The 215,375-nt window shown below is 41.3% G+C and overlaps 1 protein-coding gene across 3 annotated transcripts; it reads left to right on the plus strand.

Moving 5' to 3' along the window:
* The first annotated feature begins 2,699 nt into the window (after positions 1-2,699).
* LOC126456818 (sialin-like) lies at positions 2,700-200,989 on the plus strand. 3 transcript variants are annotated; one of them, XM_050092614.1, is made up of 10 exons: positions 2,700-2,771; positions 160,966-161,216; positions 161,441-161,671; positions 164,673-164,757; positions 177,091-177,311; positions 178,186-178,332; positions 187,190-187,322; positions 193,303-193,458; positions 197,015-197,100; positions 200,713-200,989. In XM_050092614.1, the coding sequence occupies exons 1-10, from the start codon at positions 2,753-2,755 to the stop codon at positions 200,938-200,940; spliced, it is 1,557 nt and encodes a 518-aa protein (XP_049948571.1). In that variant the 5' UTR covers positions 2,700-2,752; the 3' UTR covers positions 200,941-200,989. The 3 variants fall into 3 exon arrangements, with proteins under 3 accessions (XP_049948571.1, XP_049948570.1, XP_049948572.1); XM_050092613.1 differs by lacking the exon at positions 2,700-2,771 and adding an exon at positions 82,618-82,762; XM_050092615.1 differs by lacking the exon at positions 2,700-2,771 and adding an exon at positions 127,778-127,900.
* Positions 200,990-215,375: the final 14,386 nt, after the last annotated feature.

A 215,375-nucleotide genomic window follows, 5' to 3' on the forward strand; every position in this document is an offset into this window, starting at 1 on the left:
GGAGAGTCTCTGACCAGAGAGCAGTATGTAGTTAGTTGTTGCTTGTCGCTAGTCGGCATTAGGCTTGAGTAGTCTGCAGGAGTCTGTGCTAGTGTGCAGTAGTCTGTAGTCTGCAGTAGTCTGCGTGAGTCGGCAGTAGTCGGCGGTAATCGTCGCGTGTCTGCGCTTGTCTGCAGTCTGCTCTGGTCGGGACTCTGGAAGATGAGTATTGTTGTAGAAGGTAAAGAAGCAGCCTTGCGCATATCTAGTAATATATGTTAACTGTCATCCAATTTCTTTTTAAAAAATGCCCCAATAATAATTTTTATAATATAAAGTAATTTTTTTTAAAAAAAACATTCATTTCAATTTAAAGATTTTATCCAGTGGGTGATTATTCCTTTCACGAATCACAAAGCATAGGCCAGCATTGCACGGAGCTGTGCCGAAAAATTTTTTTAGGTAAGAGCAGATACATTCGCAGTTTTTATTGAGGTAAGAATTTTTGCTTTTTTTATTCAGAGTACAGGGCCGTGGCGCAGCGCTGCTGTCGTCATAAAATTTACCAGGTTACTGAATTTTCTTTTTTTTTTATTTCGGGGTTTAGGAGTTTTTCTGTTTTGAACTTGACATTAAATGAGAAAAGAATTCTGTGGGTACATCAAATGTGAATGCATTTCTGCACGGAGACAATAAATGGGAACCAATTTTGTTAAGAGGTTACAATATTTAAAATTCATTTCATTATTATTTTTGTGGGAAGCTTACACATGGTTCATTTAATTATTATTTCCGTGGGGAGGTTACACTTGGTTAATATCATTTTAAATATTTTTGTGGGGAGGTTACAAGGTATATTATTGTTTCTTGAAAATAAAATTTTTAAATTCCGTAAAAAAGTTAAATTTATAGATATATATAATCCAAGGAAATTAACTAAATACGTTAACTTCACGCAAAGCATGGAACAAAATTTCATTGCCGCATCTTCATATTTGTGGATTTGGCGCATCTTTTAAGTAGTGTGTGTTTGTCATTAACGTCCTCCCTTAAGCTGCTCCGCAGTACCGAGGGTATCAACTTTTGTGTTACGTTTTCGGGTTCTAGAGTATTTACTGCCTGTTCTGTGGCGGAGGACCACATAGCCGCCTGGTACCGGTTCCATACCAACTGCAGCACTCCAGGGCGACAAATGCGTTCATGATATCAATGGGTGATCAACATTAAGTTGCTGTTGTTGTTGTGGTCTTCAGTCCTGAGACTGGTTTGATGCAATTCTCCATGCTACTCTATCCTGTGTAAGCTTCTTCATCTCCCAGTACCTATTGCAACCTACATTCTTCTGAATCTGTTTAGTGTATTCATCTCTTGGTCTCCCTCTACGATTTTTACCCTCGACGCTTCGCTCCAACACTAAATTTATGATCTCTTGATGCCTCAGAACATGTCCTACCAACTGGTCCCTTCTTCTTGTCAAGTTGTGCCACAAACTCCTCTTCTCCCCAATTCTATTCAATACCTCCTCATTAGTTATGTGATCTACCCATCTAATCTTCAGCATTCTTCTGTAGCACAACATTTAGAAAGCTTCTATTCTCTTCTTGACCAAACTAGTTATCGTCCATGTTTCACTTCCATACTTGATACCTACTCCAAATTTTTCTTTTGTTTCCTTTACTGCTTGCTCAATATACAGATTGAATAACATTGGGGAGAGGCTACAACCCTGTCTCACTCCCTTCCCAACCACTGCTTCCCTTTCGTGCCCCTCGACTCTTATAACTGCCATCTGGTTTCTGTACAAATTGTAAATAGCCTTTCGCTCCCTGTATTGTACCCCTGCCACCTTCAGAATTTGAAAGAGAGTATTCCAGTCAACATTGCCAAAAGCTTTCTCTAAGTCTACAAATGCTAGAATCGTAGGTTTGCCTTTCCTTAATTTAGCTTCTAAGATAAGTCGTAGGGTTAGTATTGCCACATGTGTTCCAGTATTTCTACGGAATCCAAACTGATCTTCCCCGAGGTCGGCTTCTATCAGTTTTTCCATTCGTCTATAAAGAATTCGCGTTAGTATTTTGCAGCTGTGACTTATTAAACTGACTGTTTGGTAATTTTCACATCTGTCAACACCTGCTTTCTTTGGGATTGGAATTATTATATTCTTCTTGAAGTCTGAGGGTATTTCGCCTGTCTCATACATCTTGCTCACCAGATGGTATAGTTTTGTCAGGACTGGCTCTCCCAAGGCCGTCAGTAGTTCTAATGGAATGTTGTCTACTCCCGGGGCCTTGTTTCGACTCAGGTCTTTCAGTGCTCTGTCAAACTCTTCACACAGTATCGTATCTCCCATTTCATCTTCATCTACATCCTCTTCCATTTCCAAAATATTGTCCTCAAGTACATCGCCCTTGTATAGACCCTCTATATACTCCTTCCACCTTTCTGCTTTTCCTTCTTTGCTTAGAACTGGGTTTCCATCTGAGCTCTTGATATTCATACAAGTGGTTCTCTTTTCTCCAAAGGTCTCTTTAATTTTCCTGTAGGCAGTATCTAACTTGCCCCTAGTGAGATAAGTACAGTGAGCCTACTGAGCAAGCAGCGTGTAAGGTGCGCGGTTCCAGGAAGGCGCCTAGGCAGTTGGCAGTAGGCGTGAAAGCCCCGGGTACTCCCCGCAGCGGTCGGCACGTATTAAATAGCGGTGCGAGGCGCGCTGCTTCTCAGTGTTAACTCACCTGCCGGCTGCCGCAGCTACAACGCGACACAAGGCGCCGTCATGAAGATCCCGTGGCCCAGTGAGTACGCTGCTCCGTGACGAATTGGTTTATCTAGATTTGCGCCTGTGAAATATTGCGCTTGACAGTCCACGGTACGCTAAGTTAGGTGGGCTATACTGCAATAGCGATGTTGCATTAGCAATTTCTATACACATACCAGACGATACGGTTCTCCGTTCCATGTCGCAAATGTAAGCTATTGAGCAATGGCAGTGTATATATGAGGACTGGCTTTTGAGTTGCTACCACAGTGACTGCAAATAAACAGCCGCATGATAGTGTAGATATCAGCATAACGAAGCACACGGTTTCGATATCGGAGCAAAGATATACAGAAAATAAGCATTTGATGATGATGGATATCTTGAAAACAATACGGCACATAGTTTACAAAATAAATAATAACCGAGATTACAACTTTTCGCTCCACGTTTCATAACGACAGCGGAGGTTCGAATCCTCCCACGGGCATGGGTGTGTGTGTTTGTCCTTCGGATAATATAGGGTAAGTAGTGTGTAAGCTTAGGGACTGGTGACCGTAGCAGTTAAGTCCCATAATATTTCACACATTTGAACATTTTTTTTTTAATTCAATAAATAACAGTGGCGCAGTTTCATCCAGCTCCCCACCATCACTAATGGAATAAGCGTCAAAACTGTCTCTATGGTCATCAGCAAGTCAAATTATTAGTTGTTCAGTGTCACTCATGGTACCATCCATTCCCTGAACTGCTCGAATAAGTCTTTCGACGTGCTCCAACTTTTTCCTTCAAGATCTTGCATCCACAAACGTAATAGCTTCACGCAACAGCTTCTCTATCTCTGTTACTGCAAAGGACTTATTTATTATTCCTTTTGTACATCTTCACATCACTCCATATTAACTCAGTGCGGTCGAAATGGCACGGTAGCGGCTTTATTACAGTATGATGCCGCTCCTTTTCGAGTTGGTCTACTACATATGTAGGCGTCGTAGGCTTGTTTTCTTTAGCAAACGAACCTTCGTCATACTCATATCTGGAGTAATATTTCGCGCCTATAACCACTTTACCATAATTTTTTTGCGATCGTATGTGGTTGCGGCTTTCTTCAGTATCTCTGAATACAATTGAGCATTATCCATTACAATTGCTGCAAGGACAGATAAGTGTTTTAAAAGGTTCCTGAACATCTCAACAAATCGTGTATAGTATTTGTCTATATGATAATCACTAGCCTTTTTGGACCGAAAAACTGAAAGCGCATCTGGAACAAAACCTACATGGACCACAATTCATCTGGTTCCTCTTCCCGTCTGCTGCTTGGTGTGTCATCCGTCCAGCATTTACTGACAGCTTTCCCAACGTTAACCTACGTTATGGAATGGATGTTTTTGTCCACAATTTTGTACAAGAATATGCTCCGAGCCTAACAGTTTGCACCTTTTCTAACAGGACTTGGCGCACGCCTAGTGCTTTGCAACGGAAATCCATACTTTTCACACAACTTTTAGTGAATGACAGTAGATCAAAAGAAAAACGCTTTTTGCGTGATGTACAGTAAGGTTTTTCTTTATTTATATTGTGCACCCACTCGCTTTTCACCTCAGTTACAAGGCATCTTCAGTGGACGCCCAGAAATATCACACGATTCTTTTGGCTTGCACGTATAGGTTATCGTTTGCACATACAGGTTATGGATTTAAGACAGTTAATAAAAAAATGGAAAATTACTTACAGATCAGAACCTAATTCGCCATTTTTAAGCAAAACAGCGTTCTCTCACCTGGCGAACTGGTTGAAAGAAAGGTTTCAGTTTTCCTTTTGCTCACTGTTTTCAACATATAACACTTTAACAGTCATTTTTTGTATCTAGAGTGTCGCTCGTTTCTATAAGCGTTACCAACTTCCTCAGATATGGGTGCTGATGTAAGTTGTGCGTGTGTGCGTGTGCGTGTGTCTGCGTGTGTGTGTGTGTGTGTGTGTGTGTGTGTGTGTGTAACCTTTTTTTGCATACATTTATATACTTGCGAGAGAGAAATGAGATTGGTGATGATCTATTCCGATTACTATTATATGATCCATCTAAGTAAACAGTGAGTAGTTTGTCATATTAGTTTGGTCATCTGGTAATATCTTTCTTCCAGCCTTTATTTTCTATATGTGATAATTTTCTTGTAAGGTCAGAAGGTATCTTTTATTATTTATTCTAACTATTTTGAGGTCTTTCTCTCTTACAATAAGTTTCGATTATTTTATCTTAAATGTTCTGCAAAAGTTAAATGTCTCCCCCTATATTTCCATGCTCTATATGTTCTTAGTACAGGGTGTCGAATGTTCTGCTGGGGTATGTGTCTTCCATCACACATGTTGCACTGCAGTTGGTATATTCCTGCTTTCTGGTAGACGTCTGTTTCTTTTGTTATTTTTGGAATGTACTTTTGGATTGGACTGTCTCTTTTGTATGTTATGTTCATGGCTTGTGTTTTTAAAATGTCCGTTATTTTATGCGTGAGTTTACGCTTGTTGGTCATTGTGTACCTTCGCGAATAGTCTCTCTTGTTTTCGTGTATTCTTTCTGTCATTGTTGGTTTGCTGCTGTGTGTGTTTGTTTCTGTGCTGTTTTGTTGTGCTGTTGTTTTTGCGTGAGTATATGCCATGTTTATTGACTGTATTTGTTATTTTTTTTGTTCAACTTTGTGACTAAATTAATATTGTACCCATTACTTGTTGCTATTTGTGTGGTGATATCTAGTTCTAGTAGTTTTCTGTACCTAGTGGTACTGTGTTGAGTCTACGAAGCATGTATCTGAGGGCTGATTGCTTCTGTGAACGTGGGTGACTTGAAGTCTGAGGTACAACAGCGTCCATTGTTATAGGTTTACGGTAAATGTCAAACCTATGCTGATTGTTTTCTTTTTTAATGACTGTATCTAAGAATTTTATTTGGTTATCGTGTTACTTTTCTATTGTGAATCTTATTTTTTGTATTGTATTTATGTTTGCATGGAAGTCATTAATTGTTGATGGAGGTTCATCGATTAAACAAAGGATATCCTCCATGTATCTGATCCTATAAAGTATGTTGTTATTCTTTGTGATATATTTTCAAAAGTCAAATTTTCTATGTCGTTTATGAAAATGGTTGCTAGGGCACCTGACACTGGGGATCCATTGTTAGGCCATCTTCTTATAAGTAATACTCATTATTAAACTGAAAGTAGTTCTATTCAGTTATCAGTTCCAGCAATCTGTGTATTTCTCTGACGTGTTCGTCTGGTAGTTGATTGTTATCCTTCACGATTTGTTTCATGATGTTTTTTGTTTGTGATACTGGTATCTTATAATACATATTTTCTATGTAAGAAGAGAGAAGGGTAGCTGTGTCTGGAATTTTTATATCTTTTATCGGTTGTATTAACTATAGGGCGTTTCTTATAGTTCTGCCTGCTTCTATTTTATAGGTTTCTGATAATCATTTTAACACGTGTCCTTTAATTTTGTGAGTGTGAGCTTTTTTTAAGTTTATAGTCGAACATGATGGGACATCAATGGTTGATGGATCTGTGGTTGATCTCACAGGGTGGGTGCAGTGGGATTACTCCCCATTAATTTTCCTTTTTCTGTGTCACCTAGTGTGTAGTCTATATTTTTAAAGGTTCTTTTACCTTACTCTGAAATTTGTGTCTTGAATCTGAATTTAATTTTTTAACGGTGTTTTGTAAAATGAACACTTGTGTTTTGTCAGTGTACTGTTGTTTGTCGATAAAGACAACTGTATTTTCTTAGTCTGCTTTGGAAACAACGACGTTTTCATTTCGGAGTTTCTTCCTGAGTTTCTTGAGTGTTATGGATTCTGTAAAATGGCAGTTAAAGTGCTATATGTTGAAACAGTGACCAAAAGGAAAAATGAAGACTTTGAACCAGTTTGCCACACGACAGAAAGCTGTTTGGCTTAAAAATAACGAATTACACGCTGATCTGTAAGTACTTTTCCATTTTATTACAAAAACCTCAATGAACTGTTTTAAATATATAACCTATATGTGGAAATGATAAACTATATGTGCAAACGAAAAAATAGTGAAATATTTCAGGACATCCATTGAAGATGCCTTGTAACTAAGGGGAAACACGTCTGGGTGCACAAGATAAATAAAAAAACTTAATGTGCAGCAAGGTAAAAGCGTTTTTCTTTTGACCTGCTGTAATTTATATGCATACAGCTGTTGTGAAAATGACCATCACAAGGAATTTGTTATGTTTTAGTGACTCTTCCGCCCATGCCATGTTGACTTTCTTTTGAGGACAGTAATAACTTTGCTACAGTAAGACACTCTTTTTCTGTTGTAGTAAGCACAAATATGCTTGCGAATTGCATCAGTCTGAGAAGAAGCTAAATTTGAGGCTGCTTTTTCTTCTTTCCTACCGAGCGAGGTGGCGCAGTGGTTAGCACACTGGACTCGCATTCGGGAGGACGACGGTTCAATCCCGCGTCCGGCCATCCTGATTTAGGTTTTCCGTGATTTCCCTAGATCACTCCAGGCAAATGCCGGGATGGTTCCTTTCAAAGGGCACGGCCGACTTCCTTCCCTATCCTTCCCTAATCCGAGCTTGTGCTCCGTCTCTAATGTCCCCGTTGTCGACGGGACGTTAAACACAAATATCCTCCTCCTCCTCTTCTTTCCTACGGTCGCCAAAAATATATCATACAGACGGCTCGAAACCGTTGCGGCTCACGGCTACATCTTTCAACTTTTGTAATAACGGTTACTTACTCTACTACGCTTGGCTTGGTTCAAAGTATGAGACGTCACGTCACTGCCCGGAAGCACGCGTAAACGGATTTTTGCTGCAGTCAGTAGTGACCCAGGGGTGCGAGTCGGACAGTCAAAGACGCCAAGATCTCCCATGAAAATATCCTCCGCGGATGGGGACGAAACGCTGGGTTTTAATGTGAAATCCATCCGACTTCGGCATAATAGCCCAGAATATTAACTGTGACCGTCAGACCTGTTAATCGCGACTCAATATTAAACACTGAAACTATTTCATACTCTGCTTCAGCAAAATCAAACGGAGTTCGGTCAGTTTCAGCTAAACAAGAAGCAGATCTTGACGAGTGTGATGTATGTTGTAGAGGTACCTTTTTCTGAGCACCTGGCTAGTGGCTTTTCACGTGAAGGCCTCTAGTTTCCGAGAAAATCGATGTTGGAAGTTACGTGCGTACCTCCCACAGCTATAGCTTTAGTTCTGTTTCGATGAAGGGAGCGTAGCGCAGCAGCTGAATTTTGCGCCTACCGTGCTGGCGGTACGGTTTCAAATCCCGCCCGTGTACTTTTTTTCCAATTTCATCGTACAGAGTCATTAAATTGTTATGTCAAACAAAATTACTCAAAAATATTTTCTCCTTAGTAACTTCATTAATAAATGATTACAACAAACTTTCTTCTGTTACGGAACAGACTACAGAATCGTCTTCTTCGCGATTGCTTGCCGTACTAGAACAGAGTTGTGAATGGTGTTTGCCGCAGAAGCAAACGAAACACAACTTATTAGAGCATCAGGCACATTTAGTGGAAGCTACTGCCTTGCAGCCACACGGATTCTCAGAAGCGGTAGCGGAAAACAGTTCAAAAAGAATGTTCTTTCTCCGATCAACGTCGGTGTGAACCACGCGGATCTGATCATTCCTGTGTTGTAAAATTAAAGACTGTGTTTCTTATGGAATCTTCCATCGAACAGATTTCTCTGCTACTCTTTAGCAAATCCGGAGCATTTTGAATTCTTTCCTTGAAAATTTTAACCTGTCTGTAAAAATAAACACCACAGGTTTGGCAAAGTGGAATTCTTTTGGGCGGGAAAATTTTTACGGAGCAGGCGCATACTTGTCATTAATCTACAAAGATTTGATCATAAAGTGTCTGATCAGCCTGCCTTACCCATGAATGAATAATATAAAGAAATTTGTTCTCGTCCCACGTTAGGAAGATTGGTATATTTTAAAAGTTCTGTGTGCAGCACTTTCGGGAACTTTCCTGATTTCGAGCAGGTTGCGATTACATTTTTTTTATTTGTGAATCAACTCGCCAACTCTTATTTGAATACTCCATCCAAATTTTCCGGACGGTTCCTGCATACATAACAAAACGTAAGGGAATGTCTTTCCTGACGCAGTGAAACAATGATGAATCTTGTTCAAATGGATTCCCATTCCTTATTCCGCAATGGATCTGTAGTAAGTCGATTGGTACTGGCAGCCGGTTTCATCGACATTAATTTCTCGTACATAATAGAGGTCGACTTTAGGGATGAGTACTTTTGTCTGTAACTGGAAGCTTCCGCAGCTGCTAATGGCCGGCCGGTGTGGCCGAACGGTTCTAGGCGCTTCAGTCTGGAACCGCGCGACCGCTACGGTCGCAGGTTCGAATCCTGCCTCGGGCATGGATGTGTGTGTTGTCCTTAGGTTAGGTTTAAGTAGTTCTAAGTTCTAGGGGACTGATGACCTCAGATATTAAGTCCCATAGTCCTCAGAGCCATTTGAACCATTTTGAGCTGCTAATGCTTTGGAGCTGTCCAAAATTGGAATTTTATCTACGAGCCATAGACGGAATACACATTTGAAGAAAGTGTGCTGTAATGATTGATTTATTAGTTCTATTACTACGGCCATAATGACTATTTTAGATGATTTTATGACATATACTATTTAACGATATTCTGTAGCATGAAAATGAAAAAAATACGCGGAATGGTTTTTAAGGCAGGCGTGAATACTTGGACCCTGCGCTGCTCTGTGCTCGCTCGAAACATAATAAACGTTACAGAAGTAGACATAAAATTTCAACACCGATTTTCTTGGGAACTAGGGGCCGTCGAATGGAAAGCAACATACCCGAGACTCATCAAAATCCGTTATTAATGGGTAGTGATCTAGTACGATGCTTTTCTCAGGCATTTTCGTGAAATCAAGGACCACAATTTCGCTAGCCTTTTGAGTTAAAGCGGTATGTAGCTAAAGTATGGAAGCCATCTTTCTTCCTCCGCTTGCCATCATCTATTAAATAGTTCGTGATGGGGCACTGGCGACTACCTCGCCGCCCACGATAAATACAGATCTGAGCGCACGTGTGTGTGACTTCAGAAATATAGTGTTCGTTGCCAACGGTACATGAGCATCAAAGCCGTTTAGTCAAATGATTGAGTATGTAATAGGTAAGCTTTTAGCAATGATCTTTGATAAAAGTCAGAGTATGAGCCATTGTTTACATGTCGCTTCGCTTGCTATAGTGCATGAAAGCTATAAAATGACTAAGTACATTTAGTGCGTGCGTAACGACACAGTGGTTATTGCAAAGTATGAAGAATACGAAATTGTTCATACCACAAAGCACGTTGACTACAAAAACCGTAGTCAGCAAATGGAACCTCCAAACGTATAGCTGCAGCAATCTGCTGCATTCGAAGTTGCTGCACTGTGTATGAAGTTAAGCTAACATGTAGAAGGATATGTGAAAAGCCAAATGTGTTCAAAATGTACATAAGTGAAGTAAATGTGTTTATTTTACTCTTAATAACTTAACCTTAATAAAATCCTCATATAGGTGATTTACATATTGGTTCACAAGTATCTAGAATAATACATAAAATAGTACACTGTAAGAGTCGAGTACTATATTGTAAGCTGGAATAGCTTTCACCTGTCTTAACTTACTGTTAGCCACAAGAAGATCTTGAGCAGAAATATCATGCATGATTTAAATAATGAAACACTGCATCACTTATGTATTTTTCACGATTTGTGAGATGCTTTGCGAGAATTTATTCTCATGATCAAGTACAAATATTTACTTAGGTATTTAATGCGGTTTCGGAAAATCGGACAAAAGAAATCTGTCTGACTGCACGAAACCATAAAAACACAACTGCAGGGCAAGAGAGGCAGAACAACACACATACAAACTCCCCTATAAAATATATATGTGCATATTTTCTCTTGACAATGACACTAAATTCTCGAAAAGCGTCATACTAAGCATGAAAAAACACGTAACTAGTGCACTGTTTCATTATTTAAATCATGAAGACACAGTTACAGGTTTTCCAAAAACATCGAGTATCATGAATGAAAGTATGAAATTGTATTTTTTAAATGAGTATCAGGTATGCAAATATGAGGACCCACTTTCATGACGGCAAACTGAAATGTTCTTTATGTCCTCGCACAGTAGCTCACGAAGCAAATTATGGTAACACTTCGAGTTTCTCCTTATGCTATCCAAGGTTTCATCCACAATCGTTTCCATTTCTCTTTTTTTTTTCAAGGAATGCGCTCACCAGCAATATATGCTGTTGTAAAGGCGATTAACTGTTCGGCATCCATTCCTGAACAACTACGGTGAATAATTTTACGATCGTGTAACAGCTCAGTGAAGTAGTTTGGTCGAAGAAGTTTGACGAAATCATTGATAAAGCATGCATTTGTGTCGGACGGCATTTAACACTACACTCCTGACGTCACATAGATGTGCGCTCAGGCCTGTATTTATCGTAGGCCACGCTGAGACGCGAAGGCGCTAGCACTCAGTGGCAGTGCACAGTTTGGTGCGAACGTCTAAGCCGCCATTTGTTGTGCCTTTCACTCGTGTTGTATAAGAACAGTAGAGGAAATGAGAAACGGGAATTAAAATTAAAAACATTCTTCAGCAGTATTAATCACAGCTTGGCTTCAAGACGATTATTTAAAAATCCGCTTCACTTTCAGCTTTTTGTTAAATATGCAGTTCAGGTACTACGTCAGAAATGCGACTTTTATTTTACGTGGCACAGGGAAACAAACATTTAGAAGGGAAAACTAGAAAACAAATGACAAACAGCTACACATAAATCTGAATTTATTTCGAAAATTTACGTAACTTAGTCTACTGTTGCTTACAAAGCGGTTGCTCCTTATTTTAGAATAATGATTTGTGAAAAGATTTGCCAAAGTGTGACATGCTTTTGGAGTTATTTCTTTCACATAATTACCATAGATGCATGTCTTTGAAAAGCGAGGACAAAGAAGCTGTTTCAACACTACCCCTGTGATTTGCTCTCCTTTCGAACGAACGCTACTGTCATCAGATAAAAGTGTTCGAGTCAGTCTGTATCTTTCAACCAAAGTCTGAGACGTTAACCGGTGGTTCCTTCTTACTAATGTACAATCAGTATGTTCAATTAGTCTTTGTTTAATCGTATGCAGCATGTTTTTCTTGCTGTTCATATATCGGTCTGTTACTTGTTCTGTTGTTGTTGTTGTTGTTGTGGTCTTCAGTCCTGAGACTGGTTTGATGCAGCTCTCCATGCTACTCTATCCTGTGCAAGCCTCTTCATCTCCCAGTATCTCCTGCAACCTACATCCTTCTGAATCTGCTTAGTGTATTCGTCTCTTGGTCTCCCCCTACGATTTTTACCCTCCACACTGCCCTCCAATACTAAACTGGTGATCCCTTGATGCCTCAGAACATGTCTGTAGTGTTGGCAGAAGAGCCAACACCGTGTTGCTAGAGGAGGCCGAAATGCACGCTTTTAAGCTCACGCAGATTGGCGTGAGGTCTGGAGCAGTTAAGGGAATTAATAGTAGCAAATAAAGTACGTAGTTGATGTAATACTTAACTTTAATCCAGAAGTGGTGTACATCGCTCTTGACGGTACATGTTTTATAATTGCAATATAACTGGTAATGGCGCCTTGCTAGGTAGTAGCAAATGACGTAGCTATAAAGGCTAAGCTAACTATCGTCTTGGCAAATGAGAGCGTATTGGTCAGTGTAGATTCGCTAGCAAAGTCGGCTGTACAACTGCGGCGAGTGCCAGGACGTCTCTCTAGACCTGCCGTATGGTGGCGCTCGGTCTGCAATCACTGACAGTGGCGACATGCGGGTCCGACGTATACTAGCGGACCGCGGCCGATTTAAAGGCTACCACCTAGCAAGTGTGGTGTCTGGCGGTGACACCACAATGTCCTACCAACCGATCCCTTCTTCTAGTCAAGCTGTGCCACAAACTTCTCTTCTCCCCAATCCAATTCAACACTTTCTCATTAGTAATGTGATCTACCCATCTAATCTTCAGCATTCTTCTGTAGCACCACATTTCGAAAGATTCTATTCTCTTCTTATCCAAAACACTTATCGTCCATGTTTCACTTCCATACATGGCTACACTCCGTACAAATACTTTCAGAAACGACTTCCTGACATTTAAATCTATACTCGATGTTAACAAATTTCTATTCTTCAGAAATGCTTTCCTTGCCATTGCTAGTCTACATTTTATATCCTCTCTATTTCGACCATCATCAGTTATTTTGCTCCCCAAATAGCAGAACTCCTTCACTACTTTAAGTGTCTCATTTCCTAATCTAATTCCCTCAGCATCACCCGACTTAATTCGACTACATTCCATTATCCTCGTTTTGCCTTTGTTGATGTTCATCTTATATCCTCCTTTCAAGACACTATCCATTCCGTTCAACTGCTCTTCCAAGTCCGTTGCTGTCTCTGACAGAATTACAATGTCATCGGCGAACCTCAAAGTTTTTATTCCTTCTCCATGGATTTTAATACCTACTCCGAATTTTTCTTTTGTTTCCTTCACTGCTTGCTCAGTATACAGATTGAATAGCATCGGGGAGAGGCTACAACCCTGTCTCACTCCCTTCCCGACCACTGCTTCCCTTTCATGTCCCTCGACTCTTATAACTACAATCTGGTTTCTGTACAAATTGTAAATAGCTTTTCGCTCCCTGTATTTTACCCCTGCCACCATCAGAATTTGAAAGAGAGTATTCCAGTCAACATTGCCAAAAGCTTTCTCTAAGTTTACAAATCCTAGAAACGTAGGTTTGCCTTTCCTTAATCTAGCTTCTAAGATAAGTCGTAGGGTCAGTATTGCCTCACGTGTTCCGATATTTCTACGGAATCCAAACTGATCTTCCCCGAGGTCGGCTTCTACTAGCTTTTCCATTCGTCTGTAAAGAATTCGCGTTAGTATTTTGCAGCCGTGACTTATTAAACTGATAGTCCGGTAATTTTCACATATGTCAACACCTGCTTTCTTTGGGATTAGAATTATTATATTCTTCTTGAAGTCTGAGGGTATTTCGCCTGTCTCATACATCTTGCTCACCAGATGGTAGAGTTTTGTCAGGACTGGCTCTCCCAAGGCTGTCAGTAGTTCTAATGGAATGTTGTCTACTCATGGGGCTTTGTTTCGACTCGGGTCTTTCAGTGCTCTGTCAAACTCTTCACACAGTATCGTATCTCCCATTCCATCTTCATCTACATCCTCTCCCATTTCCAAAATATTGTCTTCAAGTACATCGCCCTTGTATAAACCCTCTATATACTCCTTCCACCTTTCTGCTTTCCCTTCTTTGCTTAGAACTGGGTTTCCATCAGAGCTCTTGATATTCATGCAAGTGGTTCTCTTTTCTCCAAAGGTCTCTTTAATTTTCCTGTAGACAGTATCTATCTGACCCCTAGTGAGATAAGCCTCTACATCCTTACATTTGTCCTCTAGCCATCCCTGCTTAGCCATTTTGCACTTCCTGTCGATCTCGTTTTTGAAACGATTGTATTCCTTTTTGTCTCCTTCATTTACTGCATTTTTATATTTTCTCCTTTCATCAATTAAATTCAATATTTCTTCTGTTGCCCAAGGGTTTCTACTAGCCCTCGTCTTTTTACCTACTTGATCCTCTGCTGCCTTCACTACTTCATCTCTCAAAGCTACCCATTCTTCTTCTACTGTATGCCTTTCCCCCATTCTTCTCAGTCGTTCCCTAATGCTCTCCCTGAAACTCTGTACAACCTCTGGTTCTTTCAGTTTGTCCAGGTTCCATCTCCTTAAATTCCCACCTTTTTGCAGTTTCTTCAGTTTTAATCTACAGTTCATAACCAATAGATTGTGGTCAGAGTCCACACCTGACCCTGGAAATGTCTTACAATTTAAAACCTGGTTCCTAAATCTCTGTCTTACCATTATATAATCTATCAGATACCTTTTAGCATCTCTGGGATTCTTCCATGTATACGACCTTCTTTTGTGATTCTTGAACCAATTGTTAGTTATGATTAAGTTGTGCTCTGCGCAAAATTCTACCAGGCGGCTTCCTCTTTCGTTTCTTAGCCCCAATCCATATTCACCTACTACGTTTTCTTCTCTCCCTTTTCCTACTGACGAATTCCAGTCACCCATGACTATTAAATTTTCGTCTCCCTTCACTATCTGAATAATTTCTTTTATTTCATCATACATTTCTTCAATTTCTTCGTCATCTGCAGAGCTAGTTGGCATATAAACTTGTAGTACTGTGGTAGGCGTGGGCTTAGTATCTATCTTGGCTACAATAATGCGTTCACTATGCTGTTTGTAGTAGCTTACCCGCATTCCTATTTTCCTATTCATTATTAAACCTACTCCTGCATTACCCCTATTTGATTTTGTGTTGTAGTCACCTGACCAGAAGTCTTGTTCCTTCTGCCATCGAACTTCACTAATTCCCAATATATCTAACTTTAACTTATCCATTTCCCTTTTTAAATTTTCTAACTTACCTGCTCGATTAAGGGATCTGACATTCCACGCTCCGATCCGTAGAACGCCAGTTTTCTTTCTCCTGATAACAACGTCCTCTTGAGTAGTCCCCGCCTGGAGATCCGAATGGGGGACTATTGTACCTCCGGAATATTTTACCCAAGAGGACGCCATCATTATTTAACCATACAGTAAAGCTGCATGCCCTCGGGAAGAATTACGGCTGTAGTTTCCCCTTGCTTTCAGCCGTTCGCAGTACCAGCACAGCAAGGCCGTTTTGGTTAGTGTTACAATGCCAGATCAGTCAATCATCCAGACTGTTACCCCTGCAACTACTGAAAAGGCTGCCCCTCTTCAGGAACCACGCGTTTGTCTGGCCTCTCAACAGATACCCCTCCGTTGTGGTTGCACCTACGGTACAGCTATCTGTATCACTGAGACACGCAAGCCTCCCCACCAATGACAGGGTCCATGGCTCATGGGGGGGTTACTTGTTCTAGGTGTTCGAAATGGGGCATACCTGCTGTGTGTCACGTTATAGGTACCGGTACTGTAAATTCTGGAATCAACAAGGAAAGAAGTATTCCTACAGTTTATTTTCCAAAAGCTGCAAAAATTGTGGCTAAGTGGTTACGAGCTAATCATAAGTTTTACACCTGGAAAGAACACTGTTGTTTGTGCTAAACATTTCACCAAAAAGCACACACTTACTGAGGACAAAATGAGGAGAGCAAATAGTTCTTTGCTAAGAGTTCGTAGGAAGCTAAGTTTACATTGAGTGATCTTCCTTCTTTTTTCCCAGGAAAATCACTTACATGTTTGTTCATCTTTCCGCTGACAGAAAACAGCCAGAGCAAAGAGCAAAAAAAGATTTTATGTGTTCCTAATGCACTGGGAAAATTTTCCACCCTTTGTGTATTTCACTAAACGTATTGAAATATTAACACCCAACATATACAGGGTGTGTCAAAAAAATGTATACGCAATTTGAAGCGTCATAGAAAATTTATTTCTCGTTATACAATGTTAAATTTCTGGAAATGGAAAGCTTAAAGTCCAAATGGAAAAATAAATTTACTTTGCAAATGTGATTAATATTCAAACCGGTGCCTTCAGCATCAATACACGTCTGAGTACAAGTCACCACTGATTCTGTACATCGTACCAAAGTGTCCAATGAGATTTCTGCGCACACTGCCTGAATCTCATTCCAAAGTGTGTCCAGGTTGCGTGGTTTACGGTTGTACACCTCATCTTTTACTGTGCCCCATAAGAAGAAATCCAGCGGCGTGAGGTCTGGAGAGCGTGCAGGATACTCAATTGGTCCCCTGCGTCCTATCCACTGGCCTGGCACGTTGTGATCCAGGTATGCTCTTACGTCCCTATGATAGTGCGGCGGGGCGCCATCTTGTTGGAAATAAAACTCATCATTACCATATAATGCACGAATGGCAGGGAATATGGAGTCAGCAAGCATTGTTAGGTACGTTTCTCCAGTGACAGTACCTTCAAAGCGGAAAGGCCCAATAAGTCCCCTTGCAGACAAAGCATACCACACAATTGCACCAGACAAATTCACAGCCTTTTCAACTGTAATGTGTGAGGATTATCTTCAGCCCAGTACACACAATTGTGCCTTCTGACAGTTCCATTGAGTTTGAATTGGGCTTCATCCGACCAAATTATGCGACCGATAAATCCCAGTTCACGTCTCACCATCTCCTGAACCCATTCACAAAATTCTAACCTTCGATCTGGATCGTCGTCACTTAGCTGTTGCACCAGCCTTGGAATGTACACACGAAACTTCCCTTTCTTCAGAACGCGCAGCACACTACTAGCACTTACATTACTCTCACGTGCCGCTTGCCTTGAAGATATTTGAGGCGAACGCTGAAACAGTTCCAAGACCGCAGTTGTGGAATCATCACTTGTAGCTGTACGAGGTCGCCCTGATCGACCTTTATGCACATCACACACTGTTCCATGAATTTCGAATTTGTCTCGTAGATGTGTAATTGTTAACGTTGAAGGTGGTTCTGTACCATACTCACTTCTCCACTGTCTTCGAACCGCAGCTACATACTCAAACTTCCAGTACCACTTAATTATCTGCTTCCGCGCTTCAGAGCTCAAACGCACGTCCGCCATGTTGCAGTTACTTCCTTGCCACTGCTGCCACCTTGTGAAGAAACATAACATTACTTTCTCACAGGTATTTACCTTGTAGAATGGGAAATAAATCGTCTATGACAGTTCAAAATGTGTATACATTTTTTTGACGCACCCTGTATATTCTTTTGCAACATACAACATCCATCACTCGTTTAACTGAATATGTTTCCGAATTTTTTTATTAGGTAAGTTTCAGAAGGGTCCTGTGGAGAGCAGATTTGGTCGCTACAAATGTGTAGCGCAAGCCTATGTATCCCGTAGGCTATGGCTGTGGTCGCATGTGTCACTGCTTGCATATTGGGCCCTCCTGCTACCAATATAGCATAGGACGTTTTCTGTATCTTAGAAAGTTCCCACTGGAATAATGCCACAGCACTGTGCTTTCGGCTGTACTTTTCGATACCAAAAGGGAAGGAAATTTTATAGAATTGCTGCTGAAGTTAGAGTTGTAGCAAGAAGAATTTTTATGCGTTAATATAAATCATGTCTGGCCACAGTGTTCCAGGCATCTGCGAGCCGGAGGAGCGGACCACGTGCGGGCGAAAGCCCGGCCAGTCTCGGCTTTGCTCGGTCTTTTTCGGAAGTACTCGGTACGTCACGACGTTTCGTTCAGTACTGCGTAGCGGCATTTTTCGGTCGGCGCAGAATCGCGGTGTCAGTGCTGTTTACCCTTCGCTATTTGTTCATGGTTTGAAGGAATATCGCAAATCCAGTGGATGTTTGCACAAAAAGAGGCAGTCCAGCGATCCATCGGCACGACCCTTTGAAGATGGATTGAAATGAGAGAAGAGAGGGATGAGAATGCTCAATAACTACTACGCATGTGCATAAGCGGCGGGTAATGCAAATTTGCTACGAAACAATATTACAATACCATGCAGAAAGAAGATTTAGTTGACAATGAACGAGCAAAAAATTACAACGCTCGACACATGGGATTCATTGTTCAGTACATCAACACACTGTGCTAAATTTGCAGGCCTGGAGCACACGAAGAAATTGGTCGTATGAATAGTAAACTTTCTGAAGTCAGACGCATTACTATTTTTGATGGAACTGAACGAAGAGTATGGAGATTTTATATATTACTCCGAAGTACGTTGTAACATCTACATCTACATCCATAATCCGCAAGCCTGACGGTGTGTGGCGGAGGGTACCCTGAGTACCTCTATCGGTTCTCCCTTCAATTCCAGTCTCGTATTGTTCGTGGAAAGGAGGATTGTCGGTATGCCTCTGTGTGGGCTCTAATCTCTCTGATTTTATCCTCATGGTCTCTTCGCGAGATATACGTAGGAGGGAGCAATATACTGCTTGACTCTTCGGTGAAGGTATGTTCTCGAAACTTTGACAAAAGCCCGTACCGAGCTACTGAGCGTCTCTCCTGCAGAGTCTTCCACTGGAGTTTATCATCTCCGTAACGCTTTCGCGATTACTAAATGATCCTGTAACGAAGCGCGCTGCTCTCCGTTGGATCTTCTCTATATCTTCTATCAACGCTATCTGGTACGGATCCCACACTGCTGAGCAGTATTCAAGCAGTGGGCGAACAAGCGTACTGTAACCTACTTCCTTTGTTTTCAGATTGCATTTCCTTAGGATTCTTCCAATGAATCTCAGTCTGGCATCTGCTTTACCGACGATCAACATTATATGATCATTCCATTTTAAACCACTCCTAATGCGTACTCCCAGATAATTTATGGTATTAACTGCTTCCAGTTGCTGACCTGCTGTTTTGTACCTAATTAATAAAGGATCTATCTTTCTGTGTATTCGCAACACATTACACTTGTCTACATTGAGATTCAATTGCCATTCCCTGCACCATGTGTCAATTCGCTGCAGATCCTCCTGCATTTCAGTACAATTTTCCATTGTTACAACCTCTCGATACACCACAGCATCCTCCGCAAAAAGCCTCAGTGAACTTCCGATGTCATCCACAAGGTCATTTATGTATATTGTGAATAGCAACGGTCCTATGACACTCCCCTGCGGCACACCTGAAATCACTCTTACTTCGGAAGACTTCTCTCCATTGAGAATGACATGCTGCGTCCTGTTATCTAGGAACTCCTCAATCCAATCACACAATTGGTCTGATAGTCCATATGCTCTTACTTTGTTCATTAAACGACTGTGGGGAACTGTATCGAACGCCTTGCGGAAGTCAAGAAACACGGCATCTACCTGTGAACCCGTATCTATGGCCCTCTGAGTCTCGTGGACGATTAGCGCGAGCTGGGTTTCACATGACCGTCTTTTTCGAAACCCATGCTGATTCCTACAGAGTAGATTTCTAGTCTCCAGAAAAGTCATTATACTCGAACACAATACGTGTTCCAAAATTCTACAACTGATCGACGTTAGAGATATAGGTCTATAGTTCTGCACATCTGCTCGACGTCCCTTCTTGAAAACGGGGATGACCTGTGCCCTTTTCCAATCCTTTGGAACGCTACGCTCTTCTGGAGACCTACGACACAACGCTGCAAGAAAGGGGGCAAGTTCCTTCGCATACTCTGTGTAAAATTGAACTGGTATCCCATCAGGTCCAGAGGCCTTTCCTCTTTTGAGCGATTTTAATTGTTTCTCTATCCGTCTGTCGTCTATTTCGATATGTACCATTTTGTCACCTGTGCGATGACAAGGGTCATGTCAGGAACGATTCGTCGATTTAAAAGTCGCTACTGTTGATTTTCTGTTGAATTTATGAAGGAAAAAGGAGTTCAGAAAAGAGAATTATAATATTCGGAATGGATTGCAGACCGCACATTTTAAGTGGACTTGATTGCACATTGCTCACAGTAAGACGTAGCAAGGTCAGAAGCAGCTTCTTTCTGATATGATGCGGATGCATTTAAAAAGAAACTAGCGTTACAGAACGGACACATACGTGCAGACAAACACAGTCCAGTTTCGTAAGCTCACTGCCGTTAAAGAAAACTCGAGGTTCGAGGAATTCATTATGGCACTGAAAGAATTACAAGGATCGTTTCCTAAACGTTTTGAGGATGCTCTCGATCTTACACCTGTTTTTGATACCGTTTGCTGTTTCAGTTGAAACTGCCTCTGTGCGTGTGCAGATTGACCTGCAAGTTAGTTCCCGATTTAATGAGAGTTCCTTTTACGAGTAAACTGTCCAGGAGTCTACATAGTTTTCCTCAGATAGTGTTTCCACGTCTCCACAATGAGACTGCAAAAGTACTACAATATTTCGATCGGCACATTCGTGTGACAGAGCTTTTTTCGATTATGAAACTAAATAAGTCCGACTGGGTGACACCTTGAGTGCGAAAATCTGTGAAACTGTTTGCGTCTGTCTGTATGCCGACATTTTATTCCAAATAAAAATTATGTCTTCAGTGTGCCAACAAGTAATTGAATAATAGTGTAAATTTGCTTTGTTTGTGATGATGTATGTTGTTCAGAAATGTGAACTATACAACCAAGTCATATCCAATGAGATTGTGCTGCGTTTAAATGCGGCGCATTCCCCCATCTTTCATTTCCTCACACTCAGGGTGCGTGGCATGGAGGTAGGGTTAGGGTGCAACGGAGGCCTAGTGCTATCGCACTCAAGCCAGAGCACGGTCTGCAAGTCAAAATCTTGGCCGCTCCCCAGTGCAAATCATTGTAAGATTTAAGAATCGCCAACGAGTATATCACGTAACAAAAAGCTGCATTTTTTAACTTGCTCAAATTCGTGACCAGAGTTGCTGCACAAGGATGTGATGTGTGAATGATTTTACATTCAGATGGCTGAAACACTGAATACAGGTGACGTATAAGTCATCCATTGCATTTGGTTATCATTACATTTCATTTCGTAGTTAATGTTAAATTCCTGAAGACTACTGTATGCTTTTGTCGTTTTCTTATTTGCGTTTACAAAATCGTTACAGCAGACAAAGAATCGAAACATAGGAAATGCGTAGAAGACTAGTAAGTGTACTCCAAAAATTGCCACAGATTTTTTAAATTCTCGACATTTGACAGTCGTTCCATTATTAGAATAAATAATTTCAAATGCAAGTACTGGGTACAATATACAGTGTGGTCCATTGATAGTGACCGGGCCAAATATCTCACGAAATAAGCATCAAACGAAAAAACTACAAAGAACGAAACTCCTCTAGCTTGAAGGGGGAAACCAAATGGCGCTATAGTTGGCCCGCTAGATGGCGCTGCCATAGGTCAAACGGATATCAACAGCGTTTTTTTTTTTTTAAATAGGAACCCCCATTTTATTACATATTCGTGTAGTACGTAAATAAATATGAATGTTTTAGTTGGACCACTGTTTTCGCTTTGGGATAGATGGCGCTGTAATAGTCACAAACGTATAAGTACGTGGTATCACGTAACATTCCGCCAGTGCGGACGGTATTTGCTTCGTGATACATTACCCGTGTTAAAATGGACCGTTTACCAATTGCGGAAAAGGTCGATATCGTGTTGACGTATGGCTATTGTGATGAAAATGCCAATCGAGCGTGTGCTATGTATGCTGCTCGGTATCCTGGACGACATCATCCAAGTGTCCGGACCGTTCGCCGGATAGTTACGTCATTTAAGGAAACAGGAAGTGTTCAGCCACATGTGAAACGTCAACCACGACCTGCAACAAATGATGATGCCCAAGTAGGTGTTTTAGTTGCTGTCGCGGCTAATCCGCACATCAGTAGCAGACAAATTGCGCGAGAATCGGGAATCTCAAAAACGTCATGTTGAGAATGCTGCATCAACATCGATTGCACCCGTACCATATTTCTATTCACCAGGAATTGCATGCCGACGACTTTGAACGTCGTGTACAGTTCTCCCACTGGGCACAAGAGAAATTACGGGATGATGACAGATTTTTTGCACTCGTTCTATTTAGCGACGAAGCGCCACACACCAACAACGGTAACGTAAACGGGCATAATATGCACTATTGGGCTGCGACAAGTGGAACGTCAGTGACCTTGGTGGGTTAATATATGGTGCGGCATTATGGGAGGAAGGATAATTGGCCCCCATTTTATCGATGGGAAAATGGTGCAGTGTATGCTGATTTCCTACATAATGTTCTACCGATGTTACTACAAGATGTTTCACTGAATGACAGAATGGCGATGTACTTCCAGCATGATGGATGTCCGTCACATAGCTCGCGTGCGGTTGAAGCGGTATTGAATAGCACATTTCATGACAGGTGGATTGGTCGTCGAAGCACCATACCATGGCCCGCACGTTCACCGGATCTGACGTCGCCGGATTTCTTTCTGTGGGGAAAGTTGTAGGATGTTTGCTATTGTGATCCACCGACAACGCTTGACAACATGCGTCAGTGCATCGTCTATGCATGTGCGAACATTACGGAAGGCGAACTACTCGCTGTTGAGAGGAATGTCGTCACACGTATGGCCTTAATGTGATATTTACAGGTAATTACGCTGTAACAGCATGCGTTCTCAGAAATGATAAGTTCACAAAGGTACATGTATTATATTGGAACAACCGAAATATTTTCAAACGTACCTACGTTCTGTATTTTAATTTAAAAAACCTACATGTTACCAACTGTTCGTCTAAAACTGTGAGCCATACATTTGTGACTATTACAGCGCCATCCATCACAAAGCGAAAAAAGTGGTCCCTCTGAAACATTCATATTACTACACAAAAATGTAATAAAAATGGAGGTTCCTATTTAAAAAAAACGCAGTTGATATCCGTTTGACCTATTGCAGCGCCATCTAGCGGGCCAACCAAGCGACATCTGGTTTCCCCCTTCAGGCTAGACAAGTTTCTTTCTTTGTAGTTTTTTTCGTTTGACGCTTATTTCGTGAGATATCTGGCCCGGTCACGATCAATGAACCACCCTGTATACATCAAACTATATTTGTTGTCTATTTTTGTTGAAAGTTCATAATGTAAATATCCATTACAAGAGTAAATAATTTCAAATGCAATACATACATCAAACTATATTTGTTGTCTGTTTTTGTTGAAAGCTCATAACATAAATATCCATTACTAGAGTAAATAATTTCAAATGGAAATCTGGGTGCAAAATATATACATAAAGCTATATTTGTTGTCTTTTTTTTTGCTGAAAGCTCATAATGTAAATACAGTGATCAGAATGTTACTTATCGATTACACTGACATCAAGGCATACATGTGTGGGCAATAACTATCAAGTAAGAATATTGCGAATGCATTATGTTTGGATGATGCATCTGCACATAAGATACTATTCATTGCATGCCCATTATCCTTAAGGCATTTGTGGTTTGACAATACTTTGCATCAACAAAAATTCTTAGAAAAATAGAATATTTACTGTACATATAGCAACCTGTGATTTCGTCCTGGATAAATCAGAGCTTACAAAAGTAAGGGAACAAAATATGTCCTGGTGCAGCCTGCATTGTTGCCAGGTTTCAGCACAGCTAGCGTGATAGCCAGATCTCCTCCTCTTTCCCCCTCCCCTTCCCTTTCCTCTTCCTGTCCCTTTCCCTTCTATGCCAAATGTTATAAGTTATAAATGGGGGAAATTAAAAATTGGGGAATGGCGCATTATCCAGTTCACTGGGAGAACCTTACAGCCTGCATGGTTGCCAGATTTCCCATGTACATTTAGGATGTAATTTATTACCCAGTCAGCTTATCGCCATGATTTATGGTATTTATGTCACTTATGTTTATCACTTCAAAGGTGGCCAACACCATATATTTAGGTCAGCCTGAACTGAATACCTACAATTTATGACACACTTAACTTATCACTGTAATTTATGACACAAAATGTCTGTCACTATGAAAACATAATTAACTGCCCCTATATTTACTTAACCCTTATGTTAATGGCCGTAGCTTATGAGTCAATGTGGCCATCACAGGCTTTTCCAAGATACCTTCACCTTAATAAGCATAATTTATGAAACACTATGATGCCATGTACGTGTTCATATTGCTGGAGATCACTGTTTGAATACAAAGAAAATTATTTGCTGCTGAGTAAACGGATACAAGTTGAACAATTGTAAGTGGCAAGACAGCATTTGTCGAAAATATGTCTGTTCTTACATAACCCTGAAGCACCCTTACTATAATTATGCTGTGGTGACAGTTTTTCCACCCAGTTGCACATTTGTTACTATTTCCACGTCCATGTTTTAGTTTTTTAAAGCAGCTAAATTTTTAAAAACTTTGGTTTTTTAAAGAAGCTAAATTTTAAAAAACTAAGACATGGACGTGGAAATAGTAACAAATGTGCAACTGAGTGGAAAAACTGTCACCAAAGCATAATTATAATGATGGTGCTTCATCTTTATGTTAGTACAGACATGTTTTCGACAAATGCTGTCTTGCCACTTACGATTGTTGCACTTGTATCTGTTTAGTCACCAGCAAATAATTTTCTTTGTATTCAAACAGTGATCTCCAGCAATATAAACATGTACATGAATGTGTAAACACATGAGGATGGACATAAACCCGAAATCAGTTGGTCGTGTGACGAATAAATAATCATTTATTGTGACTGGTAGCGTAAATTTTTCTGCAGCCTATAAATTAATATTTATCTCAAACAGAAGCAGCAGATAAACTGTGCCATCTGCTGCAGTCCTACGTCCACCACAGCAACCAGGCTGGTGTCTCATCTCTACATTATAATTGGTGTTATGTGTGTTAACAAGTTTTTTTTGTTTTACAGAAACGTGGCATAACATTTTCCGTAATTCTCCTGGAGCCTTATGACAATGCAACAGTGCCATTCCATTAGATAGAAAGCTGTTTCCACCCCAACCTGTCACTGACCATCACAACAAGAAAATAAATTACTAAAGCTACTGTTCATACAAAATTTATAGACACGCGAGAATTCCTGTAACATATACTCTGCGGCAGTTGGGAAATAAACAAATGTGCTGTATCGAAAATCGGTTGTATAACATAGATTTTATCATCTCATCCACAGTCAATTGTATAGCAATCCTTTTCATTTCACTTATTAGTAATAATTATTCATTTCTAAATGACATCTGTATAAACACAGAAAATGGAATGAAATAACGTGATTACCCTGCACAGTAGTGCTAAGGTCATATTGAAAGGCGAACCAAAGACTTTGTTTTAATGCCAAAACATATAGGAGATGCAGCAAATTTATACTAAAAGAGATCACCTGCTCTACTCCTGTCTGTTGCCTGTTAGAATACTGCTACATGGTACTGCGTCTCCCTATATGTCGCTTTTGGCAAACGTTTTATTAAAACTAAGTCACAGAAGCTTTCTGATTTTAAAATGAAATTTGTTTCTCGTTTTCAGCACTTCTTTTCTAGTTACTTTTGCATTATTGTTACAACACTGTTTGAAACCGTCCAACGGTGTACTCATCCTGTTTTATTTTTATAGTGACTATGGGACATAACTGCTGAGGTCATCAGTCCCCTAGAACTTAGAACTACTTAAACCTAAGGACATCACACACATCCATGCACCAGGCAGGATTCGAACCTGCGACCGTAGCGGTCGCGCGGTTCCAGACTGAAGCGCCTAGAACCGCGCGGCCACAGTGGCCGTCGGTGCTGGAAAGTTTGACAGTATTTGTCACAGGTGTCAGAGTTCCTTTCGCAGCTGAAGCTCGTGTCGGCTTTGTAATTGATGACGAGAAACTAACCTTGTCTAGATGCTTTCAAAATTTCCTTCCTAGCGATGTTTACATTTTCCTCGCACCTACTGTCACCCGCGTCATAGTCTGTGTCAGAAATCAGATCATGGATTGCATCGTCAAGCACCCTCAAACGACCGATTGTATCTTGCGGTCGCATCCGAAGGTACCCATAATCTGTATCTTCGCGTGTACGTCCTTCATCGAATGCCGTACTGAGCCGTGTTACTAGTGTTCTTGATCAAATGAATAGAAGTTTACAGTATAGAAGAAGCTTTGAAAACACCTGGCAGGCACATTTTCCTTTTCAAGTTGCGTAAACGTATTTCTATATCTGTCTCCGTCATCGTGCTTTGAACTGATGTCATACACAAACAATGAAAGAATGTGTACAAGAAATTAAATGTTCCACTGTCTCAGATTACCGTTAGGGAGTAGCATTCAAAGACTGTAGTACAACAAACAATACACGGCGCTATTTGCGCTCCAATACATAACGTTAAAACTGTCACTACTCAGTATCATTGCACGTAATACTCAATTTTAGTTAATGAAAATCAGTTAATATACGTGTCCATTAATGTGTACCTACCAGTAAAAACGTACCAGTCAAATAAGGTTGATGAAGTAACGTGATTACAGGCCGCCCTGCTACAGGCTGTCTTCGCTCTTACCTCGTTTCGCGAAGCGGACGTCGTTTCCTTGTTTCGTTTTCAGCCTAGCAGCTGGCTGCTTCACGAACAGTCACAGCTTCCCGGGTTTCAGCACCATATTACATACCGTATAATAACTGGCAGCACAACATGTATCGTTCTTACAGATTTATTTACGTTACTAGTTAGAGATTTATAATACAATGATTAATGCACTGCAGACAGAGTATTTATTTAAACTTCAACACGTAACTGCACTGGCTTATTGAAAATAGAGTAGTCCCCTTATTGTTCAATCTCCAACTGCCTAAATTACAATGATTCTACATATTTTGTAAGGATTTTAAGAAAAAAACCGCTCATAATTCACTGAAAAAATTATTTGTCCCCCTTTTATGACCCTCACAATGTAGTTTAAAATAGTTATTTGAACAAAAAAACTGTGGAGTGATGACAGGGATAGATCACGTTATTATTTAAAAATAGCGATTTATTTTTCACAGGTAACAAAGTCAAACATGAATACTAATAGATAAAAAATTTATGTACATAAAATAGTGGCTTATTTTTCACAATTAACAAAGTCCAACATGTATATTAACAGAGCACAAAAAATTTTATACAGGTATGCATCAAATTTTGTATTGTGGGCTTCCACATCTTTAGAACTGTACAATGGTGAATAAGACTGCTTCACCTGTATTGCCGGCCGGGGTGGCCGAGCGGTTCTAGGCGCTTCAGTCTGGAACCGCGCGACCGCTACGGTCGCAGGTTCCAATCCTGCCTGGTGCATGGATGTGTGTGATGTTCTTAGGTTTAAGTAGTTCTAAGTTCTAGGGGACTGATGACCTCAGCAGTTATGTCCCATAGTGCTCAGAGCCATTTTCACCTGTATTGCCGACCTCAAGGCAAACAGCCTGCGTTGCACTACAGCCACGTTAACATGGCTGCCGTCATTTTTGCTCTCGCCAAGTCTGAGTTACGAAGTGTAATTCGGTTTCTGCAAGCAGAAGGGAATAGCGCAGCAGAAATTCATCGGAGGATGAGCTCAGTGTACGGTGATAACTTCATGACAGATGGTGTTGTGCGCGAATGCTGCCGAAAGTTTAAAGATGGCCGAAATGACGAGCATGATGAAGAAGGCCAAGGACCCAAGTCTGTCGTAACAGAATGGTTAGAGAAAATCGTAGGTTCACCATAACTGCTTTGTCTATGGAAATTTCGGAAGTTTCAAGGTCTGTCGTACACTCTATTGTTACTGAACGTTTAGGCTACAAAAAACTTTGTGCTCGTTGGTTTCCAAAAATGTTGACGGATACCCACAAAAGTCACCGAATGGCGTCAGCTTTTGAATTTCCTTGACCGTTATCACGATGAAGCAGAGAACTTTTTGAAATCAATTGTTACTGGAGATGAAACTTGGATCCAACACGACATACCAGAAACAAAACACAACAATGGATGCATCCAAATTCACCACACAAACCAAAAAATTCAAACAAACATTCAACAAAAGAAAGGCTATAGTTATCAAGTTTTGGAGCCAAAAAGGTGTGTTGCTGGTAGAGTTTATGCAGCCCGGAACCACTATAAATGCAGCTGCTTGTAGTGAAACTTGCGGAGAGCCATTCAAAACAAACGAAGAGGAATACTGACTTCAGGAATTGTGTTGGACCATGACAACGCTCGTCCACGCATTGCTGGCACAACCCAACGGCTCCTTGAACAATTGCAAAGGGATATTTTCGGTCATCCGCCGTACAGTCCTGACCTGGCACCGAGCGACTTTCACCTTTTCCCTGAACTGAAGACGTGGTTAGGAGGGCAGCACTTTCAAACCAACGAAGATCTTCAAAACAACGTCAATACTCATTTGAAATCATTGGCGGCAACCTTTTTTTTTGTAGAGGGTATTGCAAAGCTTGTCCACAGGTACGATAAATGTCTCAATCTTTTCGGTGGTTATGTTGAAAAGTAACCATAAGTGTACAAAACTTTTGGTAATAAAATAATTGTTTTCTATGAACTTGTCTTGTATTTATAGCCAATCAGAGGTTGAAACAAACAGCCCTCGTATATATATATATATATATATATATATATATATATATATATATATATATATATATATATATGTGTGTGTGTGTGTGTGTGTGTGTGTGTGTGTGTTATATACTTCAGCGCATGATGTGCAAGACAGTGGGTTTAGCTCACCGTAAATATAAAATAGATGAGGCTAGCTTCCTTTGATGGCTGGTCGTTACTTTTCAAGCAACATCCAGACAAGGAAAGTGAAACTGTATTCTTTTATGCTGGTATGAGAGAACAAACAGTGTATTTCCATTGTGACTGAAAGGTTGGGAAGAAAAAAACAAGCCATGGGTTGAACAAGCTGTGTGGTTTTCCAAGTGTTAAACTTCTGATTCTTCCGAAGGATAAAGATTTTGTGGATAATATTTGTCAGGGCAAAGATGCAATAATTACAGCATCTAATATTAAACCACTTTCAAATCTTCAGAAAGCTGACAAAGTTGTTATCCCAAAAGCAGTATCACAACAGCACGTTACTGTAAGAGCTTTTGACAGATCTCGCCTGTATAAAATTTGCTTCCACAAAGAGAGGGGAATACTGTTTCTTCCATACAGACCTGTTGCTGCTTGCGTTAAATATGTACCTTCCCTTTATTCATGTGTTGTGTGCTGGAAACCTGTTTCAGCCACAGCAAGAGAGCGTTTTTGATGTGAGAAATTCAGTATTGGCGAATAGTTTTGACATAAAAATTTAACTGCATGATTTTCATTTGTACTGAATAGTATTCGTGTAGATGAATAAAGTGGAAACTCTACACTTTATAATATAGCAATTTGTCATATTACTTAAACAGACTATATGTAATGCACGGTATATATTTTCATGCAATTTTTTATACTGCGTCAATTGTGTTCAGCTAAGACTGCGAGAACACTATCCCACACCATCACTTACCTGGCATAACGATCATAAGAATAAGATAAAAGGGAGTATGGCATATACAGAGACATATCGTTTTTTAAAGGTAATTTTGGTTATGTCATTAAGAAAGAGAAAATTGACCTCATCTCAAACTAAAATGCTTTCATTGTCTTGCAGAAGCAATAGGGACTGGTCAGCTTTGTTGTTGTGGGAGGAGTTTACCACTATAGAAATGATGAAGGATGGGTACACTGTTGGACGACAGCTAAAGTGTGATGTAACACTTATAAAAAGTAAAGTTAAAAAGAAGATAACAAGCAACTTGCACTTCAGAATCTGGAAGATCTCAATGAGTGCCGTTTTAATGAAACATGGCGAGAATATAGGAAAATGCAGCATCACGCAGCAATACCCGAAAAGGAGACCGACAGGCATAGTGTCGCCAGTCTCTTTTAGTACAGATTTGCTGCATCTTCTATTTTCAGGCAAGAAAACGCAAGCCTTTGGCTTGCCCTCCCATGTGACCTTAGCAATGTTGTACAAGGTTATCACATTATTTTGTCCCATTTTTCTGTGTATGTACAGACGTTAGAGAGGTATGATTAATACACACTGAAAATGAGTGAGATTAATATACGAGGGTTGTTTTTTAAGTAAGGGCCGTTTGCGCTTATAGTCCCGTAGTTCGCACGGACGCCGCAACAAGTCACCGCGCCACTTGCCGGCATCCTTCCCGTTCACACTGATGCAAGTTGCAGCCCTGTAGCTGACGTGTACGCATCGCTGTGCTACTTTATAATGTTTACGATTATTGAATCGCCCGCCGCGTGTGAGATACGGTCAGTGATACGTTTTTCGACCGCGAGAAGCCTGTCAGCTGCAAAAATTCATCGTCAGTTAACAGAAGTTTATGGCTTGAATGCAATGAGTGAAGGTAAAGTGCGTCAATGGGTTAGAGAGTTTAAAAATGGCCGTCAAAACGTCCATGACGAAGAACGCTCAGGCCGGCCCTCTGTGATCACTGATGATTTGGTGGCTGCAGTCGAAACAAAGATTCGTGAGGACAGAATATTCACAATTTCCATTCTTTCTTTAGAATTTCCACAAGTTTCAATATCGGTTTTGTACAAAATTGTGTCTTAAAACCTAAACTTTAAGAAACTGTGTTCTCGGTGGGTACCCAGACTCCTCACAGAGGACCACAAAGGGAAGAGATTTGCCACTTCATTGGACTTTTTGATTCGTTACGAGGAAGAAGGGGATGACATGTTGAGTCAAATTGTCTCTGGAGATGAAACATGGGTATCCCATATCACTCCCGAAAGCAAGTGACAATCGATGAAATGGCGACACACAACCTCACCCGTCAAGGTCAAAGCCAGACGCTGTCAAAGCGCAAGATTATGGCAACTGTGTTCTGGGACCGGCGCGGTGTTTTGCTAGTGGACTTTATGCCACGAGGAGCGACAATCAACTCAGATGCCTACTGTGCAACTCTAAAGAAGCTCCGCAGAGCAATTCAAAACAAAAGGCGCGGCATGCTGACAAAAGGAGTTTTGCTCCTGCACGATAACGCTAGGCCTCACACCTCTCAAAAGACTCGGGATTTGATTGATTCTTTTGGATGGGAAGTTTTGGACCATGTACCATACAGCCCCGACCTTGCTCCTAGCGATTTTCACCTTTTCCGGTACCTGAAACACCATCTTGGCGGGCAGCGCTTCAATGACGACGATGAAGTGAAAGCGGCCGTGAACTCTTGGCTGTCGGAGCAGGCGGCCGAATGCTTTGAAGAGGGAATTAAAAACTTAATTGTACGGTATGACAAGTGCTTAAATAAACAAGGCAACTACGTAGAAAAATGGGTAAAAGTGTCTAGAATCAGAAAATAAAAGTTTTTTTTACAAAAGTATTTGTATCTTTTTTAAAAAATAAAAACGGCCCTTACTTAAAAAACAACCCTCGTACAATACACTACTGATAAAATCTGTTACACAACTGATTTTCGATACATTCTTTGTATAGAACACAGAGTATTGCCTGGGAAACCTACGTGGAGCTTCCAGTGCTGTTGTTGTTGTGGTCTTGTCCAAATATATATTTGTTTAGTTCCTAATTGCCGCAGAGTACGAATTCTTGCATTGCTGTAAAATCTATATGTAGTTTTAGTGACTTATTTTCTCGTTTTGATAGTGACAGCTGGGGATAGAGACATCTTTCTATCTAATGGAATGGTACTGTTGCATCGCAAGATGACTCCAACAGAATCACCGAGAATATTACTCTACACTAGTACAAAAACAAAGCACTAATAATGCACACATTACCAATTATAATGCAGAGATGAGAAAAAAGCCTGGAGGCTGTGGTGATGTAGGACTGTAGAACGTGGCATGTCGTACCTGCTGCAGCTGTGAGAGGGGAGTATTAATTTGTTTTCTGAGGTGTGCTGATGGCAGGTGATGGCACGTGGGAACTGTGGTGTGGGAGCTATAAAAGGCTCTTATTGCCATAGTGAAGGGGAGCTGCCAGCAGGGCAGCAGCGTTATTATAATCATACTACACTGGAGCTTAGACTTGGGCAAACACAACGGTGTGGACAAGATGCTGTTCAGCGGCACCAGCGGCAGCGGTGATGGCTGGGACACAAAGGGTTTCCTGCCTGGCCGCAGAGCAGCATTGGCTTGGCTCTCCAGCGTTGGTGTTGTGCGGACAGTCACACTTAGGAACACACGGACTACAAAATATACCTCTCACATTTTACTTGTTTCAGATAAAGACGGCGCTGTTCCTATACTACCCCAATGGTGGTGGTAAAAGCACAAGTAGGCTGGCAATTGGGTGGAGGAAACTGAAAGTAGAAGCATGGGATTCCAGAGAAGTCTGTTTATGCACCTCCACAGTGTAATCTTAGTGATATGTGACCTGCAGTGTGTTTTTATAATGTATTTATGCCTGGAGAAATGTTTCTACATAAATGGACTTGAATCTGTTTAAATTTTCCGCTGTTTTCACACTGGGTCATGTGTCATAATGTCTGACGTATATTGGGCAACTATGTTTGATAGTGCCATCATAATATATCACAAGTTATGATAACTAAGACAAGTGTGTCTTGGTGGCACATCTGCTGGCTATATTGAGTCATACGTTATAGTCATTAAGATAAAGCTGATGTAGAAGTAGAAGCTGACATGTTTTGATTGTGGCAGGCATAGTGTGTCATAAATTATAGTGGTAAAGATAAGAGTGTAAAAAATTATAGCCATGCACATAAGGCTGACATAAATATATGCTGGTGGCCATCTTGGTAGTAATAAAGAGGACATAAATATAGCCATAAACATATACACATAAACACATACATAGGAAAAGAAATCCGCTATTTTACATCTATACTGTTGATGACGAACTGCTGGAAACAATAACTTCCGTAAACTATCTGGGAGTAAATATCTAGAGCGCCCTTAGGTCGAATGAAACGATTAAAAAATAGTAGGAAAAGCAGATGCCAGACTGAGATTCATAGGAAATGTAATTCATCCATGACGGAAGCAGCTTATAAGACCCTTGTTCGACCAATTCTTGAGTACTATTCGTCAATATGGGATCCTTGCGAGGTAGGACTGATACAAGCGATACAGAAAATTTAATGAAGAGCGGCGCATTTTGTCACTGTATCGATTAGTTGTCGTGAGATAATTACAGACACACTCAACAAACTCCAATGTCAGACATTATAAGATGGTTGGTTGGTTGGGAAAGGAGACCAGACAGCGAGGTCATCAGTCTCATCGGATTAGGGAAGGACAGGGAAGGGAGTCAAGGAAGTCAGCCGTGCCCTTTCACAGGAACCATCCCGGCATTTGCCTGGAACGATTTAGGGAAATCACGGAAAACCTAAATCAGGATGGCCGGACGCGGGATTGAACCGTTGTCCTCCCTAATGCGAGTCCAGTGTGCTAGCCACTGCGCCACCTCGCCCGGTGAGACATTATAAGAGAGGTGTTGTGCATCACAGGGTGTTTTACTATTGAAATTTCGAGAGAACAAATTCTGGGAAGAGTTGGACATATATTACTTCCTCCCGCAGACATCTCACGAAACGACCATGACAAGAAAATTCGAGACGTTAGAGCTAATACAGAGACTTATCAACAAAAGTTCTTCTGATGCACCAATCGAGTCGAACAGGGAAGTTAGTGGTGCCAGACACTACACACTAATAGGTGCTTACGGAGTGTGATATAGATATAGAAATTATAGGAATAAGCCAACCGGGTCGTAAATTAAATACTAAATATATATGAGAAAGCTGGCAACCATGCAGCCTGTGCCACCTCTCCCATTAAATAGGATAATGCGATATCCCCCATTTTTAATTGCCTGCCGTTTACATCTCACCCCTTTGGCCTAAAAGGGGATGGGAAGGGAGGAGAGATGAGGGAGAGGAGATTTTGCACCCATGGATGCTTTGCATAAATCTGGCAGCAATGCAGACAGTGCCAGGATATATTTTGCTCCTCTACTTATGAAAGTCTGGAATATGAAACTTTACAGGAGAAAAAAATTTTAATCTCATCTCTGAAATAAAACTTACCACCAGAGAGTCACGGTTCAGTACTAGTAATTAGTTTGAGTAATCTAATTTATTTTGAATTTGGTTAACGAAACTGCTCCATTTTTCTAACATACAGCAGCGTTGATTTTCCTTGTAAAAACAATATTTCCCACCATAATGTTGGTTTCCTTTCTCTGTGACTGTTTCTGAGGATTTGGGATCATCAGTTTAATAAAGACACAACAGTACCTGAATTACCTACTCGTACAGTCCCATACCCACATTCCTACGAAAGAGTAATTATTGAAATCTTTACAGCAACATTTCTTCGTCTGTAATGTAACTGCATACAGTGAATAGCATTGTAAAATAAAAATTCCAGTGTTGGCTGTTGCATAAACTAGAAGACAATAAGACTCATCTGGATATTTCGAAGAAATTCGTAGCTGAGTTCGTCGTCCAGTATGTTGTGGGATATGATTCTTCAAGAGGCCCAGGTTTAAAATGTTTCAGTAAAGATATTAATTTGTAGATAATAAAGCATCGATGCTGATTGTCAAGTTCGTTGTATCCAACCGTATCACGTTACAGTCACTGACTTCCTAACTGCATTTCTTTTCTTCGTTGTAGAGTTATGAAAACTGACATTTTAGGTTAGACACAGCTCTCACAGTTAACAGTTCACAAATAATACATCATTCCATCTAACAAGAAAAATTAGTGAAACACATGACTGTTTATGACTGTCCTCTCTTCGTAACTCTCAAAGACAACTACTCAGAGATTAAACAAAGATAATGCAACTCGTTGGTGCGAGGTATCAAAGATGCATTCTTCCAATTATTAATATTGCGATCTTTTCTGGTATTTATGAAAAATTACAACAGTTTTATTCTTATGGATAGTGAAATGTTACTTTTTGTAATTAAATAAACCGACAGAAAAAAATCGCAATATCAAGAAGTTGTGCGAAACAAACGAAAGTTGTAAGATAAAGTCTACCCAAATTTCGTATCAGTAGCATAAGAGTGGAGGTAGTAGTGGAAAACAAACTAACTTAGTTGATGCTTAACGTTTACATTTAAGAATGTGCAAATACACTCCTGGAAATTGAAATAAGAACACCGTGAATTCATTGTCCCAGGAAGGGGAAACTTTATTGACACATTCCTGGGGTCAGATACATCACATGATCACACTGACAGAACCACAGGCACATAGACACAGGCAACAGAGCATGCACAATGTCGGCACTAGTACAGTGTATATCCACCTTTCGCAGCAATGCAGGCTGCTATTCTCCCATGGAGGCGATCGTAGAGATGCTGGATGTAGTCCTGTGGAACGGCTTGCCATGCCATTTCCACCTGGCGCCTCAGTTGGACCAGCGTTCGTGCAGACCGCGTGAGACGACGCTTCATCCAGTCCCAAACATGCTCAATGGGGGACAGATCCGGAGATCTAGCTGGCCAGGGTAGTTGACTTACACCTTTTAGAGCACGTTGGGTGGCACGGGATACATGCGGATGTGCATTGTCCTGTTGGAACAGCAAGTTCCCTTGCCGGTCTAGGAATGGTAGAACGATGGGTTCGATGACGGTTTGGATGTACCGTGCACTATTCAGTGTCCCCTCGACGATCACCTGTGGTGTACGGCCAGTGTAGGAGATCGCTCCCCACACCATGATGCCGGGTGTTGGCCCTGTGCGCCTCGGTCGTATGCAGTCCTGATTGTGGCGCTCACCTGCACGGCGCCAAACACGCATACGACCATCATTGGCACCAAGGCAGAAGCGACTCTCATCGCTGAAGACGACACGTCTCCATTCGTCCCTCCATTCACGCCTGTCGCGACACCACTGGAGGCGGGCTGCACGATGTTGGGGCGTGAGCGGAAGACGGCCTAACGGTGTGCGGGACCGTAGCCCAGCTTCATGGAGACGGTTGCGAATGGTCCTCGCCGATACCCCAGGAGCAACAGTGTCCCTAATTTGCTGGGAAGTGGCGGTGCGGTCCCCTACGGCACTGCGTAGGATCCTACGGTCTTGGCGTGCATCCGTGCGTCGCTGCGGTCCGGTCCCAGGTCGACGGGCACGTGCACCTTCCGCCGACCACTGGCGACAACATCGATGTACTGTGGAGACCTCACGCCCCACGTGTTGAGCAATTCGGCGGTACGTCCACCCGGCCTCCCGCATGCCCACTATACGCCCTCGCTCAAAGTCCGTCAACTGCACATACGGTTCACGTCCACGCTGTCGCGGCATGCTACCAGTGTTAAAGACTGCGATGGAGCTCCGTATGCCACGGCAAACTGGCTGACACTGACGGCGGCGGTGCACAAATGCTGCGCAGCTAGCGCCATTCGACGGCCATCACCGCGGTTCCTGGTGTGTCCGCTGTGCCGTGCGTGTGATCATTGCTTGTACAGCTCTCTCGCAGTGTCCGGAGCAAGTATGGTGGGTCTGACACACCGGTGTCAATGTGTTCTTTTTTCCATTTCCAGGAGTGTATATTGTTATTTTTGCTGAAAGAATAACACAATTCCATTTACTTATACCTCAGCAAAATTCCATCAGAACTGGTGTGTGTGTGTGTGTGTGTGTGTGTGTGTGTGTGTGTGTGTGTGGACGGAGGACAGGGTGACTGATTTTATCAAAAGTGTTTAATCAGATTATCTGAATTTCTTTGTTGTTCACTTCTTTCATCTTCCAAACTCTAGAGGAGAGGGGTTGGATATCGTGCGTGATACTGAAATGAAATGGAATATCTCGCATAGCTTGGGGTCTTTGGGCGGCAAACATGTGGTTCTAGTGCCCGCACAACAGTGGAAACAGCCCTCCAACTATAAGCGAAATTTCAGTGTCGTATTCTTGGCTTTCGTCGGCCTCTTTCAGGTAGTACTAACACAACACCATATGTGTTTATCGCAGATGATGCGTTTCCGTTATCCACCTACATAATGAAACCATTTGCAGGTGAATTGCACTCGGGGTCTCTGTGTCGTACCTGTATGTACAATTGCAGGCTGTTAAGAGCATGGCGTGTAGTGGCGAATGCGTTTGGCGATTTAGCATCTGTATGGAGAATTTTTAAAAAGCCAATGGATGTGAGAACTGATACAGTTGAGCTTATTGTTCCGACATGTGCTTCCTTACACAACTTCCTTCGAAGAAGCGGTAGCTTCATCACATCCAGACTGCCCTCCTGGATACACTGATGGTGAAAATACCGGAGAAAGAGGAATAATACCAGGAAAATGAACAGACGTTGGGAGTAATTGGGGACGTTTAGGTCTTCAGAGAACTCCACGAAACGCCAGTTCTGACGCATGAGCTTTCCGAGAAAGCTTAATGAAATACCTTGCTTCTGATTACGGACGTGTCGTCTGGCAATACAAATTTGTGTAGCCTTACCTGCACATAAAACTAGTCTTTTACTCACTGCAGTACTTTGTTGACTAATTTATACTTTATTGAGAGAGTAGACAAGTGTATGCAATTGAAGTAGCACTGCTCCTGCGATTCCTGTTTTCACTTAATAGTGTTGCCACACCACTCTCAGCAAATTCTAAAACACGTGAACATTTCTGTAGACTTTAGTTATTGCAGACATTTCACAAAAAAGTTGAATTTTAGGTCACACAGATATGTATCCTCATATCGGGGGGTACGAGAGATCTACGCAAGATTAAATTTATGGGATGTGTTTACGCTGCAGGCTCGATGTACGGGCGTGGCCACTGCTTGCGCTGGCGCAGCTGCAGCTGCAGGTCAAATGTGCCTGGTGGGTTGCGTAACGTTTTTTTTTTTTTTTTTTTTATTCCGAAGCCAGATCTGCTGCTGATATGCGCCAGCGAGGCTGCAGCTTAAACGTGTTCGCTAATGGCAAGCTGAGGACCACCTAACATTTCCTATAAGACTTACTGTGAGAAAGAAAACATTGGGTAGATTTACAACATTTACAATAGAAAGGTCAAGAACATGCGAATCAGAAAGGTTGTAAAGTTCTTCTGTTTTATGAAGCCGAAGAGAGAGCAGTTTCTGCGGTGTTTGGATCTGCACCTTACATGGGCTGATGGCGGCTGATGAAGAAAAGGTAGTGGGGAATACCTACTGGTGTGCTACTTCTTCGCATCAGCATTCTTCAAAAACAGTTACTGAAACTGATGAACAAAAATCTAAAGGACAATATTGGTCTTTGCGATGGGCGGAGACGTGTGTGGGAAAATGCTGCAGTAATCGGCGCTCGGTGCTGCCAACAGAAACTGCAAAGTTTAACTTCACCACGCAATTTTGACGCCACAACTGTTAGATCGCTGGCGTTGGTAGCAATAAAAAACAGGGAAGTCGACGTGATGTGTTCCAGACAAATCCGATATGTGACGAAACCGAACGACGGACCCATCGGACAATCTTTTCTGTACCACTTACCTGCAGCTACCATTGTTAACAAAGTGGTTATCGCCAAGTGTGAACGTGCATCGTTTTCCTTCCAATGGTTGCTCTAAGGAGGATATACAGAACATCCAATAATAAATCCATTCTTAAGCATACAGCTCTAAAGCTGGTAGTATCGGTGTATCGGATTCCCGATATTTTTAAAAATATCGACAGTCCTAGTCAGGGATGCAGGGACACCAGACATTATACCTTGAGTTTCTGAGCCCATTTTCAAATCGAAAAGTACTTTTTATGCGCGCTTTTGTGCTACAGGCTGGACACGTGTGCTGCTAAGATTTCTAATTTTTTTCACAGATATATTCTCCAAAGGAAGTTAGGTGATCACGCTTCGTGAAACTTTGGTACACCTAGCGCACGAACGGAAGTGCCTCGTCATTTGCAGGGGCTGCGTCGTCAGTTACTCTGCGTTTACGTTTTAAGCAAGCCTGATAATTTATAGCGGTGTTTTTCCTCATGTCTTTTCCAATAGTAAGACTGGAACTATTTGTGTCGAACACACGGGGCCCGACAGCTCTACTTCCTTGTTCTTCTCCCTCCATTACTTCGGATTTAAAGTTACACTGAAAGGTAGGATCATCCAAGAAGCAACCAGTCTCCTCGCTCTCGCCGCCATGCATACCCTAAAATGAACAAATGTACGAAAGCAATACTACATATACATCTTATATGAACTCCATTAATTTAAAAAAACGCAGTGATATGAAAATATTGGTGGTTTTATATACACAGCTGTTGAAACATAAAAATTTCCAAATATGTTCTTCAAACATCACTTCTGTGTGTGTGTATGACACAGAGGAAACAGAGACATAGGGGGAGGGAGGGAGGGAGGGAGAGATACGTTTTTTGTTTATATTAAACTTCCAAAATCTAGAAGTGTGGTTGTTAACTGAAACCTGATCTTGAAATGGTGGGGGAGTTTCGGCACTGGGGACTTTAGACAGGAAGCGTCCAGTTTTGCAGTGATGAAAACTTACATCTCTCCCCGATGTAGTTGTGAACGTTTCTCTGCCGGGCCTTATCTCTCCCCTATCGAGAATGAAGGAAAGCGACTCGTAGTGAAACCAGGACGGCTTTGGCACACACCTTCTTCGTCATGTAGTCGTTATGTACGTGACAGAAGTAGGAACGACGATTTTTTTTATCTTGTTCAGGTTGCCTTCGTTGTTTGTATGTTGTACTTAAGTGAAGACAATCATTTCTCTTAATTCTGTCTTTATAATCGTCAGAACTGACGAACCACGAACAAGGAAAGGAACGATAATCCTCCACAAAGCCGCACGAGTGGCCGAGCGGTTCTAGGCGCTACAGTCTGGAACCGCGCGACCGCTACGGTCGCAGGTTCGAATCCTGCCTCGGGCATGGATGTGTGTGATGTCCTTAGGTTAGTTAGGTTTAAGTAGTTCTAAGTTCTAGGGGACTGATGACCACAGCAGTTAAGTCGCATAGTGCTCAGAGCCATTTGAACCATCCTCCACAAACCCAATCAGCCATGGCGCTAACGCAAGCGCGTGCCAAAAACTGAATCTTTCAACTGTCAGTGACATTCATACAAGCGAATAAACGGGGAGAATCGCGGACATGCGCACAACTGTTACACGTGTCCCCCTGACTCAGGTGGGGAGATCTCTGCGACTGCGCACGGCGGCCTATGCGGAACTGCATGCGCTCTCTTGCTTCTATGTGCAACCGCCGCGTGTGCCTTGTGCCAACGGCAAGTCGCACAGGTGTAAATCCGCCTGTAGAATCAGCCAAAGCCCCACATGACTGTAAGGAGTTTTTGACCGGTATTACACTATCAAATTTCTTTGTTAAAGATTTGATCAAAGATGTGATCAAATATGTGATCAAATATTCTGTCATATTTGTCAAAGATCTTTGACGTAGCGCTAGAAGGGGCATTACATTGTCATCAAATTTTTCATCAAAGTTCAAGATGGCTGACAACAACATGTTATTAACCGCAGCAGTCGCACGTACCGCAATTGCATTGTGTGCACATGCGGAAAAGAAGTGGGGGAAAAAAAGGAACCACACATACGAGGTTGACAGTCTTAAATTCCTGGGATTACAACTTGATAATAAATTCAGTTGGGAGGAGCACACCACAGAACTGCAGAAAGGCCTTAACAAATCTGTATTTGCGATTCGAGTGTTAGCAGACATAGGCAACATAAAAATGTAAAAGCTTGCATACTTTGCCTACTTTCATTCCATAATGTCATATGGGATAATATTTTGGGGTAAATCTTGAAGTCAAACAAAAGTTTTCAGAGTCCAAAAGCGTGTAATACGTATTATTTGTTGAGTAAATTCACGGACGTCCTGCAGAAACCTCTTCAAAGAACTGGGTATACTAACTACTGCCTCTCAGTATATTTACTTCTTAATGAAATTTGTCGTAAACAATATATCTCTTTTTCCAACAAACAACTCAGTTCATACATACAATACCAGGAACAAAAATGATCTGCACAAGGACTTAAAAGCACTTACTTTAGTTCAAAAAGGGGTCCACAACTCAGGAACACTCATCTTCAATAATTTGCCAGCAAACATAAAAAATTTAGTTAGAAACAAAGATCAGTTTAAAAGGAGCCTGAAAGACTTACTACTGGCCAACTCCTTCTACTCCATTGACGAAATTTTTAATAGAAACAAATGATGTATTTATTCATACTATTAGTATTGTTATTTCAGCTTAAAAAAATCGACATGTTTCACATCCACGAGGATCTCCTCAGCACGGATCTATGGAACGAAAAACTAATCTAATCTGGGTGAAGCCGTGGGTTTTACGACGACACGATAAAAGCATTCAACAAAACTTGTTACGTGAGCTTTCAGTGGAAGACGTCAAGTCGTACATCAATTACTTAAGAATGGATGAGCATACATTTCTGTACGTGCTCAATGAAGTGTATCCTCATATCACAAAGCACAATATTCACTTAAGAACTGCAACATCTTCAAAAGACAGGCTCACTGTAACACTCCGATTCCTTGCTACAGGAGAGGGTTATGTTAGGTTAGGTTAGGTCTCCAGTCTTCTTAATCTATTTTTGTATTCAGGGTGCCTCACGTTGTAAAGCGCCTCATCAGCTTCAGACATCTCTATTAATTTTGTAGTTGTCGGCACACACCAATTGTATTTACCGGCAATAGTTATAAAAACACTACAGACGACAGAACGCTGCGGCGATGCTAGCGCTCCATGTGGTAACATGTCACATTGCAGTGAACAGAAGACAAGCGATTTCTTTGATCAAATATACAGCGAGGCCCTAGATTTGATCAAATATTGGACGACATTTGACAAAGTCCCTATTACACTATCAAATATCTTTGACAAAGATATTGGACGAAGAAATTTGATAGTGTAATACCGGCCTTTGCAGGGCACGTGTTCTCTGGCTGTGCCGGATCGCGAGAAACTTGCCGACAGCTGGCAGAGGAAGTAGAATTTGTGGTTAGAGAAGACGCAGTAAACATGTCCATTACGCTACAGCTAAAAAAAGAGAACACTGCAATTAAGCTGCGGCTAATGCGTAAAGCTACCTCATCATACCATTTAACCAGTTCTACTGAAATACGTATCCCTCTCATATTTCGTACAGTAAGCAACAAACAAGTCACAATGACTCTCTCTACAATCGCCACCAAACAGCAACATATCGGAAAGTTGCGGGCAAGAAATTTCACTCTACTGTCAACGAAAGTGCAAACAGAGATGTATTACATGCTTTAATAAAAAGGCACAGTAATGTTGCTACAGTTGAAATCTAATCATTTCAAAGACCTAGGCTCCACCTTTTTCAAGCTAAAATAAGTAGTTCTGAATGCGAAAGTACTACTTTACTTCATGTTTCTTTACTACAGCTCTACCGCAGTAACTGTAGAAACGCAATATCGGTTTATGCTAGTCTCCTAGGCGGAAAACACACGAACGTGACCTCTTAGCCTTTTATTTTGTAACAAAGGCCTGATAACAAATGTGACGTCGGACTGTTCCTTATTCCGCGAGACAGACGTTTTCCGAGTATGGCTCCGCATCACTTCGTAAACTGTTTCTGGAGTAGGGATATGCTGTTGTCTGTAGCCGCACACAGGAATGGCCGTCATTGGCCTCTAGTTTTCCTCATGTGAGATATGGGCCGTGCAACGGCATTTATTCACCGATCTGATGTCTGGCACCCAGGATGGTGTAAGCTAGGACTGTCAGGATTTTTAAAAGTATCGGTAATCCGATATATCGATATTAAAAAAATTATCATTAACGGGCCTCAATGAAACGTAAAAACGTGTCGATATATCGATTGAAAAAATATCGACGAACCGGCCTATAAAAATATCGACAGCACATTGGAAATATACTGCTGGTTTACAGTTGTATAGTTAAGTATTGATTTACTACTAGATATACTGTACATCAACAAGCTAGCAACCTGCTTACCCCCCTTACAGCATGAATTGCAGGGGAAATGATGGACGTTTGGCTCAAAATGGCTCTGAGCACTATGGGACTTAACATCTGAGGTCATCAGTCCCCTAATGGACGTTTACGCTTGGCGATAACCACTTTGTTAACAATGGTAACGACATGTAAGTGGCACAATAAAATGTATCCGATGGGTCCGTCGTTCGATTTCGTCACATATCGAATATGTCCGGGACACTTCATGTAGGTTTATCTGTCTTTTTTTTTTTTTTTTTTTTTTTTTTTTTTTTTTTTTTTCCATTTGTGCGAACGCCAGCGATCTGGCAGATGTAGTGTCAAAACTGCGAGGTGAAGTTATCTGTTGCAATTTAGATTTTTGTTCATCATCTTCAGCAACTGTTTTTGAAAAATGCCGATGTGAAGAAATAGCACACTAGTTGCGTTAAAAATTATGTTTTAACGCAACTGGTGTGCTACTTCTTCACATCGGAAATCTAATTATTCCATTCACACCGCCACCCCTCTCCTCCCCCCCCCCCCCTCCCCAGTGCAATCGGTCTTCTTCGCCACCTATACTTGCTTCACATAGTCAAAGAGAAAAAACTGGACGAGAGGCTTAAAAAGTAGTGAAATTCCTTCACAGAGTGAATGTAGAATTATGTTCTACTACAATTTCAAATCAACAGTTTTTTTTTAAATTCTTTATTTCATATCATAATAATTATACAATAATGACCCCACCACCTTAGTGATTAGTGGGTCCTATATTTCTAAATTTACAATAGCAGCTTTAATATTTTTCTTAACTACAGACAGTTCTACGATCTCTACTAGGCAGACTACTTCTAGTTTACTAGCTAACATAATTTTTAGTTACTACGATTGGTTAATACTAACTGCCTGCAGCGTTACAAGTGTGCCAGTTTTAATAATATAAACCTACTTAGATGCCTTGCTCATAGAGCTAATCCCTATGAGCAAGCCCCTGGCACAGGGCAGGCAAGGGTTAATTTATCGCTGCAGGTTCCTAACTTACTATCCTATTCTAATTAACTAAATCTAATTCTTATTCTATGTCATAATCGGTGCGTTTTCTGGGATCGCCCCAGTCCCCCTGGTCCCGGTCGTGGCGGATTCCAACTGTAAAGTCGACCTATCCACGAACAGGCGGTACGGGATTGGGGCAGTGGTCGCGTTCGGTGTTGTCTACTTATTTAAGCATGAAGGTCTCTCAGAAAAGTTGTCAATACTTTTCGTGATACCTCGTTTGCTAGCGTATTCAGTGTCTGAAATGTCTCTTCCCGTCCTAAAAGGTCATAGGTATTTGTGCTAGGTAGTTGTCGTCTCAATGTCCCGGCTACATCATCGAAAAGGGGGCACTCGTAAACCACATGGTCAGGAGTACCCTCCGGTGCGCCACAGTCGCACGCAGGCGTCGCCCTTTTCCCAAACCGACAAAGATAAGTCGGATAGGGGCCATGACCGGTGAGAAAGTGGAACAATGCCCGAGTTGGCTCGAAGTACTTCATTTTCAGTCTGTCCCTTACATCTGGTAGGAACTGAAAGGTTCTTCTACCAGTTTCATCCGACTCCCATATTTCCTGCCACAGATCTACCCCTCTTTCCCTAATCTCCCCTTTTTCCCTGACTGGTGCCCCCATAATTTCCTCTACCTTGGTGATAACACCCTTTTTGGCGCAGTACCATGCAGCCTGTTCCCTAATCTTTATATCTAGGGGACAGAGCCCCATTATGATTAACAGGGCTGCCCCTGGAGATGTTCTGTATGCTCCCACGGACCTTAGTATCACGTTCCTTTGTACTCTCCTCACCGTCACAGCAGGCACCACCCTCCTGAGCCTGTGAGCCCAGACTCCCGAGCCGTAACCCACTATTGACGTCAGTATGCTGTTATGGTAGAGTTTGATTAAATGAGGCGGGAGGTGGAATCTCTTATGTCCTATGGAAATTAGATTGTTTAGTAATTGTAGTGCTTTCTGGGTTACGGTTTCTATGTGCTTTGCAAAATTCCACCTTTCATCGATGATGATTCCCAAGTAGCGTGTTTCTCGTCTCCGAAGAACGGGCGTACCGTCAATTCTCACAGTCGGGTTTCTTATTAACTGTCCTGTAAGTAGTAGGTAGGTCGACTTGGATGGTGAGATAGTCATTTTGGTCTTTCGGCACCATAGTTGTAATTTGTTTATTGCTCCCTCTATTTTCGGTTCTATGTCCTCGCGACTTCGGCCGCCGACCAGCAGGAGGAGGTCGTCAGCGTAGGCTATCGCCTCTAGCACATCTTCGCTCTGTTGCAGGCTATCCAGAAGAGGCTCCATGTGGATGCCCCAAAATAGGGGACCCAACACGGAGCCCTGGGGGCAACCCTAGGTGATAGTTTTCCGGACATATCCGCTAGGAGATGATAGCTGTACCTCCCGATCTTCACAATAGCTCCTCAAACACCCATATAGCAGCCCTGGGCACTCCTTCTCCCGAAGGCAGGAGAAGAGCGAAGGCCACCACAGGTTGTCGAAGGCGCCGCTGATATCCACCATGATGCCAACAACATACTTACAAGGGGCTGAGCCACAGACCTCGGCCGCCAGGGCGATTGCATCAGATGCCGATCGCCCCGACCTAAAACCGAATTGCCTGTCGCTCATCCCGTGCAGCATGCAGTGAGCAGTCAGTTTATCCGCTAATAACTTTTCCACAATTTTGCCAAAGCCGTCCAGCAGGCAGATGGGCCTGTAGGATTTGGCCTCTGTAGGGTCCTTCTCGGGGCCTTTCTTGATAATCACCACATTTGCAGCTTTCCATATTTTTGGAAATTTGCCTTGCCTGAGGCATGCGTTGAAGATATGTGTAAGTGGTGCAACTAGCTGTGGGGCTAAGAACTGCACCACCTCCGCCACAATGCCGTCTGGCCCGGGGGCTTTTCCTTTCTTTAAAGACTTGATATGAGCAGCAACTTCCTCCTCAGAGAAGGGGAGGACCGCCACGTCATTTGCATACCTATGAAGGTCTTCATCTCGTAGTTGGCGCTGCTCTTCGGCGTCGTCATTTCTATCGTCAGGCAACAGCGACCGGAGTAGGACCTCCGCAGTTTCCTGCCAGGATTCCGTCATCCCGTCCCCGTGCCTGAGCGATGATATCATTGTTGGGGAGCGGATCTTCTCCCTTACCAATCTATATGGCACGCCCCAAGGATCAAGGGCCAGCTGATTGGTTACAAAATTTTCCCAACTAGTTATTCTGGTCTTTTGTAATTTTTTTTGGAAGTTGTCTTTTGCATCCCTGTATAACTGCAGCCATCTTTGCTTTTCCCACCAGACGACACTGCGCTGGTAGTGCTTCCTCAGTCTCCTGACAGACTGTCGTAGTTCTTGTAGTTCGACTGACCATGGTGCCGGTGTGGCCGCCACGGCTCTCCTCCTGGTTGGTACGGCCGCCTTAACCGTCCTTGTTATTGCATGTACCAGCCCTTCGGCTCTGTCATCCTCGTTAAAGTCCTGTCGTTCGTCTCCTTCTGGTAATGGAGGAATGTCGCACTGGCTAGGCGTTCCCAATCTGTTTTTCTAAAATTCCATTGCACCTCCCACCCCATGGCCCAGCGGCACTCTCTGTCTCCAACAATAAAGGTGATTAGATTGTGATCGCTAGTGGTGGCATTGTCTTCCACTCTCAACTCTTGGAGTATGTTCACTGCGTTTGGCGTGAGCAAAGTCACGTCAATGTTGGTGGTGGTGGTGGTTAGTGTTTAACGTCCCGTTGACAACGAGGTCATTAGAGACGGAGCGCAAGCTCGGATTAGGGAATGATTGGGAAGGAAATCGGCCGTGCCCTTTCAAAGGAACCATCCCGGCATTTGCCTGAAACGATTAAGGGAAATCATGGAAAACCTAAATCAGGATGGCCGGAGACGGGATTGAACCGTCGTCCTCCCGAATGCGAGTACAGTGTGCTAACCACTGCGCCACCGCGCTCGGTGTCAATGTTGGTGCCCTGTCCTCCTCCAGCTACGTAGGTTGGGGGATTACCTGGTCTGTTTGCCACCACTAGTTGAAGAGCCATTATCATTTCTTCTGCTTTTGCACCATTTTCATCCCTTGTGCCACTGCACCATAGGGGGGATTTGGCGTTAATGTCAGCAGTTATAATGATTTTGCACCCCCGCAACGCCGTGACCACACTCACTAGATGATCTATGTGTTGTTCGATTCTATCACCGTACTGAAAGTACAAGTTAATAATGATAACAATCCCAGCAGGAGATTGTATCTCCACGACGTTGCAGTGACTGTTGGAGAACTGTGACAAGTGTGTTGAACGCAGTGCAGCGTTAGTTATCAGAATGGCCGCTCTGGGGATGTCCCCACTGCTAACAGTTTGCCATGTTGCGGCAGTGAACGCAACTTTTCCAGCCAGAGAGTACGGCTCCTGTAAACAGAGTATGTCCAGTCTCTTTTCCACCACTTCCTTTCGGAGCTCCTGCATCACTAGTCGACTGTTATGAGTGTTGAGTTGTCCGATTTTTATTCTGGTCGTCATGGAAAGTAGGTATGTATGTGGTCATGTGGCCAGGTTTTATTCCAGTCATATGCCAGTCGTCCGTGTGCTATCACTGATTGATGATAAATGTCATCCAGGTCAAATTTCTCTCCTCGTCTTTCAAACACTTTTTTGAGTAGGTCCCGCAGTGCTCCGAAGTCAGTGGGGAGGTTCACCGACTTTAATTGTATTCTGTCCACAGCCTCCATCACCGAGAAGGTTACCCTTCGTCCGTACTCATGTCCTACTCGGACCACATGACGTAAGGCAGTGGTCTGGGTAGTCGGCTGCTCCAGTCTAGCTAGTTGCATGGTGTACTCAAGGTTTGGGTACACCCTCACCGGGTCCACGGGAGGCAACCTAACCACCGGGCTGTCTTTGGTGTTGGAGTTGGCGGTGGAGCTCGTTATCGTGCTTTCTTGGACGGGTTTTGCCGCTTTATCTGTCACTACCACAGGATGCTCTTGCCGTTGTGGATTTTTAGTCGGCAGCGTGTCCCGGCATTGGGAGGAGGGTGCTCTGACCTCTGAGGGGAGCTCAGTTTGAATGCCAATGTCCCTAGTGGGGGACTCTGTTTGCATTGATTTGTCGACTGTTGGTACGTCGGCGCTGATAAGCGACTTCAGGAAATTCCTGAATCTACTTGCTCTCATAGCATCCCTCCTTCTTTTGCTCGGGGATTTATGCTTTGGCATCCTGCATGGTATGCCGTTTTCAGCCACAGTCGATTCGAGATATCAATCTTTGTTCGAGCATCCTGTAGGTAGGGCAGTTTCGTCCTGTGGCTCCACAGGACTTCTTGCCACGACTTTTGCACGGGATGCAGACACCTGTGGCCTTACAGTCTTTCCGGGTGTGTCCGTTATCACCGCATTTTGAGCAGGCCGACCCCCTGGTGCAGTGCCTCAGGATGTGGTCCAAGTCGCCGCAGTTATGGCAACGAGGTACCACGATGTAATCTTTAGTATTTATGGCGTGGAATCCCACGTATAGTCTGCCCAGTACTGTTATTTTTCTCCACATTGTTGCGGACGTGACGTACGCGACGTGATGTACGACATCACGGTCCCGAGGACCCGTCTTAAATCTTAGTTTAAAACTGTTTTGAAATTCATTTTCATTTATATGCTCAAAGTTTTGTTTTCTGATTGCCTCAGACAGTTCCGCATTTTTCATTACAGTAGGAACGTCATACAATATGACCAAGGGGTTCCTATTTTTTGGGGGTTCGCATTTTACTACTGCATTCAATTTAGGATTTTCAAGAAGTTTGTTCTTATCCTCTTCAGACGCAACTTCGACAATCACCGAGTTGCGGCTTGGTTTGACACGTTTTATCTTTATTTTATCTTTTACAGGGTCAATTGTAGTGGTCAAAAGTTCCTGGATCCGTTTGACGCTCGTATCTTTTCCAGGCAAAGTCCTGAGAAAGACTGCCGTCTCCTGTTTCTTTGTCACCCTGTCTATTGCCTCTTTTGTATTGTTTTGTCTGGTGGGGGCTTGTGTAGCCACCGCCGCCCAGGTCTTGCTTGGTTGTTGTTGCTGTTGTTTCATCCGGGTGTTTTCTTTCTCCAGCTCCTCTACTCTTCCTTCCAATTTAGCATGAGCAATTGCCCATGCAGCCAATTCGTTTTTTATCTGTAAGATTGCTGCCTGGCTTATCTTCCCATTTTTGATACTTTGTTCCAGGAGCAACGTAATTTTGGAATGCCTCTGCATTACTGAAAAGTCCTCCTCTGCCTGTCCCGCCTCGTCCTGTGGAGAGGGATCAGGCACAGAAGAAATCAACAGTTTCAAATATTTACCGAAAATTGTCAAATAAAGTATAAATTAAAAATATCAACGCTCGATATTGCCATTTCAATATCGATATATCGGTGCGAGAAGCACCGCCGGCATATATATCAGTAACTTTTGGAAAAAAATAAAAATATATCGATACCTTATTAACAGCCCGAGTGTAAACCAAAGTCTGTTCTTCCTGCTCACATAATTAGGATGTTTTGATATGCCAATAGCCTCTCTGACCTTGCGTTTCACGATCCCTAGCTCCTTGTCAAGTTCGCAGGTTTCGCTGACTTTTATTTCCTTGCGGCAATATTATTTTCTTGCGCTAGGACACGCGTATTTGTTGTGCCGCCGTCGTCGAATGTAGCGCTAATGCTCCCGGATGCCTGTTGCCACTAGCCTACAGGTTTCGCCGATGTAAATTTCTCCGCACTGATTGTTCACCTTAATCTGCAGTGGCCGAACGCCATTACGCTTGCCCGCCCTCTTCTGGAGAACTACTGTGCGGTGTGGGATCCTTATCAGGTAAGACTGACGGAGGACATCGGAAAAGTTCAAAGAAGGGCAGCTCGTTTTTCATTATCACCAATTAGGGGAGAGAGTGCCATGGATATAATAAGCGTGTTAGGGAGGCGCTCATTAAAACAAAGCCGTTTTTCGTTGTGGTGAGATATTTTCACGAAATTACAATCACCCACTATTTACTATGAATGCTAAAATATTTCGTTAACTCCTACTACATAGGAATAAATGACTATCGTAACAGAATAGACCTCGCACAGAAAGCTGTGCCGCGCGGCATTAGCCGAGCGGTCCAAGGCGCTGCAGTCATAGACCGTGCGGCTGGTCCCCGCGGACGTTCGAGTCCTCCCTCGGGCATGGGTGTGTGTGTTTGTCCTTAGGGTAATTTAGGTTAAGTAGTGTGTAAGCTTAGGGACTGATGACCTTAGCAGTTAAGTCCCATAAGATTTCACACTCATTTGAACATTCTGAACAGAAAGCTGTAGGTGTTAATTTTCTCCATGTACTGTTCGTAAGTCGAACGGTCGCGAAACAGTATAAAATTAGTTATGTTGACCCTTCGTTAAACACTTTAAATTGCAGAGTAATCATGTAGATGTAGATGTTCCACTGACTGTCGTACTTGTATCTCACATTCCTCGGGTGTAATAGGAAAATGCAATAACGCTATAAAAGGCCCACGCATTGCACCAAGTCGAAGTACTCTCCGGCCGTTCAGTTGAGGCCACCACAAAGAAAATCATTGACAAAACCCATGACATCGAATAAAAATCGTGAGATTGCTGATGGTTCAAATGGCTCTAAGCACTATGGGACTTAACATCTGAGGTCATCAGTACCCTAGACTTAGAAACCTAACTAACCTAAGGACATCACACACATCCATGCCCGAACGTGCGACCGTACAGCAGCGCGGTTCCGGACTGAAGCGCCTAGAACCGCTCGGCAAAGATTGCTGAGACTATAGGCATCGCAACTGAGCGAATGCGTAATATCCTCCATGGAGATCTGGCTATGAAGAAGCTGTGTGAAATGTGGGTGCAGCGATTGCTCACAGTCGGCCAAAAACGGATCTGGCACAACATGTCAGCACAATGTCTGGCGACGTCTAATCGCAATTCGCAAAACTTTTTGCGCCAATTTGAGACTGATGATGAAACCTGGACCCATAATTACACACTAGAGTCAAAATAGCAGTAAAAACAACGGACACAGGTTGGTGAAAGTACACGAAGGAAGCCAAAGACCATTTTGTCTACTGGTAATGTGGCGGCTAATGTTTTTTGGGATTCCCAAGGAAACATTCACAGATTACTTGGAAAAAGGCAGAATCATAACTGGATCCTATTATCCTTCATTGTTGGATCGCTTGGAACTTGGGTTTACTAGAAAAAGACCAAGGTTGGTTGGCACGCAAAAGAATGGTCTTTCACCATGATAATGCACCATCCCACACATTAGCGATAACAACGGCGGAAGTGCATGAACTGGCTCTGAATTGCTTCCTCATCCACCCTATTCACCAGATTTCTTCCTGTTCCGTAACTTGAAGCTTTATCTTACTGGGAAGAAATTTTCGTTTAATTAGGAAGTGATACTTGCAGTCAATGAGTATGTTGCAGGGTTTAACAGAAGCCGGCCGCGGTGGTCTCGTGGTTCTAGGCGCGCAGTCCGGAACCGTGCGACTGCTACGGTCGCAGGTTCGAATCCTGCCTCGGGCATGGATGTGTGTGATGTCCTTAGGTTAGTTAGGTTTAAGTAGTTCTAAGTTCTAGGGGACTTATGACCACAGCAGTTGAGTCCCATAGTGCTCAGAGCCATTTGAACCATTTGTTTAACATAATCTATTTTTCCGATGGGGTGAAAAAAATGGAGTATCGCTGGAACAACTGTATTTCTTTCAAAGGAGACCATGTCGAGTAGTAACGTGACTTGTCAACACAACAAACAGTTTTTCTTGCTTTTTTACCTTCACGGAGATATGCAAATATTTTAATGTGTTATTCTACAAGTAAAACTAAAGAAAACTTTAGTAAAACTAAAGAAAAAAGTACATATAAACGTAGGTCCACATATGTTTAGTTACGGAGTTACGGCTAGTAAAAGGTTTCTATGTAAGTAGGCTGTTTAGGTTTTTATGTTGGTGACGCCACGTAGGGCTCTGTATGAAAAATCACTGACTGTGCTGTGTGCAGTCTGTGGCTGGTTTGCATTGCTATTGTAGTGTTGGGCACAGCGTAGCGCTGACACTGTGAAGGTAAATACGTTGTTTGTTCTCTATCAAAATCTTTCATTTGCTAACTATATGCCTATCAGTAGTCAGTGCCTTCAGTAGTTTGAATCTTGTATTTAGCTGACAGTATTGGCGTTCGCTGTATTGCAGTAGTTCGTGTAGCGAAGATTTTTGTGAGGTAAGTGATTCGTGAAAGGTATAGGTTATTGTTAGTCAGGGCCATTCTTTCGTAGGGATTATTGAAAGTCAGATTGCGTTGCGCTAAAAATATTGTGTGTCAGTTTAGTGTTGACCAGAATAAGTAAAGAGAGAAATGTCTGAGCACGTTCTGTTTTGCTCAGCTGTTTGAAAAGCAAATAACGTAAGAGGTTTACCAGCACAGTCATTCATAAATTTTTCAAAGGGGATGTTTCCGGTTTTGCATGAAATTTAGCAACTTCTGGGCACATTACGACTGGACGTAAAATAATGCTCCAATTTCCCTCACAGAATGCCTTAGGCTGTCGGTTACCTCCTCTGTTTGTTCCTGTGAGCGACAACTTCTGGTACTTCCGGGCGATTTCAGCTGAAGTGTACTTCCTGTTGCTTCATTGCCACACATAACCTGATTGCATGTTCCGTCGGTACAGCATCTTTCCTTCCAACGTTGAAATAAAGACGGAATTCCCGTCTAGCAGCAGCAACACAGGTACCGTTTTTGTAAAAGGCTTACACAGCAACAACACGTTCAGGCCTGCTCTAGCGCTCCATTCCACCAAATGGCGTGCGTACATGAAACATATGACAAACATTCAGTGTTGACAGTAATAATCATTCCATTTTTAGAGACTAAATAAAACAGCTTATTCTTCTGCCGCACCCTGTACTATACGTGAAAAAAGAAAAGAAATGCAGAAAGAAACAAAACTTTTATATATGTTAATGACACTATTGTGCTGGAACCGCCCGCCGGAGGTTCGAGTTCTCCCTCGGGCATGGATGTGCGTGTTGTTTTTAGCGTAAGTTAGTTTAAGTAGTGTGTAAGTGTAGGGACCGATAACCTCAGCAGTTTGGTCACATAGGAATTCACAAACATTTGAGCATTTTTTTTACTGGAACTCTGCCGTAATGTTGAAGCAGCAAGGAATACCGTAACCGTATCCGTAATTAAACTTCAGTTTCACTCCAGAACTGCAAGGGTTGGCAGCTCTGTGTACCAAATTTCGTATCCTGTGTGCACCCTAATTATCTACTAATTTAATATTATAATATGTATCATGGGTGTCCGAAAAGTCTTTCCCTGATCACATAAATTGATAACTCAGGCTAGAAGTAAGATACAAATATGAAACTGGTGTCTTAATTGTTTACAAACTATCGAAGTTTTTTTCACACATCAGTAAACTTCCACATGAGCACCCTTGGTAGCACGTAGCACATCTAGGCGATATTCAGTTTCCGTCCACACATTAGCCAACATCACTGGAGGGATCGAATCAACAACTGTGGTTATCCGTTACCGCAGGGTTTCAAGATCTGCTACACGTGTTCGGTAGACCTCGTCCTTGACATAACCCCATAAACAGAAGTCTAATGGGGTTATGTCAGGAGAGCTTGGAGGCCAAACCTTTGGCCCATCACGACCAATCCATCGCCCAGGGAAGGTCATATCGAGATAGGCACGGACGTCCAAACCCCAATGAGGCGGAGCACCATCTTGCTGAAACATGACATCGGGGTGATACTGAAGCAGCTGAGGAACAGCATACAGTTGCAACATGTCCAGATACACTGCAGATGTGATGGCAGCCTCAGCGAAGAAGAATGGCCTGATAATTCGATCGCGCAATAGCGCGCACCAAACATTCACCTTTGGATTGCCTCTGGTGCACTCCATGACCTCGCCAGGGGGTTGTGAACCCCAAATGAGCACATTATGGCGATTCACTACTCCACTGACAAAAAAGGTCGCTTCGTCGGAAAAGGCAATTCGTCTGAGATAACCATCATCGTCCTCAACACGTGATAGCATTTCGACCGCAAAGTCATATCGACGTGTACTGTCATTGGGCAAGAATGGAAGTGGAAGTTTACCGATGTGTGAAAAAAACTTTGATAGTTTGTAAACAATTAGACACCAGTTTCATATTTGTATCTTACTTCTAGCCTGAGTTATCAATTTATGTAATCAGGGAAAGACTTTTCGGACATCCTGTATGTTTGCTGCTATGCCGCATACGCACTAAAGTAAGTATTTGTTATTTCATGTGGTTCCTGGTGCTGCAATTTAATGACCAGCAATGTATATTTGATAGTTGAGAGAAGTGTGCACTGAGGTGACAAAAGTCATGGGATAGGAATATGCACATATGCAGATCGCGGTAGTATCGCGTACACGAAGTATAGGAGGGAAGTGCATTGGCGGAGCCGTCATTTCCACTCAGGTGATTCATCTGAAAAGGTTTCCGACGTGATTATGGTCGCAGGACGGGAATTAACAGACTTTGAGCCCGGAATGATACTTTGAGCTAGACTCATCGGACATTCCATTTCGGGAATCGTTAGGGAACTCAATGTTCCGAGATCCGCAGCATCAAGAGTGTGTTGAGAATACCAAATTTCAAGCATCACCTCTCACCACGGACAACGCAGTGGCCGAATGCCGCGTAACGACCGAGAGCAGCGCCATGTCGGTAGAGTTGTCAGTGCTAACAGACAAAAAACACTGCGTGAAATAACCCCAGAAATCAGAACTGGACGTACGGCGAAACGTATCCGTGAAAACAGCAGGGCGAAATATTGTGTTAATGGGCTGTGGCAGCAGACGACTGACCCGAATGCCTTTGCTCACAGCACGACATCGCCTGCAGCGCCTCTCCTGGGCTTATGATCATATCGGTCGGACCCTAGACTACTGGAAAACCGTGGCCTGGTCAGATGAGTTCCGGTTAAAGTCGGTAAGAGGTGACATAGGGTTCGAGTGTGGCGCTGACCTGACGAAGACAAGAACCCGAGTTGTCAACACGGCACTGTCAAGCTGGTGGTGGCTACACAATGCCGTGAGCTGTGTTTACGCTGAATGGATTTGGTCTTCACGTCCAACTGAACCGATCATTGACTGGAGATTGTTTTGTTTGTAGCCATTCGTGGACTTCATGTTCCCAAACAACGATGGAACTTTTATGGATGAAAATGTGCCCTGTCAACGGGCCACAATTGTTCGCGATTGGTTTGAAGAATGTTCTCAACAAATCGAGGGAATGACTTGGCCACCCCAATCTCCTGACGTGAATCCTATCGAGCGTTTGTGGAACATAATCGATAGGTCAGTTCGTGCACAAAACCCTGCACCACCAATACTTTCGCAGTTATGGAAGGCTGTAGAAGCAGCATGGCTTAGTATTTCTCAGGGAACTTCCAACGACTTGTTGAGTCCATACTACGTCGAGTTGCTACACTACATCGGGCAAAAGGAGGTCCGACACAATATTGTCAAGTATCCCATTGAAACTTCTTTATTTAAACGTGTGTATCTGTACCTAAATTGCTCAATGACTGAGACTCACAATATCATAGCGCAACGCAATCTGATTGCTCAAAAAAAAAAAAAAAAAAAAAAAAAAAACGTCTTCAAATAATTAATTCAAAAGAATAGCCCTGACTAAAAGGAGATCTTAATAATAACCTATACATTTCACTAAGCACTTACCTCCAAAAAATCATTACGCGAACTACTGCGATACAGCGAGCGTCAGTACCACCAGCTAAATACAAGATTCTAGTTACTAAAGCCACTAAATACTAATAGGCATATGGTTAGCAAAGGAAAGAGTTAGTTGCAAACCAAATAATAATGTGACAGATATATAATCATGAATAATTTTCAATTTCGTAGTCCGATACTTTCAGATCGTTAGCTTACGCTAACACTTCAGACCTCTACCCTCCATCAATGCTAACTTCTCACATTTAACATCTATCACTGCTGGCTGTTCACCTCCAACTGCCCACCAGTACTTCAATTCACTGCTGGCGACTAACTTCCAACTGCCCAACACTACTGGCAATTAACTCCCAACGAGTCCAACCAGCCACGGAGTCTCTTACAAAGAAAGCGCAGTCAGAGATCCAATGCAAAGCGCTACACAGCACTGCCAACACAGAAGCATCCCACTTACACCATGACTTTTGCGACCTTAGCAGAGAAGTTAAATAGTTTCATGGAATGAAAGTGTTGTTGAAAGCAGATGAAAAGGTTGGTTATATTTTATGGTTCCAAGTCGCATCCAGACTTCCGCTCGCTAAACTGGACGTCATTCAGAGTTTCCTGCTTTTGTCTAAAAATATTTGGATGGTATCTAAGGTGAAATAAATATGATGAAAACCGTTGTAAAGGTTGAAAAATCATACCTAAGGAACGAAGTAAAAAAATAAGATCACGCAAAATTTTAGAGAATTTTGGAATGAACTGAGAAAGAACGGAACTGTAGGCGATTTATTTTCATCGAGCAGTAAACGTGCCTTTGGTAGTAGAACAGTTAAAACTTGGCGTGGAAAAAATATCCAACTTAGTTCAGACAAAATAATACAGTTCAAGATGTTTCAAAGTATACTCATGAGCAATGTAAGTAGAACACGATCTGAATTTAATTGTGGCAGTAAAGTTCGAACTGTTGCCTTTTTCCAACAGCGCTGGGCATATAAGCACGACCACAGGACACTTAGGTGCTGCAAAGAGAGATAAACAAACAACCAGCATAGTATCCACCTCAAAAACTCGTATTTAAGGAGAGAGAAGAGCGTTAATTGCAATATTTGTGCAGTGATGACTAATAACTTTTTTTTCTTTTATATTGTTTGTGTACGCTGTTATTCAGAGGAGTAACCCATTGAATTACGGACCCATATCACTGACCTCAATTTGCGGTACGATTTTGGAGCATATACTGTACTCGAACATTATGAATCACATGACTTATATATACTTTGGTATATATATACTCTAGTAAAATCATCAGACGATAAATTCCAATTTAAAAATGATCTAGAGAGAATTTCTGTATGGTGCTAAAAGTGGGATTTGGCACTAAACAAAGAAATGTGCGAGATCATCCACGTGGGTACTAAAAGAAATCCGATTTTGACTATACGATAAATCGCAGAAATCTAAGGGCTGTCCATTCGACTAAATGCCTAGGAATTGCAATTATGAGCAACTTAAATTGGAAAGACCACATAGATAATATTGTGGGGAAGACGAAACAAAGACTGCGCTTTGTTGGCAGAACACATAGGAAATGCGACAAACCCACTAAAGAGACAGTCTACATTACACTTGTCCGTCCTCTGCTGGAATATTGCTGCGCGGTGTGGGATCCTTACCAGATGAGATTAACGGAGGACATCGAAAAAGTGCAAAGAAGGGCAGCTCGTTTCGTGTTATCGCGCAGTAGGGGTGAGAGTGTCACTGATATGATATGCGAGTTGGGGTGGCAGTCACTGGAACAAAGGCGATTTTCTTTGCGGCGATATCTATTTACGAAATTTCAATCACCAACTTCCTCTTCCGGATGCGAAAATATTTTGTTGACACCCACCTACGTAGGGGGAAATGATCATCATAATAAAATAGGAGAAATCAGAGCTCGAACGGAATGATTTAGATGTTCCTTTTTCCCACGCGCCGTTCGAGAGTGGAATGGTAAAGAAGTAGTATGAAAAAGGCTCGATAAACCCACTTCCAGGCACTTAAGTGTGAATTGCAGAGTACCCATGTAGATTTAGATGCAGATGGAGCATAAGATCATCGCGTTATGGGCGCAACAATAGCGCCAGACTAGCATTTTCACAACGAAAGAAAGCGCTAAGCTTTTTTTTTAATTTTATGGATACTTGTTTGCTACCAGTGGGAGATCTGTCATTTGTCTGATATGGTCCATGCTTTCCTGTCCTATGCCAACATCCTGATTAGGTGCATCTGCTGCACTCATCTGACTCAATAATCTTATCTACTTCTTTTCTGTTTTCCCCTCAATTTTAATCTTCTATTGCTTCTGTCTTTGTCGAAATATCTAGCGCTTACTTTTTAGTGCTTCTGGACATGTCTGTCTATGCAGACTATAAGTTAATGTCCCCAGCCGTGTGTTTTTGTCTGTACGTGAAAGCTAATCTCAGCAACTACCTAGAGATTTTGACACAGTTTCCACAAACAGATAGGTTGATTCACGGGAAATGTTTGTATGTACACAGTGTCTCCCATTTCCGTTAAGAGTATTGCTCCCAAAAATAAGTCATGGGTTATGTTCACAAAATCACCGTGTTTATTCAAAACAGTCTCTCCCTGAATCACACAGCTGAAATCGTTTTAAAGGTGTTTTGAAACCGACACTGTAGTTCCTTTTTGAATTTGCTTTTAGCACTGCAGTATTTTTAATTGCGTCGTCACGGTGTACTTTCATTGCCAACTTCGATTTGGGGAATAACCGGACGTCGGCTAGGGCTAAATCCGCCGAATAGCGCGGGTGATCCAGAACTGTGATCCCATTGCGGCTTAAAACTCGCGCACTATCTTCGCTTTGTGAGCTGGGAGGGGGGGGGGGGGGGCACCAGGATCCTGACTCAAAATATTCGGGTCGAATTCGACGAAGTCTCACCCACAAACGATATAGGACGCAAAAATATTGCTCTGAATTAACAATGTGCTCGTTTGGCCCAAACTTCTTGTGAATAATTCCTCTGGAATCTTTGCTTTGTTTTTACACGATTCTACTGAAAGTGCACTTTCTTTAGTTTCGGGATCTGTGTGCTCAGCGACGTTGCACTGTCCCACTTTGTAGGAGACTCGTGTTGGACAAATCACGTCTCCTCGTCAGTTACAATCGATTTCGTGGAATCAGTATCACTTTGGGCTGTCTATAACAGTTCTTTGCAGTGTTGGACTTTGCCATGTCTCGTCTGAAAGTGCATGCAGCACAAGCCGCACACAGACTTTCCTTTTGCCTAAATTCTCAGTCAAAATTCTGTACACAAGTGTTCCTGGTATTCCTGACAGCTCCTCGATGAGATTTGCAAACACACATCTACCTAATGCGACGATTTCGGAGATTTTTTTGAACCTTGTTCTCTGTGCGACTTCTTCGAGGCTTTGATGCTCGTAGCGCGTCCTCAATGTCCTTCCTGCCATCGCGAGACGGAGCACACCACCGAAAAACATTTGAACGAATTAAAGCAGTCACTACCGTAAACACTTTTTACTTCAGCAAACGTTTCACTGGCTGACTGCCTGACTTCACACAAAACTTTGTGCTGCCTCACTTTTCCACAGCCTTTTTCCGGTGAGTGTCGGACACATTCTGTTGCATTCGCGGCCAGACGCTTGGTGCAGCGATGCTAGCGCTCTGACCTTGAACACAGCTGTTGTTGAAACTTCAGGGATCGTAGCGCCGCAACCCGCCACGAGATAGCACTGCAGTCTGGAATTTCACACAAATAGTCCGAACGGAACAGGGGCACAAGGTGTATTATTGGAGCTACGTACTGATCAGCAGCAGAGGGGGCAGAAGAGGTCGCACACATTTGCCCCCTATCTGCACAGAGAGTGCGATAGGGGAGCGGACAGCAGTAGTTGTGGGAGGGTTCCCTTCTGAACAGCCACCCGCTGTGGGGGAGGTGCAACTTCGACAGATGTAGCCTTTGCTCAAAGCATTTATCACATACATTCTAGGCCACAGCTAAATCGAACATATTACAGACTAGCTAACCCGGCATTGCTTCGCAATTCCTAAATATGTATGGGAATTATATAAACGTCCTACTCTCCTCCTTCCCCCTCTCTGCCCATTTTCGCCCCCTCCCCTACTCCGTCCATCTCCTCTTTCCTCTCTCTGACCTTGAACCTTGTTTATTGTGATTGCAAAACAAACCATGAATGGGAAATGAAGGTACCTAAAATGAATGGATAAATCGATTGGAATTATTAATATAAGGATACAGGAGAGACCTCACCATCTGCTAGGTCTGTGAGGATAGTAGCTGCAAAGGCAGAATTTCTTATAGTTTTAATCTGTGAGTGGGTAGGACTGTAAAGTTTCAGATGATTCAGAGCCCATAGTAAGTAGTACTCTCGTCAAAAGTCGATAATCCATAAATATAACTTTCCTGTTTCCTCTTGAAACTGACTGTGATGAGGAAACAGCAGCACATTGTTGTGTATACAATTCTTCTTTAAAGTTATATAGAAGGAGAAATAATATATGTGGAAGAAACAATTTGCCTAATGGTTTAAATGTTTATCTAAATTAAACCTTACTTCAAAAATAAAACGAAACAGCACATTTTCAAAGCATGACATTTTCTTTCTCACAATGGTTTTAACAGAAAATCGGTACATGTTGTTTAAAAAAAATAAATAGTCTATGTCCGTCTGAATGTTAGAAGAATATCATATTACAATTTCAATTAAAACAGTTAAAAACATTTAGCGATTTTTGCTAACAATGTTTCCCTTTTACATATTACATTTATGTTTTATTTCCCATATACACTTACAAAATATGTAGCCTATAACCATCCAAAAGTTAGTTAGGGTATCGCATAGAAATAGGAAATAAATTAGTCAAGAACTTTTCGACATTTGTTCTAAAAACATTTCCGCTTTATGTATTATGTATACATTTATGTATCCATATATATTAAAGAAATATGTATCCTATGTCCATCCGAAAGCATAGTAGAGTATCATCTAAAAATCTGAACCAAATGGGTTAAGAACATTTCGAGATTTCTGCTGAGAACTTTTCCTCTTTATGTATTTTAAATACTTATACACCTCAGATACTGGAAGATATGTGGCCCATGTCCATGAGCGCGTTTTTTAGAGTGTTGCGTAAAAATCTGAAGTAAATCGGTCAAGAACTTTTAGAGCTTTTTTCTAACAACATTTCCCCTTTATATATAAGATATTTACGAGTATTTATGCACCATATTTTAAAAATATGCGACCTATGTTTGAACGTTTATTGTAGTATTGTGAAAAATTTTAAGTAAACTGGCCAAGAACTGACTGATATTTTTTGATAACGACGTTAAATTACGGCTTTTCTTCATATACATTAAAAAATATGTAGACTATGTCTGTCCTAGTATTAGAGTATCGTGTAAAAATTTGAAGTAAAGAACTTTTCGAGACTTTTGGTAACAATATTGAACTACAACGTATCTTTATAAAGTAGTATAGATTAAGCCAGTACAATCAATAATTCGACAAATCCAAAATTTCAAAGTAACTTTATCAAGCACAATAACGGAGCTACTGGGGAACTTTGGTACTGATTTCCAGGGATCAGCCAAGATCGACCATAGTCTAAACATAATCTACAACTGTCGCAGCACAGAAAAGGTGACTAAGCTCCTCTTAAAAGACTCTGACATGAAGATGAGGAACCAGCTGCCTCAATCGACCCTCCTCACCAAAAATGTTGGCTTACAAACGTATTCGCGCTCTTTTAACACCGAACATTGTAAACACTTTTAATCAGTCTCTCTGTGTAATGAAGCCCTCATATTCACCGCCACTGTCTACCATGTCTCGTTTTTTCTCGCTCTGGAGCTTTCTCCTGTCTGTCTCTCTCACTGTCACTGTCTTCATACCTTTCTCTCACTCCTCCTTACCACTGTCTCCTTCAGTGCCACTTTCAGCGTCCCTCTGCCCATTGGCATTGTATTTGTTCCATTCTTTTTCTCTCCCATTACAACTGCCTCTTTCTTTCTCGCTTCCACTCTGTTGTCTTTCTCTTCAGCCACCATTGTCTCCTCTCCACACTTGTTCTTGGGGATCGCATTCGCCTTTTTTGTGCTTCGACTCGAACATTTTTCAGCTAGTTCCCTTCCTTTCCCTGTTACAGTAAGATGTGCTACCTATATAAAACGAATTCTGACGGTTTATTTACATACTTTGTCACATATAAACAACAAATAAATACCCATAATGTAACACAAAATCGTCTCCTATTCATTGAAAGTTCACTTGATACTACTTTACATAAAAATGCACAACAAGCTAGTGATGGCTCCATAATGCTGTGGGCTGTGTTTACATGGAATGTACTTGGTCCTCAGGTCCAACAGAACCGATCCCTGTCTGGAAATGGTTATGTTCGGCTACTTAGAGACCATTTGCAGCCATTCATGGACTTCATGTTCCAAAACAACGATGGAACTTTTATGGATGAAAATGTGCTATGTTACCGGGCCACGATTGTTCAGATTGGTTTGAAGAACGTTCTGAGTAGTTCGAGCAAATGATATGGCCACGCAGATCCCTCGACATGAATCCCATCGAACTTTTACGGGATATAAACGAGAGATCAGTTCGTGCATAAAATATTTATGGACGGCTGTGGAGGCAGCATGCCTCAATATTTTTTCAGGGGTCTTTCAACGAAGTGTTGAGTCCACGCCACGTCCATTTTCTGCACTATGCCACGCAAAAGGACGTAAGACACGATATTAGGAGGTCTCCCGTATTTCGTGCCAAATGGCTGATGAAATGAAGTTCCCTGTTACTTTTATGACCATATTTGAAGGCTAACTGACAGTATGTAGTAACATTATGAAAGGCCCTGGGAACACTCCCTAGAAGGATAAAACCCCAGCCTGTGTTTGTGTCCTTGTGTCCCATAGCCGTCCATCGCCTAATTGTTGGGCTTCCCTTCCTTCGCTTTACATCACTCAGGTGCCAAACAGTTGACCTGCTATGGCGCATCTTGGTCCCATACTGCACGCACCACTACTCTTGACTCAGATCTCATGATGGGCGCCACGTCCTTAAACTCTTTGTCGTATGGAAGTACTCCATAAATGGTCTCTCAGAGAAACGCCGAGTGTGCTCCTCTCTAACCTTTCCTGGAATGATTTCTACGTGTTTGCTTGCTCACTGCTTAGTGACCATGTGTGAGTGGAAAGTGACAGGATACATCCCCATCGACCGAGAGAGAGAGTATGCGGTGGTTAAGACATAGAAAAGTGAGATTAAAGTGTCCATTTTGCCTCGTCCGGAAATTCCGATTTGAAAATGCAGTGCCGTTTGAGCATTGTGGAGTTCGTAACAATCTAAACAAAGCGAATAAAGAAACTATTAGCTGTGCTACATTTCCTACAGTACTCACGCCAACGAAATACACAGAAAAGCATCAGGGTTACCGCTAAGCAAATGAAGCTCGGTAATACCAACTTCAGCGCGAGTATTATTAAAGTTCTCGAACTTGAACGCATCATTTCGTAGGCCGTGCGAACGCATTTCATAATACGCACGTCATGGTACGTTAGATTAGGGATGTGATATTGAAATTGGTATAATCACTTTTACAATGCTAAAAATATAAAAGGTAAATGTTGAAATCGCATATGACCGAGAATTTGATTTGATTTCTAAAAAACCGGAACATTAAGGCGTACCGACAATACCCGGCGTGGACAAGGGTACTGGCCTCCAGAAATCGGAACTCTCCCGGCCGAATCGAGACGTCTGGTCACTTTATTTATTAACACCATGCCGATCTCTTATCCTGTACTTCTGCAACTGAGCTATGCTTTGTTCATCATAAGAGCAAACCTGATGTAAACAAACACAAACGCAAAGATGATCAGCAGCCGTAGCACACGTGCACTGCTGTTGCTGCGCTCTTCTAAGTAGGTCCTACTTATGTATTAGATATCGTAGTACCATGTTACGGTAAATGAAACTTTAAGATAATAAATGAAAAGCACAATTTTGCTTTTGTTCTACAATATATACAGGGTGATTCAAAAAGAATACCACAACTTTAAAAATGTGTGTTTAATGAAAGAAACATAATATAACCTTCTGTTATACATCATTACAAAGAGTATTTAAAAAGGTTTTTTTTCACTCAAAAACAAGTTCAGAGATGTTCAATATGGCCCCCTCCAGACACTCGAGCAATATCAACCCGATACTCCAACTCGTTCCACACTCTCTGTAGCATATCAGGGGTAACAGTTTGGATAGCTGCTGTTATTTCTCGTTTCAAATCATCAATGGTGGCTGGGAGAGGTGGCCGAAACACCATATCCTTAACATACCCCCATAAGAAAAAATCGCAGGGGGTAAGATCAGGGCTTCTTGGAGGCCAGTGATGAAGTGCTCTGTCACGGGCTGCCTGGCGGCCGATCCATCGCCTCGGGTAGTTGACGTTCAGGTAGTTACGGACAGATAAGTGCCAATGTGGTGGCGCTCCATCCTGCTGAAATATGAATTGTTGTGCTTCTTGTTCGAGCTGAGGGAACTGCCAATTCTCTAACATCTCCAGACACTGTAGTCCAGTTACAGTAGCACCTTCGAAGAAAAAGGGACCAAAAACTTTTATTGGCTGAAATGGCACAGAAAACGTTCACCTTAGGCGAGTCACGTTCATACTGAGTTGTTTCCCGCGGATTCTGAGTGCCCCATATACAGACATTGTGACGGTTGACTTTCCCGTTAGTGTGGAAAGTTGCTTCATCACTAAACACAATCTTTGAAACGAAAGATTCATCTGTTTCCATTTGAGCAAGGATAAAATCACAGAAATCGATTCTTTTAATCTTATCAGCTGCAGACAGTGCTTGAACCAATTTCAGACGATAAGGTTTCATAACTAACCTTTTTCGTAGGACTCTCCATACAGTTGATTGTGGAATTTGCAGCTCTCTGCTAGCTCTGCGAGTCGATTTTCCTGGGCTGCGAACAAATGCTTGCTGGATGCGTGCTACATTTTCATCACTCGTTCTCGGCCGTCCAGAACTTTTCCCTTTGCACAAACACCCATCCTCTGTAAACTGTTTATACCAACGTTTAATACACCACCTACCAGGAGGTTTAACACCATACTTCGTTCGAAATGCACGCTGAACAACTGTCGTCGATTCACTTCCGCCGTACTCAATAACACAAAAAGCTTTCTGTTGAGCGGTCGCCATCTTAGCATCAACTGACGCTGACGCCTAGTCAACAGCGCCTCAAGCGAACAAATGTACTTCTAAATGAAACTTTATAGCTCCCTTAATTCGCCAACAGATAGTGCTTAGCTCTGCCTTTTGTCGTTGCAGAGTTTTAAATTCCTAAAGTTGTGGTATTCTTTTTGAATCACCCTGTATATTTATATTAAAGATATTTTAATGCAGTAACAGCCATCAATATTTCTTGTAGTCATATTTTAGCTGTGTACATTTTATTTCAAAAATCATATACAGTAGCAATCTCTATACTGTTGTGCTCTGATTGTCGCGCTTTTAATACGTACTGTGAAAATGGCTGACGTTGCTCCCTGCTCCATAGTGAAAAACCCCCTTGTGCAACACAGTTAAAAAGCGGCAACAAACAGGTTGTCCTCAAAGTTTCTCACAGAAAAAAAATCAACTTTCAACTTTCCAAGGAACTGTATTTCCTGAAGTTACGGACTTTTGAATACGGGTTGCGTAGCATTGTACGAATAGTAATCCTCTACAGTCCTCGGATCGAAGGTTCAAATCTCGCTTCGGTCCTCTTTTTCGTTCCGTTTGGTATTTTTTAAATGTAAACTTCAATGAACATATGCTACCTAACACATTTACACTGATGAGCCGTAACATAATGACTACCTGCTTAATAACTTGTTTGTCCATCTTTGTAACGAAATACATCACACATTCTACGTGTAGTGGAGCTGACAGTTTGCTGGTAGGGTTGTGGAGATATGTGTCATTAGATGTCTACGCACAGATCGCGTAATTCGCGTAATAACGGGCAGCTGATCGTACGCGGTGATGGCGCCCGATAGCGGCCCAAATGGGTTCCATACGATTTACATCAAGCGAATTTGGTCGCCGAGAAATCAACATGAGTTCACTGTAATACTCCTCAAATCACTGTAGCATGGTTTTGGCTCCGAGACACGGACGTAATTATACTGCTGAAAGATAACATCGCCGACGGGGAAAAGTATGAAGGGATGCAGGTGGTTCTCAGCTGTCAACACGTCTTCCATTATTACCATAGGTTCCACGCAAGCGCAGGAGAATATCTCCCATAGCATAATACAGCTCTCACCAACCTGCATCCGTGGCCCGCTGCACTTTTCGAGCCACCGGTCACCCGGCATTTGTGGAGACGTCCATAGACGCAGTGTAGCTAAACTGTGATGCACCCGGAGAGCCGACACGTTTCCATTGATCGGAGGTCGAATCCTGATGGTCACGTGCTCACTGCAATCGTAACTGGCGATGTCGTTGGGGCCGGCCGGAGTGGCCGAGCTTCTAGTTCAACAGTGGCGATGAGCTGCGTGCTCCGAAACGCTTGTGCGTGCTGCAGCGTTATGATCTTTCGGCGGAGATGCCACAGGTCAGCATCTATCCACTTTACAGAGCAGACAAGCCTTCAAACCCTATGTTCTGCGAAGAGTCGTGGACGTGCAGCCATTTAGCGCCTAGTGGTAGTTTCACTGCCCTCCCTCTTCCCGTAGATGATCACGGCAGTAGCACGTGAACATTCGACCAGCTGTCCGCCTCCGTAGCGCAGCGGTAGTGCTACCGCCCACCACCCAGGGGGCCCGGGTTCGATTCCCGACAGGGGACTGGGAGTTGTGTGTCCATCATCATCACTTTCATCATCATTGACCAGCAAGTCGCCTAAATGGCGTCAACTAAAAAGAACTTGCAATACGGCGACCGAACATACCCGAATGGAGACTCCCGGCCAACAATGCCACACGATTATTTCCATTTCCATTCGACCAGCTGCGCCATTTCCGATTTACTCGTTCACAGCGTCAGCGTAATAATAATCTGCCTTTTGTCGGAGTCGTCATCTCAGCGAATTTCCCCATTTGCACCCCATATCTTCGCTAAGGTGATCCCAGTTCGTATGTGTTTCGCTTACATACTTTTTACTGCTTCACGTGCCCGCAAGGCCAGCAGGCAGCATCCAACATCGCTGTGGGCAATGGTCATAATTTTTGGCTTATTAGTGCATAAATCATCATTTTAGCGAAAAATGCACGTCTTCTTGTTTCTATATAATGCACGCAGAATTCCAGTTTTCATTGCTAATTATCGATATTTAATAAAAGAGTATTAAATAAGGTTGTTTAAATTAAGCAAACATAACAAATTAAATTTTTAGTACAAAAATAAAAAGGAAAGACTTTTTATCTGTACTATGTCCATAGTTTTATACCAGAGATGTGGTCTCACAGGAGCCAAGATGATAAATCGGCATGCAGACATGGACAACAATAAATTTCACAACATCGAGCCCACCACACGAATACTACATTTTTACAATTGCCGCCGAACCGCTGCAGCATGAACCCAACAGATCTGAGGCCAAGTCAAGGGATTTGTTGCGAGAAATAACAAGACATTTAAGCTGTCGGACGTACTGGAACTTCAATACACGAGGCTTTGTCGCATTTAACTATCGAAAGCAGGCGGGATACAGAACGGCAACGTAAAAGAGAAGGAAAAATGTGACGCTTGATGGGCTTCGTGGACTCTGTTGTCCATTGACCCGTTATCAATGTAGCAGATGAGAGTTCCAGCATTGAAATGTATTTTTCGGATTCAGATGTGTAAGGAATCCAGAGATTACCAGACGACTGGCTAAAAAATACCCTCACTTTTTCAGTATTGAACTATATGGCGAAAACCCTGCAGTACACATCTCATATCTCGCGCAGAAAAATTACCCTGCGCTTAAGCTAGGAGTTTTCATCGCTCTTGTTTTTAATTACAATAATATGTTAGCTAAGAATGAGAGCATGTTATACTTTCTGTCTGGTCCCAAGGTGCGTGCGGTATTGCTGGAGTTTTGTCGAGTATTGTTTCATTCTGAGTAAAAATTAATGACATTCGAAACTTTACTGTTTTTGTGCTCGTCACTTTTTGCTGCAACTGCTCACATACTGCAGGTTACTTGCACCTGATAGCTAACCAGTGCTGCCCAAGATAAATGTGCCAGTTCTTCCTTATTGTCGCTCCGTCGATGTGCGCGTAAAGTACAGCATGAAATATATCCTACTTACTTTATTCACTGACACGAACACCAAGTAATTTTACTCGTTTCGACAATGCAACGGTATTTTTCAGAACTAACAATAGAGGGGGAAAACCTACATTACTGGCTGGAATCACAAGAACACTAAAGATGGCAAAGATATGGTAATCAAAAAGTACTGCAGTAGCATATTCAACACACACATTGTCAGAATGCACTAGCTAACTCAAGAAGAATGGGTATTCTGTTAGTATAATGATTTTCGCTGCTTTGAGTGAGACTAATTGGCTCTGCAGTGTTCGTCTTTGCCACTCGCGAGTAAAAGCTGTCACTAAATCATATAAGTACAAAATCTGTGCGTTTTGAATGTTTATACACATATAAAATCTGATTTCCGGGTTTTACTTTACATCTAGTAAGGAAGCTATTCATGCGCATCTTCATTTTAGTTGAGAAAAGTAATGTAGCGCTACATAAACGGAGATTATGAAAAATGTGCCATAACAGGTATAATTTTTGGCTTGATTTTCTTATTTCCTGGCCTCTTTACACATGTGAAGGGTTTGTCATGATGATAAGCAATTCATAATGCATCTTTCTTCCTGATTCTGCTCGTGACAGAATAAATATATTAAAAAATCTATTGCAGCTGTCAAAGACTTATTTCCTGATTATTAGCAGCTATGTATCTTGTTGTGATGTATTGTCACAAAAGTATTGGGTTCTAAACACGTGATAAATGACACGATTAGTGCACATTTAAATTGTAAGTCTTTAAATACATTTACAGTCAAAATGAACACTTCTGACTGTGAGTCAGAGCGTAGGTACATGCACATACATTGATAAAATGTGATATCACATGTTATTCCGGAAATAGCTGTGTCAGATACTGTGCTGTCTGAAATAACCAAAGACGTACTACTTGAATAAGAAAAGCGAATATAATCATTGCATTATTTTTTATTTTTACTATCTCTGTTGTTGAATGTAATGTTAATGAATCTGATTTCGTTCTTGCTCTGATAAGGACGAAGGGAACCTGTAATTGTGAATATTATGTATTAGAGCTCGATAGTAAAAGCTGTATTCAGGGTTGAAATAAACGAGTGCTCTTCTCAGGTAAATAATTAGGCGAGCGGCCGAGCGGTTCTAGGCGCTACAGTCTGGAACCGCGCGACCGCTACGGTCGCAGGTTCGAATCCTGCCTCGGGCATGGATGTGTGTGATGTCCTTAGGTTAGTTAGGTTTAACTAGTTCTAAGTTCTAGGGGACTGATGACCTCTGAAGTTAAGTCCCATAGTGCTCAGAGCCATTTTTTGAATTAGGCGAGCTTCAAACATAAATATTACTCTTTCTAGTCATTCTGATTACTACAGACAGTTTCAGCTACATTACGTTGACGTTGAGTTCCAGAGACGCTGGAGAAATTGGCGAACGACCCTGCAAATAAACACGGCGATTTTCTAACGGACCGAGGAATCTGTCACAGCTCTTTATTACCATATTCCCACACGACATAAGCATGCACAAGGCGAGTTTAATTTCAATGGATCTTTCAATACGCCATTTGAAAACCAAGAATACATGCTAATATTGTCTATAAAAGGATAAAATACATTAAAAATAACAGTATAAGAACCAGTCTAACACAATAGACTTCCGTTGGTAACAAAGCTCGAAGCACTGCACTATAGAAACTCTCTCTCTTATCTCTACTCGATCAGTAGAAACTCTTCCCCGTGCCATTGTTCAAAGACAAAGTTCACAAATATTTGCACGAACTTGCAGATTAACGTGAAGAGTCTAACGGATTTTTTCTAACTCTTATTTCCGCTAGACACGCTGCTCTTCTCGCTGCTTGCTGTGGACTAGGAGTTGACGGAGAAGTAGCCTGGCATACAACTGACCTCGTGTCCGTGTGTCGGTGTATATTTTAAGACAGGCCGTCGACGGTGACGCAGAGAATTTCTGTGGGCGTGTCTTATTACTTCCGTCTCATATTTTGAGGAATCAGCCTCAGTTGCACAAATTTTCCGGTCTTTACCAGGTTTCGGTTAAATTAATCTAGCCTTCTTCAGAAGCATAAAATTACTATAACATGCCAGAGTAAGGCACAGTCAACATTAAAAATTAAAACCTATAGTACCGTGGTACCATGTCGAAAAAAACTACTTATTCGACATTGTACCACGGTACTACAGGTACACTACTGGCTACACCAAGAAGAAATGCAGATGATAAACGGGTATTCATTGGACAAATATATTATACTACAACTGACAGGTGATTACATTTTTACGCAATTTGGGTGCATAGATCCTAAGAAATCAGTACCCAGAACAACCACCTCTGGTCTTAATAACGGTCTTGATACGCCTGGCCATTGAGTCAAACAGAGCTTGTACGGCGTGTACAGGTACAGCTGCCCATGCAGCTTTAACACGATACCACAGTTCATCAAGAGTAGTGACTGGCGTATTGTGACGAGCCAGTTGCTCGGCCACCATTGACCAGACGTTTACCATTGGTGAGAGATCTGGAGAATGTGCTGGCCAGGGCAGCAGTCGAACATTTTCTGTACCCAGAAAGGCCCCTACAGGACCTGCAACACGCGGTCGTGCATTATCCTGCTGAAATGTAGGGTTTCGCAGGGATCGAATGAAGGGTAACACATCTGAAATGTAACGTCCACTGTTCAAAGTGCTGTCAATGCGAACAAGAGGTGACCGAGACGTGTAACCAATGGCACCCCATACCATCACGCCGGGTGATACGCCAGTATGGCGATGACGAATACACGCTTCCAATGTGCGTTCACCGCGATGTCGCCAAACACGGATGCAACCATCATGATGCTGTAAATAGAACCTGGATTCATACGAAAAAATGTCATTTTGCCATTCGTGCAAACAGGTTCGTAGTTGAGTACACTATCGCAGGTGCTCCTGTCTGTGATGCAGCGTCAAGGGTAACCGCAGCCATGGTCTCCGAGCCGATAGTCCATGCCGCTGCAAACGTCGTCGAACTGTTCGTGCAGATGGTTGTTGTCTTGCAAACATCCCCATCTGTTGACTCAGGGATCGAGACGTGGTTGCACGATCCGTTACAGCCATGGGGATAAGATGCCTGTCATCTCGACTGCTAGTGATACGAGGCGCTTGGGATCCAGCATGGCGTCCCGTATTACCCTCCTGAACCCACCGATTCCACATTCTGCTAACAGTCATTGGATCTCGACCAACGCGAGCAGCAATGTCACGATATTCTGCTAACAGTCGGATCTCGACCAACGCGAGCAGCAATGTCACGATACGATAAACCGCAATCGCGATAGGCTACAATCCGACCTTTATCAAAGTCGGAAACGTGATAGTACGCATTTCTCCTCCTTACACGAGGCATCTCAACAACGTTTCACCAGGCAACGCCGGTCAACTGCTGTTTGTGTATGAGGAATCGGTTGGAAATTTTCCTAATGTCAGCACGTTGTAGGTGTCGCCACCGGCGGCAACCTTGTGTGGATGCTCTGAAAAGCTAATCATTTGCATATCACAGCATCTTCTTCCTGTCGGTTAAATTTCACGTCTGTAGCACGTCATCTTCGTGGTCTAGCAATTTTAATGGCCAGTAGTGTATTAATTTTAATGCTGACTGTGCCTTACTTTGGCATGTTATAGTAATTTTATGCTTCTGAAGAAGGCTAGATTAATTTAGCCGAAACCTTCTAAAGACCGGAAAATTTGTGCAACTGAGGCTGATTTCTTAAAATATTAGTCTATCACAGTTGCTGACGGGGCTGCAATATGCTAAAAATTCCTACTTCCGTCTCACTGCTGTGGCCAACGATGCTCAGATAGCAAGGAGCATCTTTGGTGGTGTCGATAGCAGGCACCAGCGCTACGCCTATCGACTACACCACTTAACTGTAATAAAAGGCGCTTTCACGCTGCATAGACTGTAATGTACAAATTGCAGGAACAAATGCCCTTTGCAGTAGTGTTGATACCCATTGATCTCCGACAGTACCCACATCTGTAGACTGGCTGGGAAACGATTTCAGTCCAATAAATAGGTTAGAGCAGATGGCGTATTTTATAGACTTTCAGGACAGCGTTTCTAGGATGGAATTTGCTCACTCGAAAATAACTGCGCAAACGCAGCGACCTAAAAGGGGACTAGAAAATTAAGAACACTTTTGATCTGAAAGGAAAACCCACAGTGCTTCTCTGTCAGACAGAGAGAATGGTTCACACGGCATTCTGTGGTACACGATGTGAGCACTCATTGTGAGAGTTGACTCCAGTTGCAGGTCACAAAATCGGAAACAAAACTATGTACAGGAACGTCAGGAAGATGGCACCTTTGAAACGCACAGTTCAGTGTCTGCAAGGTTTACACTCTCGACTAAGGTCTGAATCAAACGGCATAGCAATGTTACGCTCGCTGTCTATTTAATATACCGGTACTCTTATGTATCCCAGAATAGAAAATGAAAAGAAAACGACGTGACTGCTCGAAGTTGAATGTTTGACTGGTGGGACACGTTACATAGACGACGAGAAAGAGCTTTTGCGCAGCACTGCCCTTTTTTACACTTTTTGGATTCCAATCGGTGGGAGCTTTCATCTGACTTGCATTCTTTATCATTCCGAGTATATTTACGACCCATATGAGACGGCATCTGTCAATATTTTGTAATTTTCAGTTTAATACCGATTTTCATTCACATTCCGGCGAGTATTATTCACTTTCTGTCCTAGTAGCGCTCAGCAAGCTCTTCACAATGGCTCCGAATCTACGTCCTAGCCAAACACGTTTCCACGCTACACCAATTTATAACTTCACTCGAAGCTAATTCGCAATAATCACGCACATGCGCCTAGCTGGTACAGGCTAAACAAATACGAGGGTAATCCAAAAAGTAAGGTCTCCTATTTTTTTATAAGTACATAGACCTGTTAATTTCTACAATGGTTTACATCAGATTACAGCTTGAACATTTAGTTATTTTTCGACATAATCACCATTTCTGTCGATGCATTTTTGTAGACGCTGTGACAGCTTTTGTCTGCCCATGTCATACCAGCTCGCCGCCATGCTATTCAGAAAGTTATGAACCTCTTCTTTCACCTCGTCGTCGGAGCTGAATCGCTTTCCGCCCAAATGTTCTTTTAACCTAGGGAACAGGTGATAGTCACTGGGCTCCAAGTCACTGACTATAGGGTGGGTGGGTGATTATGTTCCACTGAAACTGTTGCAGGAGAGCAACGGTTTGCCGAGCGATGTGTGGGCGACCGTTGTCATGGAGAACGTGTACGCCCTTGTTCAACATTCCTCTTCTCTGGTTCTGAACTGTCCGTTTGAGATTTTTCAGAGTCTCACAGCGTTAATTGTGGTCCCAGCGATTCAGCTCCGACGACGAGGAGAAAGAAGAGGTTCATAACTTTCTGAACAGCATGGTGGCTAGCTGGTATGACATGGGCATACAAAAATTGCCACAGCGTCTACAAAAGTGCATCGACAGAAATAGTGATTATGTCGAAAAATAGCTAAATGTTCAAGCGGTAAACTGATGTAAACCATTGTAGAAATTAACAGGTCTATGTACTTATAAAAAATAGGAGATCATACTTTTCGGATTACCCTCGTACTCTGCAACAAAAACGTATATACATCATCTATCCATGTCGGCTAAACCATAGTTTACACATCACTAGCTCGTTAATATAAGCAATCGAGAGTGATGGCATTTTGTCGCACAAGAATGTTCGACCAAAGAGCGAATACAAGTTTTCACGAAACAACAGTGTTGTGAAATATGGAAATTTCACGAGAAAGTTTTCGTTGGATAATTTTTACGATTTTTCGTAAAGGTGAATCCTAACAACAGTGCTTCGAAACGTTTCATTCAGAGTCTGATAATCTCTCACCTAGAGGATTGACTGTTTACAATACGGTACAACACTGTTGAAGCTTTCGTGATAACCTGATGACGTACTGCGTGGTGGCTTTCGTCTCGGGATCTTGGGCCGACATTTGTGTAATTATGCTTCCGACGTTTCGCCGGCGCGACTGGCTCTCATTGTCGAAGATTCATCCTCCATTGCTGGTGGCAAACATCTACAACATTGCTGTGCAGACTTTCGTGAAAAGGTCGTGGTTTCGGCAGCCACTAATTTCGTGAAGGTCGCCCAAAAACGGGTGATATTCCAAGCAACAGCGGTTCAAATGGCTCTGAGCATTACGGGACTTAACATCTGAGGTCATCAGTCCCCTAGAACTACTTAGACCTAACTAACCTAAGGACATCATACACATCCATGCCCGAGGTAGGATTTGAACCTGCGACCGTAGCGGTCGCGCGGTTCCAGACTAAAGCGCCAAGTAACAGCGGTGATGTGCGTTACATGGCTAAGGGTGATAGGCTTATGACTCGTTATTGTAGTGGTGGTGTTCACTCTGAAGACTGGTTTGATGGAGCTCTCCATGCTACTCTACCGTTAGCAAGCGTCTTCCAACCTACATCTTTTTGAATCTGCTTACTATATTCATCTCTATGATTTTTACCTCCCACACTTCCCAGCAGTACGGAATTGGTGATGTGTAAGAACGTATCGTATCAACAGACCCCTTCTTTTGGCCAAGTTGTGCTACAAATTTCTTGTCTTCTCAGTACTTCCTCGTCAGTTACTTCAGCATTCTTCTCTAGCACCACACTTCGAAATCTTCTATTCTCTTTTTATCTCAACTGTTTATCGTTCCATGTTTCCAGACAGATACCTTCAGAAAAGACTTCCTAACACTTAAATCTATATTAAATGTTAACAAATGTCTCTTCTTCATAAATGCTTTTCTTGCCCTCGCCAGTCTAGACAGTTACTTGGTCCCCAAATAGCAAAACGCATCCACTACTTTAAGTGTCTCGTTTTCCAATCTGTTTCCCTTAGCATCTCCTGATTCAAATCGACTACATTCCATTGCCCCTAGTTGTGGTTTTGTTTAAGTTCATCTTATATCCTCCTTCCAAGACACTGTCCATTCCGTTTAAATGTTCTTCCAAGTCCTTTACTGTCTCTGACGGAATTACAGTGTCATAGGCAAACGTCAAAGATTTTATATATTCTCCCAGAACTTTAATTCCTACTCCAAATTTTTATTTTGTTTCCTTTACTGCTTGCTCAGTATATAGACTGAATAACGTCAGGAATGGCCTACAACCCTGTCTCATTCCCTTTCCAACCACTGCTTCTCTTTTAAGCGCCTGGTTTCTGTACAAGTTGTAAATAGCCTTTCGCTCCCTGTATTTTACCTCTGCTACCTTCAGAATTTCAGAGATTATTCCAGTCAATATTGTCAAAAGCTTTCTCTTAAGTCTACAATTGCTATAAATGCAGGTTTGTTTTTCTTTAATCAATCTTCGAAGTTAAGCCGTACGGTCAGTACTGCCTCGCGTGTTCCTACATTGCTACGGAACCGAAACTGATCTCTCCCGAGGTCGGCTCCCACCAGTTTTTCCATTTTTCTGTAAAAATTTCGCGCTAGTATTTTGCAGCCATGGCTTATTAAACTGATAGTTCGGTAATTTGCATACTTGTCAGCAACTGCTCGGTAATTTTCATACTTGTCGGCGACTGCTTTCTTTGGAATTGTAATTACTACATTCTTCTTTAAGTCTGAGGGTATTCGCTTATCTCATACATCTTGCACACCAAACGGAAAAGTTTTGTCATCGCTGGCTCTCCCAAGGCCATCAATAGTTCTGACGAAATATCGTCGACCCCGGGGCCTTGTTTCGACTGAGATCCTTCAGAGTTTTATCAAATTATTCTCGCAGTATCATATCGCCCACCTCGTCTTCATATACGTCCACTTCTCTTTCTATGATGTTGCTTTCAATTTCATGTCCATTGTATAGACTCCCTATATACTCCTTCCACCTTTCAGCTTTCCCTTCTTTGCTTAGGACTGGTTTACCATCTGAGCTCTTGATACTGGTGCAGTTTCTTCTCATTATCCCAAAGGCCTCTTTAATTTTCCTGTAGGCGGTGTCTATCTTTCCCATAGTGAAAATGCTTCTAAATCCTTACATTTGTCGTCTAGCCATGTCTCCTTAGCGATTTTGGACTTCCTGTGAATCTCATTTTTTAGACTTTGTTTTCCTTCATTCGCTGCATATGACTTAAGGCATCTGTAAACTATCAGACTTGTTTGTCAAATTCCCTGTTTCCCATTCACGGCTTTGTCAAACGTGAGCCCATTAAAATGTACCAAAGTAAATATTTCCACTCAGAACCGGTGATACCATCAACTTTCTCCGAACAGAAGTCAAACTTTCAATAATATGTTAGAATTAGTTCGACATCACGGCTAATGTTATACGGTATCTATGGTAGAACCTCTTGTAGACAGCTATTGCAACAGTTGAGCAGTGTGACAACTGCTTCACAGAATAGGAAAAGAAGACACGGCTATACGAAAATCTATTCAAGTTTCTGAACGATTATCCTTAACTTTGATATATCTGGCAACTTGTGTAGATTTCAAACAGTGAGGAGGACAATATTGCCAGTGCCACAACCATATTTCCCATTTCCCAGAAAGTTCGTTCAGTGGGTCAGAAGACAAAATACAAATAAAACTTCCAGGTAGATTAAAACTGTGCGCCGGACCGACGCTCGAACTCGAGACCTTTGCCTTTCGCAGGCAAGCGCTCTATCAACTTTTTTTTTTTTTTTCAGAGGGCGGACACTCGGCACTCTGACCGAACACGCTAATACGCTGAGCTACCGTGCCGGCACAAACTGAGCTACCAAAGCACGACTGACAACCGCTCCTCACATCTTTACCGCCTCCAATACCTCGTCTCCTACCTTCCAAACTTCACAGCTCTTCTGCGGAGCTTGCACTCGTGAAAGGAAGGATTCAGCCGTGAAAGGAAGGATTCAGCGGAGACATGCCTTACTTAGCCACTGCCTGGGGGATGTTTCCAGAGCGAAATTTTCACTCTGCAGCTGAGCGTGCACTGACATGAAACTTCCTGGCAGATTAAAACTGTGTGCCGGGACCTTTGCCTGGGTACCTCAGTTGGTAGAGTACTTGCCCGCGAAAGGCAAAGGTCTCGAGTTCGAGTGTCGGTCCGGCGCACAGTTTTAATCTGCCCGGAAGGTTCATATAAGCGCACACTCCGCTGCAGAGTGAAAATTTCGTTCTGGTAAGCGAACAAATGCCGCTGCTTATTCTTAGAAACTCGACCGTTTCTGAAGAAACGATCGTCGCAGTTTTAGATGTAATTTACGTGCCATATTAGGCCCAATAAACTCGTGGCATAGCGACTAGCATCTCAGCATCTCACTTTTCGCGTCCCGTGTTCGAAACCAGAATATTGTCTTTATTTATTTATGTTTCTTATCAATTTAGGGGAGACAAAGGAGTTATATTAATTATAAAATTACAACTGGGTTTTACAGTATCATACATTTATTATGTAATACATGTGTGGATTGTGTTTTTAAACTGTCATATTCTTATACTTAATTCTTACATCAATTCCTAATTCTTATACTTTATTCTCATGTTTATACTTCAGGAAAATTTGGTACACTCTCTTGGATGATACCGATCGTAGAAACATTCGAAACATAGAAATTCCAAACAACATGAGCATCGCGCGGAGGTAAGTTTGACACAGCAACGTTTCTTTGTATGAATCTCACTCGAGAAAGAAGCGTCTTTAGCATTGTTGAAGATTTGACGCGTTGGGCGATAATTTCACAGCAAACCACGCATAGCGGATCACTTTTCCGAAAACTGCCGCTTCCGATTGCTTATTAATCCAGATACACTACAGGAATTACATTGAAAACAATTTCAAATAATTTTTCCATTCATTTATTTTTTTTTCTTTTTTCTTTTCTTTAATTCATTCAGCAGACATACAATTAGTAGACGAATACGACAACGTTATTTTAGTATACACTGAAAACATTCACCTGGTTATTTTGTACGTACGTGGGTAGGTAAATGAAAAACAAAAATAAAAATACTAGTTAGGTTTCGAACACGGGGCGAAAAAGTATGGACTCGCCACGCAAGACGCTGTGCCACCGCTTCGACTGGACTGGTTGATCGCTAAAAGGCCCACTAATTACCTCGAATACTGTCACCGTCGTTTTTCTCAGGAACGGCCGAATGTGTACGGATAATCCGAGACACGTGTTCGCTTATTTTGACCCCTCTTCCACTGAGTGAAGTGTCTGGTAAATCGGCTTATGGCACTTGCCGTGTTCTCGCCGCGAGCGATGATATTTTGGAAACATGTGGAGCAATGAATGAAGGGTTAAACGAGAATATTATTTTGTTGCACTCTCGCTTGTACGCTGTGTGCATACCAGTGCTTATTTTCTAAAATTTTAGGTGCCGGAACGCACCTCTTCCAAGTTTGCAACCCTCCCCCCACACACACATCAAATTTCGATTTATAAAATTATTGATAGAAACTTACAAGGAAAAATCATTTTTTTACAAACCGTTTTTCTGAAATTCAAGTTTTTGAAACGTAATTTAATACAAGGGTGAGTCAAACGAAACCTTAAATTTGTAATAACAAATCGAAATTCCGCACAGTTATTCTGCAAGTTGGTAAGCGTGCTACAAACAGCGTACAGTATGGCCTGTAGGTGGCAGCATAGTGCAGATGCACACATACCGTCGCAGTATCATTATAAAGATGGCCGCCCCACTTGCGACTTGCACCAGGGAAGAACAGCGTTCTGTTATTCGGTTTTTGCGTAGTGAAGTTGTGAAACCTATTGAAATTCATCGACGAATGAAGGGTCAGTACGGTGATGCATGTTTGTCACAGCAGTAAGTCAACGAATGGAGTAGGAAGTTCGCAAATGGTGTGACGTCAGTGGAGGATGCTCCTCGTCCAAGTCAGGTACAACGAGCTGTGACTCCACAGAACATTGCACCAGCTGAAGCCATAGTGAAGGAAAACCGACGAATGTCACTGAATGACACTGCAGCATGTTTACAGATTAGTCATGGGTCAGCACACTACATTGTGCATTATGTGCTCCAGTTTCACGAAGTGTCTGCAAGATGGGTACCACGGCAGCTGACTCCTGAAATGAGAGAGCGACGTGTTGATGCTTGTGAAGAACTTCTTCGGTGCTTTGAACGAGAAGGTGATGGTTTTCTTGCAAGAATCGTTACTGGCGACGAAACCTGAATTCATTTCCACCAACCGGAAACGAAGAGAGCGGGCAAGGAATGGCGCCATTCCTCATTACCAAAATCAAAGAAGTTTCGAACAGAACCATCGTCAGGGAAGGTTAAGTTGACTCTCTTTTGGGACGAAAAGGCGACATTTTCGAGCATTATATGCCTAGAGGGACCACTGTCACCAGCGCTTCATACACAAATCTCCTAAAAAATCATCTGCGGCCTGCAATAAAATCAAAGCGACGTGGATTGCTGTCAGCAGGTGTCCTTTTGCAACATGACAATGCAAGGCCCCACACCGCCCGTACAACAGTTGCAACAATCAGAGACCTGCATTTTGAGTGTCGTCCTCATCCACGATACTCACCAGACCTTGCTCCAAGTGATTTCCATGTGTTTGGATCACTCAAAGACGCAATGGGAGGAAAGATGTTCCGTACAGATGAAGAGGTACGCCACGCGGTGCATGAGTGGTTGCGCGGACTACCAATATATTTTTTTTCTAAAGGAATTTTTGCTCCTTGTAAGCGCCGGAGGACTTGCATTGAGCGTGGGGAAGATTATGTTGTAAAGTGATACAGCTTTGTACCACTTCTGCACAATAAATAATGTTTTAAAAAATATTTAAGGTTTTCATTCGACTCACCCTCGTATAAATAACAGCCGACACGAAGATTACCGATATGTGCCGATCGCAACTGCGGAACTAAGCTCTTCTTTCCTTGTGTATATTTCACAGTCCACACACACAAACACACACACACACACACAGAGAGAGAGAGAGAGAGAGAGAGAGAGAGCACCTCGCCTACGTGTACTATTTTAAATATCTAGTGCCGTGTTACGGTCAGTTACAAAAAAAGCCCTCGGAGGTGCCGGAACGCCGTTCCGGCCGAAATTAAATCCTGCCGTAGACTGCTGATTTTTTTTTTCTTTATATTGTCCATAATTACTTGATTTTAGTTTCCATAATTGTGGTAACTAACGACTCAAGGAGATAAACAGCAACAAAGATTCGTTTTCGCTCAAACAGTGCGGCGAAACGCCCTACAGTCTGTCATCTCGAAAACCCGTGAGCAACTGGCTTTTATTTGACAAATGTTAAGTGTACACGGCGAAACCTGCTTGTCAGATCGGCCACCAATCAAAATTGCTCTCAAATACGACAGACACAGTCTATGTTGACAAACACGTCCGACAAAGCAGCACACTGCCAAATTATTTGACGAACATGTGAAGCTTGGCAAATTGTTTGATCGTGTACGAGAGTCTTTACGGTATTATTGTGGCGTTCTTAAGCCTGTTGAAAATTGTAGTACAAGCGATTTTGCGTGAACATTTAGCTGTGAGAAACATCTTGCCCGATAGAATCTGTAGAGTTTTACTGTCGCCCAGGAACAGGCTCGCGTCAGTTCACATAAGGAAATGTCCAAAAGTATTAGTAACCTAGACGTGTTCGTACGGGCCGGCAACTGAATAGCAATCAACTGTCGCGAAGTATAGGAAGGAGTGTGTCACAGATATGATACACGAGTTGGGGTGGCAGTCATTAAAACAAAGGCGTTTTTCGTTGCGGCGAGACCTTTTCGCCGGCCGTTGTGGCCGAGCGGTTCTAGGCGCTTCAGTCTGGAACTGCACGACCGCTGCGGTCACAGGTTCGAATCCTGCTTCGGGCATGGATGTGTATGATGTCCTTAGGTTAGTTAGGCTTAAGTAGTAAGTTCTAGGAGACTGATGACACCCGATGTTAAGTCTCATAGTGCTCAGATCCATTTGAATTTGAGACCTTTTCACGAAATTCCAATCAGCAACTTTCTCCTCCGAGTGACACCTACCTAATAGGGAAAATCGTTCATCGTAATAAAATAATAGAAGGGAAAGATTTCAGCGTTCTTCCTTCTCGCCCTCTGTTCTGGAGTGTAACGTTAGAGAAATAGTATGACAGTGGTTCGCTGAACAGCCAGCGGTTTTGCCTTAGTGGTCACACCGGTTCCCGTCAGATCACCGAAGTTAAGCAGTGTTGAGCTCGCCTCCCATTTGGACGGGTGACCGCTTGGGTCTGCCTAGATCTATGGCCAAGTGGGGTGTGTTCAGACCCGGTAAGGCAAACTGAGGAGCTACTTAACTGAGAAGTAAAGGCTGCAGTCACGAAAACTGAAAACAGCTGGGAGAGTAGTGTGCTGACCACGTGGCCCTCCGTATCCGCATCGAGTGACAATTACGAGTTGAGGGTGACATGGCGACCAGTCGGTACCATCGGGCCTTCAATGCCTGTTCGGACGAAGTTGGTTTTGGTTCAGAAACCCTCTGCCAGGCACTCAAGTGTGTACTGCAGAATAGTCATGTAGATGTAGATCACCAGGCAGTAAATGCAGTGTAAGGCAGTTGTCAGTGAACACCTTGATGGTTCCTTTCAAAGGACATGACGGACTTCCTTTCCCACCCTTCCCTAATCCGATGGGACCAATGACCACGCTGTTTGGTCCCCTCCCCCAAAACTAACCAAGCAACTCAGGTTTCAGTGTGCCCAACTGACCAAAGAGCTCTCTAGAAGAGGTTCTACGATGGATAACACAGTTTACTCGTTGTGCAATAAATACTTTCGTGCTCAGTGCAGACTTGCCCCAAAATATGGTGCCGTAAAAAATTACTGAATGAAAACAGAAATCGCCAAGTCAACTTACCGACGTTTTCATCTCTGTTTCTGCGGTTCCGAATAATAGAGAGTTGCAGAGCTTAGATGTTAACGGAGATCTGTGACTTGGAATTCGGGCTCTTATCAATCTCAACATCAAATATTTGCAACAGATCTAATTATCACTAGATGCTAAAACACGGAAGCATAAATTAGTTTGATAATTGAGGTGTGAGAATTACGCGCACAGTCGACCCACTTCCAGCAGCGTAACCTGTTGTGTAACTTGTCTCTGACTGTGTGATCGGTGAAATGAACTTTGCCGACGCGTCGGACGCACGGCGCATGCGCGTGCCGTGTAGAGACACCGCGAGGCGGTGTCGGCGTTCGTGACCGATAAGGCCCGCCGCGGACGCAGAATCAACAGAGACGGCGAGCCTATAGGAACGCGGCCCAATTAGACGCTAGGGCTAGCCGTTACGGCCAGTCTGCGGCCATGGAGGCTGAAGCAGAGGCAAGGCCGTTGACGCAGCGTCCTGGAAAGTCCGGCGGCGGTGGCGGTGCCGGCGCGCCAGGTGAGTCTGCTGTTTATGCCAGTTTAATGCGAACGACTTTCTGGTTAAAACCGACTCCTCGTTTTGGGTGTGCGTCCCGTGCCTGCGTGTAAATCAGCCGCCAACCATGTCGCAAGTGGGTCAGCGACAACAATGATCAAATTGACTGTGCCGAGTGTGGAGTTCTAAACAACCTTGAATATACTGCAGTCTGCGCATGCGCGGAAACAGTGGAGTGTGGCGTCGTACACTAACATCGGAAGTTAACGCAATCTCGCAATGCGCTCTCGAACTAAAGCGTCTTCGTAATCTTCATTGTGTTGTTTGCTTTGTTTTATCGACATACTGCAAACGTTGCACGATGGCATGATATTTTGCCTACTAGCTTTCTTCCAGAAGAGAGATGAAATGCGGGGTGTGATCAACTAACAACGGGAACTTTATTTTTTCTTCAATAATCACTTATTCATCATCAACTTTGTCCCGTTCAAAGTAATGTCATTATACACTTGTGCTAGCGCTTTATCCTACCGTGGAAGCGCTTTTTAACTCACTTTTCGTTATGATCTTCAGATCGTTCAACGATTCTGTTTTTGTCTCATCAGTTGTGGCAAAACGACGTCCTTTCACGGTTCACTTCGACACTCAGAATAGAAAGTAGTCGGACTGGGCTATGTCCGGCTAAGTTGGTAGCTGGAGCAACATAACGGTTTCGTTTTTTGCCAAAAAATAAAAAAAAATCACAAACAGGCATTGAGGCGTGAGCGGGTGCGTTATCGTGTTGCAATTTCCATGAGTAATTTTTCATAATTACGGTCGTTTTCTTCGTATTCCTTCACGCTAACGGCGGATAACGTAAGGTAGTATTCCTTATTGACCTTACGAACTCAAGACATATATTATGTGCCATTGTAATCGAAGAAAACAGTGAGAAGAAACTTCAAATGTGATCGAATTGTCGAAATTTTTCCGGTATTGGTTCTTCAGGCAGTTTCGATTGGGCATAGGTTTTAGTATGGTTTCGTAACTAGTTGTCTAAGCGACGTTGTTTTTGGTCGATAGACAATTTCGGAACAAACTGTTTCATTCCAAAACATCTGGAAAATTGGTCGGAATGAGTAAAAGAATATGCTGACATCATCAGCAAGCTCTCTGATGGTAATTCGTCAATTTTCTAGAATCATTTTCTTTACTTCTTCCACATCTTCGTCAGTAATTGATGAGCTAGGGCGTCGAGGGCGATCATCGTCTTTAACGCCTTCTCCACCCTCTTTGAAACTTTTATACCACTCGGAAACCCTTGTCATACTCATAATAGATTCGCCAAAAGCCACAGGCAACATTTCGAATGCGGTGCTGCACTTAATTCCATTTTTCAAGCAAAATTTAATGCCAATTCTCTGATGCATCTTTTTCGAAAGTAAGACTTTGGTGAGTACTCCAAACACGTTTGACCTTTCCGATCAACAGTAAATTAAATATTAAGAACAGCTGAAAATGCATACACACATCAGGTACATGTGCAACAACAAGATGAATGAAAAATTTAGAAAATCGGAGTATAAAAGCCGTGAAATTAAAAAGTTCTTGTTTCTTTTTGATCACATCTCGTATCTGAAAGCAAAGAGGTATTTTTGTTTTACAAAAGAAGAACAAAGTAAAAGGCTGCACTGTGCATAAATAACGTAAATAGGTAAACTCTTTTCGGTGAAAAATGTTTAGTGAAAAAGAAAAATGTGTTTAACAAGGAAAACAGTTTTCTATTTTATTTGACATTAGAAATAAAAAAAAATACAAAAGGTGAAGTAAAAAGGCGCAATTTACTGCCTTCTAAATATTGTTTGATTTGTTTAGAAGTACTGTATTCATTTTCTTGAGGAATTAATTGTAGATGTTTGAAATGTTTTGGACAACACTTTTTCTGTGAGTGCGAAGAATTTACCATACGATCTTTGCCAAAAATAACCACTGTGAATTTTGCTTTAGTCATTAATAAACTTTATTTTCATTGCATGTTCCCACATACTGTTACTATGTAGCGTGTGTCAAGAAGGACTTCACAACTTGGAGAATTTGTATAAACGTATTTAAGTGACTTATAGACGTAGTCTTGGCTTCATCTTGAAGGACAATAGATGAAGTGTTGACAGGTAAGACGTCCGGGATTTCTTAAACGTCGGCTTACTACATAAGTGAATGGGCTGGGGTGCACCAATTGCATGGCCTCCACATTCACCGGCCCACACACCTCTTGACTTTTTTTGTGGGGAATCATCAAGGATACCTTGTATGTTCCACCGTTACAAGCTGATCTATCTGAGCTCAGAACGGAAACCTGCCCCATAATTGAATAAGTCACGCCTGGAAGTGCTGCAGCGAGCTTGGCAATAAATCGACTTCGGATAGGATGTGTGCTACATAACCTTTTCACTTATTTAGGTACCTTATACGGTAAAAAATCTTGATGTATTTTCTATAAAATGACACCAAAAGCATGCCTGTAGGTGAAATGGCTAAATCAATACGATTTTTCAAAGTCTTTTTTGATACACCCTGTACATCGATTTTCTTCGCTTATAACCTCACTTTCTCCATTCCGATGCCAAACTGCACAGCAGGCAGTTGTCTCAACGAACACAATTTCGGCGCTGGAGTGTAAACGTTAACAAATACTCGCGAGATGTGAGCCCCACAAGGCTACCGCGCCTGCTCGTTATAACCGGTTTCGTCCGCTTTTATGGTATATGCACGACTGGGCCGCAAATGAAAGTGACAGAAGCGGGAGCTACAGATGGCCAACCGTCAGCAAGAAAACATTTTTGGCGCGAGTCGCTTAGAGGCATGAGGCATGAGCCATTTACGTTAGCGTGGTTTCCAGGCAGCGGTTGACGGAACGGAAAGAGTACAGATCGGTAATTAAAAAAGTGGGAAAAATCGACCGGCTAAAACCGATTCCGACATTTTAGCTTAGATTTGTATGCCATTTCTATGAAGTAATAAAAAAGGAAGGAAATTATGATTAAAGTAATAAAACAAAAACTTAACAAAAATTCATTCCTCGTGTACAATTAAAACAGAAAGTAGCTGATCTGCTGAAATAATAAAAAAAGGAAAGAAATAATGGTAACAATAAAAACAGAAAGTAGTTGATGTGCTACCTTTATCCGCTCGTAGCCCGTGAAAACGGACAAATTAGCATGAAAAATAGAGTTCTTCGGTCTTCGTTCCCACCCTTTAGCTCTCACTGCTCCTAATGCCAAATAATGGTATGAACCTCGATTACAACATGATTTTTGGGCAGAGTTTCAAAAAATTGGAATCAATAAGAATACTGGTGTTTTTTGTAATATTCAACCACATATCACCACGGCGGATGGACTAAAATTTTTTTTTTTTTTTTTTTTTTTTTTTGTCCATATAATATTTTGAACCTATATATATCATGAAACTAAACGAGTCAAAATTTTTCAGTCTTTGTTCAGTTTCTACGTTTGTTACAGAAAATAGCAAATAAATGAACGAAAATTGGTTACGTCAGAAATCGGTTCTTTTGTGAGGTTTTAACAGACTAAACGGGCGTGGAAGGAAAAAAACGGTGTAATCGTAAACCGGTTGTTTCAGCGATCCTAGGCGCATGTGGGAGCGAGTCCCTAGGCGCAACCTGGTTTTTATTTGCAATTTTTATGCTACTTAGACACAAAATAAACCGATGTAATGTTAAATATTTTATATTTGATGTCATGAAACCGTATGAGCAGGAAAACAAAATTCTTGTGTTAATTGACTCGTGGCGAGGACAAACAAATCGACAATTACATGACTTTATTTTTCAAAATGAAGAAGCATTGCCATAGTGCAGTATTAAAATGGTCACGCCCCTCATCCCTGCACCCAAATGCACTCCGCTAATGCAACACTGCAATGTTTTTCGTCTTCTAACAGTTTTATCAAAAAGCTTCAAAACTGTTCTTATGTTGTCGAGAGAGAAAAAGAAATCACATCCCGAGAAGACTTCATCAAAATAAATTCAGTTGTACCTCACCAGTTACCCTCGCCAATATTGGGTGAAATGATGCGTTGCGCGTGGTTCGCTGACATACGAGGGGCGTTCGAAAAGTCCGAGAGATGGCACCCCTGGCGCGTATCGCGGTCATGTTTAGTTAGTAGCATCTTTGGAAAGAACGCATACCAAGTCTCAGCCATATTGGTCTATTTCTTTGTGTTTGGCATTCGTGTGAATCAAGGAAGTCGAGTGATTGTCAAAAAATGGACGAAAAAGTATTTTGTGTAGTGATTAAACATTACTTTATGAAAGACAAAACGCCTCAGGAGACTAAAGAGAAGCTTGATAAATATTACGGTGACTCTGCACCTTCGATTAGAACAGTTTATAAGTTTTTTTCAAAATTTTCGGAGTGGCCTTATGGGCACAAGTTATGCTGAACGTTCTGGACGCCCTGTGGAGATTACGACTCCAGAAATCATTGATAAAATCCATGATACGATGATGGATGACAGAAGAGTTAAGGTGCGTAAGATTGTTAGTGCCGTGGGCATCTTGAATCAATGGGTATATAATATTTTTGCATAAACATTTGGACATGGGAAAGCTATCCGCAAGATAGGTTCCGCGATTGCTCACGCTTGACCAAAAATGGAATCGTGTGAAGTGTTGCAAGGATGGTTTGCAGCTGTTCAGGAAGAATCTGCAGGACTTGAAGCGTCGTTTCGTCACTGTGGATGAAACATGGATAAATTACTATACTCCTGAGACCAAACAACAATCTAGACAATGGGTTACCAAGGGAGAATCCGCACAAGAAAAGGCGAAGACCATTCCTTTGGCCAGAAAGGTTATGGCGACTGTCTTTTGGGATTCGCAAGGGATAATGCTCATCGACTATCTGGAAAGGGGTAAAACTATTACAGATGAATATTATTAATCGTTATTCGACCATTTGAAAACAGAGCTGAAAGAGAAACGCCGGCGATTAGACCGCAAAAATGTCCTTTTCCATCACGACAATGCACCAGCACACACCTCAGCAGTTGTGGTTGTGAAATTAATGGAAACAGGATTCCAACTTGTTTCACATCCCACCTATTCTCCAGACTTGGCTCCCTCGGACTACTATTTGTTCCCCAATTTGAAGAAATGGCTGGCGGGACAAAGATTATATTCAAACAAGGAGGTGATTGTAGCAACTAATAGCTATATTGCAGACTTGGACAATTCCTATTATTCGGAAGGTTCAAATGGCGCTGAGCACTATGGGACTTCACTTCTGAGGTCATCAGTCCCCTAGAACGTAGAACTACTTAAACCTAACTAACCTAAGGACATCACACACATCCATGCCCGTGGCAGGATTCGAACCTGCGACTGTAGCGGTGGCGCGGTTCCAGACTATTCGGAAGGGATCAGCAAATTAGATCAGCGTTGGACGAAGTGCATTAAGTCTAAAAGGAGGCTATGTCGAAAAATAAAAAAAATGTTTACCCCAAACACGTAAGTAGTTTTTATTTTTGCACGGACTTTTCAAACGCCCCTCGAACTGTTCAGTGAGATAGACTCTGCTATGCAAGTGAACCAAGCTTGGTTTGTGTCTAGAAACTTTAAATAATAGTGTAATTGTAAAAATGAGACGTTTTTAACATGTGCAGGATGCTTAAAAAATTATTGCTTCCACTCTTTTTGCGATTATACAGGGTACGTCGCGGGAAATTACTTATTTATAATATTTATAAAGCAGAAAGTATTAGAGACATCAATTTAATTCTTTTTTTCTTTGCAAAGAGTAACATCTAAAGTTTCGTTCCATTAAGTTTTGAAAATGAGATCTTGAAGGTGTCCTCCGTTCTGCGCAGTGCATTCGGAGAGTCGAAATCGGAAGTTTCGGTCCACTTTTTCCAACATCTCTCTGTCGATGTTGGCAATAGCAACACGAATATTGTTCTGAAGCTCAGTCAGGGTCTGCGGGCGATTGGTATACACCAAAGATTTGAGACAGCCCCATAAGAATAAGCCGCACGGCGCTAAATCCGGCGAGCGTGCTGGCCACTGGAGATCGACCCCCAAAAATATGAGACGATCGGAGAAGTGTTCACGCAATACGGTCATCGATGTTCGTGCCGTGTGAGCTGCGGCACCATCTTGTTGAAACCAGACATCTCCCACATCCATTTCTTCAAATTCTGGAAGAAAAAACTGTTCAGTCATGTGAACATAACGCTCAGTAGTGGCCGTCACAGCCTTATCGTTCTCTCCGAAAAACCATGGGCCAATAATGCCAACTTTAAGATATTACACACCAAACGGTCATACATACAGGGCTATTACAAATGATTGAAGCGATTTCATAAATTCACTGTAGCTCCATTCATTGACATATGGTCACGACACACTACAGATACGTAGAAAAACTCATAAAGTTTTGTTCGGCTGAAGCCGCACTTCAGGTTTCTGCCGCCAGAGCGCTCGAGAGCGCAGGGAGACAAAATGGCGACAGGAGCCGAGAAACCGTAGGTCGTGCTTGAAATGCACTCACATCAGTCAGTCATAACAGTGCAACGACACTTCAGGACAAAGTTCAACAAAGATCCACCAACTGCTAATTCCATTCGGCGACGGTATGCGCAGTTTACAGCTTCTGGATGCCTCTGTAAGGGGAAATCAACGGGTCGGCCTGCAGTGAGCGAAGAAACGGTTGAACGCGTGCCGGCAAGTTTCACGCGTAGCCCGCGGAAGTCGACGAATAAAGCAAGCAGGGAGCTAAACGTACCACAGCCGACGGTTTGGAAAATCTTACGAAAAAGGCTAAAGCAGAAGCCTTACCGTTTACAATTGCTACAAGCCCTGACACCCGATGACAAAGTCAAACGCTTTGAATTTTCGGCGCGGTTGCAACAGCTCATGGAAGAGGATGTGTTCAGTGCGAAACTTGTTTTCAGTGATTAAGCAACATTTTTTCTTAAAGGTGAAGTGAATAGACACAATGTGCGAATCTGAGGGGTAGAGAATCCTCACGCATTCGTGCAGCAAATTCGCAATTCGCCAAAAGTTAACGTGTTTTGTGCAATCTCACGGTTTAAAGTTTATGGCCCCTTTTTCTTCTGCGAAAAAAACGTAACAGGACACGTGTATCTGGACATGCTGGAAAATTGGCTCATGCCACAACTGGAGACCGACAGCGCCGACTTCATCTTTCAACAGGATGGTGCTCCATCGCACTTCCATCATGATGTTCGGCATTTCTTAAACAGGAGATTGGAAAACCGATGGATCGGTCGTGGTGGAGATCATGATGAGCAATTCATGTCATGGCCTCCACACTCTCCTGACTTAACCCCATGCGATTTATTTCTGTGGGGTTATGTGAAAGATTCAGTGTTTAAACCTCCTCTACCAAGAAACGTGCCAGAACTGCGAGCTCGCATCAACGATGCTTTCGAACTCATTGATGGGGACATGCTGCGCCGAGTGTGGGAGGAACTTGATTATCGGCTTGATGTCTGCCGAATCACTAAAGGGGCACATATGGAACATTTGTGAATGCCTAAAAAAACTTTTTGAGTTTTTGTATGTGTGTGCAAAGCATTGTGAAAATATCTCAATTAATAAAGTTATTGTAGAGCTGTGAAATCGCTTCAATCATTTGTAATAACCCTGTATTGTATGCAGGAGCTGCTCGTAAAGTTCTCGGGGGTTCGTGCCACCCCAATACCGCATATTTTCTTTATTCACGCAGCCAGACAAAATCATAATGTGCCTCGTCGCTGAAGAACACTAACGCCTCGTGAGGCAGCTCATCGATCAAGGCTTCACACGCATTTTTGCGTGAAACAAAATCACGTTGATGAAGTGTGTGCACCACTGACAGTTTATTCGGATGAATTTTCGACTCTTCATGAAGAATTCGTCTCACTGTGCGTTCAGAAATTGCAAGGGTAGCTGCATATTTGCGTGCAGATCGCTTGGGGGACTTCGAAACCGACATCCTTACTCACTCTCTCGATGTTTTCAGGTGTTCCGGTGGTTCTTGAAGATGCTAGTGTCTTTTTCTGCACACTTCCAGTATCCATAAAGGTGTCTACTCACATAACAATTGATTTCCCATCAGGAACACGACCTGCAGGCGCGATGTTGAACTGTTTCCTGAATGCACGTTGAGTCTCGCACTTTTGATTGCACTGAAGCCCACGTAACAATGCGTATCAGCCGCTGTGAACCGCGCGTTTCAAATAAGGAAGTTCTCGCGCCGCATCCTGTATCACCCTGGCTGGCACCTCTATGTCATCAACTGTAAAACAAAAAAAGTATCTAATTTTGTAGCCGAATGTCTCGTACGGACTTTAAAATCCCTCCCTGGAATTTTATTTCCCATTCCAAATTTTCCTTTGCTTTTCCTTCTATGGATATATTAATAAATACGAGGGGCATTTGAAAAGTCTGTGAAGAAATAGAAACTACTTACGTGTTTGGGGTAAGCCTTTTTTATTTTTCGACATAGTCTCCTTTAAGACTTACACACTTTGTCCAACGCTGTGATAATTTGTTGATCCCTTCCGAATAATAGGAATTGTCCAAATCTGCAAAATAGCTATTTGTTGCTGCAATCACCTCCTCGTTTGAATAAAATCTTTGTCCCCCCAGCCATTTCTTCAAATTGGGGAGCAAATAGTAGTCCGAGGGAGCCGTCTGGAGAATAGGGGGGATGTGAAAGGAGTTGGAATGCTATTTCCATTAATTTTGCGACCACAACTGCTGAAATGTGTGCTGGTGCATTGTTGTGATGGAGAAGGACTTTTTTGCGGTCCAATTGCCGGTATTTTTCCTGCAGTTCGGTTTTTAAACTGTCCAATAACGATAAATAATATGTACATCTGATAGTTTCACCCTTTTCCAGATAGTCAATGAGGATTATCTCTTGTGAATCCGAAAAGACAGTCGCCATAACCATTCCGGCCGAAGGAATGGTCTTCGCCTTTTTTGGTGCAGATTCTCCCTTGGTAACCCATTGTATAGATTGTTCTTTGGTCTCAGGAGTATTGTAATGTATCCATGTTTTATCCACAGCGACGAAACGACGCTTATAGTCCTGTCGATTCTTCCTGAACAGCTGCAAACCATCCTTGCAACACTTCACACGATTCCGTGTTTGGTCAAGCGTGAGCAATCTCGGAACCCATCTTGCGGACAGCTGTCTCATATCCAAATGATTATGCAAAATATTACGTGCCCGTTCATTCGAGATGCCCACAGCACTAGCAATCTCACGCACCTTAACTCTTCTGTCATCCATCACCCTATAATGGATTTTATCAATGATTTCTGGAGTCGTAACCCCCACAGGGCGTCTAGAACGTTCAGCATCACTTGTACCCATATGGCCACTCCGAAAATTTTGAAACCACTTATAAACTGTTCTAATCGAAGGTGCAGAGTCACCGTATTGTTTATCTAGCTTCTCTTTAGTCTCCTGATGTGTTTTGCCTTTCATAAAGTAATGTTTAATCACCACACTAAATTCTTTTTCGTCCATTTTTTGACAATCACTCGACTTCCTTGATTCACACGAATGACAAACACAAAGAAATAGACCAATATGGCTGAGACTTGGTATGCGTTCTTTCCAAAGATGCTACTAACTAAACATGACCTCGATACGTGCCGGTGGTGCCATCTCTTGGACCTTTCAAACGCCCCTCGTACAGTATAATAGCATTGTTTCGGTTTGCTTTCAGTGTAAGTAACGTAAAAATTTAAAATGAAAAAAGAGTATCCGCGTATCGTCTTTCATCTGCGCCAACCGATGCCTGGAAACTTCGCTAACATAAATGGTTCATGCCTCACCCTACCCGCGTCAAAAATACTTGTTTCCCTCAACGCTTCGCCATGTGGAGCATCCACTTCTACCACATTCTTTTCTGGCCGAGCTCTGCATGTGCCATAAATTTGAGTGAAATCTGCGATGACGAGTAGAAGCGGTCCTCTTATCAGTACATGAATGTAACGCCAGGGGCGCTGCTGTAGACTCACTCACCGCAAGAAGTCGTTTGATATATGAAAGTTGTTTAATGTATTCACAATTGCGAATATGGACAACCATCGGCTGTAGAATGGAATGACGACAATTAAAATTTGTACCGGACCTCGAACCTGGATTTCCCGCTCATCGCGAGCGGTCGCCTATTTGGCTATCTGAGAGCGACTAACGCCCACTCACAAACTCCCATATGTCGACAGCCATGCGTCTATAAGCTGTACTTGTAGATCCATTACGTATATTAGCCAGCCCGCTATTCAGAAGCTACATTAGCTGACCCAAACACCTAAGGCAGAAATTATGCGAGCAGTAGAGGGCCGTAAGCTGAGCATTTCAAGATAAGGAGCCAATTTATAATAATTTCGTTCGTAAAAGGCGGCAGCATAAGGCGTGCAAGTGATAATTAAATACAAATAAAAAAGTTTTCTGTGTAACTCACTTTTTTTCTGTTAGTACTATATTTTTCATGTCTCGATTGTAAAATATCTTTTATTAACATATGACCAATTTCAATGCCTTAAGCATCATCATCATCATATATAAAATGCTTTTCAACCAACGGGGTACTGATGTCACTATGTCAAACTTTTCTGTTGTACCACTAAGCGTCTCGATTGTTCATATCATCATCAGATGGAGATTACGTTTGTACACTCTTGGTGTTAGTGCAAACCAAAGACGCGATTTCACAGCAGCTGCCGAGGTGCAAAGTAGGTTACGTCCTTGGTTTTTCTTTTATGGACTGTAGGCCATAGTTCAGGGCACATTTCTCTGCCTAACGTTTCGTCTTCCAGTGCTGGAGACGTTATCACAGGCTTTAACGATTCAGTCTCAAACAAACACAGCAAGCCTTGCTTCGGAATGAGTTTTGGAGGGTGTAGATCACATGAGTGACGCTGCCCATCACGAAACTGTGCGATAATATTGAGATACGGGAACAGAATGTAAACTCAACGGTCGATTCGTGACGTCATCAGATCGCGGAGTAGCACTGACGGTATGTTTATGGTGCTTATAGTAGGGAAGAGCTGGCGGCTCGTTTTATTTAGCACTAAGGCCCTCAGCTTGTCTAGTTTCAGTCCTTCTTCCTTTCTGTTAAGTTGTTTTTGTGACGTATGCACTGCGTGATAAAACAGGTAACGTTTCGCCTGCTGCATAAAGTAACAGTATAACGTAACAATTACTTCATGTAGAGAAATGTATGTACTTCAATAGCAATGTCTTCGAGATTTTTGGTAATAACGTTTTCACTTTATACAGGGTGTTTCAAAATGAATATAAGGGTTTTAAGGCTTTGAAGCACATATTACATTCGCCTCACTACCATAGGTAATACACCTAATGAAAGAGAAACACAAACAGTTTTTCTCACATTATTCAGTGTGAACACCGATCACACATCGAGTCGATAGGCGATTTGCTCTGAAACCTTGATCAGTTGTCAAGAGTAACTGTTGCAATAACACAGTTTCTAAAGTGCCTATCGCGACTCAGCATCTCTGCTATATGGTGAGTAGCAACTTTCCTTTTCTGGTATTGTTACATTTCATCCTGGATTTTCCATTGCTTGATTTGTGTCCAAAGTCGGATAGATCAGCTGGTACCGGAGGCACATACACATAATCGCGTCAGATCGTGTATGAACGTGGAGATCATGCATAAAATGCTCTGTCATCCGGGCCCTTGCGACCAATCCAGCGATCGGGTACAAAGTCGTTTAACCAGTCGCGTACTGAGTTACGCCAGTGAGGCGGCGCACCAGCTTGCTCCCAAATAAAGATGTGTTGTTCGGCTTCTTCCAACTGAGACACGGGCCGCAGTTGTAGCACATCAAGATAAACACCAGTTACAGTTACTTCACCGAAAAAGAAAGGCCCATAAACTTTCCGCAGGGATACAGGACAAGAAACATTCAATTTGCAACTTTTATTGAAACTTCCTGGCAGATTAAAACTGTGTGCCCGACCGAGACTCGAACTCGGGACCTTTGACTTTCGCGAGCAAGTGCTCTACCATCTGAGCTACCGAAGCACGACTCACGCCCGGTACTCACAGCTTTACTTCTGCCAGTATCTCGTCTCCTACCTTCCAAACTTTACAGAAGCTCTTTTGCGAAACTTGCAGAACTAGCACTCCTGAAAGAAAGGAAGGTAGGAGACGAGATACTGGCAGAAGTAAAGCTGTGAGTACCGGGCGTGAGTCGTGCGTCGATAGCTCAGATGGTAGAGCACTTGCCCGCGAAAGGCAAAGGTCCCGAGTTCGAGTCTCGGTCGGGCACACAGTTTTAATCTGCCAGGAAGTTTCATATCAGCGCACACTCCGCTGCAGAGTGAAAATCTCATTCTGCGACTTTTATTATCTGATCACCAGAAGCGCACATTATGTGTGTTGACACTTCCACTGACGTGAAATGTCGATTCATCACTGAAGACAACACGATCCAGAAAATCTTGGTTGTTATGCAGCAACATTTCGTTGGCTAAGTTGGCACGTAAACTGTAGTCTGTAAGTATTAGAAATTGAAACAACTGCAAACGATAAGGACGTAGTTGTAAGCGTCTCCATGAAAGTCTCTACACAGACTTCACTGAAGCTGCTAATTCACGACCAGACTGCCGAAATGATTTCTTGGCGCCACGTGTGAAAGACTCTCACCCGTTCAACACGTTCTTCAGTCGCTGTTGGTCGTTTCATAATCTTACATTTGCGCACAGGTATACAAACAAGACTGTTTGACTTGCTATTTCATTTTGTGTATTGTTTACAATTGTAAGTCGAACGTAATAAATACTACAAAGCCTTAACTTGTGTATTCGTTTTGAAACACCCTGTATGTTACATACCGGTATTTATGGGTCAAATGAAAACCTTCAATTTGTAATAACAAATCGAAATTTTGCGCCGTCATCCTGTAAGTTGGTAAGCGTGCTACGAACAGCGTGTAGAATGACCTGTAGGTGGCAACATAGTGCAGATGCACACATACCGTCACAGTATCAGTATAAAGATGGCCGCCCCACTTGCGACTTGCACCAGGGAAGAACAGCGTTCTGTTATTGTGTAGTGAAGGTGTGAAACCTGTTGAAATTCATCGACGAATGAAGGTTCAATACGGTGATGCATGTTTGTCACAGCAGCAAGTCTACGAATGGAGTAGGAAGTTCGCAAATGGTGTGACTTCAGTGGAAGATGCTCCTCGTCCAGGTCAGGCACAACGAGTTGTGACTCCACAGAACATTGCAGCAGTTGAAGCCATAGTGAAGGACAACCGCCGAGTGACACTGAATGACATTGCAGCATGTTTACAGATTAGCCATGGGTCAGCACACTACATTGTGCATTATGTGCTCCAGTTTCACAAAGTGTCTGCAAGATGGGTGCCACAGCAGCTGACTCCTGAAATGAGAGAACGACGTGTTGATGCTTGTGAAGAACTTCCTCGACGCTTTGAACGAGAAGGTGATGGCTTCCTTGCTAGAATCGTTACTGGGGACGAAACCTGGGCTATCTTCCACCAACTGGAAATGAAGAGAGCGAGCAAGGAATGGCGCCATTCATCATCACCAAAAGCAAAGAAGTTGCGAACAGAACCATCAGCAGGGAAGGTTACGCTGACTCACTTTTGGGACGAAAAAGGCGTCATTTTAGATCATTTCACTGTCACCAGTCCACAGATCTCCTGAAAAATCATCTGCGGCCTGTAATCAAATCAAAACGACGTGGGTTGCAGTCAGCAGATGTCTTTTTGCAACATGATAATGCAAGGTCCCACACTGCCCGTACAACAATTGCAACAATCACAGACCTGCATTTTGAGTGTCTTCCTCATCCACCATACTCACCAGTCCTTGTCCCAAGTGATTTCCATATGTATGGACCACTCAAAGACGCAATAGGAGGAAGGAAGTTCCGTTCTGATGAAGAGGTACCGCCACGCGGTGCATGAGTGGTTGCGCGGACTACCAAAAGAATTTTTTTCTAAAGGAATTTATGCGCTTTGTAAGCGCCGGAGGACTTGCATTCAGCGTGGGGAAGATTATGTTGAAAAGTGATACAGCTTTGTACCACTTCTGCACAATAAATAATATTTTTTTAAAAAAATTAAGGTTTTCGTTTGACTCACTCTCGTATATTCAAAAATAGCTGTATAAAAACACGTGCATATTCGAATGCAAAGTTGTGTCACAGTTTCGAAGCAGTCGCTGGACAACTTGCAGAGATTTACCATTTTGTACAAACGAACATTTACACCTTTACTTACATAGATTTCCTGCTTCACAGGATGGAAAAAAAGCTGTGCTTTAGATGGACATGATATTCAACTTTCCATTCGACAAACTTAAAACAATGAGCCTCAGTAAGTGCTTGCAGAACCACGTATAACAGGTCATGATTTCGGTGCCAGCACAAAACTGACTTCACTATGGTTAAACAGAACACTCACTAAAGTAGTGATACGTGTCAGTCCTCGTGTTATCACCTTAATGATCGTTGTGTCTAACTATAGTAAAGTCAACTTTTTGCTGGTACCGAAATCGTGACCTGTTAACGTGGTACGGGCTTCTGTTAATATTTTCTCATTCTCATGGTTTTCAGTTTATTGGAAAGGCGATCTAATACAGGTCACAGTTCGTTTCTTCCTGTGAACATGGCGGCTACGACCAAAAACGGTAGAAAATAAAGAATAAATTTGTACAGCTCTGGCAGCCGTGTCGAGTCACCTCATTAAACTGTCCGTGTCTTTTTAGTTCTATTTCACTTATAAGTTCATATTACTCTCGTACAATTCATGTTTTTCACTTTAGTAGTGCTGTTTCTGAAAAAAAATATTCCACCAGCAACATACGAAGCCTGTTTTTACTTGTACTGTCGTGAATAGGCGTTCTGTTCTCGTCACTAACACCAAGAATTTACATTAGCCGTCTGATGATGCTTAGTGGTACAATGCTTAGTGGTACAATAAATACGTGCCTGACGCACAAAAATGTTTTATTTATGGGGCACAATTTTTTTATTCAGTCATTTATTTCATCTGGCAAGACTATGGCCTTCAGGCCCTGTCTTACATCTAACCAGACAAGGTTTATTTAGTTAACATCACAGTACGCATAGTGTGTCAGCTCTGCATAATTATAAAACTAAAAAATTCATATAGAAACTGTAAGTAGGCTGTTTAGGTTTTTTTATTGGTTACGCCACCTCTGTATAAAAATCACTGGCTGTGCTGTGTGAAGTCTGTGGCTAGTTTGCATTGTTGTAATACTCGCCATTGTAGTGTTGGGCAGCGGCAGCTGGATGTGAACAGCGCGTAGCGTTGCGCAGTTGGAGGTGAGCCGCCAGCAATGATGGACGTGGAGAGAGAAATGGCGGAGTTTTGATATTTGTAAGAATGGATGTTATGAACTCCTATATATATTATGACTTTTGATGATATTAAGGTAAATACATTGTTTGCTCTCTATTAATATCTTTCATTTGCTAACTATCCCTATCAGTAGTTAGTGCCTTCCGTAGTTTGAATCTTTTATTTAGCTGGCAGTAGTGGCGCTCGCTTTATTGCAGTAGCTCGAGTAACCAAGATTTTTGTGAGGTAAGTGATTTGTGAAACGTATAGGTTAATGTTAGTCAGGGCCATTCTTTTGTATGGATTTTTGAAAGTCAGATTGCGTTGCGCTAAAAATATTGTGTGTCAGTTTCAGTACAGTCATGTATAATTATTCTAAGGGGACGTTTCAAAACGAATATCTGGTACTGCTGTAATGTCGACCATACTTATATTTCATTAAATAATTTTCTATCTGTGTTTCTGCTGAATGGCAATAATGGCATGTTAAGAGAAATTCATGGCAAAGCACAAAAAGAATCAAATCTGGAGAAGAAATTGATGCATTCGGGGTAGACCGAGAAATAGTAGGGTAATGTCAGCAAATGAGGTGGAAGAAAAAATATGCGGAAAATAGGGATGAGTAATGATGGGATAAAGTTGGCAATGTGACAGGAATAGTTTCCCGCTGTTAGTTGATGGGCCATAGCTGGTATACGCAAGAGGGACGTTACGCCGATATTAACAGATAACGTTTTAATTTGCTTTTGAATGCAGCGTGATTTTCAATCACTAACAGGTTATCAGGTTTTTTTTTTTCCAGGGAAGTATGGCTGAAATGGAGGAGGTGGAGAAACATTTAGCGTTATCCGTAGGAACAGCCAAGATTAATGACCCATCAGATCACCTGGAATGGTGATAGACAATTGATATGCGAAGAAAGGTTATGGAGACGCCAGTGAGTGACAACTCTTGTAGAAAACATATGTGAAAAACACGTCAGCCATTCAGTCGTATCCAACCTAAGTGAGCATATAGCATGGACTGACGCTATCAAACAACCGAACAATATACACATATCATTCATGCTAGCTCGAGACGTCTGCAGTATTCGTCATTTGTACCGTTTTGAATTATATCACAGTGGTGAATTTTCGGCGGGACTAAAGATTGGACTAGTTTCTGTTATAGTCTGCATGAAAATATTTTTCTGAATTTTTGAGTTGTAGGCAAGAAATATTTCCTGGATGCTGTACAATTTATTTCCTGGTGTTTTACGCTCATCCAAGATACCGTCGACATACACTCCTGGAAATTGAAATAAGAACACCGTGAATTCATTGTCCCAGGAAGGGGAAACTTTATTGACACATTCCTGGGGTCAGATACATCACATGATCACACTGACAGAACCACACGCACATAGACACAGGCAACAGAGCATGCACAATGTCGGCACTAGTACAGTGTATATCCACCTTTCGCAGCAATGCAGGCTGCTATTCTCCCATGGAGACGATCGTAGAGATGCTGGATGTAGTCCTGTGGAACGGCTTGCCATGCCATTTCCACCTGGCGCCTCAGTTGGACCAGCGTTCGTGCTGGACGTGCAAACCGCGTGAGACGACGCTTCATCCAGTCCCAAACATGCTCAATGGGGGACAGATCCGGAGATCTTGCTGGCCAGGGTAGTTGACTTACACCTTCTAGAGCACGTTGGGTGGCACGGGATACATGCGGACGTGCATTGTCCTGTTGGAACAGCAAGTTCTCTTGCCGGTCTAGGAATGGTAGAACGATGGGTTCGATGACGGTTTGGATGTACCGTGCACTATTCAGTGTCCCCTCGACGATCACCAGTGGTGTACGGCCAGTGTAGGAGATCGCTCCCCACACCATGATGCCGGGTGTTGGCCCTGTGTGCCTCGGTCGTATGCAGTCCTGATTGTGGCGCTCACCTGCACGGCGCCAAATACGCATACGACCATCATTGGCACCAAGGCAGAAGCGACTCTCATCGCTGAAGACGACACGTCTCCATTCGTCCCTCCATTCACGCCTGTCGCGACACCACTGGAGGCGGGCTGCACGATGTTGGGGCGTGAGCGGAAGACGGCCTAACGGTGTGCGGGACCGTAGCCCAGCTTCGTGGAGACGGTTGCGAATGGTCCTCGCCGATACCCCAGGAGCAACAGTGTCCCTAATTTGCTGGGAAGTGGCGGTGCGGTCCCCTACGGCACTGCGTAGGATCCTACGGTCTTGGCGTGCATCCGTGCGTCGCTGCGGTCCGGTCCCAGGTCGACGGGCACGTGCACCTTCCGCCGACCACTGGCGACAACATCGATGTACTGTGGAGACCTCACGCCCCACGTGTTGAGCAATTCGGCGGTACGTCCACCCGGCCTCCCGCATGCCCACTATACGTCCTCGCTCAAAGTCCGTCAACTGCACATACGGTTCACGTCAACGCTGTCGCGGCATGCTACCAGTGTTAAAGACTGCGATGGAGCTCTGTATGCCACGGCAAACTGGCTGACACTGACGGCGGCGGTGCACAAATGCTGCGCAGCTAGCGCCATTCGACGGCCAACACCGCGGTTCCTGGTGTGTCCGCTGTGCCGTGCGTGTGATCATTGCTTGTACAGCCCTCTCGCAGTGTCCGGAGCAAGTATGGTGGGTCTGACACACCGGTGTCAATGTGTTCTTTTTTCCATTTCCAGGAGTGTATTTTACTACTATCTGGTGCCATCAAGGACAAGGGGGGAAAATAGCCCACGAAAATGTTCGCTAATCAACTTTCGGTGTTATATAAGGATCAGCAGTGACTTCTTTGAGTTTAGTTCACGACCTAAATTTTGTATTCGTCGTGATAGTGAACAAAGGTCGACATTCGTACCTGATAAGGCAGAAGCACTGTTCTTACAGATGGAGCTAAGCTAAGCGTAAGAAACAAGCAGGAGAGATAGGAAATGAATGTGCCAGGCAGTACGAGGTCTTGAAATACGTTATGCGGGTAAGGTACGTGTTTCTAAACCACAGTTTGTATCTTCCACCGATGAGTTTTCTTTCAACCGTGATCTTATTTTCACCTGTCGCGATTGCAATATTTGGAGGGATGAAAATCCGTACTGAGATCTACCTATGCTTTTATTTACTTTAGTTTACAAAACGTCCACCCCCATCAGCAGTTCCTGAAACTCACAGCTCTCTTGGTCTTTTGAATAAGGTGTTTCTTAGCATTATACACCAAAAACAAAAACATTGCGTAATAGTTTTTTTCTTATTGTAAACTACAAAAAGAATAACGCGAGAGTGCGATGCGCGAAATATCTCATTGCATCAGTGTTTCCAACTTCACCCTAGACAAAAACAATACAGCTTCATCTTGCGGTATAAGCACAAGTGTAGCTGTCAAAGCGTCTGCTTGTAAGTTAGACTCATCGATATTGCGTGCGACACATGTCACCCCCCTGCTACTGCTTTGATTTTTGTGTGACGTGACGCCATACCCGTGTCGCCCGTGGCCTACGATAAATACAGACCTAAGCACACGGCTGTGTGACGTCAGCAGTGTAGTGTTAGTGGCCAACTATAAATACTTACCAAAGTCCACATACACATATATGACTGTGTCAGAGACCGTAGATCAGTTCTTTGACAATGTAGTAGGGAAGCTTTATAAAGATCTTTGATAAATGTTAGAGTGATGCCAATGTTTACTTGTTGCTTCACTAGCTTTAGTGTATTTATTAAAATGATGAAATGGAAATGAGCGTTTGGCGTCATTGGCCGGGAGGCCCCTCGCGGGGCAGGTCCGGCCGCCATATCGCAGGTCTTATTACATTCGGCGCCACATTGGGCGACCTGCACGCCGGATGGGGATGAAATGATGACGAACACAACACAACACCCAGTCCCTGAGCGGAGAAAATCTCCGACCCAGCCGGGAATCGAACCCGGGCCCAGAGGACGGCAATCCGTCACGCTGACCACTCAGCTACTGGGGCGGACAAAATGATGAAGTACGAGGGTTATTCCAAAAGTAAGGTCCGATCGGTCGCGAAATGGAAACGACTATGAAAATCCGATAAAGCTTTGCACAGATGTGTTGGGTAGTGTCTCTAGTATAACCCCAGTTAGCATCACGTCGCTCTTCTCATTTCTGAGCTTGCAGTGAGTGCGTGAAGATGTCTAGAAAATAGTGTCTGCCGCCAATTACGAGGGCCTGGTGAGAAATTTCGCCTGAAGCTATGCAGCCAACATTACATAACTGTCGTGCTGTTTCGTCTTCACGACAATTCTCAGCCGCATTCTGCAGGGGCAATGAAGATGCTCCTGCATCGTTTTCAAATGGAAATGTTAGATTACCCACAATACAGTCCGCAATTGTCTCCCCCTGAGTTTCATCTCCGGTGACATGAACCGCTGTCTTTGACGACAACATTTTGACACAGACAACGAGGCGTAGGCCAGCGTGGAGAATTGGCGGAAAGCACTGGCGGCTGCCTTCTATGATGAGGCTATTGAAAAGTTGGTACAACGCTATGACAAAAGTCTAAGTCAGAACGGCGACTACGTAGAGAAGTAGCTGAAAGGTGTAGCTAATTGTTACAAGTAAAACATTTCTGATGTTCACTGTGGTTTCAATTTGGCAATCAATCGGACCTTACTTTTGGAATAACCCTCGTATATTTGGTGCGTAGCTATCACCATAGTGATCATTGCTAAGTATGAAAAACACTAAATTCTTCGTACCACAAAGCACGCTGACTACAAAAACCGTAATAAGCGGTTGCAATCCTTCAAGAAATCAGCTGCATCTAATTTGCTGTACTGTGGATGATGTTAAGCTTACATATAAAAAGAAAGGATGTGGAAGGAGATGGAGGTATGAAAAGCCAAGTCTGTTCAAAGTATACATAAATAAAACAAATGTGATTTCTACTCCAAATAACCAAACATAACTTTTATGAATTCCTCATTGGGTGATTTATTTTTACGCGCCCACATGTTTCTGGAATAATACGTAATTGGTGCATTGTGGGATCCAAGTACTATATTGAAAGCTGGATTAGCTTTCGCCTGTTGCTAAAGATCTTAAATTGGTCACGAGATCATCTTTACCAGAAACAGCATTTATGATTTACAGAATGGAACATTGCAACAGTTACGCATTTTTTTACAATTTGCACAAGACTTTGCGAGACTTTATTCTCATGATCAAGTACAAATATTTACATTCGTATTTTATGTGATGTTTCGGAAAATTAACAAAAGAAATCTGTCCGATTGCAGTTGACCATAATAAAAACTGCAGGGCAAGAGAGGCAGAAAAACACACATATAAACACCGCATCTAATATCTGTGTGAATATTTCCTTTCGATAATGAGAATAAATTCTCGAAAACACCCATATTAAGCGTGAAAAAAATACGTAGGCCCGCATTTATCGTAGACCACGCGTGTCACCAAACAAGCGCTATGCCAGAATTACGACGTGTCTTTTGAATCAAAGTAAGTTCCTTGTAATTTTATGCTAAGCTGTTGATCGTTTATAAAGATAATTCAGTGCATCCTAATGTCGGAACAACCCAAAGTTGCGATTCCGCCGGTCTACTTTGACCTGTGACGAAACTGTATTGTGTTGTCTTACGTCATTGCTGTTACTGGAACAATTGCTACGGTTTGCTAGTGGTTTACTTTGATTCCGCGTATCGTGGCTGATGGATTCATGCTTGTGTTCTGAATTATTAGTGCCGTCGACTTCTTACGGTCGGACATTTAACATTATTTTTCTTTTTTTTTGTCAGTCACGGATATGACAGAAATTTACGAGTAGGTCATTACTTGTTGCAGTGGGCAAGGATATGTTGCCTACTATCAAGTTACTCGTATTTGGACTGATTGGGGACAATTTTGTTTTTATTTTCATTTATTTATTTTTTTGAGTTTTCGGAGTGGGGGGGGGGGGGGGGGAGAGGGGCGCTGGCCAAGCAAGATTTATGTAACGGTGGCTTTGGTTTGTATTTTTTTATTTGTTTTTTGTTGTAGTGTGGTTGGTATGTGTTTTATGTTATATTTGTTTATGTATATCAAAATTGGAATTGACACAAGTTTTCATGAATTTCGGCGTTTGTCTTGTTAGTGTTTGGTAACTGTATTGGATTGCGGTTCATAGGTATCGTATTTTTTATATTAGTTATGTGAGTAAGTTTTGATTTGTTTTACGGTGGACTTCCTTGTAGATAGATAGAGTAAGCGATGATTTGGAGTGTGTTGGTTTTTGGTTATGTGGGCTACGTTTTAGTTACAAAACAGGTGAAGTGAAATTTGCGATTCTAGATTTTAGCGTTGTGTGTGGGTTTCTTGGTACTGAAATCATAGTTTGAGCTATGCAGATTAAATGAATATGGCGATTCCGTGTTTTCGAGTCTTGCATGGGTTACTAGTATCGTGCTTTTCGTTTGAGTTTTTTTAGGAAATTTACGATACCACTGGTTTTCGTTCTTGCTGTTTTGGTTGTATTGAATGTTGAGAATTTCGTGTGCTTTATTTTTGGTTTAATATTTGTTTTGGAATGGTACTTCTCCTGTATTTAGTTTGTCTCCATCCAAAAAACCATACTTCCTGCGGTTATCCCGTTAGTTTCATTCTATTGCTGGAGTTAAATAGTCTAGTTGCTATTTCTTTGTTCATGCTTGTAATGCGTGACTTCGTGGTCGCCATGTTGTGTACACTTCAAATAGGGGTTCCACAATCTTGATGATGTCACAGGTCAAAGCAGGCAGGTTGAATGGCAACTTTCTGTTTGGCCCAAATGTCACTGGCAGTCCCTCACAAGCTGCTGGTTCTGATCGCATGCGAATCGTGCTTATAGTACATTGATCGAACTTTATTGAAAGGAGGAAGTGCTGAAAACATACAGAAACAAAAATTAATAGGAAAATGCCAAAATGAAAAACAATGTTATTATGATGTATGTCGAGCGATTTCGTTCATGTTTGAATGATATTTCCGCCATTTGACTGAACAAACTTCTTTATTTGACACTGACGAGCCAAAACATAATGACCACCTGCTTAATAACTTGTTGGCCCATCTTTGGAGCGCAGAACGTCACCGGTTCTGCGTATCATGGATTCTAGAAAACATCGTTCCTGTGAAACACAACTAGCTCTTTATTCACATGAAGTGCTGAGTGCTATTGACAAGGGATTTCAGGTCGATTCCGTATTCCTGGATTTCCAGATAGCTTTTGACGCTGTACCACACAAGCGGCTCGTAGTAAAATTGCGTGCTTATGGAATATCGTCTCAGTTACGTGACTGGATTTGCAGTTTCCTGTCAGAGAGGTCACAGTTCGTAGTAATTGACGGAAAGTCATCGCGTAAAATAGAACTGATTTCAGGCGTTCCCCAAGGTAGTGTTATTGGCCCTTTGCTGTTCCTTATCTACATAAACGATTTGGAGGACAATCTGAGCAGCCGTCTTCGGTTGTTTGCAGATAACGCTGTCGTTTATCGACTAATAAAGTCATCAGAAGATCAAAACAAACTGCAAAACGATTTAGAAAAAATATCTGAATGGTGCGAAAAGTGGCAGTTGACCTTAAATAACGAAAAGTGTGAGGTCGTCCACATGAGTGCTGAAAGGAACTCGTTAAACTTCGGTTACACGATAAATCAGTCTAATCTAAAAGCCGTAAATTCAACTAAATACCTAGGTGTTACAATTACGAACAACTTAAATTGGAAAGAACACACAGAAAATGTTGTTGGGAAAGCTAACCAGAGGCTGCCTTTTTTTAGCAAGACACTTAGAAAATGTAACAGACCTACTAAGGAGACTGCCTACACTACGCTTGTCTGTCCTCTTTTAGAATACTGCTGTGCGGTGTGGGAGCCTTACCAGATAGGACTGACGGGGTACATCGAAAAAGTTCAAAGAAAGGCAGCACGTTTTGCATTATCGCGAAATATGGGAGAGAGTGTCACAGAAATGAAACAGAATTTGGGCAGGAAATCATTAAAAGAAAGGCGTTTTTCATTGCGACGGAATCTTCTCACGAAATTCCAATCACCAACTTTCTCCTCCGAATGCGAAAATATTTAGTTGACACCGACCTACATAGGGAGGAAGATCACCACGATAAAATAAGGGAAATCAGAGCTCGTACGGAAAGATATAGGTGTTCATTCTTTCCGCGCGCTATACGAGATTGGAATAATAGAGAATTGTGAAGGCACCTGAATGTGATTTGCAGAATATCCATGTAGATGTAGATGTACATGACGCTGAAGCAATGTAATTTCCTTAAACAGCGGGCCACTGATTTGTGTACGCGGTGATGGTGCTTGATTGCGACCCAAATGATTCCAATTGGATTCACATCAAGCGAATTTCGTGGCCAAGACATCAACGTGAGTATACTATTATACTCCTCAAACAACTGTAGCGCGGTTTTGACTTTGAGACGCGGACAATTATCCTGCTGGGAGATGACATCGCCAGCGGGGAAGACATGAAGCATAAAGGGGTGCAGTTGGTCCACAGTTGCCAGCGTGTCGCCCATTACTACCACAGGTCCCACGCCAGCGCGGCAGAATGTCTCCCATAGTACAGGGTGATTCAAAAAGAATACCACAACTTTAAAAATGTGTATTTAATGAAAGGAACATAATATAACCTTCTGTTATACATCATTACAAAGAGTATTTAAAAAGGTTTTTTTTTCACTCAAAAACAAGTTCAGAGATGTTCAATATGGCCCCCTCCAGACACTCGAGCAATATCAACCCGATACACCAACTCGTTCCACACTCTCTGTAGCATATCAGGCGTAAGAGTTTGGATAGCTGCTGTTATTTCTCGTTTCAAATCATCAATGGTGGCTGGGAGAGGTGGCCGAAACACCATATCCTTAACATACCCCCATAAGAAAAAATCGCAGGGGGTAAGATCAGGGCTTCTTGGAGGCCAGTGATGAAGTGCTCTGTCACGGGCTGCCTGGCGGCCGATCCATTGCCTCGGGTAGTTGACGTGCTTGAACCAATATCAGACGATAAGGTTTCATAACTAACCTTTTTCGTAGGACTTTCCATACAGTTGATTGTGGAATTTGCAGCTCTCTGCTAGCTCTGTGAGGCGATTTTCCTGGGCTGCGAACAAATGTTTGCTGGATGCGTGCTACATTTTCATCACTCGTTCTCGGCCGTCCAGAACTTTTCCCTTTGCACAAACACCCATTCTCTGTAAACTGTTTATACCGACGTTTAATACACCACCTATCAGGAGGTTTAACACCATACTTCGTTCGAAATGCACGCTGAACAACTGTCGTCGATTCACTTCTGCCGTACTCAATAACACAAAAAGCTTTCTGTTGAGCGGTCGCCATCTTAGCAATAACTGACGCTGACGCCTAGTCAACAGCGCCTCAAGCGAACAAATGTACAACTAAATGAAACTTTATAGCTGCCTTAATTCGCCGACAGATAGTGCTTAGCTCTGCCTTTTGTCGTTGCAGAGTTTTAAATTCCTAAAGTTGTGGTATTCTTTTTGAATCACCCTGTATAATACTACGCCAAACTGCCTGCGGCCGTGGCGCGGTGCACATTTGTTTATTTATTTATTTATTGTTCCGTGGGACCAAATTAAGGAGAAGTCTCCATGGACATGGAACGAGTCAATACAGTTGAAATGAAATATAAGAAACATATTCGGGCGACAAGTCGTAAGTTTAAATAAAGAAAATCAACAATGTAACACTGGAATTTGCTTAATTTTTCAGCTCTTCCAGGAGCTCCGCGACAGAATAGAAGGAGTGAGCCATGAGGAAACTCTTCAGTTTAGACTTACCAAAAGCTTTTGGGCTACTGGTAAGATTTTTGAGTTCTTGTGGTAGCTTATTGAAAATAGATGCAGCAGAATACTGCACTCCTTTCTGCAAAAGAGTCACGGAAGTGCATTCCACATGCGAACTGCCGTTCGCATGTATAACGGCGTTTATGGAGATGACCATCGATCTGGTGTAGCAAAACGTGGTTCATCCGATGAGGCGACACGTTCCCATTGATCCGCCGTTCAGTGTGTAAGCTTCCCGTATAAATAAAAAAAATTAAATAATGATGTGTAACCTTCCCGAACAGAAAATAAAATATAAAAATAATTAAATTTGGATACTTTAATTCTAACGCATATAAACTGATAAATCTTAACTCATGAAGAACTGATAACTTTTGACGTAAGCAGCGCTACGCCATGGCCCTGTGAAATCAATCTGAATCTGTACGTGAGAAATAAACTGAAAAATTCTTACCTCGTGATGGTGTCGCCGGATAAGGCTGTCTATATATCTGCTTGTAAATGGCACAGCTTAGTGCAATGCTGGCCTATCTACTAATACTGGATAACATTTGTCTGAGATCTGAATTATTAGGAAAACTGACTTTACTTACTGTTAGTGACACAGCTGCACAGCTGCTTCTGATTCCAACAGGCAATCAACACTGCGTGAAATAACCGCAGAAATCAAAGTGGGGCGTACCATGAACGTATCCCTTAGGAGACTGAGGCGAAATATTTCACAATATCAGCTGTAGAACCTTCTTCTTGATGTTTTTCTTCCACCTTCCAACTATACCACGATAAATTCGCAATTTCCAGCTCATCAATTTTATAGGCTACTTTGAAACCTCTGTCATTTTGACAGTTCACCTTCATTCCGCCAACAAATCTCACTGGGTGGCTGGCATATAATGGCCGATACAAATTTGTTGCTGTAAGCTGGAATATTATCTACATCTGCATCTACATTTATACTCCGCAAGCCACCCAACGGTGTGTGGCGGAGGGCACTTTACGTGCCACTGTCATTACCTCCCTTTTCTGTTCCAGTCGCGTATGGTTCGCAGGAAGAACGACTGTCTGAAAGCCTCCGTGCGCGCTCTAATCTCTCTAATTTTACATTCGTGATCTCCTCGGGAGGTATAAGTAGGGGGAAGCAATATATTCGATACCTCATCCAGAAACGCACCCTCTCGAAACCTGGCGAGCAAGCTACACCGCGATGCAGAGCGCCTCTCTTGCAGAGTCTGCCACTTGAGTTTATTAAACATCTCCGTAACGCTATCACGGTTACCAAATAACCCTGTGACGAAACGCGCTGCTCTTCTTTGGATCTTCTCTATCTCCTCCGTCAACCCGACCTGGTACGGATCCCACACTGATTAGCAATACTCAAGTGTAGGTCGACGAGTGTTTTGTAAGCCACCTCCTTTGTTGATGGACTACATTTTCTAAGGACTCTCCCAATGAATCTCAACCTGGTACCCGCCTTACCAACAATTAATTTTATGTGATCATTCCACTTCAAATCGTTCCGTAAGCATACTCCCAGATATTTTACAGAAGTAACTGCTGCCAGTGTTTGTTCCGCTATCATATAATCATACAATAAAGTATCCTTCTTTCTATGTATTCGCAATACATTAGATTTGTCTATGTTAAGGGTCAGTTGCCACTCCCTGCACCGAGTGCCTAATCCGCTGCAGATCTTCCTGCATTTCGCTGCAATTTTCTAATGCTGCAACTTCTCTGTATGCTACAGCATCATCCGCGAAAAGCCGCATGGAACTTCCGACACTATCTACTAGGTCATTTATATATATTGTGAAAAGCAATGGTCCCATAACACTCCCCTGTGGGACGCCAGAGGTTACTTTAACGTCTGTAGACGTCTCTCCATTCAGAACAACATGCTGTGTTCTGTTTGCTAAAAACTCTTCAATCCAGCCACACAGCTGGTCTGATATTCCGTAGGCTCTTACTTTGTTTATCAGGCGACAGTGCGGAACTGTATCGAACGCCTTCCGGAAATCAAGGAAAATAGCATCTACCTGGGAGCCTGTATCTAATATTTTCTGGGTCTCATGAACAAATAAAGCGAGTTGGGTCTCACACGATCGCTTTTTCCGGAATCCATGTTGATTCCTACAGAGTAGATTCCGGGTTTCGAAAAACGATATGATACGCGAGCAAAAACCATGTTCTAAAATTCTATAACAGATCGACGTCAGAGATATAGGTCTATAGTTTTGCGCATCTGCACGACGACCCTTCTTGAAGACTGGGACTACCTGTGCTCTTTTCCAATCATTTGGAATCTTCCGTTCCTCTAGAGACTTGCGGTACACGGCTGTTAGAAGGAGGGCAAGTTCTTTCGCGTACTCTGTGTAGAATCGAATTGGTATCCCGTCAGGTCCAGTGGACTTTCCTCTGTTGAGTGATTCCAGTTGCTTTTCTATTCCTTGGACACTTATTTCGATGTCAGCCATTTTTTCATTTGTGCGAGGATTTAGAGAAGGAACTGCAATGCGGTCTTCCTCTGTGAAACAGCTTTGGAAAAAGGTGTTTAGTATTTCAGCTTTACGCGTGTCACCCTCTGTTTCAATGCCATCATCATCCCGAAGTGTCTGGATATGCTGTTTCGAGCCACTTACTGATTTAACGTAAGACCAGAACTTCCTAGGATTTTCTGTCAAGTCGGTACATACAGTTTTACTTTCGAATTCACTGAACGCTTCACGCATAGCCCTCCTTACGCTAACCTTGACATCTTTTAGCTTCTGTTTGTCTGAGAGGTTCTGGCTGCGTTTAAACTTGGAGTGAAGCTCTCTTTGCTTTCGCAGTAGTTTCCTAACTTTGTTCTTGAACCACGGTGGGTTTTTCCCATCCCTCACAGTTTTACTCGGCACTTACCTGTCTAAAACGCATTTTACGATTGCCTTGAACTTCTTCCATAAACATCGTATTTCGTATGACGGGCTGTGACAGCATTTATGAAATTTTTGTGATATTTACACAAACATACATTACGAGGTAGTTTGCTACTTAATTGGACGTATGGTGGCTGCACTTCTGCAAACTTCGATTCCCCAATTTGAACTCCAGGTTAATCCTGTTTGAATATCTCATATGTTTCCATGATGGACGTGACTAAGTGATGAATGTGAACTGATTTTTTCTCATTATTTTCTCTGATCACTATTGTGTCCTCCCCGCCTGGTGACTGGCAACTGATGTGACAGTAGAAACCAAGTCGCTAGTTTCAGAACTAAGGTCTCTATTTTGTGGACTACTGGCATGACTGGGTCTGTCAGGCTCTCCATCTGATGAATTTCCACAGAAGTCACTGAACAGCTCAAGAACATCTACGACTTTACGTCGTGGTGAGAGTGGCAAGAAACGATCAGCTCGAGCCATGGCTTTACATAGAGCACTATGTGACTTATTCGGCAAAAAACCAGCTTCACTATGTTGCTGATTATGTATCTTATGTTACGCTATGTTTTCTAATTCTCTCATTAGTTTTACATATTCTTTCTTCTAATGTTGTTGTTGTTGTGGTCTTCAGTCCTGAGACTGGTTTGATGCAGCTCTCCATGCTACCCTATCCTGTGCAAGCTTCTCCATCTCCCAGTACTTACTGCACCCTACATCCTTCTGAATCTGCTTAGTGTATTCATCTCTTGGTCTCCCTCTACGATTTTTACCCTCCACGCTGCCCTCCAATGCTAAAATCGTGATCCCTTGATGCCTCAGAACGTGTCCTTCCAACCGGTCCCTTCTTCTTGTCAAGTTGTGCCACAAACTCCTCTTCTCCCCAATTCTATTCAATACCTCCTCATTAGTTATGTGATCTACCCATCTAATCTTCAGCATTCTTCTCTAGCATCACATTTCGAAAGCTTCTATTCTCTTCTTGTCCAAACTGTTTATCGACCATGTTTCACTTCCATACATGGCTATACTCCATACAAATACTTTCAGAAACGACTTCCTGACGCTTAAATCTATACTCAATGTTAACAAATTTCTCTTCTTCAGAAACGCTTTCCTTGCCATTGCCAGTCTCCATTTTATATTTTCTCTACTTCGACCATCACCAGTTATTTTGCTCCCCAAATAGCAAAACCCCTGTACTACTTTAAGTGTCTCATTTCCTAACCTAATTCCCACAACATCACCCTACTTAATTCGACTACATTCCATTATCCTCGTTTTGCTTTTGTTGATGTTCATCTTATATCCTCCTTTCAAGACACTGTCCATTCCGTTCAACTGCTCTTCCAAGTCATTTGCTGTCTCTGGTAGAATTACAATGTCATCAGCGAACCTCAAAGTTTTTATTTCTTCTCCATGGATTTTAATACCTGCTCCGAATTTTTCATTTGTTTCCTTTACTGCTTGCTCAATATACAGATTGAATAACAATGGGGAGAGGCTACAACCCTGTCTCACTCCCTTCCCAACCACTGCTTCCCTTTCATTCCCCTCGACTTTTATAACTGCCATCTGCTTTCTGAAAAAATTGTAAATAGCCTTTTGCTCCCTTTATTTTACCCCTGCCACCTTTAGAATTTGAAAGAGAGTATTGCAGTCAACATTGTCAAAAACTTTCTCTAAGTCTACAAATGCTAGAAACGTAGGTTTGCCTTTTCTTAATCTTTCTTCTAAGATAAGTCATAAGGTCAGTATTGCCTCACGTGTTCCAATATTTCTACGGAATCCAAACTGATCTTCTCCGAGGTTGGCTTCTACTAGTTTTTCCATTCGTCTGTAAAGAATTCGTGTTAGTATTTTGCAGCTGTGACTTATTAAACTGATAGTTCGGTAATTTTCACATCTGTCAACACCTGCTCTCTTTGGGATTGGAATTATTATATTCTTCTTGAAGTCTGAAGGTATTTCGCCTGTTTCATACATCTTGCTCACCAGATGGTAGAGTTTTGTCAGGACTGGCTCTCCCAAGGCCATCAGTAGTTCCAATGGAATGTTGTCTACTCCGGGGGCCTTGTTTCGACTCAGGTCTTTCAGTGCTCTGTCAAACTCTTCATGCAGTATCGTATCTCCCATTTCATCTTCATCTACATCCTCTTCCATTTCCATAATATTGTCCTCAAGTATATCGCCCTTGTATAGACCCTCTATATACTCCTTCCACCTTTCTGCTTTCCCTTCTTTGCTTAGAACTGGGTTTCCATCTGAGCTCCTGATATTCATACAAGTGGTTCCCTTCTCTGGTTCTTCTAATAACTCATTTTTTATGTGGACTCAAATGCAGAAATTTTTTTTAATGTTTCTGTTGACTTTTTCTAGCTTTTCCAGATGCTTCTTCTTAAATTCTTCACTCTTTAACTCTCCATACCACCTTTTCTGTCTTTCTGCTGCTGTTAAAGGCATCATATTCTTTTAACATTAAAAAAGTATAACTGTGACTCAGGTTACGTGACTCAGGTACACATTTAATTTTCTGGGAAATTTTTTAATAGTGATATTAGTTACACATTCACACAAAGAAGTAAATTTCTGAGCAAGATGAAGTTAGCTCTAACATTCCTCTTAATTTAAAAATAAAAAGTTCGTGTACTTGTATAATGTTATTTGTCCAAACCTGTAATTTCCCTAATTTACATACTTAGGATATATAAAAGTAATATAAATAGTGATATACTAATTCTTACCTGCCAATCGGTTGAAATCAAGGCCCAAAATCTCCAATAATTCACACTGCCATCACATGAAAAACGAATGGCCGTATAAAAATGGCTTCAAATTATGGAGGGAAAGCAATAATGAGCAACAAACATTGTTGCCATACAGAAAAAAAGTCCAGCGTTTTCAAACAATATATAAGAAGTACCAAATTTTAAACTTTTAAAAATCATAAGTGTCCTACTTTACATGGAATATCCCTTAAAATAATTTTGTGACTGAAAAAATGCCTGAGGTGCTGGGAAGAAGGATTGCCAGCCTGTAGACAGACGCCACGTGCCCATGCGATCGGCAGTTGGGCGCCCACAAAAAAAAGTATCCCCCGTTGTCAGGCTTTGCCTGCCTCTTGCCTCCACTTTGAGCCTGCGTCACGTGGCCAGCCTCTCAAACGCAGCGAGCACGTGTAGCCCAAGAAACAGCTGCGATTCGCTGCCGCCTGCACGTACCACGCGACTTACTGAATCGTCAATTACAAATTTCCTCTAATCGAAGTATGCCTTATCTCAGCGTACTAAATTTAGGATCACCAAACGGCATAATTTTCTTAACTTGAGATTGAAGCTCACACGTGTGTCTGTATTCGCTTGCAGATAAATTTGTTTTTGGATAGGTTCCGCTTGAACAAATACAGATTTTCCATATTTACTGCCAAGATATGTTTCTCTGAATTTGCAACGTCATCAGTGGGTATTTTTCTGTTAAATAACAGAAAAAATTGCTTTTACTACCTGCACATGTGGAATTTCAGCTTTTAAGTGAAGTATTCACAGATTTGAAACTAGAAAAAAAAAAAAAATTGATGCACCTTATTAACACACGCTGTCATTTTAGTGGCTTCCTGTACTTTCCGTTATAGCTGCTTTCCTTTTGCAGTTTGGCATCTGCAGTCACAGAGAACCTAATAGACACACATCAACTAAAGTATTTCGTCACACGTTTATTTCGAACTTCATAGCACGCGTATACGTTCATTTGCAATGTATGCAGGTCACCAAATAAATAAATAAAAATTGTCCAAAAGCGAGTAGTACTCGTGCACAAAAGGGCTCGCCACAAACCTAATTATGTGCATAGACAGTTCATCTATTCCGGGAATCGAAGATTTCGACAATTTTTGCCTGTTATCGACATTGATACTGGCAAGATGTCGATCTCAGGGATTACAAGAATTCTGAGAATGTTTCAAGTTCGAAGTCGGTAACAAATGACAAAAGAAATTTTTTTCTTGTAATATAATTACAAATTTCTGACTTTTTCCTTTACTCGTACTGTGAAATCTTTCTTCTTGCCAAATTTCGTGATACTACGTCAAGGGAAAGTACGGTACCCTATAAATTTTAATGAGTGATTTTGCGAGTATGGCCGTATCTTTTGACTGCATTGGCTTAGAAACTTAATACTTTTACAACTCCAAAGGACTGTAGACCTCAGCATGTGATATAAATTTCAACTTGCTACATCTACCTGTACCTGAGAAAAAGGGGTCTTAACGGACAGAAAAGGACGACAATTGGCAGAAAAATACTTTTCTCTGATATAATCGGAAATTAATAATTTTTGGTTTCTTCTTGTGCTGTGAAACCTTCCCTCTTGCCAAATTTCGTCATTCTAGATCAAAGAGTGTCGATGACAGAGTTATCTATTGACGACATTGGCTGAGAAGCTTCACTTTTTTAAACCTCCAAGGGACCGAAGACCTTAATACAGAAAGTAAATATCAACTCGGTAAGTCCAACCATTCCTGAGGAAAAGGAGTTTGAACAGTCAGTCAGACAGACAGGCGGATGGACAACACAATGCTCTCATAAAGGTTCTCTTTTTACAGTCTGAGATACAGAACCCTAAAAACGAATAAGAAATAATAAAGAAATTTATCTAACGACAAAATCGTCTGTTTCCCATGGAACTTTTTTAAAAGCTCTCTTGAGCAACGTCAGTATCCCTTGCTCGGCTGCAGGATTGAATCCGCCGCGGCGTACCATCGACGATAGTATTATCGATTCTGCCGAAGTCACACAGAGTATGTGGTGCGTGGTGTTGTCGATGTACAAAAGCAATTCGTTTCAGTCGATCCCACACATGTTCGATTGGGCTGATGTCTGGGGAACAGGCAGGCCACTCCATTCTGGTGATCGTAACATGCTGGAAGTATGTAGTCATGAGAACAACAGATGAAATTTTCACCAATGTTTTGGCGATACTGTCCCACTAACTGCTGCAGAATCTCGTCCCTGTACCATAGAGCAGTGATGTTCACATCAACAACCACGAGAGGTGTACGGTAGCCCAAAGTAATGCCTCCTCAGAACATCACTCCACTACGTCCTTGTTGCACGCAGTGTTGTAGGCGTCCGATGTTACCAGATCGTCTCTAAACAGGTTGTCTGCAATTATCAGGGTACAAACAGACCTGAGTTTCGTCCGTAAAAAACACCCTGTAATGTTTCTGGCTTTGCAGCCATCATTTTTAGGTACAAGAAGCTCTTTTTAAAGCAGTTGAGAACGCAAGATGACGGAATGTGGTGTGAGGTCCCGATGACAGATGGTTTGTTCGGTAAAGGTATCGTGGGAAAGACCGCCAAAATTGTGGTCCTTCTCCGCGATTGGCTGCTGCATTCGGAAGTTGCGCCCCAAAATGATAATCTTCTGTTGTTAATACTAGACAAACTAAACAGCGTATTTGCTTGCATTTCAAACTGAAGCATCTCTCAAAAGGGTGCTGTCATACCATTATTTCACAAGTATTAATAACCAGCAGAATAATAAACTAATTGTAAACTTCGGTGATCTTCGGACCGCGCCTAACGAAAAATGTCTACTTGGAAGAGAGCCTGTTGCACGCAAAGTGATAAACACTTTGGTAAACACCCTGCGATCAGGTAACGTCGAGTCGGAAAGCGCATGTGGTATTCTTCTCTTGCAGCGGTAGCACTACCATCGCAGAAGCCATAACATACACCATATCTGCATATTCCTCATTACTGTAGACGTGTGGCATTGCTAGCAGCGCTCGTACGAACCCAGTTAACACCATACACTACACAGCTAAACGATCCGTCGCCGGTACACTACACAATGCGGCTTACACGGCACAACGGCGTATTGTTGATTGTACTACGTACGTCGCTTGACCATAATACACGGTAGGTTGCATAGCGTGAACATGGTATTTACCCGTGCAATGTTTGCAAGAAAATCACGTTACGGTCCATTTGTATGTGTATACATTCACTTTGTGCACATCAATTTTGCAGAATTAAAGTTCCTTTCGATACCCATACCTCGCTAACGAAGTATTTGCGGACGTATGTTCATATATTTTTTGTTCAGAATTACTTACATTATCACTGTTTAAAATATTGACGTTTCCTCCCCAGACTCCCTATATTTATACATGGTGGTCCATTGATAGTGACCGGGCCAAATATCTCACGAAATAAGCATCAAACGAAAAATCTACGAAGAACGAAACTCGTCTAGCTTGAAGGGGGAAACCAGATGGCGCTGTGGTTGGCCCGCTAGATGACGCTGCCATAGGTCAAACGGATATCAACTGCGTTTTTTTTAATAGGAACCCCCATTTTTATTACATATTCGTGTAGTACGTAAAGAAATATCAATGTTTTAGTTGGACCACTTTTTTCGCTTTGTGATAGATGGCGCTGTAATAGTCACAAACGAATAACTACGTGGTATCACGTAACATTCCGCCAGTGCGGTCGGTATTTGCTTCGTGATACATTACCCGTGTTAAAATGGACCGTTTACCAATTGCGGAAAAGTTCGATATCGTGTTGATGTATAGCTATTGTGATCAAAATGCCCGGCGGGCGTGTGCTATGTATGCTGCTCGGTATCCTGGACGACATCATCCAAGAGTCCGGACCGTTCGCCGGATAGTTACGTCATTTAAGGAAACAGGAAGTGTTCAGCCACATGTGAAACGTCGACCACGACTTGCAACAGATGATGATGCCCAAGTAGGTGTTTTAGCTGCTGTCGCGGCTAATCCGCATATCAGTAGCAGACAAATTGCGCGAGAATCGGGAATCTCAAAAACGTCGGTGTTGAGAATGCTACATCAACATCGATTGCACCCGTACCATATTTCTATGCAGCAGGAATTGCATGGCGACGACTTTGAACGTCGTGTACAGTTCTGCCACAAGGCACAAGAGAAATTACGGGACGATGACAAATTTTATGCACGCGTTCTATTTAGCGACGAAGCGTCATTCACCAACAGTGGTAACGTAAACCGGCATAAATATGCACTATTGGGCAACGGAAAATCCACTATGGCTGCGACAAATGGAACATCAGCGACCTTGGCGGGTTAGTGTATGGTGCAGCCTTATGGGAGGAAGGATAATTGGCCCCCATTTTATCGATGGCAATCTAAATGGTGCAATTTCCTACGTAATGTTCTAGCGATGTTACTACAAGATGTTTCACTGCATGAGAGAATGGCGATGTACTTCCAACATGATGTATGTCTGGCACGTAGCTCGCGTGCGGTTGAAGAGGTATTGAATAGCATATTTCATGACAGGTGGATTGGTCGTCGAAGCATCATACCGTGGCCCGCACGTTCACCGGATCTGACGTCCCGGATTTCTGTCTGTGGGGAACGTTGAAGTATATTTGCTATCGTGATCCACCGACAACGACTGACAACATGCGTCAGAGTATTGTCAATGCATATGCGAACATTACGGAAGGCGAACTACACGCTGTTGAGAGGAATGTCGTTACACGTATTGCCAAATGCATTGAGGTTGACGGACATCATTTCGAGCATTTATTGAATTAATGTGGTATTTACAGGTAATCACGCTGTACCAGCATGCGTTCTCAGAAATGATAAGTTCACAAAGGTACATGTATCACATTGGAACAACCGAAATGAAATGTTCAAACGTACCTACGTTCTGTATTTTAATTTAAAAAACCTACTTGTTACCAACTATTCGTCTAAAATTGTGAGCCATATGTCTGTGACTATTACAGCGCCATCTATTACAAAGCGAAAAAAGTGGTCCAACTAAAACATTCATATTTCCTTACTTACTACACGAATGTGTAATAAAAAATGGGGGTTCCTATTTTTTTAAAAACGCAGTTGATATGCGTTTGAGCTATGGCAGCGCCATCTAGCGGGCCAACCATCTGGTTTCCCCCTTCAAGCTAGACAAGTTTCGTTCTTTGTAGTTTTTTCGTTTGACGCTTATTTCGTGAGATATTTGGCCTGGCACGATCGTGTGTGTGTGTGTGTGTGTGTCTGCAATCACAGTTGCCGTTTCCCAGTTTCCACTTTGTCTTCACTGCGAATCTGCACTTGAAACGTACTTGCACGGTCTTACTGTTTACGTAAAAACAAGATGCGAACAGTCGAATGTGTTCTGGGCGAGAGTTTTCAATCGGTGATCGCGTGTCATTCTCAGAAACAGAGCTCTTCTAAAAAAAAAAAAAAAAAAAAAAAAAATAAAAAAAAAAAAATAATACCATTCATACTTTTGATCTGGCGGGAAGTTTCGAAACTGCAAACACTTAAAAAAAACGCACTGCATTCCATCCCTTTCACAATAATGTCATTATTCCCGCTTATAAACTGCAATCAACCGGATTATTCGATTGCATACACTCTCAAGCGCCCATGTTATGTAAGCAGTACCTTTTACAATTTACGTTATTGGTCTGTCACCTGTATGGTTGTGACGCACATACGCAGTAGATCCTCTGCCTGAATTTGCATTAGCTACTGCAGGACCGTCTACTCTGCACACGCCGGCCGGTGTGGCCGAGCGGTTCTAGGCGCTTCAGTCCGGAACTGCGCTGCTGCTACGGTCGCAGGTTTGAATCCTGCCTCGGGCATGGATGTGTGTGATGTCCTTAGGTTAGTTACGTTGAAGTAGTTCTAGGGGACTGATGGCCTCAGATGTTAAGTCCCATAGTGCTCAGAACCATTTGAACCATACTCTGCACACCTCATTAAAACCACCGAGTTTAAAATTGTCGCTACGACATCCTCAGGTTTCGACAAACATTACGGCAAGGGAAGAAAGAATGATAGAATCTGTGTTGATGTCTGGCAGGCTTTTTTTCTACGTTGTTTTCAGGTATTTGCAAAAATGGAAAACATAATATTAATTTGTTTTGCCCCTATCTTTCCATTTCCATACTTACAGCAGTCGATTCTGAGATCTTAGATGGACCATTAAACATTTTAGATGGAACATTAAACCAACTTGAATTCACAATCAGGAAAAGTCCAGACGATGACGTTGCTCTGGAACAAGCTACATAGAACATCGATCTTTTAATGATTTCAGGAACATGAATCACTACTTTTTCTACGGCTGCACCTTGCGACTTGTGAATTGTTACACCTCCTAGTGGCACCATGAGAAACTGAGTGCGAAGAACTACAAAAAAAAAAAAATGGTTCATATGGCTCTGAGCACTATGGGACTCAACTGCTGTGGTCATAAGTCCCCTAGAACTTAGAACTACTTAAACCTAACTAACCTAAGGACAGCACACAACACCCAGCCATCACGAGGCAGAGAAAATCCCTGACCCCCCCGGGAACCGAACCCGGGAACCCGGGCGTGGGAAGCGAGAATGCTACCGCACGACCACGAGATGCGGGCGAAGAACTACAAGGTTTGAAGATTTCCTTCTTTTGACAACATACGTGACAGCTTCTAATGGTGTCCAGTATGAGTTAAGACACTGTTCATGTTCACGAGAAGAAATCTGACATTTATTTCATATAGCCATCTGCTTACTTTATCGAACAGTAGCAAAATGCGTGAAGGTCGCTCCTCTTGTCTCTTTGTGGCGGCCGTAATCTATAGCCTTCAGAATTTCGGTGGTGCCACTCACAAGGCCATCCGCACTGTCAATATTCACAGTTATCTTACAACGTGCACCTACTCGTAAAAAGTCCTTACGAAGCTAAAGGTTTGCATGGCAACTAAGGAACTTAGAGATTGCAAAGCTTTTCTAGCAGCTTGTGGATTTGGCGCTCCTGAAACCATGTCCGTGGCTTAAGCCGAGCACCTTTCAGTGTTCGTTCGACACAATATTTGATTGTTGTTATCTGTCGAGTTCATTGTTGGTCGCAAACAAGTGTATCGCCCCATGTGCTTCACAGAATTCATATCGTAACATACAGCATTTATTAACTCCGCATCAAATGATTCAAATGGCTCTGAGCACTATGGGACTTAACGTCTGAGGTCATCAGTCCCTTGGAACTTAGAACTACTTAAACCTAACTAACCTAAGGACATGACACACATCCATGCCCGAGGCAGGATTCGAACCTGTGCCCGTAGCGGTCGCGCGGTTCCAGACTGTAGCGTCTAGAACCACTCGGCCACTTCGGCCGGCAACTCCGCATCAATAGAAGTCATCCGACCCTATGTTTTTTAAGACTATTGCGAGTGCCAGATCATCTCTTTACCCCATTATTTTTATAATTAAATACCTAGGTATTACAATTACGAAGAACTTAAATTGGAAGGAAAACATAGTAAATGTTGTGGGGAAGGCTAACCAAAGACTGCGTTTTATTTGCAGGACACTTAGAAAATGTAACAAGTCTACTAAGGAGACTGCCTACACTACGCTTGTCCGTCCTCTTTTAGGGTACTGCTGTGCGGTGTGGGATCCTTACCAGACAGGACGACGGAGTACATCGAAAAAGTCCAAAGAAAGGCAGCACGTTTTGTATTGTCGCGAAATATGGGAGAGAGTGTCGCAGAAATGATACAGGATTTGCGCTGGACATCATTAAAAGAAAGGCGTTTTTCGTTGCGACGAAATCTTCTCACCAACTTTCTCCTCCGAATGCGAAAATATTTTGTTGACACCGACCTACATAGGGAGGAACGATCACCTAGATAAAATAAGGGAAATCAGAGCTCTTACGGAAAGATAAAGGTGTTCATTCTTTCCGCGCGCTATACGAGATTGGAATAATAGAGAATTGTGAATGTGGTTCGATGAACCCTCTGCCAGGCACTTAAATGTGACTTGCAGAGTATCCATGTAGATGTAGATGTAGATGAAGATAACAGTAAAGAGACGGAAAAACAGAGAATCACCAAGCCGCCATAGGATTGCGATTGGTATTTGGCTGAAAAGCCCAGTTGTCTCCTATCGGTGGTAACTGATTGAAGTAGCCGACGCACATGATAAATATAGCAGCAAGTGAAGTACTTGGGTGAGATACTTGTAGCAGTTTCTGTTAAAGTTCAGATACCTACTCCCTAGCATACACATTTCATCCAAAATAATTAATTTTACTTTTGCAGATTTACCTGCTTACGTTTTCGCAGTGCTTCCTGATAATGCAGGCATTGTTTAGCAACATTGGGACACAGGAAGTCCAAATGTATTGCGTGCAGTGTCACCACCGATTGCAAAAGCGGCTTTTCACGTGTATGCACAAAACAAGTTTGTAGCATCTTCAGGGTTTACATCCAGATCTCTGTTATTAAAAATAGGCTTCAAATATTGATACAAACCCTTAATTAGTAAACGTTTGCGCACACCAACTCCACCGCTAACGAAATAGTGAAACAGCAATGGTGATTCTCGAGTGAAAATGTGTCCTACATGTAGTGCAAAATGTCTTTGACCAGAATTAAAAATTCTGTCTAAACTCAATACATCATCTTCACGCAATATTGCTGTACGGAAAGTCATTCTTGCTATTTAATCTGCTAGTCGTTCATGTAACTGTATACAATGATCTGGGTCGCCTCCTTTGCTCCCTAACTCATTATATTAATGCAATAGACATTGTAAACGGAACACGCTGTTGGATCCAGTATAAATTGACAGTCCATGTTAGCTGCTTTAATTCCAACACTTCATTGCAAAACTGATTAGCCTTGACATATTTGAGGCGTCTTTATAAATATATTTTGGGCCGTTTATATGGAGATCTGACTGGCAATACTTATTGGTCGAAGTTTAATTCAGATGATGCAAAGGCCTCATCAAATGTGAAATGCGCCGAAATGTTTACTAAGTCGTCGTGTAATTTATTTTACTGTTTTTTCCATTTTTAAAAATTTTCTATCGTCTTCGAGGGGTTCAAGAAGCCGCATCCTATCCACGGGGATAAAGGTATTCCAAATCGACAAGATCGAATTGTCTTTGGGATGACATGAGTGTATGTGTTTGCGAGTTTGTATCTTGACCAATAGTTCTTTGCTGTTGCAAGATATGATTTGGTCAACAAACATGAGAACCCTTTGAGTTGATGATGGGTCTCCAGGAATGAAGACTGGCACATCTTCTACCGACAGCATCATGTGGGCTCGAGGAGAGCCTCTATTTTGGAACTCTATCCGATGATAATGATGGCTTATTTTATGTCCCCAGAGAGGCCCCACCAGAGAAGGACAAGGCTTTTTTAATTCCGTAAAACGTATTATAAAAAAACGTGGTACATATAAGTGGAATATTTTCTGATACCGCAAGAGCTACATCCTCTTTTTCAACTATACTTTTGAGCCGTTTTATTAAATGAGGTCATTGTGTTACAGCTGCTGATATCGTCATAAATGACATGGGGACGCCGAACTGCCTAGTCACTTCCAGCAGTTTTCTCTTTTCGTCTTCTCAGTTTGCTGGAACAGTTCTCGCGCTACTTAGAATTCTGTATGCATCATCAAGTTGAATGATGTTTTGCAGATAAACACCACTGAGAAGGTTGTGCAGTAAAATAGGAGCACCGCACCGTTGGTGATTTTTTACAAAGATCGCCCATTTGACCTTCTGTTGTTTCTTTAATAAAGTGGATAAGTAATCTGGCCGCATTGCTCTTCTATTATATCTACCTGTTTCGGATTTCATTACCTGAGGGCAACACAGTTTTATTTTAATTTCCTTTTCATTCCAACATAAACCTTAACAAAAGCTAATTCTTGAAGATTATCGCCATAAACTAATGATGGCGGGTGCTTGCCCTAACCAGGTGCCGTTGTTACGACACGACGACATCCTGTTCATTATCGAGTAAAGTTTTTGCATTCCCAGGGATTTGTTGGTTCGTCTTGTAACTCACCAAGTTCACAAGTGCATTCATTATTGTCCGTACAATTGGCATCGGTATCAACTTCGTCGTTATATGTCCATTTATCATCATATGATATTCCTAATTCTTAGATAATTCCGTCTGGGCTACATATTTCGCTGCTTCTCTCACCTTTGCTGGTTGAACACGTTCGTTCCGGCCATGTTTAAAACACCTTTTTCTCTTCAGGATAAGTATCGTTACGTGACTGTCAGATGCAAGCCGTGGGAAGGCTCATACCATCGTATTTACATCGATTGCAATGTTGACGACATTTCCTACAAATCCGTATTGTAAACAGACCTTGACCACATCTAACTAACTTAAGAAATATGTGTCGCGGTGACACAGTACATTCTTCGAGATGTGTAAGTTGTTGCAAAATGTCTGGAATTTCGGTACGACACTAAAGGCCGTGGCATTTTACCATCTTTTAGGTATTAAGACACGTGTAACAAAAACAACCGCAGGCAGCAGACATATTGATTACAAATATGTTCTCTAAGTTTTGTTCTGAAACAATCTTAGGCAGCTAATTCTTTCTCATAACCCTAAGAGAACGTGTGTGCCACAAACGACCGCAACAGGAACAGGTATTCGTCTAACCATCAACGATATTATCAAAAAACTGATATCAGTTTTTTGTTCGAAGATCTCGTGTCTCTTTCTCATGATCAACGTAATCTGAATCTTGTTTACATAGTGGATGTTCAGTTGTTTTACGCATTTGTTCTTCGTCCCTGCATACAAAGATCCTCGCGTAATACAAGCCATGCGGACTTGTCACCAACATGTAATTTTCTCTTCATAGAGGATTCTTGCGTAATAGGTCTACACGTCGTGCGGCATTACGAACACGTTCAATCTCTCTGTATACAGGGTCCTTGCGTAATGCACGCCGTGCGGCCTTGTCGACAGCAAGTTCATTCTCTTTTATACAGGGTCCCACGCAGTACACGTCATGCAGCCGTGTCACGAGCACGTTCATTCCCCCTGTCTACAGGATGCTCGCATGCCGTGCAGCTGCATTACTCGCCCGACGATTTTGACGCTTATTTTTAGATATTTGTAATCTCTTTGATAATCTGTTCCTCATTTTAACGTGTTATATCCTTTTGATGTGCCTTCCTATATTCCTGAATAGCTTCATACACTTGTTCCGAGCAAGAATTTTCAAGTTTTTGTGGGCGACAACTTTTATTACGTCTTCGACGGCCCTCTGCCTTCGGATTTTGTATTTTATTTCCGGAATTTTTCTGAATATTGTTGACTGGACTATTTGTTGACTTCGGACACTACTGGCGAACAAAAATCTTGTGTCCAGACGGCAGATTGCCCGAAAAAAGTAAACGCTTTATTGGATATTCTTTCATGCCCAATACACCACTCACAAGGGAACCTCCCCATCGCAACCCCCTCAGATTTAGTTTTAAGTTGGCACAGTGGATAGGCCTTGAAAAACTGAACACAGATCAATAGAGAAATCAGGAAGAAGTTGCGTGGAACTATGAAAAAAATAAGCAAAATATACAAACTGAGTAGTCCATGTGTAACATAGGCAACATTTAGGAGAGCGTAAGCGCAGTATCGCCGTGGTCCCGTGGTAAGCGTGAGCAGCTATAGAGCGAGAGGTCCTTGGTTCAAGTCTTCCCTCGAGTGGAAAATTTACGTTCTTTATTTACGCGAAGTTATGATCTGTCCGTTCGTTCATTGACGTCACTGTTCACTGTAATAAGTTTAGTGTCTGTGTTTTGCGACCGCACCGCAAAACCGTGCGATTAGTAGACGAAAGGACGTGCCTCTCCAATGGGAACCGAAAACATTTGATCGCAAGGTCATAGGTCAACCGATTCCCCCACAGAAAAACACGTCTGATATATTCTATACGACACTGGTGACGGCATGTGCGTCACATGACAGGAATTTGTTGTCGACTCACCTAACTTGTACACTTGGCGAATGGGTAAAAAGATTCTACTACCTTGCCCGATCTAGGTTTTCTTGTGGATGTTGATAATCACTCCAAAAAAACTGATGAAAACATAATAGTTTGTCACATAAACTGAAAATAAAAAATTGAACTTTTCATTCGAGAGAAGACTTGAACCATGGACCTCTCGTTCCGCAGCTGCTCACACTAACCACGGGACCACGGCGCCCCGGCACTTATTTTGACCTATATAAACTACTCAGTTTATATATTTTGCTCATTTTTTCATAGTTCCACACAACTTCTTCCTGTTTCTCGATCGATGTGTGTTCAGTTTTTCAAGGCCTATCCACTGTGCCAACTTATAACTAAATCTGAGGGGGTGCGACGGGGAGGTTCCCTTGTCAGAATACTCGCATCACGTTGATACTCTTCAAACCTCGCTGGGAACAAACATCCTGCTGTCTTTACCGTAGCACCGTCGTTCGTGCTCTTGATGTCAACGGAAACGGTCTTCCTGAACATTGCTTAATATAAACTTCTCCCCCAACTCTTGTAGTTCTTATAAACTGGGTTTGTTGAATAGTGATAGAATTATAAATTGAGAAACCTGTAGCCTGAAATAAGCACCTGCCATCGGGCGGCATCGAAATTGCATTGTGCAAGATGGATCTGCACTAATGGTTAAATTGACTGTAGCAGCTACATTTTAAAGGGTATAGATTTGTGGTAAGTTTTAAATACAAAGAAAAGAGAATTATTAGTAAATTAAACGTATAATACAACGCATAAGCTTATCTGCTCAGAAATCGGCGAGGACCAACGTATTACGATTTTTGGAAACAAATCACTGATTTCTAATTCACTTACGCAGAGTAAACATAGTGCATCTCTCATATAATATTTCTCTCTTTTATAAGGTCTGCTACACTCAAATATGGGTTTAAGCCGACTCGCAGATCATCGTACAAATCCCTTATAATACCACTAAAGTCTCAACTACAAATCACAGCTACCACAAGTAAACTTCAACGCAAGTACATTCCTCCGACATATTACTGTAATGCGCCCCTTAAAACGCTCACTATCGTCAAGACAATTACGAATAAATTCATTTCGTGTGTTATAATTAAAAATTAATAATTTTCTGATTTTTTTCTTGTACTCTACTTGCACTGTAAAACATCGCTTCTTTCCAAATTTCATGAGTCTTCACTGGAAAGCAGCGTACAAGTTTTGATCGGTGAGTTTCCGAGTACCAAAGTATGTGGTGTAAACGTCCGTATCTTTTGATTGCATTGACTTAGAAGCTTACAATTTTTGCGCTGCCGAGGGACCACAGACTTTAATATGTGACAAATTTGAACTCGATACGTCTAACTCGTACCTGAGAAAAAAGGGTTCTTGACAGACAGACAGACGGACAACAAAACGACCCTACAGGTGTTCCGTTTTTACAGATTGAGGGACAGAACCCTAAAAATTATGTAACTTAATTAAAAATTAACGATTTTCGGATTTTTTTCATTTAGTTGTTTTGTGAAATCTCGTTTCTTGCCTAATTTCGAGAGTCTAGGTCAACGGAAAGTACCCTATAGTTTTAGGTGCGTGAGTTTTCGAGTGTCAAAATAAAATATGTGATATAAATGGCCCACTCTTTTGAATGCATTGACTTTTGAAGCTTAAAATTTTTACGCCGCCAAGGGACAGTAGATCTTAATATGTGACATAAATCTCCACTTGATGGGCATATATTCGTTCCGGAGAAAAAGAGGTCTTAAACTGCTGGACAGGGAGACAAGCAGAGAAACAAGCGGAGAACAAAATGATCCTATAAGGGTCTGTTTTTACTGACTTATGTATCTAAAGCAAAAAAAGCAGAGTAGGCAAAGTAGCAACCACACTTAGCAGTGAGACGATTGGAAATGGTATTCGGTAGCTGTATATTCACACGTGGATATGTGGAGAGGAACACAAGTTTGTGCCTGGCGGGCTGAAATGCGCATGCCCATGGAGTGATCACGTGGTCCTACACGAAAAGAAACAAGACAGCGAGACTCACACAGCGGCATGTGCTTCGGTCGCGTGGGTTTTGTTTTGGATAAGTGCCGAGAGATCGCTTGTCGCGAGACTGGAGCGGCGTTTTCACGTGTCCACCCATCCCCAGGCGAAATACTGTGGATGTCTGTAGCGACGCGGAAATGAAATGTACGGATCACATTAGTAATCTGCTTACACATAGAACACTGCTGTTTTTGTATACTCGGCTGAGCATTGTTATTTGTGATACAACCGCTCGCACAGTAGTATTTCACCGCTTTCTTTGGTTACTAACTGCACGTTTAATCCACGTCAAGCATACGACAATATCCATTTACTACTTTGTTAACTAATTTGTTGTGGCATGAGTTGCCTGGTATGTAACCGTTTCTGTTGGAAAACTTAACAACTACAAAATAGGTCTGTTGCCTCATGATAACACAATATCATAAACATTGACGTTAATGGTTTCTGGTGACTCTATCCACCCTATTATCGGAATATCGGCATTTCCATTGGCTACTTATTTTTTGGCACCAAACTACATAGAGTTAACGGCTCAGTGTGTTACAACCCAGATGCTAACGTTATTTTAAAGGCGTTAATGTGCTTCAGTGTTTGCTATAATAACCAGCATGATCAGGAAATAACTAACTTGCAGAACAATATGCTCTTAAATTTGGTCATTTAATTTTACTTGATGTGCCAATTTATGTACATATACATATAAATAGTAATAATAATGAAGGGTACATATATAAAGAGATTAATAGAAATCAATTATTTTCAATTAATATCCAAATTTTGGATTTTTATAGTTTCTCTCCTTTGAGTCCATTTTAACGTGAACTTGTTTCTGCTGTCCTCGATTATATTCATCTCCTTCCGCCATCTGTATTTATATGTTAACCGTGTGTGTAACAGTTCTTAATCGGGCTTTTTCTTTCGAATGCAGGCCGCTTGTAGACCTGACATCGAGATGATGCGCGGAAGAAAAGAAAACTTGCGTCGTTTTGCACAAAAAAAAATTAATATTCAAACAACACAAATGGCTACCACACACATCTTACAAAAATACGACTTCTCCACTCGAAAAGTACACAGTCTCTCTATTAATTGACAAAAAAATGAAAGGAGTTTTTTTATCACTTGTTATGCGCCTTCCGGTGTAGCAAAATATATCTTTATCTGCGCTTTACAGCGGCCGCGGTAATTATTATCATTGGTTTTAAATTTTTGTCATAGCTTGTTGGGGCTTCTCCTTACGTTCCAACACATTGATCACGTTAACTAGTGCCTAAATTTAGTATTGATCTTACGTTACAATCTGCCTTTGACGAGACATTGAGATTAATATTCCTTTGTTCTTATTGATGCACTAATAAAACGAAATACCCAGTAACCTTTTGCAGGCCTTTTGAAGCTAGTATCGCTAACCTAATTCTCTGGAGCATTTGCGGATCACATAAATAAGCGCAAGATTTCTTCTGGTTCTCGTATCCATTTAGCTTGCTATAACGTACATAACACACACACACACACACACACACACACACACACACACACACACATACACACAGGGACTGTTTTGAAAGATAGACTTCTTAAAACGTTAGTTTAACGCTTTTCTGAGTATTTTAAAAGTGTTAATATAACAACCGTTTTAAATCGCTTCAACCGCAGCAAAACTGCTATCCTACCACATCTCAAAATCTGCGGTTTTGATTTTTTCCGTCAAAAGTTCCGGTACGGAGAGCCTGTGCGTAGTGTGAGAAATCAAGCACTATATGTATAAACTTGGAAAAAGTAAGTAATATTTAGATAATACTAAAAATATTCTCCACTCTAAAACCTATATTTGTGGATACGGAACATAACCGACTGTGGGTTTTCAAATAAACTTACACGATCAAAGTATCATGTCTCCTCCTCCATAACAACTAATGCGATTCTTAATATTATTCGTGGCGACACCCAAACTATATTCAAATTTATCAAATTGATGTTCGCACAAGTACGTACTTTTGAAAAGCATAGTTTTGGCACACACACTTCGAGTGTCGCGCTGTTTCATTCACTTCCCCACTTCGCCTCTCTCTGAATCTCTCTCCCTCCTCCCCCCCCTGGAAACCTCCCACGCGTCTCTCTCTCTCTCTCTCTCTCTCTCTCTCTCTCTCTCTCTCATCAGCTTGGAATGCAAGGTCACTAAACCCGCGGAACCTCAAGAAAGTTTAATGTGTTAAATTGAACGAAAGCAGACCTTGTTTTGAGGCATAGCTCGCAGCATACAACAGAATGTAGCGCTACCCCACTCAAGTGTCATGTGACAAGTGCACGTGCTTTCCGAATTACCGCTTTTGCGAAGTATATAGTGGAGTGGGAGGGGGCATGAGCTAAAACTTCAGAGCGTATTTTATCGGAACTGAGGTATACGAACCGTTTGGCATTTACGATTTAAATAAAACGTTGTTATTCTAAGTATTTATCGCCCTTATTTCAAAAGAAGTTGATTGGTCTTTATTCCGTAGACTCGCTAACTCAGAATTAAAGTACTGCTCATTATGCCCGTCAGCTTTCACCAAAGCATGCAAAGTTGTTTTCAGCTGTATAGTATTTACTGCATACAGTAAGCTTTTACGTACGTATAGCATAAGACAGATTTCGCTACAGTGTACTTAACGCCAGTGTCTCATATCACACAGTTTTTTTTTCATTTTTTCTGCTTCCGTTCACGTTTTTATAAGGGGCAGTCAAATGAAAACAAGGCAAATGGGAAAAATTAAGTAACCTGTTTATCATTTCAATAGTAGTCGCAATAACAGGTTAATATATTTATCCCACTGTGAGCCAAAGACGATCAATGCTTTCATGGCAAAAAAGTCTGCAGTTGCATACGCAACTATGAATCATCTATACCTACATCCATACTCCGCAAACCACCTGACGATGTGTGGCGGAGGGTATTTTTAGTACCTTTATTGATTCTCCCTTCTATTCCAGTCTCGTAGTGTTCGTGGAAAGACAGATTGTCGGTATGCCTCTGTGTGGGCTCTAATCTCTCTGATTTTATCCTCATGGTCTCTTCGCGAGATATACGTAGGAGGGAGCAATATACTGCTGGACTCCTTGGTGAAGGTATGTTCTCGAAACTTCAACAAAAGCCCGTACCGAGCTACTGAGTGTCTCTCCTGCAGAGTCTTCCACTGTAGTTTATCTATCATCACCGTAACGCTTTCGCTATTACTAAATGATCCTGGATCTTCTCTATCTCTTCTATCAACCCTATCTGGTACGGATCCCACACCGGTGAGCAGTATTCAAGCAGTGGGCGAACAAGTGTACTGTAACCTACTTCGTTTTCGGATTGCATTTCCTTAGGATTCTTCCAGTGAATCTCAGTCTGGCATCTGCTTTACCGACGATCAACTTTATATGATCATTCCATTTTAAATCTCTCCTAATGCGTACTCCCAGATAATTTATGGAATTAACTGCTTCCAGTTGCTGACCTGCAATATTGTAACAAAATGATAAAGGATCTTTCTTTCTATGTATTCGCAGCACATTACACTTGACTACATTGAGATTCAATTGCCATTCCATGCACCATGCGTCAATTCGCTGCAGATCCTCCTGCATTTCAGAACAATTTTCCATTGTTACAACCTCTCGATATACCACAGCATCATCCGCAAAAAGCCTCAGTGAACTTCCGATGTCATCCACAAGGTCATTCATGTATATTGTGAATAGCAACGGTCCTACGACACTCCCCTGCGGCACACCTGAAATCACTCTTACTTCGGAAGACTTCTCTCCATTGAGAATGACATGCTGCGTTCTGTTATACTCTTCAATGCAATCACACAGTTGCTCTGATAGTCCATATGCTCTTACTTTGTTCATTAAACGACTGTGGGGAACTGTATCGAACGCCATGCGGAAGTCAAGAAACACGGGATCTACCTGGGAACCCGTGTCTATGGCCCTCTGAGTCTCGTGGACGAATAGCGCGAGTTGGGTTTCACACGACCGTCTTTTTCGAAACCCATGCTGATTCCTACAGAGTAGATTTCTAGTCTCCAGAAAAGTCATTATACTCGAACACAATACGTGTTCCAAAATTCTACAACTGATCGACGTTAGAGATGTAGGTCTATAGTTATGCACATCTGTTCGACGTCCCTTCTTGAAAACGGGGATGACCTGTGCCCTTTTCCAATCCTTTGGAACGCTACGCTCTTTTAGAGACCTACGGTACACCGCTGCAAGAAGGGGGGCAAGTTCCTTCGCGTACTCTGTGTAAAATAGAACTGGTCTCCCATCAGGTCCAGCGGCCTTTCCTCTTTTGAGCGATTTTAATTGTTTTTCTATCCCTCTGTCATCTGTTTCGGTATCTACCATTTTGTCATCTGTGCGACAATCTAGAGAAGAAACAACAGTGCAGTTTTCCTCTGTGAAACAGCTTTTGAAAAAGACATTTAGTATTTCGGCCTTTAGTCTGTCATCCTCTGTTTCAGTACCATTTTGGTCACAGAGTGTCTGGACATTTTGTTTTGATCCACCTACCGCTTTGACATAAGACCAAAATTTCTTATGATTTTCTGCCGAGTCAGCACATAGAACTTTACTTTCGAATTAATTGAACGCCTCCCGCATAGCCCTCCTCACACTACATTTCGCTTCGCGTAATTTTTGTTTGTTTGCAAGACTATGGCTATATTCATGTTTGCTGTGAAGTTCCGTTTGCTTCCGCAGCAGTTTTCTAACCCTGTTGTACCACGGTGGCTCTTTTCCATCTCTTAGGATCTTGTACGCAGGCGTGCATTTCTTCGTCTAAATCAAATCGACGGTCACGAATGTCTTTCTTCAGGCCTCAAAAAATATGGAAATCGCATGGGGAGAGACCAGGACTGTGTGGAGGATGTGTAACGGCTTCCCAGCGAAGCTTCGGACCACCCACACATCGTCCGTACTGTCCCTATTCCTCCCCACGCAATTTCCATATTTTTGGAGCTCTGAAGAAAGATATAGGACATTCGTGACCGTCGCTTGGATTCCGACGAAGGGTTACACGCCTGCATACAATCATGGCCCCGTAGGCAACCGCAAATATTTTTCCATAAAGGCATTGACGTTTTGGCTCAGTGAGATACGGGTATTAACAGTTGTGGCAATTACTTTGAAACTAATAAACAGGTTACTTACTTTTTTGTACCTGTTTCGTTTCCATGGAAATTTACTGCGTTTCACGGTGTAATATACAGGGTGTTTCAAAAATGACCGGTATATTTGAAACGGCAATAAAAACTAAACGAGCAGCGATAGAAATAAACCGTTTGTTGCAATATGCTTGGGACAACAGTACATTTTCAGGCAGACAAACTTTCGAAATTACAGTAGTTACAATTTTCAACAACAGATGGCGCTGCGGTCTGGGAAACTCTATAGTACGATATTTTCCACATATCCACCATGCGTAGCAATAACATGGCGTAGTCTCTGAATGAAATTACCCGAAACCTTTGACAACGTGTCTGGCGGAATGGCTTCACATGCAGATTAGATGTACTGCTTCAGCTGTTCAATTGTTTCTGGATTCTGGCGGTACACCTGGTCTTTCAAGTGTCCCCACAGAAAGAAGTCACAGGGGTTCATGTCTGGCGAATAGGGAGGCCAATCCACGCCGCCTCCTGTATGTTTCGGATAGCCCAAAGCAATCACACGATCATCGAAATATTCATTCAGGAAATTAAAGACGTCGGCCGTGCGATGTGGCCGGGCACCATCTTGCATAAACCACGAGGTGTTCGCAGTGTCGTCTAAGTCAGTTTGTACCGCCACAAATTCACGAAGAATGTCCAGATAGCGTGATGCAGTAATCGTTTCGGATCTGAAAAATGGTCCAATGATTCCTTTGGAAGAAATGGCGGCCCAGACCAGTACTTTTTGAGGATGCAGGGACGATGGGACTGCAACATGGGGCTTTCCGGTTCCCCATATGCGCCAATTCTGTTTATTGACGAAGCCGTCCAGGTAAAAATAAGCTTCGTCAGTAAACCAAATGCTGGCCACATGCATATAGCCGTCATCTATCCTGTGCACTATGTCGTTAGCGAATGTCTCTCGTGCAGCAATGGTAGCGGCGCTGAGGGCTTGCCGCGTTTGAATTTTGTATGGATAGAGGTGTAAACTCTGGCGCATGAGACGATACGTGGACGTTGGCGTCATTTGGACCGCAGCTGCAACACGGTGAACGGAAACCTGAGGCCGCTGTTGGATCACCTGCTGCACTAGCTGCGCATTGCCCTCTGTGGTTGCCGTACGCGGTCGCCCTACCTTTCCAGCACGTTCATCCGTCACGTTCCCAGTCCGTTGAAATTTTTCAAACAGATCCTTTATTGTATCGCTTTTCGGTCCTTCGGTTACATTAAACCTCCGTTGAAAACTTCGTCTTGTTGCAACAACACTGTGTTCTAGGCGGTGGAATTCCAACACCAGAAAAATCCTCTGTTCTAAGGAATAAACCATGTTGTCTACAGCACACTTGCACGTTGTGAACAGCACACGTTTACAGCAGAAAGACGACGTACAGAATGGCGCACCCACAGACTGCGTTGTCTTCTATATCTTTCACATCACTTGCAGCGCCATCTGTTGTTGAAAATTGTAACTACTGTAATTTCGAAAGTTTGTCCGCCTGAAAATGTACTGTTGTCCCAAGCATATTGCAACAAACGGTGTATTTCTATCGCTGCTTGTTTAGTTTTTATTGCCGTTTCAAATATACCGGTCATTTTTGAAACACCCTGTATCTACATACACTGTTAATAGCTAGTGTGCAAGATATCTATAAGCGTATACCGAGCCTCCAGTAGAGCACACAGCAGTAAATGCGTTTGTTCGTGGACATGCCCGCAGTCCCACCAGCCGGCATTTCACGATATTGGTCTTGCATGTGGTTTCGGGGATCTCCATACGGCGTATGGCTGATTGGATGCTATTCCTGTCTCTTCCTCAGCAATCATATGACCGATGCAGTTCTCGGTGCCAGCTGGCAATTCGAGCAGGTTCAGATGACTCTACAGTGACATTGCTCCCCACTAGCGGGGGCGGTTCGAGAACAATTTCCCACATAAACGACGCACAGTGGAGCACCTGTACCGAAAACTTGGCCAAAATTATGTTTCACAGTTTTAATCGTTTAAATCGCTCACATTCATTTTTAAGCTAATTATAACAGCAGATAACCCTAAATTACTTCATTTCCAACCTCTTAGAGGCCCCTAGGAAGACTCGGTGCACATTTGTTAGTATGTATGGCTGCCTGCCTGCCTTTGCACCACTACAGTCCACAATTACTGTTCTTCTAGCGTCATTATATCAACTTGTACCTTTAATGTACTGTGCAGCTTTAGGTGTCGATACAACACGAATATACCAATTAGAGTAGCACAGTGCCACATCACATTCATGAATATTTTATGTTGTTGATTCGCCATAATTCCCCGGAGCAATTAAAAAAAACTCTCAAACTTAATAATATTATCTATAAGGGTATCTTATTAAGTTTTTGCGTAAACACATATTGAGCATAATACATTAGTGCGTGTATGCGCTTCTGGCAAAGTTGTTTCTAGATCAGTTCCTGATCTTGTTTAGAAATAAGGTCGTGACATTTTAGAAGAGAGCGTATGAAGATTGCTTTTAGGTATCTGTGTAACAGCTGAGAGCAGTTTTGTAAAACTCGCATGCATTTACAATTTTGCGTATGGCTCCTGGTTTGTAGATTAATAAGTATGAACAGGATATTATGAACTAATTTTCCATAAAAAATTTAAAAGTACAAAATTTTTTTACTAGTTACTGTTTCAAATGCAGAAAGGAACTATTGGTTGTTTCTTTGAAAAAGTTTAAAAGAATTTAAAAAACTATAGAAATGGATAAAACTTTTTTTCAGTTGTGGAAATCAGTAAACGTTTTAATACATTTAGATTTCATGTCAGTAGCTTCAGTCTGATTATTCACAACTCAGATTTTCGCACTCATCTTCAAACTCACCTTCCTGGCCACTTTCTTCTTGGATTTTTCAGGAGAACCAATATCTGACGTCTCTGGAAGTAGTAGTTCCAATGTATCACTGTTATAAGGCATATTCCTTTTCACTTTTTTTTTCCTTGACTTGCTGATATAAGGGTGGCTGCTAAGAAGAAACCTGCACTAGACATCTCTGTTGCAAATCTCTTTCTGGAGAAATTTCTGTGATAAAGTCTAAAATGTTTGTTTCTGGCCTCAGCTGCTTTCTTCTGCCAATTTACCAACTGGTACAATAGCTTCTTTAATTACAGCCGCCCCATGTATCAAAACTTTATGCATTATTGGAATCGTGTGATGCCAACTGTAAAGTTCCACTACAGTCTTGATGTTTCATAAGCATATGCTTGAAACTTTTCCACCACAATATGATGTCCACTGCTTCCAATATGACTTTCAACCTTTCAATCAATCTTATATCAACTCCAGTTATTTCTGAAGCAGTTTCAAGAAAAAAGCGTCTGGCTGTGTTCCTATCATTTTTATTTCCATGCCCCAGCTTTGGAACATCAAAAAGTAGTCCAGTTTCTTCCCTGAATTTTTTTCCCTTTTTCCCTTTGAATTTTTTTCTTTGTGTCAACTACAATTCGTTTCTCTTCTTCACCCATTACCTGCCAACTCCGAATTGGGATTTTGTATGATAGGCATAGTACTCAACGAATCGAATACGTGTGTGCAGAACTGACAGACCAAATACATATGAAAAGTAATGTGTGCGCTAGTAATGAGTGGATGGGCAAAATATCTATTAAGAACATTACGCAAATAGATTTTGGACAATTGGGAATGTGGGTCTCACGGGAGGCGTGCAAGTCCCTGCAGTCGCTGTCTTCATCTCAGATGGATAGAGCGTCTGCCATGTAAATAGGAGACCCCGTGTTCGAGTCCTGCTCGGGGCACACAATTTCAGCCTTCCCCATTGAGGTATATCAACAACACATGTTAGCAGCTGGGGGTTTCAATTAATTATCATTTACGTTTTTATCCTTTTGTGTCCCATAACTAAAATGAACGGCCCATGACACGAAACCCGAAATCATACTACCGAAAATAAAACTTATAATTGTCATTCCACAGCATGAAAAGAATAGAAACAAGATGGCACAACACAAACGTGATAATAATAATAAGAAAACTGCAACACCGAAGTTAACACTCACAAATCACAGATAAAACATTCACAAAAAAATTGTCGGTCCGTGACAGCTGCAACAGCGCAGACAACATTCATGTAATGGCGTCTGACAATGAAAGGTTTCGGCTTGCGTCTGCCAGATGGCAGCACTTAGGACTGTAAATATGGACACTTCAATTTTGTACACCAGCAGTTTTATAATTTCTTTCACCTTGATTGTTTTATGATTCTGTGAAATACTTCATTTTCTATATCTTTACTTAAATAATTGATAATTAGCTATTAGAAAGTTTACTAAATGTATATTATAGATGTTTTGAAGGCCAAACTTAGCCATTAAAGTTACATATTTAGTTCTAAGGGAGTTTCCGCCTCCCCCAAACGTATTTTTGAGATGGCTCGGGTCCGATGACGCACCATGGAGTCGGCGCCTGTGTTCGGGCTAGTAATGTAATGGATAAACGCGCCACCTGCCAGAAAAAGCACAACTGCAACTAGGACATTCCAGAAACATTTCAGGCCTCTGAAAATTTGGCTTTTAGCTCACCAGCTAGTCAGCTAACAAGAATTTAGGTGTTAGAATTGTTGCGAAAATTTCAATTTTTCGCATTTTGGCCAGGATTTTGGGGTCTAATACTCCAGTATGCGATGTATCGTTTGGCTGCCCAGCCGCTTCCCCCCCCCCCCCCCCCCACTCATTCATACATTAGTTGCTGTTCCTTTCAGTCGTGGTAAGACATTTTAAAAATGCAAGTGTATTGTTTTCGCTGCTGATTATTTTACGGGTTGTGAACAACTTTTGCTCTCTGTGGCTTGAGCTTTAAAGCGGCTCTGCCGATTAGGAAACTTTCGTGGACCTTATAGACGTCTGATTTAACGAGCAATTAGCTCGTGACCGAATATAATAACTATGCTCTTTAAGAGAGCCATCAGCTCCTTTTCAAATAATAACGAATTTTACTGTTGTATGGAGCGACAACTTTATAAAACTATCTAAAAGATATAACTGCCATTTGTGTGTACAATATGTTTTACTTCACAATCTCGATTTCGGCCTTAGGGCATTATCGTTTGTTACAAGTATTGTATTTGACTTGAGTAGAACGATGTCTTGGGTCCAACTCAAGTCTAATGATTTATCGTAGTTGCCACTTGCTAGTGGCCTAAGGCCGAAATCTACATTGTGAAATAAAACCTGTTGTTCAGTCATATGACGGTTACATCTTTCAGAAATAATGAATTTATTTTTATGAGCCACTAGCTCGTCTTGCAAAATGATAATGTCTTTAAAAAAACGACTTAATTTCTTTGTTTCTTAGTCTGTTTATTAATGATCGTATTACACGTTTTGAAAACTCTGAACCAAACTACACGACTTTCTTGTAGTTCCGAAATCTATCGAAACTATACAAACATCTAACTAGAGTCATTAAATATTTATGTGCTCAGCAGTAATATAGACTTCCACACCGAAAACAGTTACTTCTTCTTAGTACACTTCAGTTTGCTCCATGTAAGCTGTCAACATAAACTATCCTAAAACAAATTACTTGCAAAATGAAAAGCGCTTTCCTTGTTCTGTTACAGTATTGTACAAATCTGAGTAATTATTCGAGGCGTATTCCAAAACTAAGGTCCGATGACCAATATTAAATAATGTTAGGCCTGAATAAAGTGTCACGTTTTCAGCGCTGTCTACCGAATGTTTGGGAAAACACTGCAGTGTTGGTTTGATTCAGTACTCACAATCAGCAGTCTATTGCCAGTCGGTGAGAGCAGATCGCAATGGCAGAGACAATCTTAGATCCTGTCAGCTGTGGAATGCGCTGAGTGCAAAGATTTTCGCTGGCAAGAGGGTCCCCCTGAAATCCATCTTGAGTTATGCCTAGTGGACCTGAAATAATGAGTGACAAACAAGTTCGAAAACAGAACGGCTGCATAAATGGTCACAATGAACAGCCGAGTAGCACGCGCTGTATTCAGACCGACGACATGTTTTGACAATGAGCGGTCTCGCTAGTGAATACCCAAATATTGCTCGAACCTCAATTTAAAAGAGGGTCACTGAACAGCTTGGATATCACAAACTGCATGCGAGGTGGGTCCCAAAGATGCTCACTAAGCGACACGATGTGCAAAGACTGCATAGTGTACGATAATCTTTAAAGCACTATGTACAAATTGGAGATGATTTGTTTTCCCAATTGTCATGGGCGACGCGACGTTGTTGTTGTTGTTGTTGTGGTCTTCAGTCCTGAGACTGGTTTGATGCAGCTCTCCATGCTACTCTATCCTGTGCAAGCTTCTTCATCTCCCAGTATCTAGTGCAACCTACATCCTTCTGAATCTGCTTAGTGTATTCATCTCTTGGTCTCCCCCTACGATTTTTACCCTCCACACTGCCCTCCAATACTAAATTGGTGATCCCTTGATGCCTCAGAACATGTCCTACCAACCGATCCCTTCTTCTGGTCAAGTTGTGCCACAAACTTCTCTTCTCCCCAATCCTATTCAATACTTCCTCATTAGTTATGTGATCTACCCATCTAATCTTCAGCATTCTTCTGTAGCACCACATTTCGAAAGCTTCTATTCTCTTCTTGTCCAAACTATTTATCGTCCATGTGTCACTTCCATACATGGCTACACTCCATACGAATACTTTCAGAAATGACTTCCTGACACTTAAATCAATACTGGATGTTAACAAATTTCTCTTCTTCAGAAACGCTTTCCTTGCCATTGCCAGCCTACATTTTATATCCTCTCTACTTCGACCATCATCAGTTATTTTGCTCCCCAAATAGCAAAACTCCTTTACTACTTTAAGTGCCTCATTTCCTAATGTAATTCCCTCAGCATCACCCGACTTAATTAGACTACATTCCATTATCCTTGTTTTGCTTTTGTTGATGTTCATCTTATATCCTCCTTTCAAGACACTGTCCATTCCGTTCAACTGCTCTTCCAAGTCCTTTGCTGTCTCTGACAGAATTACAATGTCATCGGCGAACCTCAAAGTTTTTATTTCATCTCCATGGATTTTAATACCTACTCCGAATTTTTCTTTTGTTTCCTTTACTGCTTGCTCAATATACAGATTGAATAACACCGGGAAGAGGCTACAACCCTGTCTTACTCCCTTCCCAACCACTGCTTCCCTTTCATGTCCCTCGACTCTTATAACTGCCATCTGCTTTTTGAAAAAATTGTCGACGAGACGTATCCTACACCAATGCTGAATCGAAACAAGTCAGTGACAGCTAACGTATACTCTGTAATGGTAACCAAATTGAAACGTGCGATCCAAAATCGGCGCCGCAGAAAACTATCGTCTGCCATAATCATCCTTTACGACAACGGCACGCCGTCGGACTGCTGCTAAAACCAAGGAGAAGATTCAAAATTTCCGTTGGGAACTTTTTGATCACCCTCCGCACAGTCCCGACCTTGCACCAAACGACTATTTCCTCCTCTTACACTTGAAAAAGTGGCGTTACCACCTGGTTCAATTCGCAGGCAGCAGACTTCTATACAGAAGGGTTTAAGAAGCTGGTGCAGCGTTACAGAAAGCGTGGGTGCAGCGTTACAGAAAGTGTGTAGATCTTAACTGCGATTATGTGCCAAAGTGAAGCAGATACATAATAAAATATTACAGTCAATAATATTTCGCGTGAACCCATATTTTTTAATGACGAAACGGACCTGTTTTGGAGTACACCATTCTTTATTTTCTGTTTATTCTGAGGTCAACCCCGCCTTCTTTGTAGAAGGGAGTACTGAATATCCTTTTATTTCTGATGGCTCTCCACTTTTTTTTCAGATCGTCCACAAGATAACGAATGCTTCTCCTATCTTCCCACACATTGACATTCTAGAACAGTACAATCACTAACAAGTATTATAATACTACAAATCCAAGAAGGCCTACTGACATGGGCGTACCCAACGAGGGGCAGCTGCCCCCCCCCCCCCCCCAGAAGATATTCGCAGTTTTTTTACTAGTTTACTGTTTTATTTAATAAGAAATGCTGCATGTTTTCTCGGATTGTACAAGTGCATTCTTGTATTTAAAATGTTTATTAAAAGCAGTTTTTCACTGGTTTACTGTTTTATTTAATAAGAAGTGCTGTATGTTGTCTTGAGTCCTTGTTTCCTGAGACTAGTATGACCTGCCCCCCCCCCCCCCTCCTAGTTCGGATCCTGGGTACGCCCTTGCCTACTGATACTGTACAGTTCCTCATTTCATATGCAAGACAGTGCTATTCGTAATTAATACTATGACATAATTTTTTTTTCAATCGTCGAATTGTGTGGCTTACTCCACAGAAGACACACCATGTATGCTACTTGTCGGTTACGAACTTAATAGTATTCAAGGCGTATAATTTGCCTTATGTTTGGATGCAGTGTTATTGACAGCTCAGTGTGCAGTCCAGTGTTCCCATATACACAGTTTTATATTGGAGAAATTTCAAGATAGTCTCCTCTCCAGTTGAAAGTACTCTTTCCAATTCACACACACACACACACACACACACACACACACACACACACACACACACACAATCTTGGAATTTGGTTTGTGAAAATTGGCATTATACACTGACCATTCTTCTAACCCTTTAACGACAGCGAAGGCAGCATGATGCTGTTTTCATGATACAGAGTTGTCTGCAGGACACATCTGTCATAAAAGAAAATAATGTGTCAGTGAAATGACGCATGACACCAGACCTCACTTGACGAAATGCTCCCCAAACCATGTCGTCACAATTATGGCCTTTTGACATGGACAGTTATCCTGCTGGTAGATGCCATTGCCATCAAGGAAGACATCAACCATGAAGGGATGCAGGTGGTCTGCAATAATGTTCACAGAATTCACAACTGTCATGGTGACTTCGATTACTACTCCAGGCCCCATACAAACCTTGGAGAACGCCCATCATAGCATAATACTGCACCCACCAGCCTATGTCTGCTGCGCAGCGCATGTCCATCTGGACATGACCATCGACCTAGTGTAAAAAGAAACACGATTTGTCTGTGCAGCTGATATATTTGCATTGATTGGTGGTCTGATGATCTTGTGCCCACTGCAGCCGTAACTGGTAATGTCGTTGGTGAACATGGCGACAAGTAGTGGTCACGTGCATGTTCAACACTGTGGGCTGAGCGGTATGCTTGGAAACTCTTGTAGCTGCACCAGCATTATACTCTCTCATCAGATCTGCCACAGATCGTCGTCACCTGCGCTGCATTACAAAGCAGGCAACATTCTGAGATGAAGTGTGGGCGTGGGCAACCCACCTTGTCACCCCCTCATGATTTTCCTGTCCTTGAAAGCAATTTCCGCAGATGGTCGTGATAGTAGCGTGTGAAAACTGACAGATCCGCTGTTTCCGAGGTACTCTTTCCAAGTGCCAGGCCAAACAATTTGTCCTTTGTCAAACCCTCTTATGTCAATGGATTTCCCCATTTCCGTTCTGTATCATTGCTAGAATGATTCCCCATTCGTCTGCACTCTGCTTATATACTTTCTTTACTGCATCACGTGCCCACAATGCCACCACGTGTATTCAATCTCGCAATGGGCAATTGTACGAGGGCAGTTCAATAAGTAATGCAACACAATTTTTTTCTCGGCCAATTTTGGTTGAACAAACCGGAAATTTCTTGTGGAATATTTTCAAACATTCCCACTTCGTCTCGTATAGTTTCATTGACTTCCGACAGGTGGCAGCACTGTACGGAGCTGTTAAAATGGCGTCTGTAACGGATGTGCGTTGCAAACAACGGGCAGTGATCGAGTTTCTTTTGGCGGAAAACCAGGGCATCTCAGATATTCATAGGCGCTTGCAGAAAGTCTACGGTGATCTGGCAGTGGACAAAAGCACGGTGAGTCGTTGGGCAAAGCGTGTGTCATCATCGCCGCAAGGTCAAGCAAGACTGTCTGATCTCCCGCGTGCGGGCCGGCCGTGCACAGCTGTGACTCCTGCAATGGCGGAGCGTGCGAACACACTCGTTCGAGATGATCGACGGATCACCATCAAACAACTCAGTGCTCAACTTGACATCTCTGTTGGTAGTGCTGTCACAATTGTTCACCAGTTGGGATATTCAAAGTTTGTTCCCGCTGGGTCCCTCGTTGTCTAACCGAACACCATAAAGAGCAAAGGAGAACCATCTGTGCGGAATTGCTTGCTCGTCATGTGGCTGAGGGTGACAATTTCTTGTCAAAGATTGTTACAGGCGATGAGACATGGGTTCATCACTTCGAACCTGAAACAAAACGGCAATCAATGGAGTGGCGCCACACCCGCTCCCCTACCAAGAAAAAGTTTAAAGCCATACCCTCAGCCGGTAAAGTCATGGTTACAGTCTTCTGGGACGCTGAAGGGGTTATTCTGTTCGACGTCCTTCCCCATCGTCAAACGATCAACTCTGAAGTGTATTGTGCTACTCTTTAGAAATTAAAGAAACGACTTCAGCGTGTTCGTAGGCACAAAAATCTGAACGAACTTTTCCTTCTTCATGACAACGCAAGACCTCACACAAGTCTTCGCACCCGAGAGGAGCTCACAAAACATCAGTGGACTGTTCTTCCTCATGCACCCTACAGCCCCGATCTCGCACCGTCGGATTTCCATATGTTTGGCTCAATGAAGGACGCAATCCGTGGGAGGCACTACGCGGATGATGAAGAAGTTATTGATGCAGTACGACGTTGGCTCCGACATCGACCAGTGGAATGGTACCGTGCAGGCATACAGGCCCTCATTTCAAGGTGGCGTAAGGCCGTAGCATTGAATGGAGATTACGTTGAAAAATAGTGTTGTGTAGCTAAAAGATTGGGGAATAACCTGGTGTATTTCAATGCTGAATAAAACAACCCCTGTTTCAGAAAAAAAAATGTGTTGCATTACTTATTGAACTGCTCTCGTATGATATTCGAGGGAAGATCAGAAAGTAGCGAACAATAATTTTACTACCAAAAAGTTTAATAGGTAACAAAACGAAAAAAACCACAAATGAACTTGCATATTTGACCTACTTTTCTACATATTCACTGACATTCTTATCACATTTCTCCCGTTATGATACCAGTTTCATACAAGTCCATCTGGTTCGAGTAAAGCCATCTGCAGAATGCTGATTTCACTTGCATATCTGTCGCAAAGCACTGGCTGACCAGAAATTTCGTAATGGGACCAAACAGATGAAAGGCAGATTGTGCAAGGTCCAGACTGTATGGTGGATGCTGGAGCACCACCCATCCAAATTTGGCGGTTTTCTCACAAATAGGAGCAGCAACATAGGGGCGAGTTTTGCCTTGAAGAGTTTGACACCGTCAACATTAATGTTGTGGCATTTGTTGTGAGGGGCACGATGTAACTTAACCGAAGTCTTAACGTATGCTGCACCATTCAAAGTGGTCCTGTGTTCAGAAAAGTTTCCACTCCATAGAGGCCTGCTTGGTTTCAGGCATGTAGTGGTATGCCTGCAACTCATCGCCAGTGACGGTTCCTTTCAGAAGATGATGGCTTTTTGCCATGTAATGTGTTAATAATCCAAGCCTGTCGTCATTCACTGGTCCTTGCGGTTGTCTGTCAGGTTCTTAGGCGCCCAGTCAGCACTAAGTTTGCGAAATTTCAACGTGTCATGAACAGTGTCGTACAATACACAATAGGAAATGTGGAATTGCTGTGGTAAGGTTCACGGTTCCATATGCAGTCGTTCAGCATTGCTGCCCCAATGGCTCCGACATTCTGTCGAGTTGCAACTGTTACTGGTTGCCTGGAGCATGGCAAAACATGAAGATTCACACGGCCCCCTTAAAAGAATGCACACCTGGAGACGTTGCTATGGTCTACGCAGTCGTCACCATACGAGCCCCACATGTCCCTGTGAATTTCACTCTGTTTATGCCGTTCGGACCCAAGTATAGAACTATACTTCACAGTTCTTCACAAGTTGACAACAATAACATGCGTGCCATGTTTGTTTAGTACTTGAGGCTTTTCTCGCTAGAGCTGTAAATGAAAGCAAAATACCCTCTCTAGCACAAACTTCAAACTATAATCTCGTGAAATTTCAACAGTTGCAATACCAGAGGAGAAAAATATCATTGTGTGTTGCTTTCCGATCCTCCCTCTTATCGTCATCATCATCATGCAAGTGTTTATGGCTGGTGCTGCTTCTCACTTCCCATTTGCAACTTCCTCCAGTCATGCCAGTCTCCTTCTCGCAGTCCTCTGTCAGCCACAGCATCCTGGACCTCTCGGATTCAGTTCCTCTTAGGTCAGTAACACTTTCTTTTTTCCACCAAGATCCACTGCTACACTTTCTTTGGCGTTGGCTGTTGTCCATCCTTTTTAAACGTCCACACTATTTTAGGTGTCTCATGTCTATCGTGTCTATTATTGATGCCTATGGCCTATAGCCTCCGCAGCTCGTGGTCTTGCGGTAGCATTCTCACTTACCGTGCACGGAGTCCTGGGTTTGATTCCCGGCGGGGTCAGGCATTTTTTCCTGCCTCGAGATGACTGGGTGTTGTGTAGTCTTGATCATCATTCATCCCCATTACGGTCGGATGAAGGCAATGGCAAACCACCTCCACTAGGACCTTGCCTAGTACAGCAGTGCGTGTCTCCTGCATCGTCCCCTAAGCTCCTCGGAGTATGGGACATCATCATCATCATCAGCCTCTATTATTGTCCAGCTTGGAGATGCCACAACTTAGGCTGACCAGATTTCGAAGAGAAAAAACCACGACACTTGTGTTTAGACTTTATATGTAACTTCATTTCTACACTTGCGCTTACCTTTATTGTCAGTTATCGTGATATTTTGAAATCGATAATAGGCCTGTGATGATGCAGCAGCTGAAAAATCTTTAGAAAGATTGTATCTTCATTAATAATAATAAAATTTTACTGTCATTCAGCTCGTTACAGCAATAAACAAAGTCAAGAGCATACGTTTCTCAATGTACTTTAGTTTGCATGAAATGGGTAAAACTAGAAACCACACGTTACAAAGCAGTACTTTGACCTTAAAAAAATTCATCAACAGTGTAAAAAGATTGTTCACCAGTAGCTTATACAATTTGGCTTTAAAAATATTTGCAGTCAATTTTTTAAAATCCTTGCTTAGTCTGTTAAACATCCTTAGTCCAAAGACTAGGTGGGAGTTCTGTGATTTATGTAATCTATGGTGTGGCATGTCTACACATGTTCTATTTCTAATATTACAGTTATGAATATCACTTCTCAATACAAATTTTGAAACATTATTTCTAATGTACGTTATAAATGAATAGGTTTGCTGCTGTCAGACATTGCCATTTAATGAACAGAAGTTTACAGTGTTCTCATTTACCACAATAAGTAATTATTCTTAATAGCCTACTTTCTTCTGCAAAAGTAGAATGTCATCTATGTGACAACTACTAACCTGCAGTAAAATTCCATATGATGTAATGCTTTGGAAGAAAGCAAAATATGCTGGTCTTGCATAGCTATCTGGAACATGTCTTCTTAAATTTCTAATTAGATAAATAACTCTTTAAAGTCTACATGATATATTTTTGATGTGTGGTTCCCAGGTCAATTTGTTGTCAAGAGTAGCACCTAAAAATTTGATCGTTTCTAATTCATGGTGGTTAGAGATCTCCTTCAGGCTAAAGTAAAGTTCCTGGGTTTTACTTTCGTATAGCAAAAAACAATTCGCTCTGAACCATAGTGAAGATCATGCAAGGGTATTTTCGGTCAATGTTTTCAGTGTGGCTAGATCTGAGCTTTTATTCATGAAAGTTGTTTCATCGGCATACAATACTGTGTGCAAATTTATGAATAAAGGCATATCATTAATCATTAACAGAAATAATAAAGGTCCAAGCACCGACCCTTGTTGCACTCCAGACTGAACATTCACCAAATTTGATTTCTCTCTACTAATGCACACAACTTGTTGGCGGTTCTCTAGGAAAGATTTAACATATTTACACTGTTGCCATGAAAATCGTAATAGAGTAGCTTATTCAACGAAGTATTATGCTCTACACAATAAAAAGCTCTGCTCATGTTACAAAATGTAGCCTGGGCATAGCGCCTAGGCTCAAACACATCCAGGGCAAATTTTACTAAGGAATCCAGTGCATTAGTTGTGAATTTACCTTTCCTAAATCCAAATTGCTTATCACTGATTACATCTGATTTGCCCAAGTAAACACTAACTTCAGAATGATGGATACAGCCCGCATCTCGTGGTCATGTGGTAGCGTTCTCACTTCCCACGCCCGGGTTCCCGGGTTCGATTCCAGGCGGGGTCAGGGATTTTCTCTGCCTCGTGATAGCTGGGTGTTGTGTGATGTCTTTAGGTTAGTTAGGTTTAAGTAGTTCTAAGTTCTAGGGGACTGATGACCATAGATGTTAAGTCCCATAGTGCTCAGAGCCATTTGAACCATTTGAATGATGGATACTGACCTGTACTAGTGGAACAGTTCTTTTCACCTTTTTTTATATATGGGCACAACTCTAGAAATTTTTAGTTTATCAGGGAACTTATTTTCAACAAGATGTTTATTTACACAATAAGTTAAAGGATAAATTATACAGCCAATAACATCTTTCAACAAATTACATGACAAATCATAGTAATCAACACTAGCTGAAGGCTTGAAATTTTTCGCTATTTTCAGGATAGTATTTGGACACACTTCTGAGAAAGTGCTCAAGAAAGGCTTTTGTAAGATGCTGCCCGTTATATCAAATGAAGTTTCAGGACGTTTGTTTATTGAACTACTAATTTCTTCAGCGGACTAGATAGAAAATTTATTAAATTCTTCTGGTGTTATGGCAATATCATCTTTTTGTGTAGTGTGGGCAATAGAATTAATTACACTCAAGGCTTTTTTGCATTTGTTTTTGGACTTTTCAATGTTTACTACGTTATGTAGTTTCTTTGCTTCACTGACTGCGTGCCTATACTTATGCGTAGCTCTAGCATACAATTCGTTATACATTTCTGATTTACCATTTTTGTACAGGCCAGAATATAGCATAACAATATTTTTCAGTTGCCCAAACTGTGGAGTGTACCATTCATTGTTTTTCCTTTTTTGTAATTACTGCTAATATTTACTGTACATTTTTCAGAGGGATGTTATTTTCGAATATATTTAAAATTATTTACCATTTTTGTACAGGCCAGAATATAGCATAACAGTATTTTTCAGTTGCCCAAACTGTGGAGTGTACCATTCATTGTGTTTCCTTTTTTGTAATTACTGCTAATATTTACTGTACATTTTTCAGAGGGATGTTATTTTCGAATATATTTAAAATGATTTTCGACTATTTAAATATATACAAAAATAACATCCCTCTGAAAAATGTACAGTAAATATTTATATTATATATATGTATATATTATGAACCATGGACCATGCCGTTGGTGGGGAGGCTTGTGTGCCTCAGCGATACAGATAGCCGTACAGTAGGTGCAACCACAACGGAGGGGTATCTGTTGAGAGGCCAGACAAACGTGTGGTTCCTGAAGAGGGGCAGCAGCCTTTTCAGTAGTTGCAGGGGCAACAGTCTGGATGATTGACTGATCTGGCCTTGTAACACTAATCCAAACGGCCTTGCTGTGCTGGTACTGAGAACGGGTGAAAGCAAGGGGAAACTACAGCCGTAATTTTTCCCGAGGGCATGCAGCTTTACGGTATGATTAAATGATGATGGTGTCCTCTTGGGTAAAATATTCCGGAGGTAAAATAGTCCCCATTCGGATCTCCGGTCAGGGACTACTCAAGCGGACGCTGTTATCAGGAGAAAGAAAACTGGCGTTCTACAGATCGGAGCGTGGAATGTCAGATCCCTTAATCGGGCAGGTAGGTTAGAAAATTTAAAGAGGGAAATGGATAGGTTAAAGTTAGACATAGTGGGAATTAGTGAAGTTCGGTGGCAGGGTGAACAAGACTTCTGGTCAAGTGAATACAGGGTTATAAATACAGAATCAAATAGGGGTAATTCAGGAGTAGGTTTAATAATGAATAGGAAAATAGGAATGCAGGTAGGCTACTACAAACAGCATAGTGAATGCATTATTGTGTCCAAGATAGATACGAAGCCCATGCCTACCACAGTAGTACACGTTTATATGCCAACTAGCTCCGCAGATGACGAAGAGATTGATGAAATGTATGATGAGATAGAAGAAATTATTCAGACAGTGAAGGGAGACGAAAATATAATAGTCATGAGTGACCGAAATTCGACAGTAGTAAAAGGAAGAGAAGGAAACGTAGTAGGTGGATATGGAATGGGGCTAAGGAATGAAAGAGGAAGCCGACTGGTAGAATTTTGCACAGAGCATAACTTACTCATAGCCAACACTTGGTTCAAGAATCATAAAAGAAGGTTGTATACATGGAAGAAGCCTGGAGATACTGGAAGGTCTCAGATAGATTATATAATGGTAAGACAGAGATTCAGGAACCAGGTTTTAAATTGTAAGACATTTCCAGGGGCAGATATGTACTCTGATCACAATCTATTGGTTATGAACTGTAGATTAAAACTGAAGAAACTGCAAAAAGGTGGGATTTTGAGGAGATGGGACCTGGATAAACTGAAAGAACCAGAGGTTGTAGAGAGCTTCAGGGAGAGCATTAGGGGACGATTGACAAGAATGGGGGAAAGAAATACAGTAGAAGAAGAGTGGGTAGCTTTGAGAGATGAAATGGTGAAGGTAGCAGAGGATCAAGTAGGTAAAAAGACGAGGGCTAATAGAAATCCTTGGGTAACAGAAGAGATATTGAATTTAATTGATGAAAGGAGAAAATATAAAATGCAGTAAATGAAGCAGGCAAAAAGGAATACAAACGTCTCAAAATGAGATCGACAGGAAGTGCAAAATGGCTAAGCAGGGATGGCTAGAGGACAAATGTAAGGATGTAGAGGCGCATATCACTAGGAGCAAGATAGATACTGCCTACAGGAAAATTAAAGAGACCTTTGGAGAAAAGAGAACTACTTGCATGAATATCAAGAGCTCAGATGCAAGCCCAGTTCTAAGGAAAGAAGGGAAAGCAGAAAGGTGGAAGGAGAATATAGAGGGTCTATACAAGGGCGATGTTCTTGAGGACAATATTATAGAAATGGAAGAGAATGTAGACGAAGATGAAATAGGAGATATGATACTGCATGAAGAGTTTGATAGAGCACTGAAAGACCTAAGTCGAAACAAGGCCCCGGGAGTAGATAACATTCCATTAGAACTACTGACAGCCTTGGGAGAGCCAGACCTAACAAAACTCTACCATCTAGTGAGCAAGATGTATGAGACATGCAAAATACCCTCAGACTTCAAGAAGAATATAATAATCCCAATCCCAAAGAATGCAGGTGTTGACAGATGTGTAAATTACCGAACTATCAGTTTAATAAATCACGGCTGCAAAATACTGACACGAATTCTTTACAGACGAATGAAAAAACTGGTAGAAGCTGACCTTGGGGATGATCAGTTTGGATTCCGTAGAAATGTTGGAACACACGAGGCAGTACTGACCCTATGACTTATCTTAGAAAATAGATTAAGGAAAGGCAAACCTACGTATCTAGCATTTGTAGACTTGGAGAAAGCTTTTGACAATGTTGACATGAATACTCTCAAATTCTGAAGGTGATAGGGGTAGAATACAGGGAGTGAAAGGCTATACACAATTTGTACAGAAACCAGATGGCAGTTACAAGACTTGAGGGGCATGAAGGGAAGCAGTGGTTGGGAAGGGAGTGAGACAGGGTTGTAGCCTCTCCCCGATGCTATTCAATCTGTATATTGAGCAAGCAGTAAAAGAATCAAAAGAAAAATTCGGATTAGGTATTAAAATCCATGGAGAAGAAATAAAAACTTTGAGGTTCGCCAATGAAATTTTAATTCTGTCAGAGACAGCAAAGGAACCTGAAGAGCAGCTGAACGGAATGGACAGTGACTTGAAAGGAGGATATAAGATGAACATCAATAAAAGCAAAACAAGGATAATGGAATGTAGTCGAATTAAATTGGGTGATGCTGAGGGAGTTAGATTAGGGAATGAGACGCTTAAAGAAGTAAATGAGTTTTGCTATTTGGGGAGCAAAATAACTGATGATGGTGGAAGTACAGAGGATATAAAATGTAGACTGGCAATGGCAAGGAAAGCGTTTCTGAAGAAGAGAAATTTGTTAACATTGAGAATAGATTTAAGTGTCAGGAAGTCGTTTCTGAAAGTATTTGTATGGAGTGTAGCCATGTATGGAAGAGAAACGTGGATGATAAATAGTTTGGACAAGAAGAGAATAGAAGCTTTCGAAATGTGGTGCTACAGAAGAAGGATGAAGATTAGATGGGTAGATTACATAACTAACGAGGAGGTATTGAATAGAATTGGAGAGAAGAGAAATTTGTGGCACAACTTGACTAGAAGAAGGGATAGGTTGGTAGGGCATATTCTGAGGCATCAAGGGATCACCAATTTAGTATTGGAGGGCAGCGTGGGGGGTAAAAATTGTAGAGGGAGACCAAGAGATGAATAAACTAAACAGATTCAGAAGGATGTAGGTTGCAATAGATACTGGGAGATGAAGAAGCTTGCACAGGATAGGGTAGCATGGAGAGCTGCATCAAACCAGTCTCTGGACTGAAGACCACAACAACAACAATTTAAAAATACAGAGAAAAACTCAACAAAAACAATGTGAGAGGAACAATGTTGAAGCCTACTAAAAAGGGAGTCCCAACTGAAACAAGTGAGGCTATGTCTAAACCTATCCATCCTGTCTCTACTTATTAGTCTAGTAGTCATAATTTTTGCTTTTGGATCGGTGCATTCTGAAGTTACATTACTAATACTAATAAATACTGCATCATGATGTGAGAAAGGGAAAGTAATAACATCAGTGTACGTACATGTTCTCTTAATATTTGTAAATACACACATAAAAAAGTTTTGCATCACCCTGGTTCCCAAAACTGCTGAAGATAGACATTGACTGTGGATATTGTATCACAGACACAGCCCCTTTGACTATTCAGAGATGTCACTAAACTTGTCCAAAGATGTAAACAATCATGCATGAGCAGCATCTATCAGATAGAGGGGGTCCAACAGCCAATCAGTTCCAGTCAACCACCAAGAAGGAGGTACATGGCTTGTGTTGTCTGTAGTTCAACCATGCCTAGACGGTCAATACTGCCTTTCGATCATGTCCACATTGTTACTTTGTGTCAGCTAGAGCTCTCAACAAGGAAAGTGTCCAGACATCTCAGAGTGAACCAAAGCTATGTTGTTCTGACATGTGGAAGAGATACAGAGAGACAGGAACTGTCGATGGCATGCCTTGCTCAGGCCGCCCAAGGGCTACTACTGCAGTGGATGGCCACTGCCTATAGATTATGGCTTGGAGGAACCCTGACAGCAATGCCACCATGTTGAATAATGCTTTTCGTGCAGCCACAGGACGTCTTGTTATGACTCGAACTGTGCGCAATAGGCTGTATGATGCACAACTTCACTCCCAACGTTCATAGCGAGGTCCATCTTTGCAGCCATGACACCATGCAGCATGGTACAGATGGGCCCAACAACATGCTGAATGGACTGCTCAGGATTGGCATCACATTCTCTTCACTGATGAGTGTTGCATATACCTTCAACCAGACAATTGTTGGAAACGTGTTTGAAGGCAACCCGGTCAGGCTGAACGCCTTAGACACATCGTCCAGTGAGTGCAGCAAGTTGGAGGTTCCCTGCTGTTTTGGGATGGCATTATGTGGGGCCAACGTGCGCTGCTGGTGGTCATGGAAGGCACCATAATGGCTGTACGATACGTGAATGCCATCCTCCAACTGATAGTGCAAACATATCGACAGCATATTGGCGAGGCATTCATTTTCATGGATGACAATTCGCACCCCCCATCGTGCAGATCTTGTGAATGGCTGCTTTCAGGATAACAACATCACTCAACTAGAGTGGCCACATGTTCTCCAGGCATTAACCCTATCAAACATGCCTGGGGTAGATTAAAAAGGGCTGCTTATGGACGAAGTAACCCACCAACCACTCTGAGGGATCTATGGCGAATCGTCGTTGAAGAAAGAGACAATCTGGACCAACGGTGCCTTGATGAACTTGTGGATAGTATGCCATGATGAATACAGGCATGCATCAATGCAAGAAGATGTGCTACTGGGTATTAGAGGTACAGGTGTGTACAGCAGTCTAGACCACCACCTCTGAAGGTCTCAGTGTATGGTGGTACAACATGCAATGTGTGATTTCCGTGAGCATTAAAAAGGCAGGAATGATGTTTATGTTGATCTCTATTCTAATTTTCTGTACAGGTTCTGGAACTCTCAGAACTGAGGTGAAGCTAAACTTTTTTTGATGTGTGTATATTGTCTAGACAGGCAGAGCCCCTTGTAGGTTTACAGTTAACATAGTATAGGTTAAACTGTTGAAGCTAATTAATGAGCTCTGTCATGCTTTTTGTCCTGCAGAACATCAAAACTTGACCTGACATCCCCTCCAATGAAAAGATTATATTTCTACCATTTTGGTATAACGAAGTACATTAAGAGGTCTCCACATTTCTCAAGGAAGACATGTGGGTCATCACTAGGTGGCCTGTACACTACTACTACTGCTACTACCACCACTGCTACTGCTAGCACTAGCTTAATACTCTCAATTACTAGTCTTGATATTTCAAAATGTAGTTCAGCACAAAGGGTGTTGAGATCTGTCCTACCACAATTTTGTGCAAGAGGTGTTGAATTGCAAAGGAACATGTAGATAAGATACATTACACATAAGCAAAATTCTTTTCTTCAGAAGTAAAGAAGACTTTTGTGAACTGTAATGGCCTGGATATATCTTGTGCAATATTTAATCAATTACTAGGTACTTAGGCAAAAATTTTTAATCCTGAAAACTGTGTAATACTACTAATCTGATACAAATTATATATTTTATACTAAAATTTAAGATTTTGTTTCACTGTAGACCACCAGGGCAAGCGTGCGCAAATGTCAAACAATATTGAATAAGCGACAATAACACATGCCACATTGCTCGCATTCTCCACAAAATTAACTTCCATACAGGTGCTTCTCAAGCATGTACTCAGCATCATTCTGGTCTCCTGCTCTGATGATCTGGTCATCAGTGAAGAAAAATGTGTGCAAGATTTCATCCTCCACAGGGATTCCCATGCCCCCACATTTGCTGCTATGGGTTTTAAGTGTTCCCATTACATAGCCCTTTTGCAACAGGAAACTCCATTGACACTGAATTTACTACTTTCATGGCACTCGCACAGTCCATATAGAACTTCTCAACTGTGCCGATGTAACTAGTTGACATGCCATTATTGTTCATACTTGTTCACAGATTGTTTTGTGGTATTATTTTATTGTTTTAATTCACTATCAGTTGAAAGTCAGAAACACATGAAAATAAGAGAAATATCCCAGTAGTTTATAATTTGAATAAAGATGTGTTTATGTATACTACGTCACTCAAAACATATTGTCATAAAATAAGAAATAAAAGAAGGAAGGAATTTTAAAATTGATTCGCTGAATTAAATTTTATAACTCTACAGTGAAAATACTGAACAGAAATGTTTGGCTTGTCATGTACTGATCCTTCATGATCTGTCTCGGTGCTACTGGATTAAACTGCATGTGATGTTCTCTTTAGGGTATGGGAAAGAGTCTGCCTCTGGAGCTAGGTTATCCACATGTTATACTGCTACATGAAGGACCTGGTTTTGATTTCCAGTGCTTTCAGGGACTTTTCCTGGAGTGGAATATACTCTACCTTGTGATGCCAACTGTGGAGCTACTTGAATGAGTGGCAGTGATTTCCAGGTCTGTGAAGCTGACAGTAGCTAGGACAGTGGAGTGCTTACCATGTGCCCCTCCACGCTGTGCCTGAATGATGCAATGATGCCATTGTTAGATGATGACATGGTGACTGGTCTGTACTGTATAGCCCGACAGGACCAGTAGATGGAGATCTGAACTTCAGTTTTAGAAGTCAGGGGAACACAAACCTTGTTCTAGTGCACACATAGTGTCATGAGAAAGTTGATTTTGGCTCCCATATTGCACTCAATGGGTCCACAAGTTTTCTCTACTGAAGTTTTTCCATTTAACCCAATCTGAGTTGCAACATGATCAGAGGTGACAACCTCTGAAATTTGACCATTCTTCTCTACAGAATCATCATTTGTATGTTTCAAACAATACTATGCTGTTCTTATTTTGTTCATGTTCTGCTCCATCAGATTGTTGCATTTGCTGTCCAGCGTTTGGATGGTAGTGGCCATAAGTGTCTGCAACTGGGGCCAAGAGTGGGCACATGCCCCCCCCCCCCCCTCCAAGAATCATCTGGACTACAGTTTTACTTGTTAGAGTGTTCTTGTACACTTCTAGAAGTGATTTCCAGTAATCGCACAAATCCTCTTGTGTAGCCAGGTGTAGCATAATGTGGCTGATGGGAGTGAGACAGTACCATAGCAATCATCATCTCCTCTTTAGAAAGTAGAACACTAGGCACTCGATTATGGAGTGTGGGTTCCATTCATTCGTATGTCACTCTTCCTTTAATAATAATTGCTGTACTGAGGATACAGTCAAGGTGGAGAAAATTTGAATGCATTTTGAAAGGATAGACTGATGAGAAATTGAGGTTGCGTATTTGTTGCAGTAGATGAGAAACTCAGAGCTGCATGTGAAATTGTTTGGGCTAGACTCTGTTTCAGTGGTGGGCATAAACCTGTAATTGGATCCTTTTATCAATGACAACACACACCCCCACATTTAACTGAAAACTTCAGATAAAATTTCAGTTTTACTATTCTGTATGTTTCCCATTATACTGAAATTGTCAGAGGTTTCAGATATAATTTCAGTTTTCCTGGCATGTATGTTCAGTAAACTACGTAAAGAGTCACTTGAAACTTTTAGCTCAGGACAAGAGCATGTGGAGGAGATATGATTGAAGTTTAAAAAAATAATTGACCAAACACAGGATAGATATGTACCTTGCAGAACAGTTTAAGATTGGAGGGATCCTCTATGATACACATTTACTCCAAAGAAAAAGGCAATCCTGCATAATTGGCGTAAAATCAAGAATAGGAATATAGAATCAGAAATGCTGAATGAAACATGTTTTACTGTCAGGGGGCAATGTGTGAATGAATGAATATTATTGACTGAATATTATTGAAAGATATCTCGCAAAATCCAAATAAATTGTGGCCGTACCTGCACCAAGGTGAGCATCCAGATGCTCTTGGGTGACACAGTGGCTGAAATTGAAGATAGCAAAGCAAAAGTCCAGATGCTGAAATTGGTTTTCAAATGTCCCTTTACATAGGAAAACCCAAAATTATTGCCACAATTTAGTTCTTGCACCACTGCAAAGATTATGTAAGTGTTACTGGCAATGAGAAATAACTGTAATTGCTAAAATTGAACAAAGCTTTAGTGTCCAATGGAATCCCTATCAGGTACTATACAGAATTTGTAGCCAAGGTAGCTCCCCTTTTCACCATAATTTTCCATAGACCCCTCAAACACAAAAATGTACCAGGTAGTTGAAAGAAAGCCTAGGTGATATCTGTTTACAAGAAAGGTAGCAGAAGTGATACACAAAACTACTGTCTAGTATCCTTGAATGCATCTGTTGCTGAGTCTTACAACATATTCTGACCTGAAATGTAATGAGGCATCTCAAATAGAATGACTTACATGACAACAAGTACGGATTCCAGAAAAGCTTTATGCAAAACTCAACTTACATTTTTCTCCCATGACATCCCGAAAGGCATGGACCGAGGCAGCCAGGTAGATGTAATATCTATTGAGTTGCAAAAAGCATTGGACTCAATACTACACCTATTCCTGTTATCTGAAGTTAGGTGTGTGAGTTACCCAGTGATATTTGCATGAGTTGTGTCCAGAAAGTAAGTCCTGTTTCACTGTACTGCCAGTGCAACACTAGTGTCACAGTTCTGCACATTCACATTCAACTCCCTGGTTGATTGTACAGGGCTATTACAAATGATTGAAGCAATTTCATAAATTCACTGTAGCTCCATTCATTGACATATGGTCACGACACACTACAGATACGTAGAAAAACTCATAAAGTTTTGTTTGGCTGAAGCTGCACTTCAGGTTTCTGCCGCCAGAGCGCTCGAGAGCGCAGTGAGACAAAATGGCGACAGGAGCCGAGAAAGCGTATGTTGTGCTTGAAATGCACTCACATCAGTCAGTCATAACAGTGCAACGACACTTCAGGACGAAGTTCAACAAAGATCCACCAACTGCTAACTCCATTCGGCGATGGTATGCGCAGTTTAAAGCTTCTGGATGCCTCTGTAAGGGGAAATCAACGGGTCGGCCTGCAGTTAGCGAAGAAACGGTTGAACGCGTGCGGGCAAGTTTCACGCGTAGCCAGCGGAAGTCGACGAATACAGCAAGCAGGGAGCTAAACGTACCACAGCCAACGGTTTGGAAAATCTTACGGAAAAGGCTAAAGCAGAAGCCTTACCGTTTACAATTGCTACAAGCCCTGACACCCGATGACAAAGTCAAACGCTTTGAATTTTTGGCGCGATTGCAACAGTTCATGGAAGAGGATGCGTTCAGTGCAAAACTTGTTTTCAGTGATGAAGCAACTTTTTTTCTTAATGGTGAAGTGAACAGACACAATGTGCAAATCTGGGCGGTAGAGAATCCTCACGCATTTGTGCAGCAAATTTGCAATTCACCAAAAGTTAACGTGTTTTGTGTAATCTCACGGTTTAAAGTTTACGGCCCCTTTTTCTTCTGCGAAAAAAACGTTACAGGACACGTGTATCTGGACATGCTGGAAAATTGGCTCATGCCACAACTGGAGACCGACAGCGCCGACTTCATCTTTCAACAGGTTGGTGCTCCACCGCACTTCCATCATGATGTTCGGCATTTCTTAAACAGGAGATTGGAAAACCGATGGATCGGTCGTGGTGGAGATCATGATCAGCAATTCATGTCATGGCCTCCAAACTCTCCCGACTTAACCTCATGCGATTTCTTTCTGTGGGGTTATCTGAAAGATTCAGTGTTTAAACCTCCTCTACCAAGAAACGTGCCAGAACTGCGAGCTCGCATCAACGATGCTTTCGAACTCATTGATGGGGACATGCTGCGCCGAGTGTGGAAGGAACCTGATTATCGGCTTGATGTCTGCCGAATCACTAAAGGGACACATATCGAACATTTGTGAATGCCTAAAAAAACTTTTTGAGTTTTTGTATGTGTGTGCAAAGCATTGTGAAAATATCTCAAATAATAAAGTTATTGTAGAGCTGTGAAATCGCTTCAATCATTTGTAATAACCCTGTATTTCCACAGATGCCATTACAGCTGGATTGTGTTGTGACTTCATTTGTTAGTGATAATTCAAAATGGTTAAGACAATATCTGATTCCACTGAGTGTGGAGTGCATTCTGTAATAAGGTTTCTCAATGCAAAAAATGTTAAACGAGCTGTAATTTATTGTCAACTTGTAGAGACATATAGTGAAAGAGTAATGACTGACAGAATGGTGAGAAACTGGGTGACACAGTTCAATTATGGATGAACCATTGTTCATGACAAAGCTTGGAGTGGGTGGCCTTCTGTTGTCTATGGTGGTTTGTTTGAGAAAGTTACTGAGGAAATTCATCAAAACAGATGGTTCACAATAAGAATGCTCAGTGGTGAATAAACACAAATTTCAAAAACTATTCTGCATGAAATTATCACAAATCACATAAATTTTCACAAATTGTGTTCCCACTGGGTTCTGAAAATGCTTACAGATATCCACAAAATGAAGTGACTTGCCAGTGCTTTGACATTTCTTACCCGATATGGTGATGAAGGAGATGATTTCTTAAACAGACTTGTGGATAGTGATGAAACTTTGGTTTGGCATGTCACTCCAGAATGAAAACAACAGTGAGTGGGGTGGCAGCACTCACAGTCCCCACAAAAACAAAAATTCAAAACATTGTCGACAAAAAAAGTTGTGTACCTGTGTTCTGGGACAGATAGGACATCTGTGTGTTGAATATCTTCCCTGAGGTGAAACTGTCAATGTGGTATGATACTGGAAACATTAAGAAAACTTCAGTGCCCACTTCAAAACAAAAAGCATGGAATGGTAAGTAAAGGCACTGTGTTGCTTCATGACAATGCGCATCCACATTCTGATCGTGGCACTCAAAACCTTATTCAAAAATTCAGTTGGGAGCAGTTTGACCATCTGCTATACAGTCCCAATCTTGCACCTTCTGACTACCACTTGTTCTTGAACTTGAAGAGTGATTTTGGAGGAAGATGCTTTGACAGAGATGAAGACACAAAAAATGGTATTCAGTGGTGCTTGTCTTCACTGACACCATCTGGTTTCCGATTATGGCAGATGTCTGAACCGAGGTGGTAACTATAGAAACATAGTTCAAGAAATGCTCTTTCTTGTAAAAATAAATTTTGACTTGAAAAAATGTTTTTATTAGTTTTTTTTTTCCAAAACGGTATTCATTTTCTGGACATGCCTCGTATCTGAATTGAGAATTTCTTCATAAGGTGGATGCTGTATATTATCTTGGATGGAGAGTCATCATGAGATGTTTGAGACTCTTCCTGTCCTGTTGTATGTTAATGAATGTGCAGATAATATTAATTGTAGCTTCAGATTTTTCACAAATAAGTGTGTATCTATAATGAATTTCTGTTTGGAAAAAATGCACAGACTTTCAACTGGAGCTGGATAAGATTTTAAAGTAATGTGAAGAGTGGTAACTAGCTTTAAATGTTGAGAAATGTAAAATTATGCTGTCCAGAAAATGGAAAAACTCTAGTAGTCTTTAAGTATAAAATCGATGAATTGCAATTGGTATTGTTCAACTCATACAAATGTGTGGATACAACAACTTGTAGAGGTATGAAATGGAATTATCACATAGTCCCAGTTATAGGAAAAGCAGGTGGTAGATGCTGGTTCGTTTGTAGGATACTAGGAAATGCAATCGGACTAAGAAGCAGATTGCTTAGAAGTCACAAGTGTATGGGATCCATGCAAAATAGAACACACTAGGGATAATGAATGTATACAAAGAATGACTACAAATGGCACGGGTCTGTTTGATCCACAGGAGAGTGTCACGGAAATGTTGGAAAAACTGAACTGGCAGATAATTGAAGATAGGTAGAAACTATCTCATGAAAGCCTTCTAACAAACTCTGTAAGAATCAGCTTCAGGTGTGGAATCTAGAATTGTACAATTACCCCCATAGTATTGGTTCTATAGGAATCACCTGAAGACCAAGATTATACTATTTAACAGAGTGCACAGCAGCCATTAAAATTATCATTCTTTCCATGCTCCATATGTGAATGGTATGGAAAGCAGCCCAAATAACTGGTACAATGGAAAGTAGCATCTGCCATGTACTTCACTGTGGTTTGTAGAATATAGATGTAGATGGATATGCAATAAATAGTGGCTTATTGGTACCTAAAGTGAAGTTTCATAGCTATGAACTGAAGTCACAATCTGAACATGTCCTCTAAAAATGAGATCTTGGATATATCAAGAAAGTTCATTCAGTGATGCCATAACAATGTGGGATTTAAGCATTTGAGAGTTGTACAGTCACAATAAAATAATTTTTACACTTTCATAGCTAGATATCTTTGATCATTTCTTCTTGAGTGAGTGGACAGTGATTGCATGAGCTGGAAATTTGTTATACTGCATGTTTAATAACAGTTTTTGTTTGTTAATTTCCAAATGTTTCTAAATTTTGGTAAGCAAATATGTAGTTGTTATGTTAATGAGATTTAATTTTCACTTTAAGGAACAACATACATCATAATCTGTACTGAGTGCTTTTTTGCAGGTTGCATTCAGATTCGAACATGTCTTTGGTATCTAGTATTTACTGGAACACTTGTAAATTTCATGATTACCAATAACGTAAATATTGCAATAGTTGACATGATAAAGAAGCAGCCACTAGCAAGTCAAGAAACAGAAATGGGAGCCTGTTCATTGGAAACACAATTAATGTGGAAAAATGATTCTTTTGAAAACAAGACTGAAAATTTAACTTCTAATCAGCAAGCAGTTACTGTAGATAGTGACAAAGTGGTAATAAAATCTTCATTATTATTTACCTTTATGAATACTGTTAATGAGTTTTAAAATGAATACTGCAACATTATTGCTTATTTAATTCTGTCTTTTCTCACTCTTAGTAATCTGGCTGATAGAATAAAAATTTAGCTTACATAAAATTATCATTTTATTATTAAATCATTCTATTCAGCATAGATCAGGATAACTTGTGTACTGATAAAAATTCTCAATTACAGCTTCGATTTGAATGGGATGAGAAACAACAAGGCATGGTTCTCGGTGCCTATTTCTGGCTGCATTCAGTCCTACAGCTGCCAGGTGGCATGCTTTCTCATGCCTATGGTACAAAGAAAGTGTTTGGTTTTAGCAATTTAACTATGTTTGTTTTGTCATTGCTCATTCCTGTGGCAGCTAAAATTGGTTATGAGGCAATTGTTGCCCTCAGAGTTGTTCAAGGATTCATTGGAGTAAGTACAACTTTGACTTTGTTTCTTCTACATAAGTGAAAATCTGTTGCATAATTAAGTAATAGTGTAACGTACTACCAAATTATCAGTGTGGACATTCCACGTGGGAAAAATATATCTAAAAACAAAGCTGATGTAACTTACCAAACGAAAGCGTTGGCATGTTGATAGACACACAAATACACACACAAAGTTCAAGCTTTCGCAACCAACGGTTGCTTCGTCAGGAAAGAGGGAAAGACGAAAGAATGTGGGTTTTAAGGGAGAGGGTAAGGAGTCATTCCAATCCCGGGAGCAGAAAGACTTACCTTAGGGGGAAAAAAGGACAGGTATACACTCGCACACACACACATATCCATCTGCACATATACAGACACAAGCAGACATTTGTAAAGGCAAAGAGTTTGGGCAGAGATGTCAGTTGAGGCGGAAGTACAGAGGCAAAGATACCTCACCTGTCATTCAACAATGGGGCAGACCACGTCCATCACCAAATGATTAAACATCTATCAGTGTATTACCAGCACCACGTCCTTGTCATCTTCAACTGCATCTAGAGTGATGGTGAATTACCATCACAGTGGCGAGAAAGTATCACCATTCCAGTGGTAAAATCTGGTAAGAACCTGCAAGATATGGATGGCTATCACCCTGTTAGTCTGACCAATGTTGTGTGCAAGCTGCTTAAATGTATGGTGAGCTTTTGGCTCCTTGAGACTCGGAGCCTTCTGGCTCCATCCCAGTGCAGTTTTCGCCAAGTCAGACAACTTGGTATACTTGGAGTCTGCCAACCGAACAGCCTTTCTTGCCATTATCACCTTAATGCTGTCTTTTTTGACCTGCACGCTTTCAGATTTCTAGTCAGTGCTTCACACAGTTTCCCCATATCCAAGAGATATGGGCTCTGTACTGAGTATACCACTTATTTTAGTAGCCATTAATGGTCTCGCAGCAACTGTGGGCTGCTCAGTATCACCCTTCTTATACGCTGACGACTTTTGCATTTCCTTTTGCTCATCTCCTATTGGTGTGGCTGAACATTGACTGCATGGAGCCATATGGAAGGTACAGTCATAGGGCCCTCACCCACGGCTTTCAGTTTTCAGCCACTAAGACTTGCGTCATGCATTTCTGCCACCTTCGACAGTTCACCCGCACCCACAACTTTATCTTGATTACTATCTCCTTAATTTAGTGGATTCTTTATTGCTTTTTAGAAATGGTTTCTGATGCCCACTTAACTTGGCTTCCCCATCTTCATCAACTTAAGCAAAAGTGCTGGCAGCACCTTAACATTCTTCGATGCCTGAATCACACTGACTGGGATGCAGATTACCCCATTCTGTTGCAGCTGTACAAAGCCCATGTATAGCACCGTCTTGACTATGGGAGCCTGGTGTATGGTTCAGCATTGTCCTCAGCATTGTGGATGGTGGGCCTTATACACCACTGTGGAGTTAAACTCATGGCAGGAGCTTTCTGAATGACCCTGTGAACAGCCTGCTCATAGAAGCCGGGGTTCTGCCGTTGCAGATCAGGCAACAACAACTGCTTGCCAATTATACTGTGCACATTTGCAACTCACCTACACATCCAAATTACCATTTCCTTTCTCCTAACACAGTGATCCATCTCTCACAATGGCGGCCCAAATCAGGGGTTGCAATTGCAGTCCATGTCCGGTCCCTTCTCATTGAACTTGAGTCTTTCTCTCTACCATCTCTTCTCCAAGTCCACTCACATACACTCTTGAATATAGAATGGTGCTCCCTGACTTGTATGGTAAAGGAGCCGACGAATGTGTAGAGGTCCTCCAAGCGAGCCTCTCGCAAGGACTCCGTTATCCTTTACTGGCACCGCATTGGCCATACTTGACTGACTTATGATCACCTGCTACATCATGAGGACCACCATAGTGTCACTGTTCTTCATACTTGACAGTAGTTCACATCTCGTTGGACTGTCTAAATTTTACCGCCCTGTGGTGGACTTTTAATCTCCCTGACAAGCTCCCTTCACTTTTAGGTAACAGTGCCTCAACGGCTAACATAGTTTTAAGTTTTATCCATGAAAGGCATTTTTCTCATTCTATTTAAGGGTGGACATCTTTCAGGTCCTCACCCTATCTATTTTGACTCATCCTTGCTCCCTCTGGTGCTGTTTTTTCAACTTAGTGCTTGTCTTTTCACCATCTGTGTTTCTCTTGCCTTGTGGTTTTAGGCTAGGGATTTTAATGTGTTGCAGAGTGGCTGACCATCCTTTTTTACTCTTGTGATCAGGTAGCTGAGGCCATCTGCTATATTAACACTTTTTACTACTTTTTTCATTTTCATTTTCATTAATGTTTTCAGTTTTGGCTTGATACTTTCATTTTCTATTTCCATGTGGTTACACACAGTTTTACACATTTTCTTTCTTCCCCAGATTTCAAGCTATAGGTTTCCTTTGGGGTATTGCTTTAATCTGAGACCACTGTGACTAAGGAAAGGGGACTGATAACCACGCAGTTTAGTCTCTTTGATCTCCAGACTGACCAATCAACCAACTGTACTAATACTAACAGAATTGTTAGCACATTACAAAAATGAAAGTAGTAACAAGAAATACAATGAAAAGCTTATGAATTGACATAGAATTAAGAAATTATGAAAGTTTGCCAATTTTGTTGAAGGAAAATGATTTGTCAAAGCCAGAGTGGGATTACATGTAAATGTTTTTGTGAAAGCTGTCACTAAAATTCATGCTTTCATTCATAACATTTCTCAATCCGATGAGATGGTGCTATTTAGTCGATCCTAATCACTGCAACTTTACTACAGCTAGTGTGTGTGCGTGCGCGTGCGTAACTAATCTGTTATTCATTATAAATACTCTGCAAATATTATGGTCTTCTGAAATTTCGTATATGTTTAGTAATAGCAACTGACAATTGCTTCATAACACTTAAATTTCAGCAATATTTTCTAAGTGTTTTAAATTACAGCATGTTTCTTGTTTACAGGGACTCGCATGGCCTGCTTTACACAGTCTTACAGCCAACTGGATCCCTCCAAATGAACGCAGCAAATTTGTTACAGCATATATGGGTAAGTAAAAATAGTAATGTATTGATATACTGTAGTCTATTAACTAAACAAAACACTTGTTGCTTTCTTTCACAAAACTTTATTATTTTTGTATGACCCAGGTTTCATGTTGTAAGCCATTTTCCAGTGGATAACTGATTCCAAAGATGACAACCAAGTTATCTTTGGAATCAGCTGTGTACAGGAAAATGGGCCTACAGCCAAAACTTTGGTTGCCCAAAAATAACCAAGTTTTTTGAAATAAGAGAAAAAAATGTTAATTTAGTTGAGACAGTATGTAGTGTTTCACCAAGAACTCACAGTTGTCAGAACCTCTCCTCTGAATCCATTTCCTTCCTCACCCCTATGACACCACTACATATCTACCTTCTACATGCTCCCCAAAATATACAAACCCAACAATCATGGATACGTCATTGTGGCTGGTTATTGTACTTCACACTGAAAGAATCTCAGCCATCATTGACCAACACTTCCAACAAATTGGCCATTTCTAGCTTCCCACATCAAAGATACCAACCATTTCCCTCACCGACTCTCCACCATCCCCACCCCTTTACTTCCTACAACACTATTTATCACTGTTGACCCCCACCGCCCTATACACTAACTTCCCTCATGCCCATAGCCTTACTGCTATTGAACACCACCTTTCCCAATATCCTTCAGAATCCAAACCCACCACCTCATTCCTTGTACACCTTACTAACTTTATCCTAACTCACAACTATTTCTCCTTCGAAAGGAAGGTTTAGAAACAAATCTGCTGCACAGCCATGAGCACCTGCGTAACAAACTCCTATGTCAACCTGTTTATGGGCCATCTAGAGGAGACCTTACTAGCCTCCCGAAAAGCCAAACCCCTAGTCGGTTCAGGTTCATTGATAATATCTTCATGACCTGGACTCAGGGCCAAGACATCCTATCCCCATTCCTTCACAGCCTCAACACCTTCTTTCCCATAAACTTCAGTTGGTCCTCCCCAACCCAGCATGCCACCTTCTTAGACGTTGACCTCCTCCTCTCTGATGGCTCCATCCACACTTCTGTCCATATAAAAATCTGCCAACCACCAACAGTATCTTAATTTCAACAGCTGTCATCCCTTTCACACTAACCCCCCCCCACCCCCCCACACGGCCTGGCTACCTAGGGATTGCATATCTGTAGTGACAAAAACTTTGAAGGTCTCGCCAAGGTCTTCGCAGACAGGCACTGTCTCCCAGGCGTAGTTTGCAAACAGATCTCCTATTCCATTTCCTCTTGCATCCTAAATCCCCCCCTCCCCCCCAACCCCAAGAACCAGGCACAAAGGAGTGCCCCCTCTGTCACCCAGTACCGACCTGGACTGGAACAGCTGAATTACATCCTTTGCCATAGCTTTGATTATCTATTGTCATGCCCTGAAATACGGGACATCCTATCCAAGATCTTTCCCACCCATCTTAAAGTGGTGCTCTATCACCAACCAACCACCACATCATCCTAGTCCGTCCCTGTGCCGCTCCCAATCCTATCCCTTTGCCACAAGAATCATATCCCTGAGGAGGACCCAGGTGCAAGACCTGTCCAATCCATCCACCCAGCACTTCCTATTGCAGTCTTGTCACCGGCTTTTCCTATGCCATCAGAGGCCAGACCATGTGTGAAAGCAACCATGTCAAATACCAACTCTGCTGCAAACATTGCACAGCTTTTTATACTGATATGACAATGAACCAGCTGTCCACTGGGATGAACGGCCACTGTCAGACTGTGGCCAAGAGCAAAGTACAATACCCTTTGGCACAACTTGCAACTGAACATAACATGCTTGATTTCAGTAGCTGCTGCACTACCCAAGCCATCTGGATCCTCTCCTCCTCCGCCAGCTTTTCTGAACTGTGTAGGTGAGAGGTACCTTTACAACACAATCTCTGCTCCAGTAGTTATCCCAGTCTTGATCTACAGTAACATACTGTCCCCACACCGTCCATCCAACAGTTTCCATGTGCTCTGTCCTTTCACCTCCTCCCCATTCTTATCTCCCACCCTCTTAGTATGCTGCCCTCTGCCAATTCATCTGCCCATCCTTCTCTGCTCCTCTTCTTTTTCATTCTGTTTTCCCCACCACCCTGCCCTCCAACACCTCACAACACTGTGACTGTTGGCAATCTAGTCCCTGTACACTCCACCAAACAGTGCTCCTCCCCCCCCCCCCCCCCCCCACTGATACACGTCCAAGCTGCCAGTGTTGGCAATCATGTGTGCATGAGGCGTGCTTGCTTGTGTGAATGAATGATGTGTGTTACTCTTTTTTTTCTGATGAAGGCTGTGGCCAAAAGCTTGTGTGTAAGTGTCTTTTAATTGTACCTGTCGCCAACTTAACATGTCATCTTTATGGTAAGTAGCCATCTATCTTTTCCTGTGTTGCTGGACTTTAGATAAAGGTGTAGGAAGCCAGAAAGTGAAACTAATAAATGGAGCATGTATAATTAATTAGTGTTCACAACATTTTTAATCACACTGTGTAATATCTAGAAACAAATGAGCTAAATTATATTGAAAGGATAAGACTGTACAGTGATTCAGACAGTGGACTTGTACACAGGAGGGATGATTTTCAAATTACCATATAGCCATTCTGATTTTGGTTTTTGTGAACCACCTAGGTCACTACAGAGGAATTACAGGATGCTTTCTTAAATAAGGTCATGTCCACTTCTATCCCACATCCTTAGCCAGTTGGAGGTAGTTCATTGTTCACTTGTAGTCTCCAAACTGAAGACTGGTTTAATTAGGCTCTCTACTTTATACTGTATCAACCTCTTCATCTCTGTATAACTACTGCTACCTATATCCACTTGAACCTGCTTATTGAAGTAAAGCCTTGAGCTCACTCTACAATTCTTCACCACTTCCTTAAACTTTTGCCCCAGTTCGATCTCCTCATCAGTCATTTGCTCTACTCGTCTAACTGTCAGCATTCTTCTTTGGGACCACATTTCAGGAGCCTCCATTTGCTTCTTGTCTGTACCCTTTATTGTCCATTTTCCATATCTACACAAGACTAAACTCAATTTGCCCCCCACACACTGTAAATATTGAATAAGATTTGGGGGAGTGTACAACTGTGTCTCATTCCCTTCTCAATTACTACCTCCCTTTCATGTTCTTCAAGTCCTATAACTTCAGTCTGGCTTCTATCAAAGTAAGCTTTACCTCGCTGCATTTTATTCATGCTACCTTCATAATATCAAAGAGTATATTCCAGTCAACATTATCAAAACATTTCTCTAAATTTACAAATGTAGGTTTGCCTTTCTTCAGCCTGTCTCGTGAGATAAGGGTGTCCCTGTATATTTAGACATAAATGACCTCAGCAGTGACCAAGCTGTTAAATGCTAATCTTTATTTCTTTCCAGTAATATTTTGTTTTGCTGTTTGAAAAAATAAAACCAACAGTTCTATTTCTTTTACATCTTACCAATTCCACCTCTCTCTTCACATTGCAGAAACATTGTACAGTATACCTTGTCATATCCAGATGTATTTCCAATGAAAAGTCTCAGAAAGGTAGTACATTCCTTTACCTCTGTTCTGGTGGGGCAATAGTTTCTTGACACAGGCTGGTTGAACCTAGTTCAAAGCTGGATTTATCATTCTCTCTCCCTCCCTTCCCCCCCCCTCTCTCTCTCTCTCTCTCTCTCTCTCTCTCTCTCTCTCTCTCACACACACACACACACACACACACACACACACACACACACACACACAGACACATACAGGATTACTTCCGACAAGCCTCTTTCAGAATGCTGGTTTCATTGCTAAAATACGGTGCAACCACAAATATCTGAAAGCATTTGGAAGACGAGTTGTACTTACCTCCACTGTCACAGGACACACAGTAGTTTCAACATAATGAGTTCACTATTGGACATTTTATTCAAGCTATGTTGATACAAGCAAAAATATATGTTTGTGTAGGCATTTACTATGTGGCTAAGTGCACACATATTTAATATATGTGCCATTGCCATTGAAATCTGTTTTTCATTAAAACATCTTCGATTTTTCATAGCATTCATTACAGTATTTCCCAAAATGTGTTCATTTTATATCACTTATTTTGTATGTACCTCCTTATATTTTTCAATACGATACTGTAATTCTACTTCTAGGGTCTCTCTTCTAAATATGAAAACTCCACTCTTGTCATAAAACATAATAAAACTATTTATTACATTCTTGAAACACCTCAGTTGTTTAAATTTATTGTTATGTTGAAACTTTCTCATCATGTTTTTAAATTGGCAGCAGTAGGCCATTTGATCAGGCTAGAAGACCACTAGATAAGTCTCTCTGGGAGGAAACACTTGCCATGGTTACATTATTGCTACATAACAAAGTGTAGGGAGTCCAAAGAAATTTGTTGGACTTGGCCTATAGTGCGCATCCATTCAGAAAGTGGCCCAGTTTTTAACTCTTCTGGGCATCCTCCTCCACTAACCCTCAGCAGCCAGTAAGGTCTGATCTTCATCTGAACACCTTGTTGTAAATAGTGCTCGATGGTGACAAACGCTGTGCCATACTTCTGTGGCAACGCATTTTAATCATTGTTGTTTGCAACAACAATTTGCAGGGCCTGGCAACATGAAAATATTCACCCCTCAAACCACCTCACTTCATTCCCTCCAAGCTCCCCCTCCCCCTCCTCTCTCTCTCTCTCTCTCTCTCTCTCTCTCTCTCTCTCTCTCTCTCTCTCTCTCTCTCTCTCTCTCTCTCTCTCTCTCTCTTACTCCCTCTCTTTCTCTCCCCCTCTCTCTCTCTCTCTCTCTCTCTCTCTCTCTCTCTCTGCACATAGGCTCCTTCTTATGTGACACATACTATAATACAAAACATTAACGAAATGTTACAAATGAGTTTGTGAGCAATGTATTTACTTCTGGCACCTTGGGTCCGACTAAACTGAGTAATGCATCACTAAAATAAGAATAAAGTATTCCACTTATTACACCATGTACTTGGATTTCTAACTAACTGCTTTGCTAAGGGTAGGATGCAGTAGTGCAACTGGTCCCCTGAGCCAACTTAGACATTCCACCATATCCCCCACCCCTCACTCTCTCCCACTTCCCAAGGCCTTCAAAGACAGGCAGTATCCCCTAGACCTAGTCCACAAACAGATGTCCCATGCCATTTCCCCTCACATCCCCAATTCTCCCACCACCCACAAGAACCAGTTACAAAGGAGTGCCCCATTTATCAACCAATACCACCCCAGCCTGGAACAACTGGACCACGTCCTTCACAAGGGCTCTGATTAATTATCATCATATCCTGAAATGAGGGACATTCTACCTGAGATCTTTCCAGACCCTCCTAAAAATGTGTTCCATCACCTCCATAACATCCTAGTCCATCCCTATGCCACTCCCAATCCCAACCCTTTGCCACAAGGATCATATCCCTGAAGAAGACCCATATGCAAGACCTGCCCAGTCCACCCAACCAGCACTTCTTATTCCACTCCTGTCACACGTTTCATGCTCACCATTGGGAGCCAGGGTACCTGTGAAAGCAGCCATGTCATTTATCACCTCTGCTACAATCGTTGCACAATTTTTTTTGTATTGGTATGACTAATCAACCAGCTGTCCACTGGGATGAACAGCCACCATCAAACTGTGGCCAAGAGCAAAGTAGACCACCCTGTGGCACAACTTGCAGCTCAACATAACATGCTTGATTTCAATGGCTGCTTCACTATTCGAGCCCTCTGGATCCTGCCCTCCACCACCAGCTTTTATGAAGTGTGCAGATGGGAGTTATCCTTACAGCACATTCTCCTCTCCTGTAATTATCCTGGCCTCAACCTATGGTAAAATACTTTCCCCACACACTCCACCCAACAGTTTCCACCGCCACTGTCCACAGCTGGTGGTCTTGTGGTCATGTTCTCGCTTCCCAAGCTTCTCCACCGACTCCAGGTTGCTCATTCCATCCCATGTGATAGCTGCATTCTGGCCCAAGCTGCCGAAGTTGATGGTCATGTGTGTATGAGGTGTGCTTGCTTGTGTGAATGAATGGTGTGCGTTTCTTGTTTTTCTGACAAAGGTTGTGCCTGAAAGTTTATGTGTAAATGTCTTTTAATTGTGCCTGTCTGCAACTTAACATTTCGTCTTTATGGTAGATAGCAATCTACACTCCTGGAAATGAAAAAAGAACACATTGACACCGCTGTGTCAGACCCACCATACTTGCTCCTGACACTGCTAGAGGGCTGTACAAGCAATGATCACACGCACGGCACAGCAGACACACCAGGAACCGCGGTGTTGGCCGTCGAATGGCGCTAGCTGCGCAGCATTTGTGCACCGCCGCCGTCAGTGTCAGCCAGTTTGCCGTGGCATACGGAGCTCCATCGCAGTCTTTAACACTGGTACCATGCCGCGACAGCGTGGACGTGAACCGTATGTGCAGTTGACGGACTTTGAGCGAGGGCGTATAGTGGGCATGCGGGAGGCCGGGTGGACGTACCGCCGAATTGCTCAACACGTGGGGCGTGAGGTCTCCGCAGTACATCGATGTTGTCGCCAGTGGTCGGCGGAAGGTGCACGTGCCCGTCGACGTGGGACCGGACCGCAGCGACGCACGGATGCACGCCAAGACCGTAGGATCCTACGCAGTGCCGTAGGGGACCGCACCGCCACTTCCCAGCAAATTAGGGGCACTGTTGCTCCTGGGGTATCGGCGAGGACCATTCGCAACCGTCTCCATGAAGCTGGGCTACAGTCCCGCACACCGTTAGGCCGTCTTTCGCTCACGCCCCAACATCGTGCAGCCCGCCTCCAGTGGTGTCGCGACAGGCGTGAATGGAGGGATGAATGGAGACGTGTCGTCTTCAGCGATGAGAGTCACTTCTGCCTTGGTGCCAATGATGGTCGTATGCGTGTTTGGCGCCGTGCAGGTGAGCGCCACAATCAGGACTGCATACGACCGAGGCACACAGGGCCAACACCTGGCATCATGGTGTGGGGAGCGATCTCCTACACTGGCCGTACACCACTGGTGATCGTCGAGGGGACACTGAATAGTGCACGGTACATCCAAACCGTCATCGAACCCATCGTTCTACCATTCCTAGACCGGCAAGGGAACTTGCTGTTCCAACAGGACAATGCACGTCCGCATGTATCCCGTGCCACCCAACGTGCTCTAGAAGGTGTAAGTCAACTACCCTGGCCAGCAAGATCTCCGGATCTGTCCCCCATTGAGCATGTTTGGGACTGGATGAAGGGTCGTCTCACGCTGTCTGCACGTCCAGCACGAACGCTGGTCCAACTGAGGCGCCAGGTGGAAATGGCATGGCAAGCCGTTCCACAGGACTACATCCAGCATCTCTATGATCGTCTCCATGGGAGAATAGCAGCCTGCATTGCTGCGAAAGGTGGATATACACTGTACTAGTGCCGACATATTGCATGCTCTGTTGCCTGTGTCTATGTGCCTGTGGTTCTGTCAGTGTGATCATGTGATGTATCTGACCCCAGGAATGTGTCAATAAAGTTTCCCCTTCCTGGGACAATGGATTCACGGTGTTCTTATTTCAATTTCCAGGAGTGTATATTTTCCTACATTATTGATATTCCTACCTGGAGTTTCCATTGTTTAATACATGGTTCCTGAAGGCAGCAATCTTTTCAACAGTTGCAAGGGCAACAGGATGTGTGCTTGACAGATCTGGCTTTGTAACATAGCCAACATGGCTTTGTTATGTTATTGTAGTACTGTGGCTTGGCTGCAAGCTGTAGATGCCTTATATTTCCAAAGGTCATGCAGTTCTACTGTATGATTTAACAATGAAGGCATATTTACTGGAGCAGAAGTGGAATCTGACCATCATTTGTTAGTAATTAAGTGCAGGTTGAAGCTGAAGAAATTTGCACAAAGTTAGCAAAGTAAGAGATGGGATCAGTATAAGTTTTATTATGCCATTTCAGCTAGTGCTGCCATCAGATATCTGCCATTAAGATAAGAGGAAAGGTAATTATTTTTTTATCTTTTGTGCCTTGCTGTTGTATAGCAAACGACAGTTGCTCTGTATGTTCCTCTTATCTTAATTGCAGGTGTAATATGACGGCAGAAGCCAAATAATGTAGACTGGCACTAACAAGAAAAGCTTTTATCAGAAAGAGTATTGTCTTTACACCAAATATAATTTAAGTGGTATAGAGTATTTTTTTAAAAGGATTTGTCAGGAGTGTAGTGTTAAATATATTCCAATCTTTGTCCTCCCTACAACTTTTACCCTCTACAGTGCCCTCAAGTGCCATAGAGGTTATCCTTTGATGTCTTGATGCATATTCTTTCATCCTGTTGCTTCTCTTTGTCAGAGATTTCCACATGTTCATCTCTTCGCCAATTCTGCAGAGAACCCTCTTATTTCTTATCATATCAGTCTACTTAAAATTCAACGTTCTTCTACAGCACCACATTTTAAATGCTTCAGTTCTCTTTTTTCCAAATTTTTCCATAGACCAATAGTCACTTCCATCCAATGCTGTGATACAAATGTACATTCTCAGAAATTTCTCCCTGAAATCAAGATCACTGTTTGATGCCAGCAGACTTCTTTGGGGAGGAATGCTCTTTTTGCCTGTGCTAGTCTGCTTTTTGTGCCACCTTGCTTCATTCATCATGTGTTATTTTGCTTACGAGATAGCAGAATTTCTTCTCTTTGTCTGCTTCATGATCGTCAATTTTGATGTTCAACTTATCACTTATCTCATTTGTGCTAATCCTCATTGCTTTTATCTTTCATCAGTTTTCTTTCAATCTATAGCATATGTTCATTGGACTGTTCTTTTTATTCAACAGGTCATGCAATTCTTCTCCTCTTTTACTGACAATGGCAATGTCATCGGTGAATTGCTAGCCTTTACCCTCAAATTTTAATCTCTCGCCAGAACCTTTCTGTAGTTCCATCATTCCTTCTTTGATGTAGAGAGTGAATAGAATAGTAGGGGTAAAAGATTACATCCCTGTCATATATTTAGTTTTATGTTCCATGGATCTCTTCATGCTGTGGAATGACTGATTTTGCATTCATGTGTAAATATGGCTGCATGCTGACTTTCTTTTCTTTCCCTTTTTTATTTTTAAATCTGTGCACCTGGTATTCCATTCTTATTTGTCCATCTTTGTTCTTTTGTAGTTCATGTAAATATTTAACATATTCTGTATTTACATACAGCTTACACTTATTTTCCTAACAATTTTGAACATCTTGTGCAATTTTGCATCGTCAAATGCTTGTACTAGGCTGGCAGATCTTATAAATGTGTCTTGATTTTTCATCTGGTAGCATGTAAACATTTCTATCTTGCTCACTTGATACATGATTATAACTACTACCAGCATGAGGTACCATTTACAATATACCCACAAAGGCTTGTGTAGTGTGTACAAAGGCTTGTAGAACAAAGCAATGTGAACAGATATTGTGTATTATAAAATATAGAACTGGCAAGCTGCCTATCACTGTTAGCTTTATACCTTGCATTTAACACATTTATAGGGAAAGTCAGTTACCATTTCTTCTGGAGGATATTTTATTTCTTCTGGAAGATATTTTACCTTGATTCATTAATGGCATAAGGCAGCAGGACACATATTTCAACTAAGCAGACAACCCATTGCTATGTCAGACAGACCAAAACAGATCTCTTATGTTCACTGCAGTAGAAAATGATGATAGAGAAGATAATATATATGTAGGACCAGGAAAAATTCGTTTTATTTTATGGTCAAATTCAGTATTATTTTTTGCCAGATTTGGCGTCATTTTTTCGATTTTACTGAAATTTTTTGCCAATTTCACTGTTATTTTTTGCCAGTTTTGCTGCTGTTTTTTGCCAGTTTCAATGCTATGTTCTTGCCAAATTAATTTTTTTCTTATTTTACTGTTACTTTTTTGACAGTTTTGATGTTATTTTTTATTCCTAGTCCATTTTAATTTTTTACCAATTTCATTGTTATTTTTTGCAAATTATGGTGCTAGGTTTGAAGTTATATCATAGTTCATCCTGCAAGAAGTGAACTGTTAATTTAATGTTATATATGAAGCTCAACCTTGAGGAAAAAAGAATTCTAAATACACTTCAACATTCAATAACCATCAGTTACCACAATGTATATCTGTCATCCTCAGATCTCTTAACTTTTTTGTATAAGAAAATCACTGATTTCACATTGCTTTTCTTAAACCATCAATTTTGCATTATTGTTTTGCAAAGTTTTCCTGTCTGTATATATAGGGTATTCAAGAAGCCCCTGTACCCTCTTGACTGCAGAAATAAGTAATTGTTTTATTATTCTGAATATGATAAAAAGCATTGTTTTCAGTATTGTTTTGTTTCAGTATTGCATTGTTTCAGTTATTTATTCATGTCTTGAGTGATATGATGTTTTGTCAAGCTACTGCTAAAGTGAGTGGACACAGTTACACTGTTCAGGAGCAATTAGTGGCATGTGTATGGGTGCAAAAATGTCCACAGAAGCACAAACAATGACAATGAGTGTATTTAAGAATTGCTTTAGCTAGGCCTTCCCTCGTAAAGCAACCCTACTTGACTGGAAGAAACTTTCTTTTGTTTCAGGCAGTGGCAAAGAAACACGAAAAGATAGCTATACCATTGTTGCTCAAGCATCTCTTGGACACACTGCAGTTACATTGAATATCACCTAAATTGCTTTGGATTTACAATTTTACCCTCATAACCAGTTTGTTTCATGGACCCTGGAGAATGGGAAGAAGCCTTTAACTTGTTGAGAGTGCCAGTATCTTTGTAGTGTAGCTGAGTTGCTTTCCAGTGATAGTATGTTACCTTTCCTGATTGTTACCTAAACATAAACCTGAGAAAACACTGTTGTTTCCTACTAATGTGCAATTAACAATGTGTTACCAAACATGTCCTACCCAGCGCTATATTTCAGTGGCAGCTGTAACACAAATTGCTATCTGTTAAGCTTTAGAGAGTGGAGAAGCTTCTGTAGCTCACTTTACTAAATGAGCTGTTGATGTTCAACACTTGTTGGCTATACTGTTGTTACTATAATTTATTTAGTTTTGATAGATATTGTGACAGTAGGTCATTAACATCCAAAAATTCCCATCATTTGTATGGAAGGCACACCAAATTGTTTAGACATGCCAACAGGGCAGGGTGGGCAGCAATATGTGCTGTTGTGTACAGGAAGGTGTCGGAGAAAAGTGACAGTTCGTTGATACAAGGTGACCAAGACAAAATTTCCTGTTGATGTGATGAACAGCTCATAATGTAGAAAAATATAAGTTAATGTGGATGCATAGGAAAAACAAACCCGTGATGTTCAGATACAGAATTAGTAGTGTCCTATTTGACTCAGTTATGTCATTTAAATATCTGGGCATAACACTGCAAAGCAATATGAAATGGAACGAACATTTGAGGATTGTGGTAGGGAAGGTGGATGGTCGACTTGGTTTATTGGGGAATTTTAGGAAAGTGTGGTTCATCTGTAAAGGAGACTGCATGTAGGACTAGTGCAACCTATTCTTGAGTGCTACTCAAGTGTTTGGGATCCTCACCAGGTCAGATTGAAAGAAGACACCAAAGTAATTCAGAGGCGAGCTGCTAGATTTGTTACCGGTAGGGGTGGAAGAGTTATGGATACGCTTCAGGAGCTCAAGTGGGAATCCCTGGAAGGAAGAAAACATTCATTTTGAAGAACACTATTGAAAAAGATTAGAGATCTGGCATTTGAAGCTAACTGCGGAACAATTCTACTGCCACCAACATACTTTTCGAGTAGGGACCGTGAAGATAAGATACGAGAAATTAGGGCTCCTACAAAGGCATGTAGACAGTTGTTTTTCCCTCACTTATCTAAGAGTGAAATAGGAAAGGAAATGACTAGTTGTGGTACAGGGTACCCTCTGCCATGCACCATATGGTGGCTTGCGAAGCATGTATGCAGATGCAGATGTAGATGGAGATGCAGACAATTTTGTTTTATTAAAGTTGCTGAAATTGGCAGATTCCCCATTTGATGTGTACAGGCTGATATGAGTAATTACACTATATTCATGATGCTTATTTGTTTTTTACTGCATCACTCTGTGTTCTTTTATATGGTAGTGGTCACAGAGTTCTATCTGACCATTGTATTGTATCATCTTGTTTGATGTGAATGCCCTACATCAGTTTTGGAAACTTGAAAGGATAGAAATAAGATTTCCCTTTCTAATTTAAGAAATAACAGAAAGTAAATGTATATGATGCAAAGAACATGGTACTTTATTCACAGGAAGCTCTGTAGGAACAGCTCTAACATTCCCACTTTGTGGTCTGCTTATATCATGGTTTGGTTGGCCTTCTGTTTTCTACACAACTGGTGGAATTGGAATTCTGTGGTTCATCATTTGGTGGCTTGTTGTGTATGATTCCCCTGCCGAGCATCCTTATGTGTCTATGAAGGAGAAACAACTCATCCTGGATAGTTTGGGAACATCAGTGTCTGAGACAAAGGTAATACTGGTCACAATTTTTACAGTATGCGAATGCATTATACTGGATTTTATGTTATTTAACAGAAGTTCACAAAGTAGGCTTAAAAATTAATTGTAGTGAGGCAAAAATAGCTCTCTCTCCCTCCATCTCTCACTCTCCCCCTCCACCTCCCCTCCACATCCCCATTCAACTCCCCCTCCCCCTTCCCTCCCCCTCCCATTCCCCCTGTGCCTCCCCCCCCCCTGTTCTCTCTCACTCCCCTTCCCCCTTCCCCTCCCCCTCCCCTTGCCAATGAAAGATGATCTGCAGGGACATCATTATGCTTCTGAAGGCTTCTGATGAAGACGTTGAGAGAACTGTGAGGCTGTGTTTGCGGAAACAGTGTGTCGACTTCTTCCGTGATGGCTTTAGAAAACTTGTTCATTGTTGGCAGAAATGTATCCAACTGGCTGGTGATTATGTGGAAAAGTGAATATTGGTAATTAAAGTTCACATTCTAAGGATTACTTCTGCGTTTGATTTATTAAAATATTCCCATCCAAACCCAGTAAACGAAGGTGAAATCATTATTTTTCTTTCAACCCTCAAGTAATTTAAATTACTGCTGCATTTGCATGTAATTTTTAATTATGAATTCAACATATTATTCATTAATACCATTATGTCCAGGATTTTGGCCAGAGGTAAAATGGTGTAGGAAATGATTTATTTTAAAAATACATTCATAAATTCTATAAAGTTGTTACACAATGAGAATTGATGAATGAATTATTTGATATACTGTATGTGTTGTCTATTGTTAGTTAGAACATGCCTTTACTGTAAAAGAAGTATTGGTTCGAATAACTCAAGAAAACTATTAGACTGACTTATTCACATTATTTATTCACAGGCACCCACACCTTGGAAGGCAATTTTATTATCGGGTCCAATGTGGCTCAATATTTTCTCTCAGTGGGGTAGCACATGGAGCTTGTTCACACTTATGACACAGGCACCAACTTATTTCAAGTTCATTCATGGCTGGAACATACATATGGTAAGTGATATTTAAAATGTGTATGAATGTTCAATTGTTCTAAACTCTTAGTACTACCACAATATTTGGCCAATATCACCAGACTTGTAACCTTATAACTTTTTCTTTTGAAATGGAGCTAAAAGCAGCCAATGAACAAGAGGTGGGTTTGACTGACCAACACCTGTTGGCCCAAGTTACGAGTAACTTCTGACAGAAGGATGAAAATTGTATTTGATAGAATGGCTGGTAGTTGAATGACGTAATTCTTCATAAGCGACAATGTAAATCAAATAGATGATGTTCACCTTTGATTACACTGAACAACAAATTTGAAGTGAAAGTGTATAAATTCCATGGTTCATGGCCGATGCTGTTTCCTATCTGCTTTGCCCCTTTATTATAGTGCGTTTGTACATTGTGACTCCATATATTTTGCATTGTACTGGTAATGGCACCAGTTGCTAAGCTGTTTCTTAATTTTCCTGTTTTATGTTCAAGATATTTCATGCTTCGCATGCCTGTGTCTCTCATGCTAATTTATTGGTTACTGTAGTGAGGTTTCGCCCTCTTATTATAATATCTGAATGTAAATTTTCTTGCTCTGATTTGGTAGCTAGTTCTTAGGAAAATTGTTTAATGTACTGTACCTTAGGTAGTCATTTGTCCATTTGCAGGACTGTGTCATGTCAGATTTTGTTTACAATTTATGTTGCACTAAGTAATTTTGAGGCAGTTTGTCTCCAGCACTTGTGCATGCATGAGTGCATGCGCTTGGCCGCTGGCCGAGCCTCGCCGCGGAACTGCTTGCAACGCCTAGTTTCCTTGTTGCTTACGTGTGACCCTTATTCCTGGCCCGACGTAGCTCTGTCTATGTTTTCCTTACTGTTTTCAGTATTGATAGACATAATCTTATGATTATGTGTCTTTATTCTGTATTAGTTTTATTCTGTGACATGTCTAACATTTGCCCCACAAAATAATTTAATTTTTGTATCACGATTTTCCTTATTATAAAATCTTTAGATTGATGATGTATTTCAATGTTTAATATACACTCCTGGAAATGGAAAAAAGAACACATTGACACCGGTGTGTCAGACCCACCATACTTGCTCCGGACACTGCGAGAGGGCTGTACAAGCAATGATCACACGCACGGCACAGCGGACACACCAGGAACCGCGGTGTTGGCCGTCGAATGGCGCTAGCTGCGCAGCATTTGTGCACCGCCGCCGTCAGTGTCAGCCAGTTTGCCATGGCATACGGAGCTCCATCGCAGTCTTTAACACTGGTAGCATGCCGCGACAGTGTGGACGTGAACCGTATGTGCAGTTGACGGGCTTTGAGCGAGGGCGTATAGTGGGCATGCGGGAGGCCGGGTGGACGTACCGCCGAATTGCTCAACACATGGGGCATGAGGTCTCCACAGTACATCGATGTTGTCACCAGTGGTCGGCGGAAGGTGCACGTGCCCGTCGACCTGGGACCGGACCGCAGCGACGCACGGATGCACGCCAAGACCGTAGGATCCTACGCAGTGCCGTAGGGGACCGCACCGCCACTTCCCAGCAAATTAGGGACACTGTTGCTCCTGGGGTATCGGCGAGGACCATTCGCAACCATCTCCATGAAGCTGGGCTACGGTCCCGCACACCGTTAGGCCGTCTTCCGCTCACGCCCCAACATCGTGCAGCCCGCCTCCAGTGGTGTCGCGACAGGCGTGAATGGAGGGACGAATGGAGACGTGTCGTCTTCAGTGATGAGAGTCGCTTCTGCCTTGGTGCCAATGATGGTCGTATGCGCGTTTGGCGCCGTGCAGGTGAGCGCCACAATCAGGACTGCATACGACCGAGGCAGACAGGGCCAACACCCGGCATCATGGTGTGGGGAGCGATCTCCTACACTGGCCGTACACCACTGGTGATCGTCGAGGGGACACTGAATAGTGCACGGTACATCCAAACCGTCATCGAACCCATCGTTCTACCATTCCTAGACCGGCAAGGGATCTTGCTGTTCCAACAGGACAATGCACGTCCGCATGTATCCCGTGCCACCCAACGTGCTCTAGAAGGTGTAAGTCAACTACCCTGGCCAGCAAGATCTCCGGATCTGTCCCCCATTGAGCACGTTTGGGACTGGATGAAGCGTCGTCTCACGCTGTCTGCACGTCCAGCACGAACGCTGGTCCAACTGAGGCGCCAGGTGGAAATGGCATGGCAAGCCGTTCCACAGGACTACATCCAGCATCTCTACGATTGTCTCCATGGGAGAATAGCAGCCTGCATTGCTGCGAAAGGTGGATATACACTGTACTAGTGCCGACATATTGCATGCTCTGTTGCCTGTGTCTATGTGCCTGTGGTTCTGTCAGTGTGATCATGTGATGTATCTGACCCCAGGAATGTGTCAATAAAGTTTCCCCTTCCTGGGACAATGAATTCACGGTGTTCTTATTTCAATTTCCAGGAGTGTATGTCTGTATGGGTTAATTTATAGTTTCTGAAGAAGATACCATTATTGGCATCAAAACCTAGGCATAAAAAAAAAAACCTTGCATCTGAAGGCTGAATTTCTTATTGTCTGAACAATTCACGGTTGCTGAAGCACTGCATTATGTTTAAGATTTGCATTATAATATTTGATTTTAAACTTAACATAAAAATGCATGTATAATTATCTCACTGCAATAAAACAGTGTAAAATGAAAACTAGAGCTAATTTTGAATTGTCTTTGTGACATTCGCAATCAGCACATTAGAACTGATAGGAATTGGGCTATTTTAATTCGATTTAAATTTTCATTGTTGCACAGAGTCAGTTATAAGTAAAAGTTTTTTCTTAAAAATCAAAATACTGATGTTTACTTGAAAACTGGCCATTTTGTGTAGATCACTCTGTATTTATCCATCAGACAAGATACATTCGTAAAAATTCCTTCTTAGTCTGAAAAATGGTTGTTGCTTGGAGTTTCTTGTGCACTAACGAGCACACACTATGGTTTTATGTTCAAATCAAATGGCTCTGAGCACTATGGGACTCAACTGCTGAGGTTATTAGTCCCCTAGAACTTAGAACTAGTTCAACCTAACTAACCTAAGGACATCACAAACATCCATGCCCGAGGCAGGATTCGAACCTGCGACCGTAGCGGTCTTGCGATTCCAGACTGCAGCGCCTTTAACCGCACGGCCACTTCGGCCGGCATGGTTTTATGTAATTGCTTCTGTTGTCACAAAAAGTTGGCTGTTAATCCTTTTAATGCTCATGCCCACCCCACTGTAGTAATTTACACAGCCAGGTGGCACAGAAATGCCTTGTTCAGTTAAAATTATTTATCAAAAATTAATGGAATTTTCAGGAATTGTATCTACAGAACTTTATTACCTTTAAAACATAGATGAACACTTAAAATAAATTTTCCATGTTCTACACTTTGAAGCAATCTTCAAAACAAAGTACTACATTGCAGTCTCTTCTTACAAGTTTTCAGCAGTTCTGTTATGAGATACAGCCTAAATTTTATATGCACATCTTCCTTTGTCTTTTCAGTGGCACAATAAACAATAAATGCATAGTGCACTGAAATATTTAATAGCCTTCAAAATATTTTCACATATGTGTCTTTCTTGTGACTCCAGTTGAAACCTGTCATAATACAGGTACAAAAAGGAAAGAAAGAAACTACTCTGCAAATTTTTTATTTCTATGTGGACAGTTTGTAGTTTGAAATTTGCTTGAGTGACCTGTTTCCCATCAAAGTTCTTAAATGGTGCATCAGCACAGATATCCCCACACTTAGCTGACAAGGTAATTTTGTCCATTATCAACAGACAGCACAATACGGTCTTTACCTGCGAGACTACAGCAGGAAAGTACAACTCCTTTACAGTTGTGTGAATTTTTCTATGGGACAGTTGCAGAAAACTTAAATGTAACACTCCTTATTTAATAAATGACCTTGTGATAAGAATACATGCAGAACAGCATCATGATAATCAAAGAAATGAGTAAAAATGACCTCACATTGTCTTTGTATCTGAACGATTCAGTTCAGTGACTGTTATGAATATCAAATGAAATACACATATACCTAAAAACAAAGATGATGTGACTTACCAAACAAAAGCGCTGGCACGTCGATAGACACACAAACACAAACATACACACAAAATTCAAGCTTTCGCAACAAACTGTTGCCTCATCAGGAAAGAGGAAAGGAGAGGGAAAGACGAAAGGATGTGGGTTTTAAGGGAGAGGGTAAGGAGTCATTCCAATCTTCGCACAGTGTTACACCATCCAGGTTATCTGGATACTTCCCACTAACACCAACCTATCCGAACTCCGGAGATGGGAACATGCTCTTCAATATATCTTCTCTTCCCGTTACCCACCAGGCCTCAATCTCCGCTAATTTCAAGTTGCCGCAACTCATACCTCACCTGTCATTCAACAACATCTTTGCCTCTGCACTTCCACTTCGACTGACATCTCTGCCCAAACTCTTTGCCTTTACAAATGTCTGCTTGTGTCTGTGTATGTGCGGATGGATATGAGTGTGTGTGCGAGTGTATACCTGTCCTTTTTTCCCCCTAAGGTAAGTCTTTCCGCTCCCGGAATTGGAATGACTCCTTACCCTCTCCCTTAAAACACACATTCTTTCGTCTTTCCCTCTCCTTCCCTCTTTCCTGATGAGGCAACAGTTTGTTGCGAAAGCTTGAATTTTGTGTGTATGTTTGTGTTTGTGTGTCTATCGACGTGCCAGCACTTTCGTTTGGTAAGTCTTATCATCTTTGTTTTTAGGAATATTTTTCCCATGTGGAATGTTTCCCTCTATTAATTCATATCATTAAAATGAAATACACAGTTTTATATGTTATTGGTTACAGTTATTTATATATTAGATGTTTATAGAATTTATCACTGTTTCTAGTCATCCTTTGTCAAGAAGCTTCAATTCATGTCACTGAATCTCTATTGTGCTACCTGTCATGAGAAGTTCGAGCATCTGTTTTGTCACTAATGATAGGTACTGACAATAGCCCATTGCTGCTTCTACACTGTCATTTGCATTCCAAAATCAGTACACACTGAGGTGACAAAAGTTATGAGTTATCTCCCAATATCTTGTCGGACCTCCTTTTTCCCAGTGCAGTGCAGCAGCTTGACATGGGATGGGTTCAACAAGTGACTGGAAGTCCACTGCAGAAATACTGAGCCATGCTGCATCTGTAGCCATCCACAATTCTGAAAGTGTTGGTGGTGCAGGATTTTGTGCATGAATTGACCTCTCAATTATGTCCCATAAATGTTCGATGGTATTCACGTTGGGTGACCTAGTAGGCCAAATTTTCTTTACTCAAATTGTCCAGAAAGTTCTTCAAACAATTTGCCATGAACAATTGTGGCTTGGTGACATGGTGCATTGTCATCCATTGTTGTCTGGCTGCAAACAGTCTCCAAGTAGATGATCATAACTATTTCCAGTCAGTGATCAGTTTAGTTAGACCAGAGGACACAGTCCATCCCACGTAAACACAGTCTCCACCATTATGGAGCCACCACTAGCTTGCACTGAGCCATGTTTACAACTTGGGTCCACGGCTTCATGGGGTCTGCACCACACACGAAACCTACCATTACCTCTTACCAACTGAAACTGGGACTCACCAGACCAAGCCCTGGTTTTTCAGTCATCTAGGACCCAACTGACATGGTCATGAGCCCAGGACAGGCACTGCAAGCGAAGTCATGCTGTTAGTAAAGACACTCACAATGGTTGTCTGCTGCCATAGACCATTAATACCAGATATTGTCCTACTGTCCTAATGGATATGTTCGTTGTACATCCCACATTGATGTCTTTGGTTATTTCACATTGTGTTTCTTGTCTGTTAGCACTAACAACTCTACACAAATCCTATTGTTCTTGGATGTTAAGTGAAGGCTGATGGTCATTGCATTGTCTGTGGTGAGAAGTAAGCCCTGAAATTTGGTATTCTCAGAACACTCTTGACAGTATGAATCTCAAAACACTGAATACCGTAACGATTTCCGAAATGGAGTGTCCCATGTGTTTAGCTCCAACTGTGTGGCCATGATCACGTCGGCAACCTTTTCACATGAATCATGTGAGTACAAATTACTGTTCTGCCAATGCACTTCTGTTTTACACCTTGTGTACACAATACCAGTGCCACCTGTATATGTGCATATTGCTGTCCCGTGACTTTTGTCACCTCAGTGTGTTTTGCTACTTTTATTCTTTTCCCAAAATATTCTTAAATACTGATTTACATCAACAATAGATATCCTACATATTCTTCTTCTTCTGCAGTCTTCTTTGTTTGGCACTATAGTTATTAAGCCCAGTTTCTTTAATTTAGCCCTATATTTTCATTTGTGGTCTAGATGTTAAAATGGGAAACCTTCTGTGTACTTCTGTTGGGAATAATTGTATCATTCCTAAACCCTTGACTGCAATTTAGTATCCTTTTGTGAAAAGTTTGCTCTAAAATTATCACAAATTTCATGCCCTTAGTTCTGCTACAACACAGAATTTGATAACATTTTCATCATTTTCTCATTTCCAAACCTAAAAAAGAATATTGCTAAGTACTGTACTAAAAAATGAGTTCTACAGACAAATAATTGAGACAAATTATGCATCCAGGATAAGAAAAATGAATATTTATGTACATACATTACTGAAAATATGAAAAGAAATCAATAATAAATTATTGATAAAGAATACTTTTTTCTTGTATTTTAATATTAATTTTTGTACAGCAATAATTGCCAAGAAACTGTACAACACTTTTCCTAAGCATTCAATTTTCCTATTTTTTAAACTTCATACTCTTTATGCAAAGCTTTGTGGTTATCACCCCTCACCATCTAAGCTCCTTTGTACAAAATAGTACTTCCATGGAACAAATTCTGTAATTAAACATTTCTGTGCAATTATAAATGCATTATCAGACAGTGAAGTAGGCACTTAATAATTTGCATACGTTTAGGTGAGAATATTCACTCTGACAAAAATCTTATAACTGACATTGTTTAAATGTTAGAAATAAATACTATAAAATAAAAAGATATGCATTTAAGGATTCCATAACATTCTGGAATCATTGCTTTCGCAGTCTACTATATAGGGTGTTTTAGGAGTAACAGTAAATACTTTAGGAGATAGTAGTGTAGAATAGTTTGAATAAAACATTCCATACAATGTATGTCCAATTTTATTGGCTACACAGATACAGCTGGTTACAAAGGTGAGTTTTCATTTCATATGCTGGTACTCCCATTGCTACTTTTTATTAAAAAAAAAATATCAAATGTCATTCTTTTTTTGAAGTTACAAAGCTGTGTGTGAGTTTACATAGTTGAATTTTTTTACTGTGGTTGTAATTGTGGTTTGCTGACCAATTCTGCTGTATTGTTGAATCATGCCATAGACATTTCCAAATTCTGAGTATGCTAATAAAGTATTTCTGTATGGGTTTTGTAATGGAGACGCTGCTTTTGCTTGTAGAGAACATGGTAGATGATTTCCTCATCACGGTATGTCAGATTCAGTAGTATTTACTCATGTTTTCACTAAATTGTGTGTGGCTGGTGTAGCTTCCAGCAGCCATATCTCATCTGGACATGCAAATGAGCTGTGTGTGGATGAAGAAGACATTATTCAGCTGGTAGAATGTAGTCCTTAAACAAGCACACACAGAATTTCTACATGTATCGGTGTTCCACATACAAGAATATGGTGGATATTATAGCTAAACAACTTCTGTCTTTATCATTTACAGTGGACTGAACACCTTTAACAAGGAGATGAAAGTAGCTGGTTTGAATTCAATTGTTGGTCAATTGCAAATTGCCAAGTAATCTCATTAATATTGTTTAGTGATGAAGCCAGTTTCAATTATAGCAGTACGACTAACACTCGAAACTCCCATCGGTGGCCCAACAAAAATGCATATGCCTTTGATAGACATACATTTTCAAGCTCACTTCTCTGTAAATGTATGTTGAGGCACAATAAGCAATCAGTTGAATGTATCTATTTTATTGTCGCATCTTTTCACAGAGCCCTCTTTTTTAGACTTTCTTGAAAATGAGCTTCCAGTGTTGTTGGGAGAGGTTCTTATGGCTACAAGGGTGGGTATGTTCTTCCAACTTGATGCGGCACCTCCACATTTTAACTGTGAGTTGACACATCATCTTCACACAACATTCCCTAGTATATGGATTGACAAAAATGGTCAGATTTCTTGGCCATCAAGGTCCTCGGACTTTACCACTTTAGATATTTGCCTGTGGGAATGGTTGAATGGGAAGTCTACAAAGAAAACAAAACACATGAAATGAATTAATTGTTTGGATTATGAATAGTGCATCTCTCATAAGAAAATGCCAAGACAACCTCAGAAGAGCATTGTCAAGAGGATTTGAAAGTGCATTGAAGTTAGAGCTGGAATTAATATAAATAAACTTTGAGTTTAGATCACTTGCCTTTGTGTAAAACCTTCTGTGAGTATTTGTTTTAGTTACACGCTAACAGCTGTATTTCTGTAACTAATGAAAATTTGACGTATGTTATATGGAATACTTCATTCAAATCAGTCTATACCACTGCCTCCTAAAATATTCACTCTTCCTCCTGAACCACCCTGCATAGTTATGTCAAATCCTTCCTTGTCTTTCCAAAGCACATAATAAATTCCACACTTTACTTTAAAAGCCTTTAGCAAAATCATTTTATTTGCAATTGGGTAATCTAATGGCTGGATTAACATGTCAGTTAATGGCAACTCCTGAAAATGTAAACTGTGACAAAATAATACAGTTGGTCCTTTCCATTACATTTCAGACTGGGCTTCTGTCTGGGATTCCACATGTCTGCCGCATTATTGTGGCATTAGTGTTGTCTCACATAAGTGACAAAATGTTGCGAAAAGGTATCATGTCAAAAACAGGAATTCGAAAACTTGGATCGGCTGTGTGTAAGTATCAAGTATTTCATTTATTAGTGTAGGAAAAGATAGATTGCTACTTACCATAAAGAGGTCATGTTAAGTTGCGGTGAGGCACATCTAAAAGACACTTACGCATTAGCTTTCGGCCACAGCCTTTGTCATAATAAGAAAAAAAAAAGAAACACACACACATTCATTCACACAAGCAAACACACCTCATGCACACATGACTGCAGTGGCAGCTCAGACCAGAATAAAAAAAAGAAACACATGCATTCATTTACCCAAGCAAGGATGTGTGCATGAAAAGTGCTCTCTTGTGTGAATGAATGTGTGTGTTTTTATTTTTATGACAAGGACTATGGCCAAAAGCTAACATGTGTTTTTTTAATTATGCCTGTCTGCAACTTACAATGTTTCAGTAAACAGGAGAATGGGGAAACAAAATTTCTTTGATTAAAGTTTGAATTTGTATTTAAGATATGGGAGGGCAGAAACATTATAAGTAGTAGTTCTTCTATGTAAGTTCAAAGTTCCTAATTTGGCTTCAGTTAGACAGAGAACTGCTAAAATTTAAAATTATTCCTCAACTGATTATTTTCATTGAAAGTTAGAATAAAAACTCTGTATAATTTTTATCCAGCTATTCCTGCCCAAATATATCATTAGCAGTACGTCAATTATAGACTACGTGCTGGAAATTTTGACTGTCACATTGCCTGAATATTAACTTAGAAAACATCAAATTCTTATCTGCTGCATAAAAAGTAAATTTACCTTTAGAATAACATTTACACTTTAGGTCGATCTTTGGCTGTTGGTGTCTGATGGAATTTTCTAGTCAGTGTGATCTACCAAATTCTGTTAACATTTGTCAATAGGATACAGTGTCAAACTGTTTGAAATAAAACATGTTATTATCTGAATTAATTATTATTCAACTAATGACATACTAGTGGATGAAAGCAGATGCTTCCATGCTTGTTTCAAGATACCAAAGGGAAGAGAATGTTAGTCGGTTGTAGCTTTTTATTGCCCATCAAAGACATTATAGAGTTCACAGATACTAGATCAGTCACATTATACACTATATATACACTGAAGTGTCAAAGAAACTGGTATAGGCATACGTTTTAAAATACAGAGATATGTAAACAATCAGAACACAGCACTGCTGTCAGCAATGCCTATATAAGACAACATGTGTCTGGCACATTTGTTAGAATGGTTACTGCTGCCACAATGGCAGGTTATCAAGATTTAAGTGAGTTTGAATGAGACGTTATAGTCAGCGCACGGGTGATAGGACTCAGCATCTCTGAGGTAGCGATAAAGTGGAGATTTTCCTGTATGATCATTTCATGAGTGTACCATGAATATCAGGAATCCGCATCAAATCTCCAACATCACTGTGACCAATAAAAGATCCTGCAAGAACAGGACCAACAACAACTGAAGAGAGTTGTTCAGTGTGACAGAAGTGCAACCTTTTCACAAATTGCTGCAGATTTTAATGTTGGGCCATCAACAAGTGTCAGCAAGTGAACCATTCAACAAAACATCATTGATGTGGGATTTTGGAGCCAAATGCCCACTTGTATACCCTTGCTGACAACATGACACAAAACCTTATGCCTTGCCTGGGCCTGTCAACAATGACATTGAACTGTTGAAGATTGGAACGCTGGACAGATGAGTCTCATTTCAAATTGTATTGAGTGGATGAATGTGTATAAGCATGGAGACAATCTTACGAGTCCATGGATCCTGCATATCAGCAGGGCACTGTCACAAGTTGGTAGAGGCTCTGTAATTGTGTGGGGTGTGTGCAGTTGGAGTGATATGGGACCCCGGATACATCTAGATACGACTCTGATAGGTGATATGTACATAAGCATCCTGTCTGATCACCAGCATCCATTCATGTCCATTGTGCATTCTGACAGTTGGGTAGTTCCAGCAGGACAATACTACACCTCACACATCCAAAATTGCTACAGAGTGCTACAGGAAAGCTCTTCTGAGTTTAAACACTTCCGCTATCCACCAAACTCCCCAGACATGTACATTATTGAGCATATCTTGGATGCCTCGCAACATGCTGTTCAGAAGAGATCTCCACCCGCTTGTACTCTTACAGATTTATGGACAGCCCTGCAGGATTCATGGTTTCAATTTCCTACAGCACTACTTCAGACATTACTCGAGTCCATGCCACATTGTGTTGTGGCACTTCTGTGTGCTCGCAACGACCCTACAAGATATTAGGCAGGTGTACCAGTTTCTTTGGCTCTTCAGTGTATTTTTCGATATGCAATCATATTATTGTCTCTCCTTTGATTTTCATATAATTACAATTCATCTTTGGAAACAATGATAAAACTACTAATTATCACTGTCCAGTGCAGCATTCATAAGCCATGATTTTGTAAGAAATTTCTAAGTCCATTTGGAAGGTTACAAATGTAATAAGTAATCTTTATGGTAAGTAGAAATCTATCTTTTTGGTATATTGTTGATATTCCAACCTGGAGTTTCCATTTATTAGTTTGCCTATAAACAACAGAAATGAATATTTCTAACTCCAAGGAGCACCACTCATTTAATTTTATGTTTTCAAAATGAGTCTGTATCATAAGCTGACGTCCATATTTGCCAGTCAAAATTATTTTATCCTTCTAAAAAATTTTAAGGGCCAAAAAACTGTGATTTATTCATCTCATAACCTATCTTTGCTAATCGTTTCAGTAAGATGCAAGGGGAGACAAAAAATGTTCGCTAAAATTCATTTAAATAGTGAGATAAATCAGTATTTTAAAATTAAAACAATTTTGAGGAGAATGGACAACTTCGTTAACACTGCAAGGCTAACAGTAAGCAGCACTGCACTTAATTTAAAAGTTCACCTATCACAAACACCTTCACTCAAGAATTCACTTGTACTGATGAATAGTAACACACATATTCATTCTTGAATAGTTTTAACTGCAGGAAGTTGGGCCTTATGGTCTAGTAGTGAAGCACATACCTGAAAACAGAAAGGTTGTGGGTCAAATCCAGTCAAGCAACAGAATTTTCAGAATGCCTTCAAACCTAACATTCCTCTCTCAGTGAGGCAGAGATTCGCCAGAAATGACATTGATGAAGTGGCGTCTGATTGAAAGAGTTACACCAGACCATTGAACTGCATGACATTAATGCTATTATTAACTGCAGGAATGAGAATTTCTGTTATTAGCTATCTGTACAATATAGAATTTTGGGTCTCTGCTAGTGTCAGCACATAGTTCCAATGTTGAAAATACATCTAAGTGTTTAAATGCTCTCATAATCTGCATTTGACCCCAAACATAATCAGGTATCTAGGACAGAATGACCCCTCCATGCCAACCAGTATGGATTCTGAAAACACTGATCGTGTGAAATCCAACTCGCACTTTTCTCACTTGACATACTGAAAGCTTTGGATCAAGGCAGTCAGGTAGATGCAGTATTTCTTGATTTTCAAAAGGCATTTGACTCAGTACCACTCCTATGCTTATTGTAAAAATTACAATCATATGGGTTATCAAGTGAAATTTTTGACTGGATTGAGGACTTTTTTGCTAAGGAGGAAATAGCATGTTATCTTGGATGGAGAATCACCATCAGATGTAGAATCAATTTCAGGTGTGCCCACAGAGAAGTGTGTTGGGACTCTTGCTGTTCATGTTGTATATTAATGACCTTGCAGACAATATTAATAGTAAAATCAGGCTTTTTCCTGGTGATGCAGCTATCTATAATGAACAAGTGTCTGAAAGAAGCTGCTTGAATATTGTCAGATCTTGATAAGATTTCAAAGTGGTGCAAAGATTGGCATATTACTTTAAATGTTCAAAAATGTAGAATTGTACACTTTGCAAAACAGAAAAACTTAGCATCATATGACTATAATATCAATGAGTCACATCTGGAATTGATTTCATACAAATACCTGGGTGTAACACTCTGTAGGGATAAAATGGAATTATCACATAGTTTCAGTCGTGGGTAAAGCAGGTGGTAGACTTTGGTTTATTGGTGGAATATTGGGGAAGTGCAATCAATTTACAAAGGAGATTGCTTACAAATTACTCGTGTGCCCAGTTCTAGAATATTACTGAAGTGTGTGAGACTCGTACCAAAGAGGACTAACAGGGGACTTTAGGGCAGGATGAATGGTCACAGGTTTGTCTGATCTGTGGAAGAATGTCAGTCTCAGTTACATCAGAAAAGTATTGAAAGAAAGATGATGAAATATGTTTACTTCGTCAGAATGGTGAGCTGTAATTTAAGAACTTGAAAAAGATTCTTGTATATTGCTTGTCTGAATGCCATTTAACTGCAGGGGGTTGGAAAGGTGAATTCTTGTTTGGATTCCTCTCTGGAAAATTCTTTGCAAAAGGCAAACTGAGAGACAGTTAACAATTTCTGCTCAGAGAAAAAGGAGTCTATATTAAATCATAGTCCTCTTTCCTAAAAACTTTCTAAAGGAGTCGAAAGAGTGAAACAGGTCTATTATTAGTGGTGGTTTTCTGCAGGATATTCATGTCTGTCACAAAATATGGCCTCTGTCATTGACTGATTACAAAGACATGTTAAGGGTAGTCCTATGAAGTCAGCACAACATTTTAAACACACTGCTAATGGTGCTACCACAACTATAAGAATGGCTACTCTTTCGTAAACTGATGAATTCTGTAGTTTTGAAACTTGTATCTGTTAGTGTTGAATGCAATGTCTGCTGAAGTAAATCTAAAGCAGCTTTTTTGCGTTATAGTTTTGGGTGCACTGTTTGCTGCAAATGTGAGAAAGTGCTCATCACTAGTATTTTGTCTTTAATTTCTCTTCCATTGACTTCCTTCTACCCCTTTCCTTTTCATATTGTATATTATCATTCTCTCACTTGATTTACATATGTTCATCTCATTATTTAATTTCATTTTGTGTATACACATGTCTTCTTGTCTCACAAATTTTACGTTCATATTGTATGACATCTATGGTTATTCCCTTTCATTGTTCACATCCATAGAAAACCTATTGTTATTCCCTTTCATTGTTCACATCCATAGAAAACAAGAAAACTGGTTAAATATTACAGATGGGCCAAAAATACAATGTCAAAGCAGTAAGGCACCAACCAGAGATTACACAACCCATATACAATTTGTACATGTTACTTTGTTGCGCCCCCCCCTCCCCCACTTCCTTTACAAGATTTTACTTAATATGGCGATGAAATGAGAAGTGTCTTCAGGTGTATGATAAATTATTGGATCTTCTCATAAACTGTGGGCCACAGCAAAAGAAAAGCATCTCTCTGAGCTTTATGCACCCTGCCACCCCAAATATATTCCCCCTCCCTCTTTCTCAATATATTCCCACTACCTTCATGTGATAAGGAAAGGAAGGAAGATTGGGTTTAATGTCCCATTGACATCGAGGTCACTAGAAACGGAGCACAAGCTCGAATTGTGTCAAGGATGGGGAAGGAAATCGGCTGTGCCATATCAAAGAAATCATCCCAGCATTTGCCTCGAGCAATTGAGGAAAATCGCAGAAAACTTAAATCTAGCTGGCCAGATGCAAGTTTGAACCATTGTCCTCCCAAATGCAGGTTCAATGTGCTAACCAGTGCGCCACATCACACATCCTGCATGTGAGAATGTAGTCGTAAAATGTACTCTCTCTCCCCCTCTACCTCTCCCTCTCCTCTCTCCCTCTCCCTCCCTTCCTCTTTCATGCACGCACCTGTGTGTGCTCGCACGTGCTCTCTCTCTCTCTCTCTCACACACACACACACACACACACACACACACACACACACACATATATATATTGCCAGACAAAGCTCACTATGAATTTAACCTATCTTGTCTGTTATTCTTATGATTCTTATGATATGTTATTTGCCTGGAAATCCAGTTTCAAGTTAGTAGAAGAGGTAGTGAATAGTGGAAATAAAATATGTTTCAACTTCCAGGTTGTATCATTCATGGATTTTTTATGTTGGGACTGGCATTCTCTGGCTGCAACTACTTGGCAGCAATCATTTGCATTGCTGCATCAGTGGGCACAAGTGGAGCAGTCTCATCTGGACCATTTGCTAGCTTTGTTGATCTCAGTCCCAACTATGCAAGTAAGTTTCCTTAATGTTTAATATAGATCTTTTAAAGGTAATTACATTTTATGGAAATAAACTTGCAGATACTATATTGTAGAAATGTACCAACTAAGCACGTAGTTCATTCCTATAAACATTTCCAAGAAACCTCTTCTTGCAAAGTGTTTCATTCCTTCATGTTCAAAAGCTCCAAATAAACACTGGAGGGATTTACAAATGAATTCCCCTGACTTGCATGTTAGCTTGTCCCCTCCCTAAGACTGGGTTTTTGTGCTACCTCATCTTCTGTGGTACTTTTAAGTTGTTCCTCTTTACTTTCAAAATATTTCCTGAAAACCGTGCAGTATAGCTTCAATGTATTTGAATAATGGCATCATGGAACTGCCAAAAGCTGCCATACTACATATTTATTTACAGACAACCAGTTTCAGTCAGATCACCATCTTAAAGTAATTGATTGACATTAAATTAGATTAAAAGGGCGTTCTGTGGTTTCAAATGTATAATTATTTTCAGTTGCAGCATCTGTCATGTATAGATTAATATGGTATCCATTTCTCTATCAGTCACCAAGTGCAAATATCAACAGTCCATTGCAGTCTTCAGCATACTGTGTGACCAAAGTGTCATTGAGAATAAATACACATTATAACAGTGTTTCAAGGTTCCATGATGCTACCTCTTTAATTTTCTTTCAACTTAACTTTTAAGTGGGTTGGTGGTAGTGATAAGTCCCCTTACCTCCTTGTCTAGGATTCAGAATGGAGTTATGTACCAGTACTCTGGTGGGAAAATATTCAACAAGCTCCTGTCTAACATAAAGCAAGAAATTGAAAATCCCCAACAATTTGTCAGAAGTGCCACAGGGAACTGTGATGTAGCCACTCTTGTTCTCTACATACATAAATGATCTACCAGACAGGGTGAGCAACAATCTGTGACTGTTAATGATGCTGTAGTGATGAGAGAGTGTCATCATTGAATGACTTGTAGGAGGATAGAAGATGACTTGGATAGAATTTCTATTTGATGTGCTAGTTGCTCTATAGACAGAAAAATGTAAGTAATGCAGGTGAGTAATCCTGTAATGTTCGAATACAGTATAAGTGGTGTATTGTTTGACACAGTCACTGAGTTAGTATATAGGCATACTGTTGTAAAGCAACATGAAATGGAAAGAGCCCATAGTCAGTTGCACATGAGGTGAGCAGTAGACTTTGGTTTTTTGGAAGGATTCTAGGAGAGTGTAGTTTGTTTTCAAAAGGAGACACTGTACAGAACACTTATGCAACCCATTCTCAAGTACTTCTCCAGTGTTTGGGATCTCCACCAGGTCGGATTAAAGGAAGACATTGAAGCAATTCAGAGGTATGCAACTATAGTTGTTACTGGAAGGTTTGATCAATATGTGAGTATTACAGAAATGCTCTGTGGGGTCAAACAGGATTTACTGGAGGGGAGAAGACATTTTTAGTGAAACATTATTGAAAAAATTTAGAGAGCAGGGATTTACGACAGTTTGCAGAACAATTCTGCTGCCATATCCGTCTTGCATAAGGACTGCAAAGACAAGAAATGAGAAATCAACATTCGTACAGAAGCATATGAGGTGCTATCCAAAATTTTCAGGACTGATGCTGCCATCTGTTGAAAACCTTGCCTTTGGACTAATGGTCACCATCACCCTCAAAGTAGTTCCCATCTGCAGGTACACACTAGTCCCAATGCTTCCGCCACTGGTAAAACGTTTTCTGGAAGTCCTGTTCTTTGAGGGTGTTTATCACTGCCAGCGATGCTTCTTGAATTGTCTCTAGAGTGTCGAACTGATGGCCTTTCAACTTGAGTTTCAATTTTGGGAATAGCACGAAGTCACAAGGCGAGTACGGTGGGTGGGGTACAACTGCCATGTTGTTTTTTGCCATAAAGGTCCTGGTGAGCAAGGACATGTGACAGGGTGCATTGTCGTGATGTAGCAGCCATTTCCCTTGACGCCAAAGTTCGGGCCATGTCGCCACACATTTTCATGGAGCCATCGCAAAACATCACAGTAGTATGCAGAATTCACTGTTTGGTTGGGTAGGATGTATTCTTTGTGCACAATTCCATTGGTATCAAAGAAAATGATGATCATGCTCTTCACTTTGCTTTTCACCTGTTTTGCTTTTTTGGGTCTTGGCGAGCCCGGGCTCTTTCACTGGGATGATTGTTGCTTTGTCTCTGGGTCATAACCGTAAATCCAGCTCTTGTCACTGGTGATAACCCATAACAAAAAGATTGGATCATCAGATGCGGTCTGACGAAGATCTGTGCACACTTCAACACACTGTGCCTTCTGATCGGCAGTCAAGATCCTTGGCACAAATTTTGCGACAACACGATGCATGCCCAGTTCATCAGTCAACATTCATTGACATGTCCCATAACCAATACCCATTTCATCCACAAGGTCTTGAATGGTTTTACGTCGATCTGCACAAACCAATTGTTGAAGTTTGGCAACAATGTCTGGTGTTGTGTGGCTAACGGCCCTTCCATTGGGAGCATCATCTTTGAGGTCTGTACAGCCGGCCCTGAACCGAGCATGCCACTCAAACACACGCATGTGGCTCGTGCTCTGTCCCCCAAACACTTGTTGAATCTTTGCAAGGGTCTCTGTAGCACTTTTCCCAAGATTCGCACAGAATTTGATACACACACGCTGTTCTGTTCGCGGATCCATCGTAAAATCGCCACACACCAAACACAGAGTATTACAGAAATCACTGTGGACACACAACTTGTCCTCCCAGCTGAATGCCACTCCGCACACTGACTCATCAGATATGCAGCTCTCGTCACCTAGTGGTGCAAATATCTACTACTCCTACTTTCCAGATGGCAGCACCAGTCCCGAAAATTGTGGATTCCACCTCATGTAGATAGTCTTTTTTTCTCACTCCATTTGTTAGTGGAACAAGAAAGGAAATGAACAGCAGTGCTACAAGATATTCTCTGCCACACACTGTATGATGATTTGTGAAGTATGTATTTATTTGTAGATGTAGATTCAAAAGAAAATTAAAAACATACATCAGTGGCCAATCTTTCTACAAATTATCTGAGTATCTAGGTTCAGGGACTGAAAAATTCTGTTAACTACATGGCAAGTAGCAGTATTTGGTATAATGCTGCATTAGAAGTAGTAATGTACCATAAATGGGACTCGGTATTTACAGGTGTAGGAAAATATTGTCTTTGAAAATGCCATCATAATCAAGATGAACAGCAGTATCTGCAAAAAGTGAGGCGGCAGAAGCTTTTTTCAAACTATCGGCTTCCTTACTAATTTACTAAATTAAATTTAGATGGCATAAGTGTGAAAAGTGTTAAGCTGTGTAGTCATAGTTTATTCTTATGCAGCATAAATATTAAGTTTCTATTGTCTCCTTATCTTTTGTTAGTGTATACCATGAAAGGTTCCACATTCCTGGAACTTCTTATTGGTGGGATCAACACAACACAGTTAATTAATAAAGTTCAGTATATGCTTAAAATTAATGTAATATTAAATATCTTATCATCCCTATTTCAGGTATCCTGTTTGGCATAGGGTGCACAGTGGCTGATCTTCCAGGTTTCATTTCTCCAGCTATAGTTGGAACGCTGACGTATCAAAATGTAAGTATCTGCATTTACATCTGTACTCTGGAAACCACTGTGAAGTACATGGCAGAGGGTACATCCCATTGTATCAGTTATTTGGGTTTCCTGTTGTTCCATTCACATATTGAGTGCAGGAAGAATGATTGTTTAAATGCTTCTGTGTGTATTGTAGTTGATCTGATTTTTTCCTCATGATCCCTATGTGATTGATAAATAGGCGGTTGTAGTATATTCCTAAAGTTTCTTCTTGAAACTGTGTGAAGTAGGCTTTCTCAGTATAGTTTATGTTTATCTTCAAGAGTCTGCCAGTTCAGTTTCTTCAGCATCTCTGTGGTACTCTCCCATGTATCAAACAAATACGTGATCATTTGTGCTGCCATTTTCTGTATATGTTCAATAATCCCTGTTAGCCTTATTTGGTATGGGTCCCATATGCTTGATTAATATTATACACTGGGCCATATGAGTGATTTGAAAGCAATTTTCGTTGTAGAGTGATTGCACTTCCCCAGTATTCTACCAATAAACTAAAGTCTACAATCTGCCTTACCCATGACTGGACCTGTGTAGTAATTCAATTTCATATCCCTATAGAATGTTACTCCCAGATATTTGTATGAATTGGCTCATTCCAACTGTAACTCACTGATACATTTTTGAACATTTAAAGCAAGTTGCCAATCTTTGCACTACTTTGAAATCTTATCAAGATCTGACAGTATTTATGCAGCTTCTTTCAGATAGTACTTCACTGTAGATAACTGCATCATCTGCAAAAAGTCTTAGGTTACTATTAATGTTGTCCACCAGGTCATTAATGTACAACATGAACAACAACAGTCTCTACACATTTCCCTGGGGAAAACCTAAAGTTATTTCTACATCTGACAATGACACACTGTCCATGATAATATGCTGTGTCCTCCCTACCAAAAAATCCTCAATCCCATCACAAATGTCACTTGAGATCCTTATGATCCTACTTTTGACAATAAGTGTAGATGTGGTACTGAGTCAGATTCTTTCTGGAAATCAGAAATACTGCATTACCTGACTGCCTTGATCGGGAGCATTCATTATGCGTGAAAAAAGTGAGAGTTGGGTTTTGCATGATCAATGTTTTCTGAAGTCATGCTGGTTGGCATGTAGAAGGACATTCTCTTCGCAGTACCTCATTATGTTTGAGCTCAGAATATGCTCTAAGAAATAAATGTCTAGGATATTGGATGGTAGTTTTGTGGATCACTTCTACTGCCATTCTGACAGATTATGATTAGAAGAGGGTCTAACTCAGTTACAAATTTAGTATAGAATCTGATACAGATGCCATTGTGACCTGGAACTTAATTCAGTTTTAATGATTTCAGCTATTTCTCAACATCACTGACACTAACACTTATTTCGCTCATTTTTTTTAGTGGTATGAGGATTAATTTGGGGCAATACTCCTGGGTTTCCCTTTGTAAAAGAACATTTTAAAACAGTTTTAGTTCCTGTCTCATTCACAAGCGATTGGACACCAACTCTGGTGGCACAGCCCTTAAGTATGATGAGAATTTCTTTGGTTTTGTGAAAGATCATTTGACAGTATTCTGCTACGGTAGTCATTGAAGGCTTCGCACACTGCTGTCTCAACAGCCAAACACATTTCATTCAGCATCTCCCTGTCTACAGCCCTGTGCTTTGTTTTATACCTATTATGCAGTAATCTTTGTTTCTTTAGACGTTTCTTTACAGTGACTGTATACAATGGAGGGTCCCTCCATTATGAATTGTTCTACTTGTCTGTCCAGTGCTTTGTCAACTATACTTTTAAACTTGAGACACTGTATTGTACTTTAATTATATATGTAAATACTACTGAACTTTGGTTTATTTATTTTTTTATATAATTGATGTCCAAACATTGCAGTGGTACTGACTCACAAAGCGAAAATATCGTTAATACATTCTACTGCTCTATAAAATTCCAATGGACACTTTGTATGTTACGTGGAATGATATTATGGAGAAGGCCACACTAATAGATAAGTACCAGTATGTTACTAGTTTCCAACTGTTGATCAATGATAAAGCATTGGAGACAAAGCAGGTTTCTAGTTTGTGAATAATAATGTAGGGAAATTATGGTGACTTTTTTGACTGAAGTGATCTGGTGAAGAAAACATAAGAATGCAATGGGGATGGAATTTTAACTCCTCATGGTCCTCAGTAAAAAACCTTACCATTAGACATGCAGGCTCTCATTTCCTCTGGAAAATCTGGTTGTGAAAATCTGATGTCCTCTGCCTCTCCTCACGTTAGTTTTTTGTCTGTTCATCTTCTGTTATTTTAAGAAGTACAGCTGTATCATTGTATTCTGAAAACACTTTTCTATCTTCATTGTTAGTCTCAAAACATCCATTATGAAGCCCTTAGCCCTAATATTCATTATTGGATCATCAGTTCCAGCACTATGACAGTTGATCTTAAAACTTAAAATTGTATGTTTCAGTTATATGGTACGGTATACACCTTATTGATCACTTATGGATGATAACAAATGTTGTGTGTCTTCCCTAACTATATCGATTCCAATAGTCTTCTTTTCTAGTCTGCATCCATCATTTAAGTTCCGTGAAATTAAGTGGCTCTGTTTCTGTCTTCTCGAATTAAAATGTAACTTCCTTGTACTTGCTCTCCTGGACATAACATTATCACTCTCATTTGTAGAATGAATTGTGAGATATATACTTCATTACTAGGCCATTCATGAATTATAGATAATATTTGTGAGATATTTTATTTCTTATCCAAGGTAATTGAAAATGTAATATCTAATTGTGGTTGTACTGATACATGGCGTTTTCAAAATAATAACACAGATTAAGGAAAAAAGGATGCATGTGGCCAGGGGTTGGTAGTGTGTGTGGATAAGGATGGGCCAGGATATCATGTTGATTGGGTGGTAGCAGAATATCACTTTGCCTGGGGGGGGGGGGGGGGGGAGAGGAGGAGGGGGGAGGGGGGGGAGGGGGGGGGAGGGTGTTATAATTGTAGATGGAATATTCCTCTCATTTCTGGATACTGTGATAAATAATCAAAGTTGTGACAAATGTGACTGTTCTGGGATCATACTGGGAGATGTGAGGGGAAGAGAGTGCTCATTTTCTGCAGGTTCAGGACTGAAATATCTGTAGGATTCACTACAGACAAAAATTTATTAAGCGATGGAAAATCCAGATAGGAATATCAACAATGTAGGAAAAGACAGATTGCTACTTACCATAAAGATGACACATTAAGTTGCAGACAGGCACAATTAAGACACTTACACATTAGCTTTTGGCCACTGTCTTCATCAGAAAACGAGAAACACACACCATTCATTCACAAAAACAAGCCCTCCTCATGCACACATGACTGCTGACTCCAGCAGCTTGGGCCAGAATGTGTAATTATTAAGTAATTTTGTAGTTTGAGCAAGAACTTACATTTATATTAATTAACATTTATTTTGAACTGGGAATTCTTAAGGTCCCTAGTAATATTGTATTATAGTATTTGAATTATTTGTCACTCTGTGACCTTCTGTCTAACAGATTCTTTGTTGATAGTAATAATTATTTTGATGTCTGGCTGTTCTAGCAAACCCCTAGTCAGTGGCAGATAGTCTTTCTGATCACAGCTGGAATGCTGTTTCTTCCTGGAGTACTTTATCAAGTCTTTGGCACTTCAGAACTTCAATCTTGGAACACACCTGACAAAGGTGATCATGGAAAACATCAAGACAAGCTTGAAGATATTCTGCACCCAAGTGACATCTCTTCAAAGGACTATAATGAGAGTGTAGAAATGGAATCAGTAAGGCTGTGACAATAAGGCAACTGGAAATAAATGTTTTATGTCCTTTCAAAATACTAAACTTTAATGGCAAGTATTTTGTATTTTTTCTTATAGTATGTGGAAACTCAGGTTTATCAAGATCACTTGTGTTGAGCCTTGTTAACAGCTTTATCACAAGTTTATTGCTCCAAATGTGTCCAATTTTAACATTCTGTTGAATCATTGTATTCAGTTAACAAATGTGTTTGGACACCATTTTAATTTTGTAATAGTAATATTTATTTATTTGCAAACAGCTTTTTTTTAAAAAAAGTAAGAAAATGAAATAAAAATATTTGATATCACCTTTTATCTCTGATGTGTCAAAGAATAAGTTATATTATTAGGAATATGTTTCAGTGTGTCATATAAAGAGTTAAAGGGGAGTGATAATTTTAGTTATTTTACTCCTCATTAATCATATTTCTGCATCAGCATCAGGCATAGCATATCTTGCCTTTTCTTATTTCCTTCAGTTTCCTAAGTTTAAGCTGGTGATTTCCTAAATTTAAGCTGGTGAGGTGGTGCAGTTGCTGAAGACATGGGACTCATATTTTGAAACAGTAGGATTCAAAACTCAGTGAATGAATGAGATTACTAGAATACTTTCTCTCACTATTTTGACATTCCTTTAACTCCTGGAGCAGTGAAGTTGAGGTAAAAAAAGTATTACTGCACACAGAGGTGTTAATAACTGAACAACTTGCAGGAACATCTTCAAGGATCTTGGCAGTCTTACACTCATATGCCAACACATTTCCTTCATAATTAGTATTTGTGGTTAATAATAAGAGTGAATTTATGATGAACTGTGAAATTAGCAATCTGAGTACTAGAAATAAAAATTATTTTCCATATAGATATGCAGTTCTATGTAGAGTTCAAAATGGAGTTTTATATTCTGTTGCAAAAGATGTAACAGGTTACTAGCAGAAAACAGATGTGAAACTAGAAATCCTCAAATAATCAAAAACAAAGTAGAGGAGGATCTTATTAACCATTCCTTCTTTAATTTATGGCACTAGTTGCTTAAATGTTTGTATTGAATAGGTTTTGACTTTCAGTAAATAGACTGCTGATAATGTTCTGTGAAATGTATAAAGTTACTTAATTGCTTTACTCGGCATATTACATGAAAATAGCAGCTAAGTAGTGTAATATCAAAAAACCAGAGGTTTTTTTCTTTATGTATATAAAGAAGCTGAGAAGTAATTCCCATACTCAGTATGAGTACATCAGTACTAATCATAATTTATTGTTAACTTACTTTACAGAATCCCCTCTTTTATCCCTTAGTGTTCCAAGTTTTTAGATTTGGGCTACTCTTTTATATCTTCTCCTGTGTGTTTTAACTTCATCGTTTTTATAGTTTGACTCTTCTGACTGGATCCACCCACTTTTAGTGGACCCTCTCTCTTCACTGTGGAACTTTGAAATTGCAGGATTGATGACCTCACCGTTTAGTCCTGCAGCCCCCCTCAATTAATCAGTCAATCAATTACTTTACAGAAGGCGTCTGCAGTAGCTGTTTGTGTTTGTAATGTATAACCTGAGTCATCCTACATTCCTGAAGACCCTCATTCATGATGGGATTTACCATATTTACTCAAATCTAAGCCGTGCTTTTTTCCGGTTTTTGCAATCCAAAAAATCGCCTGCGGCTTAGAATCGAGTGCAAAGTAAGCGCAAATTCTGAAAAATGTTGTTAGGTGCCGCCACAACTAACTTCTGATGTCGAATATATGTAGCGCTACACAGGCATGCTTTGCAGGCACGAAGATAAAATACTGGCACCAAAACCTCTGCGCCAGTAAATAAATTTAAAAAAAAGGTAGAAGACAAGCTTTTTTCTCCACCCCGAGTTTCAACCACTGCATTTTCATATATTATCCAACGAAGAAATAGAAATTCTGTATTTTTCATCCTCGAATGTAGCAGCCTTTCAAATATTCGTAGCAACAAAAATAAATTTCTTTACACAAAAATACCAACAATGCACAAGGTTTTAGGATTGTTGCACGAGTTGATATGCTGGGGCTCTTTAAGATTTCACGTAGCGGCAACTATTGCTTCGTGCAATTTTGTGAAGTATTTGTTGGTGTTCGTGAACCATAATGAAGCGCTTTCATTGTAGTGCCAAATTCAAGAGGGGAGTTATTTCTTTTACGGAACAAAGTTCTAATCGTGTTGCAGGTCTGCAATACGGGATTGATGAGAGCAACGTCAGGCGATGGCGACTGCTAAGAAACAAATTATTTGAATGTTCAAGTAGCAGAAGCATTTAGTGGGCCTAAGTGTGGCTGATATCATGCACTAGAAGTGATTTTAAATGAATTTGTTAAGGAACAGCGTCAGAAATTCCTCCCTGTGAACGCCGAAATTTTAAAAATTAAGGCACATGAAATTATTAGAGAGCAAAAAATCGAAAATTTTAAGGCTAGTCGCAGCTGGACTGATCTGTTTATGAAGCGCTGGGGTTTTTCACTTAAGAGGCAAACTTAAGTTGCATAGAAGCTGCCGCAAAATTTTGAAGAAAAACTTGTGGAATTTCAGTGCTTCATAATTAGGCGGTGCACAGGAAAGCTTTACCCTCTTGGTCAGATAGGAAATGTTGACCAAACTCCCATATATTTTGACATGCTGTCAAATTATACGGTTGACGCCAAAGGAAAGAAAGGCATAAGCGTTCTTACATCAGCGGGTGAAAAACAGCACATGTCCGTAATGCTTGCTTGCACAGCGGATGGACATAAATTACCCCCATTCATAGTTTTCAAGCTAAAGACTTCACCGAAAACGGAAGTGTTTCCAAAAACTGTAATTGTATGAGCAAACAAAACTGGGTGGTTTTCGGTGGACATTGTGCTGGAATGGATTAGGCTTGTGTGGAATCGTCGTCCTGGTGCAATGCTTGGTTTACGCGGTCTGTTGGTCTTAGATGCGTACGCAGGCCATAAAACACCTGCAGTAAAATGCAAATTAGAGGAAAGCAAAAGAACTTGGCAGTAATTACTGGCGGGATGACGTCAGTTCTGCAACCCCTGGATGTTTGTTTGAATAAACCATTTAAGGACAAGCTGAAACGCATGTAGACAGACTGTGGCTTTCAAAAAGCGACAGACAACTGACACCAAGAGGATGTGTAAAACGTGCATGTTTGTCGCAAGTGTGTCAATGGATTTATGATGGATGGAAGTGTGTTCCAAATCAGACAGTGCAACAAGCATTAAAAAAATTTTCGATATCCAATGCACTAGATGGTATGGAGGATGATGCTCTGTATGAAGAAATGAGCAACAAAGAATCAAGTGATAGTGATTCAGAATCATGACTGATATTTTAAACATTACGTATAAAAAGTATTAAAAACCTAATAAAATTTTGTTTTAAAATTCAGCGTTTAATTTTCATTCTTACTTTATAAGTGTTGCTATTCTGCATTGCACAGGATAGAAAAGCTTGGAGAGCTGCATCAAACCAGTCTAAGAACTGAAGACAACAACATACTCTGCATTTGAAGTCATCACTAAAAAAACTACTACGAAAATCTGACTGGCGAGACTGTTTGGGATGTATTTCAATACGGCCAACTCTACGTTCTGAATTTTTTCCTTCCTGTGACAAGAGATGGTTGCTAATAGGAACTTTAAGAATCATGAATCACATGCAGTATTCTCTTCACCAAAAGAATAATACAAATGTAAACATTATGCCGTGTATTCTTACGTGTTTGCTGCTATCTCATTTAAATCCTGTCTGCCTAATAAACTACGAAACTACAGTGAGACAACAGCAAACGCGGAAGAATATACATATCATATCAGGTTTATATTTGTATTATTCTTATGCTGAATAGTGATACAGTCAGAAATGAACCACGGCAACGGACTAATTTTTTAAATCTAAGATGATTCTAATTTCTGTGCAGAATGTAATGTGCTAAAGAGGCATCTGCAAAGATTTTCAAACGGAGAAAAATTTTCGCTAAACTCTCGTTCAGAACATTTTCTATCATATGCAGTCTATTATTTGGTTCTTGTTGATCATTGTCAAAGAAAGCAGCAGTGTAAGTAACAACAAATAGCAGTCTCTTTCCATTGTTTCGCTAAGGAGACAATTCGTCTCCTTTTTTTATTGTGCCGGCGGGGGTGGCCGAGCGGTTCTATGCGCTACAGTCTGGAACCGCACGACCGCTACAGTCGCAGGTTGGAATCCTGCCTCGTGCATGGATTTGTGTGATGTCCTTAGGTTTGTTAGGTTTAAGTAGTTCTAAGTTCTAGGGGACTGATGACCTCAGAAGTTAAGTCCCATAGTGGTCAGAGCCATTTGAACCATTTGTTTATTGTAAGCGGCGGCAGCGCGCACAAAAGCAAGCCATGCCGCAAGCGGCGACAGTTTGTAAACACTCATTATCAGAATGCGACAAACAATGCATGACACAGTACAAAAATGCATTTTCAGCTTTAACACCTATACAAAGAGAACGGAACTTATCAGATCAAAGCAAAATAAGCAAACAATTCAAACCAGATGAAGCACGTGAAAAAGGAAAGGTACCCGTATAAATACGGATGGAGCGCCTGACGCATTACAAGGACCAACTTTATTTTGATTTGGAGGAGCGGTCTAAAACTTTTCTCTTCCCTTGAATTTCGAGTCTCAAATTTCAGGTGCGGATTAGATTCAGGAAAATTTTTTTCTTTGATGTCAAGTCTCATTTTTAAGGTGCGGCTTAGATTCGAGTAAATACAGTAGGTAGCATGTAAATGAATACTTGGATTTTGTTAACTTGCTTGAGGTGCTATGTGCTTTCCTTAAATCAGTGGTAAATATACCCTTGACAACTGAGTTAGTGTGTAGTACTTCTACAGGGCATGAAATAGACTACAAAAACACAAATATTCTCACTTCAGCTTCCTCTTCGTGAACAGTTTTGTGAAAGAGGGTGTCCACATTCCCAAAACAATGTTAATGAAACTAACAGACATAGGATGTTACATCAACATAACATAGTAATCATGTAGACTGCGAGAGAACAACACAGCAAAATAAGCAAAAATCCATGACTTTGCACTTTTGGTTTTAGGTCTCCATCTTATCACTTATATTTTTATTTCATTCCAACAGTACGTTCCATTATGCATGAGCTGGAATGAAAGATCATTGCTTCACACCTGTGCACCAGTGTTTCAGTATGACAGTTAGAATCCTGTTTAGGTCTTCAACCCATAGTCAACATCATCACATAATGATGATGGTGGTGATGATGATGATGATGATGATGATGGTGATGATCAGCTGATTTGTTGAAACACTATCTAGTTTTAATGATACTATCTGATCTACCGGTAATACTCAAAAACTTGAACCACCAGCATGACATCAGTTGGAAAATAATATAGGCTAATCTTGCTTCTTTTTTCCTCTTTCAAATTTCTTTTTATCACTATAACATACTTTGCAAAGCTGATTTTTTTATTTATTTTATCACTATTGTCATCTATATGAAGGAGAACTTCCCTTTTCTTTTATGTCATTTCATGTTCAGTTACACCACAATTTATCACTTTCATTTCCTTGCTGAATAGACAATGTACACTGATGTTTTGAAAAAAGAGAACACCTTGAATGACTAGAGATACATTATTAAACAATAGAAAATCCAGGATGGAATGTAACAATACCAGAGAAGGAAAGTTGCTACTCACCATATAGCAGAGATGCTGAGTCACGATAGGAACAGCAAAAAGATTCACACAATTATAGCTTTCGGCCATTAAGGCCTTTGTCAGCAGCACACACACACACACACACACACACACACACACACACAAAATTCGCACACACGTCTGCAGTCTCAGAGAACTGAAACCACACTTCTCTGAGACTGCAGATGTGTGTGCAAGTTGCGTTTGTGTATGTGTGTGTGTGTGTGCTTGTGCGTATGTGTGTCTACTGCTGACAAAGGCCTTAATGGCCGAAAGCTATAATTGTATGAATCTTTTTGCTGTGCCTATCATGACTCAGCATCTCCTCTTTATGGTGATTAGCAGCTTTCCTTCTCTGGTATTGTTAGAGATACAATATTCATATTCACACAACGTGTACTGCAGAAATGATTAGTATTTCAGTCACCTCAGTTCAGCATGTGTCCTGTTGCCTAGTAGGCACAGGATCTGCTACATACATACGCATAAGGTTCAAGTGATGTCCTGTGGTGTAACCATCCCTGCTTGATTCACATGGTCCCAAAGCTCAACTATGGTTGCTGGCATTGGTACTCAGCACTGCGTCCATTGTTTCACCATGCCCACACATTTTTGATCGGCAACAAATCAGGTGCTCAGGTGGGCTAGGGAAAAAAGGTGACATCGCGTGACACTAAGAAGGCACATGTTCGTGGAGCAACATGTGGCCATGCATTGTCTTGCTCAAAAATGGCGTTTGGGGGGTGTGCAGAAATGGTATGGCTATGGGTCGCAGGATGACATCCATGTATGTCACAATAATCGCAGTGCCCTGGATAGGCACCAACTGTGATTTGTGGTTGTACACAATAGCATCCATGCCATAAGGCCTTGAGCTGGTATTGTATGTCTTATAAAAATGTAGTAACTGTGATGCTGCTCCCCCTGTCTGTGTCAAGCCAAAATACAGCATCATTTTCAAACAAACAGAACCTGGATTCTTCCGGAAACACTATCCTGTCCCCAGTGACATTGCTCCATACACCATTTCCATGTAGCATGTTTCTGCACATTTGTCAAAGGTAGGCAGAGAAATGTACAATGCCCATGTAACCCATGCCACAAAACAGCAATGGACTGTCACCCCTGACAGTATACAATGTGCTACACTGTTCCGCTGCTGCGCCAGAGCTGATGAGACACAGATCTGTCCTGCAATGCCACTCGGATGAGGTTTCAATCTTCTCAGGGATTTGTCGGGTGGTGCGACATGACTCATCTCATCGTGTCCTATGGCCTTCCGTGAACCGTTCTGCACATACCCGTTGCACTGTCAAATCACTTTATCCCATGTGAGCAGCAATTTCCCAATGGATGCATCACATTCTCTCATACCAATGATGTGCTCTCTTTAAGACTCGCTGATTTGATGGTACAGTTTGTGCATACTTCTGTGAGGCATCCTGCACATCTATTCAAGTCACGCTGGTCCATTACCTCCAGTTTATAGTGACAATGAGAGCTGCAGTCACATTTTACTGGTAGGTGGTGTTGCGCCACAATGTCATATGTTGATCACGAATCCTTGGGCTGACATGTTTCAAATGCTATTTATTTCTGCAGAACATACTAATGCACTTACCCTGTGAATATTAATGTCCTGTCTCTAATCATTCAAAGTGTTCTGTTTTTCCAAACGTGAGTGTATAGTCATTGTTTAACTGTATTTTACCCAGAAATGGAATTTAAATGAACACTGTCCACTTGAATAGTAGAGCTGTGTATATTGACTACTAAACTAATGTTTCTCTAAATGTTGCAATTACAAACTGTCAACCAGGCCAATTGCATAAACTTTATAATTTAATCAGTGTTAGTGTTTACCATCTAAAATCATTCTGAAGTGATACATGTCCAAGAAAAATAGGAAAGAAGAACTATTTTGATTTAATATACTGATAGTGAAGATGCACAAGCTCTTAGATTAGGAATAAACATTGAAGGAAATATGTCATGTCCTTTTCAAAGGAACCATCCTTTCAATCTTCTTAAGAACCACAGGAAACCTAAATCTGGATGGGAGAATGGGGATTTTAACCACCATTATCCCAAATGGAAGTCCAGTATCTCTCCACTATACCACCTCACTCAGTATCTACAGAATGGATGGAACATTTTAATTGCAAGTGTCATTGCTTAAAGAAAAGTACTTTGTAACAGCAAAAATCTTTTTTTAAGCTACTTCTTTGTCATTACAAAGGTAAAGGCTATTCAGTGCTGTACCATATTTTTTTGATACGTCGTAAATGCATACAATTCTGGACCTCTCGTTTAAGAGTGGTATGAGATGTTGCATTAAAACAGTCTGGTAGAAGACAAAAATATGTACAGGCTGATTCAAAAGTAATATCCCATAGGACAGTCTACAATGTGATTCAATAACCTTGGCCTCTAGGACAGTCACATTCACAGGTACAACAAGAATGATCATTTGAAGTAAAGAGTCTAGTAAAAATCAGCTCTACAATGCACATTTTAATAACTATGACGACTTTTTTGTCTTCATTACTTAATAAGTGTTTGTACTTCGTAAGGCATGTATTTTAGAGTCCCTGAATATGACTTTGTCTATGGACCAAAACTATTGAATCACCAGTGTAGACCATGTCCTATGGAACTTGACTTTTGTATCATCCTTTATATCTGCAAAATGAAATGAAGGCAAGAAGCAACTTTTATGTAAGATCCTAAGAGAGATTCTCTTATTATACAGTTTCAGATTAACAGTTTGTGACATATTTGCAGAGTGACTGAGTCTTACCATGTATGAGTAATAACAAACAGATGTTCTTGGATTATACACTGTTCTTGATATTTTATGTTGTTAACGCTATTTTGACAGTTTCCTGATAGACAATTCAAAACCTCAAAACATCTTATATGTTTATATATGTTTATTTTTTCCCACCTGGTTGTCCCATAGATAATTTCTGTGAAATAATAAATCCTGGGACAGCTGTGGTACACCAACTCTGTTTGCTATCATGTTGTATATATGTCTGTTAATATGAATTGTACATACGTACTGTGATATTTGTCATTTGTATATAGCAAATAAAATTTAAAAAAGTTGTTTGATCCTTGGTTTTCTCACTACCTAACTGAGGTACTGTCATCCAATACTTCCATCTTTATTAAAAAAATAATGCGTGAACATTTATAACAGTAAAAGTGACCCCAAAAATTTGCAAGCTTGAAAAAGTATCATTGTAATATCTTAAAAAGTGTGACTTACTCTCTGCAGGAATTACTATAGTTTTGTTTTCTACTTCCCATCTCCTCAGAACAGTTCAATAAAGATAATCTTATTGCACTATCCTATATACTGAGTATATAGGAAGAAAGTATTTTCTACAATTAGTTCAGACTTTATCTTCATATTTACAATCAATTCTCATTTCTTGATTCATATGATGGCTTGTACCTGCAGTAAATTTATATTTGGTGACTACCAGTATGGTGAAAAATTATACAGGGTGGTGCATGATAAGTCACCTGATTGAATTTTGATCCTACACGCAATAGCTTTCAACTTGTGCTCAACTTCGTGCAGTTCATGGAAATTATGCCAGATGACATTGCGGGTTAATTGCTTCCTTTGTGGGTCTGCCACTTCAGTCTACTGCAATGGCAGACAAAGGACGGTTGACTGTCACACAAAAGATGAAGATTGTGTCACTGTTCGCAGTGATGCACAGTGTTACATTGACACAGAGAAGGTTTCGTGCTTATTTCGGCACATGGTGGGCTCCCAACCCACAGACAGTACACAGATTACATAAAAAATTTGAAGGTACTGGATCTGTTTTGGAGTGTCAGCGGCGACTCACATGTAACATACATGCACCACACAACATTGAAGCAGTTTGAGTGGTTTTGACTCATAGTCCGAGTAAATCAACAAGAAGAGCCAGTGTCAAGTTGGGAATTTCACACCGATCTGTACAAAGAATTATTCAATCCAACCTTCGCTTTTATCAATACAAGATGACTGTGGCACATAAGCTTACTGCCAGAGATAAGAAGCAGAGACTGCAGTTTGCAAAGTGGGCAATTGAGCAAGTCCAAGAGGCAGTGCTACAAAATACATGGTTTTCTGATTAAGCTTATTTTTACATGAACAGTGTTGTGAACAAATGGAATGTTCGATTCTGGGCATGTGAACCTTTGCAAATAATCCACACGAATGACACCTGTGGGAAGAAAGTTTGCGTGTGGGAATCTTATACATGGAATAATCGGTCCATTCTTCTTCGATGCTACAGTAGACGGTGAACGCTATTTACACATGCTGCAAAACCAGTTCTGTCCTCAACTCATGGCCTCATGTCTTCCATTGCAGACACAATGGTTCATGCAGGATGAAGCATGCCCCCATGCTGCCTGTGTTGTGCTTGATTTCCTACACGAAAGGCTTGGCCATATTATATTGCCAAACAGACTTCCAGAACGTTATGCAGGAGGAGGCATGTGGCCGCCCCACAGCCTGGACATTAACCCATGTGACTTTTTCCCGTAGTTCAACTGAACAATGTAGCCCACAGTTGACAGTGTGAGTATACCTCCATGGAATTATCAGGCCATACCCGAGAGTTGACACTGGACACTAATAGTAATCTGCAGACACCATCCGAAACTGGCAAATGGTTTTTGGATGAATGTTTTTCATTGGCCAATGGCAATACCGTTGGCTGACTTTTCCGTGCAGCTTTCATTTTGGAAAAGGAATGTACCTTTATGTAACAAAATTCGTGATGCCATAAAAACATAGAACAAATCAATTAAGTCCTGGCAACATCCACTATACCAGTCTGGGAAACGTGATCTAACCCTTTCAAATAAGTATGGTATTTTGGAAGTTATCGATGGGGCAGAGAGCATAACCCCAGTCTGTATCCAAACCAATTCAAGATCTAACCTACAATTGAAGCCAACAACAAAAACTACTAAACAAGTCCCCAGAAAGTTTCTACCTAGGCCTAGAAGATCCGTAAACATTCAAATTCATGCTGATAGCCAAGGTAGGAATGTGTATGCTGGAATAAGGGAGAAAAGCAACTTCAATGTTACTAGTTTTGTGAGACCAGAGGCATGCTTCAAGGAAGCCACCCAAAGTGCTGCAGGAAGTGTCAAGTCAGACCTCGACGATACTGTACTACTAGCGGGAACAAACGATGCGGCGAGAAATGAAAGGCAAAATCTTATCTCCTCACTGAAAGACAGGCTGCAAGATCTTCAGAGCGCCAAACTTATCTGTGTTTCTTCTGTTCCAACACGGTATGATCTACCTGTATGGTCAGCCATCAATCAAGAGATGAAGAAGGCTAACCAGGAAATGTTTAAGATGTGTAAATGCTTTAGGAATGTCACTTTCTTTGACCTCAGCAACATTGGTAGGAGGTTTCATACATCTCATGGTTTTCATCCAAATAGGTTAGGTAAAAGATTTGTCTCAGATGTTATTGTAAACATAGTAGAAAAATTTTGTCTGAATAGCCTTAGAATACAATGTTAACCACCCTGTACACTCTGATAATACTTTTTTAGTCTAACCAAGCACATCGATTTAGCAGTGAATAGTAATATCAGCGCTGATTCTAATTCCTCACAAAATTAGCACAGTCTCAGAATTTGCTGCCTCAATGTGCAAGGGCTGAGTAATAAATCCCTAATATTGAATGAATTTGCCTTAGAAAATCAGTTTGATGTGATTTGTGTTAATGAGCATTGGTGTAAATATGATGAAATTTGCTTTTATTCAATTTGATGACTTTAAACTGATTAGTAACTTCTGCAGGGATAAGTGTATACATGGTGGTACTGCAGTCTACGTTCAAAACTCTTTGCTGGGATATAGTAGCAAGCTAGATGTGAGTTCTCTGTGTAAGAAATTTGATTTTGAGGTATCAGGAATATGTATAAATGACATAAAGTTAGTAGTTTTATCTCTGTACAGATCACCAGATGGTGATCCCTCTTTGTTTGTTGAAAAATTTGAGAAATTATTAGAGTTTTTTAATGGTAACAAGTGGAAAAACTATGAGATACTAATTGGGGGGGGGGGGGGGAGGGGGACCTAAATGCTGACTTTGATGTCACAGGAGATAAACCAAGTGTACGAGAATTTAAAGATTTACTTAGGCAATTTAACTTGGTCTACCACAATACCAAACCAACCAGAGGCTTGGCCTGTCTTGATAACATCCTAACAAACTACTTAAGATCAACTTTTTCATGTGATGTAGTCAACTTTCCCTTTTCTGATCATGATGGTGTATTTCTCACTTTTGAAAATTCTTTTGTAACTCACAATACATCTCATAAGTCCAAATTAGCTGTAACAAGACCTGTAGATGACACAAAATTGTTTAATTTTAGATCCCAGCTTAGTTCCTTCAATTGGTTTGATATGTTTGCTAAAACAGAGCATTTGTCAGCTAATTGTGTTTTTGAGAAATTTTTTTCAATATTCAATACTTTGTTTGAAATGACTATTCCGCAAAGAAAATGTAAAATTAAAGTGACCGCCAGTGAATCTAAAATAAAAGAGAGAAATAAAGAGTGGTTTACTCCCGAATTTAAAGAATAAAGTTATGTTGTTTTTCGATCTAAATAAAAAGATTAATACACAGCAATCCAATTTTTTCTTTACAAAAGCTAAGAGAAAATATAGGGGCAGCTGTTATTGAAGCAAAAAAACAACATAACACTGTAAGTATTGAGGCATCAAAAAATAAATGTAAAAAAGCTTGGAACATAATAAACTCAGTCGCCAAAAATAACAAACCAAAAGAGGTAGCTGTCTCAGCAAATGATTTTAACAATTTTTGTATACAGTCAGTTAGGGATATTCAGAAAAAAAATCATTAAACCCGCGGAAATTATTACTCAAATGATGGAAAATTGTAATTTGGGGATTAGGCATGACAGACATAATTTTGTGTTCTCTGAAGTGATGCAGCAGGAGGTTTTAAATATTGTAAATAAGTTTAAGTCTTCGAGCAGTGCCGATATATACAGCATATCCTGTAAGATATTGAAAAATGTTATTGAATGCATTGTCGGCCCTCTAACTTATGTTATAAATAAGTGTATGACACAGGGAATTTTCCCCAATGTACCAAAGTTATGTAGAGTTGTTCGGTGTATAAGAATGGAGATGGAAAATGTCCATGTAGTTACCGCCCCATATCCCTCACACCTGTTTTTTCTAAAGTATTAGAAACTGTTATGTATAACCAAATGAGTAACTTTCTAGATAATAATTCTGTTATTTCCAATGAGCAATTTGGTTTTAGGAAAAATAGATCGACCACTCATGCCATTGATTCGCTCGTTTAAAAGGTTCTCCAGGTATTTGAAGATAAGGAGTCTGCTCTGGTCACCTTTTGTGATCTGAGTAAAGCATTTGATTGTGTGAACCACAAGTTACTTCTGCATAATTTAGAGATTTTAGGTTTTCAAAACAGTGGCTTGGGTATTCTTAGGTCTTTTTTGAAGCACCGTAAACAGATTGTTTGTATTAATGAAGATAGATCCAATGTAGCCGATGTCCTGTGTGGTGTGCCTCAGGGCTCAGTGCTTGGCCCACTGCTTTTTCTGATTATGATTAATGATTTACCATCTAATGTAAGTTCCCATTCAATCTTATATGCTGACGATACAACCTTTATCAACAATGACCCTGACATTGAATTGTTACAAAATATAACAGAAAATACCATCAGTGAAGCATCAAAGTGGTTCAGAGCAAACGGTTTCTTATTAAATGAAAATAAAACACAGTTCATGTTTTTCAGCTTAAAAGATACCTTATTTCTGATTGTTTCAAATAATGTTAAATTTCTTGGTATTTATTTAGATAGTAGACTTCATTGGAATTACCATATTAACTATACATATGCTAAGCTTTCTAGAGTAATCTATTTTTTGACAAGGTTAAAAGGTTGTGTATCAGATCACCATATTAGATCAGCATATTTTGCCTTCTTTCAGAGCATTATTTCTTATGGTTTACTATTATGGGGAAACTGTAGCTATGTAGATGATATTATTCTACTGCAAAAAAAGTTGTAAGAATTATCATTGATTCTGGTAGACTAGATTCCTGCAAGCCATTGTTTGTGAAACTTTAAGTTATGACTGTTGTTAATCTCTCTATATATACTGTTGTTCTACATACCATGAACAATTTACCAGACCAGCAATTAAGAGAAAATCTACATTCGTATAACACGAGAAACAGGAAACACATTAATGTACCTTTTCAACGTTTAACTAAGTCTTTAAAAAGCTATCATGTAATAGGTTCCAAATGTTGCAATAAATTTTCTCTTTGTAAATTCGATTGTCATTTCATTTCATTTATTGAGCATGCATTTTATCATATACAATGATATAGGAGTTGTCATGTTACATTATATGAGTTTGTAATTATACAGTTAATTAATAACATAGGCCTACGGTGGTATAACATATATAAATATATATCTCATGCAGTGTATAGTAGATAATAACAAAACAAACAATAATTAATTGTTTATAATGCATACTATTTCATACTTTTTTCAGATATGATTTATCATTATCATTGGCCACTCTAGTAGAGAATAACAGAACAAACAATAATTAATTAACTAGAGTGTGTACAGGCAGACTATTCTCATACATTTGATCAAA

Source organism: Schistocerca serialis, chromosome 2, assembly GCF_023864345.2.
Source record: "Schistocerca serialis cubense isolate TAMUIC-IGC-003099 chromosome 2, iqSchSeri2.2, whole genome shotgun sequence".
Lineage (NCBI taxonomy): Eukaryota > Metazoa > Arthropoda > Insecta > Orthoptera > Acrididae > Schistocerca > Schistocerca serialis.

Excerpts from the sequence above, each read along its gene's own strand:
- LOC126456818 (XM_050092613.1), top strand. The coding sequence starts at position 82,684 with ATGGAGGCTGAAGCAGAGGCAAGGCCGTTGACGCAGCGTCCTGGAAAG. Across the intron at positions 82,763-160,965 it reads TGGCGGTGCCGGCGCGCCAG|GTTGCATTCAGATTCGAACA; the intron begins GTGAGTCTGCTG and ends GCTTTTTTGCAG. Across the intron at positions 177,312-178,185 it reads CATCAGTGTCTGAGACAAAG|GCACCCACACCTTGGAAGGC; the intron begins GTAATACTGGTC and ends ATTTATTCACAG.